At 45.0% G+C, this 288,358-nt stretch overlaps 2 protein-coding genes across 5 annotated transcripts in view; both read left to right on the forward strand.

Moving 5' to 3' along the window:
- The first annotated feature begins 9,160 nt into the window (after positions 1-9,160).
- LOC143764731 (stimulated by retinoic acid gene 6 protein-like) lies at positions 9,161-220,221 on the forward strand. 4 transcript variants are annotated; one of them, XM_077250626.1, is made up of 19 exons: positions 9,162-9,390; positions 49,130-49,205; positions 60,390-60,490; positions 87,974-88,090; positions 105,563-105,693; positions 106,817-106,937; positions 109,756-109,801; positions 135,610-135,738; positions 135,896-135,963; positions 149,535-149,643; positions 150,483-150,633; positions 168,619-168,694; positions 174,824-174,905; positions 178,605-178,653; positions 178,746-178,863; positions 179,645-179,764; positions 201,660-201,823; positions 205,284-205,430; positions 219,331-220,221. In XM_077250626.1, the coding sequence occupies exons 5-19, from the start codon at positions 105,639-105,641 to the stop codon at positions 219,555-219,557; spliced, it is 1,662 nt and encodes a 553-aa protein (XP_077106741.1). In that variant the 5' UTR covers positions 9,162-9,390; positions 49,130-49,205; positions 60,390-60,490; positions 87,974-88,090; positions 105,563-105,638; the 3' UTR covers positions 219,558-220,221. The 4 variants fall into 4 exon arrangements, with proteins under 4 accessions (XP_077106731.1, XP_077106741.1, XP_077106761.1 ...); XM_077250616.1 differs by lacking the exon at positions 87,974-88,090 and having other exon boundaries at positions 9,161-9,390; XM_077250646.1 differs by lacking the exons at positions 60,390-60,490; positions 87,974-88,090.
- Positions 220,222-233,919: 13,698 nt separating this feature from the next.
- The window catches only part of TDRD7 (tudor domain containing 7), a 123,729-nt gene continuing 69,290 nt past the window's right edge, over positions 233,920-288,358 (forward strand). The window contains exons 1-6 of the mRNA XM_077250660.1: positions 233,920-234,261; positions 241,818-242,035; positions 253,012-253,153; positions 254,189-254,399; positions 266,145-266,230; positions 280,459-280,667. Coding sequence (XP_077106775.1) covers positions 241,823-242,035; positions 253,012-253,153; positions 254,189-254,399; positions 266,145-266,230; positions 280,459-280,667 — 861 coding nt within the window. The 5' untranslated portion in view covers positions 233,920-234,261; positions 241,818-241,822. The remainder of the gene's footprint in view (positions 234,262-241,817; positions 242,036-253,011; positions 253,154-254,188; positions 254,400-266,144; positions 266,231-280,458; positions 280,668-288,358) is intronic.

Here is a 288,358-nt window from a genome sequence, read left to right on the forward strand (position 1 = left end):
GCCTTGAGATCGCTCATGCTTCCTCACAATTTGGTTTCTCAAGTCCTCAGACAGTTCTTTGGTCTTCTTTCTTTTCTCCATGCTCAATGTGGTACACACAAGGACACAGGACAGAGGTTGAGTCAACTTTAATCCATGTCAACTGGCTGCAAGTGTGATTTAGTTATTGCCAACATCTTTTAGGTGCCACAGGTAAGTTACAGGTGCTGTTAATTACACAAATTAGAGAAGCCACAGTGCCAATACTTTTGTCCACCCCCTTTTTTATGTTTGGTGTGGAATTATGTCCAATTTGGCTTTAGGACAATTCTTTTTGTGTTTTTTCATTTAAGATAAATTAAATGAAGATAATAATAACAAATAATTTGTGTTTGCAATTAATTTCAGGAATAAAGAAGAGTATTATCTGACAGAATTGCAGGGGTGTCAATACTTTTGGCCACAACTGTATATACAGAGATCCTGTGTATAATGTGACTGGTGATCAATGTATTACCTGTACACTATACACTATATACAGAGCTCCTGTGTATAATGTCGCTGGTGATCTCTGTATTACCTGTACACTGACACTATACAATGAGCTCCGATGTATGTTATCGGTGATCACTGTATTACATGTACACTGACACTAAACACTGTGTACTATATACAAAGCTCCTGTGTATAATGACACTTATGGAAAAATTAGTTGTTTTTTTTTATTAATGATCAGTATTGTAGTATTCTGTCACTATATGGTTGTAATACAGTTGTGCTCAAAAGTTTACATACCTCGGGAATATGAATGAGGCAAAAATACCGCCACACCATGGCTGGACCACATATTACCACCACATAGTGAACGAAAAATACTACATACAAGTGACAAATATGGCCACACCATGGCCGGACCACATATAGTTGTGCTCAAAAGTTTACATACCAAGGCAGAATTGTTGCTATCTTGGCCTTTTATCAGAGAATATGAATGTTAACGCCAAAACTTTTTCTCCACTCATGGTTAGTAGTTGGGTGAAGCCATTTATTGTTTCCTTTTTTAAATCATAATGACAACCAAAAACATCCAAATGACCCTGATCAAAAGTTCACATACATAATTTCTTAATACCATGTGTTGCCCCCTCTAACATCAATGACAGCTTGAAGTATTTTGTGGTAGTTGTGGATGAGGGTCTTATATCCTCAGATGGTAAGTCATTGGCTGAGATGAGTGGAAAGGGAGGGGGTGCTGGGGGACAGAGGAGAGAATTGAAAATGTTGAATAACGGTTTAGGGTTGTGAGACAGGGAGAATATGAGAGATGAGAAGTAGGTTTGTTTTGTTGCAGCGCGTGTGGCCTTGAAAGTAGTGAGGGACTGTTTGAATGCTGTAAAGTGCTCATGGAGTGGAATCTTTTCCATCTCTGCTCAGCAACCCTGTAAGCCTGTCTCAGTTCTTTGGTCAGGCTGGTGTGATAGGGCTGACTGTTGATTTTGCGAGCTTTGGTATGTGTGAGAGGGGGCAACTGATTCCAGAGCTACAGCTATTGTGGTGTTATACAGAGCGCCAGCGATATCCGTATTGTGCGGGGAACTTATGTCTGTAGGAGAGAGGAGGGATTCAGATAGTGAGTGTAGATCAAGGTGCTTAAGATTTCTGCGAGGATGTGCGAATTTGTGGAGTGGGGATTGTGGACAAGGAGTGGAGAGGGAAGAGGATGTAAGTAGGTTGTGGTCAGAAAGAGGTAGAGGTGAGTTAGAGACGTTAGAAAGGGAGCAGAGGCGGGTGAAGATGAGGTCCAAAGTGTGGCCATCTTTATGAGTGGCTGCAGAACACCATTCATTGAGGCCAAAGGAGCAAGTGAGAGATAGAAGTTTAGTGGCAGCTGAGAGGGAAGTGTCAATGGGGATGTTGAAGTCACCCATGGTGATAGTGGGAATGTCAGCGGAAAGTAAATGAAGCAGCCAGGTGGTGAAGTGGTCGAAGAAGGTGGTTTGTGGCCCTGGGGGCGGTAACTGAGCCAGTTGGAGGGGGAATAGATGTGCACAGAGTGCACCTCAAAGGAAGGGAGGGTAACAGAGGGTGGCAGTGGGATTGGGGTGAAGAAGCAGTTATCTGACTGGAGAAAACCAACTCCTCCACCATGTTTGCTACTGGGGCAGGGGGATGTGGGAAAGGTGGAATCCACCATATGAAAGTGCAGCAGGAGAGGCTGTGTTAGAGGGGGTGAGCCAGGTTTCAGTGATGGCGAAGAAGGAAAGTTTGTGAGTAATGAAAAGATCATGGATGTAGGAAAGTTTTTTCCAGACAGAGCGAGCATTCCATAGAGCTCCTGTTAGTGGGACTGTGGAAGCGGGGGCTGGAAGCATGGGTATAAGGTTAGGGAGGTTATGGAAAGTTGTGATAGAGCGTGGATGGGAGGTAGGAATGACTGTCAGAATGTGGTGAGGGGGACCAGGATTTGGAGCAATATCACCAGCAGTGAGGAGGAGCAGAGAAAGTGTTAGCAGGTGGGAGCAGGAAAGAACATGTGGGGACTGTCTGTTTGGAGACAGAGGATTGTAAGTTGAGGAACAGTTCTGAGGAGGAGGTGAGATGGATGGGGAGGAAGGAAGAAGAGATGAACAGTTCCTTACTACTTGTAGGGATTAGGGAGGTTAGCAGAAAGTGAAGGATTATAGGGGTGAGAGTGTAAACAAAAAGAAACATTGTTTACAGTGACTCTATCCAGTTACCTTCAGTTCCCTTCTGGTTCAATTCTGGATTAATTCTAAGCTTCACACTTGTATTATACACACGTATATGATGCAAGGGCTTCAATAGAATGGGAATAAGGTGAGTATAACTTTGTTATTTTTAAATACATTTTTAAAACAGGGTGTGGATATTTATTTCAAATAACGGACTTTATTCTGGGTGTTTTTTATTTACAATGTCACTGTTCCACCCCTCACTGTGTCTGGGATGCAGCTACTGACAGAACGGACGTTGAATCTGGTTTAGGGGTGTGCTGAAGCTGTCAGTACTTTGATTGACAGCTTGGCCATCCAATCTGGTACAGGGGCAAGCTGAGCTGTCAGTGTGTTGATTGACAGCTCAACTATCCAATCTGAGACTGTGAGGTGTCGGCTGTCTCCATGTGTTCATTATTCCAGTCAATTGCCTTGCTTCTTAACTGAGCTGTGTCTCCAAGAACTCTGCCAGACATACATTCAGCTTGTGAGGTTTGTGCTATGCTCTCCTGTGCCTTGAGTTCTGTATGCTTGATCTGTTGCCTGACCTTAGACTTTGTTCTGACCATCCTCCTGTTTAACCCCTTCAGCTCTTATCCGTTATCCTCCAAGTACTCTGACTTGACTTCAGAACGTTACCTGACTATGCCTTTGTCTCTTCCTTCTGTTTATGATGTACCCTCCGGGCTTCTGGCTGTGGACTCATTGAACACTCTGACTCACGGCTTGGCTGTGAGAAGTGTCTAGCATCACAAACAATATGACTATGGGATTAGTAATGGGGGCGTCTTATAGATGCCTCTCCATTACTAACCCCTGGGCTTGATATCACCTGAAAATATTATGGTGACAGCAACCACACAAATATTACCTCTACTTGCCACTGTCACAGGGAAAGTGGAAAGACCGAGGCTAAACACCAGATTTGGTGCATCTTATTGATGTGCCATTTCTGGGGTGACTGAGGGCTGATGTTCTTAACCTGGGAGGAGGGCCAATTTCCTTGGACCCTTCCCTGGCTATTAATATCAGTCCACAGCTGTCTGTTAAGCATCCTTTTCTGGTTTGAAAATTAAGGGGGGACCCTAAGTCATTGTTTTTCTGGGGTCCCTCAAGAAAATAACCAATAAAGGCTAACCAAACAGAAGTGAGCTAATATTAATAGCCTGGTAACCTTTAACCCCTTCATGACCCAGCCTATTTTGACCTTCATGACCTGGCCATTTTTTGCAATTCTGACCAGTGTCCCTTTATGAGGTAATAACTCAGGAACGCTTCAACGGATCCTAGCTATTCTGAGACTGTTTTTTGTGACATATTGGGCTTCATATCAGTGGTAAATTTATGTCAACAATTTTTGCGTTTATTTATGAAAAAATCAGAAATTTGGCAAAAATTTGGAAACAATTTTTTTTGTTAGAAAGTTATAAGGGTTGAAAGTTGACCAGCGATTCTCATATTTACAACAAAATTTACAAAACCATTTTTTTAGGGACCACCTCACATTTGAAGTCAGTTTGAGGGGTCTATATGACTGGAAATACCCAAAAGTGATACCATTCTAAAAACTGCACCCCTCAAGCTGATCAAAATCACATTCAAGAAGTTTATTAACCCTTCAGGTGTTTCACAGCAGCAGCAGAAGCAACAAGGAAGGAAAAAAAGAACATTTAACTTTTTAGTCACAAAAATGGGGTCTAAGGGGTAACGTTTCTCCTTATGGAGAGTGACATACCATCTCTGGCTTGTCAAGGTAAGGAGGCTTATTCGCCGTGCAATGCTCCTCTGGGAATTTAAATATGCAAATTGCCTCTTCTGAGAAAAAGAGGACTTTACTCTATAGCGCCACCTATTGGAAGTAGCGATCCTACAAGTCACAATCAACCCTTTAACGAGTCGTGCAATATGACTTAGGATAAAAGCCAAATCAGTATCTCAATTCGCAGACACGGTGTTTCGGGCTATTGGCCCTCGTCAGTGCGAAGCATGAGAACTGATTTGGCTAGGTGAGAGGCTCTGGAGTGGGGTCTAAGGGGTAACGTTTCTCCTTATGGAGAAATTTGCATATTTAAATTCCCAGAGGAGCATTGCACGGCGAATAAGCCTCCTTACCTTGACAAGCCAGAGATGGTATGTCACTCTCCATAAGGAGAAACGTTACCCCTTAGACCCCACTCCAGAGCCTCTCACCTAGCCAAATCAGTTATCATGCTTCGCACTGACGAGGGCCAATAGCCCGAAACACTGTGTCTGCGAATTGAGATACTGATTTGGCTTTTATCCTAAGTCATATTGCACGACTCGTTAAAGGGTTGATTGTGACTTGTAGGATCGCTACTTCCAATAGGTGGCGCTATAGAGTAAAGTCCTCTTTTTCTCAGAAGAGGCAATTTGCATATTTAAATTCCCAGAGGAGCATTGCATGGCGAATAAGCCTCCTTACCTTGACAAGCCAGAGATGGTATGTCACTCTCCATAAGGAGAAACATTACCCCTTAGACCCCACTCCAGAGCCTCTCACCTAGCCAAATCAGTTCTCATGCTTCGCACTGACGAGGGCCAATAGCCCGAAACACCGTGTCTGCGAATTGAGATACTGATTTGGCTTTTATCCTAAGTCATATTGCACGACTCGTTAAAGGGTTGATTGTGACTTGTAGGATCGCTACTTCCAATAGGTGGCGCTATAGAGTAAAGTCATCTTTTTCTCAGAAGAGGCAATTTGCATATTTAAATTCCCAGAGGAGCATTGCACGGCGAATAAGCCTCCTTACCTTGATAAGCCAGAGATGGTATGTCACTCTCCATAAGGAGAAACGTTACCCCTTAGACCCCACTCCAGAGCCTCTCACCTAGCCAAATCAGTTCTCATGCTTCGCACTGACGAGGGCCAATAGCCCGAAACACCGTGTCTGCGAATTGAGATACTGATTTGGCTTTTATCCTAAGTCATATTGCACGACTCGTTAAAGGGTTGATTGTGACTTGTAGGATCGCTACTTCCAATAGGTGGCGCTATAGAGTAAAGTCCTCTTTTTCTCAGAAGAGGCAATTTGCATATTTAAATTCCCAGAGGAGCATTGCACGGCGAATAAGCCTCCTTACCTTGACAAGCCAGAGATGGTATGTCACTCTCCATAAGGAGTAACGTTACCCCTTAGACCCCACTCCAGAGCCTCTCACCTAGCCAAATCAGTTCTCATGCTTCGCACTGACGAGGGCCAATAGCCCGAAACACCGTGTCTGCGAATTGAGATACTGATTTGGCTTTTATCCTAAGTCATATTGCACGACTCGTTAAAGGGTTGATTGTGACTTGTAGGATCGCTACTTCCAATAGGTGGCGCTATAGAGTAAAGTCCTCTTTTTCTCAGAAGAAGCAATTTGCATAGTCACAAAAATGATATTTTGGCAACAATTTTTTTTATTTTCCAAGGGTAAAAGGAGAAAGTGGACCCCAAAAGTTGTTGTGCAACTTGTCCTGAGTACGCTGAAACCCCACATGTGGGGGGTAACCACTGTTTAGGTGCACAGCAGGGCTCGGAAGGGAAGGAGCGCCATTTGACTTTTTGAATGGAAAATTAGCTCCAATCGTTAGTGGAAACCTTGTAGCGTTTGGAGAGCCCCTGTGTACCTAAACTTTGGAGCTCCCCCATAAGTGACCCCATTTTGGAAACTAGACCCCCCCAAGTAACTTATCTAGATCATAGTGAGCACTTTGAACCCCCAGGTGCTTCACAAATTGATCCAAAAAAATGAAAATGTACTTTTTTCACAAAAAAATTATTTAGTCTCCATTTTTTCATTTTCACATGGGCTGCAGGATAAAATGGATCCTAAAATTTGTTGGGCAATTTCTCCTGAGTACAACGATACCTCATATGTGGTCATAAACCACTGTTTGTGCACACGGCAGGGCTCGGAAAGGAGGAGCGCCATTTGACTTTTTGAATGGAAAATTAGCTCCAATCGTTAGCGGACACCATGTCACCTATGGAGAGCCCCTGTTTGCCTAAACATTGGAGCTCCCCCCACAAGTAACCCCATTTTGGAAATTAGACCCTCAGGGAACTTATCTAGATGTGTGGTGAGCACTTTGAACCCCCAAGTGCTTCACAGAAGTTTATAACGCAGAGCCGTGAAAATAAAAAATCATTTTTTTTCCACAAAAATAAATTTTAACCCCCAATTTTTTTTCCCAATGGTAACAGGAGAAATTAGTGGTAAAACACTGTTTGGGCACACGTTGGGGCTCGGAAGGGAGGGAGCACCATTTGACTTTTTGAATGCAAGATTGGCTGGAATCAATGGTGGCGCCTTGTCGCGTTTGGAGAGCCACTGATGTGCCTAAACAGTGGAAACACCTCAATTCTAACTCAAACACTAACCCTAACACACCCCTAATGCTAATCCCAACCCTAACCATAACCCTAATCACAACCCTAACCCAACACACCCCTAAGCCTAATCCCAACCCGAACCATAACCCTAACCACAAGCCTAACCCTAATCCCAACCATAACTCCAACACACCCCTAACCTTAACCCTAATTCCAATCTTAACCCTAATTCCAACCCCAACCCTATCCCTAATTCCAACCCTAACCCTAATTCCAACCCTATCCCTAATTCCAACCCTAACCCTAATTCCAACTTCAACCCTAATTCTAACCCTAACCCTAATTCTAACCCAAACCCTAGTGGAAAAATAAAAATAAATATATTTTCTTTATTTCATTATTTTCCCTACCTATTGGGATGATAAAGGGGGGGTTATTTACTATTTTTTTTATTTTGATCACTGTGATAGGGTCTATCACAGTGATCAAAATGCACCTGGAATGAATGAATGAATGAATGAATCTGCCAGCCGGCAGGTTCGGCGGGAACATGCCCTCGATTTTGGAAGATGGCGGCGCCCTTGGGTGAAGACAAATGGACACCGGAAGGGACACCGGGACTCGGGAGGTACCGGGGGTGGGATTGGACCGCGGGGGAGCAGAGGACAGGAAGGAGGGGAGCGGAGGACTGACGGTGGTGGCAGATCACCACCGTCAGTCGGTGGCGGGGGTAGATCGCGGTCTCCAGCCATAGCCGATAATATTGCAGCATCGGCCATGGCTGGTTTGTAATATTTCACCAAGTTTCAATGGTGAAATATTACAATTGCTCTGATTAGCTGTTTCACTTTCAACAGCCAATCAGAGTGATCATAGCCACGGGGGGGCAAAGCCACCCCCTGGGGTGAAGTACAAGTCCTCCTGTACCTGCGGGTGAGGTGACCTTTCAGTGACCCCGGTCACCCAACCCGAAGGAACGCGATCCCACCATGACGCATATGCTGCGTCACAGGTCGGGAAGGCACAGGTTTTCATGACGCATGCGTTGCGTCACAGGTCTTGAAGGGGTTAAAGATATTTACCTCCTTCCCACAATATTAACATCAGCCCTCAGACGACGGCTTTCCCTGTGCTGCTTATGAAAATTTCGAGGGACCCCATGCTGTTTTTTTCATTTTTTTTTTATTTATTGTTTTAGAAACTCGACACAGTATCATAACCCCCACAATCCGTCCACCATTGTATCATGGCCCCCACTCAGTATGATAGGTCCACATACACAGTATTATGGTCCTTACAGTCCCCCACACCAAGTATGATGGCCCCCACACAGTATGATGGCCCCCACATAACATCTTTTCTCCCATACGCAATATCGGGGTCCCACAGCATCAAATATTTACTGACATTATAAAAATGAATCTACTCACCTAGCCTTGTTCCCCCCATTGGTGTAGCCTGTATATCACCTAATTTTGCTCCCTCATTTGTGCAGCATGTGTACTGAGGCTCTGCAAAGCAGATGTGATCTAGTGACATAATCGAGCCTACTGCACTAAGACTCAGATGCTCAGTCTGAATGGTGCAGGAGGGAGCTGATGGCTGCTTGTTACAACATTCTATTCAAATTGAAATTATAATGATGGGTGACTATGGGGGCATTGTCAATGACACCGACCCCTTTTCCCGACTCCTGAGGCCCACAGCGGCCGTGTGGTTTCCCACTTTGGGCAGTATGCCCATGGTATTTCCAACTTGAACATTTATGGAAAACCTGCAGGTAGTCTGATTTCTACTACTAATGAATAGATATTAGGCTCTCGTCTTTACTGACAACTGACCTGTTCTCAAGATGCAGCTCCCATTAGTGGGATTCACATCGGCTATACAGTTATGGAATATCCTGTGGATATGCAATAAATGTACAATATGGAAGACCCCATTTAATTTTCTAATTATTATCTAATTATTGGGAAATATTGAGAAGAAAGAGTCATACAATGACTAAAGCATTACACACAGAGAAAAAGTATGAGGAAGAGACTCTCCTGATAAGGCCTAGTAAATATTTGACAGTATGTTTACTTAATTATTACGATGTCACCAAGGGAAGCAAAGAAAAAGGCCGCCCTCAGTATTATTAACTTTTAGAGACACGGATACCTTGCTCCATTGTGTCACTGGACTTTAAAAAGACGTTACCCTAGCGTGTGCTACTCTGGTAATTTTTTGGAATGAAGATCACTTTGTACAAGATCTATAGATAAAAACATTTACCTGTGGCCTACTTACTGCTGCCAACTTTTGCTTTGTTATATCATCATCATGAATAGCAGGTAAGTCATTTTTATATACTATATTTTTTTACTCTTTTTTATAGATGGTGTACAAAGTTCCTAAACAATCTGGTAATCTTTGACCAGCATTAGCTGCACTAACACAGACAAATATAGTGGGCAAATGATTTCTAAAAAAGGATTAGTAGACTCCAGCCAGTATGACAAAACTGGAGTGAAAATGTGCTGAAAAAAGGGTTACTTGAAGCTGCTCATCCCCAATATGTAAAATTTGGGATGACTATTATGCATCGTGTAGAGTATTTGCATCCACATATATAAAGGAAGGCCTTATTGCCCCCTCAAAAAATGTTCATACATTGCTTTTTTGTTCCTTTTTTTCTGCAATTATAATCTCTTGGCAGCAAAATAGATTCAGCCAAACCAAGCGTTTTTCTCCGTTTGTTGCTGCTTTTTTGTTGTGTTTTTTTTGCTACTGTTGTTCAGGATCCCAAAGTTCAGCTTTACTTCCACCTTGAAAGTCTAGAAAAGATAAAACATTTTGGCAAAAAAGGGCAATTTGATGAAATGATTTAGAGGAAAAGTTTTGCTTTATGTAGGACATTGTTTACTTTTAACACATGTTATTAATTTGATTATCACTAATTCATTTAAAATATGTTTGGAGAAGCAAAAGGATTGCGTTAGAAACGTTTTTTATGTCTGAAAAAATAGTGACTATTCTGGATTCATATTATGTGAGTGATGCATGAAAAAATACAAAATTACAAACATAAAAATAGTTGAATTGGCATTGTTTACTTTAACATATATCACTAATTTAACCCCTTAACCCCTTCATAACCCAGCCTATTTTGGCCTTAATGACCTGGCCGTTTTTTGCAATTCTGACCAGTGTCCCTTTATGAGGTAATAACTCAGGAACGCTTCAACGGATCCTAGCGATTCTGAGATTGTTTTTTCGTGACATATTGGACTTCATGTTAGTGGTAAATTTAGGTCGATAATTTCTGAGTTTATTTGTGAAAAAAAACGGAAATTTGGCAAAAATTTTGAAAATTTCGCAATTTTCACATTTTTAATTTTTATTCTGTTAAACCAGAGAGTTATGTGACACAAAATAGTTAATAAATAATATTTCCCACATGTCTACTTTACATCAGCACAATTTTGGAAACAAATTTTTTTTTTGCTAGGAAGTTATAAGGGTTAAAATTTGACCAGTGATTTCTCATTTTTACAACAAAATTTACAAAACCATTTTTTTTAGGGACCACCTCACATTTGAAGTCAGTTTGAGGGTTCTATATGGCTGAAAATACCCAAAAGTGACACCATTCTAAAAACGGCACCCCTCAAGGTGCTCAAAACCACATTCAAGAAGTTTATTAACCTTTCAGGTGTTTCACAGCCGCAGAAGCAACATGGAAGTAAAAAATGAACATTTAACTTTTTAGTCACAAAAATGATCTTTTAGCGAAAAGTTTTTATTTTCCCAAGGGTAAAAGGAGAAACTGGACCACGAACGTTGTTGTCCAATTTGTCCTGAGTACGCTGATACCTCATATGTGGGGGTAAACCACTGTTTGGGCGCACGGCAGGGCTCGGAAGGGAAGGAGCGCCATTTGACTTTTTCAATGAAAAATTGGCTCCAATCTTTAGCAGACACCATGTCGCGTTTGGAGAGCCCCCGTGTGCCTAAACATTGGAGCTCCCCCACAAGTGACCCCATTTTGGAAACTAGACCCCCCAAGGAACTTATCTAGAAGCATAGTGAGCACTTTAAACCCCCAGGTGCTTCACAAATTGATCCGTAAAAATGAAACAGTACTTTTTTTTCACAAAAAAATTATTTTAGCCTCAGTTTTTTCATTTTCACATGGGCAACAGGATAAAATGGATCCTAAAATTTGTTGGACAATTTCTCCTGAGTACACCGATACCTCACATGTGGGGGTAAACCACTGTTTGGGTGCACGGCAAGGCTCGGAAGGGGAGGCGTGCCATTTGACTTTTTCAATGGAAAATTAGCTCCAATCGTTAGCGGACACCATGTCGCGTTTGGAGAGCCCCTGTGTGCCTAAACATTGGAGCTCCCCTACAAGTGACCCCATTTTGGAAACTAGACCCCCCAAGGAACTTATCTAGATGCATAGTGAGCACTTATAACCCCCAGGTGCTTCACAGAAGTTTATAACACAGAGCCGTCAAAATAAAAAATAATTTTTCTTTTCTCAAAAATGATTTTTTTAGCCCACAATTTTTTATTTTCCCAAGGGTAACAGGAGAAATTGGACCCCAAAAGTTGTTGTCCAGTTTCTCCTGAGTACGATGATACCCCATATGTGGGGGTAAACCACTGTTTTGGCACACATCGGGGTTTGGAAGGGAAGTAGTGACGTTTTGAAATGCAGACTTTGATGGAATGCTCTGCGGGCGTCAGGTTGCGTTTGCAGAGCCCCTGATGTGCCTAAACAGTAGGAACTCCCCACAAGTGACTCCATTTTGGAAACTAGACCCCCAAGGGAACTTATCTAGATGTGTGGTGAGCACTTTGAACCCCCAAGTGCTTCACAAAAGTTTATAACGCAGAGCCGTGAAAATAATAAATGTGTTTCCTTTCCTCAAAAATATTTTTTTAGCCCAGAATTTTTTATTTTTCCAAGAGTAACAGGAGAAATTTGACCTCAAAAGTTGTTGTCCAGTTTCTCCTGAGTACGCTGATACCCCATATGTTGGGGTAAACCACTGTTTGGGCACATGCCGGGGCTCGGAAGGGAAGTAGTGACGTATTGGAATGCAGACTTTGATGGAATGGTCTGCGGGCATCATGTTACGTTTGCAGAGCCCCTGATATGCCTAAACAGTAGAAACCCCCCACAAGTGACCCCATTTTGGAAACTAGACCCTCCAAGGAACTTATCTAGATGTGTGGTGAGCACGTTCAACCCCCAAGAGTTTCACAGAAGTTTACAACGCAGAGCCGTGAAAATAAAAAATCATTTTTCTTTCCTCAAAAAAGATGTTTAGCAAGCAATTTTTTATTTTCACAAGGGTAACAGGAGAAATTGGACCCCAATATTTGTTGCCCAGTTTGTTGTGAGTGCGCTGATACCCCATATGTGGGGGTAAACCACTGTATGGGCACACGTCAGGGCTCGGAAGGGAAGTAGTGACATTTGAAATGCAGACTGATGGAATGGTCTGCGGGCATCACGTTGAATTTGCAGAGCCCCTGATGTGCCTAAACAGTAGAAACACCCCACAAGTGACCCCATTTTGGAAACTAGACCCCCCAAGTAACTTATCTAGATGTGTGATGAGCACATTCAACCCCCAAGTGCTTCACAGAAGTTTACAACGCAGAGCCGTGAAAATAAAAAATCATTTTTCTTTCCTCAAAAAATATATTTTAGCAAGCAATTTTTTATTTTCACAAGGGTAACAGGAGAAATTGGACCCCAATATTTGTTGCCCAGTTTGTTGTGAGTACGCTGATACCCCATATGTGGGGGTAAACCACTGTTTGGGCACACGTCAGGGCTCGGAAGGGAAGTAGTGACATTTGAAATGCAGACTTTGATGGAATGGTCTGCGGCCATCACGTTGCATTTGCAGAGCCCCTGATGTGCCTAAATAGTAGAAACACCCCACAAGTGACCCCATTTTGGAAACTAGACCCCCGAAGGAACTTATCTAGATGTGTGGTGAGCACTTTCAACCCCCAAGTGCTTCACAGAAGTTAATAACGCAGAGCCGTGAAAAACAGTTGTTGCCCAGTTTGTCCTGAGTACGCTGGTACCCCAAATGTGGGGGTACACCACTGTTTGGGCGCAAGTCGGGGCTTGGAAGGGAGGGAGCACCATTTGACTTTTTGAACGCAAGATTGGCTGGAATCAATGGTGGCGCCATGTTGCGTTTGGAGACCCCTGATGTGCCTAAACAGTGGAAACCCCTCAATTCTAACTTCAACACTAACCCCAACACACCCCTAATCCTAATCCCAACTGTAGCCATAACCCTAATCACAACCCTAACCCCAACACACCCCTAACCACAACCCTAACCCCAACACACCCGTAACCCTAATTCCAACCCTAACCCTAATCCTAACCCTAATCCCAACCCTAATCCTAATCCCAACCCTAACCACAACTGTAACCCCAACACACCCCTAACCCTATCCGTAACCCTAACCACAAGCCTAATCTTAACCCTATTTCCAACCCTAGCCCTAATTCCAACCCTAACCCTAAGGCTATGTGCCCACGTTGCGGATTCGTGTGAGATTTTTCCGCACGATTTTTGAAAAATCTGCAGGTAAAAGGCACTGCGTTTTACCTGCGGAATTACAGCGGATTTCCAGTGTTTTTTTGTGCGGATTTCACCTGCAGATTCCTATTGAGGAACAGGTGTAAAACGCTGCGGAATCCTCACAAAGAATTGACATGCTGTGGAAAATACAACACAGCGTTTTGGATTGGAATTTTCCGCACCATGGGCACAGCGGATTTGGTTTTCCATAGGTGTACATGGTACTGTAAACCTGATGGAAAACTGCTACGAATTCGCAGCGGCCAATCCGCTGCGGATCCGCGGCCAATCCGCTGCGGATCCGCGGCCAAATCCGCACTGTGTGCACATGCCATAACCCTAACCCTAACCCTACCCCTAACCCTAACCCTAACCCTACCCCTAGTTCTAACCCTAGTTCTAACCCTAACCCTAGTGGAAAAAGAAAAAAAAAATATTTTCTTTATTTTATTATGGTCCCTACCTATAGGGGTGATAAAGGGGGGGGTTTATTTATTATTTTTTTTATTTTGATCGCTTTGATAGAACCTACCACAGTGATCAAAATGTACTTGTAATTCATCTGCCGGCCGGCAGATTCGGCGGGCGCACTGCGCATGCGCCCGCCATTTTGGAAGATGGCGGCGCCCAGGGAGAGGACGGACCGACTTCGGGAGGCTCGGTAAGTATGAGGGGGTGGTGGGGGGTTGGATCGGAGCACAGGGGGGGGGATCGGAGGACGGGGGGAGCGGACAGGAGCACGGGGGAGCGGACAGGGGGACGGAGGGGGGTACCGGACAGAACGGAGGACTGGGGAGGAGATCGGGGGCGGTGGGGGGGGCAGAACATGATTTCCAGCCATGGCAGATGCTATTGCAGCATCGGCCATGGCTGGATTGCAATATTTCACCATTTTCATAGGTGAAATATTGCAAATTGCTCTGATTGGCTGTTGCACTTTCAACAGCCAATCACAGCGATCGTAGCCACGTGGGGGCAAAGCCACCCCCCCTGGGCTGAAATACAACTCCCCCTCTCCCTGCAGATCGGGTGAAATAGGAGTTAACCCTTTCACCCGATCTGCAGGGACGCGATCATTCCATGACGCCACATAGGCGTTATGGGTCGGATTGGCACCGACTTTCATGACGCCTACGTGGTGTCAAAGGTCGGGAAGGGGTTAACGACCGCCGATACGCCTTTTAACGGCGGCCGCTAAGGGTACTTAAACCACAGCGCCGTTAATTAACGGCGCTGTGGAAAAAGTGAATAGCGCCCCCCAGAGTCGGATTTTCTCTGGGGTCTCGGTTACCGGGGGTAGCCGAGACCCCAGAGAACATGATTCGGGGGTTTTTTACCGACCCCCGAGTTGCGATCGCCGGTAATTAACTGTTTACCGGCGATCGCAAAAAAAAAAAAAAAAAACGCGATTTCCCATTTAATTTCTCTGTCCTCCGATGTGATCGCACATAGGAGGACAGAGAAATGGGGTCCCCGGTCGCCCCCGATGCCCCCCGATACTCACCTGTCTCCCCCGGTGCTCCTCGTGGCTCCCCATGGGCGCCGCCATCTTAAAAATGGCAGGCGCATGCGCAGTGCGCCCGCCGGCCGGCACCTGGGAGATCTTTGGGGTCTCGGCTGCTGGGGGTAGCCGAGACCCCAAAGAACATGATCGGGGTCGGTTTTTACCAACCCCTGTTTTGCGATCGCCGGTAATTAACTGTTTACCGGCGACCACAAAAAAAAAAAAAGTGATGTGTAATTCTCTGTCCTCTGATGTGATCGCACATCAGAGGACAGAGAAATAGGGGGATTCGGGGACCCTATCATACTTACCGGTGTCCCTGGGTCCTCCTGTGTCTTCTCCTGGCCGCCGGCTTCTTCCTATGAAAAGAAAATGGCGGGCGCATGCGCAGTGCGCCCGCTCTCTGCTGCCATCTGCCGACCGGCAGGAGAGAAGAGTTGGGGCTAAAATTAGGGTTAGGGTTAGGGCTAGGGTTAGGGTTAGGGCTAGGGTTAGGGCTAGGGTTAGGGTTAGGGCTAGGGTTAGGGCTAGGGTTAGAGTTAGGGCTAGGGTTAGGGCTAGGGTTAGGGTTAGGGCTAGGGTTAGGGCTAGGGTTAGGGCTAGGGTTAGGGTTAGGGCTAGGGTTGGGGCTAAATTTAGGGTTAGGGTTGGAGCTAAATTTAGGGTTTGGGTTGGGGCTAAATTTAGGGTTAGGGCTGGGGCTAAATTTAAGGTTAGGGTTAGGGTTGGGGCTAAAGTTAGGGCTATAGTTAGAGTTGGGTCTAAAGTTAGGACTAGGGTTGTGGCTAAAGTTAGGGTTAGGGTTGGGATTAGGGTTTGGATTAGGGTTGGCATTAGGGTTACGTTTGGGATTACGGTTAGGTTTGGGATTAGGGTTAAGGGTAGGGTTGGGATTAGGGGTGTATTGGGATTAGGGTTAGGTTTGAGGTTAGGGTTGAGATTAGGATTAGGGGTGTGTTGGATTTAGGGTTCTGATTAGGGTTATGGTTGTTTTGAGGTTAGGGTTGCGATTATCCTTAGGGTTGTGATTAGGATTATGGATCGGGTTGGCATTAGGGTTAGGCCTCTTTCACACTTCAGTCTTTTAGTGTCAGTCTGAAACCGCCATTTTCATCAAATAGTGGATCCGCCATTTTTTTTGGCGGTTCCGCTATTTTCCCATAGACATGCATTAGCGACGGATTGTGGCGGATGGTCGTCCGTTCCATCCGCCATGTGACGGATCCGTCGAGATTTGGCGGATGTCATCTAGACATTGACGGCCATTGTAACGTTTTTTGTCTGCGCCGAAATGGCGGATCGCGTTCGTCATTCCATAGAATGGCCGCCTATGGGCGACGGATCCGTCGTTACCGTCATTTCGGCGGATCCGTCGCCCCAATCCGCTTTTTCAATTGCGCATGCTCCAAAAAGTAGATACTTTTCCCAGACAACCCCCAAGTAACGGATCCGTCAAAAAAACGGATCCGTTAGAACCGTTTTCTCAACAATTGTGACGGATCCGTCACTATGTCGGAGCTGACTGACGCCAAACAACTGAAGTGTAAAAGAATCTTAGGGGTGTGTTGGGGTTAGGGTTGGAGTTAGATTTGGGGGGTTTCCACTGTTTAGGTACATCAGGGGGTCTCTAAACGCCACAGCCAATTTTGCGCTCAAAAAGTCAAATGGTGCTCCCTCCCTTCCGAGCTCTGCCGTGCACCCAAACAGTGGTTTACCCCCACATATGGGGCATCAGCGTACTCGGGATAAATTGGACAACAACTTTTGGAGTCCAATTTCTCCTGTTACCCTTGTGAAAATAAAAACTTGGGGGCTAAAAAATCTTTTTTGTGGAAAAAAAAAATATTTTTTATTTTCACAACTCTGCATTATAAACGTCTGTGAAGCACTTGGGCATTCAAAGTTCTCACCACACATCTAGATAAGTTCCTTGGGGGGCTCTAGTTTCCAAAATGGGGTCACTTGTGGGGGTTTCTACTGTTTAGGTACATCAGGGTCTCTGCAAACGCAACATAATGCCCGCAGACCATTCTATCAAAGTCTGCATTCCAAAATGGGGTTCCTTCCCTTCCGAGCTCTGCCATGCGCTCAAACAGTGGTCCCCACCACACATGGGGTATCAGTGTACTCAGCACAAATTGGACAACAACTTTTGGGGTCCAATTTCTCTTGTTACCCTTGTCAAAATAAAAATTTAGGGGCGCAAAAATATTTTTTGTGGAAAAAATTTTTTATTTTTAATTTCACGACTCTGCATTATAAACTTCTGTGAAGCACTTGGGCATTCAAAGTTCTCACCACACATCTAGATAAGTTCCCTGGGGGGTCTAGTTTCCAAAATGCGGTCACTTGTGGGGGGTTTCTACTGTTTAGGCACATCAGGGGCTCTGCAAATGCAACATAACGCCCGCAGACCATTCTATCAAGGTCTGCATTCCAAAACGGCGCTCCTTCCCTTCCGAGCTCTGCCGTGCACCCAAACAGTGGTCCCCCCCCCACACATGGGGTATCAGTGTACTCAGGACAAATTGGACAACAACGCTTGAGGTCTAATTTCTCTTGTTCCCTTGTGAAAATAAAAACTTGGGGGCTAAAAAATCTTTTTTGTGGAAAAAAAAATATATACATCAAGGGCTCTGCAAACGCAACATAACACCCGCAGACCATTCTATCAAAGTCTGCATTCCAAAACGGCGCTCCTTCCCTTCCGAGCTCTGCCATGCGCCCAAACAGTGGTTTACCCCAAAATATGGGGTATCAGCCTACTCAGCATAAATTGCACAATAAATTTTGGGGTCCAATTTCTCCTGTTACCCTTGAGAAAATAAAAAATTGCAGGCTAAAAAATCATTTTTGAGGAAAAAAAAAAGGATTTTTTATTTTCATGGCTCTACTTTATAAATTTCTGTGAAGAACTTGGGCTTTTAAAGTGCTCACCACACATCTAGATAAGTTCCTTAAGTGGTCTAGTTTCCAAAATGGGGTCACTTGTGGGGGGTTTCTACTGTTTAGGCACATCAGGGGCTCTCCAAACGCGACATGGTGTCCGATCTCAATTCCAGCCAATTCTACATTGAAAAAGTAAAACGGCACTCCTTCTCTTCCAAGCTCTGCGGTGCGCCCAAACAGTGGTTTACCCCCACATATGGGGTATCGCCATACTCAGGAGAAATTGCACAACAACTTTTGTGGTCTAATTTCTCCTGTTACCCTTGTCAAAATAAAAATTTGGGGGCAAAAAGATCATTTTTGAAAAAAAAATGAGATTTTTTATTTTCACGGCTCTACGCTATAACCTTCCATGAAGCACCTGGGGGTTTAAAGTGCTCACCACACATCTAGATAAGTTCCTTAAGGGGTCTAGTTTCGTTTCCAAAATGGGGTCACTTGTGGGGGGCTTCTACTGTTTAGGCACATCAGGGGCTCTCCAAATGCGACATGGCGTCCAATCTCAATTCCAGCCAATTCTACATTGAAAAAGTAAAACGGCACTCCTTCTCTTCCAAGCTCTGCGGTGCGTCCAAACAGTGGTTTACCCCCACATATGGGGTATCAACATACTCAGGAGATATTGCACAACAACTTTTGTGGTCTAATTTCTCCTGTTACCCTTGTGAAAATAAGAATTTTTCTGCGAAAAGATAATTTTTGTGTAAACAAATGCGATTTTTTATTTTCACGGCTCTACTTTATAAACTTCTGTGAAGCACTTGGGGGCTCAAAGTGCTCACCACACATCTAGATAAGTTCCTTAAGGGGTCTAGTTTCCAAAATGGGGTCACTTGTGGGGGGTTTCCACTGTTTAGGTACATCAGGGGCTCTCTAAACGTGACATGGCATCCGATCTCAATTCCAGCCAATTCTGCATTGAAAAAGTCAAACGGCGCTCCTTCTCTTCCAAGCTCTGCGGTGCGCCCAAACAGTGGTTTACCTCCACATATGGGGTATCGGCGTATTCAGGAGAAATTGCACAACAACATTTATGGTTAAATTTCTGTTTTTACACTTGTGAAAATAAAAAAAAATGGTTCTGAAGCAAAATGTTTGCAAAAAAAAGTTAAATGTTCATTTTTGCCTTCCACATTGTTTCAGTTCCTGTGAAGCACGTAAAGGGTTAATAAACTTCTTGAATGTGGTTTTGAGCACCTTGAGGGGTGAAGTTTTTAGAATGGTGTCACACTTGGTTATTTTCTATCATATTGACCCCTCAAAATGACTTTAAATGTGATGTGGTCCCTGATGTGACATATCTCTCTGATTTAAGGGCATAAAAATCCAAAGTTTGAAAATTGCTAAATTTTAAAAGTTTTTGCCATATTTCCATTTTTTTCATAAATAATCGCAAGTAATATCGAAGAAATGTTACCACTAACATGAAGTACAATATGTCACGAAAAAACAGTCTCAGAATCAGCAGGATCCGTTGAAGCGTTCCAGAGTTATAACCTCATAAAGTGACAGTGGTCAGAATTGTAAAAATTGACCTGGTCATTAAGTACCAAATTGGCTCTGTCACTAAGGGGTTAAGAAACAAAAGGGTTGCTTTAAACAATGAAGTGCAAATTACACTACAATAAAAAATAAATAAATAACTTCCATGCTCATGGGACGCTACCAAGATATTATGGTTTATACTTGGAAAAATCACAAAAATAAATGGGCTTCACATTCTGTTGTACCTGCATTTTTTCACCCAAAATTGCTAGCAGCGGTTTTGCTGCATTTTTGCACTTGCTCACGGCTTTCTATGGGTTAAAAAAAGCTACAAAAACGCTGAAAGACTTGACATGCAAAAGCAGCAGTTTTCCATTTCAGTCAGAAAAACAAACAAACGTATGTGAGTCGCCCTCCAGGGCCGTGGGGTACTCGGTACCGGGTCCGGCACTTAAAGGGGATGTCACTGTGGCTGCGATTCGGTCTGTGGCCCTGGGCACCCAAGTAAAGGGAAAGTCTTTAAGGGGTTTTATGAATAAAGTTTGTGTTCGTGATGCCACCTGTGGTGTTCGGTCAGTGGAGACCGACACTGCTTAAAGAGGTCCTCTGGGGTGATGTTATGGCAGCTAGATGGTATAACTTCCCACAGGTGAAGCAGGTCCCCAGGGCTCCCAGTGTATCGATAAAGATGGTGAATGGTGCAGTAAAGAATGGAGAACACAGGTTTGCAGTCTCTTTACCTGGTTTACTGAAAGCGTCAGGCAGCCACAGTCCAGGGTACCAGGTCATAGGTATAGGCATGGTCCGGCTGGCTTGGAAGCGAATTCAGAGTCCCCTTTACCAGGTGGAGTTAGAAGCCTTCCTATTAGCGTGGTGGTGTTGTAGTCCCTTAGGGTATGTGCACACGTATTTTTTAGGTCTGCGGATTTTTCCGCAGCTGTTTTGATAAATCCGCAGGTAAAAAGCACTGTGTTTTACCTGCGGATTTATTGCGGATTTACCGCGGATTTTATGCGTTTTTTGTGCGGATTCCACCTGCAGTTTTATACTTGCGGATTCCTATTATGGAGCAGGTGTAATCCGCTGCAGAATCCGCAAAAAGAATTGACATACTGTGGAATAAACAACGCAGCGTTTCCACGCGTTTTTTTCCGCAGCATGTGGACTGTGGATTTTGTTTTCCATAGGTTTACATGGTACTGTAAACTCATGGAAAACTTCTGCAGACCCGCAGCATCAAATCTGCAATGTGTGCACATAGCCTTACTGCCTATGGCTTCTAGCAAGGTCCTCGCAGTTCTCTATGTCCTCCATGAAGGTTAGGACACAAACCCGTATGACAGGTGGCTCGAGCCTTTTTATAGGGTCTCTATCATGAACCATGCTCTATGTTCCACTGTGCCTTCTGGGTTTTAAGGCAGACAGGTTCCTTGCAGTTCAGCTGTCCTGCCGGTTTCTGCTGTGCCTCCTAGAGTCCGACACAACCTCGGTCTTCTGGCTACCGAAATCTGCGCTCGTCCAGGGAGGTAGCCCAAACGCTGCTATGCTCCCCTGGTGTCCTGTGCGCCACTCTCCTGCATGCTCACTAAACACTGTTCTTTCTTGTTCTCTCAATCCTGAAGCTGCACCACCTCCGGCTGCACGGCCCCAATCACTTCTCTCTAGCTCAGACTGCTCCAGTCTGCTGTCAGGCACAAACTGTCTGACTTTCCTTACAATTTACTAACTTTCCCTCCGGACCAGAATATATCAATAGGGAAGTTCCCCCTAAACCAGGTTTAGAGCTCCCCCTTCTGGCCTGGTGTGTGAACATGTTGAGTGCATTGTGATTACCTGATAAAAGAGATCTTCCTTCGCTTCCAAGCGTGACATCACTCTCCCCGTGAGGAAAGCAATGCCACTGTAACAACCAGGACCCTGGGGTGTTACATACAGTATGCAACAGATGTACTGTAAAAAACAGCTTTTAATTTGCTTAAAAAAGCAGCAAAAGAAGCAACGGTGAACATAGCCTAAGGTTTGGCTGTGAATTATCTAATTTGTCAACTGACTAAATTCTATGGCCTCGATTCATCATTTAATTTATTCTGACTCCCATGACAGCACTACGAGAGAGGGGATCCGCCCTTAAGGAACAGGAAACCTACAGATACAAAAAGGGCGGCACCTCTCCCATGCATCAGTTGGTTTCCTGTTCCTGAAGGGACTGGATACCTACAGAAGACTTTCTACAGTATTCCAGGCCGGCCGGACCGAATCAGGTAGCGAGGGGGTCTCCTACCTCGGCTGGTGCGGGTACCTGATGTGGTCACGGTGGCCCTGGCAGGACTGCACAGCGGTGACTAAACAGCGAGGAGCGGTCGCCAGGGGGTGTCCGGTCTCCGGAGCCAGCGTGCGGTAAGTATAGTCCTCCCTCCCTTGTGTGCTTTGGTCTCCCTTCGTGTGGGGGGGGGCAGCGTCTAGGGGGCGCCGGCCGGAGTACAGCTGGCTGGCCTCGGCGTCCCACGATGGCTTCGGCGCTGACAGGAAGCGCTGTAAGCTGTGGTGACATCGGTAGGCGGAGCCAGCGATGGCTTCCGGGTCGCGGAGCTCCTGCGCATGCACGGGGGCTCCAAGATGGCGGCGCCCACCGGAGATTCATGCCACTCTCCCTCAGAGCATCGGATGGTTCCCCACAGCTGCGGGAGGGCGGGGAAATCAAAACGAACGCTGAGCAAGGTGTGCTGACCGAAGGAGGGGCTTTATAAGGAAGCTCCAGCTGCGTGTTCCTGGCTTCTGGCTCCAAATTACTGAAGATGGAGTCTGATCAGGATGAGCTGATTGTGCTGCTGGACGAAGCATCCCAGAAGCCTATGGAGAAGGAACACGAAAAAAGGAGCGATGGTTCGGGCCGCAGAAGCTGCTCCAGACAGGGGTCTGGAGTGTTAGCCAAAAAAGATCCCCCTCGTGCTTCGGTATTTCTCTGGGTGAGCGCAGCCATTGGTAAGTGATCTCCGAGAAAGTTCACTTAGTAAGTAGTCTCCCCTCATATGTTTTGTGCAGGGAAGGAAAAACGTCAGTAAGGCGAAGCATAGGGAGTGTGCCATCTGCGGGTTCCCTTGCCTGACTCACACGCTAAAAAACTATGTGACCCCTGTATCCAGCAGACGGTGAGGTCCTGGAAGGAGGGGAGGGGGTATGGCGTTTAGATCTTATACACTAGTCTGCCTTACTTATCCCCTCAGGTAGCGGAAGAATCCTATTCTATTGTGGCCAATCTAAAGGAAATGGTTAGAATGGAGGTTAGACAGTCCATTAAGAACCTTTCACAGACAGGAGGCTCTAAGCAGAGAGCTCAGTGGACGTCTGATTCGTCTGTGGATAAGGACAAAAGCGAAGAATCGGACGATTCAGCAGCATCATCCTCCTCCTCGGAAGAAGATGCTGCTCGTTTTTGCTTACCCTTGGAGAGGGTAGACAAATTAATAAAGGCAGTCAGAGGCACAATGGGTATAACAGAACCCAAGCCTCAACTATCTAAAGAACAAATGATGTTCAGTGGGTTAGAACAGAGGAAGCGCAGAGTTTTCCCCCTGAATGAAAAGATACAGGAACTTATCAACAGGGAGTGGAGAAAACCAGAGAGAAAAGGCTCCTTACCACCTGCGCAGAAGTGTAGGTATCCTTTTGATGACCCAGCAGTGGGTAACTGGGAAAAGGCCCCAAAACTGGACGCGGCAATTGCCAAGGTAGCGAAGCGGTCCTCTTTCCCGTTTGAAGATATGGGAACGCTTAAGGACCCCCTGGATAGGAAAGTGGATACCTTCCTAAAGGGGACCTGGGAAATGGCAGCCGGCTCCTTAAGACCTGAGGTGGCGTCAGCCTGCACGGCAAGGTCAATGATGGTCTGGCTGGACCAATTAGAGACCCAATTAAGACAGGGGGCCTCTAGAGATTCCAATCCAGGAGGGGGCAGCTTTTTTATCGGACGCTTCAATTGACTCCGTTAAGTTGGCAGCTAGAGCAGCAGGACTTTCAAATGCTGCAAGGAGAGCCCTATGGTTGAAATGCTGGCCAGGGGATATGCAGGCGAAAGCAAAGCTCTGCGCTATCCCTTGTAAAGGCGAGTATTTATTTGGGCCTACCCTGGATGAACTCCTGGAGAAAGCAGGAGATGATAAGAAAAAGTTCCCCAATTTATTCAATGCATATCGTCGTCCATTCAACAAGAGAAGGTTCAATCGAGGAGGGAAACACACCTTCTCACCGGGTAGAGATCGATCCAGATGGGATGATAAGCGAAAACGAGGTACAGGTCTTATGTTTCGCCGTAACCCTGACAGAAAACAAAAAACAGGATCAATGACTAGCAATCCCGGTGGGAGGGAGACTGTTGCATTTCTCGGCGGAATGGTCAAGAATCTCAAACAGAGTTTGGATAAAATACACTGTTTCCCATGGTCTCAAACTTGAATTTGATCATACTCCACGGGACAAATTCAAGTTAACACCCTGGCGCTCATCAGGAAGTGAGGACTCTTTGCTCCAAAAATGTTTTGGTAGAAGTGCCGTATTCTCAGGCAGGGAAAGGGTTTTACTCTCCCCTTTTCCTAATCCAAAAACCAGATAAGACTTATAGAACCATTATAAATCTTAAGGGTCTCAATAAGTTTTTGGTAAAACATACTTTCAAAATGGAGTCCATCAATTCGACAATAAAAATGCTTTTCAACAACTGTTTTATGGTAGTAGTGGATTTAAAAGATGCCTACTACCATGTACCCATTCATGCTGATTTCCAACGATGCCTGAGGGTTGCAGTGCTAATGGAGGGAAGGATTCAACATTTTCAGTTCAGGGCACTCCCCTTCGGGATAACTTCTGCTCCTAGAGTGTTCACTAAAATAATCGCTGAAGTCATGGTGCATTTAAGGGAATCAAATGTCCTTATAATCCCCTACTTAGATGATTTCCTCATTGTCGGGAGCTCAGTAGATCACTGTCTGTCACAATGGGAGATTACTAAAGCTAAACTAGAACACCTGGGTTGGATCATAAACTTCGAAAAATCTAAGTTACAGCCCCTAAATATTCAAAAATTCCTGGGATTAATGTTGAATTCAGTAACACAGCAGTGTCTTCTCCCTATAGAAAAGATAGAGCTAATTCAGAATTATTTTTTAAAAGCAATTAATACACCCTCCATGACACTTAGGCAAGCAATGTCCCTACTTGAGTCACTCACATCTTGCATTCCAGCTGTTAAGTGGGCTCAGTTCCACACCAGATCCCTACAAAAAGAAGTCTTGTTCCATGACAGAGCCTTAGGAGGCGCGCTAAATGGGAAATTAACGTTGGAGCCAATAACATTGAATTCCCTTAGGTGGTGGTTAGATAAACAGAATTTATCAGCAGGGGTTCCCTGGATAATAGATGTCACCCAGGTAATAACCACAGATGCCAGCTCTTCGGGGTGGGGAGCCTATATGAGGGACATGGTGGTCCAGGGACAATGGGAACAATTCACAACATTCTCATCCAATCAAAGGGAGTTGTTGGCAGTTGAATTAGCTGTTAAAAAATTCCTCATATATCTGCAGGGCCAGCACGTCAGAATTCTGTCGGACAGAGTTGCAGTTGCCTATATAAACCGGCAAGGGGGAACACGTTCCGAGACATTAGTGCAGATCACGGATCGCTTGTTCCAGGTGGCAGAGCTCAATTTTCAATCTTTGACAGCTCTCCACATCAAAGGAAAAGAGAATATAACAGCAGATTTCCTAAGTCAAAACGTATTAAGGCAAGGAGAGTGGTCTCTCAACGAGGACATTTTCAACCATATCGTCCACAGATGGGGTCAACCAGTGGTGGATCTGTTCGCCACCAGAAGCAACAGAAAAGTAAAACTTTTTTGCTCTCAAAATCCCAGGGAGAATCCCCTGGCGGTGGACGCGTTTCTAATAAAATGGGATTTTCCACTGGCTTATGCCTTCCCACCGCTGAACCTGATACCTCTAGTTGTGAGGAAAATCAGGGAAGCTCGAGCAAAAGTCATCCTTATTGCCCCCTTTTGGCCCAGAAGAACCTGGTTTGCCTGGCTCAGGACAATGTCCGTATCGGTTCCATGGGTACTGCCAGAAATCCCGAACTTGCTTTCTCAGGGACCAATCTCCCATCCACAAGTGGCAGCGCTCCATTTAACGGCGTGGAGTTTGAATGGTCACTGTTAGTAGATAAAGGCTTCTCTCCGAACTTAGTAGAAACGCTCCTAAAGAGTAGGAAACAAATAACTACGAAAATCTACTCTAGGACTTGGAGGAAGTTCTTGACCGGTTCAAAATTTTATATCCAAGAAGGGGTGCCAATACAACAAATCTTAGAGTTTCTACAGAAGGGGTTTGAGTTAAAACTCTCTACTAGTACCCTTAGAGTACAGGTACCAGCTCTGGGTGCCCTGTTTCCCTGTAATATAGCTAACAACTATTGGATAGCGAGATTTATGAAGGCAGTCTGTAGAACTAGACCAGTATATAAAGACAGAACGGTTCCATGGGATCTAAATTTAGTTCTGTCCTCTCTAACAAAACCCCCCTTTGAGCCTCTACAAGATGCCTCAATCAAAATGTTGACACTTAAGACAGCCTTCTTGATTGCCATAACCTCAGCTCGCAGGATAGGGGATATCCAGGCACTTTCCAGACTTCCCCCATATACAGAATTCCTGTCTGACAGGGTAGTCCTTAGGCCAGACCCAGCATATCTGCCGAAGGTAGCGACACGTTTTCATAGATCGCAGAAGATAGTTTTGCCATCTTTTATTCCTAATCCCTCTAATCCTAAAGAGCAGGAGCTTCATACGTTAGACGTTAGGAGATCTCTTCTACAGTATATTTCAGTCACCGATAGTTAGAAGAAAGATGAGGCACTGCTTCTCTCCTTCCAAGGTCCAAGGAAAGGATGTAGAGTATCAAAATATTTTACTGGCTAAATGGATTAGGGAAACTATCTCTCTGGCTTATACAGCGGGTGGGGGGCCAGCTCCGCAGAATCTAAAGGCACATTCCACCTGGGCCATGGCGTCATCCTGGGCAGAAAGATCTGGAGTATCAGTGGAACAAATATGTAAGGCGGCCACATGGTCATCCCCTTCCACGTTCTTTAAGCACTATCGGTTGGATTTGGGGTCCTCCTCTGATCTCACCTTCGGGTTAAGGGTGCTGCAGACTATAGTCCCTCCCTAAGGTAGCTTACATCTCTGTAAATCTCTCGTAGTGCTGTCATGGGAGTCCGAATAAAGCATTAAGCTACTTACGGCTAGCAGCGGCATTTTTCGGAGGCCCATGACAGCACCCTTAGTTCCCTCCCTATTCACGTGGGGGTTGCACTTCCTAATATGTATATAGTGTGATATGTAGATCTCACGTATGGTGTCTAGTTACAATTTAATAGAATATTTTCATTTTCAAAATGTATATAATGTATATTTGTATGCCACTAACCGCGGTAGTCCTCTCAGGCTCTGAAATACAACTGATGCATGGGAGAGGTGCCACCCTTTTTGTATCTGTAGGTTTCCTGTTCCTTAAGGGCAGATCCCCTCTCTCGTAGTGCTGTAATGGGCCTCCGAAAAATGCCGCTACCCGTAAGTAGCTTAATGCTTTTTTATGTCACTTTGCTTTTTTTGTCCTGTGGTATCAGTTGCCATTTTGGCTCCAAATTTATCAAAATAGCACACACGATTCATGAATTTGGCTCAAAGTAAAAAATGGGCTTTCTTACTGTCTTGAATTGTTTTTACAACTTTTGATGCCAAAAGTCACAAAAATTGCAACACCAAAAATACACCAGGATGAACTGGAGTGACAAAAAGTCATAATTGATAAATAAAGCTAAAATATATGAAATTGCTAGGAGTCCAATGAAAAAAATAAACAGAAAAGGAGCGCACTTACCCCAGTGGAGTTCAACATCACTTTATTAGGACATTCTTAAAAATCGGAGGCAGGGAGGGATAGTGTCAAATGCGGACAATGGCCGTTTCGTGCTCCACGGCACTTCAACGGGTTGAAGTGCCGTGGAGCACGAAACGGCCGTTGTCCGCATTTGACACTATCCCTCCCTGCCTCCGATTTTTAAGAATGTCCTAATAAAGTGATGTTGAACTCCACTGGGGTAAGTGCGCTCCTTTTCTGTTTATTTTTTTCATTGGACTCTGAACTTTTGTTTTGGATGCGGCACCCCCATTAAGCAAAAGAGTGGAGGAGACGCATAGCCAGCGCAGCCTGTAGATGTTACAGCGGTAAACATTTATCATCCTGGATTCATCAAGATCAGCAGTGCGGATGTGAATTTTTTTCTTTTGGTGGACTTTATGAAATTGCTAGACTCTGCCCACGCAGCGGAAACAAAAAAAATAAGTCGGGCACATCTACTATATAATTGTCTAAGGGTCACTTCCGTCTTTCTGTCGTCCTTCTGTCTGTCTGTCTGTCTTTCTTTCTGTCACGGATATTCATTGGTCGCGGCTTCTGTCTCTCATGGAATCCAAGTCGCTGATTGGTCTCGCCAGCTGCCTGTCATGGCTGCCGCGACCAATCAGTGACGGCCACAGTCCGATTAGTCCCTCCCTGCTCCCCTGCAGTCAGTGCCCAGCGCCCGCTCCACACTCCCCGCAGTCACCGCTCAAACAGGGTTAATGCCAGCGGTAACGGACCGCGTTATGCCATGGGTAACTCACTCCGTTACCGCCGCTATTAACCCTGTGTCACCAAGTTTTTACTATTGATGCTGCCTATGCAGCGTCAATAGTAAAATGATCTAATGTTAAAAATAATTAAAAAAATAAAAAATCATTATATACTCACCTACGCCGCCTTTTCCGCTCCTCATGACGCTCCGGTGACCGCTCCATGCAAGCGGCAGGTTCCGATGCTAAGGATGGTGTGCGACAAGGACCTGCCATGACGTCACGGTCATGTGACCGTGACGTCATCACACCCTGGGACCGGAAGCTGCTGCCTGCACCACACACAGGTGACAGAACTACAAGGGTACCCTCGGAAGGTGAGTATATGTTTATTTTTTTGTTTTTAACCTGTGACATACGTGGCTGGGCAATATACTACGTAGCTGGGCAATATACTACGTGACTGGCCCATATACTACGTGGCTGGGCAATATACTATGTGGCTCTGTGCTATATACTATGTCGCTGTGCAATATACTACGTGGCTCTGTGCTGTATACTACGTCTCTGGGCAATATACTACGTAACTTGGCAATATACTACGTGGCTCTGTGCTGTATACTATGTCGCTGTGCAACATACTACGTGGCTCTGTGCTGTATACTATGTCGCTGTGCAATATACTACGTGGCTCTGTGCTGTATACTACGTAACTGGGCAATATACTACGTGGCTGGGCAATGTACTACGTAACTGGGCAATATACTACGTAACTGGGCAATATACTACGTGGCTGGGCAATATACTACGTCACTGGGCAATATACTACGTGGCTGGGCAATATACTACGTGGCTGGGCAATATACTACATGGGCTGTGCGGTGTACTACATGGGCTGTGCAATATACTATGTGGACATGCATATTGTAGAATACCCGATGCGTTAGAATCGGGCCACCATCTAGTATAAAATATATTTAAAAAAAGGAGCAAAGCCAATGATGAATCAGGGCCTTTGATTATAATCAGCCAGCAAATGCAGTATCAGAGACAACATTTTAAAAATCTTGCAGCCGAAGTTGATACCACTTGTTTAATGAAAGACAAGCAGAGATAAGTCAGCCACACACTTAAAGGGGTTGTCTAGTATTTTGATAAGTCTGCAGATGCTCTATGTGACTGCAGACTTCTGAAACTTTACAGCACGTGCACTACATGCTATCATTATTCTTCCGTGGTGACAGCAAGAGTGGTCAATCACGTGACCACAATTATGCGATTTGCATACATGTGGTCATGTGCCAACTAGTCGTGCTCGCCTTCACTCTATACAAGGGAGCTGAGCGTGACTGAGCATGTCTAGTCAAAATGTAGCAAGAAGTAAGTGAATCCCATAATTGTGGTCATGTGACATCCACTCTTGCTGTCAACACCGTAGAATCGCTACCGCATGCAGTGTGTCTGTTTCAGACTCCTATCAAAAAACTACATGCTAGATAGCTAACAAATGATGGCTTAGACAACAGTCATATCTCTCTCGACTCCCCCATACAAAGGAATGGTTGGTTCGATCGTGTGCTCTATGAGAGAGTTGCTGCCAGACTCCTCTGGCGGTGACTTATTTCCAGGTAGAACAAAAGGATCCCCCATTATTCCCATTGGAATTTCAAGGTGCAAATCCTTCTCTCCCCCAAAATCATCTGCCTGGGACAGAAGGGAAACTATATTCATATTAGGCTACTTTCACACTAGCATCGTACGACACACGTCGCAATGCGATGTGGCGACGTACCGACGCATACTGTGAAAGCGCCAGACAACGGGGGCAGCGGATGCAGTTTTTCCACGCATCCGCTGCCCCATTGTGAGCTCCGGTGAGGAGGGGGCGGCCGGAAATACTGGACACGACGCACCAAAAAACGTTACATGCAACGTTTTTTTGTGCCGACGGTCCGACGCAACACGACGCAACCGTCGCACGACGGTTGCGACGTGTGGCAATGCATTGCAATGTGTCGCTAATGTTAGTCTATGGAGAAAAAACACATCCTGCAAGCAATTTTGCAGGATGCGTTTTTTTCTCCAAAACGACGCATTGCAACATGCGTCGTACGACGCTAGTGTGAGAGTAGCCTTAGACTTTTGGCTGATCACACTTATTTTGGTGGGTTCGAACAACTTTAGACTAATATGTATACAGGCTTTTAGGAAATGCTTCTCTCCAACAAACCCCACCAATCCTTACAAATGAGAACTAGACATCATGAGCAGTTCAATGCATGGAGGAATAAGAGTCATTGATATATAGTTCTGGCAGAAGTTTATCTCCCAGTAGAACAAAGGATTGCATGTCTTGAAATCTAAGGCTACTTTCACACTGGCGTTTTTTGTCCTCCGTCGCAATGCGTCGTTTTGGTCAAAAAACGCATCCTGCAAAAGTGCTTGCAGGATGCGTTTTTTGTCCATAAACTAACATTAACGACGCATTGCGACGAATTGACACACGTCGCAACCGTCGTGCGACAGTTGCGCCGTGTTGTGGCGGACCGTCGGCTGCAAAAAACGTTACATGTAACGTTTTTTTGCTGCCGACGGTCCGCTTTTTCCGACCGCGCATGTGCGGCCGGAACTCCGCCCCCACCTCCCCGCACTTCCCAGCACCTCACAATGGGGCAGCGGATGCGCTGGAAAAATGCATCCGCTGCCCCCGTTGTGCGGAGCAGAGAACGCTAGCGTCGGTAACCTCGGCCCGACGCACTGCGACGAGCCGAGCACGACGCTAGTGTGAAAGTAGCCTAACATGCCGCTATCATTGGCAGTCAAGGGGAACCTAATGTCTGATCCACGGGCAGCATGTATCAAGCACTGGCTGTAGGATCAGGTAATTATATTTTACTCTGAAATACTGCAAGGTTTTATAGAAAAACATAGTTTAAAAGCCACCAGGGACCAAGCTGCACTGGAAACTAGTCAGATAGGTGGTTCCCTGGCTGTTTCGCACCATCCACTGCACTGGAATGACAAGTTTCTTTCTGCATGTACATATAGGCAGAGACCTGTCACTCCAGGGGAACCGACCAGTCTCCCACGTGGCTCAGTCCCAGAAGACTTTTAGAGTATGTATTTCTCTGAATGTCACAATGTTTCAAAGTCAAACATACCAGACTGAAATCATACAGCCAGTGTCCGAATCATGCTGCCCGTGCATGTATCAGCTGACAGTTTGCCTTTTAGCTGTCAGTTCCATTTAATCTGTTGTGACAAACCTGATAAAATATTTAAAATCCATAAGCATTTATCGAAAGTGGATGAGCAGTGTGGTTGCCAGTTTCACATTTTGGACATTCATGGTCCAGACAGATGCTGCATTCAGCTGTGTTGAGCGAAGCCTCGCATTTAGTCAGAATGTGCATGGGAGTGTGCATATCGCATACTTGCTGTCACATGACTGTTCAGTCTCATCGCCAGCACCAGAGAATTCTTAGGGTATGTTTCCACGTGCAGGAAACGCTGAGTGTTTGACGCTGCGCAGAGCTGCAGCGTCAACCATCAGCCTCCAGATGTTACAGCATAGTGGAGGGGATTTTATGAAATCCCGTCTCCACTATGTGTGGTAACACGCACCCGGCGGCCCTGCGATTCCGGACATGCTGCACATCTTTTAAGATCGCAGCATGTCCGTGTACCTTGCGGCGACGCTGCGGCGCCGCAAGGAATAACACACGGCCCAATGTGTGGGGTGTGATGATGCCGGATGTGTGCAATTAACACATCCGGCATCATCGCGTCACAGAAGGGGGCGGGGCTTAGGGCGGAGCGGGTTTGCCGCTCCGTCCAAACCGCCAGCCATCCTGAAGGTGGACACATACCCTTAGAGCGTGCAGTGCGTGTGATGTGAGGATTTATAAGTATGCAGTCACATAGAGTGACTGCAGACTTTTGTGATAAGACTAGACAACCCATTTAATATATACATTTATATATATGACCTATCTAATGTTTTTATAACCCCTGGGTTAAAATCTGTTCCTCCTATATTTTACAGCAATATACTTTATAGGTCTAACTTGTTATTTTGGTTGGTTCATGGGATAATCGATGAAAGGGAAAAATATTTTTTATGGAAGCCTGGTTAACCCCTTAAGGAAAAGGGGTATTTCCGTTTTTGTGTTTCCATTTTTTGCTCCCCTTCTTCCCACGGCCATAACTTTGTTTTATTTTTCCATCAATATGGCCATGCGAGGGCTTGTTTTTTGCAGGACGAGTTGTACTTTTGAATGGCACCATTGATTTTACCATATCATTTACTTAAAAATTAGAAAAAATTCCAAATGCATTGAAATTGCAAAAAAAAGTGCAATTCCACAATTGTTTCTTGCATTTTTTTTTACCATGTTCACTAAATGCTAAAACTGACCTGTCATTATAATTCTCCAGGTCATTGCAAGTTCACAGACACCAAAGATGTCTAGGTTCTTTTTTATTTAAGTGGTGAAAAAAATTCCAAATTTTGTAAAAAAAAAAAAGTTGCCAATTTCTGAGACCCGTAGCATCTCCATTTTTTTGGAATCTCTGGCCACGTGAGGGCTCTGCTACATAAAGCAGGTGCAGCCCTGCTCTATGTAGCAGATATGCTTATATCTATCTGGCTATGACAACCACAGGGGTCTCCTGCTGACCCCGGGATGTCATGTGACATGGGCACCAATGGGAGGAGCTAATGACGCGCTTCCTGCGCGTGCATGTTAAATGCCGCTGTCAGAGTTTGACAGCGGCATTTAACATGTTAACAGCCGCTGGTCAATCGCGATTCCACCCGCAGTTGTTAGGGGCACATGTAAGCTGGTCAGATCAGCTGTCATGTGCCAGAAAAGGTGCGGGCTCATCGCTGGAGCCTGCACCAAACAGGGGGAGGAGTCCAATGATGGACTCTGTCCGTCATTGGACGTTAAGGGGTTAATGTAATATTTTTAGCAAAGTTTTCAATAACAATCTTGATTTAAAATAATATATTCACATGGAAAAAAGACATAAACAATATAAAAAAAATCTCCAAATTCTTTAAAAAAAAAAGCTTGGTTTTAAAAGGGTTATCCACTATTGGACAAACCTTTTTACATGCCACCAGTATGCTCAATATTATTTAAAAAAAGCATATGTAAAGCAGATGCTTTGTGGAACCACTGCACCATGGAGTGCCTGCAGGGGCGTAACTAGGTCAACACCTGGCTTTTCACTAGAGCCCCTGATGGTGTGGTTAGACTTGTGCCACAGTTGGAAGCCAGGTGCTACTCCAGGACAGTTTCAGGTTCTGGTAACGCCAGAGTGGTTTTGGGTTCAGGTACTGCAGAGGCAATTTCTGGGTCCAGGTCGCCGGAGCAGTTTTAGGTTCAATTGTCACCCAAGTGGTCTTGGTTTCAGACTTCCAGAGCTGTTGCATGTTCAGTTAACACCTGAGCAGTTTCAGTATAGTCTCATGCAAAACGGATACCGGAAAGCATAACTGGTTCTGGTACAGGTTTAACTGGACTGGTACAGGGATCTTATAACAAACTTAATAGCTTAAAAGCAGACTAACTACAATTATTGCTCAGACACCTCCTAACAGGTGGAGGTACCTTAAGTACTAAGTGCCTCACAGCTATAGGCTAGGGGCACAATAGGAGTTCACTCACTGTCTCTTTAAAGTACAGGAAGTACCAGAGGACCTGTGAGGCACATGCTGATCCTGATGCACGGAAGCAGGAGAGCAGCTGGGGCGGTGAGTATCTCGGTGTCTCAGCAGGAACGCTGACACAGGTGTTAAAGTACGCTCCCAATGACCCCATCTTCTTCAAGTATGCAAGGAATCTCTCCAGAAGACATGAAGCATGGATGTTCTTTTTTGGTTACCATAACCTCTTTTTGGGACAGAACCATTTCCGATCCACAAGAAAAAAAAAGGTCCTCCATCTTACCTTTTTCATGACTAAGATGTTTTCAACCTCACAGGGTGGTACCCGGATCCTCAAAGTAATGTAATGAAGCTGGGAGCTTCAATTTGTAAGATACTGCATTGATATGCTTTATGAACTCAAATTAACCGATGAAGCCGGGACACAACTTGTAAGATGGCATCTTCAGGTGGATAAATTTCAAAGAGATCCCCATCTTATCTCCAGGCTGGAAGATGTTCAGATGTTTCTTGTTAGCATGCCTTTTCATCCACTCGGAGGACTTCTCCAGAGAGGCTTTGATCTACCTCCAGATCCAAGAAAATTCTTCAGTGAGAGCAACGGCTGCAGGAACACCAGAAGCGGTCAATGCCAGAAGGGGAATACCTGGGTGTTGACAATAAATTATGAAGAATGGTGACTTCGCGGAGGACTCACTGACATGATTATTTTATGAAAACTCCGCCCAAGGTAACAACTGGACTCAGTCATCGAGATGCACATTCGTGAAATGCCACATGAAGTTAGACAGGATCTGGTTGACAAGCTCCACCTGATCATTGGACAGAGGATGGTATGCAGAAGAAAAGTCCAAAACCACATTCAATAGTTTACAGGTAACTCTCCAGAACTTGGATGTAAACTGGACTCCCCCATTGTCAAAATGTGGAGCATAAACCCATAAAGACGGAAGATGTGCTGCATAAATCTCTCGGTGAGCTTGGCAGCAGGTGGGAGACCAGGCAATGGAGTGAAATGCGGCATCTTCGAGAAACGGTCTACCACGACCCAAATGACAGAGAAACTGGAGGCCACAGGGAGGTCTGTAATGAAGTCCATTGCGATGTGCCGCCAGGGAGCTGAGGGAACAGGAAGTGGTAGCAGCCGTCCAGATGGCAGATGCTTGGTAGTCTTGTTTCAAGTATAGTTTTCATCTGCCCAGCATGACCTGGCAACTTAGATGAGTGACCAACTGCAGAACTCACTTCTTAGCAGATTCAGAGACTAAAATCTATCCTGAAGGAATCTGAGAAAAGTTGACAGGAGTCACTGTAACCATGTTGGAAGACTCAGTGATAAGTTTGGGTTCCTCATCTTGGTTGGTGGGCAAAAAGAACCTAGAAAGCGTCCCAGCCTTAACATTTTTGTCAGTCAGCTGGAAATGCAAGACAAAGTCAAGGAGAGCAAAGAACAGCGACTACCTAGCTTGACGCGGATTCCTCCTTTCTGCGGACGGCAGGTAAGCCAAGTTCTTATGGTCAGTGTACATGACAACAAGATGAACTGCCCCTTCGAGAGGGTAACACTACTCTCCTAGAGTCATCTTAATCACTAGTTACTCTCGGTCACCAATCAAGTAGCTGCATTCAGGAGCACAGAAGGCCTTGGAGAAGAAACCATGGGTAACCACTCATCCAGTGAAAGACTTCTGTGTGAGAACTGCTCCTGCCCTAGAGGCTGAAGCATCTACTTTCAGTAAAAACTTTATTGATTTCAGACCTATGAAGTACAGGAGCAGCGGCAAAGGCCTGCTTAAGGGTCAGAAAAGTGTTCTCAGCCTCCAGACTCCATAACTTTGGATCGACAGCCTTACAGATCAGCGCCGAAATGGAGGCAGTTAGAGAGTAGCAATGAGGAATAACCTGGCGGTAGGAGTAGCCAAATCCTAGGAAGTGCCACTTCAAAACGGAAGACATTTTCTCCAGGATCCATCTTCAGACCAATATCCGAGAGGATACACCCTAGAAAGGGAAGGGAGGTCTGCTCAAAAAGCATTTCTCATACTTCGCATACAGGAAATTTTCTTTGCAAGACTAAATGAACATTTCTCCTATGTGACGGCAGGTCAGGTGTGAAAACCAGGATATCGGCCAGGTACAATCACCACACAGGAGTAAATGAGATTTCTGAAGACATCATTATCAAACTCTTGGAATACTGCTGCAGCATTGCTGAGCCCAAATGGCATAACACAGTATTGGTAGTGACCGTCTCGTGTGTTGAAAGCTGTCTTCCACTCATCTACTTTTTGTGTGCTGATCAGATTATAGGTTCCTCTCAGATCTGTTATGATCTGGTGGCCTAGGAGCAGCATGAGACGTACTCTGGAGAAGGTGGTACCTGTACTGACCGCAGACCCTGAACTTAACACAGCAACTAGAAGTAGCCGTGGAATGTACCTAACACTCCCTGGACATCTCGACACAGCCGGAGGACTAATTACCCCTAGAGATAGAAAAGGGAAAACTATCTTGCCTCAGAGAAAATCCCCAAAGGATAGACAGCCCCCCACAAATATTGACTGTGAGAGGAGAGGGAAATAACATACGCAGACTGAAATCAGAATTTAGCAAAGGAGGCCACTTCTAGCTAAATAGAAAGGATAGGACAGAGTACTATGCGGTCAGTATTAAAACACTAGAAAATATCCACCACAGAAAATACAAAATCTCCACATCTAACTAAAGACATGGAGGGTATATCCGCATCTCCAGAGATACCAGCTTGGCTGAACAAATCCTTATACAGACCAAGCTGGACAAAACAAAACATGGAAAATAACTTGAACGATCAGGCCCACAGCATGTGGACTGCAAAAAACAAAGCCAGATCTTATCTTTGTTGAAATGAACAGCAAGCAAGAGAGACCAGGCAGGGAAGTGAATCCTCCAGGAAACAATGGACAACTGGCACTAACTAAAGGGTCAAGCAAGACTAAATAGCCCAGTCAGAATTGCAATAAGTGGACACACCTGATGAATGCTGCGATCCAAAGACAGCAGCGCTACCACTTATAACCACCGGAGGGAGCCCAAGAGCAGAATTCACAACACAGATCCAACTTGGAGAAGATCCTGGCACCTCTTAAATGATCAAACAATTCCAGAATCAGAGGCATTGTATAATTGTTTTGATCGTGATCTGGTTGAGACCTCTATAATTAATACACTGTAATAATTATAGGGGATAACTCAGGAGACTCTTTGCGTGGAACAAGACAACTACAGGACACAGTTTTATAAGTGGTAAAGTCTATATTATCACATGGTGATTCAAACAGGTGCAGAGAGAAACTCAAGTCCACAACACTTGGTGTAAATATTAAACGCAGCTTAGCAGTCTATAGGAAACTTCAGAGGAAAATGCAATCAAGCAGAAAGTCTATGAAGCACAGTTATTCTTGAGGATACTTGACACGAATAAATCCTTGTCTTAGTCCAAACACAGATAGATAAGCTTATAAGGCAGTTCAAATCATATCTTAGCTCAACCAGGGAGGCCTGGTTAATAGTCTCAGGTTTTTGCAGAGCAGAAACAGCTTACATGGCCAGCAAATGAAATGGAAGTAAACATGAGCAGCAGATGAAGGAGGATTAATGGAACTGGTGTATGCAGCAGGAACTCGGAGCAGAGTAGCAGGATCCACAGAGGTTCACAGGAGCAGGTATATAGCCAGGGAGTAATCAGAGGTCAGGAGCTGGATGCAAGGCAGAATACTCTAGCACAGACTGAAGGCTGGGGTGGAGTTTTATAGCAGGAAGACACAGTGCACATGAGACCAAAGACGCCATCTTGGAAAAGGGCAGTAATGCACAAAAAGGTAATAAAAAATGTTCAGAGTCCTGACATACACGGTCGAAGAGTACCATCTTTCTTTTTGACCAAAAACAAGCCAGCTCCAGTAGGAGAAGCAGATTTCTGGATGAATCCCCTAACCAAATTCTCCTTTATGTATCCAGACATGGTAGCGTCTCCTATTGTGACAGTGGATAGATATGACATCAAGGGGGTGAGGATCCGGGAGCAAATCAATGGGACAATCATATGGTCGATGTGGGGGTAAAGTCTCCGCTCCTTTTTTGTCAAAGACATCTGCATATGAACAGTAAGCAGCTAGCAAACTTGGCAGGTTGGATGGCGTCACCAGCAGCTGGAGTGGACGCACAGGAATCAAACATTTCTCATGGCAAGATTGCCCCATCAGACCACTTCCCCGGATCTCCAGTCTAGGACAGGATCATGAACACATAGTCTCAGAAGGCCTAGAAGAAGTTGATTCCAGGAAGCACATGGAAAGCATTTCTAAATTAAGCTCTACCTCCTTGGTGACCACATGGACAGCTTTGGACAGGACCTTCCTATAAATTGATGACACCATCAAAGGATTCTCAAGGCATCAGATGGGAATTTGGCACCGCTCTACCACTTGTTGCTGCATGAAATTTCCAGCTGCACCGGAATGTAGGGATGCTGTTTCAACAACTTGTGAGCCTCCACAAGGTATAAATACGGTCAAAACCAATGGAGTACAGAAATCAATTTCGCCCAGGGTAGCCGCTTCTACAGACCATAAGCTTTGGTGTTTCCCAACTTCTTGGGACACATACGAAACAGATGTTCCATGCTATCACATTAGTAGCACAGTCCCTTGGCACGACAGTGTTCCTGATGTTGTTCAACTTGAGGTGGTCGAGATCCATGGGTTCAGAAGTTGTAGATGATTGAGTATTAGGAGGCCTTTGAAAAGATGGAGCCAGACGAAATGGTTTATTTTCACACGCCGAACGTTTTACAAGAAAAATCATACCAGATACATTAATAATAAACCAAAGTAGATATAAAACTTATAGAGGTGGGGCAACTCCCAAATCCCGGGGAAAGGCCTGGCTATTCACTGCCTGCGTTGAGAAACACGTGATGGTGTCTCCGCAGCTCCTCTACTTGCATTTGCATATTTGGGGGCAGTGTTCTGGATCACTGCGTTGAGAAACACGTGATGGTGTCTCCGCAGTGTTGGATGTTTTGGTCTCCACGAGGTCAATCATCCGTGCCTTTATAGTCTTTCTACTAGGCACTGCTCCTGATAGCCAGTTTCCTACTCCACACTGATGAGGGGCAAAACCCCGAAACAGCTGTCTGTGGATGGATACCATGCTTGGCATAGGTGGTTTTCCTTTATTGGATGTTTTCCTTTATTGGATGCTGCCCTTCCCTTGGTTGTTCCTTCCCGGGGAAAGGCCTGGCTATTCACTGCCTGCGTTGAGAAACACGTGATGGTGTCTCCGCAGCTCCTCTACTTGCATTTGCATATTTGGGGGCAGTGTTCTGGATCACTGCGTTGAGAAACACGTGATGGTGTCTCCGCAGTGTTGGATGTTTTGGTCTCCACGAGGTCAATCATCCGTGCCTTTAAGAGCCAAAGCAGTGACACATAAGGGCAGTAAAAATTATGTTTGATATATCCAAAAGAGTCTGGGATACAATATTTCAATAGAGAATCTGGGGAGAGTACCCAGAAAGACTAGATTTCTCATGCTCGTGTAGAGCCTAAGTAGAAGACTAGGATTGTCACAATAGGTAAAGTGCCGTGAATAGTGCTGCCAAAAGCCCCAGTGCGCGTTTTGCGTGTTGGGCTTCCTCAGGGGGCTGAGGCTGATATGGATGGACAGAGAAATCAGGACATCCAAAGTGGCAGAAATGTCTCAACCAGCCAGTTTATCTTTTCCTCCTCTGGACAATCCCTCCCAGAATGCCGCAACCAGCACCTCAATATTCCAGCCAAGTTAGGAGAACAGTGTGCAAAACTAGACTGCTTATTGGCCTACATTCAGACTTACCTGATGCTATCTGAGGAGTGAAAATGCTGCAGATGTGACACAGCCCAGCTCATCGAAGACTTTGCGCATTGTCTTTAGGAAGGCCTGCAAATCCGAAGTCACAAGATCTCTTCTCTCCCAGAGGAGATTGATCGAAGCCAGGGACTCGCCTCATAGGTGAGACAGCAGGAACGCCCAATTCGAGGGGAACTGGTGGGTCAGAAGTTTATAGTGCAGGGTACAATAATTAATAAACCGATGGTACTGCATGGGATCCCTGTGGAAAAGTGGTGGAATAGATGTATAAGCTGCAGGCGCGGTGGTCACTGTAGCCGCTGCAGTGACTTGGACCTGGACGGAAAAAGCAATCGATCACAAGGTGTCCAGATGAGTATTCACTGTCTGCAGATAGAAAAGGATTTTGTCCTGTTGATGATGTTGCCGAGACATCTCTCGGAATAACTTTGGGAGGGGAGAAGTCTTGGGATTAGCAGGTTCCATGGGCTGAGCAAACTCTAAAGCAGATGGTTTGTGGAACCACTGAATCGCAGACCTAAAAGAGCCTGGAGGGGTGTAATTAGGTGAACACCTGGGTTTTTACTAGAGCCCCTGATGGTGTAGTTAGATTTGTGCCACAATTGGAAGCCAGGTGCTAGTCCAGGACAGACCCTGACACAGCAGCAACTAGTCCCAATGGTCATGACAACAGACATGAACTCAGATACCAAGGTTAAACCAGATACTGGTGGTAAAAGCAGGTACTGATTAATTTACCGCCGGAGCGGTTTCAGGTCCTGGTACCGCCGGACTGGTTTTGGGTTAATTTAGCACCGGAGCAGTTTCGGGTTCAGGTAATACCACAGTGGGTTCAGGTGCTTCCGGAGCAGTTTCAGGTTAAGATACTGAAGTAGTGCTTTCAAATCCAGGTAAAGGCCATAGTGGTTTCAGGTTCAGGTACCTCCCAGCAATAGGCACGGGAACACTCTTTAAAATACAGGAAGTGCATGCGCGTTTTCGTTTTTCACTTCCTGTCTTCCCAGAGTCATAACTTTTTATTTTTTGGTCAATATGGCCATGTGAGAGCTTGTGTTTTGCAGGGTGAGTTGTACTTTTGAACTACACCATTGATTTTACCATATCGTGTACTGGAAAATGGGAAAAAATTCAAAGTTCGGTGAAATTGCAAAAAAAAGTGCAATTCCACAATTTTTTGTTTGTTTGTTTTTTACTATGTTCTCTAAATGCTAAAACTAACCTGCCATTATGATTCACCGTGTCATTATGAGTTCACAGATAGCAAACATATATAGGTTCTGTTTTATTTAAGTAGTGGAAAAAAAATCCAAAGTTTGCACACAAAAAAATGACTACATGTTTCGAGACCCATAGCGTCTCAATTTTTTGGATTATGAGGCTGGATGAGGGCTTATTTTTGGACACCATGTTGATGCCTTTATTGATATAATTTTGGTGTAGAAACGATGTTTTGATCGCCTGTTATTGCATTTTATTGCAATGTTGCGGCGACCTAAAAAACGTAATTCTGGGCTTTTGATTTTTTTTCTCATTACACCATTTATGGATCGGATTAATTATTTTTACATTTTGATAAACCCGGCATTTTTGAACACGGTGATGCCAAATATGCGTTTGTTTGAATGGGGCAAATGGGGGGGTGATTTGAACTTTTATATTTTTAATATTTTAAAAAACATTTTTTTTTTTACTTTTCACTGGCTTCAATAGTCATCGGAACATCTGATCGCCTGTGCTACACATAGCAGGGTTATCCCCGCTCATCCCACTCATCCAGCAATGGCAACCACAGTGGTCTCCTGCAGACCCCGGGTTGTCATGCAACCCATAGGCGACCTGCGGTCATGTGAAATGGGTGCCGATGGTCAAGGTTTGTAACTTGCTTATGGCGCGAGCATGTTAAATGCTGCTGTCAGAGACCGACCATTGTATTTAATGTGTTAACGGCCACGGGTGAATCACGCTTCCAACCGCGGCTGTTAGAGGCATACGGAAAACATGCGGGCACTCGACCTATACCTATACGTCATAGGTCTTGAAGGGGTTAAAACCCTTAGTTTTCTCTCTAGCAATATCCTTTTAATGGCCATTGAGTATGATGCTCCCAAAAATCCTCCCACCCTCAGACACTGAGTATAGTGTCCCTACAGTGAATCCCTCCACACAATTTGACCCCACACCTATAGTATAGAACGTAATGTCTCCACAGTGCCTCTAACACAATATAATACCTCCACGATATGATGCATCTAAAGAGCCCTCTATAGCATGATATCCCCATTGTACCACAAACAGAAACACAGTATCATGGCCCCTACACAGTATGATGGCCTGTCAGCATGTTACTCCACAGCTCCCTATTCAGTATGAGGGCACACACAGACCCATACTCAGTATGACGGCCCCACAGCCCACCCACACAGTATGAGGGCCCCCACAGTACCCAACTCAATATGGTGACCCTCATAGTCCCCAACCCAATATGGGGGCTCTCACAGTACCCAACTCAAGATGGGGGCTCTCACAGTCCCATATAGCCACTCACACAGTATTATGGCCCTACCATCCCCTCACTCAGTATAATAACCCCCGCCAGCTCCCCACTCAGTATAATGCCCCACTGGCCCGACACTCACTATTATTGCCGTAACTCAATATTATGGCCCCCTACCAGCCTCCCACTCAAATAAATAAATAAAAAAACCAGAATAAAATAAGTTAAATCGGTAAAATCACCACTGTTAAAACAGGTATACTCCAAAATATAGCTATATACAAAAAAACACAAGAAGTACAAAAACACTCATGTAAAATATCTTAAATATTTTATTAATTATTTGTATAAAATATCAAATTCAGAATATTATTACAAAAAATTAAATGGACAACGGTTATCACAGTGAAGGACACAAAGAAAGATCCGACACTATTACAAATGTATAAGGACCGGTAATACAAAAACCATTATAATCCCCATAATGCAATATTATTATATAGATATATCAATATAGTAGCACTGTCACAGTACTAGAAAATAAATATAACGCTGTGGGTTTAATTAGGGTAAAAAACATATTGCCACCATAGCTATAACCCCATAAACACCTGAAACATTTATAATATAAGTCTAGTACAGAGAAGATCTCACCCAAATCAGTCCTTGTAAATGGTCAGACCACGCAGCCCCGAAACGCGTTTCGCGTGGGCTTCCTCAAGGGAGTGTGCCACTCACTCAGTATAATTGCATCCTATATATTTTGTTAGAACTGGCCTCCACCAGCCACCATTCAGTATGATTGGCCTCCACAAGACCCCCATTTAGTATGATGGCCTCCACAATTACTGACATAAAAAACAATACTCACTTTGGCCCATTTCCCCAGAACGCTGCTCCAGCCTGGGCAGTATAAGTCCTGAGGCTTTAGCACAGCAGATGCAATGTGGTGAAGTCATGCCTGCAGTGCAGGGAGTCTCAGGCTCACCGTCGCAGGCGGCTAATGCATCATTCTATTCAACATTATCACCAGCCTTCACAGTTCCATTAGAACTATTTTAGCAACATACAACTGAAAGATTGGGTGTCAGAAAACAAAAATACTGATCCTAAATGTACTTATTTCCTGTTTTATACAGTTTTAAAGGGGTTAACTGATAATTATTATGCCCTCAATACATATTTTTAACCACAACCACTTTAGTAATTTGCTTTATCTTAAAATTCCCTGATAGAAAGCAAGGTGAGTGACAGGAACGCTGAACCACATCTTCTGTCACCACCATTTTTCAGGGTGGTGACAGTTTTGGGGTGGTGCTGATGTCAGTCACCCTACCTCTATCACTGCCTCTGAAGATGTTTAATTTCAGAAAACACTGAAGAAATGCTTGGTTGCACTAGAAGCAGAAATTTCACCTACTGCACTCCAAAAGCAGTAAATGTGAATATCTCTGTAACGGAGCGACACACTGCATAAAGGAAAAACAGAGGCAGAATCAATGGAGCTCATAGATTTTTATATTGTATTTAACTCAATTTTTAGAGCAAGTTACAGGTTAAATTTATCAATCAAAGAAAGAAAAGTAGGTGAGAAGGTGCACAGAACTGTTTGGATATTCCACAGGAGGACCCAGCGCCTGTACTTGGTTTAAACAGTTATTTTGTGCTTTAAAGGAAGTCTCTTATCCTATTAGTACCTTTTTGGAGTGTGAGAGAAAACTAGAGAACCGACAGGATACCTTTAAAAAGTTACAACCCATATGCAGATGTTGTCCTTGGTAATATTGATATGTAAAATTAGTTTCAAAACAATAATGCCCTACCACCATTCCACATACAGTCATATCTTTTTTCATCAATAAAGAGAATAAAATCCCCAAACACTGCACGCTACAATTTTTTTCTGCTTGTGGCCAATACAGTGGCATAATTCGGAGATATACGTAGGGGAATGTAGCACATTCAATGTATACTAATAACGTGTGATCTGAGCTTTAGCCAGTTTTTCACCTTTGACCAACTGATTGTACTGATTGTACTGTAAACCTTGATTATCTTAATACTGATCTTTCCTTTCCCTACCTCACCAGGGGTGTGTTAGGGCTGGAGCATGACATTAAGCAGGTCTTATAAGAGATTTAAAATTTCAACATGGGTTTAATGTTAAAGTTCATTGTTGTACTATAATAGTAACTATAAATGTGATCACTATGAAACGTTTCAGTTCTTTTTAACACAAAAAGCTCAAGCTCGGTAGTTAACACTGTCTTCTCCAAGTAGAAAAATCTGATTTCTGGGCATAAAATTCAAAGCATAGGAGATACTTTACTTATATTGGTCATATCTAAACAAAGAAAAACATGCCTGTGCCAACAAAATGAGTCAAATCTCCACAATAACAAATTCACTCACCTTAGAACCACAACTAGGTTTCCAACCAGATGATGCATGCTATTAAGCCGTATTGTAGGAAGCTTTTAGCCTTGTCAATGTTATGTTTTTAAAATGTACAATACAGTGCATGATCACAGCATTGTAGGTTTCTCGATGCAGTTTGTTTGTGAAGGCTTTACACCTTTTCCACTTTAAGGAAAGTGGCCCCTAAAGGCTCTAAAATACTTAAATATAACAGAGCAGGTGTTTTTGCTATAGAGGTATTGTCTCTTTAACAAAGAACATCATCGCAGTAGCCAATCACTTAACCAAAACACCAAGACCCAAGCAGCAGCAGCAGGGAGCCAGCGCTGGACCTGGGGAGGGTGAGTAATGGTTTTGTTATTTTAGGTGTTTTAGAGCCTTTGAGGTTAGCTGTCCTAAAAGTGTTTTAGCTCAAAATATCCAGACCCATTTTTTTGCAATTTTGCACACATGATGGTTTACTAGCTCAGCTTTTCCTACAAATATATAAAACGCAATATGTACACATAGTTATATATATATATATATATATATATATATATATATATATATATATACTGTATATATATATATATATATATATATATATATATATATATATATACAGTGCCTACAAGTAGTATTCAACCCCCTGCAGATTTAGCAGGTTTACACATTTGGAATTAACTTGGCATTGTGACATTTGGACTGTAGATCAGCCTGGAAGTGTGAAATGCACTGCAGCAAAAAAGAATGTTATTTCTTTGTTTATTTTTTTTTTTTAAATTGTGAAAAGTCTTTTCAGAGGGTCATTTATTATTCAACCCCTCAACCCACCAGAATTCTGTTTGGTTCCCCTAAAGTATTAAGAAGTAGTTCAGGCACAAAGAACAATGAGCTTCACATGTTTGGATTAATTATCTCTTTTTCCAGCCTTTTTGGACTATTTAAGACCCTCCGCAAACTTGTGAACAGCACTCAAACATGGTCAACATGGGAAAGACAAAGGAGCATTCCAAGGCCATCAGAGACAAGATCGTGGAGGGTCACAAGGCTGGCATGGGGTACAAAACCCTTTCCAAGGAGTTGGGCCTACCTGTCTCCACTGTTGGGAGCATCATCTGGAAGTGGAAGGCTTATGGAACTACTGTTAGCCTTCCACGGCCTGGAAAACCTTTGAAAGTTTCCTCCCGTGCCGAGGCCAGGCTTGTCCGAAGAGTCAAGGCTAACCCAAGGACAACAAGGAAGGAGCTCCAGGAAGATCTCATGGCAGTGGGGACATTGGTTTCAGTCAATACCATAAGTAACGTACTCCACCGCAATGGTCTCCGTTCCAGACGAGCCCGTAAGGTACCTTTACTTTCAAAGCGTCATGTCAAGGCTCATCTACAGTTTGCTCATGATCACTTGGAGGACTCTGAGACTGACTGGTTCAAGGTTCTCTGGTCTGATGAGACCAAGATCGAGATCTTTGGTGCCAACCACACACGTGACGTTTGGAGACTGGATGGCACTGCATACGACCCCAAGAATACCATCCCTACAGTCAAGCATGGTGGTGGCAGCATCATGCTGTGGGGCTGTTTCTCAGCCAAGGGGCCTGGCCATCTGGTCCGCATCTATGGGAAGATGGATAGCACGGCCTACCTGGAGATTTTGGCCAAGAACCTCCACTCCTCCATCAAGGATCTTAAGATGGGTCGTCATTTCATCTTCCAACAAGACAACGACCCAAAGCACACAGCCAAGAAAACCAAGGCCTGGTTCAAGAGGCAAAAAATCAAGGTGTTCCAGTGGCCTAGTCAGTCTCCTGACCTTAACCCAATTGAAAACTTGTGGAAGGAGCTCAAGATGAAAGTCCACATGAGACACCCAAAGAACCGAGATAACTTGGAGAAGATCTGCATGGAGGAGTGGGCCAAGATAACTCCAGAGACCTGTGCCGGCCTGATCAGGTCTTATAAAAGACGATTTAATTGCAAACAAAGGTTATTCCACAAAATATTAAACCTAGGGGTTGAATAATAATTGACCCACACTTTTATGTTTAAAATTTATAAAAATTTAACTGAGCAACAAAACTTTTTGGTTTGTAAGATTTATGCATCTGTTAATAAATCCTGCTCTTGTTTGAAGTTTGAAGGCTCTAACTTATTTGCATCTTATTAAACCTGCTAAATCTGCAGGGGGTTGAATACTACTTGTAGGCACTATATATATATATATATATATATATATATATATATATATATATATATATATATATATTTATTTATTTTTTTTTTTGATCGCATATACACCAAATTTGTATAAATAAAAAGTCAGCTCTTCACGCACAAAATAAGCCCTCACCCAGCTCCAGGTCACAAAAAATGGAGATGCTACAGGTCTCGGAAAATGGTGATTTTTTTTTTTTTTAACAAATTTTTGATTTTTTCCCACTACTTAAAGGGAACCTGTCACCCCCCCCCCCCCCAGGCGTTTTTAGCTAAAAGAGCCACCTTGTGCAGCAGTAATGCTGCATTCTGACAAGGTGGCTCTTTTAGTTCTGTGTGCTGTAACTGCCGAAATAATCCGTTTTATAATTTGTCCAAAATACCTTGTCTTCCGTCAAGGAGGCCGGCCTTTCCCCCTGCTTTAGACGCCATACAGCCGTCACTCACATCTTCTTGGCGTCGGGCGCCGCCTCCTCACCGCTGTTTTGAAATAATGCGGCGCCTGCGCTCTTTTCTCCTGCCTTGGGCAGGCGCAGTGAGCGCTGGCCGTCTGTCCTCTGTGCGTACGTACGCCCTGCCTGTGAATCCCAGCCCCGCAGTGTCTTATGAATGATTCATTCATACTACGGGGCTGGGATTCCTGGGCATGTGCATTGCATGTCTAAGCCTTTCACCCTCTCCCACCACCTGCTGCAGCGTGTGCATCCTCAGGTGATCCCTCCTCCGTACAATCGCCTGGAACCTTGACAAATCCTCACAGCTGGTGTGTGTGTGTAGCAGGCAGTGGGAGAGGGTGAGAGGCTTAGACACGCAATGCGCATGCCCAGGAATCCCAGCCCCATAGTATGAATAAATCATAAGACACTGCGGGGCTGGGATTCACAGGCAGGGCCTACGTACGCACAGATGACAGACGGCCAGCGCTCACTGCGTCTGCCCAAGGCAGGAGAAAAGAGCGCAGGCGCTGCATCATTTCAAAACAGCGGTGAGGAGGCGGCGCCCGGCGCCAAGAAGATGTGAGTGACGGCTGTGTGGCGTCTAAAGCAGGGGGAAAGGCCTGCCTCCTTGACTGAAGAAAAGGTATTTTGGACAAATTATAAAACTGATTATTTCGGCAGTTACAGCATACAGAACTAAAAGAGCCACCTTGTCAGAATGCAGCATTACTGCTGCAGAAGGTGGCTCTTTTAGTTAAAAACGCCTGGGGGGGTGACAGGTTCCCTTTAAATAAAAAAGAACCTATACATATTTGGTGTCTGTGAACTCGTAATGATCAGGAGAAACAAAATGGCAAGTGAGTTTTAGCATTTAGCGAACATGGTAAAAAAAAAAAGCAACAACTGTGGAATTGCACTTTTTTTGCAATGTCACAGCACTTGGATTTTTTTCCCTATTTCCAGTACATGGTATGTTAAAACCAATGGTGTCTTTCAACAGTACAGCTTGTCCCAGGAAAAAAAAGCCCTCATATGGCCATATTGACCAATAAATAAAAAAAAGTTATGGCTCTGGGAAGAAGGGGAGCAAAAAAAGAAAACGCAAAAAATGGAAAATGGCCTATGGGTTAAGGGGTTAAAAAGATAAAAATTGTTGTTATTCGAACAATTCAAACTTTTTTTTAAGAGAGAGAGATATAAAGATATGCTATTTTTTGGTACAAAATATTGAATGTAAGCCACGTGGTAACGTAAAGAAGGAAAATCTGTCTAACAGGCCTAGTAAGATGCATCAAATATATCATGCTACACAGTGGTGTACATATAAGAACGGTGCTGAATTTTGCCATCCAAGAAAGAAAAGCCTTTTTCTATTCCTCCTCTAAACACTTTAAATAACCATTTAGCCAATCTCCCCTAATCCAACACACCCTTCCTTTGGTTGGTGATAATACAGTTCCTCTGGGGAGGGAACTGCTACATAGGTTTTCACCACCAACTGGCAAAAGAAAAAGGTCAAATTCAGGCCTCTTTGATGATTAATTTGGAAGAATTTGTCCCATTTTCATCTATTTGTAGATTAGTGCATATTATGACACAACTGACAAGTCTCATCCCAATTTGCTATTTTCTATTCATGGTCTATAGACATAGAGTAAATGTAATAATTTAATATTAATTATATTAATAAGATCAATGTTTCATTAATTCTTCTGTGGGAAGTGAATTTCATTTCTTTTATGTTTTTACAGAACAACCCATGAAAATGGCACCTGTCATACTCTAATAGATACATATTTGTTTCTCCATTATTCACTCATTCCTTCGGTGAGTATAATTTTGCAGAGGCCGACCAATTAGTGAAATAAGAATCATTCTTTGAACATGAAAGACATCATTTAAAATTTATAAGGCTGCAAATCATAATAATATCTCAATAATTATAGATAATATGTAGGCATCATTTGTTTAAGACACATTATAATATTTGGATAAGCCTCTTAGTAAGAGGAGTGGTATAGCTGCCAACTAGTGCTGCAAGATGGAATACAGCAGAGTATTATGCCTCTCAGTATTAGGGCTTGTTAAGACAAGCAAATTATACATTTGTGTGCCGGATGTGTTATCATCAGATATCAAATGTACAGTATACTGACACATGTTACTTAACAAGGCTGTTCAGATGACAGTTTTCGGTTCGTTAGAAAGAAAATCGCAGCATGCACTATTCTCTTTCATATTTCGAATGAGACTCGACCATTCAAAAAAATGGGATCCCATATCCAACATCCATATCGCATCAGATTTTTGTGAATACATTATTTCTTAACATAGGAAACTATATTTGGTCTTCAACATTTAAAAAAAATTACAAGTATAAAAAAGGATGCAATAAGGATGTAAAAAACATACACATAGATGGCATAAGGATGACAATATAAATTTTTCAAACACTCATCTGAACCTGGCTTAATTGAGTGACAAAGGAGCTCCCTCTTTCTGTAAACCACTTAGGTGCTGTGGTCACTAATGACAGCAACATCTAGGGGGTTAAGTCATTACAGCAGTGTGTCAGCTGTATTGTGGATTAAGAAAACTATTAGGGATTAAAGAGTTTACCGATTTTAAGTTCTCTTGAGGCCGAAATCCATCTATTTGACATGAAATCATATATTTATTGTATTCACTCTTGATGGTTTTCTTATTAACTGTGTAACTACTGAAAATTTTAAAGCTTCACTATATGTACCCTTTTTTGGGGGGATGAGTATTGTCCAATTATGAAAATTGATTATAGCACTAAATTATAGAATTATAGCTGCCATTTGTGCAGTTGTTATCTTTATTAAAATGTATATATCTTTCTCCATCATTCATGCAATCAATACATACATACATATGCACACACATACACAGTATATAAATATACAGGTCCTTCTCAAAAAATTAGCATATAGTGTTAAATTTCATTATTTACCATAATGTAATGATTACAATTAAACTTTCATATATTATAGATTCATTATCCACCAACTGAAATTTGTCAGGTCTTTAATTGTTTTAATACTGATGATTTCGGCCTACAACTCATGATAACCCAAAAAACCTGTCTCAATAAATTAGCATATTTCAACCGTCCAATCAAATAAAAGTGTTTTTTAATAACAAACAAAAAAACCATCAAATAATAATGTTCAGTTATGCACTCAATACTTGGTCGGGAATCCTTTGGCAGAAATGACTGCTTCAATGCGGCGTGGCATGGAGGCAATCAGCCTGTGACACTGCTGAGATGTTATGGAGGCCCAGGATGCTTCAATAGCGGCCTTAAGCTCATCCAGAGTGTTGGGTCTTGCGTCTCTCAACTTTCTCTTCACAATATCCCACAGATTCTCTATGGGGTTCAGGTCAGGAGAGTTGGCAGGCCAATTGAGCACAGTAATACCATGGTCAGTAAACCATTTACCAGTGGTTTTGGCACTGTGAGCAGGTGCCAGGAAGCATGAAGTGCTCCAAAATCTCCTGATAGCTAGCTGCATTGACCCTGCCCTTGATGAAACACAGTGGACCAACACCAGCAGCTGACATGGCACCCCACACCATCACTGACTGGGTACTTGACACTGGACTTCAGGCATTTTGGCATTTCCTTCTCCCCAGTCTTCCTCCAGACTCTGGCACCTTGATTTCCGAATGACATGCAAAATTTGCTTTCATCAGAAAAAAGTACTTGGGACCACTTAGCAACAGTCCAGTGCTGCTTCTCTGTAGCCCAGGTCAGGCGCTTCTGCCGCTGTTTATGGTTCAAAAGTGGCTTTACCTGGGGAATGCGGCACCTGTAGCCCATTTCCTGCACACGCCTGTGCACGGTGGCTCTGGATGTTTCCACACCAGACTCAGTCCACTGCTTCCTCAGGTTCCCCAAGGTCTGGAATCGGTCCTTCTCCACAATCTTCCTCAGGGTCCGGTCACCTCTTCTCGTTGTACAGCGTTTTCTGCCACATTGTTTCCTTCCAACAGACTTACCATTGAGGTGCCTTGATACAGCACTCTGGGAACAGCCTATTTGTTGAGAAATTTCTTTCTGGGTCTGGGTCTTTCTTGCTTGAGGGTGTCAATGATGGCCTTCTTGACATCTGTCAGGTCGCTAGTCTTACCCATGATGGGGGTTTTGAGTAATGAACCAGGCAGGGAGTTTTTAAAAGCCTCAGGTATCTTTTGCATGTGTTTAGAGTTAATTAGTTGATTCAGAAGATTAGGGTAATAGGTCGTTTAGAGAACCTTTTCTTGATATGCTAATTTATTGAGACAGGTTTTTTGGGTTATCAGGAGTTGTAGGCCAAAATCATCAGTATTAAAACAATAAAAGACCTGACAAATTTCAGTTGGTGGATAATGAATCTATAATATATGAAAGTTTAATTGTAATCATTACATTATGGTAAATAATGAAATTTAACACTATATGCTAATTTTTTGAGAAGGACCTGTACACATCAGGTGGCAAGACAATGTCCCGGACACGGCAATTCTGGAACAAACTGGGCTCTGCAGCGTTTACACTCTCCTGCTGAAAGTCCAAGCCAGGTGGGCTGGACACGTGGTTAGAATGCCTGACAGCCGACTACCAAAACAACTGCTCTATGGAGAACTGTGCCAAGGAAAGCGAGCAGTTGGGGGGCAGAAGAAGCGCTATAAAGACTGCCTTAAGGTGTCTCACAAAAACCCGGAAGTCAACACCAATGAATGGGAAGAGCTTGCCCTGGATTGTCCGGGTTGGTGGGGCAGAATCACCTCTGGAGCACGTGCAGCAGAAGATAGGAAAATCTTTGACGCAAAAAGAAAGCGCGCTGTCCGCAAGGCACAAGTAGAATCTGGTGTACTGACCACATCTGCTTCCTTATGTCAAGTATGTGGGCGAACCTTCAGGGCCCGGATTGGACTCATCAGCCACCTCCAGACCCATAACTACTAATTCTCTTCTAACCCTGAAGTCATGGTCATCTTCGACTACGAAGGACGAACATCATCACATATGCACACACATATACAGTATATAAATATATATATATATAGCTCTGGCAAAAACTAAGAGACCACTGCACCAGAGTACACCTCATTCTACTTAATGTGCTTTTGATTAGGTGATGATCACCTGAATCAAATCTTATTTAACGAAGGAGAGTATAAAAAACACTGCTGTGGTGTTCACAATCCTATTGCAATAGGACAAGCTGGATGGCAAAACAAGTACTAGTAATATCCCAAAAGTAATAGGAATGCAAAAATAACTTTTAACCATGCCAAAGGCATTGAAAAGAAAAGTCTTGAGTGAGGAAAAGAAGGGCTCAAATTCTGACTTTACTAGCAGAGGGACACCATGAGCGTCATGTTGCCTCCATCCTTAAAAATTCTAAGACGGCTGTCCATTACAACAAGTTCAAGCAGCAAACACTGAGGACAACAAAGCTACAGATGGGTAGAGGGTGAAAACGACTGTCCACTGACCGGGATGACCATCATCTTATTTGAATGTCACTCAGCAACCACAGGATGACATCAAGTGACCTACAAAAGGAATGGCAAATGGCAGCTGGGGTGCACACCAGGAACAGTTCGTAACAGGCTCCCAACAACTGGTCGTCTAATGGTTAGGTGGAGACCTGGAGAGGTGTACAAGCCACAGTGTCTTGCACCCACTTTGAAATTTTGTGGAGGATCGGTGATGCTCTGGGGATTCTTCAACAAGGCTGGAATTGGGCAGGTTGTTATTTGCAAAGGATGTATGAATCAAGCCGCATACAAGGTTATCCTGGAAAAATTAGTTGATCCCTTCTGCTCAGGCAATGTTTCCCAACTCTAAATACTATTTTTTCCAGCAGGACAATGTGCCATGCCACACAGCTAGGTCAATCAAGGAGTGGACTGCTGCTGGAGTCATTGCTTCAGAGCCACCACACACAGACGTATCCAGGACATGGGCTACTTGGCACCCTTCCACACTGAAAAAAGTACCAATACCTGGTTTAAAAAAAACAGTATCACTGTGCATGATTGGCTAGCAAAGTCACCTGACCTTAAACGCATAGAGAATCTATGGGGTATTGTCAAGAGGAAGATGAGAGCCACCAGACCCAACAATGCAGATGAGCTGAAGGTTACTATCAAAGCAACCTGGGCTTCCATAACACCTCAGCAGTGCCACAGGCTGATCGCCTCCATGTCACACCGCATTGATGCAGTAATTGATGCAAAAGGAGCCCCGTCCAAGTATTGAATGCATTTATTGAACATACACAACATATGAAAGCAGGTGAGAGGATGCAGTAATGGTCGGAGACAGAGCAAGGGTTAACAGAGGAATTTAATCTAACAGCGTTACTACACACAGGGAGGGGGTAAATGGAGGATAGGACAGTAAAACTGTATACGGTTAACTTAGGGGCAACAGGTATATGAATAGATAAAGAAGAGTTCAAAAGCATCAAACTTATCACTCCGGCATTGATGAGGAGTAGTCTCTGAGATGGTCGCGGTGGCATTCTTGCCTGAATGCTTGAAGAATCCGCTGTTGTCCTGGTATGGAAAGGGCCTTGAAGTCTGGTGTCATCGGTGGTCCTGGAATGTCTGGTTGCAGGCTCTGAGTTCAATGAGAAGAATCACTGAAGGAGGAACAGTCCTTTCTCTTAAGTACCGACATAGTACGGAAGCAGGTATGTCAGGTAGCCACACTGTCTGCAGCCTGGTGGTCCCATCTGGCAGTGCGTCTTCTACGGTCTTGCTGCAGGGAGGAATCACTCATGGTCAGTAACGCTATGGGAGTAAGCACAGTCAGAGGTTTCTGGAAGCGTCTGCGCCTGTGGTCTCCAGTAAGCTGGCGTAGGCCCCTCTGGCTCAGGCCTACTTCCTCCTGACCGTGCTGTGCAGGAAGGTTTGCACTCTGTACCCACACACTATCGCTTCCCACCCAAACTGAGCTGGTTCCTGGGTATTGTCGCTCTTTTATGTCCTCCACGCTCCCTGGTCTTAAGTTCAAAAGCCTGTCTGGGGAACTAAACTCTCCCCCCTGCAACACGGGTGACAGCACCGATGGTTCCGGACTCACTTTGGAAAAGGCACGCCGTGACTATCTCTCTTCCTTACATTCCCCCCTTCTTTATGCTCGCCATTCCACGGGTGAGATTTCTTGCAGCAGGCGTTTGCATTCTCCTATTCATTCCACAATTTGTCGCTAGACGAAATGCTCCTGATCAAACTGGTTAGGAGGTTTTCCTGCAGTTAAGCATTCAGAGTGACGTAAACTGGGAGTCTCTGTTGAGTCATGAGAAATGGTTGTATTTGGTTGCACTAACAGGGCTGGTGACACTCCCAATTCAGGTAGAACAGTCATTTCTGGAATTAAAGAAGTCTCAGGTGTCTGTTCTTCTTTCTCTCCAACTGGCAATTGTTTCGCATCCTCCTCTTCCTCGACCTGAATTAATGGAGGGCTTGGAGAAACCTCTTCTTCTTCTTCTTTTACATTCGGATCGTGAGATACACATGGCCGGAGCATGTTTCAATGCACCACTCGGGAAGGGGCACCTTCTTCCTCTCCGGGTCAAATCTTGTAGACTGGCCCTCCAGGGCGGACCCGACGTACGACCCGGTGTGGTGTTTCTTCCCACTGTTTGCCGAGCTTGCTTGTTTCTCACCAGCACCCAATCTCTGGCCTGTAGAGCTGTCCCTCGCAGTGGGGCCACTGCACCATGTTCCAACTCTTGAAACCTAGTTCGTACCAAGTGATACAGGGTCTGCAATCGATGCCGATGTTCTTGCACCCAGTTGGACACCCCCATCCGTGGGTAGTCCTCCTATGGGTCCAGTTCCAGATCAGTAATCTCCTTGCCAGTCCCGCCAAAAAGTAGGGAGTAAGGTGTATGTCCCAAAGTGTTATGGACTCTGTTGTTATATTCCCATATCAGCTCTGGCACAAATTCCTGCTAACGGGCCTTACGATCCTCCTCCAGGGTCCTCAACATTTGGATGACAGTGCGGTTGAAATGTTCACAAACCCCGTTACCCTGAGGGTGATAAGGGGTTGTCCGTGACTTTTCAATCCGATATAAGCCATGCAGCTCCTCCATCACTTTGCCTAGGAAGCAGGCCCCCTGATCTGAATGGATCCTCTTCAGACAATCATAAACTTGTATGAAATTCTTACAGATACCATGGGTTGCAGATTCTGCAGTTTGGTCTCTAGTTGGGGTTACTACCGCAAATTTAGTAAAATGATCCACCATCACCAAACAATGTTTGTATCCTTGGCAGGCTGGTCCAATTGTTACATAGTCAATCATCAACATGTCCATCATGCTAAGGTCACCACCGTTTGGATAGGGGTCCTCTGCTCGAGAGGCTTCGATAGCTCACAGCTCCTACATTGCCGGCACACCTCTTCAACCGCTGTTTTCAGCAAGGGATGATAAATTGTTTTCTGCAACCAGCGTAGGGTCTTTTCGGGACCAAAATGTGCTCCTTTTTCATGAGCCTCCTTGGCTACTTCATGTGTAAGCGTCTCTGGGATCACCACCTGCCATATAACTGTCAAAGCTTTCTGTGGCTGAACTTTCCGGTACAGGAGCCCATCTTCCGGGTATAACCTTTCCCACTGCCGGAGTATTTGCAGCACTCCAGTGGTAAGGGCTTCTCTCTCATTCTTGCTGGGCAGTTGTTGCCGGGCTGCCCAGAGCTGGATCTGTGAAAGTTCTCCATCTCAGTATACTCTTTGAGGCATTTGCCTGTACTGTTCCAGCAGTGGATTCACGATGTGTGTGAAATTCTTCACGAACCATCAGTAGTAGCCAGTTAGACCCAAGAAGGTCCTTATATCCTTTACCGTCTTCGGGGTGGGTCAGTCCCTTACTGCTGTGTGCTTCTCTGGGGATGGTCTTACTCCTTCAGCTGAAACGATATGCCCCAGGTACTCAATCTGGGTTTGGAACAGATGGCATTTGAAAGGTTTCACCTTTAGGCCCTGTTCTTGGAGCCGGCTCAATACTTGCTCTAATCGCTGCAGGTGTTCCTCAAATGTGCTAGCATAAACGATTATGTCATCCAAGTATAACAGCGTGGCATCAAAATTCAAGTCCTCCAGACACTTCTCCATCAGTCGCTGAAAAGTTCCCGATGCATTTGCCTGTCCGAACGGCATTCGGTTAAATTCAAACAGCCCCATTGGTAATATAAAGGCCATCTTTGCTAGTTCGTATTCCGACATTGGTACCTGCCAGTAGCCGCTTGCCAGATTCAGCGTGGAGAAATACTTTGCATGTCCTAGGGCGAGTCTTGAACGGTACAGGCATTTAATTTATGGTAATCCACGCAGAATCTGAGGGTCCCGTCTTTTTTTTGGACACGGACAATTGGAGCGGCCCACGGGCTCTGGCTTTCCCAGATCACGCTGTTCTGCAACATCTTGGAGAGAATCCCTTTCACCTCCTGATAGAGTTGTGGAGGAATCTGCCAATAGCGCTCTCTTATGGGTGCCGCTTGCCCTGTTAGAATCTCGTGGGTGATGGCGGTGGAGCAGCCAAAGTCATCTTCATGCTGGGCGAACACATCTCGATAGCGTCCCAGTCGGACTTCCACTTGCTGCATCTGAGTAAATATAAGCCCCAAAAGCTCGGCCCGCATTCGATCAAGTATTTTCCGTCCCTCTTTCTGTTGTAATGACTCTGACACAGAGGAAGCTTCTATAACCACAATCCAAGGATCTTCTTTCTTTGTGGTCAATTGGAAGGTCTGGGGGTAACATCAATTCTTCTGGCATGCCGACAATTTGGGCTTACTCACTCTTAGGAGACAAGATCAGCGGTTGTTCTCTCAGATTTATACAGCGTACCAGTACTTTCCTGCGCTCACGGTAGCCAGTGTTCATGCGACTAGGACCCCTTGTGGTAAGTTCTCCATAGCAGTTGGCTCCAATTGTATCTCTACTCCTTCCAGGGGTGTGCAGGCCCGGACAGGCAAGGATAGCACGGGCGGTCTGGGGTGTATTTCCAGTCTGCCTGCAGCTGAGATGATTACTTTTCCTAGTACTTTCCCTTCGACAGAGGCTTCTTGGGCCTGTGCTGACCATATCAATTGCTGGAATAACTTCCTCTGGAGAGTCTGTGGGCTGCACTGTCTTAAGAATACAGTGCCTTGCGAAAGAATTCGGCTCCCTGGAACGTTGCAACCTTTTCCCACATATCATGCTTCAAACATAAAGATACCAAATGTAAATATTTGGTGAAGAATCAACAATAAGTGGAACACAATTGTGAAGTTGAACAAAATTTTTTGGTTATTTTTAAATTTTTGTGGAAATTCCAAAACTGAAAAATGGGGCGTGCAGTATTATTCGGCCCCTTTAACTTAATACTTTGTTGCGCCACCTTTTGCTGTTATTACAGCTGCAAGTCACTTGGGGTATGTCTCTATCAGTTTTGTACATCGAGAGACTGAAATTCTTGCCCATTCTTCCTTGGCAAACAGCTCGAGCTCAGTGAGGTTTGATGGAGATCATTTGTGAACAGCAGTTTTCAGCTCTTTCCACAGATTCTCGATTAGATTAAGGTCTTTGACTTGGCCATTCTAACACCTGGATACGTTTATTTGTGAACCATTCCATTGTAGATTTTGCTTTATGTTTGGGATCATTGTCTTGTTGAAAGACAAATCTCCGTCCCAGTCTCAGGTCTTTTGCAGACTCCAACAGGTTTTCTTCAAGAATGGTCCTGTATTTGGCTCCATCCATTTTCCATCAATTTTAATCATCTTCCTGTCCCTGCTGAAGAAAAGCAGGCCCGAACCATGATGCTGCTACCACCATGTTTGACAGTGAGGATGGTGTGTTCAGGGTGAAGAGCTGTGTTGCCTTTACGCCAAACATATCGTTTGGCATTGTTGCCAAAAAGTTTGATTTTGGTTTCATCTGACCAGAGCACCTTCTTCCACATGTTTGGTGTGTCTCCCAGGTGGCTTGTTGCAAACTTTAAACAACACTTTTTATGGATATCTTTGAGAAATGGCTTTCTTCTTGCCACTCTTCCATAAAGGCCAGATTTGTGCAGTGTCCGACTGATTGTTGTCCTATCAACAGACTGTCCCTCAGCTGTAGATCTCTGCAGTTCATCCAGAGTGATCATGGGCCTCTTGGCTGCATCTCTGATCAGTCTTCTCCTTGTTTGAGATGAAAGTTTAGAGGGACGGCGGGGTCTTTGTAGATTTGCAGTGGTATGATACGCCTTCCATTTAAATATGATCGCTTGTACAGTGCTCCTTGGGATGTTTAAAGTTTTGGAAATCATTTTGTATCCAAATCCGGCTTTAAACTTCTCCACAACAGTATCATGGACCTGCCTGTTGTGTTCTTTGGTCTTCATGATGCTCTCTGTGCTTCAAACAGAACCCTGAGATGATCACAGAGCAGGTACATTTATACGGAGACTTGAATACACACAGGTGATTATATTTATCATCATTAGGCATTTAGGACAACATTGGATCATTCAGAGATCCAAAATTAACTTCTGGAGTGAGTTTGTGGACTGAAAGTAGTAACGGGGCCGAATAATATTGCACGCCCCACTTTTCAGCTTTTGATTTTCCATAAAGATGTTAAATAACCAATAAATTTCGTTCAACTTCACAGTTGTGTTCCACTTGTTGTTGATTCTTCACCAAAAATTAACATTTCATATCTTTATGTTTGAAGCATGATATGTGGGAAAAGGTTGAAAAGTTCCAGGGAGCCAAATACTTTCGCAAGGCACTGTGTATGTATATATATATATAAACACTGTATAGCCTAAAGGGGTTGTTCTAGTATCTCATTTTTTTTGCATCATATAGACCACCAAATTTTAAGGCACTTGCTATATTTACATTAGCTTAAAATATTGCACATTTTCAAAAATATTTCCCTTTCATCCTTTGATGGCACCCTACTGTATTTCTAGTGGAACCATATTGCAGCTCATCCAGCACATGCACTGTAGTAACATGAAAGTGAGCATCTGCATCTATTATAGTGCTAAGAGGCTGCTCACCTTATTCCGTGCCTTTACCTGCCCACTACTCACTTTTGATATCATTCGATTGTAGCACAAGAACCTATAAACAAAATGCTAATAAATATTCTTGAAGGGTTAGTACTGGTACAGCCCTCTTAAATCCCTCTATGCACATTAGACTTTAGACTAATGTCGGCCGAACCTACCAATATTGACGAGTTCAGACTACAGTCTGATATGCATGAGGTCCCCGGAAAACTGATTGTAGATGGAAATGTACTTTTCGTACTTTGGTACTTTTCGTACCGATTTCGTACTTCCATTCGCTTTTATCTCCTACGTGTAAGCTATCACCAGACATGTCTGGCGATGGTTCTATCATAGAGAATACAGTATCGCCCGGCTGAATGAGTGCTCCTGTGTATGGAAGAACCAACTGAGATGGCTGCTTGTTTAACAACTGGCCAAAGCATTGTTTGAGTGGTTGATCATGCAACCTGAAATCCTCATGGCTTACAGCGCACAGGGCAATTCCAGTCTTTAGACTCTTCCAGACACAGGCCACGGTCACACGTTGAGTATTTGGTCAGTACTGTATTTTACCTCAGTATTTGTAAGCCAAAACCAGGAGTGGGTGATAAATACAGAAGTGGTGACGTGTTTCTATTATACTTTTCCTCTGATTGCTCCACTCCTGGTTTTGTCTTACAGATACTGAGGTAAAATACTGACCAAATACTGAATGTGCGATCGTGGACATACGCTGACTCTTCAGACTCAGATTCGCTGTTCAGTGAGAGTTACTGAAAAATGGAGAAAAAAATGCAAAAAGGAAAAAATTTATTTACCTACATAGTCACATGAATAATTTTTAAATGTGTTATATGTACACAATATACTCCAAAAATTGATTGTGTTAGGTTAATGATTATCTTGTATATGGATGTTTATAATATTAAATTCTCTTTCTTTCAAGGTTCTTATAATTTTAGCCCTTTCCTTTCTTGAGAGACGAATCAATAAGTCAAGATTTGATGATAAGCTCCAACTTCTTGATAGGCGATTTGGATTTGTCATGTAGGTATTTTCATGCCATTTTCTTGCTATAAGTATTAAAGGGGTCATCCAAGCAGAAATGACCACCCACTATTCAGCTGTTTATAAGTTTCAGCACTGGTTTGATGTAACCATGAAAGGAGCGGCCCTGCAGTATTCGGTATGGCTACTACACGTTGAATGCAGCTATTCAGTTGCGCTCTGTTCAATTTGTTAACATGTGAGCCCCACAAATCTGAAACTGACCTAGCCTAAACATATCTTCTGACCAGAAAATTCCTTTAAGGCACTTATTATAAAAGCCTGAATTTTTTTACACATGTAAATTTTAAAGTCAAAGTAAATTTCAGCTAATAAATAATGTAATAAATAATTTTAATAATTAAATTACATATCCCATCGCAAAGCAAAAACACAGAAACAGTATGTATGTATGTATGTATGTGCTCAAGTAAATACGAAGTAATGGCCCACATTGGAGTTTGTCACAGAAGGACAAGAGAACCTCCAGCATTCCCATAAAACCTGAGGCTTTACTTAGTCCACATTTACAATTCAAGCAACTAAAAACCCAGAATCACATCTTACACATTTCAAGGGGCACTGTTGGGGCACCTATAGGACCCATACACATTAAACTATTTTCGGCAAGCTTGGACATCAGTCTGACTCTCCTCCAACAAGTGATATCGGGGGAATTAAGAGTCCAGAATGTCAGATTTTGGACTTATAATCCTTTTGTTCTCAACAAAATAACCTTGGCCAGAGATGTTTAACAGCAGCTCATTGGTGGAGAACACAGGATAGCTCGGCAGAGCAAGCGCTCTTGTATATAGTCAAGATATAACTACTACACATTATGCTGCAATGTTAAAAGAAAAAAGGTTTAGAACCGTGTTATCCAGTTGAAAAAAGATTGTTCTCAGAGGGAAAAAAAACGAAATAATAATTTTGTAGTTAGGATACCTTTTAATGGCTAACAAAAATAAATGATGTTACAAAGCAAACTTTCAAGACTTCTTAGGTCACTTCATCAGACATGGTCTAACAAAGTATCTGAAGAAACACAAATATATATATACACACACACACATGCACGCACGCCAAAAGAGCAGAGACATAACCTAATAAATGGAAATTTAAGTAAACAAAAACTGAGCTCAGAGACTGACTCCTTCATTAGCTTAGACAAGTGGTGTGAAAGTTTTACTGTCCCAATAACGATGTAAGATCAGAGGCCTGAAGCCCTCACTATGTCTGGAGCAGATTCCTCAGATTTTGTAGTAAGGCCGGAGTCACACTAGACTAGTAATAGGGATGAGTGCTATGAGATAAAAAATCGCATAGCACTCGGACCAATGTTAATCTATGGGGCAGCTCCTATCATCCGTTGTTTTCTCGTCCGTATTATACGTGCGAAAGAAATCGCAGCATGCTGCGATTTGCACTGTATATATGCCAAGAATCGCCAACGAAAGTCAATGGGTGCAAGAAACTCACACATCACATGGACGATCAGTGTGACTTGCGAGAAATACGCACCAGTGTTCTATAGAAAAGCTGGCAATTCAGTACAGTCTACAGTAAAATTACACTGACAGGTTAAAATAGAATAGATAAAATAAATGTCTACACATAGTATAGGTGTATATATATATATATATATATATATATATATATATACACTATATGGTGGCCCGATTCTAATGCATCGGGTATTCTAGAATATGTATGTATGTATGTCGCGCTTAGCACAGCCACGTAGTATATAACACAGCCACGTAGTATATAACACAGCCACGTAGTATATACCACAGCCACGTAGTATATAGCACAGCCACATAGTATATAGCACAGCCGCATAGTATATAGCACAGCCACATAGTATATAGCACAGCCACATAGTATATGGCAGCCACATAGTATATAGCAGCCACATACTATATAGCACAACCACGTAGTACATAGCAGACACGTAGTATATAGCACAGCCCCCCCCACATCTGCCCCCAGTCACCCCTTTCTCTTCCCATTGCCCTGTAGCATTGGCATATGGGGTAATAAGGGGTTAACGTCACCTTGCTATTGTAAGGTGACATTACACCTGGTTAATAATGGAAAGGTGTCAATAAGACACCTATCCATTGTTAATCCAATAGTATGAAAGGGTTAAAAATACATACACATTAAGAATAAAGTTTTTTAATGAAATAATTAAACACACAGGTTTTAACATCTTTATTGCACTCTCAATCCAGGCAAAGCCCTTGTTCTCCTGTAAAAAATGCCAAAATTAAAAAGCAACAATATCCCATACCTGTCCGCCGTACAGTCAAGACCCACACAGTAATCCACATCTGGGGACATTTACATTTTACAACCGGGAGCACTGCTAATGCGGCCGCTCCCGGCTGTAAAAGACTGGGGAATGAACGAAATGCATGGAACGGAGCTTCGGTGACTAGGGGTGCCGTCACCAAAGCTGCACCCCCTGGCGGCATGAACTCAAATGAACTCTTCAGTGTGGGAAAATCAGCTGGCATTTCAACCCCTTATTACCCCATATGCCAATGCTACAGGGCAGTGGGAAGAGAGAGAGGCTAAGTGCCGGAATAGGCACATCTTACAGATGCACCTTTTCTAGGGTGGCGGGAGGTGCTCCCTGAACCTGTTCCGTTGGACTAATTGGGGACTCTGTAGATCTACCTGCATGTGTTGTTCCAGCGTTCTTGATAATAAATCTGTGGAATCATCCCTTGGCCTGTTGTCCCTTCTTGCTCTGCCGTACACCCCGTCACAAACTGGTGGCAAGCAGCGGGATCAGAGCAGAAGGAATGGAGGACAATGGCCCAACATCGGGAACCAGCACCGCAGAGTACAAGAACTGGACTTTGGGGAGCCTACAATCAAAGGCCCGTGAAGTAGGAGTCCGTTTTAAAGGACTCTCCAAGGAGCAGCTAATTGAGGCTTTGGAAGGAGTTCGCCTGCAAGATGACGCTGAGGAAGGATCCTCACAGCAAATGGAGGAAAGACTGCAGCCGGAGGTAAATACCCAAAAGAGTCAGTGGGTTGTGTGGTACGAGGAGGAGTTGGCATTCCTGGGAGAGGAGGTCACAATAGACGATAAGAGAGAGGCCATTCACAGAGCTCAGGAGAGGGAGGCCATTCACAGAGCCGAGGAGAGGGAGGCCATTCACAGAGCCGAGGAGAGAGAGAGGGAGGCCATTCACAGAGCTCAGGAGATGGCATTGCTGGAGAGGCAGATCGCTTTGGAAGCAGCTAGAAGCTCCAGACAGACTGGAACCCCAGCACCCACCATGAGGGAACTTCCCAGAGTGTCCCGCAAAGACTTCAAGCCGTTTAATGAGGCTGCAGGCGACATTGAGAGCTTCTTCCAGGACTTTGAGCATCAGTGTCGATTAATGGAAGTCCCGGACAGGGAGCGAGTCCGACATCTGGTGGGGCTCTTAGAGGGTGGAGCTGCCGCAGCCTATAGAGCCATGGGCCCTCGAGAGAACTGTGAGTATGCGGAGATTAAACTGACTATTCTAGAACATTATGCTGTGACGCCAGACACTTACAGGACTCCGTTCCGTACTTTAGCCTGCAATGAGGAAGTGTCTTTCAAGATGTAAGCCCACAGACTCAATCAAATATGTAATCGCTGGCTGGAAGCAGAGGAGGCCTTAACCTGGGAGACCTTTCTCTAGGTTATCCTAAAAGAGCAGTTTTACTTCAAGTGCCCTGCTGAGATCTGGGAATGGGTGCGTGAGAGGAGACCAGCCACTGTGGAGGAAGCTGCATCTCTCGCTGATGAGGTTCTCACCATCAAGCCTCAGTGGAGGGTTCTGTTAGAGGATCGAGAGAGGCCTACCAGCCCCACAACCCCGGTGGCCCCCAGTTCTTCTGTCCCCATTGTTCCCCGTTCCTCTAAGCCACCACCTCATGCTGATACCCGTGTAAATGTCCGTCCAGTTGCTTCTACTGCGTTTTCTGGAATACGACGAGGAGAGGAAGTAGCAGAGCGCAGGTGTTATGGTTGTGGGCATCCGGGGCATCTGCAGGCCTCATGCCCAGCCAGCCCATGGAGGAGTCGTCCTCAAACCCCTACAGCACCTTCAGGTGGGAGCCGGCCTCCAGGTTCCCTTACCCCTCGCCCAAGAGGACGCCTTGGATGGAGTGAGACCCAGCACCGATGCTATCGATGTGGGCAGCCAGGGCATCTGCAAGCCTCCTGCCCAGCTGTTCAAATGAGGATTGATCCTGTACCCAGTCGTATTATTAATTACGTACAGCCAAGTGCCATGGAGGAAGACGTGTCACCACTACGTGAGGACTGGCCTAGTGCCTCACCCACCCATGTTGCACCGCTAGGAGTTTATGGTGTGCGACCTGCAGCTATGGTGACGTCTGCTCATCGAGGTAAGCACTTGCAGGAGGTCATGCTGGATGGACAGAGACTTATTGGATTTTGTGACTCGGGGGCTTTCCTCACACTGGCTGATCCCCGAGTGGTTCGGCCTGAGGCAATCCATAGAGGACCTGGGATTGTTATTGAACTGGCTGGTGGACATTGGAGGACTATTCCCACAGTCACTGTGGATCTGAACTTTGGTTTTGGGGTCAGGCGATGTGTGGTTGGGGTGATGGGAGGTCTGCCTGCAGATGTTCTCCTGGGCAATGATGTGAGAGAGCTACGATGCCAATTCGGGGCTGCATGAAGCCACCTGTACGTTACGCTCTGCCTGTGTGTACTTAACCAGCGACCTGTAGAGGTCCCTGGTACGTACACAAATTGGGAGGGGAAGGGATTGTCATGATATGTACTTTTGCCCTGACCTGTATTTTAATAGTATGCCATTTGATGTATATAACTGTTCTCTGGTTTCTATTAGCTGTAATATATGTATTTTCTTGTGCTTTGAGTTAATCTGTAACAAAATGTCTCCTTCCCCCAATACTTGCAGCCCTAAGCTATAATGTAATTAAGCTTTGTCAACATCACTAGGAAGGAATAGCCATTCTTCCTCACAGCAGGTGGCTAGTCAAATGTACATACTACGGAGTCGACTAGTCTGGAATCTTCTGTTGGACCCAGCCATTGAATAGAAGGTGTGACCCCTACCCCCCTTCATGGGTGGATCCCAGGAGCTCAGACAATCCATTCTTATTTTGAGTTCAGATGTGAGTTGACTTTTGGAAGGAGAAGGAGTGGGGATTCTTAGCTGAGGCAAGACCCCACGTACATCTGTGACTGTGGAAGCGAACGGGACGAGACTTGAGCTGAGGACATATCTCGTCATTCGTGGGATTGTTTTGAAATCCCTTGGACTCGTGTGGACTATTGTTTTGTTAGCTGGCACAAGGATTATCGGGAGGTGCCCCCTGAACCTGTTCCGTTGGACTAATTGGGGACTCTGTAGATCTACCTGCATGTGTTGTTCCAGCGTTCTTGATAATAAATCTGTGGAATCATCCCTTGGCCTGTTGTCCCTTCTTGCTCTGCCGTACACCCCGTCACACCCCATATGCCAATGCTACAGGGCAGTGAGAAGAGAGAGAGGCTAAGTGCCGGAATAGGCACATCTTACAGATGCACCTTTTCTAGGGTGGCTGGTGGCAGATGGTTTTAGCGGGGGGCAATAACCATGGTCCCTCTCTGGGCTATTAATATCTGCCCTCAGTCACTGGCTTTCCCTCTCTCGCGGAGAAAATTGTGCTGGAGCCCACGCCAGTTTTTTCCGTGAATTAATCCTTTAAAATTTAGGAGCTGTAGGTGTTAAATTACACACACACTACTAACATTATTAGTGAGGGACATATAAAAATCTAACAGATATGCAATGATTTACTGTATGTAAACCATGTCTCATATCCTGTCGGGTTCGGTAATGATTTAACAAAAGCCGACAATTGAATCACCGGCTATTCGGCTATTTAGCTCTGTATGAAACAAAAAAAAAATATATATATATATATATATATATACATACTGTATATATATACACATATATATATATATATACAGTACAGACCAAAAGTATGGACACACCTTCTCATTTAAAGATTTTTCTGTATTTTCACGACTATGAAAATTTGACATTCACACTGAAGGCATCAAAACTATGAATTAACACATGTGGAATTATATACTTAATAAAAAAGTGTGAAACAACTGAAATTATGTCTTATATTCTAGGTTCTTCAAAGTATCCACCTTTTGCTTTGATGACTGCTTTGCACACTCTTGGCATTCTCTTGAGCTTCAAGAGGTAGTCACCGGAAATGGTTTTCACTTCACAGGTGTGTCCTGTCAGGTTTAATAAGTGGGATTTCTTGCCTTATAAATGGGGTTGGGACCATCAGCTGTGTTGTGCACAAGTCTGGTGGATACAGAGCTGATAGTACTACTGAATAGACTACTAGAATTTGTATTATGGCAAGAAAAAAGCAGCTAAGTAAAGAAAAACGAGTGGCCATCATTACTTTAAGAAATGAAGGTCAGTCAGTCCGAAAAATTGGGAAAACTTTGAAAGTGTCCCCAAGTGCAGTGGCAAAAACCATCAAGCGCTACAAAGAAACTGGCTCACATGAGGACCGCCCCAGGAAAGGAAGAGCAAGAGTCACCTCTGCTTTTGAGGATAAGTTTATCCGAGTCACCAGCTTCAGAAATCGCAGGTTAACAGCAGCTCAGATTAAAGACCTGGTCAATGCCACACAGAGTTCTAGCAGCAGACACATCTCTACAACAACTGTTAAGAGGAGACTTTGTGCAGCAGGCCTTCATGGTAAAATAGCTGCTAGGAAATCACTGCTAAGGACAGGCAACAAGCAGAAGAGACTTGTTTGGGCTAAAGAACACAAGGAATGGACAATAGACCAGTGGAAATCTGTGCTTTGGTCTGATGAGTCCAAATTTGAGATCTTTGGTTCCAACCACTGTGTCTTTGTGCGACGCAGAAAAGGTGAACAGATGGACTCTACATGCCTGGTTCCCACCATGAAGCATGGAGGAGGAGGAGTGATGGTGTGGGGGTGCTTTGCTGGTGACACTGTAGGGGATTTATTCAAAATTGAAGGCATACTGAACCAGCATGGCTACCACAGTATCTTGAAGCGGCATGCTATTCCATCCGGTCTGCGTTTAGTTGGACCATCATTTATTTTTCAACAGGACAATGACCCCAAACACACCTCCAGGCTGTGTAAGGGCTATTTGACCAAGAAGGAGAGTGATGGGGTGCTACGCCAGATGACCTGGCCTCCACAGTCACCAGACCTGACCCCAATCGAGATGGTGTGGGGTGAGCTGGACCGCAGAGTGAAGGCAAAAGGGCCAATAAGTGCTAAGCATCTCTGGGAACTCCTTCAAGATTGTTGGAAGACCATTCCTGGTGACTACCTCTTGAAGCTCATCAAGAGAATGCCAAGAGTGCGCAAAGCAGTCATCAAAGAAAAAGGTGGCTACTTTGAAGAACCTAGAATATAAGACATATTTTCAGCTGTTTCACACTTATTTGTTAAGTATATAATTCCACATGTGTTAATTCATAGTTTTGATGCCTTCAGTGTGAATGTACAATTTTTATAGTCCTGAAAATACAGAAAAATCTTTAAATGAGAAGGTGTGTCCAAACTTTTGGTCTGTACTGTGTGTATATATATATATATATATATATATATATATATATATATATATATATATATATACATACATACATATTCTATTCCCTCTCCACTCTTTGTCTACACTCCCCACCCCACAAACTTGCACACTCTCGCAGAAATCTTAAACATCTCGATCTACCCTCACTCTCTAAATCCCTCCTCCCTCTTACAGATATAAGTTCTCTACACAATGCGAATGCCGCTGCCTCTCTATATAATACCACTATAGCTGTAGCTTCGAAATTTGTTGCCCCTCTCACACAAACCAAAGCTTGCAAAATCAACAGACAGCCCTGGCACACCAGCCTGACCAAAGAACTGAGACGGGCTTCCAGGGCTGCTGAGCAGAGATGGAAAAGATCCCACTCCAATGAGCACTTAATCGCATTCAAACAGTCCCTCACTACTTTCAAGGTCACACTCGCCACAGCTAAATAAACCTACTTCTCAGCTTTCATATCCTCCCTGTCTCACAACCCTAAACAGTTATTTAACACCTTCAATTCTCTCCTCCGTCGCCCAGCACCTCCTCCCTCCTCACTCATCTCAGCTGGAAACTTTGCCTTTTTTTTCAAGCAGAAGATTGATGACATCAAAGACAGTTTTGGTCGACAACCCACAGAGCCCTTCCTCCCAACTGTCCAGCCCTCCACCTTCTCCACCATTACAGAAGATTGACTCTCCACTCTACTCTCAAGATCGCATCTCACCACCTGTGCACTTGACCCGATCCCATCCCACTTCATCCAAACCTCACCAAAGTCTTCATCCCAACCCTAACCCATCTCTTCAACCTATCACTAACAACTGGCATTTTCCCCTCAAGCTTTAAACATGCCTCAATCACACCTATCCTCAAAAAGCCCTCTCTTGACCCATCCTCTGTATCTAGCTATCGCCCTATATCACTTCTCCCCTATTCCTCAAAACTACTGGAACACGTCCATCTTGAATAGTCCTCCCACCTCTCTTCCTGCTCCCTCTTTGACTGCTTACAATCTGGCTTCCGGTCACACTATTCCATTGAAACTGCCCTAACTAAGGTCACCAATGACCTACTAACTGCCAAGGCCAAGCGACACTACTCTGTACTCCTCCTCCTGGACCTGTCCTCTGCCTTTGACACAGTGGACCACTTTCTTTTATTACAGACCCTCTCATCTCTTGGCATCACTGACTTAACCCTTTCTTGGATCTTATCATACCTAACAGACCGGAAATTCAGCATCTCCTACTCGCACACCACCTCCTCACCTCGCCTCCTATCTGTCGGAGTCCCGCAAGGTTCAGTCCTAGGGCCCCTGCTCTTCTCCATCTACACCTTCGGCCTGGAACAGCTCATAGAATCTCACGGCTTTCAGTATCATTTCTATACTGATGACACACAGATCTACATCTCTGGACCAGATATCACAACCCTACTAACCAGAATCCCACAATGTCTGTCCGCTATTTCATCCTTCTTCTCCGCTAGATTTCTAAAACTTAACATGGACAAAACAAAATTCATCATCTTTCCCCCATCTCACTTGACCCCACCAACGGACCTATCCATTAAAGTAAATGGCTGCCCACTCTCCCCAGTACCACAAGCTCACTGCCTTGGGGTAATCCTTGACACTGATCTCTCTTTCAAACCACATATTCAAGCCCTTTCCACTTCCTGCCGACTTCAACTCAAAAATATTTCACGGGTCCGTACATTCCTGTTGTGGATTCTGTTTGTGGGCTCCCTCTGGTGGTTACTGCTGGTACTGGGTGACTTTGGTGGGTTGCGGCCTTTGGTTTCCACCTGTCCATCAGAGGCTGGGTGTTTCCTATTTTACCTGGCCTTTCTGTCATTCCCTTGCTGGCTATCAATGTATTCAGATGTGCTCTGTTTGGTTCCTGCCTACCTGCTCCCAGATCTTTCAGGATAAGCTAAGTGCTGATTTTCAGTTGTTTGGTTTTTTGTCCAGCTTGCTTATTATGTCTCTATGCTAGCTGGTAGCTCTAGTGGACTGAGGTTCTCCCCATGTGCCATGAGTTGGCACATGGGTTCTTGTAATCTCAGGATGGTTTTTTTGATTAGGGTTTTTTGCTGACCGCTCAGTCCCCTTTTGTATCGTTCTGCTTTCTAGTTTACAGCGGGCCTCAATTTGCTAAAACTATATATATCATCTCTATGTGTGTGCCTTCCTCTTATTTCACCGTCAATACATGTGAGGGGGCAACTATATCTTTTGGGGTTCATTCCTCTGGAGGCAAGTGAGGTCTTTATTTTCTCTGCAGTACTAGTTAGCTCTTAGGCTGGTGCGTGGCGTCTAGAACCAACGTAGGCACGCTCCCTGGCTATCTCTAGTTGCGTTTGTCAGGCGTAGGGCAGCGGTCAGCCCAGGTTCCATCACCCTAGAGCTCGTCCGTTATCTAATGTGCTTTGCTTGTTCTGTGCTATCCCTAGCCATTGGGGATTCATGACAGTATAGCCGGCCCACAAAGTGTTAATTGTTTGGGCTGAAGCAGGAGAAAAAGAAGTGTTTAAGGGAATTTTTTTTTTTTTCCCTTCAGAGTTTTGCTGCCTAGCCCTTAATTGCTGTCTAGCTGCTTCTTACCTCCTCTTAACCCTTGAATGGCTCTGATCTTAGCTGTTTAACATGGATGTCCAGAGTTTGGCTTCCAGCCTGAGTAATCTCGCGGCAAAAGTGTGGATGCGTTTTTTCTGGCATTGGGATTGCTCTATGAGGAACCTAACCTAGAGATTCAGGCTGAAAAGGCTTTATTAGCCCTCTCTCAGGGGCATGATGAAGCGGAAATATATTGTCAAAAATTTCGGAAATGGTCGGTGCTTACTCAGTGGAATGAGTGCGCCCTGGCTGCAAACTTCAGAAATGGTCTTTCTGAGGCCATTAAGGATATTATGGTGGGGTTCCCTACGCCTACAGGTCTGAATGAGTCTATGGCTATGGCCATTCAGATTGATCGGCGTTTACGGGAGCGCAAACCCGTGCACCAGTTGGCGGTGTCTTCTGAACAGGCACCTGAGACTATGCAATGTGATAGAATTCAGTCCAGAAGTGAACGGCAAAATTATAGGCGGAAAAATGGATTGTGTTTTTATTGTGGTGATTCAGCTCATGTTATATCAGCATGCTCTAAACGCACAAAAAGGGTTGATAAATCTTTTGCCATTGGTACTCTGCAGCCTAAGTTCATTTTGTCTGTGACTCTGATTTTTTCACTGTCTTCCATTTCCGTCGATGCCTATGTGGATTCGGGCGCTGCCCTGAGTCTTATGGATTGGTCATTTGCTAAACGCTGCGGTTTTAGTCTGGAGCCTCTGGAAGTTCCTATTCCTCTGAAGGGAATTGACTCTACACCATTGGCTATGAATAAACCGCAGTATTGGACACAAGTGACCATGCGCATGACTCCCGTTCATCAGGAGGTGATTCGCTTCCTTGTACTGTATAATTTACATGATGTACTAGTGCTTGGTCTGCCATGGTTACAAACTCATAATCCTGTCCTGGACTGGAAAACAATGTCTGTGTTAAGCTGGGGATGTCAGGGGGTTCATGATTATGCACCTCCGATTTCAATCGCTTCATCTACTCCTTCTGAGATCCCTGCGTTTTTATCTGACTATAGGGATGTTTTTGAGGAGCCTAAGCTCAATTCGCTCCCTCCTCATAGAGAGTGTGACTGTGCTATAGAATTGATTCCTGGCAGTAAGTTCCCTAAGGGTCGTTTATTTAATCTGTCACTGCCAGAGCATACTGCTATGCGGAATTATATTAAGGAGTCCTTGGAAAAGGCACATATTCGTCCATCTTCGTCCCCTCTGGGAGCAGGTTTCTTTTTCGTGGCTAAAAAAGATGGTTCCCTGAGGCCTTGTATAGATTATCGCCTTCTGAATAAGATTACGGTCAAATACCAGTATCCATTGCCATTATTAACTGATTTGTTTGCTCGCATTAAGGGGGCTAGGTGGTTCACTAAGATAGATCTTCGCGGTGCGTATAATCTGGTGCGGATAAAACAGGGTGATGAGTGGAAAACCGCATTTAATACGCCTGAGGGCCATTTTGAGTATTTGGTAATGCCTTTTGGACTCTCCAATGCTCCGTCAGTCTTTCAGTCCTTTATGCACAATATTTTCCGTGAATATCTGGATAAGTTTATGATTGTGTATTTGGATGATATTTTGGTGTTTTCTGATGACTGGGAGTCTCATGTTCTACAGGTCAGGAAGGTGTTTCAGATTCTGCGGGCCAATTCTCTGTTTGTGAAGGGTTCAAAGTGTCTCTTCGGAGTCCAGAAGATTTCTTTTTTGGGGTACATTTTTTCTCCTTCTACTATTGAGATGGATCCCGTCAAGGTTCAGGCTATTTGTGACTGGACACAACCTACATCTGTTAAGAGCCTTCAGAAGTTCTTGGGGTTTGCTAATTTTTATCGTCGGTTCATTGCTAATTTTTCCAGTATTGTCAAACCATTGACTGATTTGACTAAAAAGGGTGCTGATGTTGCTGATTGGTCTCCTGCGGCTGTGGAGGCCTTTCAGGAACTTAAGCGCCGGTTTTCTTCTGCTCCTGTGTTGTGTCAACCAGATGTTTCACTTCCTTTTCAGGTTGAGGTTGATGCTTCCGAGATTGGAGCGGGGGCGGTTTTGTCACAGAGAAGTTCTAATGGCTCGGTGATGAAGCCATGTGCATTCTTCTCTAGAAAATTCTCGCCCGCCGAGCGCAATTATGATGTGGGTAATCGGGAGCTTTTGGCCATGAAGTGGGCATTTGAGGAGTGGCGTCATTGGCTTGAGGGTGCTAAACATCGTGTGGTGGTCTTGACTGATCACAAGAATCTCATTTACCTTGAGTCTGCCAGGCGTTTGAATCCTAGACAGGCTCGTTGGTCGTTGTTTTTTTCTCGTTTCAATTTCGTGGTTTCATACCTGCCAGGTTCAAAGAATGTGAAGGCAGATGCTCTTTCCAGGAGTTTTGTGCCTGACTCTCCTGGAGACTCTGGGCCTACTGGTATCCTTAGGGATGGGGTAATATTGTCCGCCGTATCCCCAGACTTGCGACGTGCATTGCAGGAGTTTCAGGTGGATAAACCGGATCGTTGTCCACCAGAAAGACTGTTTGTTCCGGATGATTGGACCAGTAGAGTCATCTCCGAGGTCCATTCTTCTGTGTTGGCTGGTCATCCTGGAATATTTGGTACTAGAGACTTGGTGGCCAGGTCTTTTTGGTGGCCTTCCTTGTCTAAGGATGTGCGTACCTTTGTGCAGTCTTGTGAAGTGTGTGCTCGAGCTAAGCCTTGCTGTTCTCGGGCCAGTGGGTTGTTGTTGTCCTTGCCCATCCCGAAGAGGCCTTGGACGCACATTTCCATGGATTTTATTTCTGATCTTCCGGTTTCACAGAAAATGTCCGTTATCTGGGTTGTGTGTGACCGCTTTTCTAAGATGGTTCATTTGGTGCCCTTGCCTAAGTTGCCCTCCTCCTCTGAGTTGGTCCCTTTATTTTTTCAGAACGTGGTCCGTTAGCATGGGATTCCGGAGAATATCGTTTCTGACAGGGGATCCCAGTTTGTGTCTAGATTTTGGCGGACGTTTTGTGCCAGGATGGGCATTGATTTGTCTTTCTCGTCTGCATTCCATCCTCAGACGAATGGCCAGACGGAGCGAACTAATCAGACCTTGGAAACTTATTTGAGGTGTTTTGTTTCTGCTGATTAAGATGACTGGGTTGCTTTTTTGCCACTGGCCGAATTTGCTCTTAATAATCGGGCTAGTTCTGCCACGTTGGTCTCTCCTTTTTTTTGTAATTCGGGGTTTCATCCTCGTTTTTCCTCTGGTCAGGTGGAGTCTTCGGATTGTCCTGGAGTGGACGTGGTGGTGGACAGGCTACATCAGATTTGGAATCAGGTGGTGGACAATTTGAAGTTATCTCAGGAGAAGACTCAGCAGTTTGCTAATCGCCGTCGCCGCGTGGGTCCCCGACTTCTTGTTGGGGATTTGGTGTGGTTGTCTTCTCGTTTTGTCCCTATGAAGGTCTCTTCTCCTAAGTTCAAGCCTCGGTTCATCGGTCCTTATAGGATCTCGGAGATTCTTAACCCTGTATCTTTTCGTTTGGATCTCCCAGCATCGTTTGCTATTCATAATGTGTTCCATCGGTCATTGTTGCGGAGGTATGAGGTGCCCGTTGTTCCTTCGGTTGAGCCTCCTGCTCCGGTGCTGGTGGAGGGAGAATTGGAGTATGTTGTTGAGAAGATCTTGGATTCTCGTGTTTCCAGACGCAAACTCCAGTATTTGGTTAAGTGGAAGGGTTATGGTCAGGAGGATAATTCCTGGGTGGTCGCCTCCGATGTTCATGCGACTGATTTGGTCCGCGCCTTCCATAGAGCTCACCCTGATTGCCCTGGGGGTTCTCATGAGGGTTCGGTGACCCCTCCTCAAGGGGGGGGTACTGTTGTGGATTCTGTTTGTGGGCTCCCTCTGGTGGTTACTGCTGGTACTGGGTGACTTTGGTGGGTTGCGGCCTTTGGTTTCCACCTGTCCATCAGAGGCTGGGTGTTTCCTATTTTACCTGGCCTTTCTGTCATTCCCTTGCCGGCTATCAATGTATTCAGATGTGCTCTGTTTGGTTCCTGCCTACCTGCTCCCAGATCTTTCAGGATAAGCTAAGTGCTGATTTTCAGTTGTTTGGTTTTTTGTCCAGCTTGCTTATTATGTCTCTATGCTAGCTGGTAGCTCTAGTGGACTGAGGTTCTCCCCATGTGCCATGAGTTGGCACATGGGTTCTTGTAATCTCAGGATGGTTTTTTTGATTAGGGTTTTTTGCTGACCGCTCAGTCCCCTTTTGTATCGTTCTGCTTTCTAGTTTACAGCGGGCCTCAATTTGCTAAAACTATATATATCATCTCTATGTGTGTGCCTTCCTCTTATTTCACCGTCAATACATGTGAGGGGGCCACTATATCTTTTGGGGTTCATTCCTCTGGAGGCAAGTGAGGTCTTTATTTTCTCTGCAGTACTAGTTAGTTCTTAGGCTGGTGCGTGGCGTCTAGAACCAACGTAGGCACGCTCCCTGGCTATCTCTAGTTGCGTTTGTCAGGCGTAGGGCAGCGGTCAGCCCAGGTTCCATCACCCTAGAGCTCGTCCGTTATCTAATGTGCTTTGCTTGTTCTGTGCTATCCCTAGCCATTGGGGATTCATGACACATTCCTAAACCAAGAATCTGCAAAAACCCTAGTCCATGTCCTCATCTTCTCCAGCCTTGACTACTGCAACCTCCTGCTCTGTGGCCTCCCTTCGGACACTCTCGCACCCCTCCAATCTATTCTAAACTCTGCTGCCCGACTAACCCACCTTTCCCCCCACTATTCCCTGGGCTCTCCCCTCTGTCAACCCCTTCACTGGCTCCCCATAACCCAGAGACTCCAGTACAAAACCCTAACCATGACATACAAAGCCGTCCGCAACCTGTGTCCTCCATATATCTGTGACCTCGTCTCCGGGTACTTACCTGCACGCAACCTCAAATCCTCACAAGATCTCCTTCTCTACTCCCCTCTTATTTCGTCTTTCCGCAAACGCATACAAGATTTCTCTCACGCATCACCCCTGCTCTGGAACTCTCTATCACAACATATCAGACTCTCGCCTACTATCGAAACCTTCAAAGGAACCTGAAGACCTACCTGTTCCGACAAGCCTACAACCTGCAGTAACCACCAATCGAGCAAACCGCTGCATAACCAGTTCTACGCTCATCTACTGTATCCTCACCCATCCCTTGTAGATTGTGAGCCCTTGCGGGCAGGGTCCTCTCTCCTCCTATACCAGTCGTGACTTGTATTGCTTAAGATTATTGTACTTGTTTTTATTATGTATAACCCTCCTCACATGTAAATATATATATATATATATATATATATATATATATATATATACTGTGATACAAATCACTTGTGCTTGCTGTTTTCCACAACTTTTTTTCTCCTGTTTTTTCCTTCCCCTTTTGCTCCACTCCATGTATGCATCCTACAGCTGCTGATAAGACATTCCCCACTGATTAGCACCCAGGGCTTTTGGCAAGAACTTTTTTTTCCCTTTTTTTAACCCTTTTTGCACCCCCTTCGTGCGTGCTTCCTACAGCCGTTGAGCGCTGGCCGGTGACTAGCATCACTGGCCACTCTCCGGTTGTTTTGTCTTTATGTCAAATAAGAATCGAATAAAACAAAATTAAGAATAGTTCATAGAACTAGATTACAGACAGTAAAAATATACTGTAGTAATTGTCATCTACAGCATGTTTTACTGAATTGAGTTAGAGTGATTAAAGAGTAAAAATATACCGTAGTAATTGTTATCTACCCCCAAAGAAGTCTACGCGAAACGCGCATAGGGGCTGGCAGTCCGCTTCCACACTACGACCATAGTGGGTGAGGATCAATATTTTGTTTACCTATCTGACTAGCTGTTTTCTATGACATACACATATTTAATTATATGGCTTACTAGCCTTAAGAACTTGATTCCTCTGGTCGGACTTTATTCTATTAGTGTGGACTCTTGGACTTTTTACCTGTGTTCTTCATTGTTCCTGCTACCCATGAGATGATTATATGTATCTAAATGTACTGTTGTAATTTTACTATATTATGTGATATTGTTATTTAATAAATACCATTTTGTAATTTATAGACAGTTGTCTTGACTCCCATTGTCCGAATTTTGTATGTATTCAGGAGTTTCTGTCAATTTTTCTATATTTTCTATAACGTTTGTGTTGCTCTGATCTATAAAATTATACCCCTGTAGATGCAGTAGAAATGATGAATTATGCTTTGAGTGAAGAAACCAGAACTTTGGCAATATTAGAGTGTTGATGTTTTATATAACACTCCAGTGTTCCGCATGACTATGACACGTATACGGTTTGAGGTAACCAACATTTTTTTTTGCAATATAAAGATAATGTATGGTGTCCTCCCCGAGAAGACCCAAACCTTAACCAACTTTTCAAAGTTTGCCCGGTCACTGAGCACTTCAGTAACAAGTTTACTGAGGTGTACGTGCTCCAAAAGGACATCTGCGTGGATGAGACTCTGATCCATTTCAAGGGAAGGCTTAAATTCCGGCAATGCCTGCCTGTGACGCTAGTCACTTCTCACTGGGGGGCTGGGGGGGGCGGTTGGTCGGGAGGTGACCCAGGACTTAAATAAATAAAAAAATTAAAAAGAAAAAACCTTGCTCAGGTGACGCCCCCCCGCATCGTCCAGCCCTAGGCATGTGCCCTCAAGTGCCTAGTGGCACATACGGCCCTGCTCACGGCCAAGGAGTCCAAGGTCAGAAGCCAGGAGGGTACATCATAAATAGAAGGAAGAGACAAAAGAGAAGTCGGGTAACGTTCCAAGGTCAGAGTACCAGGAGGATAACAGATGAGAGCTGAAGGGGTTAAACAGGAGGATGGTCAGAACGAAGTCCAGGTCAGGCAACAGATCAAGCATACAGAACTCAAGGCACAGGAGAGCAGTAATCCCAAACCTCACAAGATGAATGTACATCTGGCAGTGTTCTGGGAAACTCATCTCAGTTAAGAAGCATGTCCATTAACTGGAATAGTGAACACATGAGACAGCGGATGCCTAACAGTCTCAGATTGGATAATCGAGCTGTTAATCAACACACTGTCAAGTCAGCATGCCCCTGTACCAGATTGGATGGCCAAGCTGTCAATCAAAGTACTGACAGATTCAGCACACCCCTATACCAGATTGGATTGGACGGCCGAGCTGTCAGCAACTGCATCCCAGACATGCGGGGGGGTGGAACCGTGACACTGCCTAGTAAGAGGGCCAGTTACAGAATTAAGCTGTACAAACTCTGTGAGAGTACCTCAGAGTACACAAACAAGTTTAGGCTTTATGAAAGGAAGGACTCCAGGATTGAACCCCCTGAATGCCACTCCATCCTGGGAGTGAGTGGGAAAATTGTGTGGGATTTGTGTGGATCAAAGTTATCTCTACTTAGATAACATTTTTATCAGCATCCCACATTTCAAGTCCCTCTCTGCGCAAGGTACCGCAGTCTGTGGTACTGTCCCTAAATATCAGAAAGGACTTCCTAAGATGCTAATTGGGCAGCTGCTCAGAATCAGCGAGAGCAGAGCCCAATGCAGCGACAGCATGCTGGTGGTCAAGCACAAGGAGAAAGAGAGATGTCCTTTTCTTGAACACCATACATGGTGATGGCAGCACCCCCAGCACTGTACGAGGTACCACTACACAGCTCTACAAACCACACTGTGTACTGAGGTACACAAGGACACCATTTGGCAATGTGACACCTGCCCCTACAAACCTGGCCTTTGTATAAATGAATGCTTCAGACTGAACCACTAAATTCATTTCTGACTTACATAACTCACAACCTGACGTACACTACACAATTCATGTATGCCAACCTGACATAAACTACACTACTCACGAATGCCAATCTGATGAACACTGCATTACTCACGTATGTCAACTTGATACACTGTACACAATTTAAGTATATGCCACCACATTATAAAATTCACATACCAGGGAAACACTATATGAATTCCAATATATGGTGAAATGTAAAGGTTTTCTACTGTTTAGGTACTGTTACTGTTTGACGCCCACAGACCATTCCATCAAAGTCTGCATTCCAAAACCTCACTCCTTCACTCCCGAGCCCTGACGTGGGCCAAACAGTAGTTTTCTCCAACATATGGGGCATCAATGTACTCAGGAGAAATTGCACATTTTTGGGGTCCATTTTTCCTGTTAACCTTGTGAAAATAGAAAAAATTGGGGCTAAAAGATCATTTTTGAGGAAACCTTTTTATTTTTTTATTTTCACGACTCCACATTATAATTTTCTGTGAGGCACTTGGGGGTTCCCAGTGTACACCACATCTACTATATAATTGTCTAAGGGTCACTTCTGTCTTTCTGTCTGTCTGTCTGTAACGAAAATCCCAAGTCACTGATTGGTCGCAGCAAAACAGCCACGACCAATCAGCGACGGGCAATGTCCGGCGGCAAAATGGCTGCTCCTTACTCCCCGCAGTCAGTGCCCGCTCCATACTCCCCTCCAGTCAGCACTCACAAAGGGTTAATGGCAGCGTTAATGGACCGTTAAAGCTGCTATTAACCCTGTGTGACCAACTTTTTACTATTGATGCTGCCTATGCAGCATCAATAGTAAAAAGATCTAATGTTAAAAATACTAAAAAAAATAAAAAATCATTATATACTCACCGTCTGTCGACCCCTCGGATCCAGAACAGGCCTTTCCCGCTCCTTGCGACGCTCAGGTGACCGCTCCATGCATTGAGGTCTCGCAAGATGATGACGTAGCGGTCTCACGAGACCGCTACGTCATCAACTTGCGAGACCGCAATGCACTCTTGGGACCTGAGCGCGCGAGGAGCATCAGTAAACGCTTCGCCTGGATCCGGGGGCCAACGGAAGGTGAGTATATAACTATTTTTTATTTTAATTCTTTTTTTTAACAGGGATATGATGCCCACATTGCTATATACTATGTGGGCTGTGCTATATACTGTGTGGGCTGTGAAATATACTACGTAGCTACGCAATATACTACGTGGCTGTGCTATAGACTACGTGGGCTATGCTATATACTACGTGGCTGTGTTATACACTACATGGGCTGTGCTATATACTACGTGGGTTGTGCTATATACTACGTGGGCTGTGTTATACACTACATGGGCTGTTATATACTACGTGGGCTGTGTTATACACTACATGGGCTGTGTTATACACTATGTGGGCTGTGTTATACACTATGTGGGCTGTGTTATATACTGCATGCGTGGGATGTTATATACTATGTGAGCTGTGTTATATGCTACGTGGGCTGTTATAAACTACATGGCTGTGTTATATGCTATGTGGGCTGTTATACACTCCGTGGGCTGTGCTATATACTCCGTGGGCTGTGTTATATACTATGTGGCTGTGCTATATACTCCATGGGCTGTGCTATATACTCCATGGGCTGTGCTATATACTCCGTGGGCTGTGCTATATACTACGTGGCTGAGCTATGTACTAAGTGGCTGTGCTATTTACTACGTGGGCTGTTATATACTACGTGGCTGGCATATATACTACATGGCCGGCCATGAACAATCAGCGACCGGCGCAGTCCGGCCGTGAATTGGCGCGGGATTTGAACCACGCTTCGCTAATTGGTCACGGTTGGCCGAATCCTGTGTTCAATGTATTATTCTAAAATCTTCATAAATAAGCTACATAAATATTCTAGAATACCCGATGTTTTAGAATCGGGCTACCATCTAGTATCTAAACAAATTCCTTTAGGGGGCTAGTTTTATAAATGTGGTCATTTGTGGGGGATGTCCACTGTTAAGACACATCAGGGGCTCTGCAAATGGTACATGATACTTGCAGACCATTCCATCAAAGTATGTGTTCCAAAATGTCACTCCTTCACTTCCAAGCCTTGATGTGTGGTTTTCTTCCACATATGTGAAATCGCCGAAATCAGGAAAAAGTGCACAACAAATTTTGGGGTAAATTTTCTCCTGTTACCCTTGTGAAAATAAAAAAAATTGGGGCTAAAAGATCATTCTTCAGGAAAAAATATGACTTTTTATCTTCACAGCTCTACTTTATAATTTTTGTGAAGCACCTGGGGGTTCAAGGTGCTCACCACACATCTGTATAAGTTTCTTGAGGGGTCTAGTTTCCAAAATGTGGTCACTTGTGGGAGGTTTCCACGGTTTAGGCACATCGGGGGTTCTCAAAACGTGACCAGGCGTCCGCCAGTGATTTCCGCAAATTTACATTTAAAAAGTCAGATGGCGCTCCTTCCATTTTGAGCCCTGCCGTGCGCCCAAACAGTGGTCTTCCCCCAAATATGGGGCATCAGCATACTCAAGAGAAATTGCAAGACAAGTTTTGGGTCCTGCTTCCCTTGTGAAAATAAACAAATTTCGAGCTAAAATCAATTTTGTGGAAAAAATATGATTTTCTTTCACAGCTCTACGTTATAAACTTCTGTGAAGCACCTGGGGGGTCAAAGTGCTTACCACACATCTAGATAAGACAAATTTGGATTACATTTTTTCCAGTTACTCTTGTGAAAATAAAAAAAAATGGGTCTAAAGTATCATTTTAGCGAAAAAAAGGTAAACGTTAATTTTTTCCTCTTACATTGCTTCAGTTAGTGTGTAGCATTAATTTCTTTAATGTGGTTTTGAGCACCTTGAGGGGAGCAGTTTTTAGACTGGTGTTACTTTTGGGTATGTTCTGTCTTATAGACCCCTCAAAGACACTTCAAATGTTATGTGGTACCTAAAAAAATGGTTTTGTAAATTTTTTTAGAAAAATGAGAACTTGATGGTCAACTTTTAACCCTAAACTTCCTAACAAAAAAGTTTTGTTTAACCCATTAACGACCGCCGATACGCCTTTTAACAGCGGTTGTTAAGGGTACTTAAACCACAGCGCCGTTAATTAACGGCACTGTGGAAAAGTGTACAGCACCCCAAGAAATCGGATCTTCTCCGGGGTCTCGCCGGGGCAGCCGACACCCCAGAGAACATGATTCGGGTCAATTTTTACCAACTCCTGGGTTGCCATTTAATTTCTTTGTCCTCCGATGTGATTGCACATGAGAGGACAGAGAAATTGGGTCCCTGATCCATCCACTATACCTCCCGGTGCTCCTCGGCCCTCTTGCTTCCCTCCCATGGGCGCCACCATCTTCTCCCAGGAAGAAAATGGAGGGTGCATGCGCCCGCCGAATCTGCCGGCCGGCACCCAGTAGACCTCGGGGTCTCAGCTGCCGGGGTAGCCGAGACCCCAAAGAACATGATTCAGGTCGGTTTTTACCAACCCCTGTTTTGTGATCGCCGTTACTAACCGTGTAACGGTGGCCACAAAAAAAGAAAAAAAAAAGTCCAATGTGCTATTTAATTTCTCTCTCCTCTGATGTGATCGCACATCAGAGAAGAGCGAAATAGAGTCCCCAATCCCCCCCCCCCCCCGGTACCTCCAATGTCCCTCCATGGCCCCCGTGCCTCCGGCTTCTTTCCAGAGAAAATAGCGGGTGCATGCAAGATTTTTCCTATTGGTTCATTTTGGTCACTGTGATAGACCCTATCATAGTGATCAAAATAAAGAAAATAGTAAATAAACCCCCACTTTATCACCCCCTTAGTTAGGAAAAAATAATAAAATAAAGAAAATGTATTTATTTCCATTTTCCAAATAGGGTTACAGTTGGGCTAAAGTGAGTTGGGCTAAAGTTAGGGTTAGGGTTGGGGCTAAAGTTAGGGTTAAAGTTGTGATTAGGGTTAGGGTTGGGATTAGGGTTTGGATTAGGGTTAGGGTTGTGTTTAGGGTTGGGGTTAAGTTTGGGATTAGGATTAGGTTTGGGATTAGGGTTTTGGTTAGGGTTGGGATTAGGGTTAGGGGTGTATTGGGATTAGGGTTGGGAATAGGGTTAGGTTTGTGGTTAGGGTTATGGTTAGGGTTGGGATTAGGGTTAGGGGTGTGTTGGGGTTAGGGTTTTGATCAGGGTTATGGTTAAGGTTGGGATTAGGGTTATGGCTGTGTTGGGGTTAGGGTTGTGATTAGGGTTATGGTTAAGGTTGGGATTATGGTTATGGGTGTGTTGGGGTTAGGGTTGTGATTAGGATTATGGATAGGGTTGGGATTAGGGTTAGGGGTGTGTTAGGGTTAGGGTTGGAGTTAGAATTGGGGGGTTTCCACTGTTTTGGTACATCAGGGGTCTCCAAACGTGACATGGCTCCACCATTGATTACAGCCAATTTTGCGTTCAAAAGGTCAAATGGTGCATCATCACTTCTGAGCTCTGCTGTGCACCCAAACAGTGGTTTACCCCCACATATGGGGCATCAGCGTGCTCAGGACAAATTGGACAACAACTTTTGAGGTCCAGTTTCTCCTGCTAGCCTTGGGAAAATAAAAAAAATGGGGGCTAAAAAATCATTTTTGTGGAAAAAAAATGATTTTTTCTTTTCACGGCTGTGCATCATAAACTTCTGTGAAGCACTTGGGCATTCAAAATGGGGTCACTTGTGGGGTGTTTCTACTGTTTAGGCACATCAGGGGCTCTGCAAATGCAACATAACGCCCGCAGACCATTCCATCAAAGTCTGCATTCCAAAACATCACTACTTCCCTTCCGAGCCCCTATGTGTGCCCAAACAGTAGGTTTCTCCCACATACGGGGCACCATCGTACTCAGGACAAATTGGACAACAACTTTTGGTGTCCAGTTTCTCCTGCTACCCTTGGAAAAATAAAAAAATTGGGGGCTAAAAAATCATTTTTGTGGAAAAAAAATGATTTTTTATTTTCACAGCTCTGCATTCTAAACTTCTGTTAAGCACTTGGGTGTTCAAAGAGCTCACCACACATCTAGATAAGTTCTTTTGGGGGTCTAGTTTCCAAAGTTGGGTCACTTGTGGGAGGTTTCTACTGTTTAGGCACAACAGGGGCTCTGCAAATGCAACATGATGCCCTCAAACCATTCTATCAAAGTCTGCATTCCAAAACGGCGCTCCTTCCCTTCCGAGCTCTGCCATGTGCCCAAACAGTGCCCCCCCATATGGGGTATCAGTGTACTCAGGACAAATTGCACAATAACATTTGGGGTCCAATTTCTCTTGTTACCCTTGGGAAAAAAAATTGGGGGCTAAAAAATCGTTTTTGTGGAAGAAAAATGATTTTTCATTTTCACGGCTCTGTGTTATAAACTTCTGTGAAGCACTTGGGGGTTTAAAGTGCTCACCCCACATATAAAAAAGCTCCTTAAGGGGTCTAGTTTCCAAAATTGTGTCACTTGTGGGAGTTCTCCACTGTTTAGGCACATCAGGGGCTCTCCAAACGCAACAAGGCGTCCGATCTCAATTCCAGCCAATTCTGCATTGAAAAAGTCAAACGGCAATGCTTCACTTCCAACCTCTGTCGTGTGCCTAAACAGTAGTTTACCCCCCCATATGGGGTATTCGCTTACTCAGGACAAATTGCACAACAACTTTCATAGTCTACTTTCTTCTGTTACCCTTGTGAAAATAAAAATTTGGGGGTGAAAAGATCATTTTTGTGGAAAAAATACGATTTTTTACTTTCACGACTCTATGTTATAAACGTCTGTGAAGCACTTTGGAGTTTAAAGTGCTCACCACACATCTAGATAAGTTCCTTAAGGGGTCTAGTTTCCAAAATGGTGTCATTGTGCGGTGTTTCTACTGATTAGACACATCAGGGTCTCTGCAAAAGCAACATGATGCCCGCAGACCATTCCATCAGTCTGCATTCCAAAACATCACTACTTCCCTTCCGAGCCCCGACGTGTGCCCAAACAATAGTTTTCTCCCAAATATAGGGCATCAGCGTCAGGACAAATTTGACATCAACTTTTGGGGTCCAATTTCTCTTGTTACCATTTGAAAAGTAAAAAATTGGGGGCTAAAAAATAATTTTTATGGAAAAAAATGATTTTTTATTTTCACAGCTCTGTATTCAAAACTTCAGTGAAGCACTTGGCGTTCAAAGAGCTCACCACAGATCTAGATAAGGTCCTTGGGAGGTCTAGTTTCCAAAGTTGGGTCACTTGTGGGGGGTTTCTACTGTTTAGGCACATCAGGGGCTCTGCAAACGCAACATGATGCCCGCAGACAATTCTATCAAAGTCTGCATTCCAAAACGGTGCTCCTTCCCTTCCGAGCTCTGCCATGCGCCCAAACAGTGGTCCCCCCACATATGGGTTATCAGTGTACTCAGGACAAATTGCTCAACAAATTTTGGGGTCGAATTTCTCCTGTTTCGCTTGTAAAATTTTGGGGTGAAAACATCATTTTTGTGGAAAAAATATAAATATGATTTTTTATTTTCACGGCTCTACGTCATAAACGTCTGTGAAACACTTGGGGGTTCATAGTGCTCACCACACATCTAGATAAGCTCCTTGGGGGGTCTAGTTTCCAAAATATGGTCACTTGTGGAGGGTTTCTACTATATAGGTACATCAGATGCCCTCCAAACGCGACATGGCGCCCGATCTCAATTCCAGCCAATTCTGTATTGAAAAAGTCAAACGGCACTCCTTCTATTCCAATCTCTGCCGTGCGCCCAAACAGTGGTTTACCCCCACATATGGGGTATCGGCGTATTCAGGAGAAATTGCACAACAAATTTTGTGGTTCGTTTTCTCCTTTTACACTTGTGAATATAAAAACAATTGGTTCTGAATTGAAATGTTTGTAATAAAAAGTTAAGTTAATTTTTTTCTTCCACATTGCTTCAGTTCTTGTGAAGCACGTAAAGGGTTAATAAACTGCTTGAATGTGGTTCTGAGCACCTTGAGGGGTGTTGTTTTTAGAATGGTGTCACTTTTGGGTATTTTGTGTCATGTACACCTTTCAGATTGACTTTAAATGTGAGATGGTCCCTAAAAAAAAGGTTTTGTAAATTTTGCTGTATAAATGAGAAATCGCTGGTCAACTTTTAACCCTTAAAACTTCCTAACAAAAAAATTTTGTTTCCAAAATTGTGCTGATCTAAAGTAGACATGTGGTAAATGTTATTTATTAACTATTTTGTGTGACATATCTCTCTGATTTAAGCACATAAAAATTCAAATTTTGAAATTTGCAAAATTTAAAAAATTTTCACCATATTTCCATTTTTTTCATAAATAAACACAAGTAATATCGAAGAAATGTTACCACTAGCATGAAGTACAATATGTCACGAAAAAACAATCTCAGAATCAGAGGGATCCGTTAAAGCGGATATAACTTTTATTTTTCTGCTGATGGAGCTGTATGGTGGCTTTTTTATGTGGGACAAGATGATATATTTAGCGATACCATTTTTATTTACATTTGTCTTTTTTATTGCATTTTATTCCTCTTTTTGTTCGGTGGTATGATGATAAAACATTGTTTTTAGCCTCGTTTTTCTTTTTCTTTTTTACAGTCTTCACTGAAATGGCTAACTAGTGTGACATTTAAATAGGGTTGTTCGGGATGTGGCGATACCAAATATGAGTACTTTTTTTCTTTTTTTTTATAAAAATATTTATTTATGGGTATAATATATTTTTATTTTTACAACTTTTTTTTTTAACTTTTTTACTTAGTCCCTCTATGTGATTTTCACTTTCAGCCGCCTGATCACTGATATACAGCATAGCAATGCAGGAGCATTGCTATGCTTTATAACTGTCAGTGCTGCACTGACACAAGTTAGTTAGATCATGCGTTTATTTACAATATAACTATAGGATTAGTAATGGAGAGGCATTCTACAGATTCCTCTCCATTACTAACCCGTGGGTTTTATGTCACCAGACAATACAAAGATGACATCAACACCACAAATATGAACCCCACTTGCCACCACCACAGGGCAAGTGGGAAAAGCCATTTCTAGGCAGCTGCAGGCTTCTATTTTTAGACCAGGGGCATCCAATATCCATGGCTCCTAACCATCCTGAGAATACTATCCCCCAGCTGTCAGCTTTAATTTGACTGGTTGTCAAAAATAAGGGGACCCCATGACATTTTTTAACTTATTTATGTAAACAATTTAAAAAAAATGTCATGGGGACCCCTCTATTTTGATAACCAGCCACGATAAAGCTGACAGCTGAGGTTTTGCCCTGCTGGATGCAGTTGTCAGCTTTACCACGCTGGTTATCAAAAATAGAACAGACCTCACGTGATTTAAAAAAATAAATATTTATTTATAGCATAGGTGCCGGCTGAGAAATAATGATGAGCAAACCTTTCAAGGTTTGGCTCGGCGAACGTCCCAACACCTTCAGAGGGGGCAAAAAAGCTGCCAAAACAGCTCAAGTTAGAGGCAGACACCAGGAAAAGTGGACAAATAGTATAATTGCACAGCATGGATGCATGGAACAGGGCTTGGACCAGCATTTCTAGCTTAACCCTTTAGTGATCTGGCCAAATTTTTGAAATCTGACCAGTGTCACTTTATGCGGTAATAACTCTGGAATTCTTCAACAAATCCCAGTGATTTTGAGGTTGTTTTTTGTGGCACATTATATTTTATGATAATGATAAATTTAGGTCAATATGTTTTGTGTTTATTTATAAAAGATATCAAAAAGTTGAGGAAAATGTAAAAAAAAAAATTGCAATTTTCAAACTTTGAATGATTATCCCTGTTGTGTCCCATGAATGGAACAACTTGTTATGTATTCGCTATGTTATGCATTGCATTCTGCTGTTGTTAGAGAGAAATCCTGCCCTTTGAAGTGTGTCCCTTCGTCTCTTCTGTAGCTGATGATGTTTAGCCTTTGTTACTCTCTTCTTTCTCATTATCAGTTTGCTGTAGCCATTTTTGGATGTACATGTGTACTTCTTATGTTTGGATTACTCTTTCCACCTGCTGCATTGTGCTTAAATACAAGATTCCAGAGAAAATCAACTCTGTTTGTCTTGGACTCTTATTACATGTCAGTGTGGCTGAATTGGAACAATCTGAGGATGCATCGAATGTGAGTACAACAATCATACAGTTAGGGATTGATGGCTTAGGATTTAGAGACTCATACTGCCTTGAAGAGTCAGAATAATCTCTTTAATCCAGATAGTCATACCACAGAAAAACATTAATAAATAACATTTCCCACATGTTTGCATTCATATCAGCACCATTTGTAAAATGTTAATTTATTTTGTTTGCATTTTAAGAGGTTTAAAAATGTAGCTGCAGTTTTTCATTTTTCAAGGAAATGTATAAAATTTATTTTATTTTTTTTTTTAGGTTTGAAGTGACTTTGAGGGTCCTCTATACTGGAAAACCTCCAGAAGTGATACCATTTTAAAAAAGCACCCCTCCACATTTTGAAAACTACTGTCAAGTAGTTTATTAACCCTTCAGGTGATTTTCAGGAATTAATGTAAAGTGACATGAAAGAAATGAAAAATTGTATTTTTACCACCTAAATGTCGCTAACTTCTGAACAGGCCACTGTAGCCATCAGACTCTAAGGACGTTATTTGGCCATGAATTGCCATGGCAAACATCAGGACAACACAATCATGATCTCTGGGTGCCGATGGGGTTAAATAGGAAGCCCCCCACACTCTGTTAACCATTTGTATGATGTAGTCACTTTTGACAGCAGCATCTAAGGGGTTACACAGATATGGACAGTGTCAACGCTGATCGTGGCTAATGCAGCAAGTTGTCAGCTATAATGTACTGCGGACAGCTGCTGGATTGTCACCTGTATGGGGGATGCTATTCTCTTAGATCTCAGGTCAGTAAAAAGACATGGTGGTCATTAAGAGGTGAAACTTTGATCAGTAACAGGTGGATGAGTGACAGGTCTAGGCCTGGTGCTCTGAGAGCCCTGCCAAATTCAGGCAGCACACATGAAGGAGACCCAACTTAAAATCCAAATATTTCCAAAAATTAGTTGCAGACACCAGGAAAAGTGGTATCAATTGACTCAAAGTAGAAATTTTATTATGGCACAGAAGCAGTCATGCATGGGTCGTTTATGAGCCAGGATGTGGGCCAGCATTTACAGTTTTGAATTTAAGTTCAAATTAAGAGGTGGGTGAAGACAGATGCAGGCCTGCTGCACTGGGAGCCCTGATACTTCATGCAACAGTTCAAGCTGCTTTTCTGCTCAGCCACACTGAGGTGCCACAAACATCAGTTTTTGGAGAAAAATTTACGAATAGTAACACAGGTAGTTGACTGATCAATTGACCCACAGTAGAAATTTGATAATTTAACAGCAGCAGTCAACCATTGGCCATGCATGAGGTATCAGGGTTTGGTTCAGCATTTAAAGCTTTGAATTTTTAGGTAAGATGAGGTGTGTGAGGAACCGATGTAAGCCCGCTGTGTTGGGAGCCCTGATACGTCATACCTCATGCAACAGCTCAAACTGCTTTTTTGTTCAGCCACACTCAGGTGGCACAAATATCTGCTTGGTAGACCACTAATGTTAAAAACATTTAAGGAAAGTAACACAGGTAGTTGTCTGAAAGTACAGGCCTGCCGGTCTGGGATCCCTACTGCTACAGGCAACACACATGAAGGAGAACCAACTTGGAGTCTCCACATTTCCAAAAATCATTGCCACACACTACTAAAGTGGCTTCATTTTCCCCAGAGTAGAAATAGTATAATGGGGCTCTGAAACCTCTTCCACTACAGGCAACCCACCAGATGGAGACACAACTTGGAGTCTCCACATTTCAAAAACTTGTTTGTAACATCAGCAGCAAGCACAGAAGCCATGACAAAGGTGTCACAGACTTCAATAATGTGAGATCAATACAGCACTTCAATAATGTGAGATCAATACAGCACACTGAAAACTACACCATTTCCTAGTCTGCCCAGTCTTCGGCTGGGGTACAAAGGTCTTTGGAGATCCATGACTTGTTCATCTTGATAAAAGTTAGGCTGTCTATACTTTCAGGGGACAGCTGGATGCTCTTATCCATCAGGACACCACCAGCAGTGCTAAAGATACATTCTGAGAGAACGCTGGCTGCCAGGCATGACAAAACCTCCAAGATGTGACAGAAGAGCTAAGGCTACTCTTCCATTATTGAAGACCAAAATACAAAATGGTCCAAACCCCCTCTGATTGCATTGATATTGAGATTGAGATACTCCTGCACCATCCTCTCTAGTCGTTCACAATTCTGTTGACACATGTATATCTTACGTGTGCAATCAGTGTTCAAGTATGCGTGAAGTTTTGGGGCCCGTGCTGCTACCGGAAACACTCATGTCTGAAAGAGTCCACAGTATAAATTTGATCATTTACCGAGATTTGGCCGAATTTTTCAGATTTTTAGGAAAAATGCTCGGGAATCCGAACACAAATCCGGATGTGCAACGTTCATGCCAAATTTGAGATTGACTAAAGTTTCCCAAACAAGTTCGCTCATCGCTAGTCTGGCCTGACCTTCTCTTCCTCACCAGTGAAAGTTTTCTTCCAGGTCCCTGGAGTCGTTGTGCTGCATTGGAGATCATTTTTAATGCTGGAGATTTCTATAGGATATTTTTGGGTGTATGCTTTCCTCATTATCTTATTCCTATTTGATTTGTACATTCCTACCCTTCCCTATGTACCTCTTTACCTTTGATGAGTGCTTTGTATGTTAGCTGCTTTTTGTTATCCCTGTTTGTCTTACGGGTTTATACACTAGCATTTCTGTCCCAGACCTCCTGGCAAGGGGGGAACGGACAGCTTTTTGGGTAACAGGAAAACACTAATACACGTGGCCCAAACCTCCTCACAATTGGAGGTACCTTTGAGAGCAGGGATAGTTAGGGCCCCAGCCCTAAAGGTACCTTCACACTCAGCAACTTTACAACGAGAACGACAACGATCCGTGACATTGCAGCGTCCTGGATAGCGTTGTGTTTGACACGCAGCAGCGATCAGGATCCCGCTGTGATATCGTTGGTCGGAGCTAGAAGTCCAGAACTTTATTTCGTCGCTGATGACCCGCTGTCATCGCTGGATTGGCGTGTGTGACGCCGATCCAGCGATGTGTTCACTTGTAACCAGGGTAAATATCGGGTTACTAAGCGCAGGGCCGGGCTCAGTAACCCGATATTTACCCTGGTTACCATTGTAAAAGTTAAAAAAAAAAAACAGTACATACTCACATTCTGATGTCTGTCACGTCCCCGGCGTCCACAGGGTTAAAACTGCTTTCGGCAGGAGAGCTGCTAATATGCACGCGCTGCTGCCGAGAGCTTCCCTGCACTGACTGTCAGCGCCGGCCGTAAAGCAGAGCACAGCGGTGATGTCACCGCTGTTACTGCCGGCGCGCTGCTGACACATTCAGTGCAGGGAAGCTCTCAGCAGCAGCGCATGCATATTAGCAGCTCTCCTGCCGAAAGCAGTTTTAACCCTGTGGACGCCAGGGGCGTGACAGACATCAGAATGTGAGTATGTACTGTTTTTTTTTTTACTTTTACAATGGTAACCAGGGTAAATATCGGGTTACTAAGCGCGGCCCTGCATTTAGTAACCCGATGTTTACCCTGGTTACCCGGGTGCTGCAGGGGGACTTCGGCATCGTTGAAGACAGTTTCAACGATGCCAAAGTCGTTCCCCTGATCGTTGGTCGCTGGAGAGAGCTGTCTTTGTGACAGCTCCCCAGCGACCACACAACGACTTACCAACGATCACGGCCAGGTCGTATCGCTGGTCGTGATCGTTGGTAAGTCGTTTAGTGTAACGGTACCTTAAGAAAAATGCAGGGCCCTTTTCCCTATCACATAGTCACAGTGTGACACCTGCACTGACAGTATGTTTGTACACTCAGTTCCTGCAGTGTCAGTGCAGGCATGCTTTCACCCCTAGTCTCCTGTCAGCATTAGCTTCCTACTACTGTGTAATCCTATTTGCAGTGAGTGACCCATGCAGAAAGGAGAGGTGGATAAGAGGTACCCACAATTACCCTGTATCTACTCTCAGATTTTGCATTGTTAGTACATGCAAATCTAGTGATTCAGGCAGCGCTCCAAGGTAAGTGCTGTCAATCAACATCAGGCAGGTGCGAAGGATTGTAATTTAGGCAGTGGACGAGTGCTCTAAACACATATGAAGGTATAACTGAAACACAAATTGGGGCTAGAGACATCCCAGGGGAGCAGATTAATTGTGTAATGTGTGTAGTATACCCTGATTTGGGTTTAATCACTTTCAACAGGATTACAAAATTGTAGCACAACCTACTTGGCAGTTTCCATAATTCTGACCATTTCCCAACTCTTCAAAGCTACAGACTATAAAGCAATAACTATATCTCTGAACCCATATCAAGTCTCAGGGGCACAAAAAAAACTGAATCATATATCAAACATAAAAGAGAACCACAGTATAAAGTGCCAATATATCATAGATTTTATTACACAATTAATACAAGAACAAAAAGTATCCAAGGTAACTGCTTAAAAGCAGGGACAGCCACTACCGATATATACAACAAGTTGTTCCAAGACAGTGCCTGCATATAATTAGTTAATACTAATCTAAGTCACAAGCACATCAACTACACAGTGTAGGGGTATTGCGCCCTGTCAGAATCAATGATGGCAATGTAATAAGATTATAGTTAGCAGCACTTACATGGAGTAGATCTTATGTGTAGCGTCCCTGCCGCCCCAACGCACGTTTTGCTTCTTCGTCAGGAGGCGTGTGTTGGGGAGGGATGAGGCTGATTATATAGTGTGACTGGCCAATAAGCAACAGTTGTTACGGAGGTGTGTCTGAATGTAACAGGTGCCGTGCAGCGGGCAGTGGGTATAATTCCGGTTTCTTCTGCGCATGCGTGGCTAACGGCGCTCGTCACTGAGACGCATAGACCCGCGGCCGTGGAGCACAAGCTAACAAGGGCCGTCATGGAGACCGGGCATGCGCTCGGCTCCCAATGGCCACTCGAGTAGGCATCAGAGAGCGGGGCAGCCCTGCGTGCGCTAAACCGGAAAAATGAAACGAAAAAATGTGCTCTATTCTTATCTAAGTATTATAGTGCATTGAATATTTGTAAGTATGTGCCATATAGACACTGTGCGGCATGATTAAATCACAAGTAGTTATGCGTATATATGTGAACAAAGTACATCTGAGTGAAAGTGAATTGTGCTAATAAAGTGCAATGTGCTTGTTAAGTTACAACATCAGATAAAGGCAAACAGTGAACCACTTGTTTGCACATGTTCGCACTCTATAATTAATCAGCATAAAAATATTAATATAAAATACGTATAAGAAAAAATGCTGAGGGCACTCACCGGTCTTCAGTAAAAAAGTTTCTTTATTGTAAACAGTACATCCAGAAATAGGTTATGGCCGGGGGAAAAAAAAGCTCGTGTGAGCAGGGGAGAACGACTACGGCCGTTTCGCGCTAGTCCTGCGCTTCTACGGGTCCCCGTATTAATAGTGCACATAAAGTGCCAAAGTGTCACATATGAGTGCACTAAAACTGTGCACTCATAAATGTGTTTACTTATAAAATACTATATAATGATTAGACAAGAGGGTAAATAATACCATTACAGAACAAAAAAAACAACACATATTACTCCAAAAAATGTCAGTCTATTACAATTCCCATACAATATAAAATTAAAATTAAAACAGGAAATTGCTAATACACCACAAAATATAAACTGTCCATGTTACATTCATCTTAGAAGATATATAATGGACTTATGTCCATACTGATGTGTACCGAAAACCGACTGCCACCAATACTTTACTCCAAGCTCAATCATCCCATCTTCAATCAACCATTCGGGGAATCCACATAGGCCAACATCTAAGAATTAAACGCATATGTTCAACGGAAGAAAATTTTCATAAACAGGCAAGAGATCTCTATTCCAGGTTCCGTGAAAGGGGCTATAGTCACAGATCAATCCGTCGGGGTTACCATAGAGCAAAAGATGTCTCTAGAAATGCGCTACTTTTTAAGCCACCATCTCAACCGAGTGGGGAGTCTCAGCAAGTTAGATTAATAACTACATTTAACAACCAATGGAACCAACTTACCGGTCTTTTTAACAAGCACTGGAAAGTTTTGGAAACTGATCCAATTCTGCGAAAATTTATTTAATCAAAACCACTAGTCACAGCAAAAAGATGTAAGAATTTATGGGATTTTCGGGTTGAAAGTCATTATGCCCCTAATCCCAACAAAATCAATTCTTCTGTGTCTACCTTCTCACAAGGCTTTTTTCCTTGTGGATTATGCAAAGCGTGCAGAAATTTAATTAAATGCAAGGATTTCAGTCATTCGGAAGGGACACGTACTTTCAGAATTTTGCACAGACTTACTTGCTCATCCTCTGGGGTGATCTATTATGCCCAATGCCCATGCGAAAAGATATACATCGGCATGACCACGAGAGAATTCAAAATTCGGGTAAGGGAGCATATAAGAGACATCGAGAAATCCAAAACTATGCGGTGTGATGAACCTCTAAAGACTCTGCCAAAACACTTTAAGGAATTCCACAACTCGGATTCAAGTAAACTCATCCTGAGGGCCATTGATCAGGTATCAATGGGTCAGAGGGGTGGGAATTTATTTAAAAGACTCGCACAAATAGAGAGTCGATGGCTCTATCGATTACAAACAGTTGCCCCTTTGGGCCTCAATGAGAACTTTGGGTTTAGTTCTTTTCTCTGAATTAGGTATCTATAAATTCAGGAAGGGGAGGGGGGGTTCTGTAGGTTGTAAATAATAGTGTTCTTACTTCTTACTGCTATTTGATGTAATGGAATGGCTTGGCCAAAGCACTTTACTTTGGTCTCTGGAAACCTCATCGCCTCATCGCCACAAATCCATTCATCCTTATTCTGGCTATTCATACTACTATCAAGTGGTGTCTGATTCTACGGGTACAATACAGGTGCTACAGTGGACAGCGAGTGTCACCTTAAAAGGACAAGTCCATTATATATCTTCTAAGATGAATGTAACATGGACAGTTTATATTTTGTGGTGTATTAGCAATATCCTGTTTTAATTTTAATTTTATATTGTATGGATGTAGAGACATCTTTTGCCCTATGGTAACCCCGACGGATCGATCTGTGACTATAGCCCCTTTCACGGAACCTGGAATAGAGATCTCTTGCCTGTTTATGAAAATTTTCTTACGTCGAACATATGCGTTTAATTCTTAGATGTTGGCCTATGGGGATTCCCCGAATGGTTGATTGAAGATGGGATGATTGAGCATGGAGTAAAGTATTGGTGGCAGTCGGTTTTCGGTACACATCAGTATGGACATAAGTCCATTATATATCTTCTAAGATGAATGTAACATGGACAGTTTATACTTTGTGGTGTATTAGCAATTTCCTATTTTAATTTTAATTCTATATTGTATGGGAATTGTAATAGACTGACATTTTTTGGAGTAATATGTGTTGTTTTTTTTGTTCTGTAATGGTATTAATTACCCTCTTGTCTAATCATTATATAGTATTTTATAAGTAAACACATTTATGAGTGCACAGTTTTAGTGCACTCATACAGTGGGGCAAAAAAAGTATTTAGTCAGTCAGCAATAGTGCAAGTTCCACCACTTAAAAAGATGAGAAGCGTCTGTAATTTACATCATAGGTAGACCTCAACTATGGGAGACAAACTGAGAAAAAAAAACCAGAAAATCACATTGTCTGTTTTTTTATCATTTTATTTGCATATTATGGTGGAAAATAAGTATTTGGTCAGAAACAAAATTTCATCTCAATACTTTGTAATATATCCTTTGTTGGCAATGACAGAGGTCAAACGTTTTCTGTAAGTCTTCACAAGGTTGCCACACACTGTTGTTGGTATGTTGGCCCATTCCTCCATGCAGATCTCCTCTAGAGCAGTGATGTTTTTGGCTTTTCGCTTGGCAACACGGACTTTCAACTCCCTCCAAAGGTTTTCTATAGGGTTGAGATCAGGAGACTGGCTAGGCCACTCCAGGACCTTGAAATGCTTCTTACGAAGCCACTCCTTCGTTGCCCTGGCGGTGTGCTTTGGATCATTGTCATGTTGAAAGACCCAGCCACGTTTCATCTTCAATGCCCTTGCTGATGGAAGGAGGTTTGCACTCAAAATCTCACGATACATGGCCCCATTCATTCTTTCATGTACCCGGATCAGTCGTCCTGGCCCCTTTGCAGAGAAACAGCCCCAAAGCATGATGTTTCCACCACCATGCTTTACAGTAGGTATGGTGTTTGATTGATGCAACTCCAAACACGACAAGTTGTGTTTCTACCAAACAGTCCCAGTTTGGTTACATCAGACCATAGGACATTCTCCCAAAACTCCTCTGGATCATCCAAATCCTCTCTAGCAAACTTCAGACGGGCCCGGACATGTACTGGCTTAAGCAGTGGGACACGTCTGGCACTGCAGGATCTGAGTCCATGGTGGCGTAGTGTGTTACTTATGGTAGGCCTTGTTACATTGGTCCCAGTTCTCTGCAGTTCATTCACTAGGTCCCCCCGCGTGGTTCTGGGATTTTTGCTCACCGTTCTTGTGATCATTCTGACCCCACGGGGTGGGATTTTGCGTGGAGCCCCAGATCGAGGGAGATTATCATTGGTCTTGAATGTCTTCCATTTTCTAATTATTGCTCCCACTGTTGATTTCTTCACTCCAAGCTGGTTGGCTATTGCAGATTCAGTCTTCCCAGCCTGGTGCAGGGCTACAATTTTGTTTCTGGTGTCCTTTGACAGCTCTTTGGTCTTCACCATAGTGGAGTTTGGAGTCAGACTGTTTGAGGGTGTGCACAGGTGTCTTTTTATACTGATAACAAGTTTAAACAGGTGCCATTACTACAGGTAATGAGTGGAGGAAAGAGGAGACTCTTAAAGAAGAAGTTACAGGTCTGTGAGAGCCAGAAATCTTGATTGTTTGTTTCTAACCAAATACTTATTTTCCACCATAATATGCAAATAAAATGATAAAAAAAACAGACAATGTGATTTTCTGGATTTTTTTTTCTCAGTTTGTCTCCCATAGTTGAGGTCTACCTATGATGTAAATTACAGACGCCTCTCATCTTTTTAAGTGGTGGAACTTGCACTATTGCTGACTGACTAAATACTTTTTTGCCCCACTGTATGTGACACTTTGGCACTTTATGTGCACTATTAATATTTTTATGCTGATTAATTATAGAGTGCGAACTTGTGCAAACAAGTGGTTCACTCAGGGGCGTAACTACCGCGGTCGCAGGGGTCGCAATTGCGACGGGGCCCGCAGTGCTTAGGGGCCCTCTCAGTCCAGCAGACTGGGCGGGCCCCTAATAACTCTGAGCTACAAAATGGGCCGCCGGCCCTTTAAATAAATCTTCTTTACAGGCCCTGGTGCGCATGCACTCTCTCGGTGCATGCCCGATCACGGGTGGGAGTGGGACTGCACTTGTCCCGCAGCAGAGCCCCTCCACCGCAGAGAGCCGCACACCACAACTATGGCTGCAGCTGCTCTGTGCGCACAGGACCTGTGATGAGGTCACAGGAGGGGAGGAGTCGGAGTCACATGATCAAGGGCTTCAAGTTCCGTGTAGTGCAGGACAGTAGTTCAGTGCTGGTTGTCATCATGCTGGAGGAGGGTAAGCTTTTGTGTGAGGTCAGGAGGGGTTTGTGTGGATGTAGCAGAGGCAGAGCAGTGTGTGTTTGGCTACGTTCACATTTGCGTTGTGCGCCGCAGCGCCGGCGCCGCAACGCTCAACGCAAACAAAAACGCGGCAAAACGCATGCACAACGCTGCGTTTTTCGCCGCATGCGTCCTATTTTCTATTGATTTTGGACGCAGCAAAAATGCAACTTGCTGCATCCTCTGCGCCCGGACGCGTGCGCCGCAGTGACGCATGCGGCGCAAAACGCAAGTGCACCGCATGTCCATGCGCCCCCATGTTAAATATAGGGGCGCATGACGCATGCGGCGCCGCTGCGGCGCCCGACGCTGCGGCGCGGACCGCAAATGTGAACTTTGCCTATGAGGTGTACGGAGCAGAGCAGTGTGTGTATGAGGTGTACGGAGCAGAGCCGGGTGTGTACGGAGAGGAGTCGGGTGTGTACGAGGTGTACGGAGCGGAGCTGGGTGTGTACAAGGTGTACGGAGCGGAGCTGGGTGTGTACGAGGTGTACGGAGCAGAGCCGTGTGTGTACGAGGTGTACGGAGCGGAGCCGTGTGTGTACGAGGTGTACGGAGCGGAGCCGTGTGTGTACGAGGTGTACGGAGCGGAGCCGTGTGTGTACGAGGTGTACGGAGCGGAGCCGTGTGTGTACGAGGTGTACGGAGCGGAGCCGTGTGTGTACGAGGTATACGGAGCGGAGCCGTGTGTGCAAGGTGTACGGAGCGGAGCCGGGTGTGTATGAGGTGTACGGAGGGGAGCCGCATGTGCAATGTGTACGGAGCTCAGCCGTGTGTGTAGGAGTAACTATGTGTGGCCATTATACTGTAGGCAATATCATGTGTGGCCATTGTACAGTATAGAGCACTATGTGTGGCCATTGTACAGTATGGAGCACTATGTGTGGCCATTGTACAGTATGGAGCACTATGTGTGGCCATTGTACAGTATGGAGCACTATGTGTGGCCATTGTACAGTATGGACAGGGGCGTAACTACCGCGGTTGCAGCGGTCGCCATTTCGACCGGGCCCAGCAGGTCAGGGGCCCGGGGACGGCAGGTCAGAGCAGGGCCGGACTGGCCATCGGGCACTTCTGGCAAATGCCAGAAGAGCCGGTGCCAGTCATGGGCCGCTCGATCCGCCTCCCCCCACCGCCGCCGACTCACCCCCCCTGCCGTCGCATTCAACTATACCGGCGTCTATGACGGAGGAGAGAGCATCTAAAGACGCTCCCTCTCCCATCATTCCCCACTCTGCCTCTGACACTGTGGGTGCGCGATGACGTCATATCATCGCGCACCTGCTGTGTCCCAGGCAGACTGCAGCCGAGCCTGAGACCAGAGCAGGAAGCAACGCTGGCAAGAGGAAAGGTAAGGAGAGTGTTGTTTTTTTTTACTGGACTGTGGAGGCATTCTCGGTGGGGGGGGCGAGAGATGCGGGCTGTATATACCACTGTGCGGGCTGTGCTGGATAGACTGCTGTGCTGGATAGACCACTGTGCGGGCTGTGCTGGATAGACTGCTGTGCGGGCTGTGCTGGATAGACCGCTGTGCGGGCTGTGCTGGATAGACCACTGTGCTGGATAGACCACTGTGCGGGCTGTGCTGGATAGACCACTGTGCGGGCTGTGCTGGATGGACCACTGTGCGGGCTGTGCTGGCACCCAACACCATGTTGCAGTGCAGGAGATTCCTCCTGCACGGCAACAGTCTGAGGCATATCTAGGGGAAGGGGGCAGCCGGGGCACGTGAGAGACAGGAAGCAGCTCCAGTCATCACGATGAGACAGCTTCTCAGTCTGTATTTTTCCCCCCTCATACATCTCATGTACGTCTGAATGAGATCATATTTAAGAGAAAGCCAAAATAACCCCGGGACAGAAGGCGAGAGCAGGGGGGAGGTGCGGGACAGAGCCGCTTTAGTCAGGAGAAGCTGAGGAGCTGCAGCCGGTTTACATCAGCCACCCCTGTACCAGAGAGGAGATTGTGAGTTGTGTATATGAGCTGGTATCTCTGGTGTGTGTGTGTGATATCTGTAGTGTGTGTGTGATAACTGTAGTATGTGTGTGTGTGTGTGATATCTGTAGTGTGTGTGTGTGTGTGATATCTGTAGTATGTCTGTGTGTGTGATATCTGTACTGTGTGTGTGATATCTGTACTGTGTGTGTGATATCTGTAGTGTGTGTGTGTGTGTGTGTGTGTGTGTGATATCTGTAGTGTGTGTGTGATATCTGTAGTATGTGTGTGTGTGAGGCAGCGGCGTAACTACCACGGTCGCAGCTGCAAGCGGCTCTGGCAGGTCAGGGGGCCGTGTGTCCCCTTGAGCCTGTCTCCAGTGGCGTAACTACAAAGTTATGGGCCCCGGTGCGAACTTCCAAATGGGGCCCCCCCCCCGCCATAAAATTCAATGTAACCCCCATAGAATACAATGCAGCCCCCCTCATAGTATAATGCAGCCCCTCCATATAGGGGCAGTGACAAAGACACGAGCAAATGGTGACGAGGGGGCAGGGGAGAGGGCACAAGGGGGCAAGGAAGACAGGCACAAGGGGACACATGGGGGCTAGGAGGCAGGGGAGAAGGTTACAAGGGGACTAGTGGGCAAGGGAGACTGACACAAGGGGACAATGGAGACTGACACAAGGGGCACACAGGGACAAGTGGGCAAGGGAGACTGACACAAAGGGCACACGGGGACTAGTGGACAAGGGACACTGGCACACGGGGACACGGACTAGTGGGCAAGGGAGACTGACACACGGGGACTAGTGGGCAATGGAGACTGACACAAGGGGACACACGGGGACAAGGGACAAGCACAAGGGGACACACAGGGACAAGTGGGAAAGGGAGACTGACACAGGGACTAGTGGGCAAAGGAGACTGACACAAGCACAAGGGGACAAAGAAGACTGACACAAGCACAAGGGGACAAAGGAGACTGACACATGGGGACACACAGGGACTAATGGGCAAGGGAGACTGGCACATGGGGACACAAGCATAAGGGAGACAGGCTCAAGGGGACACACGGCCCCCTGACCTGCCAGAGCCGCTTGCAGCTGCGACCGTGGTAGTTACGCCGCTGCCTCACACACACACATACTACAGATATCACACACACACTACAGATATCACACACACACACACACACACACACACACACACTACAGATATCACACACACAGTAAAGATATCACACACACAGTACAGATATCACACACACAGACATACTACAGATATCACACACACACACACACACACACACACTACAGATATCACACACACACACATACTACAGTTATCACACACACACTACAGATATCACACACACACACCAGAGATACCAGCTCATATACACAACTCACAATCTCCTCTCTGGTACAGGGGTGGCTGATGTAAACCGGCTGCAGCTCCTCAGCTTCTCCTGACTAAAGCGGCTCTGTCCCGCACCTCCCCCCTGCTCTCGCCTTCTGTCCCGGGGTTATTTTGGCTTTCTCTTAAATATGATCTCATTCAGACATACATGAGATGTATGAGGGGGGAAAAATACAGACTGAGAAGCTGTCTCATCGTGATGACTGGAGCTGCTTCCTGTCTCTCACGTGCCCCGGCTGCCCCCTTCCCCTAGATATGCCTCAGACTGTTGCCGTGCAGGAGGAATCTCCTGCACTGCAACATGGTGTTGGGTGCCAGCACAGCCCGCACAGTGGTCTATCCAGCACAGCCCGCACAGTGGTCTATCCAGCACAGCCCGCACAGTGGTCTATCCAGCACAGTGGTCTATCCAGCACAGCCCGCACAGCGGTCTATCCAGCACAGCCCGCACAGCAGTCTATCCAGCACAGCCCGCACAGTGGTCTATCCAGCACAGCAGTCTATCCAGCACAGCCCGCACAGTGGTATATACAGCCCGCATCTCTCGCCCCCCCACCGAGAATGCCTCCACAGTCCAGTAAAAAAAAACAACACTCTCCTTACCTTTCCTCTTGCCAGCGTTGCTTCCTGCTCTGGTCTCAGGCTCGGCTGCAGTCTGCCTGGGACACAGCAGGTGCGCGATGATATGACGTCATCGCGCACCCGCAGTGTCAGAGGCAGAGTGGGGAATGATGGGAGAGGGAGCATCTTTAGATGCTCTCTCCTCCGTCATAGACGCCGGTATAGTTGAATGCGACGGCAGGGGGGGTGAGTCGGCGGCGGTGGGGGGAGGCGGATCGAGCGGCCCATGACTGGCACCGGCTCTTCTGGCATTTGCCAGAAGTGCCCGATGGCCAGTCCGGCCCTGCTCTGACCTGCCGTCCCCGGGCCCCTGACCTGCTGGGCCCGGTCGAAATGGCGACCGCTGCAACTGCGGTAGTTACGCCCCTGTCCATACTGTACAATGGCCACACATAGTGCTCCATACTGTACAATGGCCACACATAGTGCTCCATACTGTACAATGGCCACACATAGTGCTCCATACTGTACAATGGCCACACATAGTGCTCTATACTGTACAATGGCCACACATGATATTGCCTACAGTATAATGGCCACACATAGTTACTCCTACACACACGGCTGAGCTCCGTACACATTGCACATGCGGCTCCCCTCCGTACACCTCGTACACACCCGGCTCCGCTCCGTACACCTTGCACACACGGCTCCGCTCCGTATACCTCGTACACACACGGCTCCGCTCCGTACACCTCGTACACACACGGCTCCGCTCCGTACACCTCGTACACACACGGCTCCGCTCCGTACACCTCGTACACACACGGCTCCGCTCCGTACACCTCGTACACACACGGCTCCGCTCCGTACACCTCGTACACACACGGCTCTGCTCCGTACACCTCGTACACACCCAGCTCCGCTCCGTACACCTTGTACACACCCAGCTCCGCTCCGTACACCTCGTACACACCCGACTCCTCTCCGTACACACCCGGCTCCGCTCCGTACACCTCATACACACACTGCTCTGCTCCGTACACCTCATAGGCAAAGTTCACATTTGCGGTCCGCGCCGCAGCGTCGGGCGCCGCAGCGGCGCCGCATGCGTCATGCGCCCCTATATTTAACATGGGGGCGCATGGACATGCGGTGCACTTGCGTTTTGCGCCGCATGCGTCACTGCGGCGCACGCGTCCGGGCGCAGAGGATGCAGCAAGTTGCATTTTTGCTGCGTCCAAAATCAATAGAAAATAGGACGCATGCGGCGAAAAACGCAGCGTTGTGCATGCGTTTTGCCGCGTTTTTGTTTGCGTTGAGCGTTGCGGCGCCGGCGCTGCGGCGCACAACGCAAATGTGAACGTAGCCAAACACACACTGCTCTGCCTCTGCTACATCCACACAAACCCCTCCTGACCTCACACAAAAGCTTACCCTCCTCCAGCATGATGACAACCAGCACTGAACTACTGTCCTGCACTACACGGAACTTGAAGCCCTTGATCATGTGACTCCGACTCCTCCCCTCCTGTGACCTCATCACAGGTCCTGTGCGCACAGAGCAGCTGCAGCCATAGTTGTGGTGTGCGGCTCTCTGCGGTGGAGGGGCTCTGCTGCGGGACAAGTGCAGTCCCACTCCCACCCGTGATCGGGCATGCACCGAGAGAGTGCACGCGCACCAGGGCCTGTAAAGAAGATTTATTTAAAGGGCCGGCGGCCCATTTTGTAGCTCAGAGTTATTAGGGGCCCGCCCAGTCTGCTGGACTGAGAGGGCCCCTAAGCACTGCGGGCCCCGTCGCAATTGCGACCCCTGCGACCGCGGTAGTTACGCCCCTGCCTGTCTCCCTTATGCTTGTGTCCCCATGTGCCAGTCTCCCTTGCCCATTAGTCCCTGTGTGTCCCCATGTGTCAGTCTCCTTTGTCCCCTTGTGCTTGTGTCAGTCTTCTTTGTCCCCTTGTGCTTGTGTCAGTCTCCTTTGCCCACTAGTCCCTGTGTCAGTCTCCCTTTCCCACTTGTCCCTGTGTGTCCCCTTGTGCTTGTCCCTTGTCCCCGTGTGTCCCCTTGTGTCAGTCTCCATTGCCCACTAGTCCCCGTGTGTCAGTCTCCCTTGCCCACTAGTCCGTGTCCCCGTGTGCCAGTGTCCCTTGTCCACTAGTCCCCGTGTGCCCTTTGTGTCAGTCTCCCTTGCCCACTTGTCCCTGTGTGCCCCTTGTGTCAGTCTCCATTGTCCCCTTGTGTCAGTCTCCCTTGCCCACTAGTCCCCTTGTAACCTTCTCCCCTGCCTCCTAGCCCCCATGTGTCCCCTTGTGCCTGTCTTCCTTGCCCCCTTGTGCCCTCTCCCCTGCCCCCTCGTCACCATTTGCTCGTGTCTTTGTCACTGCCCCTATATGGAGGGGCTGCATTATACTATGAGGGGGGCTGCATTGTATTCTATGGGGGTTACATTGAATTTTATGGCGGGGGGGGGGGGGCCCATTTGGAAGTTCGCACCGGGGCCCATAACTTTGTAGTTACGCCACTGGGTTCACTGTTTGCCTTTATCTGATGTTGTAACTTAACAAGCACATTGCACTTTATTAGCACAATTCACTTTCACTCAGATGTACTTTGTTCACATATATACGCATAACTACATAGAGCACATTCTTTCCTTTCACTTTTCCGGTTTAGTGCATGCAGGGCTGACCCGCTCTCTGACGCCTACACGAGTGGCCATTGGGAGCACAGGGCGCAATACCCCTACACTGTGTAGTTGATGTGCTTGTGACTTGGATTTGTATTAACTATTTATATGCAGGCACTGTCTTGGAACAACTTGTTGTATATATCAGTAGTGGCTGTCCATGCTTTTAAGCAGTTACCTTGGATACTTTTTGTTCTTGTATTAATTCTTTTTGTTCTTGTATTAATTGTGTAATAAAATCTATGATATATTGGCACTTTATACTGTGGTTCTCTTTTATGTTTGAGACTATAAAGCAAGCAAATAAAACCAGTGAAAATGACAACTTTATTAACAAAAAAATCATTTACAGTACATAGCATAGAAAAAAAAAGTTATGGGTCTTAGCATATAGTGGCACAAAAACAAATTTAGCACTGCTGTAATTGTACCAGTCAAGAGAATATAAGGTATTATGTTATTTATGTAGCATTGTGAATGGCACAACATTAAAAACGCTAACAAAAATAAATAAGGGAATTGTTGTTTTATATGCATGCTGCCCCATAAACAGTTAAGATGAGCTAATTAACTATAATTATTTATATGGACCCCAAAATGTTGCCATTCATTTTGGCGGATTGCTGGAATTGCAGGGTTCAATTGCTAAAGAACATAGCATAAGCAGGAATTAAAATTAAAACATAACTTTTAATGTATAACCAAATAAAGGAATATATTAAATAAACTGTCACCCAAAAAGTGTATCGATAAAAACGTACTACTGGGTATACCCTGTCAGGGGACGTGCCATAAAAAATTTAGTACTTATACAAGATTTTATTGCAGACGCTGGCAGTGGTCCAGTGTCCTATCACTCAATCCAAGGTACTTGATTAAATGGTGATAATGCCTGTAGAAGAAGCATTTATCAAGTGCCAATACAAATAAACAGATAGCCTTGGTTGCATTAATATTAGCAGTTATCACAAAGCAAAGGGAGGGGTAAGATCAATTGGAAAAGACATGTACACAAAAGTAATATTGGAACAATCTCACCAATTGCTGAGGATAGGTAAGGTGGAGGCCCAATTCGCTTAGGTGGAGAGATTCTTCAAGCCACAGCAGCAGGAGACAATTCCCTGTCAGTCCCTGGAGGGCTATCAATAAATCTCAAACCCCGAGCTCCTGCCCTTAAAAGGACAGTCCACATCTACCCCTAAGATATAACATGCCCTGCACTCTCCCTATTTCCAGGTCCCAACACGTTTCTTTGCAAGCAGGATCATCAGGGGACTAGCTTGCATGGGAGATAAGGTGCTTCAGTGCTACAAAAAGAGCTGCCTGCCACCCTCTATACTATACTGCAGAGAGCAGATGCTATGTTCTCAAGATTTTTGTAGGATCATGTGATACATTCAAACTATTATATATTGCTGTTTTTGCAGGGTTCAATTGCTAGAAGATTGAGGTGGATTTTTGAAGCTCTTAAAATGTAGTGGTAGATAACAACCATTCCTTGCAACGCTCTTCCTCATTCACATTTTACATAACAGAAATACAGTTATGAAACATTGATCCCTAACCTATGGCCTTTCTATTGACAGCCCTTTAGATCTCATAGGAACTTTTAAAAACAGATGGACTTTCGGCTTTGCATTTGGAGCAATTGCAAATAAAGTTATGTTACTTTTTTCTGAAGAATATTTGCCAGCTGGAGTTCCATCATGGGCTAGAGGTAAATGTATAAAAACTTGCAATGTGTTTCAGGCTTGAAATGAACCCATTATTTTCTATATAGCCATGTTATTTATAGTCTATGCTGGTCAATTAATGTGAAATATATAATATCCTTGCCAATAGTCAAGGTGAAAAGATAGTGAGTTTTTGGAAGGCCGGGCAGTGGTTGGGAGCAGGAGGAGTGAATAGATCAAAGCCACTTTGGTAATTGGTCATATTTCTGATGATGACTTGATTCTTCTGAATTCAATCAGCAAACAGAATTAGAATAAGGCCGGTGTCACACTTGGGAGTTCAATGCGAGAAACTCGCACGAGTCTCTCGCATCAATACCCGGCACTGCCGCCGGCACTCGGGACCGGAGCGTGAGGCTGCATAGAAATACATGCATAGAAATACATGCAGCAGCACACTCCGGTCCCAAGTGCCGGTGGCAGTGCCGGGTATTGATGAGAGAGACTCGTGCGAGTTTCTCGCATTGAACTCCCAAGTGTGATACCGGCCTAAGATCAAGTATAATGCTCAGATGGTTGCTCGTGGATAGATCAATTGATACCTTAAAAAAAAGCCCTTTGTTTTCCAACACCATGATATACGTGTAGTTTGCAACTTGATTTCTAGACTCTCTAGTACCACTGATGGCAACAGGCTGCCAAGAAAATTAATGCGAAGTGGCTGTATTTTCCCAGGCCAACTACAGGGTCCAGCAATTCCTCACTGTCATTTTAGGCAGCTTGCATCACCTCCACACATCTAGACAGATGGTTATGGGGACAGTTGCTGTAGAGAACTTCAGGACCTAATAACTGCTGTACATGCTTTGCACCACATTTATTTTTTAGACCGATTTTATGTTTTTTTCTTGCTTGAAAGGTGGTATAGGCTAAATAGAAAAGTGGCATTGCCTGAAATGCATCATTGTGTGCCAAAATAAAACATAGGTGAGGACTATGCCTGCACAGTTTTGTATTTTTCTTTGAATTTCATGGCATTTATATTTTCTGTATTTTGTGAAACTACAGAACAGAAAATGAAATTAATTTACTGTAAAATGGAGAAGTTTAATACGAAGATTCTTGTACTTTTGTTTTTTTTAACTTTAGTTTTTACTTCTTTTGTAGCACTTGGACTTTTAGCCGGAGCGATTGAAGTTGGCCTGTCCTATTATCCGATATTTGCCTGTCTCACTACTGATAGCAAACTAATTGGATCTGTAACAGGTTTTCTATACACGCTGACTTGGTGAGTGGGTAGTGAGCATTTACTGTAAGCAGATATTGTACACATTAAGGCCAGGGCTACACGGCAACTTTGGCCATGACACCTGTTGTGTGACCAAAACTTGCTAGGTGTCATTGCTACAATGCAGCGCAATACAAGTAAATGGTGTCAAAATGCAACCCTGAGGGTACTACTATCCCGAGAAGCAAGTCACATAAAAATATCCAAATCTGTTGGACTTCTTGAGATTTGCTTGTTGCGGTCCTAGTAACCCATTCTCTTATTTACCGCTATTATGTAACATCGACATCTAGTGAAGCTTTGTAGCATGACAGGTGTTGAGGCCAGAGTCCCCTTATGGCCCTAGCCTACAACAGGAATAAAACATCAGGTTTAAAAACCTGTTATATTTCATTATCTACAGTTGTGCTCAAAAGTTTACATACCCAGGCAGAATTTTTGCATTCTTGGCCTGTTTTCAGAGAATATGAATGATAACACCAAAATCTTTTCTCCACTCATGGCTAGTGGTTGGGTGAGGCCATTTATTGTCAAACTACTGAGTTTTCTCTTTTTAAATCATAATGACAACCCAAAACATCTAAATGACTCTGATCAAAAGTTAACATACCCCATTTCTTAATGCAGTGTATAGCTCCCTCTAACATCAATGACAGCTTGAAGTCTTTTGTGGTAGTTGTGGATGAGGTTCTTTATTTTCTCAGATGGTAAAGCTGCCCACTCTTCTAAGCAAAAAGCCTCCAGTTCCTGTAAATTCCTGGGCTGTTTAGCATGAACTGCGAGCTTGAGATGTTCCCAGAGGAGCTCAATGATATTGAGGTCAGGAGACTGAAATGGCCACTCCAGAACCTTCAGTTTGTTGTGCTGTAGACAATGACAGGTCAACTTGACCTTGTGTTTTCGATTGTTGTCATGTTGGAACGCTCAAGTACGTCCCATGCGCAGCTTCCAGGCTGATGAGTGCAAATTTGCAACCAGTATTTGCTGATAACGTGCTGTATTCATCTTTTCCTCAACTTTGACCAAGTTTCCTGTGCCCTTGTAGTTCACACTCCACAAAACATCAGTGATCCACCTCCGTGCTTTACAGTAGGAATGGTGTTCTATTCCTCATAGGCCTTGTTGACCTCTCTCTAAATGTAACATTTATCATTGTGGCCAAAAAGTTCAATTTTGGTCTCATCACTCCAAATTACCTTGTTCCAGAAGTTTGATGGCTTGTCTCTGTGCTGTTTTGCGTATTGTAGGTGAGATACTTTGTGAGATTTGCGCAGTAATGGCTTTCTTTTGACGGCTCGACCAGGCAGCCCATTTTTTTTCAAGTGACTGCTTATTGTGCATCTTGAAACAGCCACAATGCTAATTTTCAGAGAGTCCTGTATTTCAGCTGATGTTATTTGTGGGTTTTTCTTTGCATCCTGAACAATTTTCCTGGTAGCTGTGGACGACATTTTTCTTGGTCTACCTGACTGTGGTTTTGTTTTTACAGAGCCCCTGATTTTCCATTTGTTAATCACAGTTTGAACGCTGCTGACTGGCATTATTAATTCCTTGGATATCTTTTTGTATCCCTTTCCTGTTTTATATAGTTCAACTACCTTTTCCCGTAGATCCGTTGAAAATTCTTTTGCTTTCCCCATGACTCACAATCCAGAAACGTCAGTGGCTGGATGAAAGATGCAACAGTCTGTCTGAATCCCAGAAACTTGCTCAACTTTTATGCACACACACTGATTACAAGCAAACAGGTCACAGTTGAGGATGTTACCTTTAGTAAACCCATTTGTGTCAACTTCTGTGCATGTTATCAGGTCAAAATCACCAGGGTATATGAACTTTTGATCAGGGTCATTTGGATGTTTTGGGTTGTCATTATAATTTAAAAAGAGAAAACACAGTAGTTTGACAATAAATGGTGTGAGATAGCACTCACTAGCGGGTTAGGGTATACTTGCTTGGCAGCAATAAAACAGACGACAAGACTGTCTTTCCTTAAAAGTTCGTGTGGGTTTATTACTCCATAAAACCCAGCAGCACAAACACAAATAAACAGCCTTTAGATCCGGCAAAACAAAACAACAGTGTCCATAACAGGGCTCTTCTCCATCAGACCTGTGGCCACACACACTCGGTTAGAGTCCCGTTACCAGGCTGGGTCTGAGCCAAACACATACAGTTCCCCAGGCTCTGGGTTACCTACTTAACAGTTGCTTCTCAAGTTTTCCCACCCTGGCTTCATATAGGTTCTGTCGGCAGCCCGGACCCTCAGTGCTTTCTGGACTGAATGGAGCACTAGCCAGCTCCTTTCTCACACATGGGCATCCTCCCCATGTGCTGCAAACAGGCAGCATATAAGACCTTCCTGACACCACAGGAGCACACCCCTTGGGAGGTGTGTGGTTAACCAGTCCCACCCATCACTTCTGGTTAACCCTAAATCCAGCCCTTTACTAAGGCTTGTGGGACTACAAACCCCAGCAACCTGTCCTGAATTCAGAACACAACAGACTTCTGTCTGTGCAATACACACCTATTCCTGCGAATACCACTAACTGGTACATCACAATGGTGTCACCCAACCATTAACCATGAGTGGAGAAAAAGTTTTGGTGTTGTCGTTCATATTCTCTGGAAAAAGGACAAGAAAGCAAAAATTCTGCCGGGGTATGCAAAATTTTGAGCACAACTGTATATTGTGACCACAGAAATCCTCACTTGTATGCAGGGGTTCTCAGTATCAAAGAACCAGTCTAACATATGGCACACTATTCAATTGTGGATTATTGATTTCTGTACTGATTTTATATATTTTTTTTAGGTTTCTAGTAACAATCATTGACATTGTTTCGTGCCCGCATGGAAATGTAAGTCTTAATAATGTATTACTAATACTGTTTCTCAGTTACAAGATAATCACTTTAATGTGAATGTAAAGTAAGTCAAACTAATATAAAATGCATTATGGAACTACAATGAAAACTCCATCACATCTCACAAGTAATGTTACTAATGCCCAAAGTCACTCTAACCCTAAAATAAGAGTTTAACACTCTTACCCCCGAAGGTGGTTTGCACGTTAATGGCCAGGCCAATTTTTACAATTCTGACCACTGTTCCTTTATGAGGTAATAACTTTGGAACACTTCAACATATCCCACTGATTCTGAGGTTGTTTTTTCGTGACATATTGTACTTCATGTTAGTGGTAAAATTTCTTCGGTATGAGTTGCATTTATTTTTGAAAAAAAATAAAATTTGGCAAAAATTTTGAAAATTTGAATTTTTGAGATATGTCACACAAAATACTTAATAAGTAACATTTCCCCCATGTCTACTTTACATCAGCACAATTTTAGAACCAATATTTTTTTGTTAGGAAGTTATATGGGTTGAAAGTTGACCAGCAATTTTTCATTTTTCCAACAAAAGTTATAAAACCAGTATTTTTAGGGACTACATCACATTTGAAGTCACTTTGAGGGGCCTATATAACAGAAAATATCCAAAAGTGACACCATTCTAAAAATTGCACCCCTCAAGGTGCTCAAAACCACTTTCAAGAAGTTTATCAACCCTTCAGGTGCTTCACAGGAATTTTTGGAATGTGTAAAGAAAAAATGAAAAAAAATTTCACAAACAATTTACATTAGATCTAAAAAAATTTATTTTGACAAAGGTAATGAGAAAAAATTGACCCAAAATTTGTTATGTAATTTCTCCTGAGCATGCTGATGCACCATATAAGGGAGTAAACCACTGTTTTGGTGCACAGCAGAGCTCACAAAGGAAGGAGCGCCATTTGACTTTTTGAATGTAAAATTTGCTGGAACAATTGGTGAATGCAATGTTGCATTTGGAGAACCTCTGATGTGCCTAAACATTGAAAATCCCCCACAAGTGTCACCATTTGGAAACTAGACCACTCAGGGAACTGATCTAGATGTGTGGTGAGCACACTGAACCCCAATATGAGGGAGAAAACCACTGTTTGGGCACACAACAGGGCTCGGAAGGGTAGGAGCGTTATTTGACTTTTTGAATGTAAAATTTCCTGGAATCATGTTCCAATTTGAGAGCCCCTGATGTGCCTAATCAGTGGAAATCCCCACAAGTGACCCCATTTTGGAAACTGGACCCCTCAAGGAATGTATTTAGCTCACACAAATGTTATTTTAGCCCCGAATTTTGCATTTTCATAAGGGTAAAAGGAGAGATTGCACCATACAATTTGTTGTGTAATTTCTCTTGAATACGCCGATACCCCATATGTGGGGAATACTACTTTTGAGGCACAGTGCAAAGCTCAGAAGGGAAGAGGTGCCATATTGAAGTTCAAATTTTGCTGGAATGGTTTGAGGTTGCCATGTCACATTGGCCGAGCCTCTGAGGTGCCACAGCAACAGAAACCCCCTATATGTGAACTCATTTTACAAACTACACTCCCCTGTTAATTCACCTAGGGGTGCAGTGATCATATTGACACCACATGTGCCTCATAGAATTGTATGCCAGTGAGTGGTGTAGAGAGAATAAATTACATTTTTACAACTAAAATGTTGCTTTAGCAGCCAAGTTTTTAATTTTTCTAAGGGCTAATACGAATTTTTTTTACAACAAACTGAGGTCCATTTTTTCCTGAGTGTGCCAATACCCTACATGTAATGGGGAAATATTTTTCAGGCACAGTGCAAAGCTCAGAAGGCAAGGAGCGCCAGATTTTACCGTTAGGCTGCCGTCACACTAGCAGTATTTGGTCAATATTTTACCTCAGTATTTGTAGCCAAAACCAGGAGTGGGTGATAATTGCAGAAGTGGTGCATATGTTTCTATTATACTTTTCCTCTATTTGTTCCACTCCTGGTTTTGGCTTACAAATACTGATGTAAAATACTGACCAAATACTGCTAATGTGACGGCAGCCTAATGGTTTGCAAGTGCCATGACCCAGTGGGAGAGCCCATGAGGTGCCAACACATCAGAACCCCCCATAAGTGACCCAATTTTACAAATTATACCTCTCAATGAATTCATCTAGGGGTGCAGTGATCATATAGACACCACGGGTGTGTCACAGAATCTTATACCATTGGGCAATGAAGAAAAAATAACTACATTTTTACAACTAAAATTTTGTTTTAGCCACAGATTTTACATTTTCACACAAGAATTGGGTATAAATGGTACCATAATTTGTCCCACAATTTCTACTGAACGTGGCAATATCCCATATGTGGCTGCACAGTACTACTTAGCCATACGGAGAGACTCGGGAGGAACGGAGCACTATTTGCCTCCTGTAGTGCAGATTTTCCTACAACAGTTTGCAGACTCCATATACAGAGCCCCTAATTGCAAGAAAAGCAGAATACCCCTTCAAGTGACCCCATTTTGGAAATTATACCCCTTTGGGAATTTATCTCCAGGCGTAGTGACAATTTTGACTCTATGGGCATTTTCCAGAAACAAGCAGCAGTGGATGTTGCTGAGTGAAAATTGCAAACTGCTGTAGTGAGCAGTATGTTGCAGTCACCAGTACGTTATGCCCAGCCAGTGCTTCAGGAGATATGCACTAGTAAGTTAGGCTGGCTGTCATCACTTCAGAAATGCCAAAGGTGGACACTAAATGTGGTCTAGGTAAAATGTGGGGCTCAAAAGGGAAGGGGGCATTTGGATTTGGTATCGGAGAAATTGCTAAATTTCTTTTAGCGATTGAAGAGCCATTTTGCTTTTCCATAGCTTTTATGCTACCAGTAATGTGGAAGACCCCCTACATTTCCATTAACAAATGACAGTCCTGTGTGAGGGTTTGCTTTTTTTGTGGATTGAGTTGAAGCTTTTATTGGGAACATTTTACATAGCATTTGGGATCACATTTATCCGGCGCTCTATGCTGAGCACTTACTTTGGGATTTCCATTTAAATCTCTGAGTGACATGATTCAGATGAAACCCCCAAGGGATCCATTCACTATAATGAAGCAGCAGAGTTACTCTGGACTCCATCTGGCCTCTGTTCAGAAGTGCACAAAACTGGGCCAACAGCACTTTTATGCAATCCACAGTTCCTCCATATGCCTCATTATAGGGAATCTTCTGCCAGAGGTTCTGTCTGAATCACGTATTTCAGAGATTTACAAGGAAACCCTGGTGCAAGCACTCAGCACAGAGCGCAGGATAAATGTGCGCCAAGCCTTACTGCGATCTTTGGGAGGCAGAATGAAAAAAATCATCAGAAGATGAAGAATTGGTTTAATTTTTTTTTTACACCGTTCCTCGTGCGGTATAAGTGATTAGGCGACTTTATTCTTCGGGTTGATGCGAGTACAGAGATACCAGATTTATAGCGGGTTTTTATGTTTGGCTGCTGTCACACACTAAAAGAGGCTTTTTATTCCAAAAAATAGTTTTTGCATCACCATATTTTGAGAGCTATAAGGGTATGTGCACACGTTGCAGATTTGCCTGTAGAATTTTCTGAAAACAATCTGCACCTCTTGGCAGAGAATGCAGGTAAAAATCCATGCATTTTTGATGCATTTTAATGCAGGTTTGATGCGTTTTTGTAACCTAAATAAAGATCTATTATTTAAACCAAAAAACTGTGATGTCATTTCTTTGTCAAACCTCTTATTTTACTTACTCCATGGAAGAATAGTGTTTACACACACACAGACAGACAGATACACACACTGATAGACACAAAATCTGCATGCAATATCTTTCATTTTAAAAAAATATAGCGTGGGCTCCCGTGCAATTTTCTGTACCAGAGAGGGAAAGCAGACGGCCGGGGGCCAATATTTCTATAATGGGAAGAGGTTAATACCCATGGAGCTTCCCAGGCTATGAATATCAGCCCGCAGCTGTATATTTAACCTTTACTGGGTAATAAAATAGGGTGACCCCCCCAAAAAAAATGACATGGAGTCCCCCTATAATTTATAGCCAGAAAGGGGCCATGGATATTGCTGTACAATGCACCAATTCTGGCACTTAGCCTCTCTCTTTCCACTGCCCTGTAACGGTGGCATATGGGGTAATAAGGGGTTAATGTCACCTATGATTGTAAGGTGACATTAAACCTGGTTAATAATGGATAGGTGTCAATAAGACACTTATTCATGATTAATCCTATAGTTATTAATGGGTTAAAAAAAACGACAGCCAGAAAAAAGTATTTTAAATGAAATAAAACACTACACATTTTTTCATAATTTTTATTCTACGCCTAATCCAATCAAAACCACCGATCACCTGAAAAAAAATTTAAAACACAAATACTCCCTGTTCCGATGCAGTCCCTCTTTAATAATGAGTGTCTCACGACAATCTCCCCAATAGAGTGGTAACATCAGCAGATGTGATCGCTCTATAGGGTCTCCAATGACACACTGACCGGAGATAACCCTCCCGCAGTGTATCATCGGAGTTCACTTTACAAGTGACAGGTGACCTGTCGGTAGCGGAATGATACAGTGCGAAGGATTATCTCCATCATTGTATCCCGTGGGCCCCTGGAGAGCGGTCGCATCGCATCTGCTGATGTGACAGCTATCCACGGGAAATCGTTGTGGGACAATCGTTATTAATTGGATTATGTCGGACACAGGGAGTATATTGTTTCTTTATTATTTTAATTTTATTTGCAGATGATCGATGGCTTCAGGGATTAGGTGTATATGGTAAGTATGTACTATATGTGTACTGTAAGTGCTTTTTTTTTAACATTCAACACATTAGCCGGTTGAGGGGACTACTTTCCCATCATTGGCTAATGGTGTCACTGTAGCAGGCATAGCCAGACGATGCCTGCCTACACAGACACACACACAGACACACACACCCAGCCCCGTGCACCCACACACACACACAGTCCCGCACACACCCGCACCCAGACACAAATTAACGCAGACACTGACACACTCATACACGCACATAGCTCTGCCCACACTCCTCCCACACACTTCCCTCCTCCCGATCTGGAGTGTTTCTAGCACCCACATCCACAGCAAATCCGCAGATCTTTTTTACACCTGCGGTTTTGCTGCGGATGTGCCTGACTTAATGGAAGTCAATGGGTGAGGAAGCACTGCAGATCCGCAAAAAGAAGTGACATACTGCAGAAAAAAAATGCTGGGTTTCTGCACAGATTTTTCCTCAGCATGTGTCCAACAAATCTTTGCGGATTTGATGTGAATCCATGTGGCCAAAAACGCTGCGGATCAGCATCTAAATCTGCAACGTGTGCACATAGCCTTAGTTTTCCATATTTTGACCCACAGAGTCATAGGTGTGTTTGATTTTTGTTGGATGAGCTGACGTTTTTATTGGTACCATTTTCGGGCACATGACATTTTTTGATCGCTTTCGATTCCGATTTTTGGGATACAGAATAAACCAGCATTTGAGGATTTTTTTTTTTTTGGGGGGGGGGAGCTTATGTCATTCCAATGGAGCTAAAATTAATGAGACAGTTTTATTCTTCGGGTCAGTACAATTAAAGCGATACCACATTTATATCTTTTTTTATGTTTTGCCGCTTTTACACAATAAAAACTATTTTATAGAAAAAATTAGTATTTTTGCATCGCTTTATTCTGAGAGCTATATCTTTTTTATTTTTCCACTAATGGAGCTGTATGGCAGCTTATTTTTTGCAGGAAAAGATGATGTTTTCAGCGGTACCGTGTTTAGTTATATCAGTCTTTTTTTATCGCATTTTATTCCATTGTTTGTGTATATGGCACTTCCGCAAAGGCAATATATAACTTCAAGAAGAGGGAAAGCTTATGCCAAACATACAGAAAAATCTTTATTAACATGAATGTACAACATAATATAGATAAAAGAATCACATAGATATACACAGGGGGTAGACAATACAGAGAATGCTGCACGCATGAGGTGCATACCATAGTCTTATTCAGGTTAAATATCCAATAGTAAGGCATTTAGCAATGCCTATTAGTATAGTATAGTATGTGATAATAGGGAAGGTAGACTTCTATAGGCAGCAAATACAAGTTTATATATACATATAAAGGTCTAAGTACCTTTCTAAAACAAAATAGAGATGCAAATAAGATACAAAAAGATGTTAATAATTGGCGCCAAAAAGCACTATAGAGTCAGGCCTAACATTGAACATGGTCATTGGAGATAACGAGATGGTCTAAAGTGCAGATAATGCAACATGAAGATCAATAAGTCTTGTTGGACAGAATTCCATAAATACAGAACATAGCGCATATATATGTAAGGCAAAGTAAAGGAATCATTAACCCAACAAGTGCTGTTAGAGAAGTGGCAAATGAAAGAGAGATCAAAAATAAAGAAAAGAACATCAACCATAAGAAATAAGAAGTAGAAAAATCAACAAATGTGGGTGTTTAATGGAAGTAAAATATGCACACACATTCACTCTTACAATTGCATGAATATAATCCTTATACATTGCTTTGCCTTGCATTTATTAATATTGCTTGAACTCTATTTTTGGAGTCCCAGGTTAATATACACTGCTCAAAAAAAAAAATGGAACACTTAAACAACAGAATATAACTCCAAGTAATTCAAACTTCTGTGAAATCAAACTGTCCACTTAGGAAGCAACACTGTTCGCCAATCAATTTCACATGCTGTTGTGCAAATGGAATAGACAACAGATGGAAATTATTGGTTATTATCAAGACACACTCAATAATGGAGTGGTTCTGCAGGTGGGGACCACAGACCACATCTCAGTACCAATGCTTTCTGGCTGATGTTTTGGTCACTTTTGAATGTTGGTTGTGCTTTCACATTCATGGTAGCATGAGATGGACTCAACCCACACAAGTGGCTCAGGTAGTGCAGCTCATCCAGGATGGCACATCAACGCGAGCTGTGGCAGGAAGGTTTGCTGTGTCTGTCAGCGTAGTGTCCAAAGGCTGGAGGCGCTACCAGGAGACAGGCCAGTACACCAGGAGACGTGGAGGGGTGTTGTGAACTCTATTTCTGGGCTCCCTCTTGTGGTCACAAGTGGTACTGTGTGAGTGCTGTCTTTCTGCAGGTTTGTGACTGGCATCAGCTGTCTCGTTATCTGTTGTCTGGTTTTCTATTTAAGCTCACTTGGAATCTCAGTCTATGCCTGCTGTCGTTGTATTCAGTGCTATTCTGTTTGCTCCTATCTACATCCGTTACCAGTCTCTTCAAGAGAAGCTAAGTTCTGTTTGCTTATTCTTGCTCATCTGTGTTCAATATGTTCCTAGAATATTATGAGTTTTGTCCAGCTTGCTAATATGTGATTTCTCTGCTTGCTGGTAGCTCTGGGGTGCTGAGTTGCTCCCCCCGCATCGTTAGTTGGTGTGGGGGTTCTCGCATTCTCTGCGTGGATATTTTTGTATAGGGTTTTTTACTGACCGCACAGATCCCTTGCTATTTTCTGCTATCTAGTGTTAGCAGGCCTCATTTGCTTAACCTGTTTCATCTCTGTGTTTGTCTTTTCCTCTTAACTCACCGTTATTATTTGTGGGGGGCTGTTCTATTTCTTTGGGGTTATTTCTCTGAGGCAAGTGAGGTCTTACTTTATCTCTAGGGGTAGTCAGTTTCTCAGGCCGTGAAGAGACGTCTAGGATTTCAGGAAAAGTTCCACGGCTACCTTTAGTGTGTTTGGTTAGGATCAGCTTTGCGGTCAGTCCAGTTACCACATCCCCAGAGCTCGTCCTATTGTCTCTGACTTAGCTGGTTAGATTTGTGATCCTAAGCCACTGGGATCATAACAGTACAGCAGGCCTGAAAAGTGTTTAATGCATCGCAGAAGTGGGATAAGAGAAGTCCTGAGTACAATTTTTTTTTTTCCTCTCCCTTTGCTGCAGTCTGTCCAGCTTCTCTCATCCCCTTAATCTCTGGGTGGCTTTGAGTTCAGCTGCAGACATGGATATTCAGAGTCTGACTTCTAGTGTGGATCATCTTGCTGCAAGGGTGCAAAGCATTCAGGATTTTGTTGTTCACAGTCCTATGTCTGAGCCAAAAGTACCTATTCCTGAGTTGTTTTCTGGAGATAGATCTGGGTTTCTGAATTTTAAGAATAATTGTAAATTATTTCTTTCTTTGAGACCTCGTTCCTCTGGTGATTCCGCTCAGCAAGTTAAAATTGTTATCTCCTTGTTACGCGGCGACCCTCAAGATTGGGCTTTCTCCCTGGCGCCAGGAGATCCTGCATTGCTGAATGTGGATGCGTTTTTTCTGGCGCTTGGACTGCTTTATGAGGAACCTAATCTTGAGAACCAGGCAGAAAAGGCCTTGCTGGCTCTCTCTCAGGGCCAGGATGAAGCTGAGGTGTATTGTTGTGAACTCTGTTTTCAGGCTCCCTCTTGTGGTCACAGGTGGTATTGTGTGACTTTTGTTTTGGGCTCCACTTGGTGGCTTTGTTTATTATCCTGCGGGTCTGTGGCTGATCAGCTGCCTCGTCATTCACTTGGGAGTTTCCTGTTTTAGCTCTGTTTCACTTCCACTTGTTGCCGGCTGTCAATGTACTCAGTGCTATTCTGATTACTCCTGATTATCTTCGGTTTCAGTCTCTTCAGGAGAAGCTAAGTTCTGTTTAATTATTTTTTGCTCACCAGTCTGCAATATGATTTCTGTGTATGATGAGTTTAGTCCAGCTTGCTAATATGTGATTTCTTCTGCTGGTTTGCTCTGGGGTACAGAGTTGCTTCCCTGTTGTGAACTCTGTTAGCAGGCTCCCTCTTGTGGTCACAACTGGTACTGTGTGAGTGTTGTCTTTGGGCTCCCTCTGGTGGTTTTGTTTGTTCTCCTGCGGGTTTGTGGCTGGATCAGCTGCCTCGTTATCCACCAGTGAGGTTTTCTATTTAGCTCAGCTGCAATTTCACTTGTTGCCTGCTGTCAATGTGTTCAGACCTATTCTGATTTCATCTGACTACGTTTGGTCTCAGTCTTTCCAAGACAAGCTAAGTTTTGCTTTTCAGTTTTGTACTCATCAGTTATCAATATGTGTTCTGTGTATGATGAGTTTAATCCAGCTCGCTAACATGTGATTTTCTACTTGCTGGTAGCTCTGGGGTTCAGACTTGCTCCCCTCACACCGTTAGTTGGTGTGAGGGACTTGCGCATTGTCTGAGTGGATTTTTAGAGGGTTTTTTACTGACCGCATAGATCCCTTTCTATTTTCTGCTATCTAGTATTAGCGGGCCTCCTTTGCTAAATCTGATTCATCTCTGTGTTTGTACTTTCCCCTTAACTCACCGTTATTATCTGTGGGGGGGCTTTCTATATCTTTGGGGTCATTTCCCTGAGGCAAGGGAGGTCTTGCTTTCTCTCTAGGAGTAGTCAGTTTCTCAGGCCGTGACGAGACGTCTAGGATTTTAGGAACGTTCCACGGCTACCTATAGTTGTGTGTGGTTAGGATCAGGTATGCGGTCAGTCCAGTTACCACCTCCCAGAGCTGGTCTATTGTTTAGTACTTAGCTGGTCTGGTTTTCGGATCCTCTGCCACTGGGATCATAACAGTACAGCAGGCCAAGTGTTAATGCATTGCAGAAGCGGGATAAAGAGAAGCCTGGAGTTTTTTGGGTTTTTTTTCTCCTCCTCTGCTGCAGTGTGTCTAGCTTGTCTAGCTTCTCTCCTCCCCTTAATCTTTGTGTGGCTTTGAATTCAGCTGCAGACATGGATATTCAAAGTTTGACTTCTAGTGTTGATCATCTTGCTGCAAGGGTACAGAGTATTCAGGATTTTGTTGTTCACAGTCCTATGTCAGAGCCTAAAATACCTATTCCTGAGTTATTTTCTGGAGATAGATCTAAGTTTCTGAATTTTAAGAACAATTGTAAGTTGTTTCTTTCTTTGAAACCTCGTTCCTCTGGTGATTCCGCTCAGCAGGTTAAAATTGTTATTACCTTCTTGCGTGGCGACCCTCAGGATTGGGCCTTCGCATTGGCGCCAGGAGATCCTGCATTGCTTAATGTGGATGCATTTTTTCTGGCGCTTGGAATGCTCTATGAGGAACCTAATCTTGAGAGCCAGGCAGAAAAGGCCTTGTTGGCTCTCTCTCAGGGTAAAGATGAAGTAGAGGTGTATTGTCAGAAATTTCGGAAGTGGTCGGTGCTTACTCAATGGAATGAGTGTGCTCTGGCTGCAAATTTCAGAAAAGGTCTTTCTGAAGCCATTAAAGATGTCATGGTGGGGTTCCCCACGCCTGTTAGTCTGAATGATTCCATGACTTTGGCCGTTCAGATTGATCGGCGTTTGCGAGAGCGCAAACCAGCGCACCATTTGGCGCTGTTTTCTGAGCAGAGACCTGAATCTATGCAATGTGATAGAATTCTGACCAGAAATGAACGGCAAAATTATAGACGTCAAAATGGGTTGTGTTTTTACTGTGGTGACTCTACTCATGTTATCTCAGCATGCTCTAAACGCACAAAAAAGATCGATAAATCTGTCACCATCGGTACTTTACAGCCTAAGTTCATTTTGTCTGTTACCTTGATTTGTTCCCTGTCTTCCTACCCGGTTATGGCTTTTGTGGACTCGGGTGCTGCCCTGAGTCTAATGGATTTGTCATTTGCCAAGCGCTGTGGTTTTGTCTTGGAGCCATTAAAATTCCCTATTCCACTGAGGGGAATTGATGCTACACCATAGGCCAAGAATAAACCTCAGTACTGGACTCAGGTGACCATGTGCATGACTCCTGTGCATCAGGAGGTAATTCGCTTTCTTGTGTTGCATAATTTGCATGATGTTGTAGTTTTGGGTCTGCCATGGTTACAGACTCATAATCCAGTACTGGATTGGAAAGCAATGTCTGTGTTAAGTTGGGGTTGCCAGGGTATTCATGATGATGCTCCTTTGGTGTCTATAACTTCTTCCACTCCTTCTGAAGTCCCTGCGTTTTTGTCAGACTACCAGGATGTATTTGATGAGCCCAAACTCAGTTCCCTACCTCCTCATAGGGATTGTGATTGTGCTATAAATTTGATTCCTGGTAGTAAGTTCCCTAAGGGACGACTTTTTAATTTGTCTGTGCCAGAACATGCTGCTATGCGGAGTTATATAAAGGAGTCTCTTGAGAAGGGACTTATTCGCCCGTCCTCTTCTCCTCTTGGAGCGGGGTTCTTTTTTGTGGCTAAGAAGGATGGTTCGCTGAGACCTTGTATTGATTATCGCCTTCTAAATAAAATCACGGTCAAATTTCAGTATCCTTTGCCTTTGTTGTCTGATTTGTTTGCCCGGATTAGGGGTTTTAGTTGGTTCACCAAGATAGATCTTCGTGGTGCGTATAACCTTGTGCGTATCAAGCAGGGTGATGAATGGAAAACAGCATTTAATACGCCCGAAGGTCATTTCGAGTACTTGGTGATGCCTTTTGGACTCTCTAATGCTCCTTCTGTGTTTCAATCATTTATGCATGACATCTTCCGTGAATATCTGGATAAGTTCATGATTGTGTATCTGGATGATATTTTGGTCTTTTCTGATGATTGGGAGTCCCATGTGAAGCATGTCAGGATGGTATTTCAGGTCCTGCGGGCTAATGCCTTATTTGTGAAGGGCTCAAAATGTCTTTTTGGAGTCCAGAAGGTTTCTTTTTTGGGTTTCATTTTTTCTCCTTCTGCTATTGAGATGGACCCAGATAAGGTCAAGGCTATTCATGACTGGACTCAGCCTACAACTGTTAAGAGTCTTCAGAAGTTCCTGAGTTTTGCTAATTTTTACCGTCGCTTCATCGCCAATTTTTCTGGTGTTAAGCCTTTGACGGATTTGACCAAGAAGGGTTCTGATGTGGCTAATTGGTCTCCTGCGGCTGTGGAGGCCTTTCAGGAGCTGAAGCGCCGGTTTTCTTCTGCTCCAGTTTTGTGTCAGCCAGATGTCTCTCTTCCCTTCCAGGTCGAGGTGGATGCTTCGGAGATTGGAGCAGGAGCTGTTTTGTCGCAGAGAAGCTCTGATGGCTCTGTGATGAGGCCATGTGCTTTCTTTTCAAGAAAGTTTTCGCCTGCCGAGCGGAATTATGATGTTGGTAATCGGGAGTTGTTGGCAATTAAGTGGGCATTTGAGGAATGGAGACATTGGCTCGAGGGAGCTAAGCATCGTGTGGTGGTCTTGACTGATCACAAAAATCTGATTTATCTTGAGTCTGCCAAGCGCCTGAATCCTAGACAGGCTCGTTGGTCGTTGTTTTTCTCTCGCTTCAACTTTGTGGTCTCGTACCTGCCTGGTTCGAAGAATGTGAAGGCTGATGCTCTTTCTAGGAGTTTCGTGCCTGACTCCCCTGGAGATTCTGAGCCTGCTGGTATTCTTAGAGAAGGGGTGATTGTGTCTGCTATTTCCCCAGATTTGCGACGTGTGCTGCAGGAGTTTCAGGCAGACAGACCTGATCGGTGCCCACCGGGGAGACTGTTTGTCCCAGATAGATGGACCGGCAGAGTTATCTCCGAGGTTCATTCCTCAGTGTTGGCAGGTCATCCTGGAATTTTTGGTACCAGAGAGTTGGTGGCCAGGTCCTTTTGGTGGCCTTCTTTGTCGTGGGATGTGCGTTCCTTTGTGCAGTCCTGTGGGGTTTGTGCTCGGGCTAAGCCTTGCTGTTCTCGTGCCAGTGGGTTGCTTTTGCCCTTGCCTGTTCCTAAGAGGCCTTGGACGCACATTTCCATGGATTTTATTTCGGACCTTCCTGTCTCTCAGAGAATGACTGTCATCTGGGTTGTTTGTTTGTGATCGTTTCTCTAAAATGGTCCATTTGGTGCCCTTGCCTAAGTTGCCTTCATCTTTTGATTTGGTTCCGCTGTTTTTTCAGAATGTGGTTCGTTTGCACGGGATTCCTGAAAACATTGTGTCTGACAGAGGTTCCCAGTTTGTGTCCAGGTTTTGGCGGACCTTTTGTGCTAAGATGGGCATTGATTTGTCTTTCTCGTCAGCCTTCCATCCTCAGACGAATGGCCAAACTGAGCGAACTAATCAGACCTTGGAGACCTATTTGAGATGTTTTGTTTCTGCTGATCAGGATGATTGGGTGACCTTTTTGCCATTGGCCGAGTTTGCCCTTAACAATCGGGCTAGTTCTGCTACTTTGGTTTCGCCTTTTTTTTGTAATTCTGGTTTTCATCCTCGTTTTTCCTCGGGTCAGGTGGAGTCTTCTGACTGCCCTGGGGTGGATTCTGTGGTGGATAGGTTGCAGCGGATTTGGAACCATGTGGTGGACAACTTGAAGTTGTCACAAGAGAAGGCTCAACGCTTTGCCAACCGCCGTCGCTGTGTGGGTCCCCGACTTTGTGTTGGGGATTTGGTGTGGTTGTCTTCTCGTTTTGTCCCGATGAAGGTTTCTTCTCCTAAGTTCAAGCCTCGGTTCATCGGTCCTTATAAGATTTTGGAAGTTATTAACCCTGTGTCATTTCGTTTGGACCTCCCAGTATCGTTTGCCATTCATAATGTGTTCCATAGGTCATTGTTGCGGAGGTATGTGGTGCCTGTGGTTCCTTCGGTTGAGCCTCCTGCCCCGGTGCTGGTTGAGGGAGAATTGGAATACGTGGTGGAGTAGATCTTGGATTCTCGTATTTCAAGACGGAGGCTTCAGTATTTGGTTAAGTGGAAGGGCTAAGGTCAGGAAGATAATTCCTGGGTTGTCACCTCTGATGTTCATGCGGCCGATCTGGTTCGTGCCTTCCATGTAGCTCATCCTGATCGCCCTGGGGGTTTTGATGAGGGTTCGGTGACCCCTCCTCAAGGGGGGGGTGCTGTTGTGAACTCTGTTAGCAGGCTCCCTCTTGTGGTCACAACTGGTACTGTGTGAGTGTTGTCTTTGGGCTCCCTCTGGTGGTTTTGTTTGTTCTCCTGCGGGTTTGTGGCTGGATCAGCTGCTTCGTTATCCACCAGTGAGGTTTTCTATTTAGCTCAGCTGTAACTTCACTTGTTGCGTGATGTCAATGTGTTCAGACCTATTCTGATTTCATCTGACTACGTTTGGTCTCAGTCTTTCCAAGACAAGCTAAGTTTTGCTTTTCAGTTTTGTACTCATCAGTTATCAATATGTGTTCTGTGTATGATGAGTTTAATCCAGCTCGCTAACATGTGATTTTCTACTTGCTGGTAGCTCTGGGGTTCAGACTTGCTCCCCTCACACCGTTAGTTGGTGTGAGGGACTTGCGCATTGTCTGAGTGGATTTTTAGAGGGTTTTTTACTGACCGCATAGATCCCTTTCTATTTTCTGCTATCTAGTATTAGCGGGCCTCCTTTGCTAAATCTGATTCATCTCTGTGTTTGTACTTTCCCCTTAACTCACCGTTATTATCTGTGGGGGGGCTTTCTATATCTTTGGGGTCATTTCCCTGAGGCAAGGGAGGTCTTGCTTTCTCTCTAGGAGTAGTCAGTTTCTCAGGCCGTGACGAGACGTCTAGGATTTTAGGAACGTTCCACGGCTACCTATAGTTGTGTGTGGTTAGGATCAGGTATGCGGTCAGTCCAGTTACCACCTCCCAGAGCTGGTCTATTGTTTAGTACTTAGCTGGTCTGGTTTTCGGATCCTCTGCCACTGGGATCATAACACTTCCCCCGCACCGTTAGTTGGTGCGGGGGCTCGAGCGATCTCTGCATGGATATTTTGAATAGGGTTTTTAATTGACCGCACAGTTCCCTTTCTATTTTCTGCTTTCTAGTGTTAGCGGGCCTCATTTGCTAAATCTAATTTCATCTCTGCGTTTGTGCTTTCCCCTTAACTCACCGTTAATATTTGTGGGAGGCTATTCTATATCTTTGGGGTCATTTCACTGAGGCAAGTAAGGACTTTCGTTCCCTCTAGGAATAGTCAGTTTCTCAGGCCATGAAGAGACGTCTAGGATTTTCAGGTAACGTTCCACGGCTGCCTATAGTTGTTTGCGGATAGGATCAGGTTGCGGTCAATTCAGTTACCACTTCCCCAGAGTTTGTAGTCGGTTTAGTTACTTAGCTAGTCCTACTTGTGATCCTTGCCACTAGGATCATAACAGTACAGCCGGCCGGTAAAGTGTTAATTGCATGGCAGAAGCAGGAGAAAAGAAGCCTTGAGAATTTTTTTTTTTTTTTTTTGCCGTGTGTCTAGCTGCTGTGTGTCTAGCTTCTCTCCTCCTCTTAATCTTGGTGTGGCTCTGAACTCAGCTGCTGATATGGATATTCAGAGTTTGGCCTCCAGTGTAGATCATCTTGCTGCAAGGGTACAAAGTATTCAGGATTTTGTTGTTCACAGTCCTATGTCAGAGCCTAGAATACCTATTCCGGAGTTGTTTTCTGGAGATAGATCTAGGTTCCTGAATTTTAAGAACAATTGTAAATTGTTTCTTTCTTTGAAACCTCGTTCCTCTGGTGATTCCGTTCAGCAAGTTAAAATTATAATTTCTTTCTTGCGTGGTGACCCTCAAGATTGGGCCTACGCATCCCAGGGGATCCGGCATTGCTCAGTGTTGATGCGTTTTTTCTGGCCCTTGGATTGCTCTATGAGGAGCCTAATCTTGAGAACCAGGCTGAAAAAGCGTTGTTGGCCCTCTCTCAGGGGCAAGATGAAGCAGAGGTGTACTGCCAGAAATTTTGGAAATGGTCGGTGCTTACTCAGTGGAATGAGTGTGCCCTGGCTGCAAATTTCAGAAAAGGTCTTTCTGAGGCCATTAAGAATGTCATGGTGGGGTTCCCTACGCCTGCAGGTCTGAATGAGTCAATGACTCTGGCCATTCAGATTGATCGGCGTTTGCGGGAGCGCAAACCTGCGCACTATTTGGCGGTGTCTTCTGAACAGACACCTGAGTCTATGCAATGTGATAGAATTCTGACCAGAAATGAACGGCAAAATTATAGACGGCAAAATGGGTTGTGCTTTTACTGTGGTGACTCAGCTCATGTTATCTCACCATGCTCTAAGCGCAAAAAAAAGGTTGATAAATCTGTCACCATTGGTACTTTACAGCCTAAGTTCATTTTGTCTGTTACCCTGATTTGTTCCTTGTCATCTTACCCGGTTATGGCTTTTGTAGATTCAGGTGCTGCCCTCAGTCTGATGGACTTGTCATTTGCCAGGCGCTGTGGTTTTGTTTTGGAGCCTTTAAAATTCCCTATTCCACTAAGGGGAATTGATGCTACGCCATCGGCTACGAATAAACCTCAGTACTGGACACAAGTGACCATGTGCATGACTCCTGTTCATCAGGAGGTGATTCGCTTTCTTGTGCTGCATAATTTGCATGATGTTGTCGTGTTGGGTCTGCCATGGTTGCAGACTCATAATCCAGTCCTGGATTGGAAAGCAATGTCTGTGTCAAGTTGGGGTTGTCAGGGAATTCATGGCGACGCTCCTGTGGTATCAATTGCTTCATCCACTCCTTCTGAAGTCCCTGCGTTTTTGTCAGACTACCAGGATGTATTTGATGAGCCCAAACTCAGTTCTCTACCTCCTCATAGGGATTGTGATTGTGCTATAAATTTGATTCCTGGTAGTAAGTTTCCTAAGGGACGACTTTTCAATTTGTCAGTGCCGGAGCATGCTGCCATGCGGAGTTATATAAAGGAGTCTTTGGAGAAAGGACTTATTCGCCCCTCCTCCTCCCCTCTTGGTGCGGGGTTCTTTTTTGTGGTTAAGAAGGATGGTTCTCTGAGACCTTGTATTGATTATCGCCTTCTAAATAAAATCACGGTCAAATTTCAGTATCCTTTGCCATTGTTATCTGATCTGTTTGCTCGCATTAAGGGGTCTAGTTGGTTCACCAAGATAGATCTTCGTGGTGCGTATAACCTTGTGCGTATTAAGCAGGGTGATGAATGGAAAACTGCATTTAATACGCCCGAAGGCCATTTTGAGTACTTGGTGATGCCTTTTGGACTTTCTAACGCTCCTTCTGTCTTTCAGTCTTTTATGCACGACATCTTCCGCGAATATCTGGATAAATTTATGATTGTGTATCTGGATGATATTCTGTTTTTTTCTGATGATTGGGAGTCCCATGTTAAGCAGGTCAGGATGGTGTTTCAGGTCCTGCGTGCTAATTCTTTATTTGTGAAGGGCTCAAAATGTCTTTTTGGAGTCCAGAAGGTTTCCTTTTTGGGTTTCATTTTTTCTCCTTCTACTATTGAGATGGACCCAGTCAAGGTTCAGGCTATTCATGACTGGACGCAGCCTACATCTGTTAAGAGTCTTCAGAAGTTCTTGGGTTTTGCTAATTTTTACCGTCGCTTCATCGCTAATTTTTCTGGTGTTGTTATGCCTTTGACGGATTTGACCAAGAAAGGTTCTGATGTTACTAACTGGTCTCCTGCGGCTGTGGAGGCCTTTCGGGAGCTGAAGCGCCGGTTTTCTTCGGCTCCGGTCTTATGTCAGCCAGATGTCTCTCTTCCTTTCCAGGTCGAGGTTGATGCTTCCGAGATTGGAGCGGGGGCTGTTTTGTCGCAGAGAAGCGCCGATGGCTCTGTGATGAAGCCATGTGCTTTCTTTTCAAGAAAGTTTTCGCCTGCCGAGCGGAATTATGATGTCGGTAATCAGGAGTTGTTGGCTATGAAGTGGGCATTTGAGGAGTGGCGACATTGGCTCGAGGGAGCTAAGCATCGTGTGGTGGTCTTGACTGATCACAAGAATCTGATTTATCTCGAGTTGGCCAAGCGGCTGAATCCTAGACAGGCTCGTTGGTCGTTGTTTTTCTCTCGTTTTGATTTCGTGGTCTCGTACCTGCCTGGTTCGAAGAATGTAAAGGCTGATGCTCTTTCTAGGAATTTTGTGCCTGACTCTCCTGGAGATTTTGTCTGCCATCTCCCCAGATTTGCGACGAGTGCTGCAGGAGTTTCAGGCGGATAGACCTGACCGTTGTCCACCGGAGAGACTGTTTGTCCCGGATAGATGGACCAGCAGAGTTATTTCCGAGGTTCATTCTTTGGTGTTGGCGGGCCATCCTGGAATATTTGGTACCAGAGATTTGGTGGCCAGGTCCTTTTGATGGCCTTCCTTGTCTCGGGATGTGCGTTCCTTTGTGCAGTCTTGTGGAATTTGTGCTCGGGCTAAGCCTTGCTGTTCTCGTGCCAGTGGTTTGCTATTACCTTTGCCTGTCCCGAAGAGGCCTTGGACGCACATTTCCATGGATTTTATTTCAGATCTCCCTGTCTCTCAGAGAATGTCTGTCATCTGGGTGGTGTGTGATCGTTTTTCTAAGATGGTCCATTTGGTGCGCTTGCCTAAGTTGCCTTCCTCCTCCGAGTTGGTTCCGCTGTTTTTTCAAAATGTGGTTCGTTTGCATGGGATCCCTGAAAATATTGTTTCCGACAGAGGATCCCAGTTTGTGTCTAGATTTTGGCGGACCTTTTGCGCTAAGATGGGCATTGATTTGTCTTTTTCGTCGGCCTTCCATCCTCAGACGAATGGCCAAACCGAACGAACTAATCAGACCTTGGAAACCTATTTGAGATGTTTTGTTTCTGCTGATCAGGACGACTGGGTGACTTTTTTGCCGTTGGCCGAGTTTGCCCTTAATAATCGGGCTAGTTCTGCTACTTTGGTTTCTCCTTTTTTTTGTAATTCGGGGTTTCATCCTCGTTTTTCCTAAGGTCAGGTGTAGCCTTCTGACTGTCCTGGAGTGGATGTTGTGGTGGATAGGTTGCATCAGATTTGGAATCATGTTGTGGACAATTTGAAGCTGTCACAAGAGAAGGCTCAGCGCTTTGCCAACCGCCGTCGCTGTGTGGGTCCCCGACTTCGCGTTGGGGACTTGGTGTGGTTGTCTTCTCGCTTTGTTCCTATGAAGGTCTCCTCTCCTAAGTTCAAGCCTCGGTTTATCGGTCCTTATAAGATTTTGGAAGTCCTTAACCCTGTGTCATTTCGTTTGGACCTCCCAGCATCGTTTGCTATTCATAATGTGTTTCATCGGTCGTTGTTGCGGAGGTATGTGGTGCCTGTGGGTCCTCCGGTTGAGCCTCCTGCCCCTGTGCTGGTTGAGGGAGAATTGGAATACGTGGTGGAGAAGATCTTGGATTCTCGTATTTCTAGACGGAGGCTTCAGTATTTGGTTAAATGGAAGGGCTATGGTCAGGAGGATAATTCCTGGGTTGTCGCCTCTGATGTTCATGCGGCCGATTTGGTTCGTGCCTTCCATGTGGCTCACCCTGATCGCCCTGGGGGTTTTGATGAGGGTTCGGTGACTCCTCCTCAAGGGGGGGGTACTGTTGTGAACTCTGTTTTCAGGCTCCCTCTTGTGGTCACAGGTGGTATTGTGTGACTTTTGTTTTGGGCTCCCCCTGGTGGCTTTGTTTATTATCCTGCGGGTCTGTGGCTGATCAGCTGCCTCGTCATTCACGTGGGAGTTTCCTATTTTAGCTCTGTTTCACTTCCACTTGTTGCCGGCTGTCAATGTACTCAGTGCTATTCTGATTACTCCTGATTATCTTCGGTTTCAGTCTCTTCAGGAGAAGCTAAGTTCCGTTTAATTATTTTTTGCTCATCAGTCTGCAATATGATTTCTGTGTATGATGAGTTTAGTCCAGCTTGCTAATATGTGATTTCTTCTGCTGGTTTGCTCTGGGGTACAGAGTTGCTTCCCCCGCACCGTTAGTTGGTGCGGGGGCTCGAGCGATCTCTGCATGGATATTTTGAATAGGGTTTTAATTGACCGCACAGTTCCCTTTCTATTTTCTGCTTTCTAGTGTTAGCGGGCCTCATTTGCTAAATCTAATTTCATCTCTGCGTTTGTGCTTTCCCCTTAACTCACCGTTAATATTTGTGGGGGGCTATTCTATATCTTTGGGGTCATTTCACTGAGGCAAGTAAGGACTTTCGTTCCCTCTAGGAATAGTCAGTTTCTCAGGCCGTGAAGAGACGTCTAGGATTTTCAGGTAACGTTCCACGGCTGCCTATAGTTGTTTGCGGATAGGATCAGGTTGCGGTCAATTCAGTTACCACTTCCCCAGAGTTTGTAGTCGGTTTAGTTACTTAGCTAGTCCTACTTGTGATCCTTGCCACTAGGATCATAACAGTGTATTGTCAAAAAGTTCGGAAATGGTCGGTGCTTACTCAATGGAATGAGTGTGCCCTGGCTGCAAATTTCAGAGAAGGTCTTTCTGAAGCCATTAAGAATGTTATGGTGGGGTTCCCTACGCCTGCAAGTCTGAATGACTCAATGGCTTTGGCCATTCAGATTGATTGGCGTTTGCAGGAGCGCAAATCTACGCACCATCTGGCGGTGTTTTCTGAACAGAGACCTGAGTCTGTGCAATGTGACCGAATTCTGACCAGAATTGAGCGGCAAAATCATAGACGTCAAAATGGGTTGTGCTTTTACTGTGGTGATTCAACTCATGTTATCTCAGCATGCTCTAAGCGCGTAAAAAAAAATCACTAAATCTGTCACCGTTGGTACTATACAGCCTAAATTCATTTTGTCTGTTACTTTAATTTGTTCTTTGTCATCCTACTCGGTTATGGCTTTTGTGGATTCCGGTGCTGCCCTGAACCTGATGGATGTGTCGTTTGCCAGGCGCTGTGGTTTTGTCCTGGAGCCTTTGGAATTCCCTATTCCACTGAGGGGTATTGATGCTACACCATTGGCTGAGAATAAGCCTCAGTATTGGACTCAAGTGACCATGTGCATGACTCCTGTACATCAGGAGGTGATTCGCTTTCTTGTGCTGCATAATCTGCATGATGTTGTCGTTTTGGGTCTGCCATGGCTGCAGGCCCATAATCCAGTTCTGGATTGGAAAGCTATGTCTGTTTCAAGTTGGGGTTGCCAGGGGATTCATGGCGATGCTCCTTTGGTGTCAATTGCTTCTTCTACTCCTTCTGAGGTCCCTGAGTTTTTATCGGACTACCAGGATGTATTTGATGAGCCCAGATCCGGTGCCCTGCCTCCTCACAGGGATTGTGATTGTGCTATAAATTTGATTCCTGGTAGTAAGTTCCCCAAGGGACGACTTTTTAATTTGTCTGTACCAGAACATGCCGCAATGCGGAGTTATTTAAAGGAGTCTTTAGAGAAGGGACATATTCGCCCGTCCTCCTCCCCTCTTGGTGCTGGATTCTTTTTTGTGGCCAAGAAGGATGGTTCTCTGAGACCTTGTATAGATTATGGTCTCCTAAATAAAATCACGGTCAAATTTCAGTATCCTTTGCCATTATTATCTGATCTGTTTGCTCGGATTAAGGGGTCCAGTTGGTTCACCAAGATAGATCTTCGTGGTGCGTATAACCTTGTGCGTATTAAGCAGGGGGATGAATGGAAAACAGCATTTAATACGCCCGAGGGCCATTTTGAGTACTTGGTGATGCCTTTTGGACTCTCTAATGCTCCTTCTGTGTTCCAGTCCTTCATGCATGACATCTTCCGAGAATATCTGGATAAACTTATGATTGTGTATCTGGATGATATTTTGGTCTTTTCTGAGGACTGGGAGTCCCATGTGAAGCAGGTCAGGATGGTATTTCAGGTCCTGCGTGCTAATGCCTTATTTGTGAAGGGCTCAAAATGTCTCTTCGGAGTACAGAAGGTTTCCTTTTTGGGTTTTATTTTTTCTCCTTCTACTATTGAGATGGACCCAGTCAAGGTCCAGGCTATTCATGACTGGACTCAGCCTACATCTGTTAAGAGTCTTCAGAAGTTCTTGGGTTTTGCTAATTTTTACCGTCGCTTCATTGCTAATTTTTCTGGCGTGGTTAAACCCTTGACGGATTTGACCACGAAGGGTTCTGATGTGACTAATCGGTCTCCTGCGGCCGTGGAAGCCTTTCGGGAGCTGAAGCGCCGGTTTTCTTCGGCTCCAGTTTTGTGTCAGCCTGATGTCTCTCTTCCTTTTCAGGTCGAAGTTGATGCTTCTGAGATTGGAGCAGGGGCTGTTTTGTCGCAGAGAAGCTCTGATGGCTCTGTGATGAAGCCTTGTGCTTTCTTTTCAAGAAAGTTTTCGCCTGCCGAGCGGAATTATGATGTTGGTAATCGGGAGTTGTTGGCTATGAAGTGGGCATTTGAGGAGTGGCGACATTGGCTCGAGGGAGCTAAGCATCGTGTGGTGGTCTTGACTGATCACAAAAATCTGATTTATCTCGAATCTGCCAAGCGGCTGAATCCTAGACAGGCTCGTTGGTCGTTGTTTTTCTCCCGTTTCGATTTCGTGGTCTCGTACCTGCCTGGTTCGAAGAACGTGAAGGCTGATGCTCTTTCTAGGAGTTTTGTGCCTGACTCTCCGGGAGTTTCAGAACCGGCTGGTATCCTCAGAGAGGGACTGATTTTGTCTGCCATTTCCCCAGATTTGCGACGAGTGCTGCAGAAATTTCAGGCGGATAAACCTGACCGTTGCCCACCAGAGAGACTGTTTGTCCCAGATAGATGGACCAGCAGAGTTATTTCCGAGGTTCATTCTTCGGTGTTGGCAGGCCATCTTGGGATTTTTGGTACCAGGGATTTGGTGGCTAGGTCCTTCTGGTGGCCTTCCTTGTCGCGGGATGTGCGTTCCTTTGTGCAGTCCTGTGGGATTTGTGCTCTGGCTAAGCCTTGCTGTTCTCGTGCCAGCGGTTTGCTTTTGCCTTTGCCTGTCCCGAAGAGGCCTTGGACACACATTTCCATGGATTTTATTTTGGATCTTCCAGTCTCTCAGAGAATGTCTGTCATCTGGGTGGTGTGTGATCGTTTTTCTAAAATGGTCCATTTGGTGCCCTTGCCTAAGTTGCCTTCCTCCTCCGATTTGGTTCCTCTATTTTTTCAGAATGTGGTTCGCTTGCACGGCATCCCTGAAAATATTGTGTCTGACAGAGGATCCCAGTTTGTGTCCAGATTTTGGCGGATCTTTTGTGCTAAGATGGGCATTGATTTGTCTTTTTCGTCGACCTTCCATCCTCAGACGAATGGCCAAACCGAGCGAACTAATCAGACCTTGGAAACTTATTTAAGATGTTTTGTTTCTGCTGATCAGGATGATTGGGCGACTTTTTTGCCATTGGCCGAGTTTGCCCTTAATAATCGGGCTAGTTCTGCTACTTTGGTTTCGCCTTTTTTCTGCAATTCTGGTTTTCATCCTCGTTTTTCCTCGGGTCAGGTTGAACCTTCTGACTGTCCTGGGGTGGATTCTGTGGTGGATAGGTTGCATCAGATTTGGAACCATGTGGTGGACAATTTGAAGTTGTCACAGGAGAAGGCTCAGCGCTTTGCCAACCGCCGTCGCGGTGTGGGTCCCCGACTTCTTGTTGGGGATTTGGTATGGCTGTCTTCTCGGTATGTTCCTATGAAGGTTTCCTCTCCTAAATTCAAGCCTCGCTTCATTGGTCCTTATAAGATTTTGAAAATCCTTAACCCGGTGTCATTTTGTTTGGACCTCCCAGCGTCGTTTGCCATTCATAACGTGTTCCATAGGTCTTTGTTGCGGGGGTATGTGGTGCCTGTGGTTCCTTCTGTTGAGCCCCCTGCCCCGGTGCTGGTGGAGGGCGAATTGGAGTACGTGGTGGAGAAGATCTTGGATTCTCGTATTTCTAGACGGAGGCTTCATTATTTGGTTAAGTGGAAGGGCTATGGTCAGGAGGATAATTCCTGGGTTGTCGCCTCTGATGTTCATGCGGCCGATTTGGTTCGTGCCTTCCATGTGGCTCATCCTGATCGCCCTGGGGGTTTTGATGAGGGTTCGGTGACCCCTCCTCAAGGGGGGGTACTGTTGTGAACTCTATTTCTGGGCTCCCTCTTGTGGTCACAAGTGGTACTGTGTGAGTGCTGTCTTTCTGCAGGTTTGTGACTGGCATCAGCTGTCTCGTTATCTGTTGTCTGGTTTTCTATTTAAGCTCACTTGGAATCTCAGTCTATGCCTGCTGTCGTTGTATTCAGTGCTATTCTGTTTGCTCCTGTCTACATCCGTTACCAGTCTCTTCAAGAGAAGCTAAGTTCTGTTTGCTTATTCTTGCTCATCTGTGTTCAATATGTTCCTAGAATATTATGAGTTTTGTCCAGCTTGCTAATATGTGATTTCTCTGCTTGCTGGTAGCTCTGGGGTGCTGAGTTGCTCCCCCCACATCGTTAGTTGGTGTGGGGGTTCTCGCATTCTCTGCGTGGATATTTTTGTATAGGGTTTTTTACTGACCGCACAGATCCCTTGCTATTTTCTGCTATCTAGTGTTAGCGGGCCTCATTTGCTTAACCTGTTTCATCTCTGTGTTTGTCTTTTCCTCTTAACTCACCGTTATTATTTGTGGGGGGCTGTTCTATTTCTTTGGGGTTATTTCTCTGAGGCAAGTGAGGTCTTACTTTATCTCTAGGGGTAGTCAGTTTCTCAGGCCGTGAAGAGACGTCTAGGATTTCAGGAAACGTTCCACGGCTACCTTTAGTGTGTTTGGTTAGGATCAGCTTTGTGGTCAGTCCAGTTACCACATCCCCAGAGCTCGTCCTATTGTCTCTGACTTAGCTGGTTAGATTTGTGATCCTAAGCCACTGGGATCATAACAGAGGGGGCCGTAGGAGGGCAACAAGCCAGCAGCAGGCCCACTACCTCAGCCTTTGTGCAAGAAGGAACAGGAGGAGCACTGCCAGAGCCCTCCAAAATGACCTCCATCAGGCCACAAATGTGCATGTGTCTGCACAAACGGTTATAAACCGACTCCATGAGGATGGTCTGAGTGCCGGACGCCCACAAATGGGGGTTGTTCTCACAGCCCAACACCGTGCAGGATGCTTGGCATATGCCACAGAACACCAGGATTGGCAAATTCACCACTGGCGCCCTGTGCTCTTCACAGATGAAAGCAGGTTCACACTGAGCACATGTGACAGACGTGACAGAGTCTGGAGATGCCGTGGAGAGTGATCTGCTGCCTGCAACATCCTTCAGCATGACCAGTTTGGCAGTGGGTCAGTAATGGTGTGGGGTGGCATTTTTTTGGAGGGCTGCACAGCCCTACATGTGCTCACTAGAGGTAGCCTGCCTGCCATTAGGTACCGAGATGAGATCCTCAGACCCCTTGTGAGACCATATGCTGGTGCGGTTGGCCCTGGGTTCCTCCTAATGCAGGACAATGCCAGACACCATGTTCCTGGAGTGTGTCAGCAGATCCTGCAAGATGAAGGTATTGAAGCTATGGACTGGCCCGCCCGTTCCCCAGACCTGAATCCGATTGAACAAAACTGGGACATTACGTCTCGCACCATCCACCAACGTCACGTTGCACCACAGACTGTCCAGGGGTTGGCTGACGCTTTAGTCCAGGTCTGGAAGGAGATCCCTCAGGAGACCATCCGCCGCCTCATCAGGAGCATGCCCAGGCATTGTAGGTAGGTCATAAAGGCACATGGAGGCCACATACACTATTAAGCATCATTTCCTTGTCTTGAGGCATTTCCACTGAAGTTGGATCAGCCTATAACTTCATTTTCCAGTTTGATTTTGAGCATCATTCCAACTCCAGACATCTGTGGGATATTAGTTGTGATTTACGTTGATAATTTTTAGGTTTTATTGTTCTCAACACATTCCACTATGTAATGAATAAAGATTTACAACTGGAATATTTCATTCAGTGATATCTAGGATGTGGGATTCTAGTGTTCCCTTTATTGTTTTGAGCAGTGTATGATAGAATATTTGTTGCCCATGCACCAATTCATTTTAGATAAAACAAATATCTATTATTTATATACATGTTTGTGCTACATATTATGCATAATAATGGCACAATAGCTATGAAACATATTTTAAAATATGATATTTATTTGTTTTACAGACCCTTGGTAATTTTGAAAAGGTTATTTATGAATGGCCGTCACTGTTGTGTTTAGTCTTCCTGATGGGGCGGTTTATACATATATTTATCAAATACATCAGAATATACATGGGAGCTGACATTCGATATGTAAGTACAAGGCTGACTCCCCATAGCCAATTCTACCAACGGATCCTAAAGATCGATTACGATTTTGTAAATTTCTTTAGATAATAGTGAAAAGTATATTTTTTTAACAACTTTCTTATATTCAAGATATATTTTATAATTTTGGTCATCTTATTAGGATGAAAAATGTTTCTTACCAATACATCAGGCTGAACATGTCAAGAGACTCTTCCAAAAACCTGTTCAGTAAGTTTCATTCATTATAAAATGTTACATTATCTATTATTAAAGATAGTTCTTATTATTAGTATTACTTAAATTACAATACTAAGTAAATATGTAATTACGTTGTATAAAAAATACTGGTGAATGTTATATTTTCCCTATGAATAAATAGACACAGAGGCAATCAACCATTTTGTCAAAGTGAATGTCCCTGTGGTGGGCCACTGGGGAGGCACCAGATGTTGCAGAAGGACCAGCTGGGGCATGTAGTCCCACTGGCAGCAGATAATGATGTCATGGTAGCTGAAGTGGGTCGCTGGACCCCTGTCATGATCCATTTTTGGGATTTCTGGCAGCTCTGGTTCCACTCAGTTTAAAACTTTATTTTATTTTTGGACTATCTGGGTAAATATCAGTTTTTTTCCCCCAGCTGGCAATCTGGTGTTACTGCAGTGCTGCAGGGTCAGCTGATGCAAGTGGTGACCACTCCCACCATCCTTTAAAGTTTCACCTGATGCATCAGCTGACTGTGATACATTTTATTTCTGGAGACCAGCCTAGCAGGAGCAGCTCTCTGGTGTCAGCCACATCTGGTGATTGGAATCCAGTTGCTGTTGTTATCTGCAGTGTGGACCTTAGCAGCAGTGTTTATAAGCTAAGTGTGGTGTTTTTTCCCCTTGTCGCTTTGGTGTTTGTCACTTCACCTTGTGTGTATTATTTGCAGAGGTGAGGCTAGTGCTCCTTGCCGGCCAGTGCATCAGCCAGGGCAGTAATAGGTGAATACTAGAGATGAGGTATCCTGACAGCAGTGGGGAGGAAGGACCCACATAGGGCGTTAGGTGAGTGCAGGGACAGGCTCAGGTTTGAGCTCAGGTGGTGACCATCCCCCATTCCCTACAGGTAGGGCCTCCCTCTCACCTTTTCTATCCTGTTGTAAACATAACAATTTTAATGAAAGAGGTAACAGGGTACAGTCTCTTTCTTAAAGGCAAAGTTCACAGTATATTGTGCATGTGAAAGTAATGATTCTTTACTCAGGAGACAAGCGAGGTTATGGCCTCTCAGGGTGGCTGGAGCTGAGTTCTCTTCACTTGCTATTAGAGGAAGTGCTATGCGTAGTCCAATAAATATTACATTGATGGAGGGACCTTCTTAGATTGGCTCTCTGTGGAAACACACTAAAGTGTGGAAGAACTCACAGTTTTGAGCCTATCATTTCCTTTCACAGGGGATAGATTAAGTAAAGTCAGTGGCATGGCAGCCACATGGATCTGGTCCTGACTAGAAGCAAACAGGATAACCAGCATGCAGGATAACACATGTGCAGTGTTATCTCTCCTGAGTAGAAAAAACTTCACTCCTTTGTGGAGGAGATTATGTGGAGAAAGATGTCCCCTCAGCGTGAATTCGCATAGAAAACTATGATGGGAGCACTAGTGTTTGCTCCCTCAGGCAGCTTGAAAAGCCCGAACTGGAAGATACCTCAGGAAGTGTGAGAGCCCTGTGCTGGGATGCTTCTGGAACGCCTGCCAGGGCCTTGGGGTACTCGGTACCGGGTCTGGTACTTAAAGGGGATGTCACGGTGGCGGCGACCCGGTCCGTGGCCCTGGGCGCCCAATTAAAAGGGGCTGTCCTTAAAGGGGTTTTGTGAATAAAGTTTGCTCATGATGCCACCTATGGTTCTCGGTCAGGGATGACCGACACTGCTTAAAGGGGTCCTCTGGGGTGATGTTATGGCAGCAATGATGGTATGACTTCCCACAGGTGAAGCTGGATTCCCAGGGCTCCCAGTGTGGTGGGGACAGATGATAGATGGTGTAGAAAGAAATGAAGGACACAGGGTTGCAGTCTCTTTACCTTTTTACCGAAGGTTCAGGCAGCCACAGTCCAGGGTACCGAATCACAGGTGTTGATGGTCCGGCCTGCTTGGAAGCGAATCCAGAATCCCCCTTACCAAGTGGAGTCGTAAGCCTTCCCTCTAGCACTGTGGTGTAGTCCCTAGCCTCACACAAGGTCCTCACGTGTTCTCTCTGTCCCCCTTTAGGTAGGAAAATACCTGTATGACAGGTAACTCGAGCCTTTTTACAGGATCTCTATCATGACCCGGGCTCTATTGTGTTACTGTGTCTTCAGGTGTGTGGTGGACAGGTCACTTACAATCAGCTGTCCCGCTGGTTTCTGCTGTGAGATGTAGAATACTGCACAACCTCAGTCTTCCAGCTACCGGTTTCATGCGCACAGTAGGGAGGCAGCTCAGTCGCGGCTAACCCCCCTAGGTCTTCACTTCGCCTGTGCTTTGTTTCTCCTTCACGCTCTTCACAATCTGTCCTGCTTTCCTTTCTCTCTTTCTTTCCAGGCCCTGCAGTACTTTCTCGTTGCTGCACGGTCCCTCTGCTTCCTTCTCCTCTGTCTCTCTGACAGGAATTGACTCTGCTCTGTCCCTCTGACAGACTAACTTTCCCTCCAGACCAGAAGATATATATAGGGGAGCCACCCACAAGCTGGATCAGAGCTCCCCCCTCTGGCCTGGAGCGTGAACATGTTGCATGCTTGTGAATGCCTGATAAAAGGAATCCTTCTCCGCTTCCAAGCATGACATCACCCTCCCCATGAGGAAAGCAATTCCACTGTATCAACCAGGAACCTGGGGTGTTACAGCCATTACCCCCGTCCCCCCCTTTAAATCCAGTACTCCCGGACTGGGAAAAGAAAAACAACAGCAAATTGGTTAGATATACAAACATTTTTAAAATGCATGTAAACAGGTAATGAAAACTTTAGCTTCCCCTTACGGGAGGTAATTAGCTTTACACATTACAAAACTTTCATATAAAGTAGGAATAACTTTATCAAAAATAGAACTTCCTTATGACACTAAATATTACATACTAAATACTAAACCTTAACTATGAAATGGCGATTACCCTTTAAGGGTATACTATCTTTACTAACACTTTTTATGCTAAAGTGCAAAACATCATAATATTATCTATGCATATTTCAACCATCTGACATTTAAACTATTATTCATTTAACGCTCTTTTACTGGCTAACTTCTCTCGGCAATATTTAACACTATCCCTGTAATGCAGTGCAATAAGGTCAACATTCTCTATACTGAGGTAGTGCAAATAATATTCATGTCAATTAACATTATAACAGCAGCAACGATGTGGGGAACCCGTCATAAACACCCAACGTGGGGCGGGCTACAAGGCATAACATCCTGACCTTGTCTTCAGCCACGCCAGACAGTTTTTCTTCAGATCACTTTAAGGTAAAATAACTTTTAAGGCAAATATTAATAAACAGTTTCTTTAATGGCTCCATATAAAACCAGTAGAAAGCACCCAAAGAGGTGCCAACTATTTACATGACAGTTTGTGGACCATTCACTGTCCATGGCCTCAGTGTCTTTTCAAACAAATGAACTTTTCAAATGGAAACCTTGCCAGGTTAAACGAATTTTAACTATTCACAGTCATACTTCCTTATCTAATCTTGCTGCTTCTTTGGTAGCACCTGGACGCTACTCTCGCTCTCATGCTGTGTTCCAGTCTTATTCCAGGGATAATGAAAATCTGATCCGTTCCTACTATGAAGGTCTGAGAGTTCCTGCACTGTGTCTCTTCATTGCACAGAGCGGGGCTGTCGGTGGCTGAGGAAAGGTCAGTCTTTGGAGCGGGGTCAGTAAATGGGGCTTCCAAGCATGACATCACCAACCTCCTGCAGAAAGCCATGCCACTATAAGAATCAGGAACCTGGGGTGCTACACTTCTCCCAGCCATTTCTATGGCAGCTTGTTGTGAGGAGAATAATCACTTAGTTTTCATATACTCATTGGCCAGTAGATGGCAGCAAAGCACATTTATGAGTCGTCGGTATACAATGCAATGTATTACATTTTCTAACTCACAGTGCTCAAACACACTGGAACAAATCTACTGCCATACACCAACTGCCTCATTTAGCAGCAGTAAAACGGATAGCGGGATACCACATCCCTATAGAGCAGAGATGTCAAACTGAAATACAGACAGGGCGAAAATAAAAAAAAAACTTGGACAAAGCTGAAGGCCAACCTTAATATCTTTTTTAAAAAATGTCTTATCATCAAATATAACGAAAAACCTTTCCATATGGAAACAAACTTAAAGGGGTTGTCCAACAAACAAAGTACATTTTAATTATTAGAGCTTAGAATAAAATAAACACTTAATCACAAATGCTACATTCTGGAATAATATAATATGTTATGTAAGAACAGTAAAAAGCATATGGCTCAATGGCCTAATTTAAATATGTAATAACAAAGGATAAAATACATGAATGATAATACAGATAATAATGTATGATAAAACACAAAAATTGAGCTTGGTTTCAGTTGGTATACATACATATAAAGCATGTTCACATTGGTCATAATTCAAACAGAACCTACAAGAAACAAAATAAACAGAAACCCTGCTGTAACTAAATAAGTAAAAAGCAAAAGTGCCTTTAAATAACACAGGTTCTTAGTAATACTGTTTTTAATCAAAAATTGCATAAAAGCCATCCCACCGTCGACAAGGTGAGTCTGATCAGGACGGTCCTATGCTGTCTAATATTAAAAACCTTGCCATGTGTCAGAGTTGACCTCAGCGTGTGAATAAGGGCAGACAAAGGTCCAGGTACCGATCTGTGGACACCAGCCTAGGAGAAGCTTTTAAGTCTAATTTCCAGCTCAGAAAGGGAGGCCACATCCTGGCTTGCACAAAATGCAAAATTTCAAAGAAAAAACACAAAAATGTAGCTTGGTTTAAGTTGGTATACATTCAGCACATAAATGCATGTTCACTTTGACCATAAAGTATACAAAACCTACAAGAAACAAAATAAACATAAAACCTGCTTTAACTAAATAAGTAAAAAGCAAAAGTGCCTTTAAATAACACAGGGTTTTTAGTAATACTGTTTTTGATCAAAAATAGCATAAAAGCCATGCCACCGTCGACAAGGTGACTCTGATTTGGATGGTCCTACGCTGTCTAATATTAAAAACCTTACCATGTGTCAGAGTTGACCTCAGTGTGTGAATAAGGGCAGACAAAGGACTGTGGACACCAGCCTATAGAAGCTTTTAAATGTAATTTCCAGCTCAATGGAGGGAGGCCACACCCCAGTGTCACGGATGTGTCAGAGGCTGCAGACCGTTGCACTACATCTGTCTACAGAAGGTCTCAGCAAGTTTGCTTTGCAGACTTGTGCCTGGTCCTTCTGACGCTAGGACTCAGTGGCCACCTCCCCCGGCTCTAATGGTCACACCTGGATCTGAGTGTTCACAACTCCCAACTTGCTGTGATATTTTCTATTTGCACTTCCCTGTTGAGGCTTGGAGCTGCAGCAGTCGGCTAGCATCCTATTTGGAGTTTGAAGGATGACGGTGTTTCTTTCTGAGTCTACTCAAGCTAAGTTTCCTCTTGCTTTGTGTATCCTAACTGTATTTAGTGTTAGGGGGGTTCAACCAGCAGTTACCCCTTCCTTCCCTAAGCAGGGCTTACCAATAGGGTCTGACAGTGACTAGTTATCCTGCTCGGCGATAGGTGCGGAACCTATTTAGCGTCTCTTAAGGCAGACAGGGTGATGTTAGATCTGCCTAGGGGTCTCCACTCCCCGCTTCCCTAGTGTTGGGCCCCCCTTTCCCTTATCCGTGTGTGTTGCACTTCATCTGTCCCCCACTGTGCGCGAAACCCGGCTTGCACAAAATGCAAAAATACAAAGAAAATACACAAGAATTGAGCTTGGTTTAAGATGGTATACATGCAGCACATAAACGCATGTTCACTTTGGCCATAAAGCATACAAAACCTACAAGAAACAAAATAAACATAAACCCTGCTGTAACTAAATAAGTGAAAAGCAAAAGTGCATTTAAATAACACAGGGTTCTTAGTAATACTGTTTTTGATCAAAAACAGCATAAAAGCCATCCCACCGTTGACAGGGTGCCCTGATCAGGATGGTCCTACACTGTCTAAAAATAAAAACATTAAGATGTGTCAGAGTTGACCTCAGTTTGTGAATAACGGAAGACAATGGACTGGGTGAGATGGCTTTTATGCTGTTTTTTATCAAAAACAGTATTACTAAGAACCCTGTGTTATTTACATGTACTTTTGCTTTTTACTTATTTAGATACATCAGGGTGTGAGGACTGGCGGAACGCACCAAGTTAATTTGGATGTTTTAATTGGTGCGTTCACACAGAAAAGAACACGCTGTGCCCTGTTAGCGTTACAGGGAACACAGCTAACTGCTCAGCTGATGGCAGTCATTGGTCACGCACACAGAGAAGCACACAAAAACTTCTCACTGGAGGTGCCGGTATTCTAGGGGCTTATTTCAGCATGGTCCCTGAATACAATCATACAAACTCCTCACCAGAGGTGCCGGTATTCTAGGGGCTTATTTCAGCCGGGTCCCTGAATACAATCATACAGGCGCGACCACAATTAGCAAGCTCATAACATGAAGTGATACTAGCGCGTGGCCGTGCGGCCATGCAAACCTTTTATAGCTGCAGCAGATTCAGGACCTTCCTAGAGGACCAATGGAAGCTGCTACAATACCAGAGCAACTTCAGGACCTTCCTAGAGGACCAATGGGAGCTGCAGCAGTACCTGAGCATGTGACCACTGACCTCCAATGAGAGGTCTTACCCTGGGCATGCTCAGAAGGGAAAAAGCAGGACTTAGTCCCAGAGATGTCTGCTCGCCGCTGACCAGTACTGGCTACAATGGCTGAGCCTGGGAAAGCAGCAGAAACCATCCACACAGTATCAGGCAGAGTCAGACGCTGGGACCGACAGGCTCCACTGTGGCTGGAGAGGAATGGGAGACCACACAGGAGATGGCTCGAGATTCCCCCTGTGCAGAGGCGGGAACTCAACCACTAACATGCCCCCCCTCCTTGGGACTTGCTACGCTCGAAGGCAGCAATGAGCAGCAGAGCTCTAATATTCTCAACAGGCTCCCAGGACCTGTCCTCTGGGCCATAACCCTTCCAGTCCACCAAATAAAACTTTTTCCCGCGTACAACCTTGCACCCCAAGATAGCGTTCACCTCGTAATCGTCCGAAGACGAACCCGATGTCCCAGCAGATGACTCGGAAAACTGGGACATGTGTACGGGTTTCAAGAGGGACACATAAAAGGTGTCGGTGCTACCTAGGCGTGGAGGAAGGGCCAGACTGTAGACCACAGGGTTAACCTGATCGAGAAACTTGAAAAGTCCCAAGTAGTGAGGAGCAAGTGGACTTAGTGGACTCAACTCGCAGCCTGATGTTACAGGCGGAGAGCCACACTAAGTCGCCAGGAGCAAAGGTCGGAGCATCGGCGAAGGACCTCATTCTCTCCTTGGAGGCCCGGATGGCATCCTGAGTGCGGTCCCAAATGTCCCGTGCCTCCACAGCCCAGTCTGCCACCCTGGAGTCGGTGGAAGACACGGGCATAGGCACAGGAACCCGCGGATGCCAACCATAATTAAGGAGGAATGGAGTCTGACCAGTGGAGTCAGCTACGACGTTATTAAGGGCAAACTCCGTCCACGGTAGCAAGGATGCCCAGTCATCCTGCCTGGCAGAAATGAAATGTCGCAAATATGTGACCAAGGTCTGATTGGTCCTCTCATCCAATCCATTCGTCTCGGGATGATATGCTGAAGAGAGATTTAACTCAATGCTGAGTAAACGACAAAGCTCTCTTCAGAACCGAGACGCAAACTGGAGACCCTGGTCACTGACATCTTTGTCCGGCATGCCGTGTAGGCAGAAAATGTGTCTTATAAACAACGCTGCCAAGGCCCGTGCAGAAGGTAACCGTGGAAGCGGCACCAGGTGCACCATTTTAGAGAAATGGTCGGTGATTACCCAAATGATGGTGCAACCATGAGACTTGGGTAAGCCCACCACAAAGTCCATGCCGACCATCTCCCAGGGCCAGTCAGCCACCGGCAGGGGATAGAGTAACCCAGACGGCCGTTGTCGAGGAGACTTATTTTTGGCGCAGGTGACAAGCCCAAACATAGTCTCCAACGTCACGAGCCATATGCGGCCACCAGTACGTCCTCGCCAACAGCTCAGATGTCCTCTTGGTCCCAAAATGTCCACCCACCCTGGATGAATGAGCCCAAGAGAGAACCTCCGGTCGCAAATTAGTAGGTGCAAACATCTTGCCCGGAGACATCGATTCTAGCGAAACCGGAGCCATGGTTCTCAGGCTCTCAGAAGGGACTATAAGCCGAGGCTCCTCTTCCTCCTCCACAGACGGCACAACGGAGCAAGGGAGAGCGTCAGCACGAATGTTCTTCTCCCCAGAGAGATAATGGAGGGTAAAATGGAACCAGGAGAAGAATAAAGACATCTGGCTTGGTGAGAATTTAGCCGTTGAGCTGTTTGTAGGTACACCAAATTTTTGTGGTCGGTGAAGACTTGGAAGGGAAAGCGAGAAGGTGTCTCCACTCAGAGAAAGCCAACTTCATAGCTAGCAACTCCTTGTCCCGGATGGAATAATTCCTCTCTGCTGGTGTGAAGGTCTTGGAAAAGAAGAAGCAAGGATGCTTCCGACCTTGAGAATCCTTTTGGAAGAGGACTGCATGAGCACCAACAGATGAGGCATCCACCTCCATTATGAACGGCTTATCTACATTGGGGCGATGTAGGATGGGAGCGCTAGAAAAATGAGAATTTATAGAGAGGAAGGCCTTGGAGACTTCCTCTGACCACAACTTGGGATTTGCTCCCTTCTTGGTGAGGGCTACCAAGGGAGCTACCAAAGTCGAGAAATGCGTAATGAACTGACGGTAATAATTAATGAACCCCATAAAACACTGCACCGCTTTGAGAGAATTGAGGTTTCTGCCAGTCCATCACAGCCTAGATGATATAACCAAGGAAAGGCAAGGACTCCTGCTCAAACACACATTTCTCCAACTTGGCATAAAGAGAATTTGCCCGTAAGAGGTCGAAGACCTTGCGAACCTCTCTCTGGTGGGAGTCAGTATCTGGAGAGTAGATGAGTATATCATCCAGATAGACTACGGCCGAGGTGGAGAGCATATCCCGGAAGATGTGATTCACAAAGTCTTGGAAAACGGCTGGGGCATTACAGAGCCCAAAGGGTATCACCAGATACCGGGGCTTCAGGAAAATGGCCGCAGGATGCCGCGCGTGCGCAGATGGAGATCGCGGCGGCCATTTTCCTGAAGCAGAGTTCGCATCTCTGCTTCAGGAAAATGGCCGCCGCGATCTCCATCTGCGCACACGCGGCATCCTGCGGCCATTTTCCTAAAGCCCCGGGCAGCAGAGCGCTCTATCTGCGCACGCGCAGCCACAGGAAGATGGCCGCCCCCACCGATCACCAGGGGAATAGCGCAGATCGTGCTCTTTTCCCTCCCCTGTGCAGTGGATTCTGGACTTGGGCATGCGCACACCACTACGCCACCAACGGAAAACTAAGCAAGATCTGGGGGAAGACACCACGCCCATCTGACCAGACCAGCCTGATTGACAGGCGAAAACGGCTACTTTGGTAACGTATTAAGGCAGCATAGGTGGGGAATCGGGGTCCACAAAATACACTATTGTAATGCACAGCTCAGGCCCTATTTAACAGTATTTTTATCTCATACGGAAAAAACGGGATGACAGGTTCCCTTTAAAAGCCGTCTTCCGTTCGTCCCCCTCACGGATGCAAGTCAAGTTATAAGCACCCAACAGGTCTAATTTTGTAAATACCCTTGCTCCCCATAGCCTATCGAAGAGCTCAGATATCAGGGGCAACAGGTACTTATTCTTAACGGTGATGGCGTTAAGACCCCTGTATTCTATGCATGGACGCAGTTCTCCGTTCTTCTTCTGCACGAAGAAGAACCCCCTGCAGGTGACACTGACTTCCTAATGAACCCCCTTGCCAAATTCTCCTGGATGTATTGGGACATAGCCTCCATCTCCGGGAGAGAGAGGGGATAGACCCGTCCCCGAGGTGGTTCAGCTCCAGGCATGAGGTCAATAGGACAGTCATATGGGCAGTGAGGTTGAAGGGTCTCTGCAGCCTTCTTGGAGAACACGTCTGCATAGGACCAATAGCACTTGGGTAGGGAAGTGAGATCTGCGGGTATCTCTGTAGTGGAAACCTGAACGGACTCCCTCACACATCTGCCCTTACAAGATTCGCTCCAACCCAAAATTCTCCCTGAGGACCACTCTATAAGAGGAGAGTGAAAACGTAACCAGGGCATCCCAAGTAGAATCTCATCCATCTCCTCGGGAAGGACAAGCAGGGAGATAATATCCTGATGGGAAAGAGATATAGATAATGTGAAAGGGATTGACTGATGTGTAATTTGTGTGGGCAGTGTTGACCCATTTACCACTCGAACAGTCACTGGCCTGGCGAGCATCACCAGGGTTATGGCGTGGCATTGGGCGAAGGCAGAGGACATAAAATTCCTCTCCGCCCCAGAGTCCACACAAAGCTCAACAGTGAGAGTGGAAGAGCCTAAAGTGATTGTCCCTTTAAAGGACAATTGGAGGAATATGCCGCTGTGTCTAGTGAACCTCCTCCAATGGTTACTAGACGCGATAATTTTCCCGACCGCTGAGGACATTTATTGACATAATGTCCTAACTGTAAATATCACAAACCACGGGTACTCGAGCGGCCCGGGACTTAGGTCGAGAAACCTCTACATGGCCTCATGGGCGTCGGACGCCTGAACAGGAGATTCCAGAGGGCTGGCAAAGGTAGGAGCCAACTGGAACCTCTGCCTACACTGGGTCCACTCTAACTTCCACTCGTTAAAACTGAGGTCGATGCGGGTAGAGATTGTAATGAGCTCTTCCAGTGTGGCAGGAATCTCCCTGATGGCCAAGGTGTCCTTCACATGGTCTGCCAGTCCTTTCCAGAACACCAGAATAAGGACTTTATCTGGCCACTCCAGCTCTGATGCCACAGTCTGAAATTGGATGGGGAACTGGCTGACCATGGACGAACGCTGAGTAATTGCCAACAGTTGGAGCGCCGTATCATGGGTGAAGCGAGGTCCTAAAAAGACCTGTTTCAAAGTGTCCAGAAAGCAAGGAGCACTCTGCACCACACAATCATCACACTCCCACAGCGGCGAAGCCCATTCCAAAGCCCTGCCCGACAAAAGGGATATGATAAATCCCACCTTAGCCCATTTCGTAGGAAAATGTGCAGCCAGAAACTCAAGATGTATGGTGCACTGGCTCACGAATCCTCAACATAGCTTACTGTCGCCAGCAAACTTGTCTGGTAGTGGGTGATGGGATAAAGTCGGAGCAGGGGTGGCAGAGGACAAACTGGCTGCAGCTACACTAGCGACTGCGGTACCATCCACAGCCGAGGTTGTACGCTCAAGAGCCGCCAACCTACCCTCCAGCTGCTGGATGTACCGCTGTAGACGCTGATCGTCCGCCATTTTCTAGCCAGACCCTGGCGCTAGTATTATGTGAGGACTGGCGGAACGCACCGAGTTAATATGGATGTTATAATTGGTGTGTTCGCAGCCTGGGGTCCACCGTGCAGGAGACAACCTGCTGCTAGAAAATGACGGCACTATATGGCGGTATAAGTGAACTCAGTTACTTCACTGAGTCACACAGAAAAGAACACGCTGTGCCCTGTTAGCGTTACAGGGGAACACAGCTAACTGCTGAGCTGATGGCAGTCAGTGGTTACGCACACAGAGAAGCACACAAAAACTCCTCACCGGAGGTGCTGGTATTCTAGGGGCTTATTTCAGCCGGGTCCCTGAATACGTTTCAAAAAACACATTTCAAAAAACTGACCGTCACATCCAAACATAGACTAAGTGTGAACAGGTGCTGAACCTAGAGTAACCAACTCATATACAGTCAAGTAAATAAGGCAGCACAGTGCAGCGCCGAAACATGCAAACATGAGACATGAAAACTGAACTGCATTACTGCACCAGAAATATGGAAAATGAGAGCGTTTAGCGCATAAAAATGGCCAATTTTATGTGTACCTGGTAGCCACTTTAGGGCATCTCTCGTATACCAGGTCCTACGCTTTCCTTTCCTCGCTGAGAATAAATGTCTCAATCTGAATGGGTACCTGTGAAACCTCTTCTTAGACTAACATTCTCTCTCTCTGTGGAGGGGTAATGGACCTGTTGCGATTAAAACACCTGTGGCTAGGAGGCGGAGTGCTCGGTCAGAAGGCTAAAGAATACATTTCAAAAAACTGACCGTCACATCCAAACATAGACTAAGTGTTAACAGGTGCTGAACCTAGAGTAACCAACTCATATACAGTCAATAAATAATGCAGCACACTGCAGCGCCGAAACATGCAAACATGAAACATGAAAACTGAACTGCATTACTGCACCAGAAATATGAAAAATGAGAGCGTTTAGCGCATAAATACAATCATACAAGCGCAACCACAATTAGCAAGCTCATAACATGAAGTGATACTAGCGCGTGGCCTTGTGGCCATGCAAACCTTTTATAGCTGCAGCAGCTTCAGGACCTTCCTAGAGGACCAATGGAAGCTGCTACAATACCAGAGCAACTTCAGGACCTTCCTAGAAGACCAATGGGAGCTGCAGCAGTACCTGAGCATGTGACCCCTGAACTCCAATGAGAGGTCTTACCCTGGGCATGCTCAGAAGGGAAAAAGCAGGACTTAGTCCCAGAGATGTCTGCTCGCCGCTGACCAGTACTGGCTACAATGGCTGAGCCTGGGAAAGCAGCAAAAACCATCCACACAGTATCAGGCTGAGCCAGACACTAGGACTGATGTCTCTGCTGAGCAGGCTCCAGTGCAGCTGGAGAGGAATGGGAGACCGCAGAGGAGATGGCTCAAGATTCCCCCTGTGCAGAGGCGGGAACTCGACCCCTAATATTGGGTTTATGTTTATTGTAGGTTTTGTAATAATGTATGATGCCAACAAAAGTGCCCCCTAAACATGGTATGATACCCCACAGTGCATTCTTTCACAGCACTGTGCACATGTATTGTATGATGACCCTACTGTACTCCCAAGCAAAGTATGGTGACCTCAACACAGTATGATGACCTAACTGTGATTCCCACACAGCCTTTCACACAGTATAATGGGGACCACACAGTCAACCATACAGTATACTGAACCCCATATAGTTCTCCATACAGTATAATGGGCACCACATAGTCCTTCATACAGAATAATGGGCCCCAGATAGTCCACTATACAGTATAATGGGGCATTGGGGGGTATGTTGCAGGCCAAATATAATCACCCTGCAGGCCAAAGTTTGACATGTGTGCTATAGAGTCTGCCACTTCCAGCACTGATTAGGGGCACTCCATAATAGAAGAGGGATCAAATTGGAGTTTTATGTGATGCTTCAGTATTGTTACTTCATAGGAAATGCAGGAACTAAAAGATCATGTCAGGAGAGCTCATTCTAGAGCCTCAATAGAGATATAAACTGTAGAAATGTATATAAAAAGGTTTTGCTATACAATTATAATCTACTTAACCCAATGTTTTTATTTTAAGTGATATCTTTATTTCAGAAAACAGAAAAGCTGGTTTGAAAAGAATATATATACATGGGACCCATGTTTTAAATTTCCCAGCAGGATGATTGGCACTACTGTCCTGTCACTATTTTGTCTGTATATTGTAAGTAACAGAAACCTGTTCATTTTAGCTGCTTAGGTGCTTAGATTTATGCTGTAAGCAACTGTTATAATTTAATTAAAACAAATTTGTCACCAGGTTTTGTCCCCTTAATCTGAGAGCAGTGTAATGTAGAGAAAGAGATCCTGATTCCAACTATGTATCACTTACTGTCCTGCTTGCTGTAGATTTGATATAGCACTGTTTTTTCGGAAAGTGATAGATGGCTGCTACTGCGCATGCAGCCAGCGCCATTTTGCTGTAGTTACTTTTTTTTTTTTTTTTAAAGACCACAATATGAACTGGGCAAGTGCATTATTTAAAATAGGAGGCAGGTAACTGATGGTTCAGTGACCTGTCATTTAAGCCCTTAAGAATGAATATGAGAACAGAGCACCAAAAAACGACCCCCCAACCCCTTCCCCCACAGACCGCCCCGGAGCACAAGAAAACCACAAGACGGATTACATCAACCAAGGTATATATCTTGGTACCGTTAGCCAGTAGATAGAAAAAATATTTAGAATTGAGAGTCCTCAGTGTGTAGTCTCGAAAGCTTGCAATTTGTTACCATCTTTTCGATCAACCAAGGTATCATTTTAATCGGTATAACAGCGCGAACCTGACAATGCTTATACTTTACTTAGCGAAATCCTGATGACAGGTTCACTTTAAAATGGCTACTCCTAATAAACTGAGATTACAGTGAGGTTTTAGTGAATGTTTAAAGAGTACTTTGCACTTTGTCATTTAACTGATACGATTGTTTATCTATATAACTAACAAAGCCATTACCAGAGTTCAGGCATGTTATATATACTATGTATGATTTTCTTCAACAGTTTGTTTCAATAGAATACAGTGCATCCAGAAAAATTGCACATTTGCTAAACGTCTGGCAAGAAGATATGGAGCAGGCAGCACCAAACGTAGCATGGGACCTATACAATCGAACAGTTGCTTCAGTAAAGGAGTTTAATGAAGCATTAGTGGGTAGGCAAATATTTTATAGTAAAACTTTTAACAACCTAAAATATAAAATGTGGAAAACTAAATCTTATGTACATTTCATCCAAATTTGAACACCTGTGATCACTAGAATGAAAAAATAGTGGAACCCCGCTCTGAGCAACATGTTACTTTGAGCCTGTCCTTGTCATCATTTCTGACAAAATACAAGCAAATGAAAGGGCATATTGTTCAGCAGAGCTCAGTGGCTACTTCATCTCAGTGGCTGGCAGAGAGAAAAGTCCCTCAATGATCACATCTTCTAATGTTACAATGGCCACTCACATGCCTTCTAAGCACCGCCCTACTCACCATGTGTGTTGCTCTGCTCCACCCTTTACCTCAACATCACGCTGAGCATTCTGGATACTAAAAAGTTTTAGAGAAGGACCTTCTATCTGGTGGACTGGAAGTGATTTGGACCTGGGGGGAGATCCTGAGAACCTGTGGAGAATATCTGTGCCCCTGTCACATTGGAATAGTTTCTCCATTGGCTGGCCAAAGAAGGAAAGGGAGTAAGGGGAGTGGGTATGCCTGCCACTCATATGCCTTCTAAGCACCACCCTACTTACCATGTGTTTTGCTCTGCTGCACCCACCCAGTACCCTTGACCATCGTGCTTAGATGCCTTGTACTAGTTGTGAGTCATAGGGGGCGCAGCTAAACTCTGCAGAAATTTGTATCCACCCTCTCCTGCAGAGATTTGCTTCCTTATCCTATCACCTGCTAGCAAGCGATATTTCAGGCAACTCCATCCTCCATTCCTCATCCAAATGTTGGTTTCTTGCTTGCTAGCTCCCGTTTATGCATTCCTCCATATTCTGTCTCCCGTTATTGACTAAACTTGTTTCCTCATTCTGTCTGAAATTCTCTACTTCTGTACTTTACTACGTGTATCGAATGTGTGCTGCCTGCCCTGACCACGTCTTTGTCTTCACCCTCCTGTGCCTTGTATCTGCACCTCTGACCCTCTGGTCAGTTGTTGCACTCTCGGAGACTGCCCTGGAGTGGTACCTGGTGTCTACCATCAGCCCAGATTATCCTCACCATTAAAGGCTCTAGGAAAGACCCAGTAAACACTTAGTCAAGCCCCTCCAGGGTAAACCTGGTCCGTGGTGCAGTGGGTCCAGACTCACCAGCATTATATTATGTATCTCGTTGACAAATGTTTCGCTATGATGGAGATCTCAAGGAGAGCCGCTGCTTCATCAGTGTCAAATCCATTTCACACTCCCCGTTTACCTCTTTCCTTTGAACCATACCAAGATAGCATTTATGAATTTATGGTTTCTCTGATGTTGGGACATGCCCTGGCTTGAGCAAACCCCATTTGGGAGGGTGGAGGTCCAGAGATCCACGATCTTTGGAGGTTCCTGGAGATGTTTTGAGCCGTGTTTGGGGTCTCAGATCACACTTCCTCTGCTTCTTAGTCTCTGTGTCTAAGGCTACGTTCACATTTGCGTTGTGCGCCGCAGCGTCGGCGCCGCAGCGCACAACGCAAGCAAAAACGCGGCAAAACGCACGCTAAAACGCTGCGTTTTGCGCCGCATGCGTCGTTTTTGCCCGCAAGTTGGACGCAAAAAAAATGCAACTTGAAGCGTTTCTTGCGTCCAACGCTTGCGGCCATGCGGCGCAAAACGCAGCACAACGCATGTCCATGCGCCCCCATGTTAAGTATAGGGGCGCTTGACGCATGCGGCGCCGCTGCGGCGCCCGACGCTGCGGCGCTGACCGCAAATGTGAACGTAGCCATACACGATATTGTGGACTTACACTTCCATACCTTGGCATCGGAGCTGGCTTGGAATGAAGAGGCCCTAGAGGCGACCCTCTGGCAGGGTCTGTCTGGTCGCATCAAGAATGAGTTGACTGGAAAAGATCTACACTCTTCGTTGGACGCCCTTATTCACCTGGCCACTAGGATAGATCTCTGGTTTCATGAGCAAGCTCAGGAATAAGTTTTGGTGTCTCCTCATGCCAGAAGACCATCCAGACTGGCTCCAAAATTATAGTTCCCTTTGCTACCGCAAAGTGTGCTGACAACCACTGAGCCGATGCAGGTTGAGGGAGCCAAACTTTCTGTGCAGGAACGTTAGTGGAGGTACAGAAAAAAGGTCAGTATGTACTGTGGAGGCAAGGGACATTTTGTTCGCCAGTGCTCTGTGACACCGGGAAACTCCAGCACCTATGATTGGCTGAAGAGACGACCCTAGATGAGAGTAATTTCTCTCAAAAGTTACTGACTGAACTTACCTTGACCTGGCGGGAGACGTCCCGCTCTGCTGCTGCCCATCTGGATTCTGGCTCTGCGGCTAATTTAATTTATCTGGATCTGGTCTATCAACTTCAGCTCCCTACTCAACAGCTAAATCACTCCTTGATTATTGTCTCCATTGACGGACATGTCCTGGTAGAGTCTATTCGATTCATCATGCTACCAGTAACACTGCAGATTGGAGTCCTGCATGCTTAGATGATTTACTTCTGTGTGCTACACAGATTTGTAAATTTGGTTCTCCTGGGTCCTCCATGGCTGCTTTTACACATGTTGGTTTTTGACTGGTCCTCCAGTCAGGTCATTCATTGGAGACTGTATTGTGCTTCCAACTGCTTAGCTAAAGTCACGAACAAGACTCTGCATCGAGTGCCTTTGCAGAAGTCTTCTGTGAAAAGAAGGCATAGGTCCTGCCACCCCACAGACCTTATGACTATACCATAGACCTTCTACTGAATACTTCACCACCTCGGGGCTGGGTGTATCCTCTATCTCTACTAGTGATGAGTGAATATACTCGTTACTCGAGATTTCCCGAGCACGCTCGGGTGACCTCCGAGTATTTTTTAGTTCTCAGAAATTTTGTTTTTATTGACACAGCTGAATGATTTACATCTGTTAGCCAGCATAAGTACATGTGGGGGTTGCCTGATTGCTAGGGAATCCCCACATGTACTTATGCTGGCTAACAGATGTAAATCATTCAGCTGCGGCATTAAAAACTAAATTTCCGAGCACTAAAAAATACTCGGAGGTCATCCGAGCATGCTCGGGAAATCTCTAGTAAAGAGTATATTCGCTCATCACTAATCTCTACCTGAGACTCAAGCCATGTCTGAATACATCCAAGAGAATTTAGCCAAAGGATTTATCTGAAAGTCCTCTTCCCCTGCCGGTGCCGGCTTATTCTTCGTGACTAAGAAGTATGATTCCTTGTGAGTCACCCACCTGGGCCGTGGGGTACTCGGTACCCGGTCTGGTACTTAAATGGGATGTCACGGTGGCTGTGACCCGGTCCGTGGCCCTGGGTGCCCAATTAAAGGAAAAGTCTTTTAGGGGTTTTATAAATAAAGTTTGTGTTCGTGACACCACCTGTGGTATTCGGTCAGTAGTGATCGACGCTGCTTAAAGGGGTCCTCTGGGGGTGATGGTATGGCAACTAGATGATATAACTTCCCACAGGTGAAGTAGGTCCTCAGGGCTCCCGGTATATAGGTGAAGATGGTGGATGGTGCGATGAAGAACGAGGACACAGGTTTGCAATGTCTTTACCTGGTTTACTGTAGGCTTCAGGCAACCGCAGTCCAGGACACCAGACAACAGGTTCAAGCAGGGTCCAGCCAGCTTGGAGACGACTCCAGAGTCCTCTCACCAGGTGGAGATCAAAGCCTTCCTCAAAGTGCGGTGGTGATGTAGTTCCTTACTGCCTAAGGCTTCAAATAAGGTCCTCACAATTCCTCTCTGTCCCCCATAAAGGTTAGGACACAACCCGTATGACAGGTGAACTAGGCCTTTTTACAGGGTCTCTATCACGACCCAGGCCCTATAGATATCACTGTGTCTCCTGGGTATCAATGCGGACAGGTGATCTACAATCCAGCTGTCCTGCCGGTTTCAGCTATGCCACTATAAAGTTCAGTGCGGCCACGGTCTTCCGGCTACCGGAATCTTCACTAGCCAGGGAGGTAGCCACTTCTTTGCTCTGTTCCACTGGCGCTATTCTCCTGCGCTTCTCCCTCCTGCAATCTTTTCCACAATCTGGTCGTCGTTCTATTCTCTCCTCCAGGAGCTGTAGTACCTAGGACTACACGGCTCCCTCAGACCTTCTGACACTCTATGTCTGTCTGCTCTCTTCTGGTCTCCCTGGACCAACTGCTCATTAACAGTATGACTGGAACTGCCCCTCACCCTCCAGACCAGAATGTGTTTATAGGGGAGTTCACCCTAAATCCGGGTACAGAGCTCCCCCTTCTGGTCTGGAGTATGAACGTGTTGTATGTAAGATTTACCTGGTGAAAGTTATCCTTCATCGCTTCCAAGTGTGACATCACTCTCCCCGTGGAGAAAGCAGTGATGACCAGGACCCGGGGGGGTCACACTTATGCCCCTGTATAGACTATCAGGGTCTTAATGAAATCTTTATAAAGAACAAATACCCCCTGCCTTTGATTTCTGAGCTATTTGACAGGATTCATGGAGATAATATTTTCACCAAATTGGATCTGTGATCTTACAACTTGATTTACATCTGTAAGGGCAACGAATGGAAAACAGCCTTTAATACCTGTGACAGTCATCACAAATATCTCATCATGCCTTTTGGTCTGTGTAATGCACCCACCATGTTTCAGGAGTTTGTTAATGATATCTTCCGGGATCTCCTCTATATTTCTGTGGTTGTGTATTTGGACCATATCCTGATATTCTCCCTTGATCTGCTTAATAATAATAATAATAATAATAATAATAATAATAATAATAATTTTATTTATATAGCGCCAACATATTCCGCAGCGCTTTACAACTTATAGAGGGGACTTATACAGACAACAGACATTACAGCATAACAGAAATCACAGTTCAAAACAGATACCAGGAGGAATGAGGGCCCTGCTGCTCGCAAGCTTACAATCTATGAGGAAAAGGGGAGACACAAGAGGTGGATGGTAACAATTGCTTTAGTTATTTGGACCAGCCATAGTGTAAGGCTCGGGTGTTCATGTAAAGCTGCATGAACCAGTTAACTGCCTAAGTATGTAACAGTACAGACACAGAGGCTATTAACTGCATAAAGTGTATGAGAACATGATGGAGGAACGTGATTATGTTGTTGTTTTTTATTAATAGGCCACACAGGGATAATTAGGTTAATGCGTTGAGGCGGTAGGCCAATCTGAACAAATGAGTTTTTAGTGCACGCTTAAAACTGTGGGGATTGGGGATTAATTGTATTAACCTAGGTAGTGCATTCCAAAGAATCGGCGCCGCACGTGTAAAGTCTTGGAGACGGGAGTGGGAGGTTCTGATTATTGAGGATGCTAACCTGAGGTCATTAGCAGAGCGGAGGGCACGGGTAGGTTGGTAGACTGAGACCAGAGAGGAGATGTAGGGTGGTGCTGAGCCATGGAGTGCTTTGTGGATGAGGGTAGTAGTTTTGTACTGGATTCTGGATTGGATGGGTAGCCAGTGTAATGACTGGCACAAGGTAGAGGCATCGGTGTAACGGTTGGCGAGGAATATGATCCTGGCAGCAGCATTCAGGACAGATTGGAGCGGGGAGAGTCTGGTAAAAGGTAGGCCAATTAGTAGAGAGTTACAATAGTCCAGACGAGAATGAATAAGTGAGACAGTAAGAGTTTTTGCAGAGTCGAAAGTAAGAAAAGGGCGAATTCTGGAAATGTTTTTGAGATGCAGATAAGAAGAGCGAGCCAGTGATCGGATGTGGGGGGTGAATGAAAGCTCGGAATCAAGGATGACTCCAAGGCAGCGGGCATGTTGCTTTGGAGTAATGGTGGAACCGCACACAGAGATGGCAATGTCGGGCAAAGGTAGGTTTGTAGAGGGAGAGAACACGAGGAGTTCAGTTTTTGACAGGTTCAGTTTCAGATAGAGGGAGGACATGATGTTAGAGACAGCGGTAAGACAATCACTGGTGTTTTCTAAAAAGGTCGGCGTGATAACAGGAGAAGAGGTATATAATTGGGTGTCGTCAGCATAGAGATGGTACTGGAAACCAAATCTACTGATTGTTTGTCCAATAGGGGCAGTATACAAAGAGAAGAGGAGGGGGCCTAGGACTGATCCTTGAGGAACCCCAACAGTAAGGGGAAGGTGAGAGGAGGAGGAACCAGCAAAACAAACAGTGAAGGATCGGCCAGAGAGATAGGAGGAGAACCAAGAGAGAACGGTGTCCTTGAGGCCGATGGAGCGGAGCATAGTGAGGAGGAGCTGATGATCCACAGTGTCGAATGCTGCGGAGAGATCCAAGAGAATTAGCATGGAATAGTGACCATTAGATTTAGCTGTTAGTAGGTCATTAGAGACTTTAGTGAGGGCAGTTTCAGTAGAGTGTAAAGAGCGGAAACCAGATTGAAGAGGGTCGAGAAGAGAATTATCTGAGAGATAGCGGGTAAGACGGGAGTGGACCAGGCGTTCCAGGAGTTTAGAGATGAAGGGAAGATTAGAGACAGGTCTATAATTAGCGGCACAATTTTGATCGAGGGAGGGCTTTTTAAGTAGTGGATGTATGATGGCATGCTTAAATGAGGAGGGAAAAATACCGGAAGTGAGGGAAAGGTTGAATATTTTTGTTAGGTGAGAGGTGACAGCCGGGGAAAGGGACTGGAGGAGATGCGACGGAATGGGGTCGCTGGTGCAAGTGGTCGGGCGAGAAGATGCAAGGAGCCTGCTTACTTCTTCTTCTGTAACTGGTTCAAAGTCAGAGAGTGAACTAGATGCAGTGGGGGAGGGAGGACAGTGCTTGGTATGAAGAGATTGGGAAATGATTTCCTGTCGAATGTGGTCAATTTTTTCTTTGAAGTAATTGGCCAGATCGTCAGCGTGGAGATCTGTGGTTGGGGCCTGCTCTCTTGGGTTGAGTAGGGACCGGAAAGTGTCAAAGAGACGTTTAGGGTTATTGGACAGCGAGGTGATGAGGGTGTTGAAATAGGTTTGTTTGGAGAGGTGAAGGGCAGAGTTGTATGTTTTTAACATGAACTTATAATGGATGAAATCTTCGGGCAGATTAGATTTTCTCCACAGACGTTCGGCGCACCTGGAGCACCGCTGCAGGAAACGTGTTTGCAGCGTGTGCCACGGTTGTCGCCGTCTGTGCCGAGTTGTTCTATGTATAGGAGGTGCAGCTTCTTCCAATCACTGGATACACATCCGTTAAGTTCTGCAGCGTCTCCGGGAGAACAAGTTGTTGGCCAAGTTGTCCAAATCTGTCTTTAAAAAGCCTCCTCCTCCTAGCATTTCCTCAGCTTCATTGTTTCCTACCAGGGTCTTGAGATGGATCCAGAAGTTTCCACAATTCTCTCCTGGCCTCGTCCTCATGGTCTACGTGCTATCCAGTGCTTCATGGGTTTCACCAAAAGTTAATTTATTCCACATTTCTCATCCCTTATGGCACCTATCCCCACCTTAACCAAGAAGGGGACTAATAGCAGAATCTGGCCTGAGTCAGCCTTCCAGCTTTTAAAAAGAGGCCTTTGCGAGTGATCCCATGCTGCATGCATCACCCCAATCCCAACAAGCTGTTTCTAATGGTGGTAGATGCCTCTTCTACTGGTGCAGGGGCAGTGCTCGTACAGAAAACTTTTCAGGAAAGTCTGTCTCTTGCAGGTTTTTTTTCTCCAAACTGTTTTCACTGGCTGTGCGAAATTATACCATTGGGAACTGTGAGCTTCTGGCTATAAAGATGGTGCTCGAGGATTGGCGACATCTACTAGGGGGCACCAGCTCTCCTATAATAATATATACCGACCATAAAAATCTGACCTTCCTGAAGTTCACCCAGCGGTTGATTCCTTGTCAAGCTTGGTTTGCACTTTTCTTTTCTCGTGTTAACTCGAGTTACACTTCAGTCCTGCAGAGAAGAATTTCAAAGCCAATGCCCTGTCTCAATCCTTTGATGTGACCGATTCCGTGGGGGAGTCTTAGACCTCATCCAGGGTTATTGAAGCATCCCCTGTTCTTTTTAAAGATAAAACCACTGTTCCTCCTACCAGAAGGATCAGAGTTCTGTCCTGGGCACATGAATCTAAATTGATTGGTCATTTGGGTATATGCAAGTCCACTGAGTTGATTGCTCATCCCTTCTGGTGGCCCTCGCTGGTCAAGGATATTCAGGACATTGTAAACGCCTATTCACAGTGCTCCAGAAATAACTCTTCCAGGGACAAGCCTAATGGCCTCCTCCAGCCTATGCTGGTTTCTTCTGCTCCTGGCAACATATTGCTATGGATTTCATCATGGACCTGTATCTCTCTGTGGGTCGCGACACCATCTGAGTTGTGGTGGATCAGTTCTCTAAGATGGCTCACTTTCTTCTACATGGTCTTCCTCTCCACATAGTCTCTGATCATGAAGTCCAGTCCACTTCAAAGTTTGGAGAGCTCTATGCAAGCTGCTGAATGTCCAGCTGGACTTTTCCTCCATATACCATCTGCAGACAAATGGTCAAGTAGAACGGGTTAATCAGATTCTTGAGAACTACCTTTGCCATTTTATTTCTGCTCGTCAGAATGACTCCCCTGGGCAGAGTTTTCCTACAATAACCGAGTCGGGGAAATCATCCGGAGTATCTCCATTCTTTGTGGTATACTCCCAGCATCCTCTAGTGTACTCTATTATGTTTGCTTCCTCTGGTGTACCAGCAGCTGATGCCTCGTACGGCTGACATTCTACAGATTTAACAACAGACATAGCCTTCACTCCTTAAGGCCATGTCTCAGATGAAGACTCATGCAGATAAGAGAGGTTTGACAACACCATATATTCTAGGAGATAAAGTCTGGCTGTCATCCCGGAATATTCGCCTGAAGGTGCCTTCATACAAGTTTGCTCCCAGGTACCTTGGTCCGTACAAAATCCTCAAGCAACTTAATTTGGTGACCTACCGTTGTTAACTCTATAGATCCCAAAGGCCTTTCATGTCTCGCTCCTGAAGTTGGTGGTCTTGAATCGCTTCTCGAAGCCCCATGCTACTTCCGCTACCACTGTTTCCGAGGGTTCCTGGGAAGTTTTCGAAGTTTGAGGCATTCTGGATACAAAAAAGTTTTAGAGAAGGACCTTCTATCTGGTGGACTGGAAGGGATTTGGACCTGGGGGGAGATCCTGAGAACCTGTGGATAATATCTGTGCCCCATCTGTGTCACATTGGAATAGTTTCTCCACTGGCTCACAAAAGAAGGAAAGACAGTAAGGGGAGTGGGTATGCTGGCCACTAGCATGCCTTCTAAGCAGCACGGTGGCTCAGTGGATAGCACAGCAGCGCTGGAGTCCTGGGTTCTAATCCCACCTTGGACAACATCTGCAAGGAGTTTGTATGTTCTCCCTGTGTTTTCATGGGTTTCCTCCTACATTCCAAAGACATACTGATAGGGAATTTAGATTGTGAGCCCCATCGGGGACAGTGATGATAATGTGTGCAAAACTGTAAAGCGCTGCGGAATATGTTAGCGCTATATAAAGATTATTATTATTACTCACCATGTGTTATGCTCTGCTGCACCCAGTACCTGACCATGGTGCTTAGATGCTTTGTACTAGTTGTGAGTCATAGGGAGCGCGGCTAAACTCTGCAGGAATTTGTATTCACCCTGTCCTGCAAAGATTTTTTTCCCCAGCCTACTAACTGCTAACAGGTGATGCCCAAATGTTGGTTTACAGCCTGCTAGCAACCATTTATGCATTCCTGCCCTGACCTCGGATTGTCTGACCACGTCTTTGTCTTTGCCCTCCTGTACCTCGTACCAGCGCTTCTGACCCTCCGGTCAGCTGCTGCAGTCACGGGAACTGTCCTGGAGTGTTACCTGATGTCTACCAGCAGCCCAGCCTATCCTCACCATCAGGGGCTCTAGTGAAGAGCCGGTAGACACTTAGTCATGCTCCTCCAGGGAAAACCTGGCTCATGGCACAGTGGGTCCACACCCACCAGCGTTACATTTAATATACCTCTGTGATATCTCCACATGCCGAATATTTTTTTAACTCTGTTGCTAACAATATACAAGATTCTATATATTTATTTATACTGTTTCAGTTTGATTTATACATATTCTACCTTTGATATGTAATAACAGCTACTTACAAAAAATAACCCTGGGTAACATTGTCAGTGCTTCACTGTAAAGCCGGTACAAAGATCAGACAGTGTGTGATTGATTTGGCATATGGTTGGCTTTGTTCACATGTCCAGTAGTTAATTCCATTTTTGGATCTGTTGTGGATCATAAAACAGATCTAAAATGTTCCAGTATAGGATCCATTCTTGTCTTTTGTTTGCCTCCCTTCCAGCTGCTATCTGGCTTTTTTAGGCTAATCAAAAACCTGCCAAAAAAAATGGATAGCAATTAGATCCATATTTTTTCCAACATTTAAGTCTATTTATTATTATTATTATTATTATTATTATTTATTTATATAGCACCATTAATTCCATGGTGCTGTACAGGAGCCGGGGTTACATCAAAATACAAATATCACTTACAGTAAACAAAACTAACAATGACAGACTGATAAAGAGGGGAGATGACCCTGCCCTTGCGGGCTTACATTCTACAGGCTTGTGGGGAAGGAGACAGTAGGTCAGGGGGGGTTGCGGTAGCTACAATGGTGTTGAGGTGGTCATGTGGTCATTAGAGGTTGTAAGCTTCTTTGAAGAGATGGGTTTTCAGGTTCAGTTTGAAGGATTCAAATGTGGTGGATAACCGGACGTGTTGGGGCACAGAATTCCAGATGATGGAAGATATTCGGGAGAAGTCTTGGAGGCGATTGGGTGAGGAGCGAATAAGCGTGGAGGAGAGAAGGAGGTCTTGGGAGGACCGAAGATTAGGTGAGGGAAGATATTGAGAGATTTGTATGGAAATATATGGAGGAGAAAGGTTATTGATGGCTTTGTAGGTCAGTGTTAGTAGTCTAAACTGGATACGCTGGAAAATTGGGAGCCAGTGAAGGGATTTGCAAAGAGGGGAAGCAGGAGAGTAGCAAGGAGAGAGATTAATTAGTCGCGCAGCAGAATTAAGGATGGACTGGAGGGGTGCGAGACTGTTAGAGGGTAGGCCACAAAGGAGGATGTTGCAATAGTCGAGGCGAGAGATGATTAGGGCATGCACAAGCATTTTGGTAGAGTGAGGGTTGAGGAAAGGACGGATTCTGGAAATATTTTTGAGCTGGAGGTGACAGGAGGTGGCGAAAGCTTGGATGTGCGGTTTAAAGAACAGGGCAGAGTCAAGGGTTACTCCGAGGCAGCGGATTACCGAGACGGGGGAAAGTGTGAATTCATTTATTGTGATAGATATATCAGGAAGGTGTTCGAGATGGAGCAAAGATAATTAGTTCGGTTTTGTCCACATTGAGTTTGAGGAAGCGAGAGGAGAAGGAGGATATGGCTGATTGAAACTCTGGGATTCTGGAGAGCAGAGAGGTGACATCTGGGCCAGAGAGGTAGATCTGAGTGTCATCGGCATATAGGTGGTACTGGAAGCCATAGGACTTTATGAGTTGTCCCAGGCCAAGGGTATAGATTGAGAAGAGGTCCTAGGACAGAGCCTAGGGAGCAAATGGGAGCAAAGATATGGGACGGTAACTGAACATAGCGCTCGGGTCAAGGGAAAGCTTTTTGAGGATAGGTGTGATTATGGCATGTTTGAAAGCAAGGGGAAGGTACCAGAAGTTAGTGATAGATTGAAGAGATGGGTTAGGGATGGGATTAGTGTAGTGGTGAGGTTGGGGAGGAGGTGGGATGGGATGTGGTCAAGCGCATAAGTGGTGAGGTGTGATTTGGAGAGAAGATGTGCAAGCTGTCCTTCAGTGATTTTGGAGAGGGAAGTTATGGGTTTAGGGCATTGGTCTGGCATACAAAGGGCTTGTGGTGGTCGGACAACAAAGACTTGCCTTGTTTGGTCTATATTATTTTTGAAGTGTGTGGCAAAGTCCTCAGCAGAGATTAAGGAAGTCGGAGGGGGCAGTGGTGGGTGGAGGAGGGAGTTAAAGGTGTTGAACAACTGTTTGGGGTTGTGGGATAAAGAAGATACGAGGGATGTGAAATAGGCCTGTTTAGCAGAGGTGAGAACTGATTTAAAAGTGAGTGTTGCTTGTTTAAGCGTAGTGAAATCATCTTGAGCATGCGTTTTCTTCCAACGCCATTCTGAAATTCTGGATACTTGCCAAAGCTTTTTAGTGATGTTATTGTGCCAGGGTTTTCTATTGATTTGTCGCACTCTGCTATGCATGACTGGGGCGACTGAGTCGATGGCTGATGCCAGAGTGGCATTGTAGAAACTAGTGGCAGTGTCTGAGTCATGGAGTGAAGCTATGGAGGACAGTGGCTGAATCGAGTCAGAGAGTGTGCGAGGGTCTAGATGTGCAAGGTTTCTGCGTCTATGAAAAATGTTTTATTTGTATTGCCCATGCCTAAAACACTGGAGTTGTTAGAAAAACCTAATAATGGATTCATTAAAAACAGAACAAAAAACAAAACAAAACAATATGTTTGATTTTTTTTTATAAGACGAATCCATTTAATTTTCGTTTGCATGTTATATCCATTTTTGCTCTGTTTGTTAAGGATCCATTACAAATGGAGGACAACTTGCCATGTAAACAGCCTTACTAGACATGTTAGTCACTTTTCATTAGGGTACTGTCACACAGTCACACTTTGATCGCTACGACGGTACGATCCGTGACGTTCCAGCGATATCCATACGATATCGCTGTGTCTGACACGCAGCAGCGATCAGGGATCCTGCTGAGAATCGTACATCGTAGCAGATCGTTTGGAACTTTCTTTCGTCGCTTGATCACCCGCTGACATCGCTGGATCGTTGTGTGTGACAGCGATCCAGCGATGTGTTCGCTTGTAACCAGGGTAAACATCGGGTAACTAAGCGCAGGGCCGCGCTTAGTAACCCGATGTTTACCGTGGTTACCAGCGTAAAAGTAAAAAAAACCAAACAGTACATACTTACATTCCGGTGTCTGTCCTCCGGCGTCTCAGCTTCTCTGCACTGTGAGCGCCTTCCAGCCGGAAAGCGAGCACAGCGGTGACGTCTGACGTCACCGCTGTGCTTTCCGGCTCTGCTGCTTACACAGTGGAGAGAAGCAGAACGCCGGGGGACAGACACCGGAATGTAAGTATGTACTGTTTGTTTTTTTTACATTTACGATGGTAACCAGGGTAAACATCGGGTTACTAAGCGCGGCCCTGCGCTTAGTAACCCGAAGTTTACCCTGGTTACCCGGGGGCTTCGGCATCGCTCCAGCGCCGTGATTGCAACGTGTGACCGCAGTCTACGACGCTGGAGCGATACTCATACGACGCTGCGACGTCACGGATCGTGCCGTCGTAGCGTCCAAAGTGTGACTGTGTGACAGTACCCTTACACTACTTTTTGGTTGGCTAAATTTAGACCAATATTTTGCGCCAAAATGAAGGCACTTCTCTTAACATTGCCCCTAGCCACTAGTTTCTAGACACTTTACAAAACTGTTCAGTATTTAAAACACATGATCAATTTTCTACAAGGAATGTAGGACAGATTTTTGATGCAAATTGAGCCAGAATTCTGGTGTATTTAGCACAGGGGTCACAGGCGATATTATCTTGTGCAAGGAGGTGTTAGAGCATATGGTTGCAGCCAGGCTTAGTGCCTTTGATCATGTAAAGTCCCCTGGGGTGTTGGCCAATTGCTAATTTATCCCCAATCAGGTCCCACAATCCCTCTCATCTGATCATTTACTCAGTCCTATAAATTTAGTAGCATCTTAAGGGGTGCACGCGTGTGAGGTCAGGCACGTTCATCCCTGCAGCAAAGCATCACACAGCTAAGCATAGAGACTCCGCAGTTATTTCAATGGCAGTTAGTCATGGCAGGAGTCAGGACCCCACTCTATGGATCTGTCTCTTTTGGGTATATCTGCTGAATAAGTGCTTCTAATTACTTGAATCTAGCTTTTCTATTAACCCATCTTACTCCATCATGTTTACAAATGCCCTTACAGTGTTTGCTCCACTAATCCTCTCTCTCATTCGCTATCCACAAACCCCAGCACCCTCTAACCAAATAATCATCTCTCCTTCCCTCTTTCCTCCCCACCTGACCTCCTCTGCTGACCTGCTCCTCAACCTCAAATCTGTCCTAATAAAACATAAAACAAGCCGCCCACTCTCCTTCTCCCACCTGCTCTCCCTTTCCCTGCTTCTCCTCACTGCTGGCGACATATCTCCCAACCCTGGACCCCCACAGCTCATACCTCCCATGACTACCCCCTCCTATCACTCCCTATCTATTATGAACTACCACAATCTTTCCAACATAAAACCCGTGCCCCTGACGCCCACCCCCCTGCTCCCTCTCTCTGGAGCAAGCTGGAATTCCCGTTCAATCTGCAATAAGCTTCATGTGATTCATGACCTTTTTCCCTCTCACAATCTTGCCTTTCTTGGCTTCACAGAAACATGTCTAACACCCTCTGACACCGCCTCCCCTTCTGCGCTGTGTTACGGTGGCCTCCACTTTACCCACACACCTTGTCCCGGCAACAGACATGGTGGATGGGTGGGTCTTCTCCTTTCTTCTAACTGCACCTTTAACCCAATCCCACCTCTACCCTCCCTTATCCTCCCCTCTTTTGAAGTCCACTCTGTCCGCATCTACTCTCCCTCCAACCTCCAAGTGGCCGTCATATGCCGACCTCCGAGCCCGGCCACTGCCTTTATTGACCAATTCTCCACCTGGCTTCTTCACTTTCTCTCTGCTGACATTCCCGCCACCATCATGGGTGACTTCAACATCCCCACTGATATCCCTCAGTCAACAGCCTCCAAACATCTGTCCCTTACTTCATCTTTTGGACTTACTCAGTGGTCCTCCGCAGCCACCCACACAGACGGACATACCCTAGACCTGGTCTTCACCCGTCTCTGCTCTCTATCTAACTTCACCACCTCCCCTCTCCCTCTATCCGACCACCATCTGCTCACTTTCTCATCCCTGTCCTCCTCACCGGTCACCCATGTGCAGCAACATGCATGACACAGACACTGCCACTGCTTTCTACAATGCCACTCTCAGCTATTGACACGGTCGCCCTTCTCGTTCATGGCAGAGTGCAACGTATCAATAGACAACCCTGGCACAATAACACCAAGACAAAGCTCCGGCAACTGTTAAGGGTTGCAGAGCGGCATTTGAAGAAAACACATTCGCACGACGACTTCACTGCATTCAAACAGGCAACACTCGCTTTTAAATCTGCTCTCACCTCTGCTAAACAGGCCTACTTCACAAGCCTCGTATCTTCCTTATCCTACAACCCCAAACAGTTATTCAAAACCTTTAACTCCCTCCGTCCCCCCACTGCCCCCTCCAACCTCCCTCATCTCTGCTGAGGACTTTGCCACACACTTTAAAAATAAGATCAACCAAAAAAGGCAAGTCTTCATTGTTCAACCACCACAACCCCTTTGTATACCAGACCAATGCCCAAACCCCATAACCTCCCTCTCCAAGATCACTGAAGGGGGCTTAATTGTCGCCTCTCCAAATCGCACCTCACCACCTTTGTGCTTGACCCCATCCCATCCCACCTCCTCCCCAACCTCACCACCACACTTATCCCATCCCTAACCCACCTCTTCAACTTATCACTAACTTCTGGCACCTTCCCTTCTGCTTTCAAACAGGCCACAATCACGCCTATCCTTAAAAAGCCAACCCTCGACCCAACAGCTATGTCCAGCTATTGCCCAATATTGCTGCTTCCATTCACTTCCAAAATCCTGGAGTTGCACGTCCACACTGAACTTTCCTCCCACCTCTCATCTAACTTGCTCTTTGACAATCTACAATCTGGTTTCACTCAACTGAGACAGCCCTGACCAAAATCACTAATGACCTACTTACAGCCAAAGCTAATGGACAATACTCTGTACTCCTCCTTCTTGACCTGTCCTCTGCTTTTGACACAGTTGACCACTGCCTCCTACTACAGATTTTCTCCTCCTTTGACATCAAAGACCTCGCCCTATCCTGGATATCCTCATACCTTTCCAACCGTACATTCAGTGTCTCCCACACTACCTCCTCATCCCACCCTCTCTCTGTTGGAGTCCCCCAAGGCTCTGTTCTAGGACCCCTACTCTTCTCAATCTATACACTTGGCCTGGGACAACTCAAAGTCCCATGGATTCCAGTACCACCTTTATTCTGATGACACTCAGATCTACCTTTCTGGCCCAGACGTCACCTCTCTGCTGTCCAGAATCCTGGGGTGTCTATCAGCCATATCCTCCTTCTTTACCTCTCGCTTCCTAAAACTCAATGTAGACCAAACCGAACTCATCATCTTTCCCCCATCTCGTGTATCCCCCCTACCTGATCTATCTATTATGGTAAATGGCATCACGCTCTTTCCCGCACCTGAAATCCGCTGCCTCGGGGTAACTCTCGACTCTGTCGTGTCCTTCAAAACGCATGTCCAAACTCTTGCCACCTCCTGTCGCCTCCAACTCAAAAATATTGCCAGAATCTGTCCCTTCCTCAGCCCACAATCTACCAAAACTCCTGTGCATGCCCTCATCATCTCCCACCTCGATGACTGCAACACCCTCCTCTGTGGCCTCCCCACTAACTCTCTTGCACCGCTCCAGTCTGTCCTCAACTCTGCTGCCCGGGTAATCCACCTCTATCCTCGCTACTCCCCTGCTTCTCTCCTCCGCAAATCCCTCCACTGGCTCCCAATTCCCCAACAAATCCAGTTCAAACTACTAACACTGATCTACAAAGCCATCCACAAGCTGGCAGCCCCCTATATCTCTGAACTAATCTCCCAATATCTTCCCTCACGTAATCTTCGATCCTCCCAAGACCTCCTACTCTCTTCCACACTTATTCATTCCTCACACAACCGCCTACAAGATTCTCCTCTCGCTTCCTCAAACTCAGTGTGGACAAATCTGAACTCATCATCTTTCCTCCATCTCATAGATCTTCCATACCTGACCTATCTATCGCAATTAACGACATCACGCTTTCCCCCATACCGGAAGTCCTCTGCCTCGGAGTAACCCTTGACTCTGCCCTGTCCTTCAAATCGCACATCCAAGCTCTTTCCACCTCCTGTCGCCTCCAGCTCCAAGATACCGTATCTCCAAAATCCGTCAATCTACTAAAATGATTGTGCATGCCCTCATCATCTCCCACCTTGACTACTGCAATATCTTTTTCTGTGGCCTCCCTGCTAACACCCTTGCACCTCTCCAGTCCATCCTTAACTCTGCTGCCCGACTAACTCATCTCTCTCCTCGCTACTCCTCCGCTTCCCCCCTCTGCAAATCTCTTCACTGGCTCCCATTCCCTCAGCATATCCAGTTCAAATTACTAATACTGACCTACAAAGCCATCCATAACCTGTCTCCTCCATATATCTCTGAACTAGTCTCCCGATATCTTCCCTCACGTAATCTCCAGTCCTCCCAAGACATCCTTCTCTCCTCCACACTTATCTGCTCCTCACCCAACCGCCTCCAAGACATCTCCAGAATATCCCTCATCCTCTGGAATTCTTTGCCCCAACACATCCGACTATCATCCACATTCGGATCCTTGAGACGGAACCTGAAAACCCACCTCTTCAGGAAAGCCTACAGCCTGCACTGACCCTGCTGCCTCCTCACCACTACCGAAGCTACCGCCTCAGCAACACCGGAACTCCTACAACCCTCAACCTATTGTCTCCATCCCTACCATCCTGTAGAATGTAAGTCCGCAAGGGCAGGGTCCTCGCCCCTCTATATCAGTCTGTCATCGTTAGTTTGCTTACTGTTAGTGATATCTGTAATTTGTATGTAACCTCTTCTCATGTACAGCACCATGGAATCAATGGTGCTATATAAATAAATAATAATAATAATAGTAAGTCTTCCCTATTGTCAAATTACATTGACATTTATTTGTTTTGTTTTTCAGGTGTTTGGTTTTTCACTACATTCCTATCAAGTGCAGTCACTATATCCTATATTTTTCACATACTAGCATGCTACAGGTAAGATGGTGCTGCATAATACTGCATACTACTATGATTACAGTGCACCGATAGGTGTCTGTTAGCGCATCCATGATTTGATCGGGAATGCCAATTGGTTGCCATGACAGCCAGAGGTCTAGTGAAGACCCATGTGCCTGTCATAATGCTCCTCCTGTGCAAGTCAACTCATGGCTGGTGTACATAGAAGACTGTGATTTTTGCTATATTTGTGGCAATGCTTTACATTTTGCACAAGCGATCTGATGATCACAGATTCCAGTCACCTAAGGGAACAAACAAATACGATTAAAAATTAAATAGAAAAATATATAAAAGTTGAAATCACCCCCTTTTCTCACCATTAAAAATTAAGAAATAAAAAAATACACATATTTCAAATCACTGTTTTTGTAAGTCAAATCTATGTAAATATACAATAAACTAGATGGTGGCCCGATTCTAACGCATCGGGTATTCTAGATTATGTATAGTAGTATATAGCACAGCCCACGTAGTATATAGCACAGCCACAAAGTGTATAGCACAGCCCACGTAGTATATAGCACAGCCCATGCAGTATATAACACAGCCCATGTAGTATATAACACAGCCCACGTAGTATATAACACAGCCCACGTAGTATATAACACAGCCCACGTAGTATATAGCACAGCCACATAGTATATAACACAGCCCACGCAGTATATAACACAGCCACGTACAGTAGTATATTGCCCAGCCACGTAGTATATTGCACAGCCACGTCGTACAGTATATAGCACAGCCCACATAGTATATAGCACAGCGACGTAGTATATAACACAGGCCACGCAGTATATAACAGAGGCCACACAGTATATAACACAGGCCACGCAGTATATAACACAGCCCACGTAGTATATAGCAATGTGGGCACGATATCCCTGTTAAAAAAAAATAACTAAAATAAAAAATAGTTACAGTTATATGAAAAAGTTTGGGCACCCCTATTAATCTTAAGCTTAATGTTTTATAAAAATTGTTTTTTTTGCAACAGCTATTTCAGTTTCATATATCTAATAACTGTTGGACACAGTAATGTTTCTGCCTTGAAATGAGGTTTATTGTACTAACAGAAAATGTGCAATCTGCATTCAAACAAAATTTGACAGGTGCATAAGTATGGGCACCCTTATCATTTTCTTGTTTTAAATACTCCTACCTACTTTTTACTGACTTACTAAAGCACTTTTTTGGGTTTTGTAACCTCATTGAGCTTTGAACTTCACAGCCAGGTGTATGCAATCATGAGAAAAGCTACTTAAAGTGGCCACTTGCAAGTTGTTCTCCTGTTTGAATCTCCTCTGAAGAGTGGCATCATGGGCTCCTCAAAACAACTGTCAAATGATCTGAAAACAAAGATTATTCCACATAGTTGTTCAGGGGAAGGATACAAAAAGCTGTCTCAGAGATTTAACCTGTCAATTTCCACTGTGAGGAACATAGTAAGGAAATGGAAGAACACAGGTACAGTTGTTGTTAAGGCCAGAAGTGGCAGGCCAAGAAAAACATCAGAAAGGCAGAGAAGAAAAATGGTGAGATCAGTCAAGGACAATCCTCAGACCACCTCCAGAGAGCTGCAGCATCAACTTGCTGCAGATGGTGTCACTGTGCATCGGTCAACTCTACAACGCACTTTGAACAAGGATAAGCTGTATGGGAGAGTGATGTGAAAGAAGCCGTTTCTGCAAGCACGCCACAAACAGAGTCGGCTGAGGTATGCAAAAGCACATTTGGAGAAGCCAATTTCTTTTTGGAAGAAGGTCCTGTGGACTGATGAAACCAAGATTGAGTTGTTTGGTCATACAAAAAGGCGTTATGCATGGTGGCAAAAACACAGTGACACCATCTGCAGCAAGTTGATGCTGCAGCTCTCTGGAGGTGGTCTGAGGATTGTCCTTGACTGATCTCACCATTCTTCTTCTCTGCCTTTCTTATGTTTTTCTTGGCCTGCCACTTCTGGCCTTAACAAGAACTGTACCTGTGTTCTTCCATTTCCTTACTATGTTCCTCACAGTGCAAATTGACAGGTTAAATCTCTGAGACAGCTTTTTGTATACTTCCCCTGAACAGCTATGTTGAATAATCTTTGTTTTCAGATCATTTGACAGTTGTTTTGAGGAGCCCATGATGCCACTCTTCAGAGGAGATTCAAACAGGAGAACAACTTGCAAGTGGCCACTTTAAGTAGCTTTTCTCATGATTGCATACACCTGGCTATGAAGTTCAAAGCTCAATGAGGTTACAAAACCAAAAAAAGTGCTTTAGTAAGTCAGTAAAAAGTAGGTAGGAGTATTTAAAACAAGAAAATGATAAGGGTGCCCATACTTATGCACCTGTCAAATTTTGTTTGAATGCAGATTGCACATTTTCTGTTAGTACAATAAACCTAATTTCAAAGCAGAAACATTACTGTGTCCAACAGTTATTAGATATATGAAACTGAAATAGCTGTTGCAAAAAAAACAATTTTTATAAAACATTAAGCTTAAGATTAATAGCGGTGCCCAAACTTTTTCATATAACTGTATATACTCACCTTCCATCGGCCTCCGGATCCAGGCCAGGCGTTTAGCAATGCTCCTTGTGACGCTCCGGTCCCAAAAATGCATTGCGGCAATAACACGTGATCATGTAGCGGTGTCGCAATCTCGAGTCATTACTGCCATGCATTCTTGGGACCAGTGCGTCGCAAGGAGCGGTAAAGGCGGCGGAAGGTGAGAATGTAATGATTTTTTTTTTTTTAATTAGTTTTAGCATTAGATCTTTTTACTATTGATGCTGCATAGGCAGCATCAATTGTAAAAAGTTGGTCACACAGGGTTAATAGCAGCGTTAACGGACTGCTAAAACCCTATGTGGCTGCTGACTGGAGGGGAGTATGGAGGGGGCACTGACTGGAGGGGAGTAGGGAGGGGCCAATTCGCGGCCTGTGCCTGTCGCTGACTGGTCATGGCAAGATGGCCGTGACCTATCAGCGACCCGGGATTTCCACGACAGACAAACAGAAGTTAGAAACAGACGGAAGTACCCCTTAGGCAATTATATATAGTGATTAATCCAATTGGTAAATGGAGTGATGAGAAAAAAATCTAAACACCAGAATTGGGGGTTTTCACCACACAAAAGATGTAATAAGAGGTGATTTAAACATTGTAACCACATTACGATCGTATTATTTTTTACAAATATCTGATTTTTTTAACCTCTTAAATAAAAAAAAAAGTATCAATCTTTGCTATCACCATAATAGGAATGACCTGGAGTATCATATTGTCAGGCCATTTTTTACGGTAAAATGAACACTGTAAATTAAGAAGAAAAAAAAACAATTACAGAGTTCCTCTTTTTTGCCATTTCGTCGCACTTGAAATTTTTTTCCAGCTTTCCAGTACATAACATGATAAAATGGATGATGTCTTTCATTCAAAAGTACAACTTGTCCAGCGAAAAACTTGTCCAGCTATGGAAGTTACAGGCGCATGTAATATACCCAGTGTTTGTCAAATTATTATTATTATTTATTTATATAGCACCATTGATTCCATGGTGCAGTACATGAGAAGGGGTTACATACAAATTACAGATATCACTGTAAGCAAATTAACAGTTACAGACTGATACAGAGGGGCGAGGACCCTGCCCTTGCGGGCTTACATTCTACAGGATGGTGGGGAAGAAGACAGTAGGTCGAGGGTTGCAGGAGCTCCGGTGTTGGTGAGGCGGTAGCTTCGGTAGTGGTGAGGAGGCAGCGGGGTCAGTGCAGGCTGTAGGCTTTCCTGAAGAGGTGGGTTTTCAGGTTCCGTCTGAAGGATTCGAATGTGGTTGATAGTCGGATGTGTTGGGGCAAAAAATTCCAGAGGATGGGGGATATTCTGGAGAAGTCTTGGAGGCGGTTGGGTGAGGAGCGAATAAGTGTGGAGGAGAGGAGGTCTTGGGAGATTACTCAACGCCTCAACCCACTTTATACAAGCACACCCAACACATCAGTCCATAGTATACTGTTTATCTACGACATGACCTGTTGGGGTGGGCACCATAAAAAATGTTAAACCTAAAATTGTCAATGTCATATACACACTCAGCATGAGAAAGGGGTTAATCTATTTTCGCTCACTCAGTCTGGCATTCACCTTCCACGCAGGCTGACAATTGATCATAAACTACACCCCAAATGCACAACATGCTGCCACCACAAAATCCCAAATAATACATGATGCTATCTGACAATCAAAAAGCCAAACACTCTCAGAAAGGCAGTAGATTCTTCAGGGCCTATAAGGACCATATTCACTAAAGTTTTAAGCTTTAATATAAAAAGTATAGTGTTACAACAAAAAGGTATATGACAAAATAAGGCAAAATACAAAGTCGTAAAAAAAAAAGGGAAATAGCACAAAATACATAAATGTTTTCAATTTATAGATGCTCATCAGTTTTCCTGAGAGCAGAACAATGGAACACGCTCAGACATGGCTAACGCCTAGCTCTGGACATCTTGCAATTTTTCCAATCATATTTATGTTAGTTCAATGTAAAATTGTCATGTCTATGACTGATCAGTGTGTTTATAAAGGGGGCAAATATAATTTGTACTCGGTAATTCAATTTCCTACATTCACCTCTATTTGAAGGGATAGGTGATGTCCAGTTTGTATAAGCCATTTATAGATGTTTGAAGTTTCCAGATCTAGCTGTCAAGAATGACACTCTCTGAAATCCAATAGATAACCCCCCTCAGCTCTGGTTCCTGCTATCCCCATACCACAGTCTGTAATAAAAGTTCAAAGTTGTTATGGTCTTTCCTACAAATTAACCATATGTATGTCAGACATATGTAATTCATACATTTTCTTCTACAGTCTGATTCACTTGACTTTTCTCTATTACGCTAATGTTTATGAGGGCCTTGGTTCACGTCTATGACAAAACTATCAATGAGTGTCAGTGGATTTTCAATGCAAATCACACTTAGCAACAGGTATCTGAGATTTTCCTGGATGAGGCAATACAAAGTTTCATTTTAAACAAATTCTACAAAGGTTTACATGATTTTCAGCAAATTCTGGTTTCATTTATGATTTACAGAAGCACTCACATGAAGATTTTATTTTTAATAAATCTGTGTATATGTGTATGTAATGTAGTCTAGTGTGTTGTTATACACACATACCACTGCTGTCACAGCAGTGTTCCAGGATATCCCAGGGTTAGGGGTTCCTTCCCTATCCCTAAAGGTAGGGGCCGCATAGCTATCCCTGCTCCCTGGATTACTTCTGATGGTGAAGATGCTGGGGCCACGTGCCTTGCTGAGCTCCTAAATCAGCCCTTATCTGTCCCCTCCCTGACCCAGGGAAAGTGGGGTGTAGTGTAAGAATACACAAACCAGACTAACAGGGGAAGACGTACAAGGATAAATGAAAATACCATTCATACAAATATTCACTCACCAACACCTCCCACTCCATAACCAGGCAGTATGAAACTAACACTGGCAACCCCTTGATTGCCAAAGGTGAATATATATAGCAGAGGGGAGTGGCCAACACTGAACAGCTAAGACCATCAAGCTCGAGGAGCTCTCAAATGAACAGATTGACTCCTGCACTGCTAGCAGAAACCAGCGCTGTTTCATATGATGATGACTTGCTTCTACTAAGTGCAGGAGACACTGCAGTATTCTGTCACCTCTCTGTTGCAGTAAACCCATGACAGCAACCTTTTTTGTTATCCAGCGCTGTTCTGCTCCTCTTCTCAGTGAGGTCACCGCACTTCAGACTCTCTAAATCACTCTCTGCTCTAAGTGTGAGCTGGAAGTCTCTTTTACAATTAAAGCCTATGGAGCCTTGTTCTGACACTCCATAGGCTTACACCGTAAAAGCCATTTCAAGGTCACACAGAGCGCAGAGTCTTTAAGAGCAGTGCCGTCACTGAGTAGAGCATTGGAATGAAGTTGGATACTGGAGAAGGCGTCAATAGCTGAGTATATTAACACACTACAGTACACCACATACTTGTATTCTCAGATTAGTTAAAAAAACTTAATACAAGTCCTTCTTTATAGAAAACTATTGGTAATGTTAGTGACCTTCATTATTTTATCTGTAGAAAACATATGAAGAGACTTTGGGTTGGAGAAAAAGGATTCCTTCCAGTAAAATTCCAAAACCCATCATCCTCTCAGTGTGTGGTAAGCTTGGTTATATAGCACTAGTTAAATCACTGTCTTAGGGTACTGTCACACAGTGCCATTTTCATCGCTACGGCGGTACGATTCGTGACGTTCTAGCGATATCCATACGATATCGCCGTGTCTGACACGCAGCAGCGATCAGGGACCCTGCTGAGAATCGTACGTCGTAGCAGATCGTATGGAACTTTCTTTCGTCGCTTTATCACCCGCTGACATCGCTGGATCGTTGTGTGTGACAGCGATCCAGCGATGTGTTCGCTTGTAACCAGGGTAAACATCGGGTAACTAAGCGCAGGGCCGCGCTTAGTAACCCGATGTTTACCCTGGTTACCAGCGTAAACGTAAAAAAACCAAACAGTACATACTCACATTCCGGTGTCTGTCCTCCGGCGTCTCAGCTTCTCTGCACTGTGAGCGCCGGCCAGCCAGAAAGCGAGCACAGCGGTGACGCGGTGACGTCACCGCTGTGCTTTCCGGCTATGGCGCTTACACAGTGCAGAGAAGCAGAACGCCGGGGGACAGACACCGGAATGTAAGTATGTACTGTTTGTTTTTTTTACGTTTACGCTGGTAACCAGGGTAAACATCGGGTTACTAAGCGCGGCCCTGCGCTTAGTAACCCGATGTTTACCCTGGTTACCCGGGGACTTCGGCATCGCTCCAGCGCCGTGATTGCACAGTGTGACCGCAGTCTACGACGCTGGAGCGATAATCATACGACGCTGTGACGTCACGAATCGTGCCGTCGTAGCGATCAAAATTGCACTGTGTGACAGTACCCTTAAAAGAAATCTGTCAGTTCCCCAAGCCTTCTAATCTGCCTTCCTTTCCACAACCGTAGTGATTAGAGTTATAATTCACGCTTTGGGTGTGATTGACTCTCTCTATGTTGCCCACAGCATGTCTTCAGTGATGGCAATAATGCATTTATAGAAATTCTTTCCTCCTTAGACAGGTACAGTGCAGTTAGGTGAACTCTCCCCAGCTTCAATGCACCTGTTCAGAGAGGGAAGCAGGCGGCTGAATGCACTATAAGGGTATGTTTCCACGGTACGTAAACGCTGCTTGTTTGACGCTGCAGCGTCCAACAAGCAGCGTCCAGATGTTCCAGCATAGTGGAGGGGATTTTATGAAATCCCGTCTCCACTATGCGTGGAAACCCGCACGCGGAGGCCCTGCGACTCCGGACATGCTGCGCGTCTTTTCAGATCGCAGCATGTCCGTACACCTTGCGGGGACGCAGCGTCCCCGCAAGGCATATCACAGGGCCCTATGGCGAGGGGTGCGATGATCCCGGATGTGTACTGTACACATCCGGCATCATCGCGTCCCAGAAAGGGGGCGGGGCTTAGCGCCGAGCGGCGATCCCGCCGGCAAGCCGTACCGTGGAGCCATACCCTTACTATCACTGAAGATATGCCGTGGTCAGCATGGAGAGAGTTAATCATGCCCACGGGTGTGTGATTAGCGCCTATCTTTCAGCTTAGTCTGACATTGTTTGGATTTTGTGTCTGGTTTCTTTGCCATTTTAAATCAATTTTCATAGAGCTCTCTCACTAATTTTCCACGACTGCCTGGAAGGTTGTTCACTGTTCCATCAGTAGCAAACTTCATGATAACATTTGAAACAGCTGAAGCCAGAATCCAAGGTCTTTTGGTGATTGTCTTGTACCTTTTACGCTGTGTGCACACACTGCTGATTTTTTGCGTTTTTTTGCGTTTTTTCCCGATAAAAACGCTATAAAACCGCAAAAAACAGCATACAATATGCATCCCATCATTTAGAATGAATTCCGCAATTTTTGTGCACATGATGCGTTTTTTTCCGTGAAAAAAACGCATCGCGGTAAAAAACGCAGCATGTTCATTAATTTTGCGTTTTTTTTGCGGATTTCCCACTATAAAATGCATTGGGAAATGTCCGGAAAAAAACGCGGCATAAACGCGGCAAAAACGCGGCCTTAGGCTATGTGCACACGTCAGGATTTCTTGCAGAAAATTCCTGAGAAAAACCTGAAATTTTCTGCAAGAAATCTGCAAGAAATCTGCATGCGTTTTTGCTGCGGTTTTGACGCGTTTTTTGCCGCGTTTTCGTTGCGTTTTTTCCAGGCATTTCCCAATGCATTTTATAGTGGGAAATCCGCAAAAAAAACGCGAAATTAATGAACATGCTGTGTTTTTTACTGCGATGTGTTTTTTTCGCGGAAAAAAACGCATCATGTGCACAAAAATTGCGGAATTCATTCTAAATGATGGGATGCATATTGTATGCTTTTTTTTGCGGTTTTATAGCGTTTTTATCGGGAGAAACCGCGAAAAAAACACGAAAGGGACGCTGCAGCGATACAGACAACGATGCCGATCGCTGCAGCGTCGCTGTTTGGTCGCTGGAGAGCTGTCACACAGACCGCTCTCCAGCGACCAACGATGCCGAGGTCCCCGGGTAACCAGGGTAAACATCGGGTTGCTAAGCGCAGGGCCGCGCTTAGTAACCCGATGTTTACCCTGGTTACCAGTGTAAAATGTAAAATAACAAACAGTACATACTCACCTTCGCATCCCCCGGCGTCCGCTTCCCGCACTGACTGAGCGCCGGCCCTAACAGCAGAGCGGTGACGTCACCGCTGTGCTGTGCTTTCACTTACGGCCGGTTCTCAGTCAGTGCAGGAAGCGGACGCCGGGGGACGTGTGACAGACATCAGAGGGTGAGTATGTAGTGTTTGTTTTTTTACATTTTACACTGGTAACCAGGGTAAACATCGGGTTACTAAGCGCGGTCCTGCGCTTAGTAACCCGATATTTACCCTGGTTACCATTGTAAAACTTCGCTGGCATTGTTGCTTTTGCTGTCAAACACAACGATACACGGCGATCTGACGACCAAATAAAGTTCTGAACTTTAATCAATGACCAGCGATATCACAGCAGGATCCTGATCGCTGCTGCGTGTCAAACACAACGATATCGCTAGCCAGGACGCTGCAACGTCACGGATCGCTAGCAATATCGTTTAGTGTGACGGTACCTTTAGACTGCTTGCACTTGGAGATAATAGCCTTTTTGGTCTGATTAGATAGCTCTTTTATCTTTCTAAAAAAGGAACAGCGAATAAAACTTGCCTTTTTAAGCAGCAGAACCACGTTCTTATGCTAATTAATTAATCCTTGTTGGGAGGAAGGAGAGGGAACATTCAGGGATACCGGCATTAGCAAAAGGTGGCTACTTTGAAGAACCTAGAATATAAGACATAATTTCAGTTGTTTCACACTTTTTTGTTAAGTATATAATTCCACATGTGTTAATTCATAGTTTTGATGCCTTCAGTGTGAATGTACAATTTTCATAGTCATGAAAATACAGAAAAATCTTTAAATGAGACGGTGCGTCCAAACTTTTGGTCTGTACTGTACCTATAAAGAGAAAAATCAGACAAACTGAACATTTTGCAGTGGTCTCATGATTTTTGCCCGAGCTGTATACTAAACGCAAACATCAAACAAGACATGAACATAAATTCTGAGAATATAGGTCAACCAACCCCTCAACCAACCCCAATAATTTAAACTCCAGCATACTTTTTTGTGCAGATGAAATACGAGATCACGAACTAAAACCTTTTCAGCATATTTTGAGAAAGTGTTATTCGGGGGTTTATAGTGAAATGATGTAATACATATCTTTTTCTTTCACACCTAGGCTTCCATAGCACGATACTCTGGTTGGCAAGTTGCATATGTTTTATGGGGTATGTCAATAATTATGCTTCTGTAGAAAAGAACTTTATTATAACCTTAATCTGGTTTTACACGTACTACTGACATTCTTTTTTTTCTGCAGGTTACTTGATAATGCACATCGTACAAAGCTTATTTGGCCTGCTTTTTGTTTATGCATTTGTGTTTCCGATAAAGCATGGCCAAGCTTTAGAAGTACTGAAAGGATTTGGAATTTCATTGTAAGTTTGGCTTACTTACTGCTTTTGAATTTTATTAGTAGAATTCCATCATCTGACATGGTATTTTCTTACATTTATAAATGAAAACTTTTATATTTTTATTAAAGACTACTTAAACTTTCAGATGATTTAAAAAAAAAATAAATAAAAGAACGCGCCTCCTGGTACTATCTCATAAATGCTTATGAGACCAATATTTTTGGCCATGGACCCATGATCCAATTAGCTATTGCAATTCTAGTTTGGACTGTAAAATGCTTATGTGTTTTAATTTTAACCTGCCATAAACTACAACACTGACTAGAAGCTGCAGCCAGTCTCATTGTGTCTCTCTGTTTCTCTCTAGCTTCTCCCTTCAACCTCCCTGTCTATTGACTATTATGGGACGGAAAGAAGTGGCTTTTAAGTGGAGAAAACAGAGTTTTTGTGTAATACCATATTACAAAGATTGTTATACAACCATGTACTGTTGAGTTATGGGGGGAAATTTTTTTTGTTCTTTTTAGAATATAAGTAATTTGCCATCTAATCACACAATAGATTAGGCAAGACTTGACTGATAGCTACAAATTAGGAAACTTCAAAGGTCATATCTCCCCGGGAATGTCTTCACATTACATATGGTTGCAAACTAAAACAAATACTTGCATAAAAATCCTTAAAAATTCTTTATAGCTCCCAAACAATGAGAATAATAACATATTATAATATATAACATGATATATTCTAATTATATATATTTAAGTTTTAATTTCAATATTTGTCTTTCTTTTGTCTTAAGGCTCACAATTGCAGTTGCTATTTCGCTGATTATATTGCAAGTTGTATTAGCCAGACAATTCTTTCTGCAGAACAAAATAGCTCTTGAGGATAAACATAAACCATTAGCGCTAAATAACAGGTAACATTTATTTTGTATGATTGATTATACTTTGAAGGGCTTGCTTGACATATAGGACCAAAAAAAGTCTGGCTTGTTACAAGAGCAGCGCTGTACCTGGAGAAAGCAGAACTTTGTTTCTGATATCTGACAGCCCCTTAGTATGTAGCCAACATATCTTCTAATTTTGTACATTTTATGCAGGAGCAAATAAGCGAAGATAAAACTCACAATCAACTTGTTTACCCTTATTAATTACGTCTTAAAGGTGCAACGATAAGAATGTCATTTAAAGGGAATTGATGAGCAGATTTTTGATAAGTACTTTGAGAGCAGCATGATGTAGGGGCTGAGACTCTGATTCCAGTGATGTATCACTTACTAGGCTGTGTTGTTTCAATAAAATCAGTGTTTAATCAGCAGACTATCTCTAGTTGCATGGTGCCAGTTATTCAACTGGTTTGTTTAACACCTCTTTCATCACTGATTAGCAGTTTTCTGTCAATGTATGCAGAAAGCTGCAAATAAGTGGTGTGGGATGGGTCATACAGAGCCCAGCATTCAGAGAACTGATAGATCTGTAGCAGAGAAAACTGTGATTTTATCATAACCGCTGTAATACATCCCAGGAATCAGGATCACACCTCCTATATTGTGCTGCTCTCAGATGGGAAAGCAAAAACCTGGTGACAGATACCCTTTAATAAGACATACACATGTTCTGTATACATGCAGGGTGGGTACGCTCAGGAGACCCACTCATACTGTGCACTTAGCAGTGATTGTATCGGAGTATATATACATATATATATATATATATATATATATATATTGTAAGATGGCTGCCGGACAGGTCTTTGCGGGAAGATATGTATCATCAAGCTTGGTAGCTTTGGTGATGTAAGCCCGGGAAAGCATACTCCAGCACGTACAGTGCTGAGAGAGTTAATAATTTGAGCAGTCAAAAGAGATGGGTGGAAATGATTGCCCACATAACCCCAACTCGGATATGTAGTTTGGCAGATAAAATGGAGGCCAAGTGTCTCATTCATAGTCTGTGTCATGGTTAGGACAAGGTTGTCCTGTGCTCTCAAGGGTTAATGTTCTTAGCCTCTCTTTCAAGATGGGAGGGCTATTTATACTCGCTCCTAACCTGGTATCCTTGTCAGCTATAGGTTTTTCTGCAGTCTGTATGCTTGACCTCTGAAGTGTGTGCTGCTTGCTTTGTGTTTTTGCTGTCACCTGCTTTATTCGTTTTCCTGGATTTCTGACCCCTGGCTTGGCTTCTGACTATTCTCTGATTCTCCCTGTTGGTATCTTGTTATCTCCTGGCTTAGACCTCGGCTTGTTTCACTATTCTTTTATGCTTGTCCCTTCTCTGTTTCTCCAGCGTCTGGCTCTGCCCCTGACCGCCTCCCACTCTGTCACATGATCGTAGGTCCTATTGCTTTACCTGATCACTTTGTCTCATGTGAAAGGTCCCGTTGGTGTTCATTTTAGTTACCCGGTTTCTGACCTATCTCTGTTGCTGCTGAGTGCAGTTTCCCCTGCAGAATTAATACCCGGGTATCGTGACAGTCTGAACCTGGAGGTGTGGAGATCTCCAGTGTGTCTGTTAATCCCTATCCAACCTTAGATGTATACGGACATCCAAGCTTGCCTCCCCGTATTTGTTGCAGGCTCCGGCGATGAGCCCGCAACCTCTCCGAAACATATCAATTGGAATCGCGATCCACCCGCTGCCGTTAACATGTTAAATGCCCTGTCAATCTCTGACAGCGTCATTTAACAAGCTTGTGCCGGAACCATATCAATAATCCCACCCATCGGCGCCCGTGTCACATGACCACAGGCCACCAATGGGTTGGCATGACAACTCGGGGTCTGCAGGAGACCCCTGTGGTATATCTATCAATATATAATTAGAATTAATCCGATCGGTAAATAGCGAGAAAAAAATCAAAACGCCAGTATAACTTTTTTGGTCACTGCAACATAGCATAAAAATGTAATAACAGGCAATCAAAAGATCAGATCTACACCAAAATGACATCAATAAAAACTTCAGCTCTGCATGCAAAAAAATAAGCCCTAGACCAGCCCCAGATCCCGAAAAATGGAGACACTAGGAGTCTTGGAAAATGATGCATTTTTCTTTTTTTAAGAAACTTCTGATTTTTTTTCACCACTTAAATAAAAAAGAACATATACATGTTTGTTATCTACTAACTCAGTTTTATTATTTAGTGAACATGGTAAAAAAAATGTGCAATTGCACTTTTTTTGCAATTTCACCTCATTTTGATTTTTTTTCCCCCCATTTTTCAGTACACTAAATGGCAAAACCAATGGTTTCGTTCAAAAGTACAACTCGTCCTGCAAAAAAATAAGCACTTACATGGCCATATTGACGGAAAAATAAACAAGTTATGACTCTGGGAAGGAGGGGAGCGAAAATATAAACAAAAATGGAAAAACTCCAGGTGGTGAAGGGGTTAAAGGACACGGATCTGAGCGGGTGGACCCGCAGTACCATATGAACTGTTCATGTTCTTTTATTTTTAGCTCTGTGTCAGAAAAAGGCTGTCTTGTTTTGTTTGTTTTTTTGCTTAACCTGGGCCAGGGGCAGACACAGACAGCTTGTGACCCCTGTGCAGGTGTCTGGGCCCCCATTCTTTCAAGGCGACAAAGCTACATATATATAGCCACACACACATACATGTATATATCACATAGTCTCCTTTATTATGTATATTGCCATCCCTTACATATTGGATTTTATAGAGCCCTGTTTTTTTATTATATACCCTCCTGTCGTGTTAGCTTTATAATGCAATGATGGCTGATGGAGCATGGGAAAGCTTCTTTTCTAAAGGAGGAGCTGATGGACTGGTAGTCTGGTCATCGGCTCCTCCATCAGTACTCATTTTATAGCTAACAAGAGAGGGGACTATGTACAGTAATAAAAGAGGGTGCTGTGAATAACAAAAATAACAAGAATACACTATGTCAGAGACAGCACTGTACATAACAGCAGAGGAAGCAATATAATAAGCGAGGGCATCACATATAACTAGAGAGGATGGTACGTTATAAGGGACGGTGCTATACATGACAAAAGAGGAAACTATGTAACTAAGGATGGTGTTATACATAATAAGTGAGTACACTATATACTAAGGGACTGTGCTATACATAATAAGTGAGTACACTTTATACTAAGGGACTGTGTTAGACATAATAATCGATAATAACATCTTCCTACACCTCCCCCTGTTCCTAAATCTATTATAAATCCCCCTCCACCCAATCCCCCACACCCCTCATTTTCCTCCTCCCCCGCATCCCATTATAGCCCTCTCCCCACCCCCATGATTGCCTTCTTCACCACCTCCATCTTTGCTTTCTCCCCACCACCCCATTATTGCCCATTCCACCACCTCCATCTTTGTCTCCTCCCAACCACCCAATCATTTTAATTTCCACTGCCACCATCATTGCCTTCTCCCCCACCACCCCATCATTACCAATTCAACCACCTCCATTATTCCCTCCACCCCCGCCAACCCATCATTGTCCTTTCCACCACCATCATCATAGTCTTCTCCCCAACCACCCCCATCATTACCCATTCCACAACCTCCAACATTTCCTCCTCCCGACCACCACCATCATTACCCATTCCACCACCTCCATCATGGTCTCCTTCCCACCGCCTCATCATTGTCCTTTCCACTGCCATCATCATTGTCTTCTCCCCATCATTACCCATTCCACAACCTCCATCATTTCCTCCTCCCCCACCATCCCCATCATTGACCTTTCCACGACCACCATGTCTTCCCCCATCACCCCATCATTGCCCATTACACCGCCTCCATCATTTTCTCCTCACCACCACCCCCATTATTGCCCATTTACCACCTCCATCATTTCCTCCTCCCCACCACCCCCATTATTGCCCTTTCCACCACCCCCATCATTGCTTTCCCCCCACCACTCCTATCATTGCCCTCTCCATCAACCCAATCGCTGCCTTCTGCCCCATCACCCCTATCATTTCCCTCTCTGTCAACCCAATCATTGCCGTCTACCCCATCACCCCATCATTGCCCTCTCTGTCAACCCAATCATTGCCTTCTGTCCCATCACCCCCATCATTGCCCTCTCCGTCAACCCAATCATTGCCTTCTGCTCCATCACCCCATCATTGCCCTCTCCATCAACCCAATCATTGCCTTCTGCCCCATCACCCATCATTGCCCTCTCCTCCACCTACACAGACACACACACAGCATCATTCACCTCTCTGCATACACCCACACACACAGACACACACAGCACCATTCACCTCTCTTCATACACACAAACACACCTCAACTCTGTGCACAGTATCCTAAAGCCGCACCATCGCTGGCAGCATCCTGTCTCGCACAGCCGTGGCGCTGAATGATGATGTCATTCAGCCGCTGCTGTGTGAGACAGGAAGTGTGGGCAGGAAGTTGGACGGATCAATTCCCTGCAGCTCCGCTCCACTGCCATTTTCTCTTGCAGGCAGCAGAGCTGCAGGGATTGTTCCCTGCCCACCGCACATGAGGGCAATCTAGCCAGGGCCCCCCCCCCCCGGAGCCTCAGGGCCAGATAAACTGGCCAGATTGCCTTCATTATTAGCCACCCTGCACGGGCCCCCCGAGGCTCCAGGCCCCGTTGCAGCCAAACCGGTTGACCGGCAGTATGTCTGCCCATGACCTGGGCGGTTTATGAAGTTTAATAAACCTGTCTGGATGTTTTACTGAAGCCACTTCCTGTGCTTACCTCAATTGCAGCTGAGTAAGTGAAACCCATACAATTTATATTGAGTTCGCCAATAACTGTCCTAGCAGGGAAAACAGCTGCGGCCTCTTCCATTACTCGTCAGTCAAATGTGTAATTGTCCTGACGATTGGAGGCAGTGGAATTGCATCTCCCAAACAGTCAATGTTGTCTGGTGGTGGTTTCCTCCCTTCCCCTTTCAGAATACTTGCCCAGCCAAGCTAACTTTTTTGTGTGGAAATCCCACATCATCATTTTCTACTGAGGCTGTAATTCTAATAGTCGGTTACTATGGGAGGATGCATTTTGGTCTAGGCCAGGGTGGCTCAACACAATTGTCATAACTAGCCAACAATCTCCTCACCTGCTTCCCCCTTTAAACAACAAGAATCCTCATGATGGAAATGACAGATCCTTGGAAACATTTAAAATGACTGAGTGTTCATTGCGTGTAAAGACTTTATCAAGCTAAATAGGATACTTGCACCAAAAACTGCTTTTTTTTTACTTGCAAGATATTCATTTTGCCTAGACTAGATAGTTGAAAGTGCAGCAGATTTATCTATCGGCATGAAATACTATAATAGATCTAGCAGCTCTGGTGGTGGTGAGGCGGCAGCTCTGGTGGTGGTGAGGCGGCAGCTCGGGTGGTGGTGAGGCGACAGCTCTGGTGGTGGTTTCCTGAAGAGATGGGTTTTCAGGTTCAGTCTGAAGGATCCAAAGTTGGTGGATAATCGGATGTGTTGAGGCTTAGAATTCCAGAGGATGGGGGATATTCGGGAGAAATCTTGTAGGCGGTTGTGTGAGGAACGAATAAGTGTGGAAGAGAGTAGGAGGTCTTGGGAGGATCGAAGATTACGTGAGGGAAGATATTGGGAGATTAGTTCAGAGATATAGGGAGGGGCCAGCTTGTGGATGGCTTTGTAGATCAGTGTTAGTAGTTTGAACTGGATTTGTTGGGGAATTGGGAGCCAGTGGAGGGATTTGCAGAGGGGAGAAGAAGGGGAGTAGCGAGGAGAGAAGTGGATTAGCCGGGCAGCAGAGTTGAGGACAGACTGGAGCAGTGCAAGAGAGTTAGTGGGGAGGCCACAGAGGAGGGTGTTGCAGTCATCGAGGTGGGAGATGATGAGGGCATGCACAAGAGTTTTAGTAGATTGTGGGCTGAGGAAGGGACGGATTCTGGCAATATTTTTAAGTTGGAGGCGACAGGAGGTGGCAAGAGTTTGGATGGGCGGTTAGAAGGACAGGGCAGAGTCGAGAGTTACCCCGAGGCAGCGGATTTCAGGTGTGGGAAAGAGTGTGATGCTATTTACCATAATAGATAGATCAGGTAGGGGGGATACACGAGATGGGGGAAAGATGATGAGTTCGGTTTGGTCTACATTGAGTTTTAGGAAGCGAGAGGTGAAGTAGGAGGATATGGCTGATAGACACTCCGGTATTCTGGACAGCAGAGAGGTGACATATGGGCCAGAGAGGTAGATCTGAGTGTCGTCCACATACAGGTGGTACTGGAAGCCATGGGACTTTATGAGTTGTTTTAGGCCAAGGGTATAGATGGAAAAAAGTAGGGGCCCTAGGACAAAGCTTTGAGGGACTCCAAGAGAGAGGGCAGGATGAGGAGGTAGGTAGTGTGGAAGTGGGAAGCGCCAAATGTGCGGTAGGAAAGGTATGAGGCATTAGAGGCATATAGAGCTAAGGCATCCTTCACACTTACTGTAATCCCCTCACAGAACTGGGTATGGAGTGAGGGGTCATTCCACTCAGTATTCGTGGCCCAACTCAGAGCAATACTTCTCCGCCATCCAGTCTCCTTGCTAAAGTTGGCGCAGTGTGATCAGGGTCATCGTATATAAAGCCCAGTGCCAGAAAAAAATCCCTGGACCATCTGAAGCAACTGGGAGTTAGATGGGAGAGAAAATGCCCATGCTTGGGGGTCCCCCTGAAGGAATGAGATTACTATCCCCACATGTTGCTCCTCTGAACCTGAGGAAGCAGGGTGTAGCCTGAAGTATAGTTTGCAGGCCTCCCAGAACACTGCAAACTTGTCATGCCTCCCAGAGAACCTGTTAGGCAAAGCGATCTTGGGCTTCACTACGGTTTGCCTGTGAGACAAGATTCTCGCATTAGATGTATTAGGATGCTGCAAAACCTTCATGTGTAAATCAGCCACCTCCAGACTGAGCTGCTGCAGTTGCCCTGTCAGAGCAGTGATTGAGTCCATAATGGATCAGAAAATAGTTGTGGCCAGAGCTAATGTCACAACACAGCTGTCGGGGCTCCTTCCCTGTCCCTATCTCTAGGGGGTGCCCTAGCTCGCCCTATTCCCCGGGATACTTCTGAAGGTGAAGATGCCAGGTCCGCCACCCTTGCCCTGTCTCCTGAGTTAGCCCTCTGTCTGTTCTCTTCCCCACCCAGGGAAGAAGGGTGCAATTGTGCACCGCAGTACACCAACCCAACAAACAAGGCTAAACAAACAAGGGATAACAGAAAACTCCAGTCACACAAAATATTCACTCACATATAACAGAGGAATACACCAGGGAGTGGAAGTAGGGGAAAAAACTAAATTAAAGACAGGAGAATTACCACACTTGCAAATCACGCAACAGTCACAGATAACTCCTCAAACACTCCTTCTCATATCAACACCTCTCCCTCCTGAAGCCATGCAGCAAATGCTAGCTCTGACAAGGATTTGCATCAGAGCCCAGATTATAAAGGAAACAGGTGTGGCTAGCTGAGCTCAGCTGTGAGCTCAGGCCTCTCCAACATGGCTTAGCCCCTGTTCTGTCAGAAGAAATAAACTCCATTAGAATGAAGGAAAAGTGCTTCTTCTCAGGGCAAGAGTGGGAGCAATCAGATGCAGCGGTCTTCTAGGTCCCTTCTGTTGCAGAAACCCATGACATCAACATTATATAAGTCATCATCCTCTCTTTGGAAAGGTTTGTATTTCTGGGCGTGCCTCTTTCCTTAAGAAAACGAAACACAAAAACATGTCAATTTGTATTTCAATTATGTTTATTGAATATTTATGTGAATAAAAGGGAAAGGAAAAGGGAACATAGAAGAGATGGAAAATATATAACTGGCAAAGAAAAGGAGAGAGAGGAGACGGAAGGTTTAAAAGCAAACCCTATAAAGATAGGGAAGAGACTAGTAATCATACTAATCCAAAAGATATACATCAAATTTAAATGTTGCTTAACATTTCAGCACCTGTTAAATTTAAACATGTCATTAAACATACAATAAATGTACGGAGATAAACCAATATATACTGTATATTAAATCCTAAATTATTGCTTGATACGCATGAGTACTTGTCGAGTCTCGGAGTACCCTCAAGTAACCCTAGAACTTGGTGGGGGGAAAGTTTGGTTTTAATGTAACTGTAACAAGTGGAATTGGATTTAATCCAGTCTCTTGATTATTCACACTGTATTCTGAGATTTCATATTATACGTACGCTAGTAATTTGTAATCCATGAATGGAAGAAACTCTTGAAGAATGTAGCAGTCATTGTAATCCAAGTTAGATGGTCATGTTGAGAAGAACAACGAATATACAAGGATGAAAACATGATGCGTCATATGGGAGAGAGTTTGTGTAGAGATGAAGAGTCCATGAGGAGCTGTTGAAGTCAGTATTCCTGTTTGGCTCAGAAAGTCAATGCCGTCTTCAGGGGAAGAAATTATGATTGATTTGGAGGCATATTTTACTTGTAAAGTAGATGTTTGAGTCCAACGGTATGTTATTCCAGCACGTAGGAGTTCTTGTGTAACATGACGAAAAGACTTCCTTGACTGCATTGTGGTTTTAGATGAATCTTTAAACAGAGATATATCACTATATGGGGATGGAAGTTTTTTTAATCTTTTGTCAACGCAAGTAGATCGTTTCTTAACCATGTTGAGTGGAAGGACACGATGACGTCTCTAGCTATATCTATTGGTAGAGAACTTGGCCTACGGATTCTGTATGTTTTGTCTATCAGGTTTCCTTCCTTTATTTTTGGCAATAGAAGGGATATCATTTTAGAAATATAATTTTCCAATTGAGAAACATGGACAGACTCCGGAATCTCTCTAATTTTTAAACTATTTTTCCTTTTAATATCTTCATAGTTTGCCAGTTTTTAAAGGAAGCAATATCCTTTTGGATCTGTTTCAAAGAGTCTGAGAATATAGATAAGTTTTGAAACTTATTGGACGACGGGATTTCAACATTTTTTAAGTTATTGTTCGATTTTTTGGAGGAATGTAGGTTGGTGTAAGGAGCGTATAAAGAATTTGAATTGGTTTCTTTACATATGAGGGATAGTATATCTTTAAAAAGTTGTTTAAAGAAAATCTCCGAAGTCTTGACCTCATTTGTTTGTGACGGATCAGATGTCGTTAGGTTAGTCCCCAAATGGTCCTCCACATTCCCTCCAGTCCGGATGTCTTTTCCTGAAATATCAATTGATGTTAAAAAGGCTTTGCAAATATTTACCATAAAAATTTCAGAAGGAGATTCTGTGGAAGCAGGTAAATTGTCAACCCGAGAAAATTTAAAGGGTGATCCCTAGTCTCAGTTGAAGATTGCTCCTGATTAGAGTTTCTTTTATATGATTGCATTGAGGATTTTCACAAAAATTCAGAATCCTCAGCTCCCATAAGACTCTCTGAGTGGGAGTGCAGAGGATATTTCGTCAGTCTACAGATTTGTCAGGGCATTTATCCGGAGAACAATGAGTAAAATAATATACCAAACCATCAAATTTAGATTTAAATAGCTATTTTTATTTATTTATTTAATGCCATCAAACTTAAAACATAAATACAAATAAATACAAAGGTCATATATGTAAATTCTTGTGAATCATACTAAAGTGCAAATTTATGACACAGGGTAGATAAGGTCAAGCTGCAATTGTTAGGGCAAATTAATGGGGGACTATCAGATTTCATACATTGTATACCGATATGGTCTCACGGAATTCATGTATTGATGCCGAAATCGATTCCTTCCCCCTTATATTACCATATTGACACCATTCACAATGAATGGTTAATGAAACAAAGTGCCAATTGGAAAAAGCCCATTATCCACATAGTGTACTGCAAATAACTTAATCCCTCATTTATCCATTCAAAAAGTAATGTCATTTACCCATAGTGGGATGAGGCGTCCTATTTCCAGCCTGTGTCAGAGTCCCCAACGCTGCGTTTCGCGTGCAACGTGTGCCGCTTCCTCAGGGGGCGTGGCTTAAGTGATGATTTACTTGAGTTTAAATAGTGCGCCGATTCCGGTCACAAGACCAGGCGGCAGCCTATCAGTGATCGTGATTAGTGCGCGTGCGCACGCGCGCCGCGTCCCGTCGTCATATCAACCAGGCAAGAGCCTGTTAGTGACCGCGTGTAGTGCGCGTGCGCGTGCGCACCGCGTCCCGTCGTCATATCAACAGGACCCAGAGCGGACGTCATCCCGGAATCACGTGGGCGGGCCGGCGCCAGGCCTCGCACCACGTTCATACAGGACGAACAGCCGCATGGGGGCCAGAAGAGTGACTACCTGGGACGTCAGGTGCACCAATGATAACAAAATGTGCCGCAATTAATTACAATGAAGTGTTCATATTAAATATAGAAAGATAATTAATAAATTAAAGTGCTCTGTGCATGTAAACTTCTTTTGGAGGCATATATCGCCTATTCTAATGATGTGCCATGTGTGCGATTAAAGTGTACTGTGCATGAATATTAATAATATGGACCTTTTTACATCAATTTATCACAAAACTATCTCTAAACATACCCAATAACAATTACCTAAAACTGGCAAAATACAGAAGTACACGAAAACAAAAAATAATAAAAAATAACAATAATGGAAAAAAGGGGGATCAATTGATGAACAATTAATTACCAAAGGCTGCTGACATAACATACCCCTAAGAATTAATTATATGGGGGCCACTGGAACATACAATATTTCGTATATATATTCATCTCTCAATTTCCACGGTCCATTGAAAAGTTCCATACACGATATACTCAGGAGGATTAATTCAAAATTGCCATTTCATTAGTAATAATCCTTTACCACAGTTCTTTGTTCTTTTTCTCTCATTTTCTCTCCTCTCCTTTTATCTTCCCTCCTTTTCTTAGTATTTTAAATATCGTTGCATGACTTGAGATGTTCCTTCTGGACCACAGATGTGTCCATCAGCTGTTCACCCATTCTCCATTAATTTACTATGAACACAGGTAAGTACTCTATAAATTGAACAACGCAAAAAATATGAAATTAAAAACATTTAAAAACATATTAAACCACACATTAAAATCTGGAAGGTTCTGACCTAGATAGTAGGGGAGGATACAGGGGCCTACATCTATCATTGCCCTGAGGAAGATTTCAAAGAAAGGATGAAAACCCCTGGTTTTCATTTAAACCCATAGGGGTCATAGTTTTAAGGAGGGTTATCCAACGACACTCCTTTTGTGCCAGGAGGCGTTGGATATTACCTCCCCTAATGCCACATTGTATGTGTTCAATACCTCTTACCAAAAAGGATTTGGGGTTGCATTTGTGATATTCCTTAAAATGGCGCGGGATGGTTTTTAGTTGGGAGTCCTCCTCTTTTTCTGCTGCCATAATATCACGGACATGTTCTCTTGTCCTCGTTCCTAAACGTCTTGAGGTTAGACCTATGTACACCTTGGGGCAGCTGCATTTCGCGTAATATATGACCTGGGTTGTATTGCACGTAATGTGCTGTCTTATTGTAAAATTCCTTATCCCATCAGTGGATTGAAAGTCCACTGCCCGGCATATATTTTTACAAGAGATGCATCTGCCACATGGAAAGCATCCCACAGGACAGCCACTTGAACCAAATACATTTTTGGTAATTGAAGGTATGTAGTGGCTGGATACCAATATATCTTTCAAATTTTTACTTTTTCTGGGGGTCATCATTGGATGTTGAGACAAAATTTTGGACAATGTTGGATCAGTTCTCAACACATTCCAATGCCTTTTAAGGCAGTCTCTCATAGATGTCCACTCGCCATTAAAAGTTGATATAAACCGGACTGTCTCGTCTTTATTATCCCTACTCTTTTGTCTCGGATATAGCAGAGCATCACGAGATTGTGATTTGGCTTTTAGATAACCTTTTTTGATGCATCTATTGCTATAACCACGTTCCCTGAATCTCTCATGGAGATCCAGGGCCTGATTCTCAAATTTGGACTCGGAGGAGCAGATCCGCCTCATCCTGAGGTGCTGCCCAACCGGGATGGCCCTAATGGTGCTGTATGGATGACTGGAACTCGCATGTAGCAGTGAATTGACCGAGGTAGACTTCCTGTAGACATCCGTTTGTAAACATCTATGTTGATCCACTTCCACTTTGATGTCCAGGAAGTCCACCCCGGTCCTGCTCATGTTATAAGTCAATTTGATATTGAATCTGTTGTCATTCAGTTGTTGCATAAATCCATGCAAGTCCTTTTCAGGACCCTGCCAAATTATAAATAAATCATCTATGTAGCGCAGCCAGCACTGCACATGGTCCGCGGCCCGGACACCCCCCTCACCAAACACCTCCCTCTCCCAAAATCCGAGGAAGAGGTTAGCGAAAGAGGGCGCACAGGCCGCGCCCATGGCAGTGCCACGCTGCTGCAAATAGAAAACATCCTTAAAAACAAAAAAATTTTTTGTAAGGATGAATGACAACAGTTCCATAACCAACTCGCACATAGGGCCATCGAGGTTGCCGGACCCCAGGAAGAAGCGGACCGCCTCCAATCCATCATCATGACAGATACAAGTGTATAAAGATTCTATGTCTGCAGTGACAAGAATCATATCCTCATCCAAATGAATCCCATTGATCCTGCTCAGGACGTCCGATGTGTCACGAGCATATGAGGGAAGTGACTCTACCAAAGGTTTTAAATAAAAATCCACAAATTTACATATCGGGTCATTGAGTCCCCCCATGCCGGACACAATCGGACGCCCGGGGGGATCAATGGGATTCTTGTGTATTTTGGGAATAAAATACAGAGTAGGTATTTTCGGACATTTGGTGAGTAACCCTTCATATATTTTCTTTGGGATAATTCCCTGCTGGAACGCATCTTCCAGGATAATCTCTAGTTCTGTAGTGAACCTATGTAATGGATTACAATCCAACCTCTGATATGTCACTTTATCCCTGAGATGTTTCATTGCCTCCTTTTCATAGAGGGATTTAGGCCATAATACGATGTTTTCCCCCCTTGTCTGCCGGCTTAATTACTATGTCATCATAGTTTCTCAATTCTTCTAGTGCCCTTCTTTGTCTAGACGTTAGGTTGTCATAATTACGTCTAGTTGGTATTTTTTCGAAATCTTGTATTACCAATCTGGTGAATATCTCCACTGCTGGGCATACAGACAAGGGGGGAAAACTCGTTGACTTCGGATAACAATTATCAGGGAACATACCTGTAAGGCTGGACGTTTGCTCATTTAGAAGATCCTCCAGCGCCTGATTTCGAAAAAATACCAACTAGACGTAATTATGACAACCTAACGTCTAGACAAAGAAGGGCACTAGAAGAATTGAGAAACTATGATGACATAGTAATTAAGCCGGCAGACAAGGGGGGAAACATCGTATTATGGCCTAAATCCCTCTATGAAAAGGAGGCAATGAAACATCTCAGGGATAAAGTGACATATCAGAGGTTGGATTGTAATCCATTACATAGGTTCACTACAGAACTAGAGATTATCCTGGAAGATGCGTTCCAGCAGGGAATTATCCCAAAGAAAATATATGAAGGGTTACTCACCAAATGTCCGAAAATACCTACTCTGTATTTTATTCCCAAAATACACAAGAATCCCATTGATCCCCCCGGGCGTCCGATTGTGTCCGGCATGGGGGGACTCAATGACCCGATATGTAAATTTGTGGATTTTTATTTAAAACCTTTGGTAGAGTCACTTCCCTCATATGCTCGTGACACATCGGACGTCCTGAGCAGGATCAATGGGATTCATTTGGATGAGGATATGATTCTTGTCACTGCAGACATAGAATCTTTATACACTTGTATCTGTCATGATGATGGATTGGAGGCGGTCCGCTTCTTCCTGGGGTCCGGCAACCTCGATGGCCCTATGTGCGAGTTGGTTATGGAACTGTTGTCATTCATCCTTACAAAAAATTTTTTTGTTTTTAAGGATGTTTTCTATTTGCAGCAGCGTGGCACTGCCATGGGCGCGGCCTGTGCGCCCTCTTTCGCTAACCTCTTCCTCGGATTTTGGGAGAGGGAGGTGTTTGGTGAGGGGGGTGTCCGGGCCGCGGACCATGTGCAGTGCTGGCTGCGCTACATAGATGATTTATTTATAATTTGGCAGGGTCCTGAAAAGGACTTGCATGGATTTATGCAACAACTGAATGACAACAGATTCAATATCAAATTGACTTATAACATGAGCAGGACCGGGGTGGACTTCCTGGACATCAAAGTGGAAGTGGATCAACATAGATGTTTACAAACGGATGTCTACAGGAAGTCTACCTCGGTCAATTCATTGCTACATGCGAGTTCCAGTCATCCATACAGCACCATTAGGGCCATCCCGGTTGGGCAGCACCTCAGGATGAGGCGGATCTGCTCCTCCGAGTCCAAATTTGAGAATCAGGCCCTGGATCTCCATGAGAGATTCAGGGAACGTGGTTATAGCAATAGATGCATCAAAAAAGGTTATCTAAAAGCCAAATCACAATCTCGTGATGCTCTGCTATATCCGAGACAAAAGAGTAGGGATAATAAAGACGAGACAGTCCGGTTTATATCAACTTTTAATGGCGAGTGGACATCTATGAGAGACTGCCTTAAAAGGCATTGGAATGTGTTGAGAACTGATCCAACATTGTCCAAAATTTTGTCTCAACATCCAATGATGACCCCCAGAAAAAGTAAAAATTTGAAAGATATATTGGTATCCAGCCACTACATACCTTCAATTACCAAAAATGTATTTGGTTCAAGTGGCTGTCCTGTGGGATGCTTTCCATGTGGCAGATGCATCTCTTGTAAAAATATATGCCGGGCAGTGGACTTTCAATCCACTGATGGGATAAGGAATTTTACAATAAGACAGCACATTACGTGCAATACAACCCAGGTCATATATTACGCGAAATGCAGCTGCCCCAAGGTGTACATAGGTCTAACCTCAAGACGTTTAGGAACGAGGACAAGAGAACATGTCCGTGATATTATGGCAGCAGAAAAAGAGGAGGACTCCTCCCAACTAAAAACCATCCCGCGCCATTTTAAGGAATATCACAAATGCAACCCCAAATCCTTTTTGGTAAGAGGTATTGAACACATACAATGTGGCATTAGGGGAGGTAATATCCAACGCCTCCTGGCACAAAAGGAGTGTCGTTGGATAACCCTCCTTAAAACTATGACCCCTATGGGTTTAAATGAAAACCAGGGGTTTTCATCCTTTCTTTGAAATCTTCCTCAGGGCAATGATAGATGTAGGCCCCTGTATCCTCCCCTACTATCTAGGTCAGAACCTTCCAGATTTTAATGTGTGGTTTAATATGTTTTTAAATGTTTTTAATTTCATATTTTTTGCGTTGTTCAATTTATAGAGTACTTACCTGTGTTCATAGTAAATTAATGGAGAATGGGTGAACAGCTGATGGACACATCTGTGGTCCAGAAGGAACATCTCAAGTCATGCAACGATATTTAAAATACTAAGAAAAGGAGGGAAGATAAAAGGAGAGGAGAGAAAATGAGAGAAAAAGAACAAAGAACTGTGGTAAAGGATTATTACTAATGAAATGGCAATTTTGAATTAATCCTCCTGAGTATATCGTGTATGGAACTTTTCAATGGACCGTGGAAATTGAGAGATGAATATATATACGAAATATTGTATGTTCCAGTGGCCCCCATATAATTAATTCTTAGGGGTATGTTATGTCAGCAGCCTTTGGTAATTAATTGTTCATCAATTGATCCCCCTTTTTTCCATTATTGTTATTTTTTATTATTTTTTGTTTTCGTGTACTTCTGTATTTTGCCAGTTTTAGGTAATTGTTATTGGGTATGTTTAGAGATAGTTTTGTGATAAATTGATGTAAAAAGGTCCATATTATTAATATTCATGCACAGTACACTTTAATCGCACACATGGCACATCATTAGAATAGGCGATATATGCCTCCAAAAGAAGTTTACATGCACAGAGCACTTTAATTTATTAATTATCTTTCTATATTTAATATGAACACTTCATTGTAATTAATTGCGGCACATTTTGTTATCATTGGTGCACCTGACGTCCCAGGTAGTCACTCTTCTGGCCCCCATGCGGCTGTTCGTCCTGTATGAACGTGGTGCGAGGCCTGGCGCCGGCCCGCCCACGTGATTCCGGGATGACGTCCGCTCTGGGTCCTGTTGATATGACGACGGGACGCGGTGCGCACGCGCACGCGCACTACACGCGGTCACTAACAGGCTCTTGCCTGGTTGATATGACGACGGGACGCGGCGCGCGTGCGCACGCGCACTAATCACGATCACTGATAGGCTGCCGCCTGGTCTTGTGACCGGAATCGGCGCACTATTTAAACTCAAGTAAATCATCACTTAAGCCACGCCCCCTGAGGAAGCGGCACACGTTGCACGCGAAACGCAGCGTTGGGGACTCTGACACAGGCTGGAAATAGGACGCCTCATCCCACTATGGGTAAATGACATTACTTTTTGAATGGATAAATGAGGGATTAAGTTATTTGCAGTACACTATGTGGATAATGGGCTTTTTCCAATTGGCACTTTGTTTCATTAACCATTCATTGTGAATGGTGTCAATATGGTAATATAAGGGGGAAGGAATCGATTTCGGCATCAATACATGAATTCCGTGAGACCATATCGGTATACAATGTATGAAATCTGATAGTCCCCCATTAATTTGCCCTAACAATTGCAGCTTGACCTTATCTACCCTGTGTCATAAATTTGCACTTTAGTATGATTCACAAGAATTTACATATATGACCTTTGTATTTATTTGTATTTATGTTTTAAGTTTGATGGCATTAAATAAATAAATAAAAATAGCTATTTAAATCTAAATTTGATGGTTTGGTATATTATTTTACTCATTGTTCTCCGGATAAATGACAGTCATATGAGTTGTTATACCTACATGGGTCAGTGATTGCTTCTGGTGTTGTATAGAGAGATTTGTCAGGGCTTTGTGATGATAATATTTCTTCAAAACTATCAGGGAAATCTGGTGTCTCTGAACTCTCTAAATGTGAGTCAGAAGAAGAAAAAGTACTGGGACCCTCATCTCTGGGAATATAAAAATTTGTGTGATAGTCAACAGATTCAATTTTATCCTCCAAAGATGAGTGTGTTGAGAATGGGTGCTTTCAATTGTTTCCCTCCTCAGAAAAGGAAGATCCTGATAAATAAGTAGGATTAGTAGGACATATCATTTACCGTATTTTTCGGACTACAAGACGCACTTTTTCCCCCCCAAAAAAGGGGGGGAAATGGGAGGTGCATCTAATAGTCGCAATGCAGGCTTACCGTGGCGGCAGAGGTGCGGCGGCAGAGGTGTGGCGGCAGAGGTGCGGGGATGAGGAGGCGCAGTGAGCGGGGTCCCTTTCCCCGGTGAGGTGATGCAGCAGCCCGGTAATGCAGCAGAGCCGGGTGAATCCTGTTGTTACCGATGGTGGCGGCCATCTTTCTGGGGCCGCGCATGCGCAGATGGAGCGCTCTGCTGCCTGGGGCTTCAGGAAAATGGCCGCGGGATGCCGCGTGTGCGCAGATGGGGATCGCGGCGGCCATTTTCCTGAAGCCTCGGGCAGCAGAGCGCTCCATCTGCGCACGCGCGGCCCCAGGAAGATGGCCGCCACCACCGGTAACAACAGGATTCACCCGGCTCTGCTGCATTACCGGGCTGCTGCATCACCTCACCGGGGAAAGGGACCCCTCTCACGCCATACCTCTCACTGCGCCTCCTCATCCCAGCACCTGTGCCGGTAACCACTGCTGCAACCCTCCCATGGACACCAGGACGTGGCGTCGCCCACCTAAGCAGGAAGGGACCCTGCTCAGGTGCACGCCGTACCGCATCACCCCACCTCTGCCGACACCATGCCTCTTGTGACCCTGCTCTGCCACCACCAGCCCTCAGGTAAGATACTGTAAATTCGGACAATAAGACGGACCCCCATCTTATAAAAAATCTTTTTTTCTGCAATTTTCACCCCAAATTTGGGGTGCGCCTTATGGTCCGGTGCATCTTATAGTCCGAAAAATACGGTATATATTCAGAATCTGTGAAGGTAGAATTAATAATGGCACATCCATTTGTTATTGAATGAGGATCACAGTTTGCGGTTACAATTGTTGTAGAAGTATCTAAGGAGTACCTGCCCAGCCTCTCTAGTTAGTATACATTCTTAGATGTATTGCTGTGAGTTTCAAGGACTATATTCAAGGGATCACGGGTGTCACAAGTAATTAGGGAAAAGCTACAGTGTGGGAGAACAGACAATTTGTCTATGTGGTTTGTGCATAGTCTTTTCTTACAGATATGGTCCTGAGCTATAGATCCCTCGGTTTTTAGTGCAGCATTCAGTGATTCAGGGGTGGCACAAGCCCCTAAAAGATTGTGGGGGTGCAAGCCACCGCACCTCATCATCATCACCAGTCTGAGAGAGGGGGGAAAGGCACATCCGTGCTGTAACAGCTCCGGAGCCACCTCCATGGGACTTTTGCCTAGTCCCACCCGGTGGCCCGGACCCCTGGCTATATCCATGCCGATTTTTGTAATAATCTCTGGTGGTTTAGGGGTGGCAGTGTCCTGAAAGTGGGAAATACCACTGAATGCTATGGGACAGAGACGGGGGTGGAGTTTTACTCCCCGCTCCTTCATCAATATTACCAGTCTTAATATCCCAGCTTTCAATCCTCTCCCCATCAGCTGGTGAGGAGACTGCAGCAGTCCGTGAAGCCTCTCCTCTGGGACCCTGGTGAGCTGGCAAAGCCTCATATGGCTTCCCAGTCACCGAGGCTGTACTAATGTCCCCCGCACAGTCTTTTGCAGTATTCTGCGGTGGTGACATGCTCCTTGCCACCGCCGCATTCTTCCTGCCTCTGCCCCAAGAGAAGCCTCCAGTCCTGTTAGGCTCCTCCCCCCTGCCTGATGGAACCCCGGTGGTCTTGCCCAACTTCAGTGTGTCAGGGGTGCTGTCCCGGGACAGCATGCCGGTGTGGTCCTCTTGCTTTCCCCTTCACAGCAGATGCTGTGGCCACGGCAGGGCTGCAAATCTTCACTCCTGGCACCGGACAAGCCGTCAATGATCCGGAGGGTTTCCCCACCGCCGGAGAATGTAGTTTACTGGCACCAGAGCTATATGTGCCTGAGTGGAGTTGTAGTAACTGTTCATTTCCAAAATATAAGTCCTTTTTATGGGATCTTTATGTTCCTGGGGCCCACTGGCGTAGCTAGAGCTTTTGCCGCCCGGGGCTGTTCCCGAGTTTGGCAACCCCCCCCCCATTGCCATCACTCAACACAGGGCGCCGCCCCCTCAGCGCTGTTTACCCATGAAATCCGGCGCCTGCGCTGTGTATCGCTGTTTGGTGCAGGCGCAGAGAGCTCTGGCCGTCTGACGTCACAGCCAGGCTTGCAGACTGTGCCTGTGCGGCGAGTGCGGCCACCCACCTTGGTAATCCCAGCCCCGCAGTGTGTTATGCATTATGCAGAGTGTGGGGCTGGGATTCACAAGCAGGGCGGCCGCACAGGCGCAGTGTCCAGCAGTGCCCCAGTGTGTCCAGCAATCTGCCCCAGTGTCCAGCATTGCCCCCAGTGTGTCTAGCAATCTGCCCCAGTGTCCAGCATTGCCCCCAGTGTGTCCAGCAATCTGCCCCAGTGTCCAGCATTGCCCCCAGTGTGTCCAGCATTGCCCCCAGTGTGTCCAGCAATCTGCCCCAGTGTCCAGCATTGCCCCCAGTGTCCAGCAATCTGCCCGTGTCCAGCATTGCCCCCAGTGTGTCCAGCAATCTGCCCCAGTGTCCAGCATTGCCCCCAGTGTCCAGCATTGCCCCCAGTGTGTCCAGCAATCTGCCCCAGTGTCCAGCATTGCCCCCAGTGTGTCCAGCAATCTGCCCCAGTGTCCAGCATTGCCCCCAGTGTGTCCAGCATTGCCCCCAGTGTGTCCAGCAATCTGCCCCAGTGTCCAGCATTGCCCCCAGTGTCCAGCAATCTGCCCGTGTCCAGCATTGCCCCCAGTGTGTCCAGCAATCTGCCCCAGTGTCCAGCATTGCCCCCAGTGTCCAGCATTGCCCCCAGTGTGTCCAGCAATCTGCCCCAGTGTCCAGCATTGCCCCCAGTGTGTCCAGCAATCTGCCCCAGTGTCCAGCATTGCCCCCAGTGTGTCCAGCATTGCCCCCAGTGTGTCCAGCAATCTGCCCCAGTGTCCAGCATTGCCCCCAATGTCCAGCAATCTGCCCGTGTCCAGCATTGCCCCCAGTGTGTCCAGCAATCTGCCCCAGTGTCCAGCATTGCCCCCAGTGTCCAGCATTGCCCCCAGTGTGTCCAGCAATCTGCCCCAGTGTCCAGCATTGCCCCCAGTGTGTCCAGCAATCTGCCCCAGTGTCCAGCATTGCCCCCAGTGTGTCCAGCAATCTTCCCCAGTGTCCAGCATTGCCCCCAGTGTGTCCAGCAATCTGCCCCAGTGTCCAGCATTGCCCCCAGTGTGTCCAGCAATCTGCCCCAGTGTCCAGCATTGCCCCCAGTGTGTCCAGCAATCTTCCCCAGTGTCCAGCATTGCCCCCAGTGTGTCCAGCAATCTGCCCCAGTGTCCAGCATTGCCCCCAGTGTGTCCAGCAATCTGCCCCAGTGTCCAGCATTGCCCCCAGTGTATCCAGCAATCTGCCCCAGTGTCCAGCATTGCCCCCAGTGTGTCCAGCAATCTGCCCCAGTGTCCAGCATTGCCCCCAGTGTGTCCAGCAATCTGCCCCAGTGTCCAGCATTGCCCCCAGTGTGTCCAGCAATCTGCCCCAGTGTCCAGCATTGCCCCCAGTGTGTCTGAGTCAGACATAAAGAAAAAAAAAAAGAAAAAGTAAAATCCTCACCTCTCCCGTTCCCAGCGCAGGTCCGGTGCACTCAGCGTCTCTCCGGCTCTGCAACGCTCAGGACAGAGAGGCTGAGCGCGCAGTGATGACGTCATCGCACCCTCTGCCCTGAGACGTCGCAGAGTCAGAGGGCGCCGAAGACGCTGCAGCTGCCGCTGGAACCAGGAGAGGTGAGTATTAGAACGGGGGGCCCAATGCCAGCGCTGGTATCGGAAGGGGGGGGGCCCTGGTCGTGGCGGCGGTTGGCGCCGCCCGAAGATTTAAAGGGCCCGCGTCTCTCTTTTTTTTTTTTTTTTCTTCCTCCTCCTCCTCTCTGGGTCGGACCCGCCCCCGGCATTGTGCCGCCCCTGGCATTGTGCCGCCCGGGGCGGCCCGCCCCCCCCCCGCCCCTTCCTACGCCACTGCTGGGGCCTCTTTATCCTTGTTCCATAAGTGGCAGAAGCACTGCTATTGTTTCCATTCAAACTTGCCTGAGTGGCCATATTGTGTGACCTGGTCCTCATAGTAGACAAAGGAGCTGCAGTACTGTCTCTCACTCAGACCTTTCTTTGTTCAGTTAAAGTTTTTTTTCTTTAATAAATCTGCTTTCTTCATTAATTTGGTTGCTGGCATGGTCTAGATGGTATTCCAAAACTTTAGTCCATAAAATCCACTTTAAGTACGCCAGAAGGAGCTTATTTTAAGGGAAATTCAGGAGCTCTGTAGGGACACGTCTGCTCCTGTCCCCCAAAGCACGCCCCTCAAAACATGTCAATTTGTGTTAAAAAAATATATTAATGCATTTTTAACCTACTTTTTCGTACTTTTTTATACAAAAATGTTTTGAACTTGAGGTAAAAAAAAATTAAAATGCTCATTGAATGTTGACTGATTATTTTCTTTTTTACTTGATCTTTTTCTTTAATCTTTGCTCTATTTTTCTTTTTAGGAAGGCTTTTCATAATTTTAATTATTTTTTCTTCTTCTACAATGTGATTCTTGGTTTGGGAGCCTGCCTTGCTAGACTTTTTTCTGGTCTGATTTTGGGAAGTTGGTTAGTTGCAAGGATTGATCGGACAATATTACAACGCGGATATGAGTCTGCAGACATGGGTAAGACAATTTCCATGGGCAATTTGCCTTATACTAGTACTAGCTATTGAACCCGTTCTACGCCCGGGTGGCGAGCATTTATATTGGAATATGGTCTCCATCCTGGTATGTGCTGCTCCTATCCTGTCATATGCTGCTCCATCCTGTGCCCCCATCCTGTCATGTGCTGCTCCACCGTGTCATGTGCTGCTCCATCCTGCGCCCCCATCCTGTCATGTGCTGCTCCACCGTGTCATGTGCTGCTCCATCCTGCATCCCCATCCTGTCATGTGCTGCTCCACCGTGTCATGTGCTGCTCCATCCTGCGCCCCCATCCTGTCATGTGCTGCTCCACCGTGTCATGTGCTGCTCCATCCTCATCCCCATCCTGTCATGTGCTCCCATCCTGCGCCCCCATCCTATCACGTGCTGCTCCATCCTGCGCCCCCATCAGTGCGGGCGGCTGTGCTGAGTGCGGGCGGCTGTGCTGAGTGCGGGCGGCTGTATGTGGCTGTGCTGAGTGCGGGCGGCTGTATGTGACGTGGCTGTGCTGGGTGCGGGCGGCTGTGCTGGGTGCGGCAGCTGTGGACGGCTGTGCTGGGTGCGGTGGCTGTGCTGGGTGCAGCGGCTGTGCTGGGTGCAGCGGCTGTGCGTGGCTGTAGGCGGCTGTGCGTGGCTGTGGGAGGCTGTGCTGGGTGCGGCGGCTGTGCGTGGCTGTGGGCGGCTGTGCTGGGTGCGGCGGCTGTGCTGGGTGCGGTGGCTGTGCTGGGTGCGGCGGCTGTCCGTGGCTGTAGGCAGCTGTGCGTGGCTGTGCTGGGTGCGGAGGCTGTGCATGGCTGTGGCGGCTGTGCGTGGCTGTGCTGGGTGCGGCGGCTGTGCTGGGTGCGGCGGATGTGCTGGGTGCGGCGGCTGTGCTGGGTGCGGCGGCTGTGGGTGGCTGTGCTGGGTGCAGCGGTTGTGCGTGGCTGTGGGCGGCTGTGCTGGGTGCGGCGGCTGTGCGTGGCTGTGCTGGGTGCGGCGGCTGTGCGTGGCTGTGGGCGGCTGTGCGTGGCTGTGGGCGGCTGTGCTGGGTGTGGCGGCTGTGCTGGGTGCGGCGGCTGTCCGTGGCTGTGGGCGGCTGTGCGTGGCTGTGGGAGGCTGTGCGTGGCTGTAGGCGGCTGTGCGTGGCTGTGGCGGCTGTGCATGGCTGTGCTGGGTGCGGCGGCTGTGCTGGGTGCGGCGGCTGTGCTGGGTGCGGCGGCTGTGGGTGGCTGTGCTGGGTGCGGCGGCTGTGCGTGGCTGTGGGCTGTGCGTGGCTGTGGGCGGCTGTGCTGGGTGCGGCGGCTGTGCTGGGTGCGGCGGCTGTGCGTGGCTATGGGTGGCTGTACGTGGCTGTGGGCGGCTGTGCTGGGTGCGGCGGCTGTGCGTGGCTGTGGTCGGCTGTGCTGGGTGCGGCTGTGCGTGGCTGTGGGCGGCTGTGCGTGGCTGTGGGCGGCTGTGCTGGGTGCGGCGGCTGTGGTCGGCTGTGCTGGGTGCGGCGGCTGTGCGTGGCTGTGGGCGGCTGTGCTGGGTGCGGCGGCTGTGCGTGGCTGTGGTCGGCTGTGCTGGGTGCGGTGGCTGTGCGTGGCTATGGGTGGCTGTGCGTGGCTGTGGGCGGCTGTGCTGGGTGCGGCGGCTGTCCGTGGCTGTGGGCGGCTGTGCGTGGCTGTAGGCGGCTGTGCGTGGCTGTAGGCGGCTGTGCATGGCTGTGCTGGGTGCGGCGGATGTGCTGGGTGCGGCGGCTGTGCTGGGTGCGGCGGCTGTGGGTGGCTGTGCTGGGTGCGGCGGCTGTGCGTGGCTGTGGGCTGTGCGTGGCTGTGCTGGGTGCGGCGGCTGTGCGTGGCTGTGGGCGGCTGTGCTGGGTGCGGCGGCTGTGCGTGGCTGTGGTCGGCTGTGCTGGGTGCGGCGGCTGTGCGTGGCTGTGGGCGGCTGTGCGTGGCTGTGGGCGGCTGTGCTGGGTGCGGCGGCTGTGCTGGGTGCGGCGGCTGTCCGTGGCTGTGGGCGGCTGTGCGTGGCTGTGGGAGGCTGTGCGTGGCTGTAGGCGGCTGTGCGTGGCTGTGGCGGCTGTGCATGGCTGTGCTGGGTGCGGCGGATGTGCTGGGTGCGGCGGCTGTGCTGGGTGTGGCGGCTGTGGGTGGCTGTGCTGGGTGCGGCGGCTGTGCGTGGCTGTGGGCTGTGCGTGGCTGTGGGCGGCTGTGCTGGGTGCGGCGGCTGTGCTGGGTGCGGCGGCTGTGTGTGGCTATGGGTGGCTGTACGTGGCTGTGGGCGGCTGTGCTGGGTGCGGCGGCTGTGCGTGGCTGTGGTCGGCTGTGCTGGGTGCGGCTGTGCGTGGCTGTGGGCGGCTGTGCGTGGCTGTGGGCGGCTGCGCTGGGTGCGGCGGCTGTGGTCGGCTGTGCTGGGTGCGGCGGCTGTGCGTGGCTGTGGGCGGCTGTGCTGGGTGCAGCGGCTGTGCGTGGCTGTGGTCGGCTGTGCTGGGTGCGGCGGCTGTGCGTGGCTATGGGTGGCTGTGCGTGGCTGTGGGCAGCTGTGCTGGGTGCGGCGGCTGTGCGTGGCTGTGGGCGCCTGTGCGTGGCTGTGGGCGGCTATGGTCGGCTGTGCTGGGTGCGGCGGCTGTGCGTGGCTGTGCTGGGCGCGGCGGCTGTGCTGGGTGCGGCCATTTTCTTGGTCCTGCTCCCGGAGTCGGCGCCTGCGCAGTCCGCGCTTTCCGGCGCCATTTTCTTGAAGACACTGCAATGTGTCTTCAAGAAAATGGCGCCGGAAAGCGCGGACTGCGCAGGCGCCGATTCCGGGAGCAGGGGGACAGTCACGGCCCGGAAGCGCGTCGGTGGAACGGGTCAGGTAAGTATACTCACCCTCCGCCTCCTGGCTCGTCCCTGCTTGTCCGGTGGAGATCGCGGTGTGCGTTCAGTGCTTACGCATACCGCGATCTCCTGGGAGCGTCACTCTGTGGGGTCCAGACTGCACCGGCGCTTGCGCTTGCGCAGTCTATAGAGGCTTCGGACAGAGTGACGCTCCCAGCGTTATATTATAGATGTTATACTCAATACATATTCCCTGTAATTCAGCAATACAAAGCTGTCAGACCAATATTGATTCAATTCCTAATTCTTTCCTATGAATCCCTAGGGTTGTTTAAATTGTAATATCAAGTTCCCACTTTCCTTTATCCCTTTTCTTATGTAAATTTCTAAATGATAAACCCTTTGGCTTCCACAACACAGCTGTGTTGAATGCATTATTTCCAATATTCTCGAGCAAAGAGATCATTTAACCCTGCCACCCATAAAATTGTCAGCCTCTATGATTCCCTAAGCAGCCAAATACCCTGACTCCCTACCTTATTCTCTCACTGGTGAAAAGTGCCCGTAAAAAGCCATAACCCCCAAATTTGGCTAAGTTGGTGAAGGTCAATATGGGGCAATGTGTACTTGAATGCTAATAAACCAACTTTGTGTATCTTAAGGCTACAATACATGGATTGGCATGATATTTGTGGACCACTATCACAATAACCCGGTACTTGTGAGTTTTTGCAACATTCTCCTGACAATGACAGCTGAAAAAAGACTCAAAGAGTTGCCTGCATATTATGGGTTTGGTAATACAGGAGGTAAGACAATAACGCAAACGTTTACTTTTCCTCTAGCCATTACTGCCTTTTCACCAAACCCTGTTTTCACGTTCCTGACAAGGCCACATTTTTCAATACTGTCATCATCGTGTCACTTTGTGTAGTTATAACTCTAGACTTTTTCTTCCTATCCCAGTGATTCAGAGATTTTTCTTTTCTGTGACCCATTGTGCTTTATGTTAGTCATAAATTTAAGTCAATATGATTTGCGTTTATTTATAAAAAATAATCAAATTTGACAAATTTCAAAAAGATTTAATTTATACGCTAGATAGAAAAAACACAAAGTAAAACCACAAAAAAATAAAAAAACATTTCCCATATGTGTACTTTATACCAGAATCATTTTTTAAACTTAAAAATTTAGCAGCAAATTTTTATTTTTTCAAAAAATTAGCAAAACCTAATTTTTTTACGAACTACTGCACTTTTAAGGTAACTTTGAGGGGTATACATCTATGAAAACTCCCGAATACCCTTTTTTCAAAACTGCATACACAGAGTTTGTTAAATGTGATGTGGTCCCTAAAAAAATGTTTTGTAAATGTTGGAAGAATGAAAAATAGCTCATTCAACTTTAACCCTTATAACTTTCTTGCAAAAAAAAATTATGTTTAAAAAAATGTGCTGATGTAAAGTAGACAACAGGAAATGTTATTTATTAACTATTTTATGTGACATAACTCTGATTTAAGGACATACAAAGTAAACGTTTTTTAGCCAAATTTCCGATATTTTCACTAATAAACACAAGTCATATTGAACAAATTCTATCACTATCATGAAATACAATATGTCACAAGAAAACAACCTCAGAATCAGTGGGATCCATTGAAAGGTTGGAGAGTTATTACCACATAAATTGACACTGCTCAGAATTGTAAAATTTGGCCTTGTAATGAAGGTGAAAACTTGCTTGGGGGGTCAATGGGTTAACAAAGAACCTTAACGTGAAAAAAAAATTGCCAAAACTTTTTTTAAAAGATGTAACACAAAGATCTGACTTAAACATTGTCTGATTATAGCTTACTTTGAAGAAGGAGTTGTCTGAGTAGTGGATAATCCAGTAATAATCCAATTAGTCAAATGATGACATTTAATAGTTCTACTTTAAAGTAAAGTGTACACGTGCAATTAAGTAGAGTTTGAAATAAGTGAAAGAGTCATCCTGCAAGGTGACCATGAAAAGTAAATTATAGGATTGTACAATATTTATTTTGCTTCTTGGTTCACTCAAGTGCTACTTACACTGGATGAGCTTTTTTATTATGTTACTGAGGCTGCCAGACAAATCTGTGCAAATATATTTATACCACAAGGGATAAAGGTATTCTAGGAGTGATACCTTATGGCTAACAAGAAAAAGTCTATTTACAAGCCCTTTTATGACTTGCTACATAGGCACATTTCAAGCCACCAGATTGGCTCTAGATCACTAAACTACGGTAAGTCGTCATCTCTAATATGTACTTTCCATCTGTAGCAAAAAAAAACCCTCAGTTGTGCTTGTATCTCAGTCATTTATTTGCAAATGTACCTGATGTAGGTGCCACTGTGCTCCAAAAATTGCAAATAGTCTTCTGGTAATTATACACAAAAGGACACAGGAATAGTTCAGTAAATTAGACAAGTGGTGTGAATATGGAGAGGAGTAAACAGTTGTAGCAGGAAAGACTGGAGCAGTTCAGACATAAGTGTAGAGTTTTAGGCCATGTTCACACTTTGCGGGTTTTGCCACAGCAGTTTCCATTGCGTTTACATTTACATGTAAACCCTATGGAATCCGCAAACCGCTGTGCACATGCTGCGGGAAAAACCACGCAGAAACGCAGCGGTTTACAACCCGCAGCATGTCACTTCTTTGTGCAGAATCGCTGCGATTCTGAACCCATAGGAATGCATTGATCCGCTTACTTCCCGCATGGGGCTGTGCCCACAATGCAGGAAGTAAGCGGATAATGTGCAGATGGTACCCGGGGTGGAGGAGAGGAGACTCTCCTCCAGCCCTGGGAACCATATTTGTGTGTAAAAAAAAGAATTAAAATAAAAAATAATGATATACTCACCTCTCAGCGCTGCACGCGGCCGTCCGGTCTCAGGGTTGCTGTGCGAGCAGGGCCTGAGATGACGTCGCGGTCACATGACCGTGACGTCACGAAGGTCCTTCTCGGCACAGCATCTTTGGAACCGGCCGCCGTGTGCAGCGCCGAGGAGATCGGGACATCAGAGGGTGAGTATACAGTGGGGCAAAAAAGTATTTAGTCAGTCAGCAATAGTGCAAGTTCCACCACTTAAAAAGATGAGAGGCGTCTGTAATTTACTTCATAGGTAGACCTCAACTATGGGAGACAAACTGAGAAAAAAAATTCCAGAAAATCACATTGTCTGTTTTTTTTATCATTTTATTTGCATATTATGGTGGAAAATAAGTATTTGGTCAGAAACAAACAATCAAGATTTCTGGCTCTCACAGACCTGTAACTTCTTCTTTGAGTCTCCTCTTTCCTCCACTCATTACCTGTAGTAATGGCACCTGTTTAAACTTGTTATCAGTATAAAAAGACACCTGTGCACACCCTCAAACAGTCTGACTCCAAACTCCACTATGGTGAAGACCAAAGAGCTGTCAAAGGACACCAGAAACAAAATTGTAGCCCTGCACAGGCTGGGAAGACTGAATCTGCAATAGCCAACCAGCTTGGAGTGAAGAAATCAACAGTGGGAGCAATAATTAGAAAATGGAAGACATTCAAGACCACTGATAATCTCCCTCGATCTGGGGCTCCACGCAAAATCCCACCCCGTGGGGTCAGAATGATCACAAGAACGGTGAGCAAAAATCCCAGAACCACGCGGGGGGACCTAGTGAATGAACTGCAGAGAGCTGGGACCAATGTAACAAGGCCTACCATAAGTAACACACTACGCCACCATGGACTCAGATCCTGCAGTGCCAGACGTGTCCCACTGCTTAAGCCAGTACATGTCCGGACCCATCTGAAGTTTGCTAGAGAGCATTTGGATGATCCAGAGGAGTTTTGGGAGAATGTCCTATGGTCTGATGAAACCAAACTGGAACTGTTTGGTAGAAACACAACTTGTCGTGTTTGGAGGAAAAAGAATACTGAGTTGCATCCATCAAACACCATACCTACTGTAAAGCATGGTGGTGGAAACATCATGCTTTGGGGCTGTTTCTCTGCAAAGGGGCCAGGACAACTGATCCGGGTACATGAAAGAATGAATGGGGCCATGTATCGTGAGATTTTGAGTGCAAACCTCCTTCCATCAGCAAGGGCATTGAAGATGAAGCGTGGCTGGGTCTTTCAACATGACAATGATCCAAAGCACACCGCCAGGGCAACGAAGGAGTGGCTTCGTAAGAAGCATTTCAAGGTCCTGGAGTGGCCTAGCCAGATCTCAACCCTATAGAAAACCTTTGGAGGGAGTTGAAAGTCCGTGTTGCCAAGTGAAAAGCCAAAAACATCACTGCTCTAGAGGAGATCTGCATGGAGGAATGGGCCAACATACCAACAACAGTGTGTGGCAACCTTGTGATGACTTACAGAAAACGTTTGACCTCTGTCATTGCCAACAAAGGATATTTTACAAAGTATTGAGATGAAATTTTGTTTCTGACCAAATACTTATTTTCCACCATAATTGTTGTGAATTTGCTTTTTGCTCCCTCTAGTGGTTACTAGTTTTTTTACTCTGGTTTTTCTGTCTTTCCTTTTATCCGCACCTGGGTCGTTAGTTAGGGGTGTTGCTATATAAGCTCCCTGGACCTTCAGTTCAATGCCTGGCAACGTAGTTATCAGAGCTAGTCTGCTGTGCTCTTGTCTACTGATCCTGGTTCCAGTTATATCAGCTAAGTCTGCCTTTTGCTTTTTGCTATTTGTTTTGGTTTTGTATTTTTGTCCAGCTTGTTCCTAATCTATATCCTGACCTTTGCTGGAAGCTCTAGGGGGCTGGTGTTCTCCCCCCGGACCGTTAGACGGTTCGGGGGTTCTTGAATTTCCAGTGTGGATTTTGATAGGGTTTTTGTTGACCATATAAGTTACCTTTCTTTATTCTGCTATCAGTAAGCGGGCCTCTCTGTGCTAAACCTGGTTCATTTCTGTGTTTGTCATTTCCTCTTACCTCATCGTCATTATTTGTGGGGGGCTTCTATCCAGCTTTGGGGTCCCCTTCTCTGGAGGCAAGAAAGGTCTTTGTTTTCCTCTACTAGGGGTAGCTAGATTCTCCGGCTGGCGCGTGTCATCTAGAATCAACGTAGGAATGATCCCCGGCTACTTCTAGTGTTGGCGTTAGGAGTAGATATATGGTCAACCCAGTTACCACTGCCCTATGAGCTGGATTTTTGTATTCTGCAGACTTCCACGTTCCTCTGAGACCCTCGCCATTGGGGTCATAACAGTTTGCCAGGCCAGTATTAAATGTTTAATGCATTGCAGAAGAGGGATTATAAGAAAGAAGATTCTGAGTTTTTTTTTTCTCCTTCCCCTTTACCTCAGAGTGGCTATGCTTGCTGCAGACATGAATGTCCAGACCTTGATTACAAGTGTGGACCAGCTGGCTACTCGTGTGCAGGGCATACAAGACTATGTTATCAGAAATCCTAGGTCAGAACCTAAAATACCGATTCCTGAACTGTTTTCAGGAGACAGGTTTAAGTTTAGGAATTTCGTGAATAATTGTAAATTGTTTTTGTCCCTGAGACCCTGTTCATCAGGAGATTCTGCTCAGCAAGTAAAGATTGTTATTTCGTTCTTACGGGGCGACCCTCAGGATTGGGCTTTTTCGCTGGCGCCAGGAGATCCGGCATTGGCTGATCTTGATGCGTTTTTTCTGGCGCTCGGTTTACTTTATGAGGAACCCAATCTTGAGATTCAGGCAGAAAAGGCCTTGCTGTCTATGTCTCAGGGGCAGGACGAGGCTGAAGTGTATTGCCAAAAATTTCGGAAATGGTCCGTGCTGACACATTGGAACGAGTGTGCACTGGCCGCTAATTTTAGAAATGGCCTTTCTGAAGCCATTAAGAATGTTATGGTGGGTTTTCCCATTCCCACAGGTCTGAATGATACTATGGCACTGGCTATTCAAATTGACCGGCGGTTGCGGGAGCGCAAAACCGCAAATTCCCTCATGGTGTTGTCTGAACAGACACCTAATTCGGTGCAATGTGATAGAAAAACCGCAAATTCCCTCATGGTGTTGTCTGAACAGACACCTGATTTAATGCAATGTGATAGAATCCTGACTAGAAATGAGCGGAAAATTCATAGACGCCAGAATGGCTTGTGCTACTACTGTGGTGATTCTACACATGTTATCTCAGCATGCTCTAAACGTATAGCTAAGGTTGTTAGTCCTGTCACCGTTGGTAATTTGCAACCTAAATTTATTCTGTCTGTAACTTTGATTTGCTCACTGTCATCTTATCCTGTCATGGCGTTTGTAGATTCAGGTGCTGCCCTGAGTCTCATGGATCTCTCATTTGCTAAGCGCTGTGGATTTACTCTTGAACCATTAGAAAATCCTATTCCTCTTAGGGGTATTGATGCTACACCATTGGCAGCAAATAAACCGCAGTATTGGACTCAGGTTACCATGTGCATGACTCCTGAACACCGCGAGGTGATACGTTTCCTGGTTTTACATAAAATGCATGATTTGGTCGTTTTAGGGCTGCCATGGTTACAGACCCATAATCCAGTCCTGGACTGGAAGGCTATGTCAGTCTCAAGTTGGGGCTGTCGTGGTATTCATGAGGATTCCCTGCCTGTGTCTATTGCTTCTTCTACGCCTTCGGAAGTTCCGGAGTATTTGTCTGATTATCAGGATGTCTTCAGTGAGTCTGAGTCCAGTGCACTGCCTCCTCATAGGGACTGTGACTGTGCTATAGATTTGATCCCAGGCAGTAAATTTCCTAAGGGAAGACTGTTTAATCTGTCGGTACCTGAACATACCGCTATGCGTTCATATATCAAGGAGTCTCTGGAAAAAGGACATATTCGTCCGTCTTCTTCCCCTCTTGGTGCGGGATTCTTTTTTGTGGCAAAAAAGGACGGATCTTTGAGACCTTGTATTGATTATCGGCTTTTAAATAAGATCACTGTCAAATTTCAGTATCCTTTACCGCTGTTGTCTGACTTGTTTGCCCGGATTAAGGGTGCCAAGTGGTTCACCAAGATAGACCTTCGTGGTGCGTACAACCTTGTGCGCATTAAGCAAGGTGATGAATGGAAAACCGCATTCAATACGCCCGAAGGTCATTTTGAGTACTTGGTGATGCCTTTTGGGCTCTCCAATGCGCCTTCAGTTTTTCAGTCCTTTATGCATGACATTTTCCGGAAGTATCTGGATAAATTTTTGATTGTTTATCTGGATGATATTTTGGTTTTTTCTGATAATTGGGATTCGCATGTGGAGCAGGTCAGGTTGGTCTTTAAAATTTTGCGTGAAAATTCTTTGTTTGTCAAGGGCTCAAAGTGTCTCTTTGGTGTACAGAAGGTTCCCTTTTTGGGGTTCATTTTTTCCCCTTCTGCTGTGGAGATGGACCCAGTCAAGGTCCGAGCTATTCTTGATTGGACTCAGCCCTCGTCAGTTAAGAGTCTTCAGAAGTTCTTGGGCTTCGCTAACTTCTACCGTCGTTTTATCGCTAATTTTTCTAGCATTGTGAAACCTTTGACGGATATGACCAAGAAGGGCTCCGATGTAGCTAACTGGGCTCCTGCTGCCGTGGAGGCTTTCCAGGAGTTGAAACGCCGGTTTACTTCGGCGCCTGTTTTGTGCCAGCCTGACGTCTCACTTCCCTTTCAGGTTGAGGTGGATGCTTCGGAGATTGGGGCAGGGGCCGTTTTGTCGCAGAGAGGCCCTGGTTGCTCTGTTATGAAACCTTGTGCCTTTTTCTCTAGGAAGTTTTCGCCTGCCGAGCGAAATTATGATGTGGGCAATCGGGAGTTGTTGGCCATGAAATGGGCATTTGAGGAGTGGCGTCATTGGCTCGAGGGTGCTAAGCATCGTGTGGTGGTCTTGACTGATCACAAAAATCTGATGTATCTCGAGTCTGCTAAACGCCTTAATCCGAGACAGGCCCGCTGGTCATTGTTTTTCTCCCGCTTTGATTTTGTTGTCTCGTATTTACCAGGTTCAAAGAATGTGAAGGCCGATGCTCTTTCTAGGAGCTTTGTGCCTGATGCTCCTGGAGTCGCTGATCCTGTTGGTATTCTTAAAGATGGAGTTATCTTGTCAGCTATTTCTCCGGATCTGCGACGTGTGTTGCAGAGATTTCAGGCTGATAGGCCTGAGTCTTGTCCACCTGACAGACTGTTTGTTCCGGATAAGTGGACCAGCAGAGTCATTTCCGAGGTTCATTCCTCGGTGTTGGCAGGTCACCCGGGAATTTTTGGCACCAGAGATCTGGTGGCCAGGTCCTTTTGGTGGCCTTCCTTGTCAAGAGATGTGCGGTCATTTGTGCAGTCCTGTGGGACTTGTGCTCGAGCTAAGCCTTGCTGTTCTCGTGCCAGCGGTTTGCTCTTGCCCTTGCCTGTCCCGAAGAGACCTTGGACACATATCTCCATGGATTTCATTTCTGATCTTCCGCTATCTCAGGGCATGTCCGTTATCTGGGTGATATGTGATCGCTTCTCCAAGATGGTCCATTTGGTTCCTTTGCCTAAGCTGCCTTCCTCTTCCGATCTGGTTCCTGTGTTTTTCCAGAACGTGGTTCGTTTGCACGGCATCCCTGAGAATATTGTGTCAGACAGAGGATCCCAGTTCGTTTCCAGGTTCTGGCGATCCTTTTGTAGTAGGATGGGCATTGATTTGTCGTTTTCGTCTGCTTTCCATCCTCAGACTAATGGACAGACGGAGCGAACCAATCAGACTTTGGAGGCTTATTTGAGGTGTTTTGTCTCTGCTGATCAGGACGATTGGGTGACATTCTTGCCGTTGGCTGAGTTTGCCCTTAATAATCGGGCTAGTTCCGCCACCTTGGTTTCGCCTTTTTTCTGCAACTCTGGTTTCCATCCTCGCTTTTCTTCGGGTCATGTGGAGCCTTCTGACTGTCCTGGGGTGGATTCTGTGGTGGATAGGTTGCAGCAGATCTGGAATCATGTGGTGGACAACTTGAAGTTGTCACAGGAGAAGGCTCAGCGCTTTGCCAACCGCCGCCGCGGTGTGGGTCCCCGACTACGCGTTGGGGATTTGGTGTGGCTTTCTTCCCGCTTTGTTCCTATGAAGGTCTCCTCTCCCAAATTTAAACCTCGTTTTATTGGGCCTTACAAGATATTGGAAATCCTTAATCCTGTATCTTTTCGTCTGGATCTTCCTGTGTCGTTTGCTATTCACAATGTATTTCATAGGTCCTTGTTGCGGCGGTACATTGTGCCTGTAGTTCCTTCTGCTGAGCCTCCTGCTCCGGTGTTGGTTGAGGGCGAGTTGGAGTACGTGGTGGAGAAGATCTTGGATTCTCGCCTCTCCAGGCGGAGGCTTCAGTACCTGGTCAAGTGGAAGGGCTATGGTCAGGAGGATAATTCCTGGGTGGTCGCCTCTGATGTTCATGCGGCCGATTTAGTTCGTGCCTTTCATGCCGCTCATCCTGATCGCCCTGGTGGTCATGGTGAGGGTTCGGTGACCCCTCACTAAGGGGGGGTACTGTTGTGAATTTGCTTTTTGCTCCCTCTAGTGGTTACTAGTTTTTTGACTCTGGTTTTTCTGTCTTTCCTTTTATCCGCACCTGGGTCGTTAGTTAGGGGTGTTGCTATATAAGCTCCCTGGACCTTCAGTTCAATGCCTGGCAACGTAGTTATCAGAGCTAGTCTGCTGTGCTCTTGTCTACTGATCCTGGTTCCAGTTATATCAGCTAAGTCTGCCTTTTGCTTTTTGCTATTTGTTTTGGTTTTGTATTTTTGTCCAGCTTGTTCCTAATCTATATCCTGACCTTTGCTGGAAGCTCTAGGGGGCTGGTGTTCTCCCCCCGGACCGTTAGACGGTTCGGGGGTTCTTGAATTTCCAGTGTGGATTTTGATAGGGTTTTTGTTGACCATATAAGTTACCTTTCTTTATTCTGCTATCAGTAAGCGGGCCTCTCTGTGCTAAACCTGGTTCATTTCTGTGTTTGTCATTTCCTCTTACCTCACCGTCATTATTTGTGGGGGGCTTCTATCCAGCTTTGGGGTCCCCTTCTCTGGAGGCAAGAAAGGTCTTTGTTTTCCTCTACTAGGGGTAGCTAGATTCTCCGGCTGGCGCGTGTCATCTAGAATCAACGTAGGAATGATCCCCGGCTACTTCTAGTGTTGGCGTTAGGAGTAGATATATGGTCAACCCAGTTACCACTGCCCTATGAGCTGGATTTTTGTATTCTGCAGACTTCCACGTTCCTCTGAGACCCTCGCCATTGGGGTCATAACACATAATATGCAAATAAAATGATAAAAAAACAGACAATTAGTGTTGAGCGATACCGTCCGATACTTGAAAGTATCGGTATCGGAAAGTATCGGCCGATACCGGCAAAGTATCGGATCTAATCCGATACCGATACCCGATACCAATACAAGTCAATGGGACTCAAGTATCGGACGGTATCCCTGATGGTTCCCAGGGTCTGAAGGAGAGGAAACTCTCCTTCAGGCCCTGGGAACCATATTAATGTGTAAAATAAAGAATTAAAATAAAAAATATTGCTATACTCACCTCTCCGACGCAGCCTGGACCTCACCAAGGGAACCGGCAGCGTTCTTTGCTTAAAATGCGCACTTTTCCTTCCTTCCGTGACGTCACGGCTTCTGATTGGTCGCGTGCCACCCATGTGGTCGCGACGCGACCAATCACAGCAAGCCGTGACGTAATTTTCAGGTCCTTCTAGGCATTCAGTATTTTAAAATTACGTTCCGGCTTTGTGATTGGTCGCGTCGCCCATGTGGCCGCAACGCAACCAATCACAGCAAGCCGTGACGTAATTTCAGGTCCTTCAGGATTTTAAAATTACGTTCTGGCTTGTGATTGGTCACGTCGCGGTCACATGGTCGACGCGACCAATCACAAGCCGTGACGTCACGGGAGGCTGGACACGCGCACATTTTAGAATTTTTTTTCTCAGTTTGTCTCCCATAGTTGAGGTCTACCTATGATGTAAATTACAGACGCCTCTCATCTTTTTAAGTGGTGGAACTTGCACTATTGCTGACTGACTAAATACTTTTTTGCCCCACTGTATAACCAATTTTTATTATTTTTAACATCACTATTGATGCTGCATATTGCTGCATATGCAGCATCAATAGTATAGGAGTAATCCTGCAGCGGAAACCGCAAAACAAACCGCGATAAATCTGCAGGGATAACCGCAGCGGTTTTGCCCTGCAGATTTATCAATTCCGCTGCGGGACAACCCGCAGAGGACGCCGCAAAGTGTGCACATAGCCTTATTGTCCACTAATTGAGATCTGGTTTGTGGCCATGATGTCCCCAGGAGGTCTGAATTCCTTAAAGTTTTTTCCTTTCAGCTTTTACTAATTCCTTGTGAACATAATAAAAAGAATAAAACTATACTAAAATATTAAAAATAATAAAACCATAGTGCTCTCTGCTGCTGCTCCGGTGAATATGTATAGGCTGCAGTGGTGACATTACGTCAACAGCACTGCAGCCAATTATTGGGCTCATCTTATTTATTATGCATTGCTTGTATAGCGCCATCATATTCCGCAGAGCTTTACAGACTTTATCATCAGTGTCCCCATTGGGGCTCACAATCTAAATTCCCTATCAGTGTGTATCTTGAGTGTGAGAGTAAACAAAGGATTATCGTTTTTCCTTGCGGAGAGTGACATTTTAAGCATGTCGAGGTGAGGAGACTTAAAGCCGCAATGCTCCTCTGGGAAATATGCAAATTGTCTCTTCAGAGAGGAAGAGGACTAGAACTCTAGTGCCACCTATTGGAAGTAGCAATCCTAACAGCCAATGTCGACCCTTAGGATAATAGCCAAACCAGAATCTCAATTTGCAGACACTGTTCTAGTCCTCTTCCTCTCTGAAGGGACAATTTGCATATTTCCCAGAGGAGTATTGCGGCTTTAAGTCTCCTCACCTCGACATGCTTATCATGTCACTCTCCGCAAGGAGAAACGATACTTCTTGGATCCCGGTCAGATGCCTCTCAATCAGCCAAACCAGATCTCCACTTTGCACTGATGAGGGGCAGTACCCCGAAACACAGTCTCTGCAAATTGAGATTCTGGTTTGACTTTTATCCTAAGTCATGTGACAAGGCTCGTTAAAGGGTCGACATTGACTGTTAGGATTGCTACTTCCTATATTTGGCACTAGAGTTCTAGTTCTTTTCCTCTCTGAAGAGACAATTTGCAGAGTAAACAAAGGAAATCCACATAAACACGGGATGTAAACCCAGGACCCCAGGGCTGCAAAGCAACAGTGCTAACCACTGAGCCACTGTGCTGCCCATCTTCACCCTGTACACCAGTGTTCCCCAACTCCAGTCCTCAAGAGCCACCAGCAGGTCATGTTTTCAAGATTTCCTTAGTATTGCCCAGGTGATAATTGCATTACCTGCACAGGCAGGAATTCCATCACCTGTGCAATACTAAGGAAATCCTGAAAACATGACCTGTTGGTGGCTCTTGAGGACCGGAATTGGGGAACACTGCTGTACACAATCCCCAGAGCGGCAGCAGCAGAGATGAGGCACAGGACCTGGGGACTGTGAGTGCAGGTTGATTTTATTATTTTGAACAAGACTAAAGAATTAGAAAGGGGAAAATCTCTTTAATTTATGTAGAATGACATAATCCATACAACATATTAATTCCTGTTTTGAGTGTCTCAATGGTCCTCATGCGCTCATACTCTCAAACTTCTATATCTCTGGGATTCGAAGTTACCTTTTAATGCAAATATTTTCATGCCTGTATGTTTGTGATCAGGGCTACAAAAATGCTTTGTCATAGGTAGATCTATCTTTTTTCTTTTATTGTGTGAAAATGAGAATTTATATTCTTTCTAAGCTTTTGCTCTGTTTGCCCTATATAGAGACCCCAACAGGGTATGTGGTATATACAGTTGATCATTATATATGGACACATTTACTTTATTTCTGTTTACAGGGAAATGCCTCTATTTTTGTTACAGTGACAGTAAGGCTATGTCCCCATAATAATAATAATAATCTTTATTTTTATATAGCGCTAACATATTCCGCAGCGCTTTACAGTTTGCACACATTATCATCGCTGTCCCTGATGGGGCTCACAATCTAAATTCCCTATCAGTATGTCTTTGGAATGTGGGAGGAACCGGAGTGCCCGGAGGAAACCCACGCAAACACGGAGAGAACATACAATGGTCAGTAATCGGCAGCGCTTTGGACGCAGCACATGTCCGCTCTGTCCAAACGCTGCCAGCTTTTGAACGCAGGTGATTCCGCATGTGTTCATTGAACCGTGCGGAATCACTGCTTCCAATACATTGTATGGGAACATTTATCTTGTGGAGACTGAGCGTCTCCACAAGATAAATAGACATGCTGCAGTCTGGAAAGATGCGCAGCATGTCCGTCTCTGCAGGGATGCCGAGGGTGCCAGTGCACACATTTCTTTAAATCTCATCCACTATGTTGTAACATCTGGACGCTGCGGGTTGGACACTGTGGATGTACGCAGCCTCCAACCCGCAGCGTTTACTGACCGTCGGAACATACCATTAGTCTCTAAAGGTCATTTACACTGCAAGATTATCAAGAATGAGAATTCTTTGGATAATCTTCCACAATAATTTTTCAGTCTAAATAGGCTGCTGATCACCTGACAAATGAGCAAAACACTCCTTCGCTGGTTGAAATGATCATTTGTGTAAGGGAAAGGGCGCTTTTACACTGCATTCAGGCACCTGTTCAGTGGCTCTTTTGGGGCTTCCCTCTGAACCCCTCACAAAACGGGATTCAAACATGTGCGCCGACGGAGGCATGGGCTATAATGGTGCTGGCAGAGCAAACGCGCGCTCTGTTGTGCATCATTTTCGTGTGTGTACGCCTACTGGAGGTGGACACCCAGACACAGTTTACTACAACTGAGTGTCCGCCTCCAGTAGGCGTAAACACCTGAAAATGATGCACAACAGAGCGCGCGTTTGTTCTGTCGGCACCATTATAGTTAATATCCCTGAGGAAGCGTACGCCCAAATTCAGTTTTGTGGGAGGTTCGGACTTATGCCCTGACGTGAGCCACTGAACAGGGAAAGCGCCCTCACTGACATCCGACACATACTCAGTAGAGCAGCCACTAGGCCAGCCCCTGAAATGGAAGTCACTGATGATGCTTTGTTTCAGGGGTACAGCTGTGACCGCAGTCTCTGCCCCGAATGACGCTTCGCTTGAGTAAGATTGCCTTGTGCAGGCGTGTACTATGGAGGACAGAGAATGAACTTCAATCCAATATTGCAGCCAGCATGCAGCCAGCGGGTAAGGAAAGGGTGAATCAAACACCTGAAAACCCCGCCCCTATGGCTGAAAATTATTCCCTCCAAATTCAGGTGACAGAGTCCCTTTAAAGTATATTAGAAAACAGATTAGATTATGGCATTAAATAGATGGGCATTTAGATTAGGATCAAAATTATTTTTTGACCACCCTTTAATTTGTAATTCCAGATTCTTCTTGAAATAACTTTGTATTACCACAAAATATGTTAGGGCAAAATATGATAGAGCTATATAAGCAGGAGAAAAATGCCTGAGATGGTGTTTTTAGGAGAATGCAAGTATTGACTGAAATGAACATGTCAGGTGAGCTTACCGATCCCCTTTAATTAAATGTAACAGATTTATTTAACAAAATTCCCTTTTTCCTTTTTTGCAGGTCCTCGTACATCAGTCAAATCTAAAACAAGATGGCTCCTATATTACACTCTTATGAACAATCCTAGGCTTATAATACAGAGAAAACAGAAAGAGTTTGATGATCTGAATGACTCAAATCATGTTATGCAGGCCAGGCTTGTCCAGGCCTCTGTTCTGGAGGCTGAAATGAGGAATATTCAGGAAAGACCCCTGGATACTAGCAATGTGGCATTATGGGAAAGATGATATATGTCCTAGACAGTTTTCACAGATTCTGATGACTTTATGAAGTTTACAAGTTGTGGCTGAGATGTTATTGCTTTTTGTGCTTCTAATTTGCTGATATAGTGAATAAGATTTCCATATAATAAAGTTGGATGAACTTGCAGATTTTAAAGGGACAGGCCAAAACTGTGTAATGTGTATGCCTGTGATATCTGCACATTTTCAATAGCTAATTTTCTTGTGGGAAATACCTACGTTTTTGGCACATCTATGTATCTATAACTGCCTACTTGTGGAGCTTTTACAAACTGATACTGGCATATTTATACGCTTATGGTTGTTTAGCCTTACAATTTTATACTGGGATAATTGACTTAAAGAGACATGTATACAATTACAATGCTAGAACGTCCCTATTTGTAACCATCTTCAAGCACACAGTTATACATGCAGATTTATGACTTTCCTTATACATGTGTTAAGATATGTATGAATGTACGCATTGAGTCATGTACTGATGCAATTTCTGCAATATATGTAGTACAGGAACAAATTAATTTTTTGGTTTTTTTTCCCACAATTGCACACCCACCAAATATTCAGTCTATTTGTCTCTACTCGGTGTTGATTTGTGTACACTATTATAGTCTAAATAAAGTCTTGATTTTTTTAACTATATATTTGTCTATAATTCGCGTCTCCAGCACAAAGTTTTCTCTTTTTGGTTGTTTGCATATTATTTGTGCCTCATGGGGATGCTACCTATATTTACTTGGGTTGCAAAGTATTGGTAATGTGCAACTCCTATCTTTGTATCTTCTCCAATACACTTGCATTGAGCGCGCCAGAAACAGTCTGGTCGGATTCTGGCTGGGAGTGTGTGTATCGCATACTTGCGGTCACATGACCGTCGTTCCCAGCCAGAGTGTACACAGACTTGTCATTTTGGACTTGACAATCCCTTTGATGAAGCAGATTTAGCACATGCGAAATTTCATTAACTGTGAGGCAAAGCAATTAAGTGGCCCATACTATGGTCCATGTTTGGCTTGTATTAAAGAAGTACTCCTCCTCCCATCAAACATTTTATCCTCTTAATATATTGCAATCATCATATTATATAGCACTGTGTACTTACAGTTGCTCATTTTGCCTTTCTACCCTTCTAATTCTGCTCTTTTGCATTAGGAAACACTTTACAAGATTTTAAATTAAAAAGAAAAATACTGTAACGGGGTCTTCCATGCTGGAGTACCTCTTTAGTACCACCCCATGTTTCAGGAGGTCCACTCTGCTTTAGCTAGAGTCTGAATGAAGGACGCTGGCTGGAATTCCTTGATTACATGGGCGCATATAAAAAATCACTGCTTCTCCACGTATTTCCAGTGTGACAACACTTAACTCACAGGACACAAAATATATATCACACAGGTACAGAGGGCGGGCCTATTGAAAAGCGGCAGGCCAGACATACATTACAATAGCCGCAGGGGACCGGAGCCTGCCGATATTTACTGTGGGAATTACAAAGGTGGGAGAGGTCAGAAGGGGGATATCTTGTCCCCTCTGCCCAGGGGCGCAGCCTGTGGGCTGATGCATTAGGGACATGCCTCTCACATGGAAACTATTATACATACATATAACTGCACAACATAATCTGGGGGCTGAGGGGTTCCGTAACAAATACTATCCTCACCTTCCTTCTCCTGTGGCTTCCTTGGATGGTCCCTCCTTGGCCCTGTATGACCTAGCCTACTGCGATGCCATCTACTCCCATGTTTCCTATGCATCACAGCTAAATTTGCTCAGACCAGTGACATTGTGTTAGCCAAATATATACTGTTTTGCACTTTTCCTGAAAGTTTTCAAGTGGCTAAAAAAAAGGGGTCTGACTAAGAGCAGTCATGAAAAAAATGCTTTAAATTAATTATTTAAGATAATAGCTTATATGATTGTGAGACTTGACTATACCATTATACGACTATTACTATTGTATTTTAAACCTCCATTAAAAGGGTTTTCACACCCAAGACATTTTTGGAATAGGAATCAGTGAGGTTGCCCATAGTTGCAGCCACTCCATTCAGACCTCTCGGATATCTGTTTCAATCCCACAAACCATAAGTAGAGCAGTAGTGGTCAAGAAAATCCATGTTATTCCATTCTAGCCCATTTGCAGTGCAGTAAGGAGGATCGGGGGGTGAGGGTTCTGATCAGGACTCTTGTTTTTTTGTGATCACGGCAGATCAGATGTGGAGCTCCGAGTAATCAGACCCATGCTATGGATTGGTAATTAATTCTTTCATAGGAAAATCTCTTTAATTTCAGGCTGCTGTATGTGTGAAATACAACAGGGATTTAAGTACATAATAAATGCAATAAAAACAAGTGAAAAGAGATTTTTGAGTGACAGACTGGTAGAAAAGTAGGGAGTACAATGTAAGGAAGGGAAACCTAGCCTGTCTAAGTTGTGCCAAATTTCTCAATAAGATAAATATATAAAATATTTCCAACCATAATTCTTTTCATTGTGGACGCGGGTAGCAAACTCAGTCCTAGAAACTTAGCAGTAGCAGAACAAAAAAATATGCAATATGCCCCCATTGCAATAAAAGATGTAAATGGTTCTATCTGAACGACAGAAGTGACAAAGTAGATTCTGTAAAAAATAAAAGTACATAGGTGTCTATTACATTATTCTATAGATGCATGGGGTTACTGATGTCTATAACATTGGAGCTTACCTTAGGGTACCGTCACACAGTGAAATTTCCATCGCTACGACGGTACGATTCGTGACGTTCTAGCGATATCGTTACGATATCGCAGTGTCTGACACGCAGCAGCGATCAGGGATCCTGCTGAGAATCGTATGTCGTAGCAGATCGTTTGGAACTTTCTTTCGTCGCTTGATCACCCGCTGACATCGCTGGATCGTTGTGTGTGACAGCGATCCAGCGATGTGTTCGCTTGTAACCAGGGTAAACATCGGGTAACTAAGCGCAGGGCCGCGCTTAGTAACCCGATGTTTACCCTGGTTACAAGCGTAAACGTAAAAAAACCAAACAGTACATACTTACATTCCGGTGTCTGTCCTCCGGCGTCTCAGCTTCTCTGCACTGTGTGAGCGCCTGCCGGCCGGAAAGCGAGCACAGCGGTGACGCGGTGACGTCACCGCTCTGCTTTCCGGCTATGGCGCTTACACAGTGGAGAGAAGCAGAACGCCGGGGACAGACACCGGAATGTAAGTATGTACTGTTTTTTTTTTTTACGTTAACGCTGGTAACCAGGGTAAACATCGGGTTACTATGCGCGGCCCTGCGCTTAGTAACCCGATGTTTACCCTGGTTACCCGGGGACTTCGGCATCGCTCCAGCGCCGTGATTGCAAAGTGTGACCGCAGTCTACGACGCTGGAGCGATATTCATACGACGCTGCGACGTCACGAATCGTGCCGTCGCAGCGATGGAAATTTCACTGTGTGACCATACCCTTACAGCCAACAAGGTCAGTATAATTAACTTACATAGCTAATGTGTGAAAGTTGTCAGCAGATGCCTTTTGTAATGTAATGTCCTGGCAGACATGCTGGAGTCATGGTGGACTTCCTCTGACCCTAGTATCTGAATAAATAAACAAGTGATAAGGGGCATCTGTGGTCTCCATACATGAATGCCTTGGTAGAGCATTGGATCCATAGCAAAAGTCCTAATGAGACCCCCCATCCAAAATAGAAAATATTGGGTGGAGTAGGTTTGATCAAAGGCACAGACACAGAAGAGTCATCCTACCTTCCATGTATTGTGGCACTTATAAAGTAACTATGAGATTATTGAAACCCCTGATGTCACGGGCTCGACTCATGGACCCCATAGTGGCCTTGTGGCCTGCCACTATTAGTGGTAAGGTACTGTTTCATAGAATGATTTTGCTGGCTCTGCTTTGCTCATATTCATATTGCTGATGTCCAGCAGTTAAAGGAGAACCTGTTAGGCAGTTCATGTTTCCCAACCCAGGCACAGCATGAACTGCATCCTGGCTGCATGATTGTAGCTATGTATATTATTCTCTGAAACACTGCGGCATTTCAGAGAGAATATAATTGGAAGACCGGGCTCGACCCTGTCTACCGTCTCCCAGCACTGCAGCGGGTGATTGACAGGTCCCTCATGGAGGGGATCTTTAAAAGTATATTATTCTCTAAAATGCCACAATGTTTCAGAGAATAATATACCTGACTGGACATTGAATTCCCATACAGTTCAGATCGTTGTTGGCTGAATGATGCTTTGGCTGTTCATTTGGCTGGCAGATATCTCAGCCATATTTCACATACACAAGAGTCCTTGCTCTCCTGTGCCCTGTTCTAGAGAGCCACTACCAGACATCTCTGACATCGACTTATCTCTAGAGAAGTTAAAGGATCAACAGTACAAAATCGGACACGGAGGATTATTTCCCCAACCTCATATGTTGGGGGAGAGTTGAGAAGCCCTCATACACAGTAGACTGTCAGCTGAGCCGGCGGATATTGTTAAGTTCAGCTCATGTTGATCTAATGTTTATGATGGCCTGTAGGGCTGCTGACATTTTACACCAAAAAACCACTAGTGCCACAGGTTAAAAGTAGAGTAAAAACTGTACACCTGTATATACACACATGCAGAAGCAAATATTCTTGTAATATCATATTTAAAAAAAAAAACCTGCAGCAATATGGATGGTGAATGGACCTGTATGCATGGGGTTCACACATGGCACCTCTTCATTCCAGTCTGTGCAATGTACAGGACGCATTTACACTGCACTGAGATGCTTTGTCAATTCCAGTAGGGTTTTCCCCAATTCAACAGTGGCACATGTGTGAGCTGGTGTTCGTGAGGCATGCCTCTATACAATAGATGGGCTGTGAGGTAGCATGTACTTGAACATGTACATATGGTGGTGCTCAGTGTAGTGGACCCAGAGGGTGTGGAGGGGGTTATAAAGTCTTCTGGAATACAAGGCCTAAATAAGTTATATTATAAAAAAAATTGAAATATATGTGTATACTGTGTATCTGAAAAGCACAGTCTTTGGATGAGTATTAATTTCCTAGAGGTGTTATATACACTGCTCCAAAAAATAAAGGGAACACTAAAATACCACATCCTAGATATCACTGAAATATTCCATCTTCTATGCCTTCGTCATGCAGGAACTGCTGACACACTTCAGCCACATGAAGCCTAGGATTGTCATGCATCAGAAGAAACCCAGGGCCCACTGCCCCTGGATATGGTCTCACAATGGGTCTGAGGATCTCATCCTGGTACCTTATGGCAATCAGGGTACGTCTGGCTAGCACTTGGAGGGCTGTGCAGCCCTCCAAAGAAATGCCTCCCCACACCATTACAGCCCACTGCTAAACCTGTCAAGCTGGAGGATGTTGCACGCAGCAGAACGTTCTCCACGGTGTCTCCAGACTCTGTCACGACTGTCACATGTGCTCCATGAAGAACACAGGGAGCCAATGTTGAATCTGCCAATATTGGAGTTCTGTGGCAAATGCCAATCACCCAGCACGGTAACTTGTGGACGCGGGCCCTCATATCACCCTTATGGAGCCTGTTTCTGAAAGTTTGAGCAGACACATGGGTGTTAGTGGCCTGCTGAATGTCATTTTGCAGGGCTCTGGCACTGCCCCTCCTTTTCCTCCTTGCGTAAAGGAGGTGGTAGCGCTACTACTTCTGTGTCGTTGACCTCCTACGCCTCTGTTAAAGAAATGGTTAATCTCTATTCTGAAAAAAATAGAAAATACTAGATGTGCAAGATGTCCTGTGTTTTAGTTATCATCTGTCTACGTGTGGACAATTTCCCGGACATTCCACATAGTAGTGGTCAGTATTTCTTAGAATTGTCAAGGACATTGGTTGTTTGTCTCTAGATTAACGATATATGTGTTTTTGTCTTTATCCACCCAAAAATCCTGAATATTCAGCCAAAATCTCATAAAGAATGCTCACATACGGGAAGCACCCCCTTGTTTTTCTCATGTAATCTATCTTGTATCCCAGGATGTGTTTAACAACCCATTGTATAACCTATTTTTTTGCCAATTTATTATGTAAGACTATACTGTTACTAAGTGCAAATTGCATATGTCCTTGGGAAGGGGGGGGCGCCAAAATGAATTCTTGCTCCTGGTGCCTGAAACCCTAGATACACCTCTGCCGGTATGCTACTGCGAGCGGTGGTTACCGGGTCCAGTGGAGGGATGTCTGTGCACAGTGCAGCACAGGCGGTGAGGCAGGGACTGAGGGTGTGCACAGAGAGGATGGAGACCCAGAGACTGCCCGTCCCAGTCTACACCGTAGCCTGGAGCCCTCATTATCATAGGAATATGTCAGTTAAAGGGAGTCTGTCACCCCAAAAATCGCATATGAGATAAGGCCACCGGCATCAGGGGCTTATCTACAGCATTCTGTACCCTGAAAGGTAAGAAAAACAGGTTATATTATACTCACCCAGGGGCGGTTCCGCTGCGGTCCGGTCCGATGGGTGCGAGTCCAGCACTTCCCATCTTCATACGATCACGTCCTCTTCTTGTTTTCCTGTCGTGGCTCCTGTGCAGGCGTACTTTGTGTGCCCTGTTGAGGGCAGAGCAAAGTACTGCACTGCGCAGGTGCTGGGCCTCTCGGACCTTTCCCGGCGCCTGCGCACTGCAGTACTTTACTCTAACTTGTTTTTCTTATCTTACAGGTTACATCGGGGGCTTATCTACAGCATTACAGAATGCTGTAGATAAGCCCCTGGTGTCGGTGGCCTTATCTCATATATGATTTTTGGGGTGACAGACTCCCTTTAATAAATTATTTTTTTAAAACTTTATAGTGTAGTTTTAGGTCAGGGGGATGGTTAAAGATGAGCTAGCAAGGTGCAGGGACAGGTAGTGATGGCTACTTGCGGACATGTGCGGCACTTGCGGTTTTGCACTTGCTTTGAGACAAAAACACTGCTGGCAGCGTTTTTTCCCATTGCTGCAAGTACCGCATTTGCCGGATCGCGGCAAAACCTCAAGTGCCGCACATTTCCGCAAGTCCCATAAGGAATGAATGAGGCTGAACGCACTGTTGCCATAAGTGATCCGTTATGCGGCAGATGCGGAAAAACTGCGAGATCTGCTGCAACAGGCTACTTTCACATCAGCGATTTTTGCCAAAGTCACTGCCGATAGTGTCATACTCAACAATAGGGGAGGCAGCACTAAAAGTGCCTAGGGCAGCAGAAACTCTAAATACGGCCCTGGGTAGAGGTGTCCAGTCTGACCTCTTCTTGGTTGTTAGGATCCCTTTTCCTTCAGTCCGAGTGTTTTCTGAATCTTCTGCATCATTGAAATATTCCCTCAGGCGCAGTCTCCTGAAATAATGTTCCATATCACTGCAGAGTTCAGTTTTATCTAGGGCCTTAGTAGGACACAATGAGAGTCCTCTAGAAAGCACAGCCAGCTCCACTTTGTATATATAATCGTATACAATATGTATATTAAAAGGTAACTTCAAATCTCAGAGACATAAGAGTCTGGGAATATAAGCTGATGATGACCTTTGACACACTCAGTGCAGTAATCAATGTGTGGCATGGATTTATAAGGGGGATAATGGTGTGCACTCAGGTCAAGGACAAGTAAGTGCTGGTAAAACAGACCATGTGGTCCAAAACAGTTAAGTATCGAAAATTACCGCACACTTGGAAATGGTATGATGCAAAAATATTTAACAAGTTTATTGTGTTCACAAATCAGATTGCCACAAAAGAAAAAAGTGCAGATAGAAACCCAACGTTTCGACCCTCCCGGGTCTTATTCATGGGGTTACTTTATGCACGTTTGGATACATGTATGGGTGGCAGGCATAGGGCAGGAAGATAAGTCCCTTGATATGTAAGCTGTCACTTGACCGGGAACAGGTTGGGGATATGTAGAGCAGTTGTAACACACAGAGGCCATAACATTCGTGGTGAGCCTGTATATTTCTAGATGGCCCGTGTGGGCAGCGCTCCCATGTCCTGCGAAGCGTGAAAGGAGGGTGCTGTATGAGCGGCGCTCCCGCGCCCTGCTGCTGCGACATGTCATGGATTTATGTCTTTTTACATCAATTAAGGAATTTGCTCCTCAGACCTTGTGGGGGCATCACAACACAGAACCAGACCCCAATCAGAGGACAATAAAACTTTCACACTCCTTATCTATGAACTGTTCCAATATTTATGGCCATAACTGTTTATTCTTCTCGTATAATGATAATTCTGCTTCACGTCACTTGTCTTATCTATTGCATTATTTCTTTGCTATGTTGTGTATAAATATGTGATTCTTCAGATTTTGTATTAGTCTATGCCTGATGAAGAGACCTGAGTAGTCTCAAAAGCTTGCAATTTGTTACCATCTTTTCAGTTAGCCATTAAAAGGTATCAACCACTGAGGACACTCAATTCTAAACATTTTTGTATCTACTGGCTAACACGGTACAAATATATACAGCTCTGGCAAAAATTAAGAGACCACCACATCAAAACCCTGTCATGGGCAGCCCAATCTCCAGACCTGAAACCCATTGACTGTACCGTATATACTGTATTTTTCGTACTATAAGACGCACCGGACCATAAGGCGCACCCCAAATTTGGGGTGAAAATTGCAGAAAAAAAGATTTTTTATAAGATGGGGGTCCGTCTTATTGTCCGAATTTAGAGTATCTTACCTGAGGGCTGGCGGTGGCAGAGCAGGGTCGCAGGAGGCATGGTGTCAGCAGAAGTGGGGTGATGCGGTACGGCGTGCACCTGAGCAGGGTCCCTTCCTGCTTAGGTGGGCGACGCCACGGCCTGGTGTCCATGAGAGGGTTGCAGCAGTGGTTACCGGCAGAGGTGCTGGGATGAGGAGGCGCAATGAGAGGTATGGCGTGAGAGGGGTCCCTTTCCCTGGTGAGGTGATGCAGCAGCCCGGTAATGCAGCAGAGCCGGGTGAATCCTGTTGTTATCGGTGGTGGCGGCCATCTTCCTGAGGCCGCGCGTGCGCAGATGAAGCGCTCTGCTGCCCGGGGCTTCAGGAAAATGGCCGCGGGATGCCGCGCGTGCGCAGATGGGGATCGCGGCGGCCATTTTCCTGAAGCCGAGTTCGCATCTCGGCTGCAGGAAAATGGCCGCCGCGATCACCATCTGCGCACGCGCAGCATCCCGCGGCCATTTTCCTGAAGCCCCGGGCAGCAGAGCGCTCCATCTGCGCTTGCGCGGCCTCAGGAAGATGGCCGCCACCACCGATAACAACAGGATTCACCCGGCTCTGCTGCATTACCGGGCTGCTGCATCACCTCACCGGGGAAAGGAACCCCGCTCACTGCGCCTCCTCATCCCCGCACCTCTGCCACCGCACCTCTGCCGCCACGGTAAGCCTGCATTGCGACTATTAGACGCACCCCCCATTTTCCCCCCTTTTTTGGGGGGGGGAAAAGTGCGTCTTGTAGTCCGAAAAATACGGTACTCCAGTATAAGCCGACCCGAGTATAAGCCGACCCCCCTAATTTTGCCACAAAAAAACTGGAAAAACTTAATGACTCGAGTATAAGCCTAGGGTGGGAAATGCAGCAGCTACTGGTAAATTTCAAAAATAAAAATAGATACCAATAAAAGTAAAATTAATTGAGACATCAGTAGGCTACGTGTTTTTGAATATCCATATTGAATCAGGAGCCCCATATAATGCTCCATACAGTTCATGATGGCCCCATAAGATGCTCCATAATAAAATATGCCCCATAAAATGCCCATAAATTTTATGATGGGCCCCATAAGATGCTTCATAGAAAATATGCCCCATACAATGCTGCATAGGTTGATTATGACCCCATACGATGCTCCATAGATAATGTGCCCCATACAATGCTGCATAGATTGATTATGGCCCCATAAGATGCTCCATAGATAATGTGCCCCATACAATGCTGCATAGATTGATTATGGCCCCATAAGATGCTCCATAGATAATGTGCCCCATGCAATGCTGCATAGATTGATTATGGCCCCATAAGATGTTTCATAGAAACATTTGCGCCATAGCCGGCTGCTGCGATAAAAAAAAATACAAAATCACATACTCACCTCTTGTCCTGAGCAGGCCCCCGGCACTTGTAATATTCACCTGTCTGCGTTTCGCCGCTGTGTCTTCCGCGTCCTCCGCAGTGACTGTTCAGGCAAAGGGCGGTGCGCACACTAATTGTGTCATCGCGCCCTCTGACCTTAACGTCACAGGCTGAGGACGCAGAAGACACAGCGGCGCCCGGCGGTGGAACGTGGGACAGGTGAATATCAACTTCTTCCTGTGTTCAGAGCGATCACATCATACCGCTCATTAAAGTAATGAATATGCGTCCATATTCATTACTTTAATGAGCGGTACCATGTGACCGCTGAACACAGGAAGAAGCTGCGGTGCCGGAAAAGCAGGAACGTGCAGAGACGCGCCGGGAGCAGGTAAACATGATTTGACAGATGTCACTTCCCCTCCCCCGCCGACCCCCTGGGACAATGACTCGAGTATAAGCCGAGAGGGGCACTTTCAGCCCAAAAAAATGGGCTGAAAATCTCGGCTTATACTCGAGTATACACGGTAATCAAGAGGATGATGGATAGCCACAAGCCATCAAACAAAGAACTGCTTAAATTTTTGAAGAAGAAGCAGTGTGAAAGTCTGGTGGAAAGCATGCCAAGACACATGAAAGCTGTGATTAAAAATCATGGTTATTCCACAAAATATTGATTTCTGAACTCCTCCTGAGTTAAAACATTAGTATTGTTGTTTCTAAATGATTATGAGCTTGTTTTCTTTGCATTATTTGAGGTCTGAAAGCACTGGAGTTTTTTTTTTTTTTAATTTTGACCATTTTTCTTTGTCAGAAAAAAAATACGAAAAGTATTGCTTGGAACTTCGGAAACATGTCAGAAGTTTATAGAATAAAAGAACAATTTACATTTTACTCAAAAATATACCTATAAAGAGAAAAATCAGACAAACTGAACCTTTTGCAGTGGTCTCTTAATTTTTGTCAGAGCTGTATATCTTTCCTGTATCAAAGAACGATTGTCATTCTGTGTATATAAGCCACGCTCAGAAAATTGGATTCCAGATGCTATAAAATAACAACATGACAGGTACTCACCCTCCCTGGTCCTGCAGCCAATTATGTCTTGTTGTTTTGGCTGCTCAGCCACTGAGGTCAGTGATTTGCCTACAGCTATGCGTGCTGCCAACGTCACATCACCGCTGCAGCCAAACGCTGAAACTCGAGCAGCTGCAGACAGCCGTTGCCGGAGCTAGGGCGGGCGAGTACCTGCTGTGTGTGTTTGTGCTAAGTATTTTAGGATGAAAACCCCCTTTAAACGAACACCAATCAGCTAATATATGGACAAGTCTGTAGATTACATTGTTAATCAAAGGAATGGCGGTTGGAGGTAACTTCCCATTGTGGAGTGCTGATTATTATTATTATTTATTTATATAGCACCATTGATTCCATGGTGCTGTACAAGAGAAGGGGTTACAAATTAAAGACATCACTTAGGCTATGTGCACACGTAGGAAAAGAGGTGCAGAATTTTCTGCACAAAATCCGTATCTCCTGGCAGAATCCGCAGTCGCGGATTTGCCGCGGGTTTTTATGCGGATTTTGTGCGGTATTTATGCGGAATTGATGCAGATTTTCTGCGGTTTTTGCCACTGCGGATTTTTGTCATGGAGGGGTGCAGAAACGCTGCAGATCCGCACAAAAGAAGTGACATGCACTTCTTTGAAATCTGCAGCAATTCCGCACTGATTTTTCCGCACCATCTGCACATTGCACTGTACATCACAGTGCGGATCTGCAGCGTTTCTGCGCGGAAAAATCCACAGCGGATCTGCAGCAAATCCGCATCGTGTGCACACAGCCTAAGGCCAGTCTCACACGTCCAGATAATTCCGGTACCGGAGAAAACGGTACCGGAGTTATCCGTGTCCGTGTGCTCACGTAGGCCATCCGTGTGGGATCCGTATGATGTCCGTGAGTACGTTTTTAAGGTCCGTGTGCTGTCCGTGTGTCCATGTCTTGCAACAATTTTTACAATTTTAACCATATGACAGGAAAAACGCACATGGACAGCACACGGACAGCATCCGTGTGCGGTACGTGTTTACACGGACCCATTGACTTTAATGGGTCCGTGTGATCCGTGCGCTCCCACGAACACTGACATGTCTTTGTGTTTTGCAAACGTACACACGGTCCGGGAAAAATCACTGATATCTGCAGAGACACATTCATTTTAATTTGTCTACGTGTGTCAGTGTCTCCGGTACGTGAGAAAACTGTCACTACACATACCAGAGCCACTGACGTGTGAAACAGGCCTAAGGGTACCGTCACACTCAGCAACTTTCCAACGATCACGACCAGCGATACGACCTGGCCGTGATCGTTGGAAAGTCCTTGTGTGGTCGCTGGAGAGCTGTCACACAGACAGCTCTCCAGCGACCAACGATGCCGAAGTCCCCGGGTAACCAGGGTAAACATCGGGTTACTAAGCGCAGGGCCGCGCTTAGTAACCCGATGTTTACCCTGGTTACCATTGTAAATGTAAAAAAAACCAACACATACTCACATTCCGGTGCCTGTCACGTCCCCGGGCGTCCGCTTCCCTGCACTCCTCCTGCATCCTGTGTAAGCGCGGCCGTAAAGCAGAGCGGTGACGTCACCGCTGTGCTCTGATGTACAGCCGGCCGGTGCTGACACAGGATGCAGGAGGAGTGCAGGGAAGCGGACGCCCGGGGACGTGACAGGCACCGGAATTTAAGTATGTAGTGTTTTTTTTTTTTACATTTACAATGGTAACCAGGGTAAACATCGGCTTACTAAGCGCGGCCCTGCGCTTAGTAACCCGATATTTACCCTGGTTACCAGTGAAGACATCGCTGCATCGGCATCACACACGCCGATGCAGGGATGTCAGCGGGTGTTCCAGCAGTGAAATAAAGTTTCAAACGATCTGCTACGACGTACGATTCTCAGCGAGGTCCCTGATTGCAGTAGCCTGTCAGACACAGCGAGATCGTACGTATGTCGCTGGAACGTCACGGATCGTACCGTCGTAGCGACCAAAGTGCCACTGTGAGACGGTACCCTAACAGTAAGCAAACTAACAATGACAGACTGATAGAGGGGCTAGGACCCTGCCCTAGCAGGCTTCCATTCTACAGATGATTGGTAGCTTTGGCAGTCGGGGCCCTACTAAAAGTCTGTGTCCATCATGGTTGTTCACTTATGGCAGGGGTGGGGAACGTCAGGCCTGATGGCTATTTACGGTCCGCGGCGACCTTTTCTCCGGCCCCCGGGCACATTCCTGGGGACCACAGCGCTTGGGCCAGCGGCTGTATTTTGATTGCCACCAGCCTTTTAATTTCTTGATGCGCCGTGAGCACGGGCGCGCAGCTGGCACACAATTTGTACGGCCCCTGAAGGATGTGGCCCTTGGCAGAAAGAAGGTTCCTCACCTCTGGCTTATGGGGTCTTTATTAACTATGCAACACCTTGCAATACTATAAGGCCATGGTCACACGTTCACTATTTGGTCAGTAATTTACCTCAGTATCTGTAAGGCTACTTTCACACTAGCGTCGTGCACTGAACGTCACTATACGACGTTGCAGCGCATCGATGCTAGCGTTGAAAGCGCCGCACAACGGGGGCAGCGGATGCAGTTTTACATCGCATCCGCTGCCCCATTGTGATGTGCGGGGAGGCGGGGGCGGAGTTCCGGCCACGCATGCGCGGTCGGAAAAGACGCTCACGACGCACAAAAAAAGTTACATGTAACGTTTTTTTGTGCCGACGGTCCGACGCAACCGTCACACGACGGTTGCGACGTGTGGCAATGCGTCGCTAATACACGTCTATGGAGAAAAAACGCATCCTGCAAGCACTTTTGCAGGATGCGTTTTTTCTCCAGAACGATGCATAGCGACGTGCAGTGCACGACGCTAGTGTGAAAGTAGCCTAAGCCAAAACCAGGAGTGGGTGATAAATACAGAAGTGGTGACGTGTTTCTATTATACTTTTCCTCTGACTGTTCCTCTCCTGGTTTTGGCTTATAAATACCGAGGAAAAAAACTCACCAAATACTGAATATGTGAACGCGGCCTAAGCGGACTCAAAAAACCCACTAAATTGTATGTGTATATGTTATATACCCTGGCCTTGCTTGCTTGCTTGCTAGGGCCAGCTAGTGAGTTTCTGACTAGACGTGTTTAGCGCCACACTGTGCTCTGAGGGCCACCTGATAATGTCGGGGCCACTTGGGCTGTGAGGGGACACACTATCTGATACTTCACAGCATGACTGCTCGCCAGCCCGACCTGACTACACCGCCCGCCTACTCCTCTCCAGCCACACGCCTCTCTCTCCCTCTGTGACAGCGTCCACAGCAGCACTGGCCGCCGGGTGACGGGCACGGGCACGGGCACACGTTTTGGAGGCGGGCAGTGGGCGGCCGTTTTGTCGAGGACGAGGAAGAGAGACCGGGAAGACGAAAGTGAAGGGAATTCGCAGTAGCTGGAAACGAAACTGCTGTGGAGGGGTGGTGCGACTCCAGGAAGCCTGCGGGATTGCTGCCTGCCGTCCGAGCCGTTAGATCTGCGGGAGCAGCGGGCCCGGACACAGCGGTATGTAGTGTGTGACCCGCGGGTAACCGAGGTGTGAGGTGGGCGCCCAGGTGTAGTGCCCAGGAGAGCCCAGGCCTGCTCTGCAGTCACCCATCTGGGGCATCCTATAATCCGGATGTTCTGTCGGGGACTACTGGATTATCAGTATTAATGTCACTCCTCAGCCTACCTGATGAATAATATGGGCTAATGCTGGGTAACTGACGGCCATTAGCAGGTTGTGCCACACACCCCTAGCTTCAGCAGGCATGGGACAGATTGGCTCCGCCATAGCCACCCTAATGGTGTGGGGCAGCACATAGATTGTGTGTGTGTCTGTATAAAGGCCCAGTGGTAGCCTAACAAGAGTTGGTAAAATGGCCCGCGCCCAACCATTGGCTCATGTACAGGTGGCGGCTATTAGCGGAGCAAAGCACTTGTATGGCACTGACTGTGGCAGCGCTTTCTGTGTAAGGCCGACCTTGGCCAAGTTTGTGGTAGGCGATCCCTGTATGTGTTGCGGCTGTCGAACAGCCATGAGACATGCAGGTGCGGGGGCCCGAACATATTACTCGAGCACGCCGAAGACACTCGGATAACACCCGAGCGGGCCCGCTCATCACTACCCCTGATTCATCGGTCTAGCAAGGCGAAAAAAATACAATTTGCACCTCTCGCTGCGTATTGTCTGAGCCTTCTGTTTAGACAAAATGTGACCGCTGCAGCTGATCAGTGCCCTTTGCCTGCAGCACTAATATGACACCCCTGCCACAAGTTGTAGCCCTTGTAAACAGGCCAGCTTTGGGCACAATGTTTGTTTATATTATTCCATTGATTCCATGGGGCTGTGTATGAGAAGGGGTTGCATACAAACTATAAATCGCTGTGATCAAAGGGTCCAGTATATTTATTTTCCTCTGCACACCCACCCCTTCTTCCTCTGGGCTTCGGCACCGACCTGCCCACAGGTGTTTGCAGCTCTAATGGCGTCCAGATGTGGACAGTGACCGGAGTGTAGTTGCTGCTGCTGCTGAGAACTGCAGATCAGATCCTGTTCATTTGAATAGACATTGAGCTTCAGTTCTGGGCAACGTCTAATACACACTAAGCAGAGCTGTTATGTTTCGGATCTGTTCCCTGTTTACATTGGGCCAAATTTGATAACAGCAGTGTGGGGGTATAGGATTCCCACTGATCTGATATTAATCAGCTATCCTAAGGATTGCTAATCAATATCATAACAGCCTCTTTTAACCTGAGGTTCTCCAGGCTGCTGCTTAAATTTTATTTTTGTCCCCCCCCCTTCCCCCTAGTTTGAGCTTAAAATGTTCTTGTAAAGTCAGTCAGTGCAGCTCTCGGGTGGCTCAGTCTCCAGTGCTTCCCTCCCGTCTCCTGAACTCGTATTTAGGCTCCTTCAGACGAGCATGGTGCGTGAAGGGTTATTAAATATTGCACCCTGTAACAGAAAAGAAAATAAATGAGGTGGTAAAGTGATGCAGCAAGATTTTTAAAGCAAGGCTATGTTCACACTCCATGCTTTTGATGCTTTTTTTTTTCTGTAGCCAAAACCTGCTCTATTGACAGTAAATGTCTGCTTTCAAAACACTAATTTTTCAGTGTTTAAGTATTTTTTGGATTGTGAATTACATATGTGCTTTATCTACAGTACATTTTTAATAGTTTGTTTTATTCATAAAATGCAGTGTTTTTTTTGGTGGGGGGCAGGGTGAAAAAACACTGGGTACATACCGACGATTGGGAATAGCAGCTTTTTGGATGCAGTGTATTTTCGTTGCATCCAAAATGCTGCGTTCTACGTACGCACTTGTCTTAGAACTATGTGGATTTAATGCCAGTCTATTCAGGGAAAGTATGCAGTCTACGCTGCAGAAATTGACATGCTGCTGCTCGGAAACCCGCACCTCAGGTCAGTTTACGCAGCGTTAAAAAGAAGCACAGTGGCCACGAGATTTCTATAAGTCCCATCCACTGTGCTTGTAATGTTCAACGCAGCGAAAATACGCTACGTCCACAACGCTGCTATTCCTGATCGTGGTGATGTTGCAGATTTCAGAAACGTTGCAGTTCTCAAATTTAGTCAGGAAAAATAACAAACAAGCGCGTGCATGAAATTTCTGAAGTCTCAAGCAGTATTTAATTTGCATAAAAAAAACCCAAATAATTCATGTAACTATAGCCTACAAGAAAATAAACCAGAAACCTAACACTCAAGTTTCATGTATAGGCTCAGCTCCTGAGGGAGGGTGAAATCGGGCAACTCTTCAATTTGAGCCCCAGCCTCTGTTGTGCTGTAAAGCTTCAAATACCCATGTGACAGAGTCCAGCCCTAATGTTTCCAAGTGAGCACTATCTCTTCCCACCATAAACACATAACAATAATAACAAATCATCATTATCCGTGGAAATAAAAGCTAAACCTGTAAAAAAAAAAAACAATATTTTTTTTAAAATCCACTGACATTTTTTTACATACGGTACTAAAGCATAATATACTAATGCAAATTACTGGGAAAAATTTGGATGTCGAGTAAAGGCACAATGGCTGATAAACTCAATAGGCATCCACAGCAAGTACACTGGTAATGTAAATCTGAATGTACATGGCAGGTGGCAAAACTCGCACCAGAGCCTCAACAAAAGGCTGCCTATAATAATGCAGACCCTAGGTGCTAAATGCTGCATATACCTAAAGTGGCAAATGAATCCAGGTGCCAAAATGACACCAGAGCCCAAACATAAGGCTGCATACAACTTAAGGCAAGATACAAGTAAAATACCAAGGTGGGAGTGCACAAGCACCTCTCCCCCCCCTTCCCCCCAATTTCCATAACACTGGGCTTGGTCAGGAGGCATGCCTTAACTGTGGGGAAGGGACTGACAAGCGGCATGACATTGGCCATCACTCCCACATCAACAGGAAATCTCCTCTATTGACATGAAGTCTTTGTCTGGTAGATCAGACGGGTAGTTCTTGGGCACATGATAAAAATAAAAAAATGGTCCCATGTAACCCCTTTTGTTGGAATAGAACAAGTATTTGCCACCACTTTGAGTCATGAGGTCTGACCTGGGATTTTAAGAAAGAAGAGCTTGTAATACCCCCCACAGCACTCTTTGCCCTGGAGACCAGCCATCTCTGATATACTGCAGAGGTTGCTGGTAACCAAGGCAACAAGCAATTTTTGAGAACGAAGACAAATAAGAAGTAAATTACAAAGTTGGTTGTTTTTAAAAGCATGCTGCCATTTTACCCATTTATAATGTAAAGGAAACCTTTAACATCTTCGAGATATACTTGAATGGAACTGCTGCAGAAATGTAAAATACTGCTGCTGCAAGTGAGCATCTCCATGTCCTGCTGAAGATCAGCTTGAAGTTGGCAATTTACCCAGATTTTGCTAGAAACCCTCCATTTCTTGTGTTCGTGACATAAAACCTTAATAACATGCATATTAAAAGCAAATATTTGCTTCACTTGAGAAACCGCTGCAATAGCGGTTCCAACCCATTGTGGTGCCTTTTTTTTTAAAGACATTAGCCATATTTTTCTGCTCTTCGACAACCTCTTTATCCCCCTAAGCACTATATGGTATAGATTTATGTTAAAGCCTGCCATACACCTCAGATGGCTGTCAGCCAAGCAGTGCTCTGGCGGATCGTACAACAGCCTTGGCTGGCTCTCCCATGGTTGGGAGTGCTCGTTCTGCCGAGATCAAATTAATTAGCAGTCCAAAATTGGACAAGTTGAATCAATGTCTAACCTGATAAATTGTCTGGCGCTCCGTGCTGTCAGAACAGGTCAATATGGTTCTGCCAACATTAGTCTTCATGTATGGGGGCCTTCAATGTACTCACGATAAGTGTAAATCAAGGACATCCTTTGCTTCTGCCAAGTGAATGGAACATTTGGGATATTTTTTAAAGGCTTTCTCGTCATTTTAAGTGGGTGAAATTGTAAAGTGCTTTTAAAAAAACATTGCAATGTACTTGTTTAAAAATCCTCTTAGTTCTTATGGAATTCTAACCCCATCGCAAGATGGCGTACAGTTACGTCATGCGTTCTGTACCTGACTTTGAAGATGGTTCGCATGCTGAGCCCGCATCAGTCCCGGCAGATGATATCTGACTTGATCAGCCTTCATGAGTCTTTAACAGCCACACATGGAGTGGAGCTCTGACTGCTATTGTGAACTTGTTAAATGTCTCTGGCATGGTGGCTCCATGGTTAGCACTGCAGCCTTGCAGCGCTGGGGTCCTGGGTTCAAATCCCGCCAAGGACATCTGCAGGGAGTCTGTATCTTTTCCCTGTATTTGCACGGGTTTCTTCACACACTCCTTACTGATGGGGAATCTAGATTGTGAGCCCCAATGGGGACATCGATGATAATGTCTGTAAAGCGCTGTAGTGTGAGTAAAATATGTAAACCCCTCTGGTGTCTGGAACACGCCAGTCCAAATCTATGATATAATGTGAACAAGCCCTTATTTTGGCTACATCGCCCTTCCCTCCACATTCCACCAGAATTTAGGGACTGTTTTTACCTCCTTCATGACATTTGCAGTGTATAAAAATCATGGACAGGAAGGACTTCCTGACCAATACAGTATATATACGTCATGGCGATCACGGCCATGAGTAGGCTGTTTGTGCACGATTGCCGCCAGGTCTCAGCTGATTTTGACAGCTGACACCCAGTGCCAGCACTCACACCGCTCCCAACGGTTTTATCTCCCTAAATGCTGCCCTCGCCTACACCAGGGTTTCCGTGTAAATATCTGAAATACGTGATTCAGATAGACAGAACCCTCGCCGTAGAAGATTCCCTATAATGAGGCAGATGGAGGCACTGTGTAGATCGTCTGGCCTGTGATCCTACAGTGTCCGTCTCTTTAGGTGTGCATAAAAGTGTGGTCTGCTACAGTTTTCAGACACCGCTGAACAGAGGCCAAACTGAGTCCAGAGTAACTCTGCTGTCTCATAGTGAATGGATCCCTCAGGGGTTTCATCTGAATAACGTCACTCAGAGATTTAAATGGAAACCCTGATGTAAGTGCTCAGCGAAGAGCGCCGGATAAATGTGATGCCAAATGTTATGTAAAATGCTCCCAATAAAAGCTTCAACTAAGTCCACAAAAAAGTAAGTACTCACTCAGGTCTGTCAACTTTTAATCAACACATTGGGGTCCATTTTCTCCTATCCTTGTGAAAATTAACAAAATTAGGGCTAAAAACATTTTTATGGGATAAAATAAATATTTTTTTCATCTTCAGAGATCAACGATGTAAAATTTCGGTGAAATTTTCCCCTGTTTAGGCACGTCAGAGGCTCTCAAAATGTGACTTAACACCCACAGACCATTCCATCAAAGTCTGTGTTCCAATTTGTCACTCCTTCCTTTCTGATCCCTGCCGTGCGCCCAAACAGTAGTTTTCCTCCACTTTTGGTGTATCTGTGTAAGAAATTGCACAACAAATTTTGTGTTCTATTTTCTCCTGTTATCCTTGTGAAAATGAAAAAAAAAATTGGGGCTAAGGCTGTGTGCACACGTAGCAGATTTTTTGCGTTTTTTCGCGGTTTTTCGCTATAAAAACGCTATAAAACCGCGAAAAAAACGCTAACATTAAGCATCCTATGTAACAGATTGCAATCCGCATTTTTTGTGCACATGCTGCATTTTTTTCCTGAGCGGAATCGCAATCCAGAAAAAAACGCAGCATGTTCATTAAAATTGCGGAATCGCGGCGATTCTGCACACATAGGATTGCATTGATCTGCTTACTTCCCGCACGGGGCTGTGCACACCATGCGGGAAGTAAGCAGATCAAGTGCGGTTGGTATCCAGGGTGGAGGAGAGGAGACTCTCCTCCACGGACTGGGCACCATATAAGTGGTAAAAAAAAAAGAATTAAAATAAAAAATAGCGATATACTCACCTTCTGGCGGCCCGACCTTCTCAGAGGCTTCCGAGGTGTGTGTGAAGGACCTGCGATGACGTCGCGGTCACATGACCCGCGGTCACGTGACCGCTACGTCAATGGAAGGTCCTGAACACACAGCATTAGGAACGGACGCCGCTGAGGTGAGTATAACCTTTTTTTTTAAATTTTTTTATTATTTTTAACATTCTATCTTTTACTATAGATGCTGCATAGGCTGCATCTATAGTAAAAAGTTGGTCACACTTGTCAAACACTATGTTTGACAAGTGTGACCAACCTGTCAAACAGTTTTCCAAGCGATGCTACAGATCGCTTGGAAAACGCTAGCACTCTGCAAGCTAATTATGCTTGCAAAACGCTAGTTTTCTGCGGGTATATGCATGCAAATTCTGCATGCGATATACCCGCGGCAGGAGGCGCAGAATTGCCGCGGAAATTTCTGCGGAAATTCTGCTACGTGTGAACTCGGCCTGAAAGAACATGTTGTGGAAAAAATGTAGAGCCATAAAAAAACAAAAATATACAAACTTCTGTGAAGCACCTTAGGGGTTCAAGGTGCTCATCACATATCTAGATATCTAGGCACATCAGGGGCTCTCCAAATGTGACAAGCCATTCACTAATTATTCTGGCATATTTTGCATATAAAAAGTCCAGTGGAGCTCCTCCTCTTCCAAGCCCTTCTGTGCGCCAAAACAGTAGTTTTCCTCCGCATATTGGGTATCTGCTAAATTGCATAACACATTTTGGGGTTTATTTTCTCCTGTTACCCTTGCGAAAATAAAAAAAAAATGGGTCTAAATAAAAATTTTTGTGAAAAAAAAAAAATAATTAAATGTTCATATTTTTTTTTCCTTTCACATTGCTTCAGATCTTGTGAAGCACCTGAAGGGTTAGTAAACTTCTTGAGGGGTGCAGTTTTTTAGAATGGTGTCACTTTGGGGTGTTTTCTGTCACGTATAGACCCTTCAAAGTCACTTCAAATGTGATGTGATCACTAAAAAAAAAAGTGGTTTTGTAAATTTTGTTGGAAAAATAAAAAATCGCTGGCCAACTTATAACCCTTATTTCCTAGCAACAACAACAAAATTTACAAAAATTGGGCTAATGTGAAGTAGACATGTGGAAAATGTTGTTTATGAACTATTTTGTGTGACGTAACTCTCATTTAAGGGCTTAAAAATTAAGTTTTAAAATGTCAACATTTTTGCCCATTTTCCAGTTTTTTTTTTTTTTTGTCCCCCATAAATAAACACAAGACCTGTCTTATCGAAGAAATTTTACAACTATCATGAAGTACAATCTGTCAGGAAATATCAGAAATCAGTCTCCGAATCAGTGGGATCAGCGTTCCAGAGCTATTACCTCATAAAGTGACAGTGGTCAGAATTGTGAAATTTGGCCTGGTCATGAAGGTGCAGACAGGCTCGGGGGTGTAGGGGTTAAAGTTCTAAGAAACCAGTAGTTATATAAAAGCAAACAGAACCCCCGTGCCCCCCCCCCCCCCGCAGGAGCTCTAGGCACAAAGCTGTAGTGAATTATTTAAACTTGTTCCTGTATTTGTGGACCAGCCTGCTTGTCTTAATATTTATGTTTTCCATTTTTTTATCTTTAGCAAAAATGTTTGAGCCTGAGAAAGAGCTTGTTGCCAAGATGCTGCGGGCGGTCCTGCAGTCCAGCAAAAGTGGTGTAGCCCTGCATCGTTTACAAAGCGAATATAAAAATCTTACCGGTGAATGGATTCCTTTCAAGGAAATGGGTTTTCACGCACTTGACACATACCTGAAAAGTATTCCAGCTGTTGTAAGGATGGATATCGGCCGAGTTGGCGAGGTAATGTGCATTATTATTGTGCTGTTTTACACTGCATCTCATACAGGGTGAGTAATAAAAAAAAATCGAAGTCAGTATTTTATTTATTTTTTTTAAATAAACCCTCCTAACTTTTTGCTTTAGTGCAAGTATATCAAAATACTTGCTGATTTGTTTTCCATGGTTTCCTGCACCTCTTCGGTCCTATTCTGGCTCACATGACCTGAAAACAGACTAATTGGCTCACACAAGGGTTTAGGGGCTGAGTAGAAATCCCTTTTTCAATGTAAGCGTACAGAGCCTTGTTTTGGTAGACTTATATTACAAAGGAATTACCGCCCCACACTTTGTGCCGGAAAAGCAGAATAATGGTGCTGTGGGTCAGAAAAGGATCTGGTTCTGATAACCTGGGAAGACTGTACTCTGTAAGTATTTTATTACACTTGCACTACATCACATGCATAATTAGGAGGGTTAGGGAGCATAACTTTAATGATCTCCCCCCCCCCCCCCCACAAAAAAAAGTGTTTCTTAAAGGCTGTGAACCCTTTTCAGAAAACTTTTATCTTAGGGCTCATTTAAAAAAAAAAAAAAAAATCTTTCCCCCCCCCCCCCCCCTCTACCTTCCCTGGGTCTAGTGCAGTCTCAGATGCCACCCCAGTCTGATTGTTTGGCTAACGAGGTGATGTCATAACCAATGGGGGAGCTCAGCAGCTTGTGCCATCTGTTGTGGCAGAGTTGCCGAGCTCAGTGGCTGCAGCGCTTTGACTTTACATCACTGCTGCAGACTAAGCAGTCAGGGGAGGGTAATGAAAGTGCAGTTTGCTTGTTTATGTGTTGTTTTGTTTTTTTTTCTCTTTAAGTTTTCTGAAAGTAGATAACCACCTTTAAAGCAGGTTTCCTACCTACTCCATGGACAATACTTACTGTAGCTACTTCTTTTCTAACATGTCACCTGCTTTATTGTCAATTGCGCAGTTTTGATAATGATTGCAGCTCGTTTGCACAGTACCTATAGAGCTACCAATGGAGTAACTATAGACCCCACAATTAAGTAAATAAATATTTTATAGAAATAATGACTAACCTGGTTAATCATTTTTCACATCATAATCAAACTCAAGTGAAATGGGTGATTAGGTCAATACATACACTTTCCACTGTGTAATGATTTGATTCTAAAACCACAGAGCTGACTAGGTACAGGCCAAAAGTGTTGGCACCCTTGAAATTGTTCCACAAAGTAAATATTTCTCCCAGAAAATTATTGCAATTACACATTTTGTTATAAAGACGTTTATTTCCTTTGTGTGCATTGGAACAAAAAAAAACTGCAAAAAGACAAATTGGACATGATTTCGCACAACCCCAAAATGGGCCGGACAAAATTGTAGGCACCCTCAACTTAATATTTGGTGGCACACACTTTGGAATAAATAACTAAAATCAGGTGCTTCCTATAACCATCAACAAGCTTCTTATACCTCTAAAGTGTAATTTAGGACCACTCTCTTCTTTCACGAACTGCTCCAGAGCTCTCATATTTGAAGGGTGCCTTCTCCTAACAGTAATTTTAAGATCTCTTCACAAGTGTTCAATGGGATTTAGTACCAGACTCATTGCTGGCCACTTCAGAATTCTCAAGTATGTTTAGGGTTATTGTCCTGCTGTAAGACCCACGACCTCAGACTCAAACCCAGCTTTCTGACATTGTGAACCAAAATCCTTTGCTAATTATCAGATTTCATGATGCCTTGCATACTGTCAAGACACCCAGTGCCAGAGGCTGCAAAACAACTCAAAAACATATTGGAACCCCCCCACCATACTTGACTGTAGGTAGTGTTCTTTTCGTTGTAGGCCTCATTCTGTTTTCAGTAAGCGATGTGCTTTACCAAAAAGCTCTATCTTGGTTTCATCTCTCCACAAGATGCTTTCCCTGAAGGATTTTTGGCTTATTCACATACATTTTGGCAAACTGCAGTCTAGCTTTGTTATGTCTGTGTCAGCAGTGGGGTCCTCCTGGGTCTCCTGCCATAGCGTTTCATTTCATTAAAATGTTGACAGTTTGCGCCGATAATGATGCACCTGTACTTTGAGCCTGCAGAACAGCTTGAATTTCTTTGGAACTTTATTGGAGCTGCTTATCCACGATCTGGACTATCCTATGTTGCAACCCTTCATCAATTTTTCTCTTCCGTCCACGATCAGATTAGCTACAGTGCCATGGGATGTAAACTTCTTTATTATGTTGCACACTGTGGACAAAGTAACATCAAGATCGCTGGAGGTGAACTTATAACCTTCAGATTGTTGAACATTTTCAAAAATATTCGTTCCCAGACAGTTCTCTTCTCCTTTTTGTTCTCACTTTTCACTGTAGCACACACACACAACGTAAAGGTTGTCAACTTCTCTTAGGTCAAATTTGACTTTCATTGCCTTTTTTTTGTGCTCCAATATACACAAAGGACATAAACTTGTGCATAACAAAACATATGAAGTTGCGAAATACTTCATTTTCTGGAACAATTTCAAAGGTGGCAACACTTTTTTGGTTTCAAAATATTTTATTAGATTTCCAATTTTGACGGGGGAGGGGAGAGATGGGAGGGGGGGGAGGGAAAGGGTATGGAAAATGGAAAAGAGACACCCCCTAACGATTGGGGGGGGGATAACAATTCTGCTTTCACATTTGAAATGCATGGAATATAATAATGCAGGAACTATGTACATTTCTAATATAGTCAAAGTCGTGTGTAAGAACAGTAGAGACATTAAACGTCACGATGTTTGACTTTTTATGAGTCAACGAAAGTGCTAAGGACAGGAGTACTTTCTATGGTTAACGAATGGAGCATGAACAGGTCTGTTGTTTCAAGTGATAGGTGTAGGGAATTGCTGATCCCATCTGGACCATTTTTTTGCGAATTTTGAGCATTGGTTGTTTGTAATTGCGAAGTGGAACTCGTGGGATCTATGTAGAGAGATTCTTGAAATAATGTCTTTTGTTGATGGGGTTTGTTGAGTTTTCCAAAGGGAGGCAATGAAGTTTTTTACCACTAAGCATATGTGTATCACCAATAGTTTCAGATTATGGTCAAGCTGACCGAGTTCAAGAGACAACAAAGCGCTCTGGGGTTTCAGATCAAAGGGTTCAATGGTAAGTTTGTCAATTATCTCTTTAGAAATTTTCTTCCATAGGGGGTTTACTGCTGGGCAGCTCCAAAATATGTGTATTATGTCACCCCTCTGGCCACAGCCTCTCCAGCATTGAGCAGAATTTATAGAATCCATGTGTGCCAATCTGCTGGGGGTGTAGTACCATCTTGAAACTACTTTGAAGTGAGTCTCTTGAAGGGACATTGAAAGGGTGGACTGGTAGGAAGTGGTGAAAGCCTCTTCCCACTCATCGATGCTGTATGTGTTTTTCATGTCTTGTTCCCACTTAGTCATTGGGGGGCTCTTGGAAAGATTAGAATCTGAGTTGAAGTTGTTATATATAAATTTGTGGCTCCAAAATATGTAATGTCTTGTATTGCTTAGAAGTTTGATGGATGTTTCTGATAATTTAGGTCTATTCCCCATGAAAGACCCAATGTTTTTTTTAAGTATCAGGAACTCGAGGAAGGAAGATGGGTGGATGCCGTATCGACTTTTCAGAGTTTGGAAGCTTATGAAGGTCTCCCCTGTGTGTATATCCCCAATTTTCTTTATTTTTGAATCTGCCCAAATTTTTGGGAGGGTTTGGTCGATTATGGAGTAAGCCAGGGAGATGGGGATGTTTTTTAGAATAGCTGAGTGTTTTGTTCTTTTTTTTTGGTATGATAATTTCTTCCAGGCTGTGGCTATTGCCTGGAAGATGGGGTGCGATACTGAGTCTGGGAAGTTGCCAAATATTGTTTTGTAGATGATCGATTTCGGGTGGCGGTTATTATTTAGTGCTGTTTCCAGGTCTAGCCATACTGGCGGGCTAGAGCTCTGTAGCCAATGGGTACTCTGTTTTATAAGCAAGGTGTGATAATGGGCTTTGATGTTTGGTATGTTAATCCCTCCGTTGATTTTTCTTTTGTAAAGAATTTGGGTGGCAGTTCTAGATTTTTTTGAATTCCAAATGAAGGCTTTTATTTGTGTCTGTAGGTGGGTGAAGCTGATATCTGGAAATGGCAAGGGAACGCATCTGAGGATGTAGAGAAGTTTAGGTAGGGTGAATAGTCCCATTGTTGGCACCCTGCCCCACCATGTCAGTGTGTTGTCTCTGTGTGTTAGGATTTCTTTGTCCAGTATTACTTTTAGTAGGTTAAAATTTGATTTTACTGTCCCCTTAATTGATTTGTTTATTACGATGCCTAGGTATGTGAGTTCTTTTTCACACCAATTCAAGGTTGTTGAGTTCTTTATGATTTGGGTTTGGTCTTTGTTTAGGCCTATTGCAAGTATATTGGACTTGGTTTTATTTATTTTAAAGTTTGAGAGTGTGGAGAAACTTTCTATATTCTGCAGCGCTTCGGGAATTGAGATTTCTGGGTTGGAGAGGGATAATATGATGTCATCTGCGAAGAGTGAAATTTTGTGATGTCTAGTGGGTGTGGAGATACCTGAGATTTTATTATTGGATCTTATTATTTCGGCTAATGGTTCAATAGCTAAGTTAAATAGTATTGGTGAGAGAGGGCAACCTTGTCTAGTACCATTTCTGATACTAAAGGGGTCTGAAATTTGACAATTGCAGTAGACGCTGGCCTTAGGATCAGAGTATAGGGCCATTATATGTGATATTATTAGTTTGTCAAAGCCGAATTTGTCTAGGCATTCTTTCAGGAAGATCCAGTTAACTCTGTCGAAGGCCTTTTCGGCGTCGAGCGACAATAGTGTAATGGGAATTCCTTGTCTCCTAGCCCAGCTTGTGATGTTGATGATTCTTCTGGTTGCGTCTGCTGGTTGCCTACCTCTCACAAATCCCATCTGATCGTTTGGTATCAATCTTGGGATAACCATACCGATCCTATCTGCAAGAATTTTTGAATAGATCTTGACATCTACATTTATTAAAGAGATAGGCCTAAAGTTCTCCATGACCTCAGGGTCTCCTTTTGATTTGGGAATCACCGATACTGTGGCCACTAGCATCTCCGCAGGGAAGGAGCCGCCTCGGAAGATATAATTAAATGTGTCTGCCAGATGTGGGGAAAGATTATTTGAGAAAGCTTTATAGTAGGCATTTGTAAATCCATCTGGGCCTGGGGATTTGTGAAGACCAAACTCTTTGATGACATTTTCTATTTCGTCAGGCGTAATGGGGGCATTGAGGGCGGTGAGTTCTTCTGGAGTTAGGGTGGGGAGGTTTATTTGTTTTAGGAATTCTTTGATTTTATCTATTTTATCCAATTTGTCCGTAGGGTCATTTATTTGGGGATTTATGTTATATAATTTGGAGTAGAATGCTGCAAATTCGTTTGCTATCTCCTTTGGGTGAGAGGTTTTGCCCAACCCATCTAGTCTATTTATTCTACTGATTCTATTGTTGATTCTATTTTTTTTTATTTTGTTAGCCATATACTTAGTTGGTTTATTGTGGGATGTGTAAAATTTGTAGTTTGATATTTTTACAATGTTGTCGTATGGCGAGAATAAAGTCTCTCTGAGTTCTGTTCTTAGATTGGAAAGCTCGTTTTGAGTGTTTTGGGAGGATATGGTATTGTTGAGTAGATTATTTTCTATTGTCCGAATTTTATTTGAGAGGTCTTGAATTTTTTTTTTAGACTCCTTTTTTTCTTTGGAGGCTATTCCCATCAGCACTCCTCTGATTACCGCTTTGTGGGCGCACCAGTTGATGCAGGGATTAGTTGACTCTGATTTATTGACCTCAAAGTAATTGTTTATGGCATTTTGTATTGTAATTTTATTAGCTGGATTGTGTAGGATCTTAGCGCTGCATCTCCATAGTCTGGCATTCAGAAGGGGGGGGGCCTATTATGATTTTCCCGGAGACTGGGGCGTGGTCTGAGATTGTTCTATCTCCAATTGAAATTTCTTTGATTTTTGTCAAGGAGTATATGTCTGTAACAATTAAGTCTATTCTAGAAGCTGTTTGGTGACTGTCCGAAAAGTGTGTGTATTCCCTAGAATTGACGTTTAGGCATCTGAAGCAATCAAATAATTCGTTTTTGTCTAACCAGGTGTTGAGGTAGTCAGTGGCGGGCCTATTTTTGGAAGACGAGTCTAGTTTATTATCCGGGGTGACGTTGAAGTCGCCCAGCAGAAACAAATTACCTCTTCGACTTTTTTCATGACTTTGTTCAGGAAGGGGGTTTGGCCTACATTTGGAGCGTAAATGTTTGTTATTGTACACTCTTGCTCGTTAATTTTACATATAAGTATATGGAAGCGGCCTTTTTCGTCTTTGAATTCCCCCAAAGCCTCAAACGGGGTTGAGCTCTCAATCATTGTTACGACTCCTGCTCTTTTCTTTGTGTTGCACGCTTCAAATATATGCGGGAATTTATGGTGGTTAAAGTAGGGATGATTACCCTGCAGGAATTTGGATTCCTGCAAGCAGATAATGTTGGCCTTGGACTCGATCAGCTCACCCCACAGTGCGTGTCTTTTTCTTGGGTTGTTGAGCCCTCTGACATTATATGAGATTTAAGGCCCCGTCTCACTAAGCGATTTACCAACGATCACGACCAGCGATATGACCTGGCCATGATCGTTGGTAAGTCGCTGTGTGGTCGCTGGGGAGCTGTCACACAGACCGCTCTCCCCAGCGACCAACGATCAGGGGAACGACTTCGGCATCGTTGAAACTGTCTTCAACAATGCCGAAGTCCCCCTGCAGCACCCGGGTAACCAGGGTAAACATCGGGTTACTAAGCGCAGGGCCGCGCTTAGTAACCCGATGTTTACCCTGGTTACCAAAAAAAACAAACAGTACATACTCGCCTTTCGGTGTCCAGGTCCCTTGCCGTCTGCTTCCTGCTCTGACTGAGATCCGGCCGTACAGTGAGAGCAGAGCGCAGCGGTGACGTCACTGCTGTGCTCTCACTTCTCACTGTACGGCCGGGAGTCAGTGAGAGCAGGAAGCAGACGGCAAGGGACCTGACGGACATCAGAAGGCGAGTATGTACTGTTTGTTTTTTTGTACATTTACGCTGGTAACCAGGGTAAACATCGGGTTACTAAGCGCGGCCCTGCGCTTAGTAACCCGATGTTTACCCTGGTTACCAGTGAAGACATCGCTGGATCGGTGTCACACACACCGATTCAGCGATGTCAGCGGGGCCTCAACGACCAAAAAAAGGTCCAGGCCATTCTGACACGACCAGCGATCTCGCAGCAGGGGCCTGATCGCTGGTACGTGTCACACATAGCGAGATCGCTATGGAGGTCGCTGTTGCGTCACAAAACTAGTGACTCAGCAGCGATCTCGCTAGCGATCTCGCTATGTGAGACGGGGCCTTAAGTTCAGCTCCATTTTGTGTTTTGCTGAGTGATTAAAGGATAAAGATGTGAGGTTGTTTAGAACTTAGGGTATTAACAAATAATAGTAACAATTTCAACTTAACTTTACTAGTAAACAGTTATCAGACAATAGCGTCTGGTCCTGCAAGAAAGAAAAAATGCTTAATCCTTTTTAACCACGTAAAATGAATGGACAGGTAGATCCAGAAGGATGCTACCACTCTCGGCGGGAAACTCCTGTGGAAAAGAAACAGGGACAACATCCTAAAGCAGAAAATTCTAATCGACTATCTCCCAACAGTGGCATTAATGACTTTTTTCAATCTTTGGCTCTAGTGTAGGTATCTTTGATAGAGTGGATGAAGTCCATTCCATCTCTAGGTGAGTAAATTGGAATGATCCGACCTTTAAAGTTCACTAGCAACTTTAGTGGGAAGCCCCATTTGTAGGGTATGTCCTTGTCCCTGAGGAATGAGGTGACATTGTTGAATTCTTTGCGGCCTTCTAAAGTCTCTTTGGAAAGGTCCGGAAAGACTTTCAGGTCTTTGTAAGGATCAGGGAAGAACTTGTTCTCTCTGAGGTAATTGATGATTTTTTCTTTGGTTTGGAAAAAATGGATCCTTAGAATGGTATCTCTTGGGACGTCCGAAGCGATCTTAGGAGGACGAGGGAGTCTGTGGGCTCTGTCGATTATAAGGTCAGAAGGGGACAGCTCCGGGATTGCTGTCTTGAAGATGCCTTGGATATGCTGTGAGAGGTCTTCTTGTTTGATTGATTCCGGGAGCCCTCTGATTTTTATATTGTTTCGACGACCCCTATCCTCAATGTCCGCCACTTTAACTTTTAATTTATGGATCTCTGCTGAGAGGTACTCTAAGTCTACAGATGATTCTGCCGCTCCACTTTCTATTTTTTGAATTCTCTTTTCGTGGTTCTCAAGTTGTTTGTTGATTTTGTCACATACTTTCTCCATTTCTTCTATAAATTCTTGTTTCTGCTTTTTGAATTCTGCACCAATCATTGATCTGATTTCCTCGACCATACTTGTCTGTGGTTTTTGGTTTTGAGGGTTTATTTCTAGTTGGGTTCGTGGAGGGCTCTCTCTCCTGGGTCTTTGCTTGTCAGGGCTTTGATTGGGGCTACATTCCTTGTAGGATTCGTCTGAGTCACTTAGGTCTCTAAGGTCTTTGTATTTTTCACCTGAAGCACCTGGCATATGTCTTTTGGAAGAAACAGAGGAGTCCATTTTTTCTAGTAGGTGTGGATTTCCATCAGTTCTTGTCTGTCTTTTAACTATTGGTTGTTGGTTCACGTCTCTCGGAGGAGATCTAGATCTGGCTCTGCGGGGACTAATGAGGTTAACTTGGTCTTTTTGTGGTTTGTAGCTGCTGTATGTTTTATTTTGTTTAGCAGAGTTTTGGGATTTTGGTGATTGTTGGGTCTGTGAGGACCCTTTTGCTCTGGAAAAGCTCATGATGGGTGGAGTAGAGTATCAGATTAGTACCGGAGGAACCCGGTGTGGAAGCCGCCGCTCTTGTAAGTCTTGTAGCGACAATAACGTGGCTCAGTGACACTTTTGTAAGTGCCTGTAGGAGAGGAAGAGGAGAGCCTCTAGGTAAGCGATGGGAAAATATCTTATGTAGGTCGCTGGAGAGTCGTAGTAGTTGATTCTATGTGTTTTTTTTTTTTTTTTATAAGACCAGTCACTGTAACGTTGTTAATGGTCTGTTGGAGCGTCGTAGAACTCTAGGACATAAGTATGTAATGTTATACTGGAGTGATTTCTATATTTCGCTGGAGCGTTGTGAATAGGACGCTCAGTGCGATGTAATTGTCGTTGTGGCGTTGAAAATGATCTGCTGGAGCGTTGTGGATAGGACTTTTGGGTGGCGAATAGCGCAGGAGCGTTGTAAATAAGACGCTCAGTGCGACGTAATTAAGACGCTGTGGCGTTGAAAATATCTGTTGGAGCGTTGTGAATAGGACTTTTGAGCGGTGTACAGCGCAGGGGCGTAGTGGGTTACTATGTTGACAATGCTCGTTAATGCACTGTAGTATACAGGTCGCTTCCTGTGCGACGCTGCGGCTGCTTCTCTATGTGGAGAATAATGGCCGGGAGCTGGGAGCGGGAGGAGGGGGGGTTCTTACCTCCTGTATGTAAGGCTCCGGTTGTGCCTGTATTTCCGGTCTGTGTCCTGGATGGTGTTCCCAGGCAGCGACTGTTACCTGGTGAGTTTGCAGATCTCTTCACGGCTTGTTGTGCCGCTCGCTCCTGTGAATAGGGGAAGGAGGGGGGAGAGGCTGTTTTCCCGCCGCGGCTGTCTTCTCCGCCGTCTGGAGGCTCCGACGCAACAAGGGACCGGTAGAGTTTCCTGCTCCGGTCTGATCTTCGGGTCGCGTCTCCGTCGAACCCGGCTGTGGTACAGCCGGTGATCGCTGTTTTAGCAGCTGCTTCTCTGAGCTTGGCCACGGCGTGTGTTGCGGGCTTTTAGTCGCCCGTTCACCGCTGCCGGGTGTTGTGGAGGAGGGGGGGGAGGCGCCTCTGCGGCGGCTCCGTAACGGCTGTCCCTCCTTATTTTGCCGGGCCTGGCTGTGGTAAGGTCGGTGATCGCTGCTTTCGCAGCCGCTTCTTTGTGCTTGGCCTCGGCGTGTGCTGCGGATTTTTGGTCACCCGCTCTCCATCACTGGGTGCCGTGGAGGAGGGGGGGAGACGCTTTTGCGGCGGCTCCGCAGCGGTTGTCTCATCTAATTTCGGCGGTCCCGGTGTCAGGGGGGTCCTCTTAGGTAGTCTCTCTCCAGCCTTTTCCCAGACCAGGAGGAATCTCACTGAGTCTGGGGAGGTGTGGTAATGCTGCAGCCAGCCGGCTGTGGAAATGTAGATCCAGGCCTCAGAGTTGCATTGTAGGCCTCAGCTTCTAAAATCCTCAGACTCGAGAAATACACGTCTGGAAAGGGGCTAGTTTGTGTCCTGGATCATTCCTATACGTTTTTAGGGCTAGATGGCTAGATTATTGTCGATTTTTAGTTGGATTGGGATGTTTTTCCCTGGAGCTCCTAAACCTACGTCCTCATGCTGCAGGCTCAGGCCACGCCCCCGGCAACACTTTTTTGGCCATGACAGTATAACAAGCATGTTTTCGCAATCCAATGGATAATGGTATGAGTGTGACTTGCAACATTTACCTATTCAAGTCGGTTTTGCTGAGTCTTTCACACTTTCCCCAACCTGTCTTTCTCTTGTTACTTTCTCAAGGGGAAAAGCCTGACTAGTCCCGCCTCTGGCTATGGTCCCCGGCCGGATCTTCTAACTATTTTTTTTTTAAACTCTATAGCATTCTGGAGGGAAATAATACCTGGCTGCAGTTGAGGTGACACTGGTTTGCTTAGCATGAATCTAGTGACCGGTTCCCCTGTAAACAATTTGCATGTACTGATCTTGGGCAAAATATTGCCTTTTTATGACAGTGGATTTCAGTTGCTAAATATGAAGAGAACTACATGATTTAATTATTATTTTTTTTATTTTTATTTTCCAGATCGTATGTCATGCAGTTGCATGCAAGGAAACTGCCCAGATAGCACAGCTTGTGGCACACCAGAGAACACCAAAGAAGAAGTCTGGTGGCCAAGTAAACTGCCACATGAGATTGAAATATTCTGCTCCGATAACACATATCGGTAAATCACCTTTTGTAGCTCTATCAATTATCGTTTATGCTAGCATCCCAGCACACAATACTGGTTACTTCTGTAGAAACCTTGGGTCTCCTATAAAAATAAGAAAATCTAAGTAATTTATGCAAAATCACCTAGACCATAATGAAAATGTAAGGTCCTTTTACATGGCTTGACCGGCGGCACGATGCTTCAACAGATGTGTAACCTTTTACCAATCGATGGTCATTTAAATTCCTGTTTACACAGGCAGACCAAGGTAAATGATGCGCACTGCGTGATCTGTACTAGGACGCTCAATGTGCATAGGCTGCCATAGTTCTTGGAAGTATGAGTCCTGTTTACACAGGATGATGGACTGCCAAAGACTGTCTTTTGTGCTGCACATTTCAACCAATGAACGAGCACTTTGATAATTCGGTAGGTGATCGGCAGCCTGTTTACATGGGAATAAAATAGTGAAACAAGCTGAAAGCAAAAGGCTTCACTGTAGCCCAGTGTCAAAATACAATGGACTGTGGTTAAAGTGTTAAAAATCAAAGCAGTAAAGGTACCGTCACACTCAGCAACTTTGCAACGAGAACGACAACGATCCGTGACGTTGCAGCGTCCTGGATAGCGATCTCGTTGTGTTTGACACGCAGCAGTGATCTGGATCCCGCTGTGATATCGCTGGTCGGAGCTAGAAGTCCAGAACTTTATTTCGTCGTTAGGTCGGCGTGTATCGTCATGTTTGACATCAAAAGCAACGATGTTAGCAATGTTTTACATGGAGCTAACAACCAGCGAGAACGATAAATGAGTCGCCGTTACGTCACAGGATCGCTCCTGCATCGTTCTGGAGCTGCTGTGTTTGACATCTCTACAGTGACCTAAACCGACGCTGCAGCGATCGGCTCGTTGTCTATATCGCCGCAGCATCGCTGAGTGTGACGGTACCTTTAGATATAAAACCATTGGGTAGGCCCTTCTATCAATGGAGATAAGATCTGGCTGTACCCTGCAGCTTCTATCATTTCTACAATCTTTTTGTTTTAGGAAAGCCTAAAGCGATGCTTAGAAAACCAGACTTTGCACCACAAGAAGACAGAGTTGCAAGAAAGCCCACGCCATTGGTTATGAGAGGAAAGGGAAATGTTTGGAGTGGTCGGCCTTTTGCAGACCCTATTGCTGTGCACGTAGCTCCCTCTTATGGATCTGTACCTATTCGGGAGGTTCAGGTGCAGAGGAACCCAACCATTGCCAGCAGGTGAGAACACGTAAACTAAATCAATAGTCAAAGAATGGCTTGATTTCTTTACACTGCTGACTAGTAAAATTACAGCGAAATTCTCTTAGGACTACTGCACTTTGCTTATTGCTTCATATATTAAACAGAATTTCAACAGTCAGTTCTTGAAAATAGGAATGTGAAGCGTACCGTGGTCTCTCAGAATTTTTTAAATTGTAATGGCAAGATTGCACCAGCGATAGGGCTAGTCTGCGTAGACAGTGGGATGCTGTAGGTAAGCTTCTGCTGGGAAACCTTGGGAAGGTGCACATTGTCCCCTTATGACAAAAGTACTAACTTATGGCAATGACCATTATCAACAGAATAATGCACCTTGCCACGATGTGAAAGATGCTCAGGAATAGGTTAAAGGGGTTTTCTACTATTGGGACAAACACCTCCTAAATGTTAAAGCACCCCTTGTAAAATAAAAAAAACACATACTTTCTTCTCGGACTGGCACTGTCTGACAAGTAGTTTGAATGCTGCAGCCGATCAGTGGCTCTTATTTCACTGCATTGGTCTTGCCATGCTTTGCCCTGCCATCCTCTGGACTTGCATTCCACTTGCATTTGTCTTTATGCACTGAGCGGACTCTGCTGCTCTCAAGGTCTGGCCATTTATATCTTGCCTTGAGCAGGCTCTTGTGCATTATTATTACTATTCTTCACATTGGGCCTTGCTCTCCGATGTGGCAGGCTTTTCAGCCTTATTTGTTCATTCTGACACCGCTTGGTTTATTTTATTGCAGGTCTTTTTTTGACTTTGACAGGGCTGCTGCATCATTTCATACATCTACATGCTACATCCTTATTGGGCATTATTCGTGACTTTATTGGGGACGCCCATACTCTGTCATATTCTGGTTACGGTTTAGCGTTATGGGTTTCTTTGCTATATGTATGGTGTTCTTCCATATGTGATTATTGTATCATATGACAAATCCCATTATCGCTGTGTGTCACGGATTAAGGGCTACACACATAGCACTAGTTGCAGGGCAACCATCGGAACCGGAAGAGAGGCCCCACAAGATGGCGCTGGCTACCCCTTCTCAAGGGCAAGCAGTGGAGGAGGTAGCTGCTGAGGCCAGATCATCACATCAGATGAAGATGGACCAAAGCATTTTGCAGCAGCAACCAGCATAGTCGACTGCTCACCATCAGCGTGGACACAAGGGAGGCAGCCGTTCAAGTGGCAGGAGCAGCAGCCCTCCCAGCAAGAGGAGCAGGGCATCCCAGGTCTCCTCTGTGTCCAGAGAGGATACATTGTGTCCCACCGCAGCCTCCGAATCCTGTACCCTTGGTTTGACAACGGGTGGTGAGTGATCTCCGTGAATGTCAGCATGTTGTTAATGGGCCCCTATTGTTTGTTATAAATCATTAGGAGAGGCCTATGAAGGTTATGGTAAAGAAGAGGAACAGGGAGTGAGCACAATGCAAAGGCCACATAGCGGTGAATTGGCAGAAGGCCCTCTGCTCCGACAAGACCATTAGTGAGGAGATGCCTGATTTCGTAGCAAACCTTCGATTCGTGATTAGGTCCGAAGTGGAGGGCTCCCTTTAAAACTGCTGAAAAATGGGAAGAGAAAGCATAGAGAGGTTCCCTCTGGCTCTGAATCCTCCTCCTCCAGTGACACAGGAGTTAGACTGTGTTTCCCCGTGGAGGACACAGACTACTTAAGGCCATTAGGACAACAATGGGCCTAAAGGAGTAGTAAGCGGCCAAGTCCCTTGAGGACGTCATATTTGGAGGATTGGAGTAGAAGAAAAAACGAATCTTCCCAGTCAACGCTATGGTCCAGGCCCTCATTAATAGAGTGGAGGAGGCCAGAGAGATCTGGAACCCTGCCCTCATCTTCAAAAAGAAGATATCCCTTTGAAGAGATGCATGTAGAAGTGTGGGACAAGGTCGATGGAGCTGTATCCAGGTCAGCACTTCCCTTAGAAGATTCAGGGGTACTTAGGGACCCTTTAGATATAAAGGCGGATACTTATCTGAGACACACATGGGAAGCGGCAGCAGGAGAGCTGAAGCCAGCGATCGCGGGTGCTTGTACCGCATGTTCCCTAATGGTTTGGCTACAACAGCTGGAGAGCAGCTTAAGTTTAAAGTGTCGAGAGATAGAATCCTGTCAGACATGTCTTTATTACACGGAGCCGTAGCATTCTGGGCAGATACATCCGCTGACTGAGGCTGGCAGCCAGGTCTGCTGGTCTATCAAATGCGGCAAGGCGGGCCTTGTGGCTCAAGAGCTGTCTAGGAGATCTGCAGTCAAAGAACAAGCTATGTACCTTACCGTGTGATGGCCAGTTTTTATTCGGGGAAGAAGCTGGATGACATCCTGGAGAAAGCGGGTGATGGGAAGAAGGGCTTTCCCAGGTTCTCAGGGGAGCAGAGGAAGAAATTCAATAGAGGACGTCCTCCGGGAGAGAGAACGAAGTAGGAAGATAAAGGGAGTCTGGATTTATGTTCAGCCGTCCTTCCTCCACTTCAAAGAAGTCTTCACAATGACGCCAGAACAGCAGTAGAGGGGAGGCTTTCACTCTTTTTTTAGGCCTGGGAGAACATCTCCAGCACCTGGGTCCTGAATATAGTGAAGGCAGGCCTGAGGGTAGAGTTCTATCATCTGCTGCGTCAGACATTTGTAGTAATCCTCGTCAGAAGATCGACAGGAGAACTGCTTGACCTAGAGATGGAGATTCTGGGCCTAGTGGACAAACGGGTCTTACGTGAGGTTCCGGCCGAAAAGAAAGGTAGGGGATTTTATTCCCCCCTCTTTTTGACAAAAAACAAAACGGATGACTCATTCAGAACCGTCATAAATCTGAGGTCTCAATTGCTGGGTGAAAAATCATCAAGATTGAGTCAGTGAGTACAGACATAAAACTTCTCCATCACAATTGTTTTATGGTGGTAGTCGACTTTAAAGGATGCATACTATCTCATCCCGATTCATCCGGCCCGTCAGAGGTACCTGAGGGTAGCCCTACACATTCAAGGAGAAGTCCTACATTTTCAGTTCCGAGCGCTTCCCTTTAGACTGTCAGTAGCCAAGAGAGTATTCACCAAGGTGGTATCAGAGATGATCTTCCTCCATATCCAGAACACTGTTATCGTTCCTTATCTGGATGACTTTCTGATAGTAGGAAGATTAGAGGAGCACTGTGCTCTGCAGTTGAAGGAGGTGTCAGGGACCTCATAAGGACTGGGCTGGATGGTGAATACTCAAAAGTCAAGGCTACAACCCCTAATGGTACAGACCTTCATAGGCCTTGTCCTGAACTCAGAGCTGCAGGCTTGCTTCTTGACAAGGTAGAGAAGGTGGTAAACCTAGCCTCTGCAGCCGTAGAACTCCTTCAGATGACACTGAGAAAAACAATGTCCCTGTTAGAAACCTTAACATCCTGTATCCCAGCAGTCAAATGGGCCCAATTCCATACCAGACAGCAGTAGTGGGAGATACTGTCTGCACAAACATTGCTAAAAGGGCGTTTAGAAGGGAGTGTAGGTCTGTCTTCAGAGGCCAGAGCCTCCCTCAGATAGCGAACTTGACATCAGTAGTTGTCTGGGAAAGGCCAGTAAGCGACATAATCATGACAGACGCGAGCATCTCTGGGTGGGGAGAGCACCTAAGAGGGAGGTCAGGCGAAAGCGAGTCAGGGGTCGTGGGTGCCTCCAAAGATGGAGACATCGTCAAATCTGAAAGAACTGTGGGTGGTAGAAAGGGCTCTAGAAAGCTTTCTCCCTCTCCTCCTGGGTCGCCATGTCCGCATTATATCAGACAACTGAACCACGGTGGCACACATCAATCACCAGGGGGAACAAGGTCCTACTCCCTAATGGTAGCAGCCAACAGCATTCTCCAGGTGGCAGAACAATATCTCTTCTCCCTTACGGCACAACATATAAGGGGGCAGAGAACATCGAGGCAGCCTTCCTGAGCCGCAACAGACTTAAGCAGGGGGTGTGGGCCCTAGAGTGTTCCAGTACATAGTCCATCTATGGGGAGTGCCGGAAATAGATCTGCTTGCCAACAAAAACAGGAAAGTAAAAAGGTTCTGTTCTCTAAACCCAAAGGAAAACCCATTTGCAGTAGACTCCCTCCAGATTCCCTGGAAATTCAAGATTGCTTACACTTTTCATGCAGTAACCATGATTCCAGCGGTAGTGAGGAAAATCAGAGGGGATCAGGTGAGTGATTACGATTGCCCCCTTCTGGCCTCCCTGTTAAGGATAATGTCCCTGTCAGACCCGTGAATCCTGCCGGAGATTCTGGACCTTCTCAGTCAGGGGCCAACATTCCACACCCAAGTAAAGGGCTTCCACCTAGCAGTGTGGAATTTGAAAGGGCATTACTGAGTAGCAAGGGGTTTTCACCAGGTCTAGTTTCCACCTTGCTGAAAAGTAGGAAATCCATAACAACAAAAAACTATGGCAGGACATGGAGAAAATTCCTGGAATTTTTAGGAAAGCCATTAGGCCAAAGCCTCCATTTGGTCCCATCCTAGAGTTCCTGCAGTCGGTGTTTTGAGCTGGGGTTGGCTACTAGTACCTTTATGCACCCAGGTGTCTGCCTTGGGTGCATTGTACAGTTGTAACCTTGCTGCTAATACATGGGTGGCAAGGTTCATAAAATCCTGTGATGGGGCCAGACCCAGCATCGGACTGGAGCACCTTGGGCCCACCAGAGAAAATCATTCTTGGGGTCCACTATGTAGCTACATAGAAATAAATTCAAGACCATCAATTGTGTGGTAAAACACGCTAGTAGTACAGTACAGTACTAGTAGTACACATCTTAATTGTGTAGCAGGGGTTGGGGTAGCCCGGTCACGCGACCGCGAAGTCATCGAAGGTCCTTCACTCACTGCATCCTTAGGAACGGAGGCCTCCGCTTGCACCGCTGAGAGCCACGGGCCATCGGAGGGTAAGTATATCCCATATTTATTTTTATTCATTTTTTTTTTTTTTTTACATGAATATGGGTCCCAGGGCCTGAAGGAGAGTCTCCTCTCCTTCAGACCCTGGGAACCATACAGGACCGCTCCATGCGTATAAGACGACCCCCGACTTTTGAGATGATTTTCAGGGGTTAAAAAGTCATCTTATACGCCGGAAAATATGGTATTTATGCAGTCAGACACCATGGTCTGGGGAACCTTTCCCTTATGTACTTTTAATTGTTTTTAATTGTTTCAAAGTTCTATGACTTCATCAGGAAGTACCACAAACATCATTTGTTTGTGGTACTTCCTGATGAAGTCATAGAACTTCGAAACTCTTAGATTCAACCATAATTCTTTGTGAACACATTTGGATTTTCAGTTATTCAGCAGCACCGATTACATCCACGCTCACCTATGTGTTTTCTATAATCTTGATGTTAGAAGGGCACTGATAGACTCTCAGTGTCTTGCCAGTGGAGGAAAGGCCAGTCCCTATTCGTTACCTTCCAGGGTAGTAGGAAGGGTTACGTGCTGTCCAAGTGTGCCATTGCCAGGTGGATTAGGGAGGCTATTTTTGTAACTTAACTCTGCTAGTGGTACTACGATCCCTGATGGTAACAAGGCTCACTCCACTAGAGCCGTGGCAACCTCCTGGGCAGAGAAAGTGGAGTTATCAATTGACCAAATCTGTTAGGCTGCTACCTGGTCCTCACCATCCACCTTCTTTAGATACTATAGATTGGATCTATCTTCTGCTGACTTGACCTTTGGCAGAAAGGTGCTGCAAGCGGTGGTCCCTCCCTATGGTGTTTCAGATTCTCTAAAAGTCTCTCAAGTGTGCTGTCATGGGTGAAGGGAAAACACCAAGGTTACTTACTGGTAGCCGTTTTTTCCATATCCCATGACAGCACCCGTATATTCCCACCCCTCCCTTTTCTCACCATATGGGTGGGCACTTTAGTTTGGGTGTTTTTATGATGTGGTGTTGATTATATGTGTAATTAACCAGGAGGTCGTCTCATTCTCTGTAACCAACTGAAGCTGGGGAGAGGTACCGCCCTTTTATTTCTGTAGGTTCCTTTCCTGGCTGGGCGGATCCCTCTCTCAGGTGTGCTGTCATGGTTTCTGGTAAAACCGGCTACTGGTAGTAACCGCTGTGTTTTTTTTTACCTCTGCTGGAGCAGTTTTGAGTTGATTGGGGGTCACAGATGTTTTAGTGACACATGTGGGATCTACACAGTTTTTAGGATTTAATGTTTTTCTTTAAGTCACTTTCTGACCCGCAGCATGTGCTGTGCTCAGCGACAAGAAGTACACAATGTACAGGGCTGAACAGCACAGCTATCTCATATGGTTTAGTTGCCGCTGCTGGGTACTGCAGGTCGGTTTCTATTTGTTTGAAATTGAAAAGGAGCTGATCTGCAATACCGAGCAGTGGCCACTAAACCAAATTGTGGAGCTGTCCTATTCTGCTTTGCAACTGCTTTCATCCAGCCAACATTGAACAGCTGACCCATAGTGGGTGCTTCACGCCCACCAATCTGATATTGATGACTGATCGTCAACTTAGTTGTAGTAGAAAAGTACTTTGAAAAATCTATATTGGGATGCTAATGTGATCAGTTTGTGTTTAAGTTTTTAATCCCTTCACGACCTTGGACGTACTCAGTATGTCATGATCGGCTGGGACTTACCGACCTTGGATGTACTACGTATGACCAGGCGATTTTTGTGTGCATAGTAGCTGCACTCGATCGCCTCTGGGTGTTAGCTGATTCTGACAGCTGACACAGTTGACACTTTAACCCCCTAAATGCTGCGATCAATATCGATCGCAGCATTTCGAAGGCAGACAGGAGAGTGCTCCCTTTGGCTTCCGATTGACGCCCCCACGGGGACCCTATCCTTGCCATGGTGACCCGTTATCGCTATGATGTCATCCGGGTCACCAGGCTACGGCAAGCACCTCACACCATGCGCAGAGCAGTTTCAGGGGGCTTGTCAGTGCAGAACTGACAGTACAGCACTGACAATGCTCGTGTGTTGCAGTGGATTATAACAACAATCAAGCTGCTGAAAGTGAAAGTCCCATAGTGGGACGAAGTTAAAAAAAAAAAACACAGAAAAAAGTTACTTATTTTTAATAAAAATTGGGGGTAAAAAAGATGCTTTTTCATCATATCTCTAAACAAAAAGTGGTATAAAACGCGATAAAGACTAATGTAAATAAAAATGGTATAGCTAAAACTGTCATCTTGTCCTGCAAAACACAATCTGCCATACGGCTCCATCCGCGGAAAATTAAGTTCTATCTTTCAGAATGAAGCGATGTAAAAATAATATATTTTTTTAATTAAAAAAACAAACCTGTGTGCTATCACTGTGAGGCCAGTCTCACACGTCCAGATAATTCCGGTACCGGAAAAATCGGTACCGGAGTTATCCGTGTCCGTGTGCTCACGTGGCACATCAGTGTGGCACACGTGCGGCAGCCGTGTGCCGAGTGGGTACCACACGGACCGTGCAGGAGACAGCGCTACAGTAAGCGCTGTCCCCTGCTTTGGGTGCTGAAGCCGCCATTCATTTCTTCTCTCCAGCAGCGTTCGCTTGAGAGGAATGAAAAATCATTTTTTTAAAATTTTCTGTTGAAATAAAGTTCCCGGTAACCAATCCCCTCCCACCCCCAGTGCGCCCGCCCGCTGGAAATAAAATACTCACCCAGCTCCCTCGATGCTTCCTCTCAACGTCGCAGCTTGTCCTGTATGAGCGGTCACGTGGTACCGCTCATTAGTGATGAATATGCGGCTCCACCCCTATGGGAGGTGGAGCCGCATATTCATCACTGTAATGAGTGGCACCACGTGACCGCTCATACAGGAAAAGCTGCGACACTGAGAGGAAGCATCGAGGGAGCTGGGTGAGTATTTTATTTCCAGCGGGCGGGCGCACAGGGGGTGAGAGGGGGTTGGTTACCGGGAACTTTATTTCAACCGCAAAAAAAATAAACTATGATTTTTCATTCCTCTCCAGCGAGCGCTGCTGGAGAGAAGAAATGAATGGCGGCTTCAGCACCACAAGCTGGGGGGACAGCACTTACTGTAGCGCTGTCTCCTGCACGGCACACGGGCTGCACACGGACAGCATCCATGTGCGGTACGTGTTTTACACGGACCCATTGACTTTAATGGGTCCTTGTGATCCGTGCGCTCCCACGAACACTGACATGTCTCCGTGTTTTTCAAATGCTGACATGTGCAGAGACACATTTATTTTAATATGTCTACATGAGTCAGTGTCTCCGGTACGTGAGAAAACTGTCACCACACGTACCGGAGCCACTGACGTGTGAAACAGGCCTTATCGTACTGACACCAAGAATAACACTGCTTTATCACTTTTACCACTCGTGGAACAGCATTACAAAAATCCTGAATTGCTGGTTTTTGTTAATTCTGCCCCCAAAAATTGGCTTGGAAAACAAAAAAAAAAAAGTTGTGGCCAAAAATGGTATCAATAAAAACATCAACTCGTCTCACAACAAAACAAAACGTCACATGACTGTCGGCCAATATATGGAAAAATATATGGACTCTAAATATGGTGAAAGTATTTTTTTATAGTGTGTGACAGCAGCCAAACAGGGAAAAAAAAGCTGTAAATCTGGAATCGCTGTAATCGCACCGACCCGAAGAATAGTCACCTAATCACTAAGGCTTCTTTCACACTTCTGTCGGAATGGGGCCGTCGCTACGTCGGCGCGACGTACTGACGGATGTCGTGAAAATTCTGTGAAACGTGGGCAGCGGACGCAGTGTTTCAACGCGTCCGCTGCCCACTGTATAGTCCCAGGGAGGAGGGGGCGGAGTTCCGGCCGTCATGCGCGGTAAGAATTTCAGGACCCGACGTACGAAAAAACGTTCCCTTGAACGTTTTTTTGCTACGAAGGTCCGCCAAGTACCGACGCATCCAGTGCATGACATATGGAACGTGTGTCCATACGTCGCGATGCGTCGGTAATACAAGTCTATGTGCAAAAAAACGCATCCTGCGGGCAACTTTGCAGGATGCGTTTTTTGCACAGAATGACGCATTGCGACGGCCCTTAAACGACGGACGTGTGAAAGAGGCCTTATTCTGCACCAGGAACGTCATAAAAAATAAATTCTTCACATGCTGTTGATTTGTTAATTCTGCCTCCCAAAGATCGCAGGGAGTCTCGGCTTACATTTATCCTGTGCTCTGCGCTGAGCGCTTACATCTGGGTTTTCATATAAACCTCTGAAATACTTGAGGTAGACTGAGTCCGTGTGGACGCTGTCTGGCCTGTGACTCCGGCATGTGATTAGGCGTGCATAAAAGTGTCATCGGCCACAGTTTTGTGCACTTTTGAAAAGAACACAGCTGAACAGAGGCCATATTGAGTCCGGAATAACTCTGCTGCCTGATTAGAGTGAATGGATCCCTCTGGTTTCATCTTGATCAAGTCACTCGTAGATTTAGATGGAAACCCCAAAGTAAGTGCCCAGCGTAGAGCGCCAGATAAATGTGTTACCAAGCATTATGTAAAATGTTCCCAATAAAAGCTTCAACTCCATCCGCAAAAAAAACCCAAGGTCCCCTCTTGGGTCTTTCATCTGTCAATGGATATATAGCGGGCTTCCACTTTGCTGGTAGCAGAAAGTCTCTGGAGAAGCCCTATGGCACCTCGCCCACCAAAACAATTATGCACTCCTAAATCCAAATGCCACCCTCCCTTCAGAGCCCCACAGTGTGCCTAAACCACATTTAGCGTCCACATGTTTGCATTTCTGTAGTAGTGTTGAGAGCCCTCCAAATTTTTGATTGCATGTCTCCAGAAGCATGAGCTGGGCATAATGTACTGGTGACTGCAACGTACTGGTCACTACAATGGCAGTTTGCAATTTTCAATCCTCAACATTCACTGCTCCTTGTTTCTGGGAAAACGCCTATGGAGTCAAAATCATCACTACATCTGTATATAAATTCCCCAAGAGGTATAATTTCCCAAATGGGGTCACTATAGGGGGGATTCTGCTCTTCTAGTAATTAGGGGCTCTTTATATGGAATCCGCAACTATTCTAGGACAATCTGCGCTCCTGGAGGCAAATAGCGCTCCATCTCTCCCGAGTCTCTCCATTTGGCTAAGTAGTACTGTACAGCCACATATGGGGTATTTCTACATTCACCAGAAATTGTGGGACAAACTTTGGTGCGATTTTTACCCATTTCTCTTTATGAAAATATAAAATCTGGGGCTAAAACAAATTTTTGATATGAATGTGCCCAATGGTATAAAATGATCACTGCACCCCTAGATGAATTCATTGAGAGGTGTAGTTTGTAAAATGGGGTCTGTTATGGGGGGGTGTTCTGTTGTGTTGGCACCTCATGGTCTCTCCCAGTGGGCCATGGCACCTGCAAACCCTAACAGTAAAATCTGAACTCCAGTTTGGTGCTTCTTCCCTTCGAGCTTTGTACTGTGCCTCAAAAGTAGGTTTTGACCACATATGGAGTTTCTGTGTACCCAGGAGAAATTGCATAACAAATTTTGGTGACCATTTCCTGTTTTCCTTGTCAAAATAAAGAAATTTGGGTCTAAAGACAAATTTTTGGGAAAAAATCTTAAATGTTAATTTTTTTTTCCCCATTTACTCCTGTGAGACAACTGAAGGGTTAATAAACTTATTGAAAGTGGGTTTGAGCACCTTGAGGGCTGAAGTTGTTAGAATGGTGTCACTTTTGGATATTTTCTGTCATAAAAGCCTCTCAAAGTGACTTCAAATGTGATGTGGCCCTTAATTTACAAAACCATTTTTGTTTGTTATAAAAATAAGATGTTGGTCAACATTTAACCCTTATAACCTCATAAAAGTTTCAAAAATTGCACTGATGTAAAGTAGACATGTAGGAAATGTTTAGTTACTATTTTATGTGACACAACTCTCATTTAAGCGCGTAAAAATTTCCGAATAATTTGATTTTTTTTTTCTCACAAACGCAAGTCATATTTAATCAATTTTCCCACTACCGTGAAGTACAATATGTCATGAAAAAGCAGTCTCGGAATCAGTGGGATCCGTTGAAGCGTTCCAAAGTTAATACCTCATAAAGTGACACTGGTCAGAATTGTAAAATTTGACCTGGTCAGGAAGGTGAAAACAGGCTTCGGCGTAAAGGGGTTAATCCCACCCCCAGTCTGATATATGGTGTCAATGTTTTTATCGTGGAGTTGGAAGGAATTTTGTCGAATATAATAACATATGTTCTGAGAGGTTTTTGTTCTGTTCTATATCCAGTCGGTTAAACAGTCCACGGATGCTTCAGTAGCAGTTTTGTTAATGCGTGTTTCCCAGACTCCTTTCTCTTTTAGCTGATGCTTGCTGACCTAGACTGGTTTGGCATGCACATTTGCTTAAATCATCTGTTTTCCCACTGTGTTTGTCACATCCAATAGCAGCGATGACTATCGTGCTTTAATTGTCCATTTTTGTGTAGTAATCCCTATGGGGAAATTTGTGGCGATCTGTTACTTACCATTGAAACTAGATGAATACAAGCTGATTGCACATCGCATCTCTCACAAAAGCAAGTGTTAAGTTTTATTGGGTCGACAGAGCATAGCGGACATGCAGATTTTTGTTTGATAGTTTCTGACTTCAGGCATTTACAGCAGTTTCTGTAGTGTAAGCAGAACTGAGCAATGTAAGATTGATTTTATTCAATATGGGGATTCCACTTTTCTTCTCTGCACAGGCCTGAAAAGAAAGTCAGTCTTCCACCCCGCTTCCAGAAAGAAGTCAACCAATATGCAGTGCAGCACCCTGTCACAGATTCGAATGGTAGGAAAACGGCAAGGTCTATTTTCTTTGTTCCATCGCTCTGCCCTTTTAACTCTTGTGATATATATGTATATATCTCTCAAGATATTTGCAAATCGTATGTGTGTGATATATTATACACAATGCTCCAAAAAATAAAGGGAACACTAAAATACCACTTTCTAGATATCACTGAAATATTCAAGTTGCAAATCTTTTATTACATAGTGGAATATGTTGAGAACAATAAAACATAAAAATGTTTAATATAAATCAAAATTATTATCTCATGGAGGTCTGGATTTGGAATGATTCTCCAAATTACAGGCTGATCCAACATACTGTATATACTCAAGTATAAGCCAAGAATTTTCAGCCCATTTTTTTTTTTTAGGCTAAAACTGCCCCTCTCGGCTTATATTCGAGACATTCCCAGGGGTCATCAGGGGAGGGGGAGCGGCAGCTGTCTAATAATACTCACCTGCTCCTGGCGCGGTCCCTGGTTCGGCGCTGGCAGCTTCTTCCTGTATTGAGCGGTCACATGGTACCGCTCATTACAGTAATGACTATGGACCCGATTCCACTCCCATAGGGTTGGAGCTGCATATTCATTACTGTAATGAGCGGTATCATGTGACCGCACAACACAGGAAGAAGCTGTCAGCGCCCGGAGAACCAGGGACCGCGCCAGCAGGTGAGTATGACGCGGGCAGTGCGTGATATTCACCTGTCCCCCATTCCACCGTCGGGCGCCGCTCTGTCTTCCACATCCTCTGCCGTGACGCTCAGATCAGAGGGCCCGATGACGCGATTAGTGTGCGCGCATCCCTCTGCCTGAACAGTCAGTGCAGAGGACGCGGAAGACACAGCGGCGCCCGACGGTGGAACGCAGACAGGTAACTATAGCAAGTGCCGGGGGCCTGAGGGACGAGAGGTGCAGCACGGTGGCTCAGTGGTTAGCATTGGAGCCTTGCAGCGCTGGAGTCCTGGGTTCAAACCCCACCAAGGACAACATCTGCAAAGAGTTTGTATGTTCTCTCCGTGTTTGCGTGGGTTTCCTCCAGGCACTCCGGTTTCCTCCCACATTCCAAAGACATACTGATAGGGAAATTAGATTGTGAGCCCTGCCCCATTGAGGACAGCGATGTTAATGTGTGCAAACTGTAAAGCGCTGCGGAATATGTTAGCGCTATATAAAAATATATATATATATATATATATATATATATATATATATATATATATATATATATATTGAAAAAATTTTTAGAACAGCATCATATTACCACACTTGCAGTGCAAAGCTTTCCAAACCAGTATTCAGGTGGTTCCAATAATATAAGAAGAAAAGGAAAACAGCACAAACAAAGTAACAAAAAAAGTGGGTCTTTAATGCCTGGACGGCGTGGCGACGTTTCGGATTTTCCAATCCTTTTTCAAGCCTTGAAATATATATATATATATATATATATATATATATATATATATATAGATAGATAGATATATATATATATATATATATATATATATATATATATATATATATATATATATATATATATATATATATATATATATATATATATATAATATTATTATTATTATTATTATTATTATTATTATTATTAGGTTAGTGTCATTTTTTTAATTTTTAATCGCAGCAACAGCATATGGGGCATAATAGTCTATGGAGCATCTTATGGGGCCATAATCAGCATTTGTGCAGCATTATACCGGGCAAATATTTCTATGGAGTATCTTATGGGGCCATGTGCAGCATTATATGGGGCAAATATTTCTATGGGGCATCTTATGGGGCCATAATCTGCATTTGTGGAGCATTATACGAGGCAAATGTGTCTGTGGAGCATCTTATGGGGCCATAATCAGCTTTTGTGGAGCATTATACGGGGCTAATGTGTCTATGGAACATCTTATGGGGCCATAATCAGCATTTGTGGAGCATTATATGAGGCAAATGTCTGTATGGAGCATCTTATGGGGCCATAATCAACATTTGTGCAGCATTATATGGGGCATATTTTAATATGGAGCATCTTATGGGACCCATAATAAACTGTATGGAGCATTATATGGGACGTATTTTGTATGGAGCATCTTATGGGGCCATCATGAACTGTATGGAGTATTATATGGGGCTCCTGATTCTATATGGGTATTCAAAAACAACCTACTGATGTCTCAATTAATTTTACTTTTATTGGTTTCTATTTTTATTTTTTAAATTTACCGGTAGCTGCTGCATTTCCCACCCTAGGCTTATACTCGAGTCATTAAGTTTTCCATGTTTTTTGTGGCAAAATTAGGGGTCTCGGCTTATACTCGGGTCGGCTTATACTCGAGTATATACGGTAAGTGGAAATGCCTCAAGACAAGGAAATGATGCTCAGTAGTATGTGTGGCCTCCACATGCCTGTATGACCTCCCTACAATGCCTGCACATGCTTCTGATGAGGCAACGGATGTTCTCCTGAGGGATGTCCTCCCAGACCTGGATTAAACAGCAGACAAATCCTGGACAGTCTGCGGTGCAACATGGCATTGGTGGATGGAACGAGACTTGATGTCCCAGATGTGCTTCATTTGTATTCGGGTCGGGGGGAATGGGCAGGCCAGTCCATAGCATCAATGCCTTCATAATACAGGAACTGCTGACATTTCAGCCAAATGAGGCCTAGCATTGTCATGCATCAGAATGAACCCAGGGCCCAGTGCAGCTGCACATGATCTCACAGTGGGTCTGAGGATCTCATTTCGGTACCAAATGGCAGTCGGGGTACCTCTGACTAGCATATTAAGGGCTGTGCGGACCTCAAAAGAAAAATGCCTCTCCACACCATTACTGACCTCCCTCATGGAGTCTGTTTCTGACAGTTTGAGCAGACACATGGATATTCGTGGCCTGCTGGAGGTAATTTTGCCCTTCCATGACTCCTGGTGTACTGGCCTGTCTCCTCGTATCTTCTCCATGCTTTGGACACTGCTGACAGACACAGCTACCCTTCTTTCCACAGCTCGCAGTGATGTACAATTCTGGATAAGCTGCACGATCTGAGCAACTTCTGTGGGTTGTAGACCCGCCCCATGCTACTGTACAGTACCTCTAGGGATGAGCGCAGTGACAAAATGCAAAAGTGACCAAAACAGCCAAAAAGGATGAGAACAGAGAAATGGTCTGTGGTCATTCCCTGCTGAACCACTCCTCTATAGGGGTTTTCTTGCTAATTGCCTATCATTTTTACCTGTTGTCTGTTCCATTTGCACAACAGCAGGAGAAATTGATTCACATTCGGTGTTTCTTCATAACTGGACAGATTGATTTCACAGAAGTGTGATTGGCTTGGAGTTGCATTGTGTTGTTTAAGCATTCCCTTTATCTTTTTTGAGCAATGTGTATGTGTAAAGTATACTTGCATAATTTATATATTTTTTTCAAATCCGTTAGTGTATTTGGCATAAATCATTGATTTCAAGGGAATCTGTCAGTAGGATCAGCCCTCCAATGCCATCAATATGGGCTTACAGGTCATAGGAAGCTGAATAAAATGATGCCTTGATATCTGTGATTGGATGTCTAAGGGTACCTTTACACAGTGCAATTTTGATCGCTACGACGGCACGATTCGTGACGTTGCAGCGTCGTATGATTATCGCTCCAGCGTCGTAGACTGCGGTCACACGTTGCAATACACAGCGCTGGAGCGATAATTTCATGACGTATTTGCGATGTAGAAGCCGTTGGTTACTGTGCGCACATCGTATACAACCTGTGTCACACGATGCAATCATGCTGCCACAGCGGGACACTAGACGACGAAAGAAAGTTTCAAACGATCTGCTACGACGTACGATTCTCAGCGGGGATCCGGATCGCAGTAGCGTGTCAGACACAACGATATCGTAAATGCATCGCTGGAACGTCACAAATCGTGCCGTCGTAGCGATCAAAATTGCACTGTGTAAAGGTACCCTTATTCCGGAGAAATTCACCTTTGTCTTATTTGTAAATGTTGTAAATCTTGTCTCCAGAGATTATGTGAAGTAAAAGGCATACTAGGCCATGGCCTTGTCTAAATCACACCCCTTTTCAGTGAGACCAGACCCCCTTCTGAACAAGGCACAGAAAGTGTCAAACATATAAATAGGTTCTTCACTTCTGGCAAAGCGATTTATGAATGCCTCCAGTGTACAGTATAAAGTAAAAAAAACAAACAAACAAACAAACACAAACCCACGTACCGTACTTGCCTCTTGTACCTTTGTTCTGCACGGAGGGCTGTGTTCCCCCAGCGATTTTGTGACACAGGCTGCATAAAAAATGGCACAAAATTGTCAGGGGTCCCAGTGCTCAGTGTTGGCTGCTGCCACCTTGTGGCTTACACTAATAGCAGAAAGTCAACTGCTATGAAGAGTACACCCACCTACTACTGGCAACAGGCTAAACCAGTTTTTAGGGTTATGTAGAAGGCACTTACAGATCTGGATTCTGTTTCTTCCTTAGTGTGTGTTCCTTCCCCCTGTTCACTAGTCTTTATTTGCCCCGTTTATTTTCTATAACTTTGGGAAAGAACACACAGGGTGACCCCCTCTGCTCTGTCACCTCTACTGCAGGAAGAAGGAATGATTCTGAAAGAGCCATAATTTTCCCTTCCCCATGACAGCACCGGTACATGAGAGATGGTCCCGCCCCCAAGAACAGGAAACCTGCATAGGAGATAAAAGATGGGGGCGGCACCTCTCTCCTCAGTTTGGTTTCCTGTTCTTGCGGGGAACCTGCGGTGCTGCATGGGGAGAGGTCTCCCTTGCTAAGGCCGGTCTCTGACCGAGGTCCGCGGTGGGAGCAGCGGCGGCGGCGTGCGCGCGTCGCCTCCATACCTGGCTGCATGTGCGTCCTCCCCACTGCGGACTCCCCGGCGTCCGCTCCTGGCCGGAGGCTGGGCTGGGGGAGAAACTGAAAGCGTGTCCATCACGACGCTGGCGCCGAGTGAATGGAGGAACTTCCGGGTGAGAACCGGAAGTGACGCTGTAAGCTGAAGGAGCGGTGTGCTGACACTCCCCGGGGGGGGAGGAAGTTCAGGGGCGCACACACCGCTTCCTGGCCGGCCATATTTAAACTACAAGGCGGCAAGCAGGCACCGGTAACGGTCTCCTGCAAGATGGCAGATCCAAAGGAATCAGCGATCCCAGCAGAGAACCCACAGCCTGTCGTGGTACTAAGGGTCCGGTGGGTGAGTGCCTTTGTATATATATATATATGCAGGGAAAGAAAGTTACCTCTAAACAAAAGCATAAAGTGTGTGCACTCTGTGATAGAAGCCTTCCCAAAGCATATGAGAAGCGTATGTGCCGCTCATGCATAGAAAAAACTGTATCCGAAGAGTCATCATCTTTACTTCAGAGTATAAAGGATATTGTGAGAAACGAGGTGCAGAGCACAGTAAAGGAGCAGTTAAAACATCATGGATTGCAGAGCTCCGTAAACCCACCCTCTACGCCTGCCCAAATATCTGATGTAGAATCCGAGGGTGAACTGGGGGAACTTACGCCCGAGGAGGGTTCGGACCTGGACTCTTCAGATGAAGAGTGTGGCCGGCCATATATGTTATCAGAAGACATGGGGAAGTTGCTAAAACTGGTCAGGTCCACCCTGGGGGTTGAGACGCCAAAAGAAAAGCAAACGATTCAGGACTCCATGTTCAGTAATTTAGAGGATAAAAAACGGAAAGTTTTCCCTTTTCACGATAACATATTAAATCTTATCAAAAAAGAATGGAAAAAACCGAATAAGAGGATTTCAGTTCCCCAGGCCTTAAAACGTAAATATCCCTTTGATGAGGAAATTTGCGAGAAATGGGAAAAAGCGCCTAGGTTGGATGCGGCTATCGCAAGTACCTCCAGGGGCATAGCACTTCCCTTCGAGGATATGGGGGCCCTAAAAGACCCCCTAGATAAAAAGGCGGATGCCTTTCTAAAATCAGCCTGGGAAGCCTCAACTTGGGTGTTCAAGCCTGGAGTAGCGGCTACCTGCACTGCCCGTGCCATGGTTAAATGGCTGGAGGAACTAAGCGACCAAATAAAAAACAAGTGTCCAAGAGACAGACTTCTAGAAGTCATCCCTCCACTTCAAAATGCAGCGGGATTCCTGGCGGACGCTGCCATTGATTCGGTACGGTTTGCTGCCCGGGCTAGTGCCCTCTCTAATTCAGGAAGAAGAGCGTTATGGTTAAAAAACTGGAATGCTGATTTTCAATCAAAAGTGAAGCTCTGTGCTGTACCCTGTGAGGGGCAATATTTATTCGGCAGGGCTTTAGATGAAATTTTAGAAAAAGCGGTGGACAAGAAGAAACACTTTCCTCCACCTCCCTTCTTTAAACGACGTTGGTATGACAATCGTCGGTCCTTTCGAGGATCGGGTAGAGGCCGGGGCCGCCCAACGGATAGAACCACACGGGGGAAACCCTGGGGTGAAAAAAGAGAAAGAGGGTTTCTTTTCAATAAACCTCCAAAACCAGATCCCAAACAATTACGCCATATTCCAGGTGGGAGGAAGGTTACGGTTTTTTGTCCATCAGTGGGTAACCTTACAGCCGTCTCCATGGATAATCAACTTATCAGACGGCCTACGATTAAACTTCATCTCCCTGCCTCCTCACCGAATAAAAGTTACTCGGGTGTCCAAAAAGAACCAGTTAGTTCTCGAGAAAGAAGTTCGTCTTCTTTTAGACAAAAAAGTCCTGGTAAGAGTACCTCCACAGGAAATAGGGAGGGGGTTTTACAGCACCCTTTTCCTCACTCCAAAACCGGATGGGTCATTAAGAACAATTTTCAACTTAAAAGAATTAAACAAATTCATCCGAGTGGAAAAATTCAAAATGGAGACTCTGAGAACGGCGGTAAAACTGCTGTATCCAGGATGTTACATGGCAGTCATAGACCTTACCGATGCCTATTATCATGTGCAAATCAGCAGAGAGCATCAACAATTCCTGAGGTTGGTTGTGCAGCTGGGGCAGGTCTACACCCACCTACAATACCAATGTCTCCCCTTTGGGGTATCAGTGGCTCCTCGTATTTTTACAAAAATAATTTCGGAAGTAGCATCCTTCGTAAGGAGAGAAAACATTCTACTAGTGCCCTATTTGGACGATTTCCTCCTTATAGCCGACAATCAAGAAGATTGCATAAAAGCAGTTACGACAGTACGAGAGCTGCTTACCAAACTAGGGTGGATAATAAACTTAAAAAAATCAAGATTGATTCCGGTCCAGATACAAGAGTTCTTGGGGATACAATTAAATTCAATCAGACAAGTCTGTATCCTTCCAGACAGAAAAGTCGAGGCCATAAAACAACGAGTAAGACAAATACAGGTGGCCCAATATGTCTCGGTGAGGGAAGCCATGTCCCTCCTAGGTATGCTAACTGCAACAATTCCAGCAGTCCAATGGGCACAACTTCATTCAAGGGACCTACAGTGGCAGATCCTGTCAGAACAAACAAAAATACCTTACAACTTAAATCGAAGAATCGTATTGTCACAACATGTACGGCACTCTCTAAGCTGGTGGCTAGATTCCGAAAATCTAAAAAAAGGGGTCCCATGGTCAATCCAGAATCCGGTGGTACTAACCACGGATGCGAGCCCGTTAGGTTGGGGGGCACACCTATCAGATCGGATCCTACAGGGTCTATGGGATCCACAAATGCAATTAGCCTCCTCAAACTTGAAGGAATTAACAGCGGTAAGGCAAGCGATTCTTCAAACGGAAGAGGATGTCAAAGGAAAACATCTGGTAGTGTTGTCCGGCAACAGCACAACGGTGTCGTATATAAATCGACAGGGGGGAACCAGATCAAGTCCCCTAATGGAAGAAGCAGGAAGACTATTTTTTTGGGCCGAAAACCACCTTTTATCTCTTACAAGTACTCACTTAAAGGGGTCGGACAACTTTGTCGCAGATTTTCTGAGTCGTCACGTCCTGCACCAAGGCGAGTGGTCGCTAAATCAAAAAATATTTGGAGAAATCTGTGCCATCTGGGGGCTTCCTCAAGTGGATCTTTTTTCCACAAGGCAGAATCGAAAAGTAGAAAGATTCTACTCTCTAAACCCGAAAGAAAACCCGGAAGGAGTAGATGCGTTACTGCACCAATGGAGATTCCAACTAGCCTATGCGTTTCCCCCAATCCCATTAATCCCCACAGTCCTGAAGAAGATCCGAGAAGAGAAATCACGCATAATCTTAATCGCACCCTTCTGGCCAAAGAGAGCTTGGTTCACTTGGCTCAGACGTATGTCCATCTCGGACCCATGGATACTTCCAGAGGTTCCAAACCTTCTGCACCAGGGTCCAGTGACACATCCTCAGGTTCACAGCCTACACCTTACTGCTTGGAACTTGAGAGGGGACTTCTGCTAGCAAAGGGGTTCTCGGATCCGTTGGTTACTACTCTACTGTCCAGTAGAAAGAAGATCACGGCTGATAAATACCAAAGGGTATGGGGAAAATTTTTAGAATTCTCAGGCCGACGGATAACAGATACCGTTCAGAAAGTCCCTATATCAGAAATCCTAGAATTTCTCCAAAAGGGGCTGGAGAGAGGATTATCTACCAGCACCCTAAAAGTGCAAGTCTCGGCGCTTAGCGCTCTGTTTGACCAAAAATTGGCTGATCACCCCTGGGTGTATAGGTTCATTCGGGCCTCCTTTACAGCCAGACCATTTAAACCTCGTCCAAAGGTCGCTCCCTGGGATTTAAATTTAGTTTTAAATGCCTTGACCACCTCTCCTTTTGAGCCTCTTTCCTCCATATCGGAAAAAGCTCTAACTTTAAAAACGGTCCTTCTCATTGCCCTTACCTCAGCCAGACGCATTAGTGAGCTTCAGGCTATATCTATAGACCCTCCTTACACTACATTTCTAGAGGACAGGGTAATTATAAAATCTGATCCGGCCTTCTTACCAAAGGTCAACTCGAAATTTCACAGGGACCAGGAGATAGTCTTGCCTTCATTTTGTGCCAATCCAAAATCCCAGGGAGAAGAAACCTTCCATTGCTTGGACGTCAGACGTTGCCTACTTCAATATATAGAAGTGACAAAACCATGGCGACAGTCTTCAGCTCTTTTTGTCTCCTTTCAGGGGGCAAACAGGGGAAAAAAGGCCACAAAATCAACCATTGCACGATGGCTCCGTATGGCTATATCACTTTCCTATTCCTCTTCGGGGCAGGTCCCTCCACCTGGTGTTACGGCCCACTCTACTAGGGCTATTTCCACATCTTGGGCAGAGAGGGCAAATGCATCGATAGAGCAAATCTGTAATGCAGCAGTATGGTCTTCACCCTCTACTTTCTTCCGCCATTATAGATTAAATCTAGGGCTATCAGATCTTGCCTTTGGTAGAAAAGTACTATCTGCCGTTGTCCCACCCTAGAGGTTCTTTCTATTTCTTCCTCTCATGTACCGGTGCTGTCATGGGGAAGGGAAAAAATGATAATTACTTACGGGTAATTTGATTTTCCAGATCCATGACAGCACCGCTCTAGTTCCCGCCCTATCTTGGTGATGGTGTGTGATTCACAAAAAAAAAAAAAAAAATCTTAAAAAAAACAACAAATCTCTTAAAAAAAAAAAACAAACAAAAAAAACCCCACAAACAAAAGATGGGGTAATAACCACTTAACGTAACAATAGATAAATAGTCTTGGAGTTTAAAATAATGTATATATGCCTAAAACTAACATAGCGGTTACCTTACATTCTCTGTAAACAAACTGAGGAGAGAGGTGCCGCCCCCATCTTTTATCTCCTATGCAGGTTTCCTGTTCTTGGGGGCGGGACCATCTCTCATGTACCGGTGCTGTCATGGATCTGGAAAATCAAATTACCCGTAAGTAATTATCATTTTTCTCCCCTCAGTCCCATCAGACTTTTGATTTGTGCTGTGGACCTCTGAACAGTGAGGGTTGATACCCCAGCCTTTGCAGTGTGGGTGAATAGTGCTCCCTCCCTCTGGCTGGCACGCTCTCTGCGGTGGTCTCTCCAGTATCCCTCTTGCTGACGTGCAGCAGGACATCTTGCAACACCTTTCCCAGCTTGCCATGACTTTGCCTCTTCCCTGCTCTTCTGTGCTGCACGTGGCTTGCAGTTTGCGGCCTTGTCTAGAGCCCTCATGCTCTGGCCCTCCTGGGCATTTCTCTATCTTCATCTACTTTGATTCCTGGTGATTTGCTGCTCCTCTTTGGGCTCTGTGTCAGCAGCTGTGGTTGCCCTGCAAAGCTGCTCAGACATCTGCATTTCTAAGTACCTCTCTGCTAGTGCCACCTCCATCGCTGATTCTTCCTGTCTACTTTATTTTAGGCCTGCCAATGCGTACCCAAGACCAGACACCTGATATTTGGACCCAGACTCGGGCATGTCTCAGTAGGCTCTGCCTTATACCCAGGGGTTGTCATTAACCTGGCTTTGGTTCGCTCAACACATTTGACAGCTTTTCTGTGTGTCACCCCCCTTTCTTTTGTCTTTCACGATATCTGATTCGAGGGAAGAGCACCCATGCCAGCCATGGCACCCATCCATCCTTACCTGTTATGCACGTACCTTTTCCGCTCAGACTAGCCTTATTTGATCTGTTCTGCCTGTGTATGCCCACCACCCCAGTTAAGGCCGCACAGGAGCATTCCTCATGGCAACAGTGCAGTGCTTTTCCTAACCTATTAACTCAGTTGCTGTCTGAACAAACCAGTTTCCCAATCCCTGGATACTGTTGTGGAGCGTCTACTTAATCACCACTACCACCACTGGTAGAGATGGGGTGGAAGGATCCATTGGCTAATTTCTGGTAAAAAAAAAAGTTTCAGATCTTTATTTCACATGATTAAAAACTAATTGTCCACATAATTTAAAAAAGTGCCCTATTGTCTGGACAATTCGTTTTTAATCATGTCAAATAAAGATCTGAACCTTTTTACCAGAAATTAGCCAATGGATCCTTTTATTTCCTTTTTCTCTGAATCTTCCAGTGGTCAAACTGACTTGTCAGCTAGTCAGTGAGGCGCAACTGTCTATATACTACACGATAAAGCTTATTTTCACTTTTTTTCCACCACTGGTACTCTTGCCACTTCCCAGATTTAGTCAGAACCACAAGCTGAGACCTCTTGGCATGGCAGATCACCCACACGAAACAGGCTTCCAAGCTCTGTCTTTCTCTGTGGCCCCTTCTGTCATTCTTTTCTATGCACTTTCTACAACCCGCTCTCCCTCTCCTGACAGTCTTATTCAGAATTCTAAATGGACATTGACCATGCCCCTAAAATTAGAAACTTGGTTTACAGCTTTATTCATTTTAATAACATTCAGAGCTTCAAGAGAATAAAATACAACCTCAGAAACATCAGTAACTTTATGAAGTTTGATGAGGTCCCGTCCAGGCAATGGAAAGACCCAGAGAGGCATATTCAAAAGCTTAAACATTTGGACATTCTTCTGCTGATCTTTCTAAATGGTCATCCATTCCTACCGTATCTCGCTTATACAAATCCTCTGGTTTACCATCAACATGAGATGTTTATCTAAAGAATCCGACAAATCGTTTTTTGGCTCTGCTTTTGTAGCTACTTAAAGGGAACATGTCACCACAAAAATATTAATCTGCAGTTTAATAACATTCTTAACCCGCCTGACACCTGCACTTCGCTGAACGAAGATGGAAGAAAATGGACTTTATTCTCTCTGCAGCGTTCCACTTTCAGTCACTGGAGCAGTGACTGCTCTGGTTCTGTCATAGCTCTGAGTATACAGAGCGGTGACTGGAACTGCGCCACAACCCTGGCTGTCAGTCAACCATAATGTACGGCAAGCGTCAGCCAGGGCTAGGAGCACAGTTACAGCTGCCTCTCTGTATACTTGGAGCAGTGACTGACCTCACGCCGATTCCACCCCCCAACTGAAATAACACCGCCATCCCTGACTGACAGCCCCAATGCAGAATCATGGTGTGGTTTCAGTCACGGAGGCGGTGTCAGTGCTGGTTCAGTCAAAAGCTCTGACTTAACTGAGGGGCGGCTGTAACCGCACCCTCGGCCCCCGGCTTGGTTACAGCTGCCGCTTTGTATTCTCAGAGCTGTGACTAAAACTAGAATGCTGCAAGTTGAATAGTTAGTTTTCCCCCCACAGTGTTCGACTACGTGCAGGTGCCAGCCTTCATAATAAAGCAATTAATTTGAAGGTTAGCACCATATCTGCAGATTAAGGGTATGTTCACACGATCAGTAAATGCTGCTAGTTAGACGCTGTGTACTTGTGCAGCGTCCAACCCTTAGAGCATACTGGATGGGATTTCAAGAAATCCTGTGTCCGCAGACCCCCGCGGATCTCCCACTGAGACGGACATGCGGGTCTCTCCAGACCGCAGTATGTCAATTTCTCTAGCGGAGACGCGAGCCTCCAAAACAGAAATTTCACCTATACAATGTATTGGACTCAGTGAATCCGCACAGTTCAGTGAACACATGCGGATTCACCTGCGTTCAGTAGACTGCAGTTCTTTGGTCGCAGTGTACATTTGCTTCGACCAAACCGCTGCCACTTCCGGATCATCCACACATACCCTTGTTTTTTTTTTCTTTTTCCTGTGGTGACAGGTCTCATAAGCAATAAATATATAATATAAACAACTCCTTTAAATCAGCCTACCGTTTCCCTTGCTCACCAAAACTGATAGAAGATCAAAGCTCCCTGGCCCAGCTGCATGTGAGGAACTAATTTTTTCTGTTTAGTGGCATCAGTCAACACCCATGTTCTCTCCATACACCAATGAATCCTATGAGAAAAGAGATTTTTCAGTGCATATTAAAAACACTTTTTTGCCACAAATTGATCCAGAATTTGAATATTTAGCGTGATAAGTCTTCACTAACAGAAGTTTATGAATTGCTTATATACCTTAGATAACCGAGCAAGTGTTTGGCCAACTGCTATGTCTTCCAAACCCTGTGTAGAAAAGCTACACATGTTGGCCGAGCATGCATGCATTTTTGATTGGAGGCGTGTAGTGTAATGCGAATAACACAAAAATCATTGCATGAAATATACACAGGTCCTTCTCACAAAATTAGAATATCATCGAAAAGTTAATTTATTTCAGTTCTTCAGTACAAAAAGTGAAAACTCATATATTCTATAGAGTCATCACAAACAGTGATCTGTTTCAAGTGTTTCTGTTAATGTTGATGATTATGGCTTACAGCCAATGAAACCCAGAAGTCATTATCTCAGTAAATTCGAATAACAAAAAACACCTGTAAAGGCTTCCTATGCATTTAAAAAGGTCTCTTAGTCTGTTTCAGTAGGCTCCACAATCATGGGGAAGACTGCTGACTTGACAGATGTCCAGAAGGCAGTCACTGACACACTCCACAAGGAGGGTAAGCCACAAAAGGTCATCGCTAAAGGAGCTGGCTGTTCAGAGTGCTGTATCCAAGCATATTAATGGAAAGTTGAGTGGAAAGAAAAAATGTGTTAGAAAAAGGTGCTCAAGCAACGGAGATAACCACAACCTTGAAAGGATTAAGAAAAGGCCATTCACTGTGCTTGATTGGGCAGCAAACTCGCCTGACCTTAACACCATAGAAAATCTATAGGGTATTATCAAGAGGAAGATGAGACACCAGACCCAACAATGCAGACGAGCTGAAGGCTGCTATCAAAGCAACCTGGGCTTCCATAACACCTCAGCAGTGCCACAGACTGATTTCCTCCATGCCACGCCACATTGATGCAGTAATTGATGCAAAAGGAGCTCCGACCAAGTATTGAGTGCATTTACTGAACATACATTTCAGTAGGCCAACATTTTGGATTTTAAAATAATTTTTCAAGCTGGTGTTATAAAGTATTCTAGTTTACTGAGATAATGACTTTTGGGTTTTCATTGGCTGTAAGCCATAATCATCAACATTAACAGAAATAAACACTTGAAATAGATCTCTTTTTTCACTTTTTGTATTGAAGAACGGAAATAAATTTAACTTTTCGATGATAGTTTAATTTTGTGAGAAGCTCTTGTACCTCCCACGTTTTAATGTCAGACGAGTTGGGAGGACTCCATAATCATTAGATGGTCATTGGGATGGTCCTGCTGAAATGAGCAGGTTTTAATTATTTCTTATTAGTATTTAATGACATGTCAGTGTTCTGTAATGTAACTCTTTCATTGTCTGTTTTAGCAAACGTGATCTCTTCAGGCAAAGCTCCTCTGCTTGGCAATTTTCAACCTAACCTTCCCATAATACAGAGCAACCTGCGAGATCTGTTTAACAAACACAGCCATGGTATTCTTTTAGCCAAACTGCCAAGTATATACAAGGAGACCTTCAAGCAAGATCTTGATGGTGAAGTGTTAAAACAAGTTGTGAATTGGAGCCACTTATGCACGGTATGGAACGTCTTGTAATTCTGTATAGTCAGACATCATAATTCGACTCCACAATGCACTGAATCCTGGAAAGATTGGTGGTACTGGGGGTCTTTAACCCCTTCACCATCTTGGGTTTTTCTATTCTAGGTTCGTTTTTTTGCTACTCTTTAGAGCCATTTTTGTTTTTTTTTTTGTTTTTTCGTTCAATATGTGTTTTTTTTTTTTTCATAGCTTCTCCATTTTTCAGGATCTGGGGCTGGGTGAGGGCTTATTATTTGCGTGCCAAGCTGATGTTTTTATTGATACCATTTTGGTGTACATGGGTCATTCCATGTCAAGTGAACCAATGATTTTTACATCTATATGTTTAATTGTTTTGAGATTTTGTTATTTGGTAATAGTGTCAGAGAATGCAAAATGTGAAGAAAAAAAATTCTAGAATTTTTTATTTTTTTTTTAATTGATTTTCAAAGTTCGGAAAAAGTGTGAATTTCGGTGTTGCCTGCCTTTACATTTCTCCTCATAACTCAGGCTAGAAAAAAGATAGAGAAACAAAATAAACACCATTCTACTCAGAACTGTATAGGTTTTCACCAGATATGTCACAAGAGTATCTTTGATAATATTTTACCCATGTGAACGCAAAATTTTAAAACGCATTTCCAAAAATAGTGTTTACCGTATATACTCGAGTATAAGCCGACCCGAGTATAAGCCGACCCCCCTAATTTTGCCACAAAAAACTGGGAAAACTTATTGACTCGAGTATAAGCCTAGGGTGGAAAATGCAGCAGCTACCGGTGAATTTCAAAAATAAAAATAGATGCTCCATACTGTTCATTATGGCCCCATAGCTGTGCCATATAGTGCTCTGCACCATTATTGCCCCATAGCTGTGCCATATAGTGCTCTGCACCGTTCATTATTGCCCCATAGCTGTGCCATATAGTGCTCTGCACCATTATTGTCCCATAGCTGTGCCATACAGTGCTCTGCACCATTATTGCCCCATAGCTGTGCCATATAGTGCTCCGCACCGTCCATTATTGCCCCATAGCTGTGCCATACAGTGCTCTGCACCATTATTGCCCCATAGCTGTGCCATATAGTGCTCTGCACCGTCCATTATTGCCCCATAGCTGTGCCATACAGTGCTCTGCACCATTATTGCCCCATAGCTGTGCCATATAGTGCTCTGCACCATTATTGCCCCATAGCTGTGCCATATAGTGCTCTGCACCATTACTGCCCCATAGCTGTGCCATATAGTGCTCTGCACCGTTGCCCCATAGCTGTGCCATACAGTGCTCTGCACCATTGCCCCATAGCTGTGCCATATAGTGCTCTGCACCATTACTGCCCCATAGCTGTGCCATATAGTGCTCTGCACCGTTGCCCCATAGCTGTGCCATATAGTGCTCTGTACCGTTGCCCCATAGCTGTGCCATATAGTGCTCTGCACCGTCCATTATTGCCCCATAGCTGTGCTGCTGCTGCAATAAAAATAATAAAACACATACTCACCTCTCTTGCAGCTCCTCGGCGCCATCTTCCCGGCGTCTCCCTGCACTGACTGATCAGGCAGAGGGCGGCGCGCACACTATATGCGTCATCGCGCCCTCTGACCTGCACAGTCAGTGAGGAGAGAGAGAGACGCCGGGAAGATGGAGACAGCGCCCGGCGTGTGGAACGCGGACAGGTGAATATGCGATACTTACCTGCTCCCGGCGTCCCGCTCCTTCCCCCGGACAGCTGGTCTTCGGTGCCGCAGCCTCTTCCTCTATCAGCGGTCACCGGCACCGCTTCATTAGAGAAATGAATAGGCGGCTCCGCCCCTATGGGAGGTGGAGCAGCCTATTCATTTCTCTAATGAGCGGTCCCATGTGACCGCTCAGGGGAAGAGGCTGCTGCACCCGGAGACCGTGGGACGGGCAGGGGGAGCGATAGGAGCGCCGGGACTAGGTGAGTATGCATCAGCGCCCTCTCCCCCTCACCCGCCGACCCCACCGCCGACCGTGACTCGAGTATAAGCCGAGGGGGCACTTTCAGCCCAAAAATTTGGGCTGAAAATCTCGGCTTATACTCGAGTATATACGGTAATTTCAAAATTTTAAACTGTATATGTGACTGCTATGCTCCTAGCCACATCTGTACCAAACTACAAGCTGGGATCGTGATGGGATCATATTTTAGAAAATAAAACTATTACACTCTCAGTTCGAAAATCTCCAATTCAGATCTGTTCAGCCTGTGGTCTAACAGTGTGGGGTCTATATTTACCAAATAATCCATGATTGTTAGATATTACGGTATTATTTTATTGTGTTACAGAGTCTTAGAAGCAGGAGAGGACAGAGAAGGCTTTGTTAGAGCTCAGCCTGAGAATGAGCATGGGTAGACAGTGACTGCAGAGCAGATGACAGGCCGGCAGCTCGAGCCTCCAGAGGCCGTATTCACGCCAAATCTTATCACCCAGGAAACTCCTCAAATGGAGGGAGAAAAATACTCTTAACATCCAATTCATGCATTGTACAAACCAGGACTACGAAGAGGAGGAGAGTTTGTGAAAACATCGGTTACAGGAAGCCGAACCCATCACAGGGACTCAGCAATGCCACACTGTCATTCTACTGTATGTAGGGAGTTGAGGTAGAATGGCGTGCACTCTGATAGGGAAGGGACACGGGTGCGGGCTGAACCTGGATATAATCCAGTTAGGCCATAGATTTGTTAGACAACAGCCGCACTCGCACTATAGATTTTCTGATGCAAAAATAAGTAAATTTATTCACCACAGTAAAGCATAAAACAAATGTTTGTTGGTGTAGCAAAACAACAAGGGTTGTTGAGGTAACATTTCGACCCCGTAATGGGCCTTTGTCAAACCTCACTAGAAGAGACAATAAAGACAAGATATATTAGAAAGGTATGACATGTTATACCGAAACTATATACAAACATCACAACGCCGAACCGATGTGACATCCAATATTAACAAAGAAATCCATGTGCACAACTATACAGTGACAAATATACATAATTAATATATACACTATGTACAATGAATGCCCAATTAGAGGAGGGTAAATGTGACATATTCAATGGTACCAGCATAAGCAAGACTAGGCGTAAGAGCTGATAGGAGGCTACCTATACATAGCGGTATGCAACAACAAATGATAATAAATTGGAATGGTACATAGGGGCGATATCAAGCAGATAGACTGACCTTGTTGTAGAATGATAAGGAGAAAGACACCGCACTCGGAGAAACCGCGGTAGGAGAAAGTTTTGTATACAGGCTAATAAGCTGAGCTGCGGAGGAGGGAGGGGAAAGAATACAAAAATAACTGAAAAAACAAAGATGAGGAGGAGAGGAAGAAATGAATAATGGAAGACATACCTAATGGTAGTATATGCAATATTATGCCAAGCTTGGAGGAGGGGATGCAATCCCAGTCTGTGCTGAAGAAATACACACAAGTGAGCAACGTGGGAAACATGGCCCAAAGGCATAATGGTGTGCGTCCTAAACAATGTATGTTACCTGCGGGTCCGGAGCATAGAGATCCCTGTGGTGATGTGCACCAGTGTGGGTGGAAGGCGGGAAGATATAGCGTCTGGGCAGGAAATGCAGGAGAAGGGCGCTTGCGCAGTGAGACAATGCGGGAATGAGGGTAGAGGCGCACAGAGATGGGGCATGCGCCGTGGGTGGCTCGGACCAGGGGACTGGAACGCAGGTATGGCACCTGTGCGGTCGCAGGGGAACGCACATGCGCAGAGCACGCCAGGGGTGAGGACACATAGAAAGAGGTAAGCATATACAAGGCGGGTATTGTGTGCGCAAGGATCGCTGAAGAAGGATGGAGTCTATGTGACCGAGGGAAGGAATGCTTGATAGGAGATAAGAGAGAGACACAAGGAGATGGTAGAGGGATGGAAAGGAGATAGTAAGGTAATAGATGGATAAGAGTAGGAGAGGGAAGATAAAGATGAGAGTATGTAAATGGATGGAAAATGAGAATGAAAATAAATGAAAATAAAAATAAAAAATTAAAAATAGAAATAAAAATGACATAAGGGAATCATAAGTAAAAAAAGAGCTTCTGGGTACTTACCCCGATCGGGTATAACAGATAGCGGAGGTCAGATCCAAATAAAATAAAATATAGCAGTGGTCCGTGGCCCCTTGGTTTCCTATCAGAAAATTAGGTCAAGTTCCCGGTTGAGGCCTTTGTAAGGTTTTGCAGAGTGTATATCCAGTGGGATTCTCGTTCACGTAATAGTTTAATGTGATTCCCACCTCTGCGTGGTCTATCCACCTGCTCGAGTACTTGGAACCGTAGTTGGGAGACTGAATGATTGGCAGATGCGAAGTGATGTGGAAGGGGAAGCCACGTTTTTTTACACCGATTTGTGGGAAGCAATCCTATCGTGGATGTGTTGCGTCGTCTCACCAACGTAAAGCAGGCCACGGGCATTTTATTACGTATGCCACATTATTAGTTTCGCATGTGAAAAATCCCTTAATCTCATATTGTTTGCCAGAATGGGGATGGGTAATTGAACTGGATTTAATGACGTTTGAGCAGCTTGCATAACCTAGGCAGGGAAAAGTACCCCTCCTTTCCGTACCAAGGAAGGTTTGTCTGGGTACTCTAGAGGAGCTGGCTATGTCAGCCTTCACGACTCTTATCTCTAATGTTGTTGGGTCTTCGTTTACACATAAGTGGTGGTATTGAGAGAGCCTCGATGTGGGGGTATGAACGTTTTAGCATGGGCCAGTGTTTCCGAATTACGCTATATACCTTAGGCATAACAGGGTGATGGGTATGAATGAAAGGAACCCGTTCAGGTTTGGGTTGGGTCATTGGGTTAGGAGATGGACTTAGGGCCAGCTTTTTCTCTCTGTCCAGTAATCTCTTGGGGTACTGCCTAGCCGTAAATTTACGGGACATCTCGTCTAGTCGTTCAGGTAATGTATCAGGCTTCGAGACTATGCATGCCACAGGTTTAAATTGTGAACAGGGTAGGCTGTGTTTAGTGGAGATCGGGTGACAACTTTGGTAATGGAGTAAGCTATTTGAGTCAGTCGGTTTGGAAAAGACATCCGTGGTAAGGGAGCCATCGGATTCCTTGATGACCAATGTATCAAGAAATGAAATCTGTGTTGGATCATGATTTAGGCTAGTTTCACACTAGCGTTTTGAGGAGCTGCGGACTTCCTCCGTAACGCCCCGCCCTCGGCCACTAGCTCCGCCTACTTCTACATGCGGCATGCATGTGGCCGGCGTACCTATCTTTAACATAAGGTACGCAGGTCGTGCCGCTGTATGCGGATGCTTCCGCATGCGTCGTTTTGACGATGCGGAGAAAAAAAAAATTGCTACAAGCTGCGTTCTATGCTGGTCGCCGCATTGTCAAAGCATGTGGAAGCATCCGCATACAGCGGCACGACCTGCGTACCTAATGTTAAAGATAGGTACGCAGGCCGCATGCACGCCACATGCAGAAGTAGGTGGAGCTAGCGGCGGAGGTGTGGCCAAGGGCGGGGCTTCACAGAGGAAGTCCGCAGCCCTCCGCAGCTCCTCAAAATGCTAGTGTGAAACTAGCCTTAGTGTAAACTGGAGTTCCAGCCGAATGGAGGTTAGATATTCAGTGAAAGTAAGTAAAGTATCCTGTGGGCCAATCCATAAGCAAAAAATATCATCTATGTAACGTAGCCAACATAGGCTATGGGTTTGGAAGGGATTGTTGTTGTAGACATACGCATGTTCATAGGCATCCATATAAATCTTTGCAAATGCCGGAGCTACGTTGGCCCCCATAGCGGTGCCCTGGGTCTGTATATAATATTGGTCACCGAACAGAAAAAAGTTATTACGTAAAACTAGAGATAAGAGATCAAGGCATAGATGTCGGGAGTTATTTTAAAATTCCGACTGCTGGAGGAGGTCTCCCACTGCCTTTATGCCCAGGTCGTGTTTAATAGAGGTATAAAAACTCTTGACATCAAATGTGACAAGAGTGCTCCCTGGTGGCGTGGGAGAGAATTGTTTTAAGGTTTGGAGAAAATGGCCCGTGTCAAGGATAAATGACCTCGTTTTCCTAGTAAGAGGAGTTAGGACCTTCTCTAAGTAAATGGAAATAGGAGCCAGAATGGAATCAGTAGAGGCAACGATAGGTCGACCAGGAGAATTGACAAGGGATTTATGAATTTTTGGTAGCGTGTATATGACTGGGGCATCAGAAAATCTATAGTGTGAGTGCGGCTGTTGTCTTACAATTCCATGTAGGGAAACATAAATAAAAACAAGGATTTTTTCATTCAGCAAAGACAGTGAAGTCCATGAGGTGGTAGAAGGCGGCACAAGATAACTGGTGATGTGACCTGTGAATATGATTGGCGCTGGTGGCGGCTACTGGACTCTCCAAAGATTGTGAAAATGAAGACGTAGACGTGACTTTTTTGCACCTTCTGGTCCAGCGCCGTCCTTTGTGTATCCAAGAAAACCAGACATTGTAAAAGTTACAAAAAGTGGCCCTTTAATATCTGATGTCACCCCCTCCAGCCGTTATAAACTAAAAGAGCCACCTTGTGCAGCAGTAATACTGCATTCTAACAAGGTGGCTCTTTTAGTTTTTGGTGCATGTATTCTCAAAATAAAGCGTTTTATAACTTCTCCAAAATACCTGTCTTTCGCCAGGGAGGCAGGTCCTCACCCCCCTGCTTGACACGCCACACTGCCGTCACTCAAATCTTCAGGGGCGCCGCCCCTCCGCGCTATTTTCGCATGAAATCCGGCGCCTGCGCTGTGTAGTACTGTCTGGTGCAGGCGCAGTGAGCTCTGGCCGTCTGACGTCACAGCCAGGCTTGCAGACTGCGCCTGTGCGGCCACCCACCTTGTGAATCCCAGCCCCGCACTGTGTTATGCATTATGCAGAGTGCGGGGCTGGGATCCACAAGCAGGGCGGCCGCGCAGTCTGCAAGCCTGGCTGTGAAGTCAGATGGCCAAAGCTCACTGCGCCTGCACCAGACAGTACTACACAGCGCAGGCGCCGGATTTCATGCGAAAACAGCGTGGAGGGGGCGGCGCCCCTGAAGATTTGAGTGACGGCAGTGTGGCGTGTCAAGCACGGGGGTGAGGACCTGCCTCCCTGGCGAAAGACAGGTATTTTGGAGAAGTTATAAAACGCTTTATTTTGGGAATACATGCACCAAAAACTAAAAGAGCCACCTTGTTAGAATGCAGCATTACTGCTGCACAAGGTGGCTCTTTTAGTTTACACTGTGTTCCAAATTATTATGCAAATTGGATTTAAGTGTCTTAAAGATTTAATTGTTTTGTTTTTCAAATAAACTCATGGATGGTATTGTGTCTCAGGGCTCAATGGATCACTGAAATCAATCTTAAACACATGTGATAATTAGTTTTCCAGGTGATTCTAATTAAAGGAAAACTACTCAAAAATGATGTTCCACATTATTATGCAGGTCACAGGTTTCAAGCAATATGGGAAATAAAAAGGATCTCTCTGCTGCTTAGATTGCAGACTTTGATGGAATGGCTTGCGGGCGTCATGTCCCATTTGCAGAGCCCCTAAACAGTGTAAATCTCTCACAAGTGACCTTATTTTGGAAACTATGCCCCTGAAGGAATTTATCTAAAGGTGTAGTTTTATAGTAATGATTATAATGATTTTGGTTT

The sequence above is a fragment of the Ranitomeya variabilis genome, chromosome 1 (assembly GCF_051348905.1).
Source record: "Ranitomeya variabilis isolate aRanVar5 chromosome 1, aRanVar5.hap1, whole genome shotgun sequence".
NCBI lineage: Eukaryota > Metazoa > Chordata > Amphibia > Anura > Dendrobatidae > Ranitomeya > Ranitomeya variabilis.

Bases quoted from the DNA above. Each gene is read 5' to 3' on its own strand.
- LOC143764731 (XM_077250616.1), top strand. The intron at 105,694-106,816 runs GTAAATGTATAA...CTTCTTTTGTAG, and splicing joins AGTTCCATCATGGGCTAGAG to CACTTGGACTTTTAGCCGGA. The intron at 135,739-135,895 runs GTAAGTACAAGG...TCATCTTATTAG, and splicing joins TGGGAGCTGACATTCGATAT to GATGAAAAATGTTTCTTACC.